The sequence below is a fragment of the Haliotis rufescens genome, unplaced genomic scaffold, assembly GCF_023055435.1.
Source record: "Haliotis rufescens isolate VD_foot unplaced genomic scaffold, xgHalRufe1.0.p SCAF_2, whole genome shotgun sequence".
NCBI classification, from domain to species: domain Eukaryota; kingdom Metazoa; phylum Mollusca; class Gastropoda; order Lepetellida; family Haliotidae; genus Haliotis; species Haliotis rufescens.
Window position 1 is genome coordinate 8,022,342 of NW_025963890.1, and position 229,335 is coordinate 8,251,676.

General features: G+C 38.9%; 4 protein-coding genes and 1 long non-coding RNA gene across 13 annotated transcripts; 4 read left to right on the forward strand and 1 right to left on the reverse strand.

Annotated features, from left to right (window-relative positions):
- Positions 1-413: 413 nt before the first annotated feature.
- On the reverse strand, positions 414-1,928 carry LOC124111118 (transcription factor Jun-like). The gene has a single exon (XM_046470719.2). It carries the CDS (start codon positions 1,739-1,741, stop codon positions 794-796), a length of 948 nt encoding a protein of 315 aa, XP_046326675.1. The 5' UTR covers positions 1,742-1,928; the 3' UTR covers positions 414-793.
- A 180-nt stretch (positions 1,929-2,108) lies between these two features.
- Positions 2,109-63,036, forward strand: LOC124111116 (mutS protein homolog 5-like). 3 transcript variants are annotated; one of them, XM_046470714.2, is made up of 28 exons: positions 2,109-2,256; positions 15,337-15,806; positions 34,306-34,429; positions 35,722-35,802; positions 39,016-39,090; positions 41,144-41,265; positions 43,354-43,463; positions 43,768-43,803; positions 45,057-45,139; positions 45,328-45,373; positions 46,292-46,430; positions 47,476-47,538; positions 47,823-47,894; positions 48,934-48,990; positions 49,461-49,533; positions 50,250-50,359; positions 51,006-51,086; positions 51,735-51,780; positions 52,979-53,020; positions 53,539-53,635; positions 54,135-54,224; positions 54,386-54,512; positions 54,961-55,110; positions 57,359-57,433; positions 57,775-57,918; positions 58,389-58,526; positions 58,931-59,004; positions 59,361-63,036. In XM_046470714.2, exons 2-28 carry the CDS (start codon positions 15,363-15,365, stop codon positions 59,464-59,466), a joined length of 2,805 nt encoding a protein of 934 aa, XP_046326670.2. In that variant the 5' UTR covers positions 2,109-2,256; positions 15,337-15,362; the 3' UTR covers positions 59,467-63,036. The 3 variants fall into 3 exon arrangements, with proteins under 3 accessions (XP_046326670.2, XP_046326673.2, XP_046326671.2); XM_046470717.2 differs by having other exon boundaries at positions 2,113-2,284; XM_046470715.2 differs by having other exon boundaries at positions 2,118-2,227.
- A 4,947-nt stretch (positions 63,037-67,983) lies between these two features.
- Positions 67,984-126,125, forward strand: LOC124111119 (hippocampus abundant transcript 1 protein-like). 7 transcript variants are annotated; one of them, XM_048399575.1, is made up of 15 exons: positions 68,032-68,142; positions 81,751-81,771; positions 92,984-93,075; positions 97,216-97,311; positions 98,701-98,763; positions 100,592-100,719; positions 101,712-101,826; positions 102,874-103,092; positions 105,173-105,286; positions 105,830-105,901; positions 106,313-106,425; positions 114,399-114,496; positions 115,519-115,700; positions 117,424-117,580; positions 118,435-126,125. In XM_048399575.1, exons 3-15 carry the CDS (start codon positions 93,034-93,036, stop codon positions 118,488-118,490), a joined length of 1,455 nt encoding a protein of 484 aa, XP_048255532.1. In that variant the 5' UTR covers positions 68,032-68,142; positions 81,751-81,771; positions 92,984-93,033; the 3' UTR covers positions 118,491-126,125. The 7 variants fall into 7 exon arrangements, with proteins under 7 accessions (XP_048255531.1, XP_046326676.1, XP_046326677.1 ...); XM_048399574.1 differs by lacking the exon at positions 92,984-93,075 and having other exon boundaries at positions 67,984-68,142; XM_046470721.2 differs by lacking the exon at positions 81,751-81,771 and having other exon boundaries at positions 68,016-68,142.
- Positions 126,126-129,245: 3,120 nt separating this feature from the next.
- On the forward strand, positions 129,246-168,761 carry LOC124111120 (trimeric intracellular cation channel type 1B.1-like). The gene is made up of 5 exons (XM_046470723.2): positions 129,246-129,478; positions 153,900-154,062; positions 155,645-155,829; positions 159,943-160,030; positions 162,982-168,761. Exons 1-5 carry the CDS (start codon positions 129,358-129,360, stop codon positions 163,286-163,288), a joined length of 864 nt encoding a protein of 287 aa, XP_046326679.2. The 5' UTR covers positions 129,246-129,357; the 3' UTR covers positions 163,289-168,761.
- Positions 168,762-170,331: 1,570 nt separating this feature from the next.
- On the forward strand, positions 170,332-195,611 carry LOC124111121. The gene is made up of 4 exons (XR_007222145.1): positions 170,332-170,559; positions 190,900-191,718; positions 191,850-193,393; positions 194,668-195,611. It is a non-coding gene; the product is annotated as an uncharacterized LOC124111121 (long non-coding RNA).
- Positions 195,612-229,335: the final 33,724 nt, after the last annotated feature.

The following is a 229,335-nucleotide window of genomic DNA, read 5'->3' on the forward strand; positions in this document are numbered from 1 at the left end:
AAGGAGTACATGTATGTGAAAATAAACTAACTCTGACATGTCTCCCAACTCCATGTATACATGCCCCATGGGTATATCAAACGTGCCAATGGACCTCACGCTAGGGTAGACACGCTTCGCACGGTGTCAGTGTAATATTGGTCTAATTTAACTCCACATTATACTTGTTTGACTTCAGCAACATTGCAATTTGACCTATTGTTAATACAAAACTCACGCCCATCAACATTTTACAATTCTTCTTGTGAAAATGGCACAAACGTTAACTTCGAACAATCGAATTCAAATGGCGAAGCGCCCTTGTGTGAGGCTCTGGAGGAATGGGCTGACCTACTTGAGTACAAATATACATATGTACTGAAGTCAAACATGCGATGTGGATAAGCGTTGGAAAATAACGACATACAAACAGATTTAAACTTCGATAACTTTTAATTTAGTGGGTGGAATGATTATATATACACAATGAATGAAATGACATCGTATCTCGCACTTGAGACATCTTCGCACATTGCAAAGAATTCAAGAAACAAAAGCACCTCTGAATCTCAAAGTCTTGCATATGTACAAATGTACAAAAATAAAAATATCCGTACTACATGGTACTAACTGACAAATCGAACCGTTCAACGGTTCCAACAACATCAACCAGTTCTCGGACAGTTGAATCCGAGTCTGTCACCGTACCAGGAGTCATGTCTGAATATCACATCACATTTTGGCCATGGAAAGCACTGAGAATTCTGTCCCTGCAGTTTATAAGTCTTTGATCTCTGGAAACACATGTCAGATCTTAGAATGAGATGTTTTGTGTCATCATGATTTGACAGCCGCTGTTGACATGGTCAATTATCTGCCTTTTCAACTTACACACTTGGTCTCGGAGAGTTGTGGCAGTTGTAACAAGATCGGCATTTTGTCCCTTCAGATCTTTGACACGGTCCTCCAAACGTGAAATTCTCTCAAGTTTCCTCGTTCGGCACTTTCTTGCTGCAACTCGGTTTCTTGCCCTCTTCCTCTCCAGTTTGATTACCTCTTGGTTTTCCATGTTGATGGGAGAGAGGGGAGGCGTATTTTCAATACACGGGACAGTTTGGGGCTCCTCTTTCAACCGAGGAAGAAGTATGTCATTGTTACTCACAGACTTCAATGAACGTGAAGCAGACGACACAGTTAGTCCTCCAGGCAATGAGGTAGTAGTTGTCAGTCCCTGATTTGTCGTGGGGACTGAATTGAAGGATGAGACAGAGTTCGAGTTAGGGGCGAAGAGTGCCACACACCCCTTCGAGGTCTGGGGTAGCGACTGACTAGAAACCACACCCTTGCCTTGAATAGTGATAGGGATATTTTCTGTCTGGTTGGGATCGTGAAGTTCGGCCAAAGCATCCACAAATCCCCTCGCATAGGCTTCTTGCTCTTCTGTGACAAACTTCGGGAAAATAAACTGAGTTGGTGTCGGCGTCGTGGTGACCATGCCGTTTGCCTGAATGATCATCTTCTCAAGTTCAGGCGACGCCAGTTTTAGCATATTTAGGTCGGGAGATTGAAGCAAACTAAACTTCGACTTCTTTGATCCTTCGGAATTAAAGTCCAATTTCATGTTCTGCTTCAGCCTGTTCACGGCATCTCGATCACCACTGCCGGAATTTGAAAACAGTCCCAGCGATGAATTTATTTTTCTCTTCATAGCCTGTCGCATTTCCCTCGCCGCATCGTCGGTCTCGTAGAAATTAGTTTCCATGATGAACACACTTTAAAACAGTATGACTGGGGGCAAAAGTTTCTTCACGTGAACTTTACCTCTGAAACCGTAATGGTCTCAAGTCAAGTGAACAGTCGTCTTGATATCGTGAAAGTTTGAACACACTGACTCGCTGTGATCGTGAGCACGGTCTTTTCTAACCTAAACGTGGAGAAGGTCTACCGCCTATTTAACAGATGAGTCACATTGCTAAAAATAGAATGACATCACTGAAGTGAAACCCCATTGGCTGCCGATGAGATCATACAGCACGTGACATATCCTATCCATCTACAATGTGATTGGTTGGTTTAGAAATAGAACTTTCGAAAGGCACCATGGGATATGTTTTCGGTGACGTAGTGCACATACTTCCTTATATGGAAGAGGGATTTCCCTCCATCTTGGGTAAAGGTCGTACTGAATGAACTTCACCCTGACACGCCGTAACAGCATTACAATCGAGGGGCTCTCGGGGATTTGTTGGTATAAAAACACTGATCGAATGACAACGTGTATGTTCTCTTGCACAGATCTATTTAGGTCAGGGGCCTAAAAGCTTGTAGATCTAGTTGAATTTGAGATTTACATTTGTGAGTTTGTGTTGACGTTTTGAACAGTACCGTCTGCGATGTTTATCGTCGACACTTATAAGTTATATTGACGATGTCGGCCTGTCATGTAGTTGATACCAACCGTCTCAGTGTCCAACTTTACAACTGTCAAAATGCGATCGATGTAGTTTCTGGTAAACATACGTTCTGCGGGATTATACCTGGATCTATGATCTTGAAAATATTGAGATACGTAACAAATATTGACATTATTTTTGTATGTGACAGTCTCATATAAAAAAATGTGATTATGGAGAGACGTGTACTTGATTGCCCTTCCCATTATTGTGATCCTAATAACACTTTTCTGAGAATGTTGTCAAATCCTCCCATAGAGTCAGACCCTCTCCACAACTATTTTACATCAGATCTGTCATTAGCATAATTAAGGCCACAATAAGTTGCTGTGTTAGATTTATACAGTAAGTTTAGGTTTGATATCCTTAACATTGGCTTGACCCCTTGACTTTCATTGGTATCCTCCCATGTGTCTTACGTGCCATTTGTCATATGGTTTAAAACATAGGTTATGGTTAAATTAATTCGTTATCACAATGCTGATACCCAACTTGATGGAATAGACCATCACATATTGGCTATCTACATCTTTCTATTTCCCAGTGTTATGGGTTTTGGACACTTAACAAACATTCATAGTTTTCTGAGTAATCACATTAACAACTCTAAAACATCTTATTTACTTTCAAAAGACAACCTTCTTTTAAAAACCAGCCATCATTTTAGTATCTACAATGTCTGTGTGAAGCTACAACCCCTGTTATCATGGTTATAGCGTGAAAACATGGCCGTCCAAAACGGTATGACGTCCGAAAGCCTATGGTCTGACGATACATACATGTATATATAGAGAGAGATATATATATAGAGATATATATATATATATATATATATATATATATATATATATATTTAGAGAGAGATAAGGCCGACATATTTTTTATAACGTGTTTGAATCCTTATCTATCGTGTAGTTGTCCGATTTTCGATCACGAACGTTGATACTACTAAATTTTGTTTATCCGACATACTCGTTAATCCGACACAATCATATGCAACCATCAATGTCGGATTAACGGGACTTGACTGTATATATAACAAGGGACAACATAATGCAATCACATTGGTGTTACACAGCATGAATTCCAGTCGTCGACTTTAGAAAGATGCCTTTACCAGTTTGTTTAAAAATCCATTCAAAATTAAGAATGAAAGTTGAGGGGTTTGTGTCATAACCCCAATGTAAACAGTTAAAGATTTATCAAACCTTTTGGACCCCAGGACCCACATTCATTTTTTAAAGTTATATGTACACTTAAACCCTCTTGTCTTGAGCTCGGATGTTATTTTATCACAGTTTATGTTAAACTCACAGTCTGATACTGGCAAACTCTTTTTGTATTTGTGATACTGGATGTATCAAATTCGTGGTGGTCTCAAACTCTGGTTATTGACCCAAGTGTTAATGATAAGTTAAAACTTAGCCTGATAGTGATATGTGTTGTACCCGTGAAGATCTGGAGTAGAATAGGTCTTCAGCAACCCATGCTTGCCATAAAAGGCGACTATGCTTGTCCTAAGAGGTTATACTTACGGGATCAGATGGTCAGCCTCGCTGACTTGGTTCATGCATGTCATCGTATCCCAATTGCGTGGATCGATGCACATGATGTCAATCACTTGATTGTCTGGTCCAGACTAGATTATTTACAGACCGCCATCATATAGCTGGAATATTGCTGAGTGCGGCGTTAAACAACAAACAAACTAACAATTATATGTTTTGACCTCATGAACCACTACCTGTATTGGTCTTTTTCTGTATGTAGATTGGAAAATATAAAGAGGGGGATGGGGGCATCTTCCTGAGGCAAGGGAGGTAACCGACTATATAAGTCCAGTTTCCACCCTTGCCGAACTAGGCTGGAATTTCATGGCTCAATCATATTGCCACAGGTAACTATTACGAGTGATGTCCCTTCTATGTCCCCCGTTGTGACCAATCAATTTCCACCTATCCCGTTACTTTCATTTGCTTCAAACAAAATGGCGTCACCTATTAAAGAAGATCTATATTGTAATAATATGTGTTGTCCCTCGTTAAGTGCATCAAAAATATCTGTCGACATTGAGTTGATACTACACATGTTTTGGAAATCCTGCAGTCGAATGAAATCTGCACAGCAGTTTACGAACCAGATGTCGATTTCGTGATGCAATTTTGATTGGACTCGTATTTACTCGTTAGTCTAGCCACAATAGACCTCTGAAATTCCAGCCTAGTTAGGAAATGGTGGAAACTGGACTTTTATGGTCAGTTAATTCCCTTGCCTTCTGGAAGATGAGTGGTGAGGGTGGCGATGGAAATGTTTGTTAGTGACACATGAGACTAATGATTGATGTGTTTCCAAAATAATATATTCCTCCCTACTGTTCTGGAAAAGTACATTATACTCATATTTATTATGCCACCTATTGGTGAATATGCTCTATACAGTCGGTGCCGAAAGCTTTTGAATCTACTAACCCGAACCTGACACTCTGCATCATTTGCAGCAGATCTTAAAGTTAATACTTCTATTAGTAAAGCTTACTAGATTGAAAGGAATTTATCTCTACTTGGGCTACGGCATAATGGGTAAAGTCACAGACTGTCTGTATATTTACAGTCAGATGCATACAGCTGGAATATTGCAACTCATGCTTGTAGTAAGAGGCAACTAACTGGATTGGGGGGGGGGGGGTGTCAGAATCACTTACTTGGATCATGCATGTCATCCTATCCCATGCCATGCCATCCCACCCAGATTGATGCTCATGAAAGTCAGTCACTTGATTGTCTGCTCCGGATTTGATTATTTACAAACCACTGTCATATAACTGCAAAATTGCTGAGTATGGCATTAAGCAACAAACAAAACAAAAAACTTGACAGGAAGATATTTATTTGTCTATGTCTTTGAGGCAACTAGACAGATTGGAAGTTGAAATAACTTCTCACTCTCAATAATACAGGTACAGTATTCGACGTAATAAGCGCCCAGGGCGCTCTCAAAATTAGAAATAGGGGGCTCTTATTAGAATATTATTTTGGTGAAAAAAGATCAATTTTGTGGTTTATGGTGACAGCCTGAAATGTTTATGTACGACAGATATATTTTCCCAGAATTTAATTGCCCATAATTAAGGGTGCATATAACACACGAGTGTGCATTATACGCGAATAAATAAATCTTGTGTACATTGATCAATCGGAAGGGGTGCTAATTGGGATTGTTCACCAGCCAATATATCAGCAAATGTCGCCGTGGGCGCTTATAAGAGCAGGGCGCTTATTATGTCGAATACGGAATATTACTTTCCTTTTTAGGGATGGTTGCTTGCCCTGTCTCACATTACTTATCTATTTTGAGGCATTGTATGTATGCAAATAACATGAATCCTTTTATTATATGGTGTACATTCTATGGTTAGGATAAAGTGTAGCATTGCAATTGTAATCCAACCCAAAAGTCCAGTTGCTAGATTTTGTTAATAGATATGTATTTGAAGTGCCTGAGAATTTGGTAGCCAGGGATTTTAGATAAGGTAAATTTTGCTTCTTAATCAGTTCTGGTTGACAAATTGATGTCTCACTCAAGCTTTTTAGCCGTCATCCAGCATGAGAAAAATGTTTTCAATCTATTCATCCTACCATGAACACCATTAGAACACAGTGCCATAAATTGCTATGGAGCAATTATGAAAAACTAATGTAGTGTAGATGATATCTAGAACAGGCAGAAGAATGTTCAGATAGGAGACGCTGTGTGGTGTGTTCCAAGGGCTTGAAAAGATGAAATTGTATCAGGAATAGTCTGTTGTGTTTTCCTGCTGAAAGTCTTGACCTAAGAAACTGACTAACACAACATTTTGCTGTATCTACAATCAACAAATGACAGGCCAATGTGGTTTCTGATTTCATTGATGGTCAAAATAAAAATAAGAAGAAATATTTGTCAGGGTTGATTTGAGGTTAATTTCCTGAAAAAACATTTAGGTGTTTGTCTGAAAAAGGAGAAGATAAAATGATCTGGGTGTTAAATAGAAATACATGTATGACAAAAAGAATTTAGAAATCTTTCACCTTTGTCTTTCACCTGAGGTTTATGATGCATGGATTGGACCTTCTCCTTTACAAAAGGTCTCCAGCAAGCTATGGTTGGCATACAAGGCGACTTAACATGCTTAATGGATCAGGTGGTCAGACTCTGTGACTTAGATGTTTGCATGTCCTCGCATCCCGATCACAATGTATGTTGGTCATAATGTAAATAATAATAAATAATAATAATAATAATCACTAGTTTGCCTGGTCAAGCCTCTCTTATTCACAGACCGCCATCATATGGCCGCAATATTGCCGTGTTAAACCGACTAACTAACCATGCGAACTGGGACCATTTAAATCAGTTTGATTTTTATTCCTTGTTCACATAAACCATTGATATGTTTGTTACCATTGTCTGGGTATTAAAACTGGAAGTGTCAAACTTGATTAATTATATCTGGTGTTAACTGAGGAGAAATATTGGGAAAATTAAATAGTTACTTGTGTGTGTCTCATGTTGAAATTGGTTGAAATGTTTAGATGAAATATATCAATCCTCTATTAATGATTGATCATGAAAACAATTGATAACCAAATTTAAGCCATCTTTCTCTATGCATCCTTACTTTAAATAAGTGATTGAAATAGGATTACTCGTAAATATACAAGCAAACATTGAAACAGCAACAGGCCTTGTGCATGTTTTTGTGCATCCTAGGCTATACTTTTAAATTTATTGTCCCCCCAAAGTTCATTGGTATGAACAATATCAATTAGATATTTCATTATTGCTTCCTTGGTTGAAAAATGAAACCAATCAATCATTAATAAATTCAATGAATAAGAACTACATTGTGTTATTGACTAGGGCAGCAGTTACATAGATCATGTGATCAGAGGAAGCACCACTTCATGAAAGTTTGGTTGATACAGGCTTGGTTTTTGGCTTTTGGATTTCTTTTCAAAAGGAATTGGTTCTCACATGTCCATATCCATGGTAAAATGGTTGAGAAGGGAGTAAATGTTTTGACAAAAATAATTGCTAAGAAATGTTAATTAATTTATGTGTATATCATTGATGGAGACGTATCTGGTACAAGCCACGAGTACTTACTTGATCTTGGCTATAAAGGTTTTCAAAGATATAAACAATTATTGCCTATAAAATGGATCTTAACAGCTTAAGACATGCTACCTGTAATGTAAACATGGTTACAACACCTGTACCCCTCACTTCAATAAGTCATGGAACAGCATTTAATTAAGAAAAATAAATGATGAGTGGGGGTTGTTTATCGTACAATAAAACACTGCATAAAAAATAAACCATAATCTTCCTGCAGTGTTTTATTAAACGATAAATGAGTCGTTAATTTATTGTATGAGATATCAACATCATGTACAGGCCCTTTAAGGATGTTGATAAATGTACAAGCTTTAAAAGTATTTCCCCAAATTTTCGTAATGATGGCTCCTTCAATAGAAACCGTGGAAATGTCGGATAAGTCTATTTTACGAACAGATGGGTTCAGTTTGTTATTTCTTGCATATTCTCACAATCGATTATCTGTACCTTTGCTCCTAATACTGATTGTCATATCTCTCCCACTTTTGGATGCCATCGTTTGGCCACTGCGTTAATCTTCGTCGCCCATCTATATTTATGGAGAACAACTTAATTGACACTTCCCTCTAAAAAATAACGTCATCCAATATATGACGTCATCAAGTTTCAAGTGCATATGGAAATCACCAGAAATGACGTCATGATAGAACAATGTTTTATAGTGAAATAAACCACGCTTCGTTCTTGATTGTTCTTCGCAATTTATCGCGTAGATATCTTATGTATTGAACTAATTTAACATGTCTAAGGTTTTAAACAAGATAATATAAAATTAACATGATTGATGTTGAATATCTTTTACATCCAACATTGAATGAATATGGATAACAACTTTTAATGAATAAACACATCACGTAAAGATTTACAGCTTCCCAACCCAGTGGCTTCTGAGGGTAGGCTATTGGGTCAAACATTGGTAAGACGTGTTCATACACATACAACATATTCATTCTTCAATAATAACATTGATACATGCAAAATTATTGAGTAATCAAATAACAGAAGGTCAAAGTTGACTTATGTGTCAAAACAAAATTATTCAGAGGAATTAAATGTCTGCAGTCTTTTAAATAATGCTTTGATATCTGAATACTTAAGAATAATAACTATCATGACTATATTCAATATGACTGCCATTGCGGCCATGTTACAAAATTGGACCAGTTTGCTTGATTAATGAAATCATTGTGGATATCACATTCAGCTTAATAACCGCAGCAGGTTTTCAGGCAATTTCTTAATTGTTTCATGAGGGTATGAAAAAGTCAAAGTTCATACTCATACATATTCTAGGGTCAAAATACACACTCAAAATATATTACTTTGGATATAACATACTTTTTGCATTTCAAATAACATATTTATGAATATGGAAATGGTTGAGGATCTCCCCCCCCCCCCCCCCCCACCCACCCCCACACACACACACCCAACCTCTTCTCTCTATTTTTAATGACCATTCCCTAAATAATGTTCAAATTTAATTTTTTTGTTGAAAAAATGAAACTGTTAATTGGATCATCTGTTCAACATTCTTCCGCCAACATTATTTCATCTACTCTACAAACAACAAATGTGTTATGTTAACTAGAAACGTGTGTGTGTGTGTGTGTGTGAGAGAGAGAGAGAGAGCCTTCTGATAGGGAATTATTTTACGTTATTCCACATCATCTAGCAATAGCTCAGGGCAAAATAAGATTTCAATGTCAAATTCTAAAATTACATGTTGCTCAGAAATTGACAATCCAGATTTTGCATAATCTAGATGTCAATAAATCAATCCGACCCAGCAAAATATTTTCTTTAAAAGACATGATCTCAGGAAAGAAGGAAAAATCAATAGTTCTTCAGAGTTCCATCAGTTTGATTGGAGGGGATGTCGACGTTCCTAAATGGATTTACGGAGCACATTATTACAGCAGACTAATTTTTATGCAGACTGTATTGATTAAAGCTGTCCCAGTGTCTAGTCCATGGCTGAGGAAAGCCCTCTCCTCACAGCGAGGCAGCGATATGTTGATATGCAATTATATACGTGCGCTATTATTATCACGGTGACTCATCCAGGCTGTAATATAGGTCAGGTCAGGGAAGGGTTCACACAAACAAACATACCAGTATGTAGGGTGAGGGGCGTGAGGGGTGGGTGCTTGTTGACTGAATCATTTTGAATTTGTAAGAGCTTGCTAGTGGTTATGCATCATGTTAAGTTGGGTTGTTTCTGGACTTGTACGAGTACTTTTAACAGGGTTTGACTGTTGTTGGGTTGTTTCTGGACTTTGGAGAAGTACTCTCAACAGGGCTTGACAGTTGATGGGTTGCATGGGTAGACTTGACAGGGTTTGACAGTTGTGCTGGACTTGGGAGGAGTACAGTTATTTGGTTGTATGCTGGGGAATCTTTATGAGGCAAGGGAATTAACTGACTGTAAAAGTCCAGTTTCCAACCAGGATTTTCTGGGCTCGATCGTAGCGCTATTACGAGTTATGTCACCTCTATGTCCCTCCTATTGACCAATCAGGTTCAACCTCTCATATCACTTGCATTTGCTTCAAACAAAATGCAGCGCCCAGTGAAGACAATCTGATCGATAGACAATATCTTTTTTGTTATAAAACGGGTCTATTTCACAAAGTGCATCAAATTACGTGAGCTTGACAGTTGTTGGGTTGTATGGCGGACTTGGGAGGAGTACTTTTAACAGGGCTTGACAGTTGTTGGGTTGTATGGCGGACTTGGGAGGAGTACTTTTAACAGGGCTTGACAGTTGTTGGGTTGTATGGCGGACTAGGGAGGAGTACTTTTAACAGGGCTTGACAGTTGTTGGGTTGTATGGCGGACTTGGGAGGAGTACTTTTAACAGGTCTTGACAGTTGTTGGGTTGTATGGTGGACTTGGGAGGAGTACTTTTAACAGGGCTTGACAGTTGATGGGTTGTGAGGTGGACTTGGGAGGAGTAATGATTTTAAATGTCAAAGTGTTTGTGACGTAATGTTCTTGCAACATGAATTATGTATATAATATGAATGGCCATGGTCTTTGAACTAATGGTAAGTTCAGATTTCAGTTTACAAGGGCCATAACTCGGTTATTATCCCCCGTCCAGCGAAGTTGGCGGGGGATATAGAAACGGGCTCCGTACGTCCGTCACGTTTCGTTTCCGGAGCATAACTCATAAACCGTTCAATATTTTTTCATCAAACTTTGCAGGCCTGTCAGGTACATGCTGAACTGGTGCCTTTTGCTATTTAGAAATTTTATAAATTTTTATTTTTTACGTTTCCATGGCAACAAGATGGACTTAGGTTCTGTGAGGGTAGGGTTCGTTTCCGGAGCATAACTCATAAACTGTTCAATATTTTTTCATGAAACTTTGCAGGTCTGTCAGGTACATGCTGAACTGGTGCCTTTTGCTGTATAGAAATTTTATAAGCATGGGTAGACTTGACAGGGTTTGACAGTTGTGCTGGACTTGGGAGGAGTACTCTCAACGGGGCTTGACAGTTGTTAGGTTTTATGCTGGCCTTGGGGAGGGGGGGGACTACTCTCAACAGGGCTTGACAGTTGATAGGTTGTATGGTGGACTTGACAGGGTTTGACAGTTGTGCTGGACTTGGGAGGAGTACAGTTATTTGGTTGTATGCTGGGGAATCTTGATGAGGCAAGGGAATTAACTGACTGTAAAAGTCCAGTTTCCAACCAGGATTTTCTGGGCTCGATCGTAGCGCTATTACGAGTTATGTCACCTCTATGTCCCTCCTATTGACCAATCAGGTTCAACCTCTCATATCACTTGCATTTGCTTCAAACAAAATGCAGCGCCCAGTGAAGACAATCTGATCGATAGACAATATCTTTTTTGTTATAAAACGGGTCTATTTCACAAAGTGCATCAAATTACGTGAGCTTGACAGTTGTTGGGTTGTATGGCGGACTTGGGAGGAGTACTTTTAACAGGGCTTGACAGTTGTTGGGTTGTATGGCGGACTAGGGAGGAGTACTTTTAACAGGGCTTGACAGTTGTTGGGTTGTATGGCGGACTTGGGAGGAGTACTTTTAACAGGTCTTGACAGTTGTTGGGTTGTATGGTGGACTTGGGAGGAGTACTTTTAACAGGGCTTGACAGTTGATGGGTTGTGAGGTGGACTTGGGAGGAGTAATGATTTTAAATGTCAAAGTGTTTGTGACGTAATGTTCTTGCAACATGAATTATGTATATAATATGAATGGCCATGGTCTTTGAACTAATGGTAAGTTCAGATTTCAGTTTACAAGGGCCATAACTCGGTTATTATCCCCTGTCCAGCGAAGTTGGCGGGGGATATAGAAACGGGCTCCGTACGTCCGTCACGTTTCGTTTCCGGAGCATAACTCATAAACCGTTCAATATTTTTTCATCAAACTTTGCAGGCCTGTCAGGTACATGCTGAACTGGTGCTTTTTGCTATTGAGAAATTTTATAAATTTTTATTTTTTACGTTTCCATGGCAACAAGATGGACTTAGGTTCTGTGAGGGTAGGGTTCGTTTCCGGAGCATAACTCATAAACCGTTCAATATTTTTTCATCAAACTTTGCAGGTCTGTCAGGTACATGCTGAACTGGTGCCTTTTGCTATATAGAAATTTTATAAATATTTATTTTTACGTTTCCATGGCAACAAGATGGACTTAGGTTCCAAACTCATCTTTTTTTTACAATTTCCATGACAAGTTCCACCTCGGTTAAAAAAGGTTAGGGTTTGTTTAGATTTAATTATGTCATAAATTCTGCAACCGTGGCGGGGGATATAGCCACGTTAGTGGCAAACTCTTGTTAATACTTTCATTGAAAGAACCAGATAAATAGTTATTAGCTTTTGAAAAAAAACCAAATTATGACCCTTAAATTCAGAAGATAAACTCATTTTCACCAAATAGTGAGTGATGGAGATTGGTTTTACGCCGCTTTTAGCAATATTCCAGCAATATCACGGCGGGGGACACCAGAAATGGGTTTCACACATTGTACCCATGTCGAGAATCGAACCCGGGTCTTTGGCGTGACGAGCGAGCGCTTTAACCACCAGGCTACCCGACCACTCATTTTCACCAAATAAATACAGCAAATCCAAAGCAAATCTTTGAGACCTATCATGAGAGCAAAGCATCTGTGAAGATGGATTATAATGACAGTTGTCATAAATGAGGTCTTGAACTTAGTATTATTACATGCAGTGATGTAGTCGTCATTAACTTAGTATTATTACATGCAGTGATGTAGTCGTCATTAACTTAGTATTATTACATGCAGTGATGTAGTCGTCATTAACTTAGTATTATTACATGCAGTGATGTAGTCGTCATTACTGTAAATGTCAGTACAATTGTAAGATAGGCATAAAAACAGGATTGTTTGCATTTAAAAAATAACATTGCACATACATCTTTTAATTCAATTCTAGTTGATAGCTGATTTATTCATGTAGACTTTAATTGAGTCAGTATATGAGTGCGTCCACACTGGAATGGCTCCTCAGTCAAATGGTGAAAGCAGATCATGCTCATTTACTTGTCACTTGAAGACAGGTTTTTTTTCTGTCCTGATGTTTATTAATCAAACTTTGTTCAGTACTTGTAGGGCATGGGCCTTTTTATACCAGCGAAGTTTAGGTACATATGTTTAAACAATAAATTTAACATTAATGCATGTTATGAAAGCTTGAGTATTTGTGTTCTAACAGCATTGGCATAAAACAAGTACTTAGCTGTATTAGTAATGGGGTCTTGCAATGACAATAGTGTATTAAACTTCAAAATATTTGGAAAGATGTATAAGTTTAAGTTTTATATAACTGTCTGAAATGGCTATAAGCTGGACAAATTAAGAAAAAGTGATATTTATTTTCGATATGGTTGTAGTGACAAACTTAAAATGTTTGATTTCTAAACTATGAGAACTAAGCAGAAAATGAGAGAATGTGGTTCCTTAATCATGTTTCTTTTTTTTGCAGTGATTCTATTCGAATAGTTCTCACATCATGACATGAAATGGATGTTAAACCATTGTGGGACTTTCGGATAAATCACTGCAAGATTTATATGTAGAATTTGCGACAAACTTGACAGCAGTTGACATCATTCTGGTACAGGGCCCATTTCCACAAAGTGATCTTAGTGCTATGACTGTTGTAAGCTTATGTTAAAGTATGGGTGATACGATCATCTTAGTGCTAAGAAGGCTTTATGGAACAGGGCGCTGGTATTATCTGGTCATGACCCAGACTTTAAATTGAAGGATGCAGTTTAGCCCTTGGCAGATAAATTTATCAAGTGTAGAATCATTACAGACATTGCCTGTTAAATAATGATTTCCTTTCGGTTCAGAAAATAATGCTTGCTTCTTAACTGATTTCTGTTTTTTCAATCTTGCAGAAACACTCCACTTTACCTATACTTTATGTTGCGAGTGACAATATTTTTCAGCAGATTGAACCACCGGTACCTAATGTATGTGTTAATGACTGTCTACAGTTAATGACTTTCACACAAGAATGAATGTTTTATTTTGAAATAATGAAATGTCATAATTACTAGTGATGGGTATTGTCCTGACTTTCGTATTGTAATTTATTGCAGTAATGATTCATGTATTGCGATATGTACCGAAATATATTGCATGTGTTCTTTCATCACTAATTTGTTATGAATCTGTATAAAAATAAGTTATTTTCATACTGTTATCGTCAATTTTCTGATCTTATTTTATAATGTCTCAAATGGAGTCGACCCATAGGTTTGATAAGAAGTTGCTGGTTGTACTTATTCATTAAAGCCTTCTTGAATCACTCTTTGTAAAATCACTCTTTGTAAGCAAGATTATATGGACCAGTGGCCTCATGTTTGTTATTCCCCCGGTTTGAAAAAGGGAGGGTATAGCGATCAGCATGTCTGTCTGGCTGGCTGTCTGTCTGTCCATCCGGCCGACCGGGCTGCCAGCTAGCTGTTTTCCATTTCCGGAGCAGAACTCCAAAACTGTTAAATATTGCTTGATGAAACTTTCTATTCAGATCAGTATAGTTGGGAACTGGTGCCTTTTGATGATTTGGGATTTGTTGATGAACATGATGAAATACGATGATATGCATCAACAAAGTCAGCTGGCATGACCACCCAATCCCGTTAGTCACTTCTTATGACAAGCATTGTTGCCTTTTATGGCAAGCATGGGTTGCTGAAGACCTATTCTACCCTGGATGTCAGTCACTGGATTGTCTGGTCCAGACTCGATTATTTACAGCCGTCATATAGTTGGAATGTTGCTGAGTGCGGCATTAAAAAACAAACAAACAATGAATAAAATTGAAGCAAGAACTCATGAATTCAAACACTATTTACTTGGTTGGTTGGTTGGTTTGTTGTTTAACGCCGCACCCAGCAATATTCCAGCTATATGACGGCGGTCTGTAAATAATAGAGTCTGGACCAGACAATCCAGTGATTGATATCATGAGCATCGATCCACACAATTGGAATCGATGACATGCATCAACCAAGTCAGCGAGCCTGACCACCCCATCCCATTAGTCGCCATTTTACGACAAGCATAGTCGCCTTTTACGGCAAGTATGGGTTGCTGAAGACCTATTCTACTCCAGAACCTTCACAGGTCCACTATTTACTGTTATATTCTGTTGAACATGTGGTAGTTTCTGGCATCTGTGTGTTAACTTATCATGCTTATGTGGTCTGTTCCAAATTATATTTCAGATTTAATGTAAAAGGACACTGTGAAAATGTCTGGAAGTCAAATATCAAGTGACGTCCACAGTTCTGCCCATCAGGTCAGTCACCCAGCCACTGAAATGGCATCATGTCCATCCATCTCTCCATCCACCCATCCAGCTCGGCATTCCTCAACACCCCATGTGTCTGCATCACGAGCTAGCTATTTCTCAACTCATTCACGACCTGATGAATCCAGCACCCCATCATTCCATCCTCCAAGTTACTCCTCAGTAAGTCGGTCCAGCAGTGTGTCTCTCCATCCACCCCACTCATCATCCGGTCACCTGCCTCTCTGTCCATCCAGCCAGACGTCTGTTGGACCAAGCAGCCATACAACAGCCCAGACGTCTGCCCAAGGGTTGGACATGTCTGACACACAGTCTGACATGCAGGAAGAAGATGTCGCAACTCTCAGACAGAGGCAAGAGGACTTTGTCGGCATTGATTCACAGGTACGACAAATCAAAACCAATCCATTAAACAATGCATTTTTTTGTATAATTGTACTTTAAGTGTTTATTATCAAATTCTGTAGCTATGGTACTTCTCCATGGGTTGTCTGCATGTAAGCTATTCCTAGATGTGACATGCTAACAAGTAGAATATTACAATTTGTAATGATGGACTTGGAAACTTCCATATTGTAAACAAGGCAAATGAATCAATCAGAATCAATAATTTAAGCCCACTAATTTGAAGCCAAGGAAGTGCATTATCAAAACACAGCCATGCTCCTTTGAACGCTATAGACCAGAGGTAAATGCACTCAGATTTCTCACAGTACTTTTTATGCCTGCACATTAATTTTACAATGAGTTCATTTGAGATGCAGCTGCAACATATTTCAGCTTACACTAATGCTCTTACATTCTTTTTGTATTGTCGCCAAACAAAAGAAGCTAAACAATAAGGCTGGGCACTCACTACCTTGTATGTTTTTGATCCTAGTAATTGTTCGAGCGATGCAGAATGTCAGCGACGTACTGATTGTGATTGCAAGATACCTTAGTAGGGTGCACTTATAGTTTATGTATTCTGTGTTTGTTGTCTGGACCTGCGTTGTGGCAGTATTATCTGGATGAATTTGGAGAGGTGGTTAAAATCTCCTGATGCATGTTATTTGATCAGAGAAAAGCTCTAGGGTCAGCGAGTTTGGTATTATGGTGATTAGGGTTACATTGTCAACATAAGAACATTTATTGGCTTTAGTATGTTTGTATAAGGTGAATATGAGTAGTTTGTTGATGTGGTGACCGAATCAGAGTTGACAGGGTTACAACCATAGTCTATTTTAAAGGGGGAAAAAATGAATAGTGGTTATTTGAGAAGGTATCTGTAGCGCATGGAATTGGTTAGATAACTGGATAATAGGGTTATCACACCATTTATCCAACCTATTAATGTATGCAGTTTGAATGCAATATTGACAACAGTGCAAGACATGTTATAATATGTTCCTGGCAACTTATGTTATCAACATGACCTGTCAGTAATCAATATCATGTATATCATCTTTATGGTCAGGCTTGCTGACTTGAGTGCGGCGTTAAACAACAAATGAACAAAAGAACAAACAATATCATGAATATATTTTCAGTCTTGTCTGAAGCCCAAGTCTAGTTTTGGCTCGTTGAGTCAAACGCTTTTGGCACACTGTTTTATGAGTATAGCAACAGTTGTTTGTATTTGATAGCAAAAGCTTATGTTCAATTCCTATATTTTCTTGACGAAAGAAAAGAACAAAGGAACAAATCATAAGTGGACATGGAAACATTTGTGATGAAACTATCTTGTAATATTTCATGTATTTATATTTGTCAAGCTCTTAATATGAAACAACAATTATTCAGAATGAACACGGTCATTAGCATGGTTAGTTACGAAATGATGAATTTGCAAATATGGAAGATCCTGATCCGCTTATTTTATCCTGTTCTGACGTCCGTAATGTTGTCCAACAGAAAGCTGTTCCTTAGTAAGCGTCAGTAATAACCTTAAGTGGTTTACTTCAGTTTAAATGCACCATCTTAAACATCCTGGATGGGACATATTATTTGCACCGACTCGAAAAGGTGAAGTCAGATGTTCTCCTTGAAAATACAGTGCAACCTGTAACACCTTGGAAACAGCTTATTAGGCTTGAAAATATATTTCACATTCATGATTGTGAGATGAATTCACTGGTATGTACTTCACAATGCTTTTGAGAATGTTGAGTGCAGTGCACATTTGATTACAATTCAAGTTTTGTACATACTGGGACTAGTTCTTCCAGTAGGGTTGAAGCATATTGGGCCAGATTGTAGCACATGGGTTGAAGCATGTTGGGCCAGATTGTAGCACATGGGTTGAAGCATGTTGGGCCAGATTGTAGCACATGGGTTGAAGCATGTTGGGCCCGATTGTAGCACATGGGTAAAAGCATGTTGGGCCTGGTTGTAGCAGTAGAAGTTTAAGCATGCTTGGCCTTGTTCTTCTATTAGGGTTGAAGGTTGCTGGGCCTGGTTGTTGCAATAGGGTTAAAGCATACCGGTTTAGTGAACCTACTAATGTGTGCAATAGGGTTGAAGAGGGTTGAAGTATGATGGATCTGATGGATGCAATAGGGTTGAAGTATGGTAGATCTAATGTGTGCAATAGGGTTGAAGTATGGTGGATCTGATGTGTGCAATAGGGTTGAAGTATGGTAGATCTAATGTGTGCAATAGGGTTGAAGTATGGTGGATCTAATGTGTGCAATAGGGTTGAAGTATGGTGGATCTGATGTGTGCAATAGGGTTGAAGTATGGTAGATCTAATGTGTGCAATAGGGTTGAAGTATGGTGGATCTAATGTGTGCAATGGGGTTGAAGTATGGTGGATCTGATGTGTGCAATAGGGTTGAAGTATGGTAGATCTAATGTGTGCAATAGGGTTGAAGTATGGTAGATCTGATGGATGCAATAGAGTTGAAGTATGATGGATCTGATGTGTGCAATAGGGTTGAAGTATGGTAGATCTAATGTGTGCAATAGGGTTGAAGTATGGTGGATCTAATGTGTGCAATAGGGTTGAAGTATGGTGGATCTAATGTGTGCAATAGGGTTGAAGTATGGTGGATCTGATGTGTGCAATAGGGTTGAAGTATGGTAGATCTAATGTGTGCAATAGGGTTGAAGTATGGTGGATCTGATGGATGCAATAGGGTTGAAGTATGGTAGATCTAATGTGTGCAATAGGGTTGAAGTATGGTAGATCTAATGTGTGCAATAGGGTTGAAGTATGGTAGATCTAATGTGTGCAATAGGGTTGAAGTATGGTAGATCTAATGTGTGCAATAGGGTTGAAGTATGGTGGATCTGATGTGTGCAATAGGGTTGAAGAATGGTGGATCTAATGTGTGCAATAGGGTTGAAGTATGGTGGATCTGATGTGTGCAATAGGGTTGAAGTATGGTAGATCTAATGTGTGCAATAGGGTTGAAGTATGGTGGATCTAATGTGTGCAATAGGGTTGAAGTATGGTGGATCTAATGTGTGCAATAGGGTTGAAGTATGGTGGATCTAATGTGTGCAATAGGGTTGAAGTATGGTGGATCTGATGGATGCAATAATGTTAAAGTATGGTGGATCTGATGGATGCAATAGGGTTGAAGTATGGTGGATCTGATGGATGCAATAAGGTTGAAGTATGGTGGATCTGATGTGTGCAATAGGGTTGAAGTATGGTAGATCTGATGGCTGCAATAGGGTTGAAGTATGGTATATCTAATGTGTGCAATAGGGTTGAAGTATGGTGGATCTGATGTGTGCAATAGGGGTTGAAGTATGGTGGATCTGATGGATGCAATCATGTTAAAGTATGGTGGATCTGATGGATGCAATAGGGTTGAAGTATGGTAGATCTGATGGATGCAATAGAGTTGAAGTATGATGGACCTGATGTGTGCAATAGGGTTGAAGTATGATGGACCTGATGTGTGCAATAGGGTTGAAGTATGGTGGATCTGATGGATGCAATCATGTTAAAGTATGGTGGATCTGATGGATGCAATAGGGTTGAAGTATGGTGGATCTGATGGATGCAATAAGGTTGAAGTATGGTAGATCTGATGGATGCAATAGAGTTGAAGTATGATGGACCTGATGTGTGCAATAGGGTTAAAGTATGGTAGATCTGATGGATGCAATAATGTTAAAGTATGGTAGATCTGATGGATGCAATAATGTTGAAGTATGGTGGATCTGATGGATGCAATAATGTTAAAGTATGGTAGATCTGATGGATGCAATAGGGTTGAAGTATGGTGGATCTGATGGATGCAATAATGTTAAAGTATGGTGGATCTGATGGATGCAATAGGGTTAAAGTATGGTAGATCTGATGGATGCAATAGAGTTGAAGTATGATGGACCTGATGTGTGCAATAGGGTTAAAGTATGGTGGATCTGATGGATGCAATAGGGTTGAAGTACGGTGGATCTGATGGATGCAATAATGTTAAAGTATGGTGGATCTGATGGATGCAATAATGTTAAAGTATGGTAGATCTGATGGATGCAATAATGTTGAAGTATGATGGATCTGATGGATGCAATAGGGTTAAAGTATGGTAGATCTGATGGATGCAATAGGGTTGAAGTTTGGTGGATCTGATGGATGCAATAATGTTAAAGTATGGTGGATCTGATGGATGCAATAGGGTTAAAGTATGGTAGATCTGATGGATGCAATAGAGTTGAAGTATGATGGACCTGATGTGTGCAATAGGGTTAAAGTATGGTGGATCTGATGGATGCAATAGGGTTGAAGTACGGTGGATCTGATGGATGCAATAATGTTAAAGTATGGTGGATCTGATGGATGCAATAATGTTAAAGTATGGTAGATCTGATGGATGCAATAGAGTTGAAGTATGATGGACCTGATGTGTGCAATAGGGTTAAAGTATGGTGGATCTGATGGATGCAATAGGGTTGAAGTATGGTGGATCTGATGGATGCAATAGGGTTGAAGTATGGTGGATCTAATGTGTGCAATAGGGTTGAAGTATGGTGGATCTGATGGATGCAATAATGTTAAAGTATGGTGGATCTAATGTGTGCAATAGGGTTAAAGTATGGTGGATCTGATGTGTGCAATAGGGTTGAAGTATGGTGGATCTGATGGATGCAATAGGGTTGAAGTATGGTGGATCTGATGTGTGCAATAGGGTTGAAGTATGGTAGATCTAATGTGTGCAATAAGGTTGAAGTATGGTGGATCTGATGTGTGCAATAGGGTTGAAGTATGGTAGATCTAATGTGTGCAATAGGGTTGAAGTATGGTAGATCTGATGGATGCAATAGAGTTGAAGTATGATGGATCTGATGTGTGCAATAGGGTTGAAGTATGGTAGATCTAATGTGTGCAATAAGGTTGAAGTATGGTGGATCTGATGGATGCAATAGGGTTGAAGTATGGTGGATCTGATGGATGCAATAGAGTTGAAGTATTATGGACCTGATGTGTGCAATAGGGTTGAAGTATGATGGACCTGATGTGTGCAATAGGGTTGAAGTATGGTGGATCTGATGGATGCAATAGGGTTAAAGTATGATGGATCTGATGGATGCAATAGAGTTGAAGTATGATGGACCTGATGTGTGCAATAGGGTTGAAGTATGATGGACCTGATGTGTGCAATAGGGTTGAAGTATGGTGGATCTGATGGATGCAATAGGGTTGAAGTATGGTGGATCTGATGGATGCAATAGGGTTGAAGTATGGTGGATCTAATGTGTGCAATAGGGTTGAAGTATGGTGGATCTGATGGATGCAATAATGTTAAAGTATGGTGGATCTAATGTGTGCAATAGGGTTAAAGTATGGTGGATCTGATGTGTGCAATAGGGTTGAAGTATGGTGGATCTGATGGATGCAATAGGGTTGAAGTATGGTGGATCTGATGTGTGCAATAGGGTTGAAGTATGGTAGATCTAATGTGTGCAATAAGGTTGAAGTATGGTGGATCTGATGTGTGCAATAGGGTTGAAGTATGGTAGATCTAATGTGTGCAATAGGGTTGAAGTATGGTAGATCTGATGGATGCAATAGAGTTGAAGTATGATGGATCTGATGTGTGCAATAGGGTTGAAGTATGGTAGATCTAATGTGTGCAATAAGGTTGAAGTATGGTGGATCTGATGGATGCAATAGGGTTGAAGTATGGTGGATCTGATGGATGCAATAGAGTTGAAGTATGATGGACCTGATGTGTGCAATAGGGTTAAAGTATGGTGGATCTGATGGATGCAATAGGGTTGAAGTATGGTGGATCTGATGGATGCAATAGGGTTGAAGTATGGTGGATCTAATGTGTGCAATAGGGTTGAAGTATGGTGGATCTGATGGATGCAATAATGTTAAAGTATGGTGGATCTAATGTGTGCAATAGGGTTAAAGTATGGTGGATCTGATGTGTGCAATAGGGTTGAAGTATGGTGGATCTGATGGATGCAATAGGGTTGAAGTATGGTGGATCTGATGTGTGCAATAGGGTTGAAGTATGGTAGATCTAATGTGTGCAATAAGGTTGAAGTATGGTGGATCTGATGTGTGCAATAGGGTTGAAGTATGGTAGATCTAATGTGTGCAATAGGGTTGAAGTATGGTAGATCTAATGTGTGCAATAAGGTTGAAGTATGCTGGATCTAATGTGTGCAATAAGGTTGAAGTATGGTAGATCTAATGTGTGCAATAGGGTTGAAGTATGGTAGATCTAATGTGTGCAATAGGGTTGAAGTATTGTGGATCTGATGGATGCAATAGGGTTAAAGTATGGTGGATCTGATGGATGCAATAGGGTTAAAGTATGGTGGATCTGATGGATGCAATAGGGTTGAAGTATGATGGACCTGGTTGTTGCATTAGGGTTAATTAAATAGGGATGACCATGTTTACAAAGTTGATTTGTTGAAAATTTCAAAAAAACATACATGAAACAGATAGCATAACTATTTTGAAAAGAGTGATGTGTCCTGAATTAATTTGATTGGCTAATATACTTGCACAAAGAAAACTGTTTAACCTATCAGTCTTCTTGCTCGCCCATCATGACTTCTTATGATAGTACTAAGAACTGTGGCGCACAACAAATAAACTGTTTTAGAACCTTTTTCACATAACCTGTATAGTTCAATCTAAGTGAATAATTCCCTTCAATTAATCGTTCTTAAAGTCTAGTCATCGTGAAGTCTATTAATCAGATCACCACAATAAAATTGGTACTTATTAGATTTGTAAACAAACCTAATTTAATTGAACTATAATAGACAGGTTGAGCAAGAGCCCTGGTACTGAAGTTGTCAATTTATTCAACCACATTGACCCATGGACATCGACAGGAAACATCTTTATCCTTTCTCTATGTTTACGCTAGTGGTCTATGCCCACAGGAATAATATATCCTGCTTCAGCTATCTGGCTTCCTACACTAGGGCCCTGCACTCATTGATGCTGCAGTGATACAGGATACATACCTCGCTCTGACCTCTTGTACCCTTTATCAGTCTGGTCGAATGAGTTAAAGGGTTGGCCATGTGTAGTAGGGGTGACCATTTGGGCTATTTTCACTGTTGCAAAGGTTTTGCAATAGTAGCCCCCACCATTGGAATGGTATTGCGATTGTTGTCAACTATTGCAATAGGATTGCGATAGTAGTAAAACACGTCTGAGGCCTGATAATAATATTCATCAATGTAATAGAAATGAATAAAGTATTGCTGACATTCTCAAAGTCAGCCATTTTTCTTTCTGTCGCTACTCAAACCAAGGGGAAGTAAGTCTTGTAATCCTTGCTAACCATGCTAACCTTCATTCAGGGAGGTTTGAAATTTGCATAATTAATGTTTTATTTATAACTAACTGCAACTATTGAAACTATCAATTGTTTTGTATATTATCGACGATACTATTGGCATTTTAAAATTTCTATCAATATTGTACTGTCATACATATTGAGACAAGCACTTGCACCAAATCAATAGTTTTATATATTCTTACATGCTTGATGAGTAGGAATGAGAAAGTATATCTCAGTGACACAGTCTGTGCCATCCTCGTTTTTGCAGTGTGTTATATCTTCATTTTATTACAATAAATACCCTGAACCTATTACTGTTAGCCACCATACCTTCTATTTGAGAATGATGCTGAAAATGGCTGTCCAATTAAATAACTCTCATGAGCGAGAGATATACTGTGTGTTGTTGGTAATAGGGAGATGAAAGGAAGCTATGGTAGGGAATAGGTCCCGGATATTTATCAGAATAAAATAGAGATATGATAAAAATTATTATTCTATCAGCACTTTCATGCCTCTCTTGGCATCATTTTGAACAGATTTTACATAGACTATTATTCATTATAACCAAACAATTATTTTTGGACCCTGGGTTCAGACAAGTGGTTAAAGTGGAGGAGTGTGGGTACTGGGCTGTATTAATAATAAGGAGAGATGGGAATGAGGCAGTTCATATGCCCCATTAAATAAACAACAAGTCAAGATATTAATGTCTGAAATTTGATAAGACAATAAATGAATACCCCAAATTAAACTTTTTCCATACATTCACCGAAAGTGTGAACATTAACCACTTTCTATCATAAAATGGTATTAACTTCCCGATAAAGTTCTTTCTAATATCATCAAAAGCAATCTCCTGACTAAAGCCCTATGGACGTCTTCGGCCCAGAACGACAATACAATACTGATCATGTTAGGCTGTTCAATGTAGTCTGTCAGATACAGAGCATGAAAAGCATGAGATTTACAAAAACATGTGCAAGTTGTATAGCAATGGGTCTGTTTGGGCGAGCTGTCCCAAGTTAAGAGATGGGTGTGTTTGGACAAGCTGTCCCAAGACATACCATGAACAACTGTTTCCTGCTGTTCAAGGGATCATGGGGGCCTTGAGGTTTTCTGCTATAGCATGCTGTGTTCACAATTAAGAGAGGTCCTGTAACCATATTAATATTTAACCTTTAACATTTGGCTGCATTGGACTATTGAAATAGCCTATTTAAAAATAACACAATAACGGCCTGTGTGAGTTTGGTGTGGTCTCAAGATATTACTGTTATCTACTTTCTTGAAATGTACATTGCTGGGGGTAGCAATTGATATATGTACTGCATTATCAGGGTTCACTCCAGGAATTTTCAGACATGGACCCTTTATCTGATTTTTCTTATATTCCAGAGGTACACCCACACTTGCCCATACAGCACAATGTTAAAATGCCCCATTGTCATTAAAAATGTATGCCTTTTTTACTAATTTAGGGGCTAAAAGCACAAGGCCCTGCCCTAGAATTATCCCTGCATTATTTTATTTTTGAAAACTGATTGAATTGTTAAAAGCTATTAAACAGGATGAGCACTGGAAGGTTGGGGTTTTTGAATCTAGAAGTATTTGTTTTTCACAGATGACTTCTTTAGCCAGCATGTGCCTTAGCTGATGACGTATCTGAATCTGTACTATCACCCAAAGGTGTGATAACTGGTGCAACAAGTCTTGCCACAAACCCCTTACAGTTAGTCCAGATAAGTTCAATGGGTTGAGCTCACAATGTCTGACTGCTGTATGTATGACAACTTGATCTTGTTGTGCAACCAGAACATCTGTCTTGAACTTTACTGGTTTCTTATTTAGGTGAATTTTCTCCATGAGTTGAACTTTTATTTCAGATGATCTGAAGTCGACATGGTAAGATGTCATATATACTGAGTCAAATTAAAAACTTCACATTTTTAAAAGTAATCCCATATATGATATACAACGGACAAATGTATCAGAGAAGGTAATTTTTAATCATAAATGTCCAAAGAAGGATTTTAATTAACGGTGGTAACCATAATTTGTTCCAAGCACCTACGGTATTCGGTAATAACATCAACAGTTTAAATCATAAGTCCCAAGCACGAGAATCTGATTGCACACAAGTTCAGTAGCGTGTATGGCCACCATGTGCGTTGACAACTGCCACACAACGCCTCCGCATGGACACATGATTGGGAAGACGACGCCATTGTTGCTGCAAAATGGTGCCAAGATCTTGCAAATTCTGTGGTTGGTTCTGGAGAGTGCGCAGACTTCTGCCAAGAGCATCCCAGACGTGTTTGATGGGATTGAGGTCTGGAGACCTTGATATGTCAAAATTGCTGTGTTGGGTATGGCATTGTCGTGTTGGAAAATCAAACCGGGTCCATGTGCTGCCATAAAAGGCAGAAGTTCTGGTGCCAGTACCTGGTCGCGGTAAACAGCAGCGTTGAGGTTGCCACGGATGACAAGAAGCCTGGAACGTGCATTGCCACAGAAAGCACCCCACACCATGACACTTCCGCCTCGAAATCTGTCAACTTCCTGTACACAACACTGGGCGTAACGTTCATGACGGCGCCTCCACACCCTCGCCCTACCATCAGCAAATCGAAGATTAAATCGGGATTCATCACTGAAGACAACTTGATTCCAATTTCCTCTGACTCAATCGTAAGTGTCGCTGTGCCCACAATTGACATTGACGTCTGTGTAATTGAGTCAGAATCGGCCCGCAGTATGGCCGTCGTGCTTGAAGGTGAGCAGTTCTCAGATGGTTTCGAACAGTTTGCGCACTCAGTCTACCCCTAAACAGTCCATTTCTGGTTGATGTAGCTGTCAAAAATCAGTTACGGAGGTGACGTAAGACAATCTGATGATCCTCAGCATGTGACGTCACACGTGGTCGACCTGGCCGAGGGCGATCAGCGGTGGTACCCGTTTGCTGTAGACGCGTCTGTAAATCATAAACAGTCCTTCGACTACAACCCATCGTCCTTGCGACTTCAGCTACGGACGTTCCTATCTGCAACATGCCAATGACGCGTTCACGTTGCACATTCGAAAGGCATGGCATGACAAATGGGCGTAAAAACTTTTGTTTTCTTGTGTTTTTCTTTTTTTTGATAATGACTGCTAACAAGTATGGCTGAAAACACATGCTGTATTATGGCCAGGTGACCAGTTGCACGTGAAAAAACATTTTTGCCACTATAGTGCTGTGCACATGATTTTGATCGATTGACCTGCACAAAAACGGGTGTTATCCGAAGACATTACGGGGCCATTACTGTTTAAATACACAATAAGGGCCCACAATGATAACTGGTCAAAATGTTTAAATTTTAGGATTGTGAAGTTTTCAATTTGGTTCCGTATATATTCCAGCATGGTCGCGCTACAGTATCAGGCATTATCTATGACAATGACTCTGGGGTTGTTTAGATTGGGCAGTTGCTGATGTTCGAACCAGTCTATGAACACATCGCCATTCATTTCCTTATAATAATCACCAGTTTTCTTGTCCGCCTCGAAAACTAGCTCACATCCATCAAAAAGCCCCAGATCACAGGTTCCAGCGTGCAAAACAATGACACAACTACCTGATGGTAGTTAAATGTAGTCAGTGGGATGATTCTTATTCACCCAGGTTTTATCAAGGTAAATGATCTGGATGCCCTGACTGCGGTAGTTATGAATGGTAATGTGATCTTATAGACAGGATGGAATATTTTCCCCTGAACATACTGAAAACTGCTTAGTCATTGCCACATGCAGAGTATTAAAATCCCATCTCGTGCAGAGCAATAATTAATGTTCCCGGGAAACATTAATTGTGTCTATATTTTCTTTCTAATTCTTCTACAAGTCGGGGTTTCCTTCTGCCCATTAAGCGTGTATCACCGCTTTATCAAAGCTGTCTGATATCCTTTTGCGTCCCGGTTTTGTTTTGGAGACATCTTCTTGAGGCAAGGGAATTAACTGGCTGTAAAAGTCCAGTTTCAACCCTTGCCAAAATAGACTGGAATTCCTGGGCTTGATCGTAGTGCCACTAGTGTCTACTACAAATTATGCCCCTTCTATGTCCCTGCTGTTGACCAATCAGATTCCACCTCTCATATCACTTGCATTTGCTTCAAATATAATGGTGTCGCCCAGTCAAGACGATCTCATCAATAGTCAAGATCTATGTTTTAAAAAACATATCTTACTTCATGAAGTGCATCAAATCATGTGAGCACCTTGATTAAAAACATGACAAGAATGGGATAATTTCTGTTGACGCTAAGTTATCGGTACACATGCTTTGCAAATCCTGCAATCGACCAAAATTTGCATATCAGTTTACGAACCGGATGGTGATTTCCTAATGTGATATTGATTGGACTATGCATATACTCGTTAGTCCAGCCAAAATTTAACTCCATAACATCAGCCAAGTTCGTGAAGGGTGGAATTTGGACTTTTATAGTTAGTTAACTCCCTTGCCTCGGGAAGATGTTTAGAAACTACCCCTATCTTCCTTGTTTTATTTATCATATGGTTTGAAAGACCCAGAGCTTTTTTAGTTTGGTAATACACACTATCTAAACTTATAAATGGTTTCCCTCTCTCTGTAAAGTGTAAAGAACTTGTAAACATTTCTGACTACATTTCCCCAACGTTGTGTACCATGGCTGGTGTAATGCAACATGCATCATGGGAGCAGTGTTGACAAAACAAATACAGCAGCATTTTGTTATTTCATAAGATGCACATCTAGAATTTTCTCCAACTGAGTTATTTTTGTGTGGATTATTTGTGTAAAATTGTTGATAGGACTGAAGTACATGTACTTCAAACCACAGGGATTTAGTTCGGCACTTACTCCATATTTCAATAGCAACAGTCTGTGAAACCAGAGACCATATAATATTATATGGTCTCTGGTGAAACATTCTGACTTGTTTTAACAGGCATAAAGCATTTTTCTAGCATTTCTGACAGTACTTTAGTTTGGTACTTGGGCTCTGTTTCATGAGGCGATTGTGGTGCTACAACTACTGTAACCATAATGTAACACCTGTACATTAACATAGACTTAAGACAATTGTAGCTTCGTGAAATGGTGACTCAAAGGGACTCATGTACTCCCTTTAGAGACCCGTGAAGATTCCGGGGTAGAATAGGTCTTCAGCAACCCATGCTTGCCGTAAAAGGCGACTATGCTTGTCGTAAAAGGCGACTAACGGGATCGGGTGGTCAGGCTCGCTGACTTGGTTGATACATGTCATCGATCCCAATTGCGTGGATCGATGCTCATGATATCAATCACTGGATTGTCTGGTCCAGACTCTATTATTTACAGACCGCCGTCATATATCTGGAATATTGCTGAGTGAGGCGTTAAACAACAAACCAACAAACCAACTCCCTTTAGACTAACATCTAGTCTCTGAAATGAACATATTTTTTAACAGTTGTTAAATTATAGTTATGAAATATAATAAAAAGGAGCCCAGAGACTCTCTTCATTTTCAGATACTGATCCTGCAGTAATCTAGCCTTTCAGAATATTATAGACATGCATGGGCTGTATTGGATATGTTTGTTTCAGGGTCTGTATGACAGACTAGTATCCCCTTCTGTTGTCTGACATTGGCAGCCATGTTATTAAGGCTGTGTATGACCATTGTCTGCCATTCGTGTACAAAGTGTTATGTAATTTGGTACATTTGGAGTTAGGAATAGGGCTTGACATATCTATTCCATGATTTTTGAAAAATATTTTACATTTAGATCTTGTTTGGCCATGCTCTAAAAATCTCTCAAAATACATGTTTGCCTCTGTTCAGTTCTCTGAAATTGCCACGGCCCAGACGGAGGGAGCTGAGCTTGCATGTTTCTCCTCATGATAACATCATAGTTGTTCAGTTTGTTAGATTTTAGTGTTTTAGTATTTTTACATTTGAATATCAATACTCTTGTTCAATGGTTGTCTTTGTTTTTTAGACTGTTTACTAAGTATCCAGGTGAGCTAATGTTTTCAATGAATACAAGGAAAGAGAAAGTAATGAAATCATCAGTCTGGTATGCCATTGAGTTAGTGTACAAGTATAATTTTAAAATGTGTGTCAGTAGCAGTTATTTTTCACAGTTGCATATCTCGCTGTTGATTTCCTCGTCCCGTGTCTGGTGCATTTTTAATCAGATGTCAGAAGCTTTGAAACCCAATGAGATGATACTTACTTCATTGCCAAAGGTTTTTTTGATAACTGAATGTGATGCTCAATCATTCCACATCGTTGATTCTGTTGATCATTTCTGGTGCTGCTGATGTCACAGGCCATCTAGGATGCGGGTCGTCTTCAATGAGATCCCGGCCACCCTTTATCTGCTGTCTACCTCATTTTGATGCCATGGGAAGGGGGATCCTTCCCTAGTGTTGTATCCATGTCTTCATGGATGGCTTTTGGTGTTGTGCCCTACATATATATATATGATAAAATATAGATAAAATACAAAAGTCCAAAGATGAGCTGTATAATTAACTCAACCGGTTTCACGCATGTGATTTTCAAGAGTACAGTTGTACCGTTACGCTGTTTAGACGTCACAGTGCACTCTAACATAGTATGACGTCATAGTGCAATCTAACTTTGTGACGTCACAATAAGACAGCCGTAAGACGATAGGGCAGGCGTATGACACATACAGAAATAAGTATTGTAGTGGCAGTAAAATGCAAATACATTGTAATTGTATAAAATAATTCAATTATTTCAGGCCATTTAATTTTGGTTTGAAAGTATTAATAAAATAACTTTCTTTTATCTTTCTCAATGCATCATTGTCACATTTGTAAAACAGGAATATCACAAAATTTGGTGTTTTATTCCCGGCACACTGATCATTGTGTTGACTGAGTGGGATACACCGACAAGAGGGGTCCCTTATTTGTTGTCGGTGGACCCTCACTCTCGCTCTAAGGGTGTCCCCTGTCTGTCCAATGTATTCAGCCTTGCATCCAGCACATTGTATGACATAAATCAAGTTTTTTGAAGCACAATTCATATTTTAGGACATAGAAAGTTTTTCCATCTTTGAATGTAAAAGAACAACATTGTAAAACATGAGGGCAAGTACCACAATTTGGTCTGTTACACTTTTGTACTGTTTTACATTCTTGTTTTCCATTTGAGAAAGAAGCCCTAGTAAGAATCTGTTTCAGATTTGGGCACTGTCTTTTACTTTTAATAAGTTAATTTTGTGATATTCTTTGTTTTAGTTCTTTACACTTATTTAAGGGATACAGTGTTTCCCGAACACTTCCAAATATTTCCGGGTTTTGGGGATAACTGAAACAAAAGGTTGTAACAAAAGGGAGAACACTCTCACTAGGTTTATCTTTAGGTTTTAAAAGATCACAACGGTTTTGTGATTTAGCCTTGTTTATTGCGTCTTCCACCATTTTTCTACGGTAGTTTCTTTCTAATAGTGACTCCCTCAGTTCATCGAGTCTATATTGTGCCCGATCTGAATTAGATACTATCGCGCAGATTCTACGATATATATATGTTTACTTTATGATTAGACAAACTGCCTTGAACTTGTGCTAATTTCTCTTCTAGTCGAAAGAATATCAATTAGCATTAGTCTAAGGCAGTTTATCTAATTTTAAAGACATCCAAACTAGCCCTGTATTGTCTTGTCTTAACAACTGAACAATTATTAACGTGAGGCAAACTTAGTTTTTTTCCACCGTTTCATTAAATAATCTGGAATGTTGTTTCAATATTCTTTTCCACCTACCGACCACAACATTAAATACATGCAATAAAAATAAGTTGGCAAATCAAAATATACAAAAGCCTGTCCTTATGACATTAAATTTGTATCATGGTAAAAAAAATGTTTTGTATTTAAAAAGAACAGGTTCTAAATTTTTATGATGGGTTCCTGGATTATCTAGAATTCCAAATGTATTGTAGGAATATATCACCATTCACTCACACTAGATCCAGGGTAGAATAGGTCTTCAGCAACCCATGATTGCCGTAAAAGGTGACTATGCTTGTCGTAAGAGTCGACTAACAGGATCGGTTGGTCAAGCTCGCTGACTTGGTTGATGCATGTCATTGTATCTCAATTGCGTATGATGTAAATCACTGGATTGTCTGGTCCAGACTCGATTATTTACAGACCGCCCTCATATAGCTGGAATATTGCTGAGTGAGGCGTTAAACAACAAACACTCACTCACTCCTACTCTTTCCCTATCGTCAATTACAAGTTAAGTCTTCTTAGAGTAAGTTAGACACCAGTTTTGATCTATTAATGTTTACATCACCTGTCATGTCTGCTGTTCATTCCTCTATTAAATATAATTGTTTGTTTTTGTTATTAACAGTCCTGACATTGTCTATTGTTCAATCAGCTTAGAAGGCCATATATGGTATGGCTTGAGAAATACAATTAACATGAAATCATTTGTAATACGGTACCTTGATTGTCAAATCATTTCCCGTTTGAGTGAAATCTGAAATACTTGGCTATTTCAAGTGGTTAATGTGTAACACAACCTTATTTATTGTCAGTAGGGCAGACAGCCCATTTAACATTGTGAAATTGTGGAAGTATTACAGAACTTCCACCCTTAGTCACACACATAAGCTGACGTCTGAGATCATTCAGGATATGAAAGACAAAATCATTTCCTGAAGTCAGTATTCATCACAATGCATTGGCAAATTGTAACTGATATGAGTAGTGCACATATGAACATAAGTAGTGACAGAGAGTAAAATCTAATTTGTATGACAAACTTTTAAAGGGAAAAAATAATATCAAGCTAAAATCTATAGCTGCTTGAACTGGGAAATATATTTGTTGTAATTTGTAAATATAGGAAATACAAGCAATTATACTATAAGTTGTAGTGGGATCACTCGGGGTACTTTTGATTTTATGCGTCCTGCGTTAGTTTTTATACCACGCTCGCCTCCAAGCTAGAGGCGAGCTTGGTATTAAAGCTATCACAGGATGCATAAAATCCAAAGTACCCCTTGTGATCCTTCTACAACGAATTTATCTTACCGACATGTTTTAATATGACATTGTAAAAAAATACAAACAATTTCAAAATTGATAGAAAACAGCTGTTCGAGGTTAGCTTGCGCTGGACCACCACAGCTGATATGGAGGTATGATAAATACATTTATAGGTTAAAGAATGCAGATTTGCTTTAATTACAAATTGAAAAGTATGTGTAGCAATACGTTTTGTGCTTTTCTATAGCCAACTGTGACGTCAAGTTTTCTTCTCACAATGAGCGATATGACATCATCATGATCATAATAGTGACACGTGGTGTAGTAAAAGTAAACCTCACTCAGAAAGCTTGCTCACTATAATTAAGCCGGCTTAATCTTTCCTATGCCTGCCATATATACGAGTAAACCATATTAATGTAAAATTATAATATTCAAGCACATAAAGCACCTTTATTTGTTTTAAAGCTGTTATGTGTTTTACTGAATTGAAATCGACAACAATGGACTGAACCAGTGACGCTTCACTCCCTATCTTCGCTAACCTCGAAGACTTCACTTGTAATTTTGTTGTAGTAGCATGGAGATAAACACACTGTGTTTTCAGTTTAGAGCCAGGGTACTTGTAATTTTAACTATGCTAAATTATCCATTTGAAACCTCTCTCTGCATGTTCGGTTCCAAATTCAATTTAGCACTCACAAAAATTACTAATGATGAAAATATTCCAGAACAATTCAGGTGAACTACAGAACCTTTGTTGCTTTAGATGTACTGTTTACTTAGGATCATTGAATGTCTAGTGATCTTCCTGACACCCTCAGAAATCATCCCTGATTGTATGATGTTATGTCAGCTGCTGGTTGCAAGGTACCTGTAGTGCAGGTGTGGTAGCCGTCTCTATACCAAGTTACCTGTTGGCTGGAATTGGTTTTAGGTGAGGTTTTGTCTCTCTGCTGTTGTGTCGTGTAATAAGAGTAGTTTCACGAAGATAGATGTTGTAAACAACCTGGCTTTGTGTTGTGAAGGTTAGTTTGGGGTAAGTGAATCTGTGTGTTTGCTGCATGTCAGGGAGGTTTAGGTGCAAACTCTGTTAGTGCAGAGGGCTCCAGACCCTAGTGATGCTTCTGTAGCTGTTAAATTTGACATTCCATCATGATCATAATTGGAGGCTAGATATTTATACACAACAGGCTGAATTCTGTAATAAATGTTCAGCATTAGAAATTGGCACTAGTCCTGTAGTCCTTTCCAAACTGCTCAATAGTTAAGGTATCATGACGACTCGTAGAAATTTGCCATTTTGAATGGTTTTGCTCTATGTTATCATTGTAAGGACTAGTGGACTGAAATTGTTAGTGTCTTTCCATGAATGTTGCAGGAATGTTTTAGCATGTCTTTGTTCGAAATTATGCATGAAAGTCAAGGGGCCTAGTCATTACCCTCATGTTAAAATACAAAAAATTAAGGGGTCCCAGATTCATGTACTGATGTACTGGTTATTGAGTTAAAACTTAAGATACTTTTGGGGTCCCTGGAAAAAAATGTGATAGGAGCATGCCTCATGCACCTGATGCCACCCACCCACCCCACTCCCTAATTTCTAACACTGGTTTAACTAGCTAGCTATGGAATAAAACTCTACAGGACTGCCGTAACAAGTGTTATCTATTAGAGATGTACCGATATGGTATGGCCGCAATATGATACGTATCCCGATACTATGGGTGTGATACAATTCATATCCCGATACAGTACCTTTTTATCATAAGTTGATATTCTTTTTTTTTTTGCAGGTGAATTATTTAATTATTAATTTCAGAATTTGAAAGATGGGAAATTGTATAGCCAAAACATATAGGTTAGAAGGCACTGTGAATGCTTTGCTATTGTTGTTGAACAGTTTTTTTGTTCTTATTCACGTTTTTTCACCAATATAACTAGTAATGTATCGTATGTAACGCGATACAGGGGTCTAAATCCAAGTATTGTGTCATGGGCCTAGTATCGGGATACAATACTGTATCATGGTATTGTTACACCACTATTGTCTATGTTACTGAGACATGATTCTGTTGCAGGTGTACCTGAGTTTAGTGTGGCATGGAGGACGAATCAGTCTTGCATATTACGATATTGACACCATGCTGATTCATCTGATGCTGGACACAGAAGAAACAGACAACTTTTCGATACTAAAAAGAGGTGACTAAGTGCTTTTATGTCCTTTCTCCTCTGGTGTGACAATAAGTTTTGTTTGTTTGTTTGTTTGTTTCCCAGACTTAGCAATATTCTGGCTGTTCGACTGCGGCCGGTAAATAATGGAATCTGGATTATCAAGTCCAGTGATTGATATGATGAGCGACGATCCACATTGTCGGAGTTGACACGCTATCAACCGGGTCTCCGAGTTCAAAGTTGCCTCTCATGACCAGCACTGGTTACTTCTGAGCTATTCTAAGCTCATATAAGGAGATCAACATTCTCTGTTTCTAATATTGTTACCTGTTGATTTGTTAGCACAAAATATGGTATTGCAGTTGAAGGTTTCAAATGTTGCATGAAGCAGCGTTAAAAATTGGCACTAGTCCTGTAGTCCTTGCCAAACTGTCCAATAGTTAAGGTATCATAAGGACTCGTAGAAATTTGCCATTTTTAATGGTTTTGCTACATGTTATCATTGTAAGGACTAGTGGACTAAAAATGTTAGTTTCTACTACTGCATGAAGTGCTGTCAAATCTGCAGGATGAAATGATCAAATGACTTTGTAGCACAACCACACTGCAGGCAAACAGAATAGAAGGTGAATAGCCAAATGAAAATATGGTGGACCTTCCAAGACTTTGTTCTAAATTGTACAACAGTATTTTGACACTGCTTCGCTTTACAGAAAAAACATTATAATAAGTGAGATGATAGTTCAAAGTTCAAGCTCACTGGTGGCCCTAAAAGCTCACATTCATGACTGCATGCACTCATACACACTGTTCATTTTCATGGTGTTTTCTGCCCAAAGTGAATATTCTAGGACCTGCAACTGAGAATCTGTTGATGTCAACTGAGAATCCATTGATGTCAACTGATAAATAAATACGTTTCTAGAAATATTATCTGTTCTCATTGGAGTCATGTAATTGTGATTTGAAACCTCAGACTGACCACTCAGAATCGTGCATGTCCAAACACATTGTAGAATGTCTTTAAGATCCCTCCACAGAAACAAGATATATGTATGTTCTATGTGGTTCCGTGTGATGGTGATACAAAAGTCTCTCTAGAATAGGATTGTAAACTTATTAGATGATGAAATTATTCATGCTAATGAATCAATCAGGAAGTGTTATGAAACCTTTCATTACTCATTGTATTTCCTTAAAACTGGTGACAAATGCAAGGAGACATCAGTGTTGGGACATCATCAAGTTACATCTGATGAATAGTCACATAGTTAAGAGATGTTTCTGATGTTATAATAGTTCTGTTCCTCTTCACGTAGCTCTGCATCAGCTGAGACCGGAGAAAGTTGTTGCAAGTTCAAAGCAGGATGAGCGCTTGGTGAAGTTTCTCAAGCAATCACGTCAGTATTAACAGCTTAGTTAAAGGGTCTGTGATTTGTATTTTAGATCGCATCCATTCTTGACATTCCATAAACAGTCCCAGGCAGTTAATTGACTTTCTTGTTTCGTTTACATGGTTAAGCTGAGATATGTTTATGCAACAACTCTCTTGCATCAAGGTTCCTTTGAACTATTTTTTAGTAATTTTTATACTTCAGTGTGCTAATTATGCTTAGTTCTTAACTGTTAACAGTAATGTTTGTGTAAGGAGTTCCTTATTCCAAATATGTTCCTATTTCTATGCCCAAGTAAGACATTCATGAATTGGATTTAAGGAAACCCCTTAAATCTGAGTGAACCATTACCGCAAAAATTGTCTGAATGAACAGAACTCTGTTGAACAAATCAGAGTAATGATACTGTATGTAAACCAGAGCTTGAGATAAGCTGCCTATTCGGTAAAATATGTATTAATTAATTGAAATACGCAGACAAATCAAATCCAAGCATATCAAATACGCAACAAATACTATATATACCCTATCGAAATAGTGAGTGAGTTAAAATTTAACGTCACATAGGCAATATTTCAGCCATATCGTGACCCTATCGAAATAGAATTAATGCGTATATTATACTATTAGATAAAACGATTGCGTATATTACAACTGTTAGATAAAATTATTGACATGTGCATCAGCTGATCGCCAAATTCACATACCAACAGTTACATTAGGAAACGTTTCTGCGACAAACATACTGATAGATGCCAATTGAAAAGTCAATGTACATGTTGTACCTTAAATAGTTACTGATTGGTGATAAAAAAACGCCTTTTTTACAATGCTAGGTTTTGCAAACAAACATGGCTTTCCTGAGAGGGAGCTGCAAGCAGATGCAGACAGTTATACTACTATTCATATAGTTTTAAATGATTTACAGGGATTTTTAGGAAACAGGTTTTAAGTTAAAATACCCAAATGTCAAGAAACAGGAGGGTAAAAATAATTTGACTATACTCTTGAAATTGTGGATACGCAATCAAAATCAAACCCCTGGGTAAAATATCTAAATAACCAAAAACTTATCTAGAGCTCTGTAAACAATTTCTGTAAGATTGCCTGAAAGGTAACAGGGTAACGATTAACCAGATTTCATAGTAATGTAAAGCACACATATACTTTCTTTACACACTTAAAGCCGTTCGCCAGTTATTGTCCCGTCAGTGTGTGACATTCATGACATGTGAAAATCCCCTGAAAACAATCTTGTGATATTCACATGATAAAGGAGGGCATCCAGTCATCATTGTGAGCAGTTACGGAGGGAAAAATAGAGCTTGGAACAATGCCAATGTTTTTCTCTGATTGTGACATAAGGAAACTTTTCAATTAATTTTAATGACAGATTTTCCATTATTATTATGAAAACATTGTGGACATATATACTCAAAAGCCAAAGTAACAGTGATTTGATGTCATAAAATTTTGTATAGTTAAGTGAAAATAAATAATAATGTAAATATAGTATCCTGAGTGTCATTTAGAAGTTGTAATGAAGACAGAGTTGAATTATGTAGTTCATATCCTTTACTCTTACATTGTGACATTTCCTTAGAGATGCTAGTACCTTTGTTATGGTAAAGTTAAAGGTACTGGTTTGCATCTGTACCAGAATGTTGCATTGAGAGAATAAAGAAGTTGCAATCCATGTCAAATCTGTCAACGGTGATGATATGGACTACCGATATACCGTATTCGACATAATAAGCGTCCCGCTCTAATAAGCGCCCACAGTGATATTTGCTAATATATTGGCCAATGAACAATCCTAATTAGCACCCCTTCCGATTGATCAATGTACCCAAGACTTATTTATTCGCGTATAATACACACTCCTGTGTTATATGCACACTTAATTATTGGACCGCCTCCGTGGTCTTGTGGTAGAGCGTCCGCCCGGAGAGCGGAAGGTCCAGGGTTCGATCCCGGGCCGCGTCATACAAAAAGACGTTAAAAGATTGTACTTGTTGTTACCCTGTCTGGCGCTCGGCATTAAGGGGCTAAAACAAGGACTGGTCGGCTCGGAGTCAGTATACTGTGTCTGAGTGGGGTATTCATGTTAAACTGCGGCATGGTATCTCAGTGAGCTAGCACTATAAATCGGCATCAGTCCGGACTAGTACAAGCAGCCACACACACACATACACGTGCATGCACGTCGCTATATAAGTGCAATAATCTTGGACGCGACGTTAAACCCAATTTCACCTCACCTCACTTAATTATTGGCAGTTAAATTCTGGAAAAATATAACTGTCGTACATAAACATTTCAGGCTGTCAGCATAAACCACGAAATTTATCTTTTAACTCTGTTTTTTTTCCACTGAAATAATATGCTAATAAGAGCCCCCAATTTTTCTAATTTTGAGAGCACCCTGGGCGCTTATTACGTCGAAGATGTTATTGGATTATTGGTTGATCAGTCCTCTGTGTACACAACAAACCACTCTTGGGTAGCTCCAGCATGTTGATACCTTTTCAATACAAATTAGGGTAACAATGTTACTGTGCTTCCTTTTAACAGCTGTAAGTCTCTAATAAATAATGAAAACGGTCAGACACTTTACCTTAACTTGTGTAAAGAACAACAAAGTTGCAGAAATTGTTTATTCAAAGATTGTTTAAAAGAATTTAATTGTCCTTAGAAAGCCTTTTTGGGTCTGCACAGTGAAACACTAGAACACTTTTAGTCTTTAAATAACTAATTGAATAAAGAACTTTTCAGCGTTAGAAATTGGCACTAGTCCTGTAGTCTTTGCCATATTGCCCAATAGTGAAGGTATCATAAGGACTAGTGGAAATGTTCCCTTTTTAAGGGTTTTGCTATATGCTATCATTATGAGGACGAGTGGACTAAAACTGTTAGTTTCTATCACTGTTTATGATTATATGTTTCTAAACAATTCACAGTGTGATGAATAAAAACATTATCACAGTTACGTTTACCTTTGAGAATATACCGGGATGAGAATCTTCCACGGATCTGCAAATTTCCACAAATTTTAGTGAACACAAATTTGTTAAATTTTGATGAACCCCCTATAAACACCCCCGAATTATGGACCACACTCCATTGAATAGACATTTTAGCTGAGAAGGAAAATATCCATTCTCATCCCTGTATATAACAGATTGCACTTTTATTTACATACTCATCATTCTTCCCTAGTGTCGTCCCAGCGAGTTGGTGGGAATGGGGAGGATGAGACAGAAGTGTTGCAGTTTCTGCCCAATATCGACTTTTGTAAGTTACAATTCTGGTGCAAACAAGTTGTTAGTAACTCGGTACCGTGCACAATTTAGTCACTTGTCACAAGTACAGTGTTCAAAATTAATCCTGAAAATCAAGGGGTCCTGGTCATAACCCTAGTGTTGTGAGGGAACATAGATTCAAATACTATTGCAGCAAACATCAAGCCCCACTCCTTAATTCAAATTCGAACACTGCCAGTACATCTGTAAACTACATTTTCCCAACCCCTACATGTCTTGTGGAAATCTTAACTCTTTAGCATCCATATTTGAGCTATGGGAGAAGAGTTAGCCTCTAACCAAGTTCCTTGAAAGATACAGTGAAGATGCTGCAATATTGCGGATTAAAGCGTAATACAACTAAATGGTTCACAGATTGTAAGTCCACAATACTTGGTAAAACTTGTCAGAAAATTATTAGGTTCAGGTTCAAGTACTAATTCAGTACACATGCTCTCCAGCCCGGAGTACATTACCTTGTAACACTAAGTGGGTACATTTGTTAAGAACTGCATCAAGTGACACACCACAAAATAACTAACCAAAACAGTCCCCAGTCGTTTTGAAAAATATTAAACTCAGCACAAACTTATTAATGAATGGCAACAACAGTTAGTGGTCAAGTTTATGGAAACTACCCTGAGTCATTGGATGCCATTTTGAAACTATCTAGTTTAGAACAAATTGTTGAATATCAAATAGCATTAATTACATGTATGCAAAACACACATTTTCAGTCACTGTTTTTATATGACTGCACAAAGTCACTAACTTCAAAATAACTATGCAAGCAAAAGAACAAACAGAGTTGTATTTGTGAAAATAATATTTGACACATGAGAAAAAATGTCTATTGTTGCAACATTATTAGTATAGAAAGCTAATGTCCTACAAAATAAAAAGGAGCTTTTTCTGCATGGAACTGACCTGACCTGTTCAGAATTGACATTCTGAAGATGCACTTATCCCATCCTTCTTATATAACAATTGACACAGCTCTGTTAAGCATGGTTAAATGTAGTGTTGACAGTTCATATATATATGGATATAGATGTACTCCATGTAATTAACTGACAGTTTCTGAATTTATCTTCAATATAGTCAACTGCTATTGATGACAGCCACTGTCCGGTTACATACCATTTGTAAGGCTGAAAGAGTTACTTCCCTTGTTGATCACCAATAATATTTACCCTGACTTTCCAAATTATTATACCTGTGCTAGGGTATCATGTCTTTGTGTGTTAATTTGTGGACATGTATATGATGGTGAATAATAAGCATAAACTACATGCTCAAAATAACATCACATCAGCCTTATTGAGCATTTATTGATTATGAATTGTATCTGCTACCCACATGTATGCAAGACCTCCAGAGTTACCTCCCCTTTATGGTAGTTGGGAGACACAGGGCTTGTGCTCATTGGGCATTACATGATGTAAAACAAGCAACAGTAATTGATTGAGAGGGAACAGTTGTGTTGAAATGAAAACACACATGAGGTATTACGGGGTAATAGGTTAAATACATATTTTTCTTTTGATTATTTGATAGATTGGACAAATAAATCATTATCAGTGTTTCATTTCATCCAAAGCTGTTTTATGCATTCATCAAAACTGTGCAAACAATATGTGAAACTGCATGGTTGATGAAACTGGCTTGACAAACATTGTTCTCATATGGAAGCATAGCACAGTGATTTTGAAAGACAAATGACAGTAGAATATTTTCATGATTTTGTCAACATTATACAATGTAATACCAACTTTGAAAAATGTGTTCAGGACATTTTGGATGACAATAAGTGAGTGGCCTGGAAATGAAACTGATCTTGCTTTTTTTAATTTCTGTTCTTTCCCACCTACTGAACAGAATTTTTCACAAAAATGTCTGTAAATCAAGAATATAAAAAGGCTGGCCTCATTTGCTGATAAAACAATCACCCAAAAATGTTTGAAATTTTACTATTACAAACGTTAAGATATTCAAATTATGGGCTGTGTTGCAACAGTTTGTCACATGTGTGTATTATGTTTCAGCTGTTGCAATCTGCAAACGGAGAATCCTGTCCATGAATCTGCCCACAATACCCGACCACTACACTGATATGGAGCGCACTCTCTACATGTCATCACTTGTACCGTTTGAGAATGTCTGCATGGTGGGTGTCCAAAAATATCATTCTCCACATGGGTACACCATATGAAGCCCCCTTTGAATGTTTGATGCCCCTGCCTAGAATAAGACAGGCATAAAACTATACAAACTCGCTCAGTCACTCTGATGCTCAGTGTTCATGCTATCAACCATGGGTTTTTCAAACTGATTTGGGGGCGGTCGGGTAGCCTAGTGGTTAAAGCGTTCGCTCGTCACGCCGAAGACCCGGGTTCGATTCCCGACATGGGTACAATGTGTGAAGCCCATTTCTGGTGTCCCCCGCCGTGATATTGCTGGAATATTGCTAAAAGCGGCGTAAAACCATACTCACTCACTCACTCACTCAAACTGATTTGACTGGATACTTACAGGTTGCTATGATATAGATGTTATGCTACTGATAGGGGCATAATACAACATTCATGCATGCCCATTCACTCATTCTATGATAAGAAGGGATGTTCATTCCTTGTTTCAGGCAGCCTTGAACATGTATGTGACAGAAAATCTCATCTAACTTTATAAGGAGTCAGATGTCAGTGCAATACAACCAACCATAGGCCATGATAAATTAATTATTAGTTTCACGTCCCCTAGCAAACACTCCACCTCAATTCATTATATTGTCCCCAAGTACCTATAGTTGAAGAATATTACTGTGTGTGTTCCCTTCTATTCTCCATGTGTATCCAATTCATTTTCCATGTGAATCCCATTCATGCTCCATGTGAATCCCATTTATGCTTCATGTAAATCCCATTCAAGCTCCATGTGAATCCCATTCAAGCTCCATGTGAATCCCATTCATGCTCCATGTGAATCCCAATCAAGCTCCATGTGAATCCCATTCAAGCTCCATGTGAATCCCATTCATGCTCCGTGTGAATCCCATTCAAGCTCCATCTGAATCCCATTCATGCTCCATGTGAATCCCATTCAAGCTCCATCTGAATCCCATTCATGCTCCATGTGAATCCCATTCAAGTTCCATGTGAATCACATTCAAGCTCCATGTGAATCCCATTCAAGCTCCATGTGAATCCCATTCATGCTCCATCTGAATCCCATTCAAGCTCCATGTGAATCCCATTCAAGTTCCATGTGAATCCCATTCAAGCTCCATGTGAATCCTGTTTAAGCTCCATGTATATCCCATTCATGCTCCATCTGAATCACATTCATGCTCCATGGGAATCCTATTCAAGCTACATCTGAATCCCATTCATGCTCCATGTGAATCCCATTCAAGTTCCATGTGAATCCCATTCAAGCTCCATGTGAATCCCATTCAAGCTCCATGTGAATCCCATTCATGCTCCATGTGAATCCCATTCAAGCTCCATGTGAATCCCATTCAAGCTCCATGTGAATCCCATTCATGCTCCATGTGAATCCCATTCAAGCTCCATCTGAATCACATTCATGCTCCATGTGAATCCCATTCAAGCTCCATCTGAATCCCATTCATGCTACATGTGAATCCCATTCATGCTCCTCATGAATCCCATTCAAGCTCCATGTGAATCCCGTTTAAGCTCCATGTAAATTCCATTCATGCTCCATCTGAATCACATTCATGCTCCATCTGAATCACATTCAAGCTCCATCTGAATCCAATTCATGCTCCATGTGAATCCCATTCAAGTTCCATGTGAATCACATTCAAGCTCCATGTGAATCACATTCATGCTCCATGTGAATCACATTTATGCTCCATGTGAATCACATTCATGCTCCATGTGAATCATATTCATGCTCCATGTGAATCACATTTATGTTCCATGTGAATCACATTTATGCTCCATGTGAATCATATTTATGCTTCATGTGAATCATATTCATGCTCCATGTGAATCACATTCAAGCTCCATGTGAATCCCATTCAAGCTCAAAGTGAATCATATTCATGCTCCATGTGAATCACATCCATTGACTGTTGATGTTCAAACATGACTTGATCAGGTCGTTTAAAGAAATCTATATATGAAATGCCTCCTGACTCACACGTTTGATAATGTTTTATGATATTTACTTTATTATAATAAAAATGTTGCTATGTAGAGTGACAGTGCTGCTGCTGTGGTTGTTGCAGGTGAGGGCGGCCGGGGGGCTGCTCAAGTTCCTGGAGAAGGCGCGTGTGGGCGTGGAGCTGGAGGACACAGACACCAGGGTGCCAGTGCTGGGCATACACATCTTCACACTGTGAGACAAACAGCTCCTTCATCACCATGTGGGGGAACTGTGCCATACTCTACCATATCAATTAGATCTATTTACAGTTCCACTCTGGCGGAAATCATGTTTGAATTGCTGTCATTTTTAGAATAATTCATGAGTTTGAAACTCTGTATTTTGTCAGTGATTTGCTAAGAATTGAGTTATCAAAAAACAGATACTTAGAAGTAAGAATTATGTTTTCAATGTGATTAGTTTTTGAAAATAGACAAAATAAACTTGTCAGATGTTTCTAAATGAATGTGTGAAATGTCTTCTAACTTTATTGCAGGGAAGATCACATGATAATTGATGACATTACATACAGGTAGGTAATACTAAATAATAATGAGGCTTCTTATATAGACTCCATACTTGTGTATGCTCAAAGCGAGTACCATTATTAACTCAGCCTGTGGATCATTGTGCACTCGACTTTTCATTCTCAGCTCCCTGGGGAGAATGCACATATGAAAATACAAGTATGGGTGCTCAGTTATGAAGGTGTACTCTGTACTAAAATGATGAGGGGGAGGAGTAGGGGGGGCTGCACACAGGTGGCCCAGTCATCTGAGGCACCACAATTCCCATGTGCAGAGTTGCTTCCCTTGGGCAAGCCAAAACTTATGATCATTAGTTCGAATCCCGGTTCACCCACATTATGTTTCTAGGCTAGTCAGGACCATACCCATGCTTTCCTCTCACATTTAGCCGTTATACAAATTGAATATTGTTCAAAGTGGCGTTAAACCCAACTCACTCACTCGTTCATTACTCACTGACATATTGGAGATACATCAAGACATATTTCACTTACCGTATTCGATGTGATAAGCGCCCCGCTCTAATAAGCGCCCACGGCGATATTTGCTAATATATTGGCTAGTGAACAATCCCAATCAGCACCCCTTCCGATTGATCAATGTACACAAGACTTATTTATTCGTGTATAATACGCACTCGTGTGTTATATCACCCTTAATTATGGGCAATTATATTCTTGAAAAATATATGTCGTATGTAAACATTTCAGGCTCTTAGCATAAACCACGAAATTTACAATCTTTCAACTCAAAATAATATTCTAATAAGCGCCCCCTAATTTTGAGAGCTCCCTGGGCGCTTATTACGTTGAATACGGTAATCATATATATATATATATATACATATATATATATATATATGTGCTTGGTAAGATAACTGACTTTATGTCAATCATATTAAATTGTCCCTAGAAATAATTAACCAGCATAAAACAGTTTCAAATTAATTTCTACTAGCCCACAAATTAAATAGGCTGCAGCTAGTGCTGTCACGGCCCTGTGTGTGGCATTTTAAGGATTTCTCTGTCGTCATGTTCTTAATATCTCATACAGCTGGAATATTGCTGACTGGCGTTTAACAACATTCACCCACTGATATCTTACATAACTCTTGAGTTATCTTAATTAGAACAGATTTTCTCTGTGGTAGGCAGCAGAGCAATGCAAACATTGTAAAATAATCACTCAGATAAAGACGTCTTTTAGCATAATGTTTTATCACTGGTTGTCAAATGCTGTTTTCTGTGTGCTGATGTAGTGCGCTGCAGATCTTCCACCAAGAGGCCCACCCCTCTGTCTACAAGTCTGGGTCAGGAGCCAAGGAGGGACTCAGTCTGTTTGGTCTGTATCAGCCTAATCCGTGGACAGCACCAGCTGGCTTATGAAAGATTGTACTGTTACATTTGTTAATTAATTCTCAGGTTAGAAGAAGCTATATTTACAAAAGACTGAGTGTCTTGATATGATATTACTGCTTAGGAACAATCAAATAATTGATTCCATTGATGTGTATGTTGCTTTTTATTCAGGCATCCTGAACCGATGTAGATCTCAAATTGGCAGCAAAATGTTGAGGTGAGTGAGGCCAACTGATGATATGAATGTTTCAAACAAAGCCTTTGGCATACTCCAGACTAGGGCGACCTGTGAAGATCCGGGGTAGAATAGGTCTTCAGCAACCCATGCTTGCCGTAAAAGGCGACTATGCTTGTCGTAAAAGGCGACTAACAGGATCGGGTGGTCAGGCTCGCTGTATGTCATTGATCCCAAATTGCATGGATCGATGCTCATGATATCAATCACTGGATTGTCTGGTCCAGGCTCAATTATTTACAGACCGCGGTCATATAGCTGGAAAACCAACAACAAACCAACCAAACAACAAACCAACCAACCAAAAAAACAGACTAAGGCTGGAACAGGTAACTCGGGTACCCCATAGGACTACCCGGACCCATGCTTAGTCACGCGTTAATGACAAAAACTCACTATAGCTCAGTGGTTTCACTACAAGTCGCTAATGTTCGCATTTCTTTCTGACGATGCACACATTCCTTTTGACTTGGATATGTTTGAGTAAAGATAAAGCTACAGTCAACTTCAGTGTATGCTTGATCTGATCGTTTGATACATGTATCTAAATAGTTTTTGCCAGGGCTGCGTAAAACAATTCCCAATCACATATTTTGTTCCCACCTCTTGAGACCTACATTGGGTAAATTTGCCCTTTTTAAGGGTTTTGCTTTATGTTATCATTATAAGGACTAGTGACCAAAAACTGTTAGTTTCTAACCCTGGTGTGTATGTGTGTGTGTGTGTCTGTGTCTGCGTCTGCGTCTGCGTCTGCGTCTGCGTCTGTGTGTATGTGTAACTGGCCTGGGTAGTAAAGTTGAACTGGTCCCAGCCCTACTCTAGACATCTAGACACCCCCAAGAAATACTGTCTTGTTTTGTGTATGTGAGCTGATTATTACTGAGGTTGTTTGTCCTGTAGGTTGTGGTTCCTGCGGCCTCTGCGGAATGTGGACCTCCTGAAACAGAGACATGCTGCTATAGAGTTCTTCATGCATGCCAGGAACATAGAGGTCCTTACAACCCTCTCTGACTGCCTCAAGCATATCAAGAATGTACCAGTACGTACACCAGATTGTGTGCCAAATGCCATCATGACTTTAACGCAAGTACCCTTTGAAATTTGGAAACATTTTCATTTCTTGGCAAATGATGTCACAAAGTATGGAGACATACAGACAACCCTGTAGGTATTCCACGTCCAGTCACCTATGACGGTTGTAGTGAGTGAGTGAGTGAGTTTGGTTTTACGCCGCTTTTAGCAATATTCCAGCAATATCATGGCGGGGGACACCAGAAATGGGCTTCACACATTGTACCCATGTCGGGAATCGAACCCGGGTCTTCAGCGTGACGAGCGAACGCTTTAACCACTAGGCTGCCCGACCGCCCCTATGACGGTTGTAAGAGGCGACCAATTAGTAAACCAATGTAGTGGTTCACAATATCAATCACTCCATTGATGGCGTGTCATCATACCCTGACGACATGGATCATTGTTCACAATGTCAATCAGTGGATTGTCTGGTCCAGACTCAATTTTTACAGGCCACCATCATACAGCTGGAATATTGCTGAGTGCAGCATTGAACAACAAACAAAATAAACAAACGTACAGACATGATATAGTATGGTGTAATACCAGTTGGAGTAATTATTAGCTTTTACTTTCTTGCATACATAATTCTCTATGTGCCATATTGCTTAAAATGGAGTTTATTAAACACATACCCACTCTTCCTTTTTTATATATTAGAACTGCATTATCCCATGGTAGTCCAATACAGTAAACTACAGATATAACGAACTCAAAGGGACCCCTAATTTTAGTTCGTTATAACCGTAGTTCGTTATAAGCATATATACAACATAACTACAGCAAATAGTCGGGACAAAAAAGTAAGTTCGCTATATCCGTCAGTTCGTTATAAGCGTGTTCGTTATAAACGTATTTTACTGTATAAACACCTATCTTGTCTCCAAGCACTGATAAACTTGACTTGGCTTGGAGTTGACATTGTTTTACTGTATATTGAAACCATTGGGTATGTTTATAGAAATGAGAACATACAACAATAGTTAGGAAGACAATGTTCCTGATTTCAGAGGATCATAACGCGCATGCTCCAGGCCCAGGCTTCTGTTGGGGACTGGCAGGCCTTGTATAAGGTGGAGTGGACAACTGAACATGTGTTAGATCTGTCGTGTCTTACCTCTGCTAGAATGTCAGGGATGAAAGTTTATTGGAGCTCTTAAGATTCAAAGTAATCTTAATATGTTTTCTGAATTGTTTAGATTTCCAAACCTTTCTCTTCAAGTGAAATAATTTGTTCTTCATAATGAATTACTGGACTCTTTCCTAGCATGGTTTCTACACCTAGGTCAGAAAGTTTTGACATGGTGAATGTTGATATACGGGGCGAAAGTTTCATGATTAAGACTTGATGTTGTAGACTACCTACCATGCCATCTACATCAGGGACCTATGTCGGGCACAACCTCAACATATTGCAGTGTTTAACAAGGTGAGTTCTTGACAATTTCTAAAGAGATCTTGTCTCTGAAGTTCTGAACTATGCTATTTTACCTAATTCTTTACTTGGTTTTTTAGAATACATGTTGGCTAGTGTAAGACAATAGTGAAGAATGTTATTGACCATCTTTGAAAAAAGCCTGTCAATGATGTGATATGTAGGAATGCAGGTGTAATTATTCCTTTAGTTTTTTGTAAATTATATGCAGATAGATTTGCTGCACATGTATGGAGATGGCTTAGGACCAATCTCATTAAAATCAGATCTTAGTTCTGGCTATCGCTAAACAAAGATCGGAAGACATCCCATGCTTGGTCACGTCAGAATGACCTTTCATCCGACCAACCAGAGCGTAGCTTACCAGATCATGAAAGTGACAGTCAGAATGTGTTTTCTAATCATGCAACCTCAAAAGATTTACCACAGGGTATTCCGAACAACAGTTACGGCTTTATGACTGAATCAATACAGTCTGGGGAATCTATTAGCCAATCCAGAATGTTCTTTTGGTCAGGTTTCAAATTTTTAATCGAGAATTTGTGAAAATTTGTTTTGAAGCGTAGTCGCCAGTTTAAAACTAGTGCCATAATGGACGAGAAGGCTGCCTTCTGATTGACTAATGTTGACTTCTTGTCAGTCATTCCGTTAGTTGGTCAAAGTTCGCGAAAGGTTGGTCTGACGTGACCCGTAATGGGATGTCCTCAGATTTAGCTGTAGCGAGAACTGAGATCTTATTTGAATGAGATTGGCAGTATCCCAATGTAGTGGTTCACAATATCAATCACTCTGTGGATGGCTTGTCATCATATCCTGATGACATGGATCATTGTTCACAGAAGTGATTGTATAGAAGTGTAATGACAGTAGCCTTGATAGTAGCCTTGATTGCAGATATGACCAACATCGTTCAACACCCTAGAATGGCATGTTATTTCTTTTACAAAACCAAAGTACAGAATTATTTAGAATCAATATTCCGTGCAGCCTAAGTAAGTCAGTTTGGATAAGAGAAATGAGGTGTTTGTTTCAGATCAGCACATGTTTCAGTGAAGCTCTCCACAAGATTGCAACACTCATCAGCAGGATTGTGAGTTGACTGTCAGTCTGTGACTTTGACGAACAGATTGAAGCTGATTCTAGTCAAATATCTTTTGGTATAGTTAATTCAGAAATTAATATATACATTCTGAAGGTTAATAGTGAAATCTTATGAAAATGGTGCTAAAAGTCTGTTTATTAGATTAAAGAGTTTAGCTCAGTCATATTAATTTTACAGTTCACTAACAGAGTTATGTCCCTTAGTTGCATACACTCACTTTTTGGAGGTTCCAGTCTTAGATTCGCCCTGATTGTGATAGTCATCAGCATCATACCAATGTTAATGAGTTTCACCATAGTAACCAATGTTAATGAGTTTTACCATAGTGATAAACGTCTTAGCCCTACATGACTATTGGCTTTCCTCCCACATTATGCTTGGTATTTGGGCATGATATATGTTCATTGAAATAATGGTCTTATACCAAGTTTAATCATTGTACAATTTTTCCATAATAGGTTGACTTCGAACAATCTGCTGTACAAAATCATTTTGTGGTCAAGACAAATGTAGACCCACAACTTGATGAAAGTGAGTGTTTTACTTTTTTAATTGTATTGCTGTCATGGTGAAATTTGCATATTGAAATTTGAAACATATTCAGTTCCTTATCGTACCTTAGTTGTAAGACATCAGACATACTTTGTACTTTACTTGCTTTTGGTGCAGTGTCACATTGGAACCCGAAATATTTACTATAAAAAATCCACAGCATTCACAAATATATTGATCAATCTAAATCCATGCTATAAAATATTGCGGGGGCGGTCAGGTAGCCTAGTGGTTAAAGCATTCGCTTGTCACGCTGAAGACCCGGGTTCGATTCCCAACATGGGTACAATGTGTGAAGCCCATTTCTGGTGTCCCCCGCCGTAATATTGATGCAATATTGCTAAAAGCGGCGTAAACCTTACTCACTCACTATAAAATATTGTTAAATTTTTGAGAATTGCCTAATGCCACTTGTATCTATCAAAATCGCTATATTTTGTCCTGGGATAAGAGACTACCAGAGAAGTCCATATCTCAGCTGTGGACTGTTGCGCACTCTATCATTGATACTGAACCCCTGGTTTGTGTGGTCCAGACGGCACTGTCCAAGCCCTGTGATATGGCCGAGTTTACGCTGACAATAGCGTGTAACATCGTTCACATCCGCCTTGGAATGAAGGGATGGATATTTGACGCTTTTAGACAGGTCCAGGATAGTGTCGTGTTATTGTGTCATCTGAGATATGTTTCTTCAGAGAAGAGGACATACAATGGACTGCCAGACTTCATGACTAAAGTTGCTAGAGAGGAACTGAACAGACTAAGTCCAGACATCGTGGAGTGTAACATCATATACCTGCCACAGGTAACAACACCAGTGTGTAGTCAAATACAGGGGAACCACTTGGTACATGCCTCGAGCAGTCTGCCTCATGTTAAGGGTACCCTCCATTGATTTCTTCTAATAGATGGCATGTAATAATTGGAGTGTTGGTTTTACCTGAAATACTAGGTATGATTGTTCGAGTATATTGCCGGTTTGATACATGCATTGTTTAGGCTCTTGAGAGAATTAATCATCCTTTTTTTTTGTGAAACTAAAGAAATTCTTCTTCTTGTAGCAAGTCTTGGAAAGGCGTTAAAGCAAGGAAAGCATTTTGGACTTAGTACCATGGTCGATTAAGTTGCGTTTTAGCAACCCATAACAAAAACCACATTTGTGTCACGTTTTTGGCTGTTAAAATTAAGTTTGGACACAGACAAGTGTCAAAAACGAGATGCCTTAAAAAAATGCATTAATGGGAAATGACAGATGGAAGATGTGATACACTGGATAATCGAGAAGACTTTGGACACAAGTGTTCACTCAGTCACTTGTCCAAAAGCATTCTCGCAACAAAAGCATTGGTGCAAAATAACCTTAAACTTTTTGATGCTGGTATTCAGTGTACAGAATATTCTAGGTATTATGTGTCCATGTCTGATATTTGTGAGTTGAAATATATTTTCAGATCGGGTATTTGCTGGCCATTCCTCAGACTGGGAACATGAAAAGACCAGAGGAATATGAGATCGAGGGACTAGAATTCATTGTAAGTAAAAGAGAAAATCATGTTATGATACATAATAAACAGAATTGAGTCGGCTATTTGCTGAGATGAATATGAATGGTTTGATAAAGGAAGTAGAAATATTATTATGCAAAATCCCTAATACAAGACTGTATGTCTAATCAGCACTAAAGTTGAGGAATGGTTTGTAGGATGCAACCTACAACAGAACTGATCACATTGTGGTTGGCTGTCAGGAATGTGTACAAATGAACTTAGTAGGATAATGCCAAACTGAAGTGGCACAGTGGGGAAGTGTTTGCTGGTAACAGAACCTCCCGGTCCAGCTGTATTTACTGCTATTGGTACAATGTGTTACGTCGTTCTTGGTGACCCCTTTTGGGATTCTGGGTGGGAAAAGGCAGCCAGCACCTCATGCTTGTCCTCAGAGCTGACTGGTGGGGATCAGATAGCCGGGCTCTGTGGTTACTTGTCATCGTACCTAATGGCTCGGATCGTTGCTCATTGATCACTGGTTTGTCAGGTCCAGATTTGTTTACAGGTCGCAGAAAGATTGCTGAAATATTGCTTACTGCCAAATTAAACAATATTTACTCACTACAAGTGATGTTTAACCATCACACTGCTGTTATAATGTTAACATTGTTTCACACTGTTGTTCTCCAACAGTTTCTTTCCAATGAAATACTTCACTACCGAAGTGCAAGTACAAGGGGTAAAGTGATGTTATTGTTCATTTCAATTGTCAATTTGAATTTGAATAAATTGGTTGACATTGTTGGTTGTGTTTTGTCATTTAAGTTAAGAATAATCTTGCCATAATTGTTAGCTCACCTGGTCTGGAAACTCAAGGGAGTTTGATCTTGATGTGCTTCCGTTGGCATCTGTTTTCGGTACACATCTTCTCTAAAACCATTGAAGCTGAAACTTGGTATACATTTCCTACCAATGATCATGATGATGTCCACAAAGCATTTTTAATTCGTTCTGATGCATTTGTCAATCTCAGCTCATTTGGCCTGCGTTTAATAATTATTTGTGAAGAGAAGCTTTGACAATGACTGTCATTCAATATCAACAATGAGTACCTGATATCATGACTGTTATGATTGACTACCTCTGAACATTTTAAGCTGTTGAAATAAACATAAAAACATAACTAGGTGAGCTACAGTGCTGTGGCACTGTTTCTTTTGTCTCCTCCTCCCAAACAGTTATGCTTGGAGATATGCTTGTATGCAGCTGAGGATAATCATCTTGAGGCCTTTCAGTTGAATATTTGTTGTATGATTGTATTATTTATTGTATTTTTTGTAGCACAACCCACATTTGGTGTAGTTGTCATGTCATCAACTGGCCTGTGTTCTGTATCACATTTTCCAAGTTAAAATGTGCATCACAACCATACACTGTTTATTATAAGCATTTTCTACTTCTCATAGATAGTAAGATATTTCCAGGATGCATCTAGTGTGTGATGTGATAGGCCAAACATGAGCTCAGTTGACAGAGCAATACTTCCAATACTTGTGCTACTGAACACAGGGCTGCCATTTTTATTAGATCATTAAAGTTCGCTTTCATTTTTGTGTTATCAATTTGTTTTTCACTCCTAAAATTGGCATGATGAAAAGTAATCATCCTACCATATTCCAAATTGACAAGAAGTCAATGACAGAAAAAATAAACAAATTGCATGTGAAAGCATATGACACAACAGACGGAATAGATTTGTCAAATTATGACTGACAGAAAAGGAAAGACTAATGTCAGTGTGTAATAATGATAATGTAATTGTGAGATGATAGACAAATTAATCATCAAATTATTTATGTTGTAAGGTGATTGATATTCAAGAATATTTAATTCAAATTTTATTGAATTATAAGTTTCATATGTTTGACAATTTGCAGAGTTGGATCGCCTGCTGGGTGACACAATGTGTGACATAACAGGTAGCTAACATTTTTTATCATGAGTTTCTTTGCCTCACAAGTTGATGGGGGGCGGTCGGGTAGCCTAGTGGTTAAAGCGTTCGCTCGTCACGCCGAAGACCCGGGTTCGATTCCCGACATGGGTACAATGTGTGAAGCCCATTTCTGGTGTCCCCCGCCGTGATATTGCTGGAATATTGCTAAAAGCGGCGTAAAACCATACTCACTCACTCACAAGTTGATGGAGTTTTCAGTATTGGTCTATTTGAAATACTTTTTATGGACAACTTTAAACAAATCCAAAAATTTGAAATTCATTACTCTTTGGTGAAAATATATTGTATATTTAACAAAATGGAGACCTTAACAGGTTGTTAGTTGTAAATAGAATGGGTGATCAAACAATATTCTCAAATATGAACATGTATTTTTATGCCAATTCTTGGTTTATTTTACAACCAAATTGTGAAACATGTAACAATGTCACATGATGCTGTACAGACAATGGTGTTACATCTGTGTAATCCTGTGTATTACAGACCATGAGACCAGCATCCTGCATCGCCTGCAGTACAAGATCTTGGAACACACGGATGTCCTGTACCTCGTCATGGAGCATGCTGCTGAACTTGACTGGTAACACAATAAACAATTAAAGCACTTACACTGGAACATGAAGTTGAACAGTGTCTAACATTGTCATGGAGAATGCTGTTGAATATTGTATGACGTTATGTAGCATGCTTGTGAAAAGTGTATGATGTCATGGAGCATGATTGTGAAAAGTGTATGACATCATGGGGCATGCTGTTGAATAGATGTGCAACATGACTGTTGGAATTTATATGTATGTTCACTGCCAAAAGAAACAAAATATCATACGTGTTGGTTAATATATGAAGAATTTCTCAAATGCAAGAGATTTTAGATTGGTTTGATGCACAGACGAACATACTGTTATGGTGTGTGAACCGACGCTCACGAACGTATCGTACATGTTTGACGTGTATCAAATAACTATCAACCTAAAGGCCTGGTCGAGGTAAACACATCATATTTGCCATCAGTTATTCATGTCTTAAACAGTCTCTCAAAATTTTTAATAAACATTTAGATAAAAAAACAACTTTTCCAGTTTGATGGCCTTGGCAACCTGTGCAAGAGAGTTCAACTATGTGAAACCTGAGCTGGTCAAAGACCCTGTCATTGACATAGAGGCTGGGAGGTTGGTACTGCAAGATATATTCTATGTTGAAGTCAAATACAGTCCTGTTCTCTTTCAAAAACTTTCAAGCCTTTGAGAAGAATACACAATTTCCTTTACTCTACAAGACCCCCGAAAGAACATGTTTATTTTCCAGTTGTTATTGATGTTACTTCTTGCAGACATCCACTTCAAGAGCTCTGCTGCACTCCCTTTGTGCCTAATGATCTTCACAGTGGTGGGAACAGTGGCAAGATTAAGCTCCTCACAGGTCCGAATGCTTGTGGAAAAAGTGTCTACCTGAAACAGGTACATGATTCACTTTTTACTTTTCTGAAGACCTCTTTGCTTTATTATATATATAATATTGTAATCCCATCTATGTCTCCTGATGATCATGGACATCATAAAATACATACATCCAGATAAATGATTACTTTGTCATTTGTTTTTTTATTTTAGATCCACATTGTCTGAAGAGACTTGTTAGTATCCCTTCAGAATAGGTTCACTGAATTATTTCTGATAAAAATAAAATTAATCTCTCAGAACTTACAAACAAAAACCCTGGCAATCTAGTGAAACTAGGAAACAATGAATAAATGGAATATCTTACATTGTGGCAAGATGGTGGTAATCCTGTCACTGTTAAAATACTGTTGCAATTACTCACCACTTTAATTTGACCAAAGTCACAAAACTGTTTGATTTACTACTGGGTTGTTGTGAGATATAAGATGGAGAAGATTTGCTCCAGATAGCCCTGATAGTGTACATGGCCCAGATTGGCAGCTTCGTGCCGGCAGAGCGTGCTGTGATAGGGATGGTTGACCGGATCTTCACCAGGGTCAAGTCACTGGAGAGTGTGTCACTCGGACTGTCCACCTTCATGCTGGACATAAACCAGGTACACTTTCTACAGATGAGCTGTCGTGTCACAGGCTTGAAATGTACATTGTATCACAGTCAGAGATGTTCGTTCTGTGTCATCCATGTTTCAGTGTGTGTTTAGACCTTCTTATGGTATCCCATTATAATTCTGGGAAAAGTTGACTCTCAGGGCCCTGTGCTTAAGCAAACTGGGATCATATGACCACAATGACAAGCTCATTAAAATCTGATCTTTTACTCCAATACCTCTACTTGAGGATCTGAGTTCCCTTCCATAGAATCCTGACAGCCCAATAAAATGATGGTAGGGGGGTGAGCCAATCCGTGTGTCAAGTTTCTAAAAGCTTTTGCTTCATTTCTTTGCAACCTTGATCCTGAAAATTGCGATGAAATGAAAACTGCCACAAAACACAAATATACCCTTGATAGTACCCTTTTGGGTGTAGATGCCATGGCGCTCAGAAATGACAGGTTGTACAACATATACACAACAATATAATAGTGTGGCTTTATGTGTTGAGATGCATAATCAGATATGCTTGTCTGTATGCTTCACACACTTGTACAGTTAGTCGACATAAGTATTCATTACTTTACAAAAAGCTCAGCAAAATGTGCTGTTGCGCCGTGAAGCTTGAAACGCAAGTACATCCCAGCTGAATCACTTGTGCTATATTTGGAATGTGCAAGTCACATGACAGCCAGCTGATATCATCTGCTTGCACTAGTTATTGCAGTCATCCACTGGAGTTACTGGTCGCAAATCAGCCAAATTGACCAGTGGGCAATGAGAAAATATTGTAAAAGCATCAATACCCATTGGAAATCACTGGAGTTGGCAAGAATATTTGGCATACCTTGGACAACCAACACTATTATCAGAAAATATGGGCGAGTGGGTTCAGTGGAAAATTTGGAACAAAATTGGTGGAGGAAATCTTTTATGAGACAGAACTTTGTGCATGATGTAAAAAAACAAAAATGTGTGAAATGGTGTAGGGAAAGAAAATTATGAACAGTCAGTGACCACTGGGGAATGTTTATATTTTTGGATGAAGTTGTGTGAGTTAGAGGTACTAGTGATCGTGGTGGCACATGGTCCTGTGTAGAGCGTACAGCTAGAAAATCAGGCGAACTTATGCAACATTGGTTGTGGAGAGTCCTTGGATGGGTGACCGTGTTGGGCAGCTTGACTCGTGAGAGTGTCTAGGGCTTCGGTCCTGCCCAACACTGAAGCACATGTTACATGTGGTGTCTCCTAGACAAGTGACATTATTACAGATATGCCTCTGTTCACCCAGCAGTGAATGGGTACCTGGTAGGATGAGATGGCAATGTGGCTGTTAACCTTCTAGTGCCTCACAGTCAGTTGGGTTGTATACTCCGTAGCCTCACAGTCAGTTGGGTTGTATACTCCGTAGCCTCACAGGCAGTTGGGTTGTATACTCCGTAGCCTCACAGGCAGTTGGGTTGTATACTCCGTAGCCTCACAGGCAGTTGGGTTGTATACTCCGTAGCCTCACAGGCAGTTGGGTTGTATACTCCGTAGCCTCACATGCAGTTGGGTTGTATACTCCGTAGCCTCACAGGCAGTTGGGTTGTATACTCCGTAGCCTCACAGGCAGTTGGCTTGTATACTCCGTAGCCTCACAGGCAGTTGGGTTGTATACTCCGTAGCCTCACAGGCAGTTGGGTTGTATACTCCGTAGCCTCACAGGCAGTTGGGTTGTATACTCCGTAGCCTCACAGGCAGTTGGGTTGTATACTCCGTAGCCTCACAGGCAGTTGGGTTGTATACTCCGTAGCCTCACAGGCAGTTGGCTTGTATACTCCGTAGCCTCACAGGCAGTTGGGTTGTATACTCCGTAGCCTCACAGGCAGTTGGCTTGTATACTCCGTAGCCTCACAGGCAGTTGGGTTGTATACTCCGTAGCCTCACAGGCAGTTGGCTTGTATACTCCGTAGCCTCACAGGCAGTTGGGTTGTATACTCCGTAGCCTCACAGGCAGTTGGCTTGTATACTCCGTAGCCTCACAGGCAGTTGGGTTGTATACTCCGTAGCCTCACAGGCAGTTGGCTTGTATACTCCGTAGGGAGTTGTGAATGAAAATTGAATGCACACTGCTCCATTGACCGAGGTAATAATGTAGCTCTTTGAGCATGCTTCAGAGTGTGGATTTGGCGCATTATAAATTTTGGGAATCACATCACTGATTATTATTTCCTTTCTATCTTATTTAAACATATTTTTCTCAATATTTCAGATGGCTGAGGCATTGAGAAGTGCAAATGAGAGGTCACTGGTGATTGTTGATGAATTTGGAAAGGGCACAGAAACAGTAAGATTTTAATGAATTGTTAGAACACAATGGCATTGGAATAATACTGATTTGATATCTTGAAACTATCAGATGTCTATCAATGTTAGAATTAAAAGAGTGTCCCTACAAGGCAGTAATTTATCATAAGGATCAGGGCCCTGTTCCACAAAGCGATCTTAGAGCTACGATTGTTGTAAGTTAGTGTTAAAGAATGGGAGCTACGATCGACTTAGCGCTAAGATCACTTTGTGGAACGGGGCCCAGGACTGATTGACTTTCATCCTTACTTTTGGTCTCTGTAGGAGTAGCATGCCTTTTACTTTCACCAGGATGCAGTACCATGCCATGTTTGCTTCCAGACAGATGGCCTCTCTCTGTTGTGTTCGTGTCTGAAGTACTGGCTAGCACAGAGTGCCCTGTGTCCACACATCCTGATGTCCACTCACTTCCACAGTCTCGTCCACCAGAACATGCTGCCCAAGTCAGACCAGCTCCAGTACCTAGTGAGTTATCTAGCTCCTTGACTGCAGTATTCAGTACACAGGGGCTAACCAAGGCAGACTGTATGCTTTGGATTTAAGGTTTCATGAACTAAATGTCATGGAAGAAAGACACTAAATATTTGTTTGATATGTGTTGAAAAATATGGACAAATGTTTGAGAAGGGTAACCAAACATAAACATTTTAAAAGTAAAACATACATCTGACGCAACCCTTCCATGTATGAGAGATTTAATTCCAGACTTTGTATCTGATTTATAGATTTCATCAGTAAATGTGACAGTCCTTATGGTGAAGAGCTGGTGTTCTTGTCCATCTCTGTCTTGTGTCCTATATATATACTTGTTCCTCCAGATATTAGACACACTACATAATGGTGAGGAGCTGGTGTTCCTGTACCAGATTGTTGAAGGACACACTACATCCAGCTCTGTCTTGTGATGTCCTATATATATATACTTGTTCCTCCAGACATTAGACACACTACACAATGGTGAGGAGCTGGTGTTCCTGTACCAGATTGTTGAAGGACACACTACATCCAGTTATGCCAGCCACATTGCAGCACAAGCAGGATTGCCACAGGACGTGGTTAACAGGGGAACACAGGTTGGCCAGCATTGTGTCAGATACTAGAATCCTGGTGTCTACCAAATATACACAGAAAACACTCACTTGACATGCTGACTTGAGTCCGTTGATAATGAATTACTACTTGTCTTTGTATTTCTGTTGCTATCCATCCACAATTTGCTACTGATAGAAATAAGAAAGGCTAGATGTAGGTCACATGAATATGACTATTAACTTTCATGGCAGTTTAATATAAATTTTGTTGTATTCCATTTTCTGTGAACCAAAACGGACCCTTATCATACCTTGTCCTTTGCATATGATGATAAAAAAGGATAAAATAAGAGCTTCCTGCATGGATATTTATATAAGACTTCATTACAGACAAAGCTGAGATTGTGACTTATAATACTGTGTTTGTATTCCACGCACTCCTTCAGGTATCGGCCCTGCTGCGGGAGTGTCGCCCTGTGCACAGGCTGGACACAGGGGACACCACGTCACAGCTCAAGAGGTGATGACTGGGACAATATCTGTCTTTTTAATCAGGAATAACACCAATAACCATAGCTTGAAAACATTATCTCACTCATATGAGGATTCTGGATTAGAATAGGTCCTCAGTATGTTGGTTGTTAGAGGTGACTAAATGAATTGGGTGGTGAGACTGTGTCATCATTCCATGACTGCGTTGGATGATGCTCATAATATCATTGTCTGGGTTGTCTGTCATACAGCTGTAATATTGCTGAGTGCACTGCATCTCATGTTGTATGATCAATACAGTATTGTTATACAGTATGTAGTACATTCATATCAGTGTACACCATGTGGTTGGGTATTGATCTCTCATTGTACCATTGTGTTCAGATGTGAGAGAATGGTCACCCGGTTCCTGCAGCTGGACATGATGTCAGATGATCTACAGTCCTTCCTCAAAGACTTCATCCTGCCAGTCAGCAAGGGCAAGCACTGACCAAACCCTTATCAACCTTTGTCCTGATCAAGATGTGCAAACACCAATCTAATTAAAATCAGATCTTTTACTCTGAGTGAGTGAGTATGGTTGTCTACCCGACCACCCCCTTTTACTCTGATACGATACCTCTCTGCGTGACAATCTGACAACTCGTTCATAGCAGGTCTGAGACCTGCATCACTTCGGGCTTTCCTCCCACATTAAGCTGACATGCCACGATATAACTGTAATACTGTAAAAAGCAGTGTTAAGCCCAATTCACTCACTCACTCACTCACTCACTCATTTGAGACAATCAAATGTCAGCTGTCTGAAGCCACTCAGTTTCATTTCTTTACTCGTAAAATTTTTGATCTCGGCTAAAGAAAACCACCACAGAACACAAATATACCCTGGGTAGTACACCCTTTTCTAAATGTCATATTTTGAACTTATCCTGATTTACTCCTTTATGCATTTACTGCTTTCTTTTGACAGAAAAACGAAGTTGTGTGAGGTCCAGCAGAAGTTGTTCCAACCAGTTTTGAGGCAGACCCTCTCACATAGAGCCAACATGACCTTGGAAGTGATGACGTCACATTTCTTCACATTACTGCTTGTCACCATCCTGACAAGTTGTGTACAATAAATATGTGCAGCTGATCTTAGTTCATCCTGTTTGCTTGTCCTTTGTTCATGACATATTTGTGAATTATGTCCTTCATTCGGTTGGTGTTCATGTTCTACCATGTATTTTTGCTATAACATTTTGTGACTTTAATTTTAAACCTTTAACCTCTGTAAAACTTCTGCTTAAATTGCAGATTCATGCTTGCCCGTTGTGTCCTTTGTCATGGTAAGAAGTCACACAGCACAGCAGACCCTACTTCACACAAGGAGGATGTTGGACTCTCAGGAATCTGTTTTACAGGAGACACCGGCCTGATGTTACGTCCCTGCCGTATACATCGGGATGGGCGCAGACTACACCTCTGAGAACTGTATTACCCTTGCCCAACTTAATGCCGGAGATTCTGCTGTCGCCTCCACGTACCCAGGTGCCAAGCACCGTGCCGCTATCTAAGCCATCCAAGGCTCCATGACAATGCCACCTTTGATGTCAGCGTCAGCACCTACTCCTACGCCTCCGGGCCCCCACAACAGTGTCCCCTCAGTTCTTGGCCAAATACCTGTTGTACCTGTGCTCTTTCCGCATGGGATCTAAACGTGGTACTTCGGTTTCGGTGTGGACTTCCGTTCGAGCCTCTCCACGCAGCTTCCTTCTATAACCTCACCAGAAGATAATTTTCCTCTTGGCTTTGGCTTTAGCTATGGTGGCAAGGGTCAGCGAGCTACATTACCTGTGTCAAGGTTGGGCGCAGGGAGCTGTTCACCTTGGGTTGTGCTGGGACTTCATTGCCAAGAATCAACATCCAGGACAGCTTGACAGGTGCTTCAACATCCCACCTCTCTCCTCGATTGTAGGGAGGATCTCCATCTGTGCCCAGAAACGACTTCTCTTTTCCGTCTCCAAGACATCCATGACTGAAGTCAGCCGCAATACATTATCCCTATGGTTATTTGCCTCATCCTTCAGGCACATGAGGCCACTGGCCTTGATCCTCCCAGAGCCTACAAACCTTATGAGATCTGGGCAGTCACCTTTACAATGGCTCTCCACAGCAGTTGCTTTTTCAAATTCATCATATCAGACGCCACTAACACCAATTTCCAACTGTCTGGAGCTGGCCTTTCCTGACTCTTGCAGTGTTCGCATACCCAACGCTGGGTCTATATGCTGGCAGTATTGGCTTGGTAAGTCAGTGTTTATAGTCTCTAGCACATGATATTTTCGATTGCTGCATTTTACCCGGACGTCCTCAATCTTTCATTCTTTCTGCGGACAGGATTGGCCGAGTGATTGCAGATCTTCGCAGGTGATGGGCAGGACAGCTGCTAAGACATTCTAGAGGTTTTTTTCTGAGGACCACATCTGAATGTATGCCCACCTTCATACTGTTTGATTCAGATGCTTCAAGAAGTAATGCAGGATAAATTTAAAAATTTAGTAAAATCTAAATATTTTTTACATTTATATGCTTACCTGCATTACCACGTCTGAGGGGCCCTCCCGTTGCAGAGCTGTCTCCCCACGATGTCTTCAGATGTTATCTTCAAGCAGTAATGTGAAGATACAAGACGTCATCACTTCCGTGGGCGCTGTGCAATGGGGTCTGCCTTACAACTGGTTGGAACAACTTCTTCTGCAGCTGCACCTCACACAGCTTTGTTTTTCTGTCAAAAGAAGACAGTAAATGCATTAAGGAGTAAGGAAGAAATGTAAAAAATATATTAAGATTTTACTAAGATGTATAAATTATCCATAAAACAGTGATAGTGAGGCTTATTTTTTTGCTTTCACATTTCCTTGATTATATTCATTTTCAAGGTAAACAAAATCAGATGTGCTTCTCTGAATGCGTCGCTCACTTGTACCATGACTTGACGCTGATAGGAGTGATTAGAAAGTCACCTGACACAACGTCCTATTGGGGTGTCCTCAGACTTTCACACAGAGAGGTATTGTATTGGAGTAAAAGATCTTATGTTAATGAGATTGTGCAGACATAACAACTTTTAATCTTCTTGTCTCATGCTGCAGTCAGCAATTTTTCAGCAGTGGTGTGGCAGCAGCCAGCAGATAATCCACTCCAGCTCCTGCTTAGACAAATCAGTGATTATTGATTGTGTGTCACTGTACCCTGATGGCATGGGGTGTTGCTCATATCATCAACCACTGGTTTGTCCTGTTTAAGGCTGCAGTGATACAGCTGGAATAGTGTTGACTGTCGTGTAAAACAACAAACACTAACTGTGGACCAGTCTGCTACTTCAGCCACTTGTCAGAATAACAAGTCTGTCAAATTTCCATCTGTCTGTGCTCAACTGATAACACAAACATCTGAAAATAATGCCAAAGGACATATTTGGGGTAGTTGACTATGGTATATGTATCAGTCTGAAGAGTGTATGATTTCATGGTACCGTAACACATGCAAATATCAAGTTGTAGGTAGCAGAACAGTGTCGCTGAGCTACATGGGTGATATATTGTTGACACAATGTACTCAGGTTTTCGATGGAAATACTATTGATGTCACCGGGTATCTTTGCTTCAGACAGGCTTTCATCTATGCTTATAACTGTCCTGTTTTAGTTCTATTGCATAAATGAATGAGAAATAAGTGAAAGCTCAACTTTTGATAGGAATACTCAGTGGATAGTTTATGGACATGTCTTATTATTATTGTTATAATAACTTGAAATGAAGCTGAAAATGTGTCGGCTCAATCCATGGAAATATTAAATACTATTTGAATGACATCTCGAAGTAATCAGTCACTTTTAACTCCCCCCTGGCATTACCCAGAATATCCCCACCAAAAGTTGTGCAGTATACTATGTTAAAGACATTTATAGCAAATTCTGGAATTTGTATACTGTTAAGTGATATATACTCAGTCAAATCTTGTCTTATACATGTTATGTAGTGTAAGTCTGTTGTTGAATAAATTATTTTAAGTATTGGAAAATTGTGTTGATTCGAATCTGTTTTTGCATAGTCCCTCAGATGAACAGTATACTAGACCTGGGAACTTGTATTCCACTCTTGTTGATTAGTTTAACCTTCTTAATGCCTCGTGGGTGATACTGAATAATTCATGGTAGGATTGGACTCTACTGTGGCAGTCAAGTGTTTGGTGTCTACAATTTGATACTTCAGAGTGCTGGCCGAATAGCTAAGAAAACATGTTGACTTTAATACTTGTGTATGATTGGTTTAAGCTATTTCTTTTCTTACACCACACGTAATTGATTTGTGAGAGTGAGTATGGTTTTACGCCGCTTTTAACAGTATTCCAGCTATATCACGGCGGAGACGCCAGGAAATGGGCTTCACACATTGTACCCATGTGGGAATTGAACCCGGGTCTTCGGCGTGACGAGCCAACGCTTTAACCACTAGGCTAACACACCGCCCCGATTTGCGTACGTTCCATGGTGTCCACATGTAGTTTTATTCACTAATAATTTAACTAATGAGCATATATTTGCTATTTCATGAAGAGACAACCTTCTCATTATAATTTATATGTAACATAACTTGTGACATACCACAGGAGAAAAAAAGGGTTGACAGGTTTCGTGGACACTGTAACTTACACAATTTTACAATTTTTCAGTTTGTCCAGGTGATGACCCAAAAGGGTAAGAAATGTTCTTCCTTTCTGTTGAAAAGTTATTTTGTAGGTTAGGTAAAACAACAAAGACATGGCAAGAGTGAAAAGGTGCATATATTTTTGTATGTAATTGTGTAAGTTACACAGAAACTATTGCCCAGTATAGAACTACATGTACTCCACGTATGAATTAAAGAAGTAAGAAGTGATAAATAATACTTGTACAGACAATATTAATAATGTTGACTATTCTTTCTCCTCTAACTGGTGATCTGTAAAAAATATTTTGTTTCCCACTGTGTGTTAATATATGCGTGCTATTTTACACCACCCTCGGAATTATGAGAGTTTCATCATGATCAATCAAACCTGGAACAGAAATGCGACCAGTGGCCACCATTCATCACCAAAATGCACACTTGCATAATGCCACTGCCTGGCTCACTTCCTGCGTTGAATACACTGGCAATGTTCACTGTAATAAACATCTCAAGCATCATCGGTATCTCCCCCCCCCCCCCCCCCCCCCTTTATTAATTGTTACACCTTTAAGCCTTTAAGCAATATAGGGTGAGGATGCATGTACCTCTACCTTGACTTGCCTGGCAAGGTATAAGTGAAGCTGACAACAACAACAGAGAAGAAACTTGCTTTTATTGACACAGAAAAAACCCTATTCTAAACCTTTTTTCAAAAGATCAGTAGAATCCGTAACTTATTAAATGATTAGAATACATAGAAATAAGACACAAATATCTATTTAGATAAAAACAACAGAAGATTACCACTTTTACATCATTTTGCACATAGCACATGTCAATTTTGTCATCAACATTATTTAAGCGATATACATCTTTCAAATGTTATAGCACCCACAGCATCCAAAAACTGCATTGTTGTCTTTGTCCAAAGATGAAGCTGTTTGGTCAATCCCTGAAAACAAATCTCCATCTCTCTGTAAACACGTTTCCATGGTTATATGTTAAGTCAATGTCTATAATCAGGCAATATGTATTTCAGCTGATGAGGGAGTAAGTATAAACGTGTTCCTCATGATAAAGATCTCATCCCTAATATGTATATTAACCAATTCACAGGCAATGTACATGTTAACTGACATTTTCAGTCAATACACATATTTACTGAAAAATGAAACTGGATATTAGACAGATTGACTGAATTAATTAGACTCCTTAATCTAATCTTATTTTAATTTGGATCTCAAAGTATGCAGTTTACTGATATATATTAGAAACAATATGAGTTTGTTCGTAAAATTCAATGACACTGCTCAAGAACCAATATACTTTATACATATCGACGCAATGTTTGACATCATTAAGAGCGGTCTCATTTCAACCGGTCCTGGTGGTCGTGACATGTTGAAAGGATTGACTAAATATGCTAATATGTTTTAAACATATTTTTATCCAATGAATCTGGATTGGTCAACAAGTACAAGTTATATTCATGACGGTAATATACAAAATACAATATAACAAATACATGATGATCAACTGAATACTTTCAACAGACGCAAGTGGTCATGAACAACAGTTTGGTGTTATGAGCAGTAGAAGATAAGGATAGTGTATATGCGGGATTTATACTCTCGCGTTGGTTTAAACCCACCATTCGATATTGTGTTGAGATCAACTCAGAGTAGGAGAAGGAATACGCTAATATCACTCGCGAGGTAGTAGAACTGAACAAATTTCTTTGCATTTAATGTCAGATGAAGAGTAAAGGAATAAAAGTAAGTAACAGAAAACAAAACTCGTATATTTTCATATTTGAAGAAACAATCAGTTCTTTGTTGATTTTTAAAATTACTTACAGAAGTTCCTTTGATCTTCGTAACATCGAAATAGATCCAAAACAAAACGAGGAGATTAATTTAAGGAGTACAATTCATTTCAGTCAAAATGTCTAAAACCCAGTCTCATTTTGCAGGCAATATGTACATTGACTGAATATTTCAGTCAATATGTACATTGTCAGAGTGAATGAGTCGATATACATAGACATTGACTGTAACAAATGCATCGTTGCACTTCATTAAATTGTCATTTTGTTCTTTAAAAATTGGTTTGTTCTGTATAGTTCCCATTAAAAGTCATGAAAAAGTTGGGTTTTTTTAAACAACAACATGTGGCCTCAAGAATAATATTGCAATAGTATCTCATCACCCAAGCTGGACTAAGACGTTGCAAAGATGAAGATGATCTGTCTTGGAAGCGTTCGTAAAATCTCCAATATCAACAAAATCCATTACCTCCTTATTATGACTGAAGGAAACTTCTATTGACTGTTCGATATCGCGGGGCGTTTTTCACTTGTGTTTATGTATTTAGTAAGGTTATCAGTTATCCAGCCATACATGTGTATGAACAAAGTACCCAAGCGTGCAGGTTAATGTTACACCACAGTTAAACGTTGGGTAAATATGTTTACTATTTTTTTAGGGCCCGACGTCTTAAATATAAAACTAGTTTGTCCTATTTCCACAAGGAGCGCTCTGTGATGTGCAAATTTTATATTTATAAAACGTGTATGAGTGTTCATAAAGCTGAGACGTTTACAGACAATCGGTCTGCCTGTGTAACAGATGGGATGACATGCCTGTCAACGTAATGTTTTGAAGCGCATTGTAGCAATCTTCTGACCACAAGGGATTTTGAGATTAAATGTGATAAAAGGAAACACAGCATAACAATACATCATAGTATGCCGATATATGGAGCAAGACGCTGAAACAGTGTTACCCACAACACAACAACAAAGCGACGGCGCCTCGCAACCTGCGTTGTCGAGACACAACTCGGGCCGTGTTACTCATAACTCGTGATATCGAACTCTGTATACAAGACGTGTTGTCACCTGTCTCGTCCAATCATACAGACATTATTATTTCGCAATGGAAATCATCTCAATGAATGAATTACCGAACCGAGGATATCCAGACCGAGCAAAGAAAATCAACAGAGAGCTACCAAAACTATATAATATATATATACACTTAAAATAGGAATAGACACACAAATTAAATCATACGCGATCCCAATAAAGTTTGCACTGTAATGGTTACATCGGCGTGATTTAGTGTGTTTGGTTCCATTGCAGATGTACCGGGTTTTAATCATTACGATCCGAACTTTATGGGGATTGTGTCTTAGTAATTTTGTGTGAAGGTATTCTATAATTGGGTAGATCTCTGCTGTTTTTCTTTGACAAACCTGCTATCGAGACATTCATGTTTAACCATTCTAGTATATATAGAAACCACAATGTTTTCTCGAAGTAATAAGGTAATACACATCAATATTTCGTGTAGAATTACACCCTTTACTTGTGTAACATACGTTATTAACATGCAATGTAGGTTACCTTTTAACCACACGTGTATAACTGTAAGTATGGAGAGGAGTCCGTAAGTGATTCACTTTTATCCAATCCTTTTGAACATGTCAATGTAAATATAATAATCGCGGATCTCTCAAAACCTTAAAATACGGTTAAGCGGGCTTTCGTCAAAAGAGAGGAAAACCAACAGTGTGACATCAGAATTGACACGGCTATAACATGCTGAATTGAAGTGTGATATGGAAAAGACTTTTTTTCTGTACTTGGAATAAAACTTGCATGGGCATATTGATAGGTGATGTTTGATAACATTCGGAATCTGGTTATATAGAATGCGAATATCTCCTTATCTCCTTGAATGTATATGCCAGGGTTAAAATATCTCTTGTTTAAATCGTTAGGTCCTTTATCTAGACCATACAATTTTGTTCATTGCTTGTCAATTCAATCTCAAATTTCTACACAACCAATCACAATCGCCTTTTACGGCGACTTGGGTTTGTGTCAAAACAATAAAGGCTAAAATATATAAACAATACACAAATGCTATTTCGGGCTATAAAATACGTTTATTGAGGAGAAATACCAAACATATTGGATCTAAAGATAACTGTCAGTGTTTAACCAATACGTGATTCAATTAACGACCTATCATTATCTCAAGTGATAAAATGTGTCTATTACTTTGACACAGTCCCTAAATAAATTTAGCGTAAGGCTCGCACCTGCTAGCCTCGATAAACCACTCAATATCGGACTGTATAATCGACAATATTATAGTCTCTTCTGTTAATTTTCGGGCTGTTTAAATATAATCTGTGAAGTGTTTAAATAACGAATATATTTATTTCCATGTCAAAGTTTGGTAATGGCATCGCAGTTTTATTTACTTTAGCAAATTAACCTCATTCTGTGCGGGGATGAAGTGGCGATAGGCGAAGGTCAAGGCCAAATTATATGGCACGAATCGCAGAGATAATGACTTGATAATATTTTAGTGAAAAATGCCGTCGTAATGTTGGGAAAGAAAAGAAAAAGAGTTGTTGGAAATATACTGTGGTCGAAGAGAAGCTACAAAGAAGGCTCTTCGGTATGATTATCGTTTTTGTTTTGAATCTGTTGTCATATGATTGGTGTGTCGCCAGCCAGGTTTCCGAATCAGAAACCGGGTTGTCATTTTGCGATTCACAGACCGATGTTGTCGTCCATACGGCGTATTACCGTCGATGTGACCGTAATCGACGATTAGTTTTGAAATATACAAATAATTCGTTTAAGTAAGTGACCAGTTTATGTAACAGATTCGGTCAAGTTCTGTTCGAAGTGCCATCATTTCATGAATAGCTTGTGTATTTTAGATGTTTATTTTCGAACATGTACATGATGTAAGGATAATATGATTCATGGTCCTTAGATTTCTCTAAAACGATTTAGCATACCCTAGTTTATGTCTGATATGTCTAACTTTCTTAATTTTATATAATTTGAATAAAATACATTATCAGATTTCTCAACATGTCAATACCATGATTCATTGATCACGAGTACATGAAGTATGTTCACTTTCATGTTTAAAAGGAAAGAGAATTATCAGTCACGTTATCATTATTTAGGCCTAGATAATGCTTGATATAAATTAAACATGAGTAAGTTTGCCTTTGTATTTATTTCTCTGAACCATTTTACCAATTCGTAACATGCTAAAAGTGAAAAGAATGGTTGAATCATGTCAATCAAATTGTGAACATGTTGATCATGTTGATACAACCAAATAACTTGACCATAAGATATATGGGAAGTGGTCAATGATAAATTCATTTCTCCTGTCATTAATCTTGTTGATAAGTGACAGTGGAATTGCCTTCTTGTCCACATTGCATAAGCATGGTATAACCGACAGAGCTGCTAAGACTAGAACATTCTTCTGTTAAAAATATGACAAACTTAACTATTCAATGCAGGGCTATAATCATCATGATCATGATAATGCTGTTTTAAAATTAATGATTAGTCATCATGGTTATGGTTCTGTAGTTTATGTTTTGTACTGGTTTGTTGAACAAATGTTGAAAACTCAAAATAAGTCTACAAATCTTTGCAACACTTACTATTGCATCTTCACCATTGTCCAACATATGTATCATTTCGTGAACAGTATGCCATGTTTGCAAACTTATGTAATTCGAGTATTTAAATCAGTTATTTTATAATGCCAAATAAATGAATTACCTGTACATGTTGTAGTTACCTTCACGCTTTGTTTTCTGTAATCTCTGGGAATGTCTTATCATCATGTTTTTGCAATTACCTGCAGCAGGAAATAGCTCGGAAAACAAGAGTGTCATGTGGAATTTCTCTAACCTATTAATTTTGTCAAATTCCTTAGACAGCAGATGAAACATTTGATATCCATTAACTGCTCCGCAACTTAAAATGTACGGCTTGTAACACTGGTCTAAAGTCTGAATCCTGAGACCATTAACATTAATTTCATGAGAGTTAGCTCAGGTAATAAATATGTTCCTGTTCAGAGTAAAATCTACTGAAACTGATCACAAAGAAATTGGCACTCGTCCTGTAGTCCTTGCCAAACTGCCCAATAGTTAAGGTATCATAAGGACTAGTAGAAATTTGCCATTTTTAAGGGTTTTGCTTTATGTTATCATTATAAGGACTAGTGGACTAAAACTGTTAGTTTCTGCTGCTTTCCTAGGGCGAGTTAACAGTTTTTGGTAGAAACTGATCATGCTATTGTATCATGTCAGATGGAATATATCTTGAAATAACTAACCGTGACCTTGTTAAACGTGTAACAGAAGTAATAATACAAAATAGATTCATAAAAGCCTCAAAGAAAGTTGAGAATAGTGTCAGTTATATTATGCATATAATTATAACTTGATGTATGTGCCTAAGTTTGGTCAGTGTTAATAACGATGCTGTCGTTATACCGGTACTATCTTATAGTGTATGAACTGTTGTAGACATTGCTGAACAAGCTAAATTGACTGGAGGTTGTTAACTTGTTACAACATTCCTTATCATTTGGTACTCCTGATGCTCAGCTGTGTTGGTTGTACAATGTCAGACATGACCTGGAGCTGGACGTTGTCACTGAAGTGTTGACAGACTTTGATACAGGGATCATGTTGATCCTTTCATCAGGCCTGGTGTCCATATGAATGTTAACATGGTTCATATTATGAGTTGTAGCAGTGTCACTTGGGATACATGTGGTTGTATGTGTTCCACGTGGGGTTTGATACCACAACCCGTATGTGCAGTAGGCATAAAACCACATGTACCTCGTGATACAGATGACACTGTAAAAGAATTAAAACAAATTCTAAATTGGTAGAAAACATCTGTTCGATTGAGCTGAAGTTAACTTGTGCTATGTCATGTGACTTTCACTGACTCGGAAAAAGCGTGTGGCTTTTTGCTTTGAACATTTGTTGAAGTGGGGTATTAGGGATTTATTCTCCCCTACAGGAACATACAGGAATCCATGTGCAGCCTATCTTGTTCGTGGCGGGATGTATGGGATTTTTTCTCCTGCTGAGAAATTTATTTCCATCCACGGTAGGATTGATGTATTTTATGAAGAACCAGTCAGAGCTCTTCATTCTGACAAGGAGGTATGATAAGTGTTTAAATGATGGACATAGTTGCAAGAATTGTACATATAATTTTCCAAGGAGTGTTGACTAGTGTTAGTCATTGCTTGTTGAACCGCCTCCGTGGTCCAGTGGTAGAGCGAAAGTTCGGTGTTTGACTCCTGGCGGTGTCATACCAAAAGACGTTAAACGATAGTACCTGTTGTTACCCTGTCTGGTGCTCGGTATTAAGGGCCTAAATCAAGGACTGCTTGGCTCGGTGTCAGTATACTGTGTCTGAGTTGGGTATTCATGTTAAACTGCGGCATGGTATCTCAGTGGGCTAGCACTATAAACTGCGCATAAGTCCGGACAAGTACAAGCAGCCACACATGCATGCATGCACGTCGCTATGTTAGTGCAATAATCTTGGACGCGACGTCAAACCCCATTTCACCTTCACCTTCATTGCTTGTTGACCATGATGAAGGGATGTATATAATGAACACCCAATTTTTCATGTTACCATGGTTGCTATAGGTAATCTGTGATGGCAGTAGCTACAGCTGTAATATAGCTGACTATGTAGTGAGGAGGAGCATCAATGTGCTTCACCTACTAACTTTTACATGTATTTTTTCTCTGATTTTTTGTGAAATTGTGTACATGATCTCCAATGATGTCTGTGATTTCTTCTGGTGGTTTAAGGACAGTATGGAATCTGCACGATCTGAGATCACTGATGACAATCAATACTTAGCCCTCTGGGATGTCCGACACTGTGATACACAAGCACTCGAGTCCAGGATAACTGCTTATATATTATAACTCCTTTTAGACTGTGTCAATGTCCCGGTGTTTTCATAGAGTCTGTGCATCCATTACAAATACCACTGTGTATTCTGGGGATATTTATTTGTTTTGGCATTTGTATGTAATGAATATTTAATGTTTATTGGCTCTGTATGTTGGAGCTGTGGGTATTGGACACTACTGGAGTGATTTAGTGTTACGATCCGCTGGCCCATCAGACTATTGGCTTTATCTCTCATGTGTCTATGGAGAGTGTAATGTTGTATTGCCTTGGGAAGGAATGTGATTCAGCAGTAGATTGAAGAGGGAGGCACGTTCTGCTGGGTGTCCACTTGAATCTAAATGAAAGGAAGTGATGATAATGAGAAGTATTGAAATACTGCTATGACAGCCATGTGTAACAATGTCATGGATGTGTATCGACATCATGACGCATAGGGGTAGTCTGTCTCCCAGACCTCAGAGAATAAATTAACCAACTAAAGTGTAGAATGACTTGGCAAGTCTATATTGCCTCAGTTCTAGGAAGTAAGGATTGTTCTGGATCAAAATGAAAATGTAAAATAGTGTTGATACCGGTAGGTAATGTCTTAAATAGTAGAATTTAGCTGTGTATATAATGATAGGAAATGAGTCCTTGATAAAAGGTGTAACCCCCATTTCCTTGTCTGTAAACTTCTGCCGCACTCTTGTGACGTCACATAGATTCGAACACCTGATTGGTTGGTATTTTAAAGGGGTTTCCATTATTGAACAGCCGTGTATGGTGCACAGCTCTCAACATGATTCTTGCAGTTTGGCATCAAAACTCCAAAAGTAATTGAAAGTAGAAACCTATTCACAAAATAAGAATATTTTGCAGTTTAGCACATTGTGACATATGTTCATATATATCCTCATGATTAGGGCTTTCGATTCCCTGAGAAGTATTACTTGTGTAACAACAATCCAAATACACTAAAATTAAGTCTTCCCTTCGAGAACATTTTATACTGTCCACTCTTGGATGGTCAAATGGCCATATCTTGTTAATTTCATAGTGATAATGCCTGGCCAAGCAAGATGAGCAAATCAGGCGCCATCTTATTATTGTCACATGATTTTGAACCCATTCATTACAGTCAAGTTAAAATTAACGGCACAACATGATAAGTCACATGACATAACAAACAGGAAGTTTACAAATAGCAGCCGATACATCATCCGTGCATACAATTATCCTGATGCAAAATTATCACTAGATCAAGTTTGATTAAATTTAAAATGTGCCTTAGTGAATAAAGTAAGTTTTGAGGCACGTTTTCATTATGTATTGAATATCTTACTTCCTCTAGCTAAATTCATAACATAACTTCTGCGACAAGTGGCGAACAAGTGTCTACCTTGACTTCAACATTAAGTGCATGGTCACATATTGTTTAGGGGCTCGAAAACATGTCCTATGGGGATACAGAAATGTTCACACTATTTTACTCTTCCTTTTCATCATGACACGGGCACCAGAATTCTGAATGACAACAGATGGTTCTGATTGGTGTATGCTGCTTCACATGAACCTAATATTGACAAATTGGCAGCTTTATGGTGTCACACCCCTCGTTATAACACCACAAATCACAATCAATATGGATGTTCAAAAACAGGGCACTCTGCGATATATATTCTCAGATCTCAAATATAGTGACACATATATGTTATCACGACAGCAATTATTTGGAAATATGCTATCATAATCAGAGTCATTATCTGCCCTTAATTATTCTGATATGGCATATAATGTAGATTATTCCATATCAGAAGGACAGATAGTGACTTGTGATGATACACTGCATGACAGCGTTGATGGTAGACTATCATGATGAGGATAATGTTATCGTTACAGTACTTTTAACCCTCTATATTTAATATTTTGTGAAGGAAATAAGTTTTCAGAATAACATATGACATCATTAGCATTAGGCATGTAAAGTAGCCCTGGTAGTATCAGCTTATACTGTAACCATGGTAACATTTGATGATTATTATGAACATGGTTAAAGAATCCATTATCAAGTTTGTTGATCATTTGTTGACCATTTGTTTCATGGTTTGTGTAAAAATTGGGAAACATGGTTGAAAAAGTGATTTTATGATGTAAGAAAATATAATTGTTATTATGTGAGGTTTTGAATTATGAATTGGCCATCATAATCATAGGGAGTAGTCGAGTAGCCTTGTGGTTAAAGCATTCGCTTGTCATGCCGAAGACCCGGGTTCGATTCACGACATACCGGTAGGTACAATGTGTGAAGCCCATTTCTGGTGTCCCCCTGTTGGGATATTGCTGCAATATTGCTTAAAGGGCAAGTTCACACGGAAATGAACCTATTTTTCTTGTACTTTTTCCACATTGAAAGCGTTAACCTAGAAGTGTCATAGACAAAAATATAAAATTATCACAATTAATTAACATATTTTTTGCATTAAAACGATTTATATTTTTTCACATGTACCAAGTGTTCTATTTCCATAACAAAAACACCATGGCTTATGCCCCTTGCAATATGACGTCATTGGTGCCAATTGATAAACATTATGACGTCATCATGCTTTGTTAGAGCCGCTTCACGTGGTGTAGGTACAGGTGTGTGATTCTAGCGTCTCAGATGCCAGCCAGCATAGTGTTATGCTGAGTCACCACTGCGCCGGAGTGTGTCGTTGGCCATGTTGTTTTACCGCAAACTGGTACTTGATATCTTTTGCGTTGAGAATAGACAGGGACCTAGTTGAATTGGCACCAATTACGTCATAATCTAAGGGGGATAACTCAGGCCTGTTTAGCTCGAAAAACGAAGGCCTCATAACGGCATATCATTTTCACACTATTGTGAGCTTCCTACTTTCACTGTGAAACAAATGAGTGTATATTTTCAAACACAGATACTAACTAATTCTAAAATTGTATTTTGTTTAGAAAAAAAAAGAAAGAGATTTTTGCGTGTACACTTCCCCTTTAAGGCGGCATAAAACCATACTCACTCACTCATGATCATAGTCGCGCTCAATCAGTGTTGATTCAATTAGATGATTCAATTATTGGTTTTTATATTCAAGGAATATATGTTCTGATAATAATTATTTTTCCATGAACATGATTAACATATTGACTATATTCCCTGTTAGCATGGTTAGATGAGATCCCGGTCTATTGCGTGTGTCAGTGAAATAGGAAGTGGAAGTGGTAACACCCACTCTGCGAGGTCTGACTGGGAGTGACCTGCCGCCACCCAGTGTTTCGTACTGACTGCTGCACTGACAGTTTACATCCTATCAGTTGAGTGACTGATCTGTAACACCGACAGTGCACTGGTACACAGCCTGCTGCCGGATACACACATCCTCCTTCCTGTGTCATGTGTGTGTTGACAGCGTGAGTAGCCAGCCGACATCACACCCATGTACTACACAATCACACCTGCAGTCTGTAGCTTCCACATATATATGCCAATCTGAAGGTGTTGATAGGTGTTGTATTTGTTGAGGATTTGTTGGAAATATTTATTTGCTTGTGCCCTTGGAAATTCTGGGCCAGAACAGGAGGTGAACTGAATTGTTGAATCACTTGTCTGAACATGGAGCGTAATATTCTCAAACATGGGCTGTGATTATCATGAGGTAGAAATTTTGCATGTTAAAGATTGTTTCTTTGTTGTTTAACACTGCACTCAGCAATACTCCAGCTATATGATGGCAGTCTGTAAATAATCGAGTCTGGTCCGGACAATCAAGTGATTGACATCATGAGCATCGATCCACGCATTTCAATGATTTGGGATCGATGACATGCATCAACCAAGTCAGCGAGCCTGACCACCTGATCCTGTTAGTCGCCTCTTATGACAAGCATAGTCGCCTTTTACGGCAAGCGTGGGTTGCTGAAGATCTATTTCACCCCGGATCCAAAAATACATTGTTCAAACCCTTTAATATCTTTGCTATTGCTGCAAGTTGTAACCTTTGGTCTTATTAAGTATTTACTCTTATCAGTCATGGTACTTGTGGTCACATGTTTACAAATATTAAGGAAATATTTTAGGAAAGAGATAAGTTATATTTGCTCACATCCCCTGATGCCTATTTGCAGTGGTGAGAATCTTCCGCGGATCCGTGAATTTCTGTGAATTTTAGTGACGAAAACTTTGTCATTCTTATGGCTTACCCCTAAACACCCCCAAATTATGGACCAAGCTCCATTGCAAAGAAGTTTCCGCTGAAAAGGAAAATATTCTTTCTCATCCCTGTATTTGTAAATAAGACATTCCTAATTGATTAAGTTTTACGGACCACTGTTTAAAGACATTATGATAACTTCAGTGATGCAGGTGTAATTATGGACATAGGTACAATGTGTGAAGCCCATTTCTGGTGTCCCCCGCCTTGATATTGATGGAATATTGCTAAAAGCGGCATAAGGCCACACTCACTCACTCTCATGATATGTCAGTCAGTATGCTTGTTCTGAGACTTTTGTTTTGACCGTGATCATGTGTCTGTGTGTTGAGAGACAAATGCTGCCACCTTGTCCACCATATCTGTATTTACAAATCAGTTGTCTGTGTGCTAGCATCTGTGCTTGTAGATCTCGTCCACCTTTGTGCTTCTTCGAAGCAGATCAGGTGTTACCTTTCTTATGTAGATATATATTGAACTGTAGGTATATAAATGTGACAGTATAAGGACTGATCAATATTTAAATCTATAGCACTGTGTATCAGGCTATCAGCATATGCCCACATTCAGGGAACATTGGGAGAGTAAGCAAGGTAAGGTACTGTGTCTTTTGTACATCAGGAATGTGGTGGAAATAAACCCGTAAGCCAATCACAGTCCTGGCCTGTACAATACAGAAATTTAACACTCAGGTGCCAGATACCAGTTCACCTACTAACACAGTTTCAAAACTCAAGAATCAATCCTTTTGAAAGCAGTTCTTATTTCCACCTACAAACCAAATTAAATCAGTAATATCATGCCCACGCCACTCCCAAAATAAAATAATTTTTTTAAAAATATACAAAAATAAATACAAAAGGTTCTGGCAGGAGCTCAGCTGGGTCAGCTCATGAGATCATGTGACAGATGCAGTGAGCTATATCATGTATCCTTGCACATCTTTTTATATCAGACCCATGAAGATGGGGGGTAGAATAGGTCTTCAGCAACCCATGCTTGCCGTATAAGGCGACTATGCTTGTCGTAAGAGGCGACTAACGGGATCAGATGATCAGGCTTGGTGACTTGGTTCAGTCATGTCATCGTATCCCAATTGTGTGGATCGATGCTCATGAAATCAATCACTGGATTGTTTTGTGCAGACTTGATTATTTACAGACCGACGTCATACAGTTGGAATATTGCCGAGTGCGACGTCAAACACCAAACAAACCAACTTTTTAAATCATGATCATCATAGTCTATCTTTAAACCAAAACATCACAATTCACATCAATGTCTTTCATCATGTTCATCCTGTGGGGGGTGGGATGGGGAGGATTTAACTGTGTTGACCCCTGAAACAACAAGTAACTTGTCACTTGTGATCATTCGTGGACACCATGGGACACATCTTTCTGATCTCATTCCCTTTATTTGAACATCAACAAATGGGTCATTGACCCGTTAGTATTCACGTCAGTCTGAAACTCTCTTCACCCTTTTTAGGCTGTATAATGTTCACTCCGCTTTGTAATTCTATATTTTCCTTTTATCATGTTCATACTGGTATCTGATGTATGTAAGCCATCTTTGTGAAAGGTATTGTAGCAGAATACGGCGGCTTAGTATCTCATCTTTGTAGAAACAAGCAAATAGGATTCAGATCTTAGCCATCATGGCTGCTGACTGAATAGCATATTGATGGGCGTCCACCAAGAAAGGCGACATTTCATCTGGCTGATACAGAGATAATGTCATCAGTCGCGATGGTAGGCATGGAGGTATGTTGTTGATCTAGGTTCAATATGTCAAGATGCTGTGAGCAGCTTTTCTCTTCAGTGATTTTGTTACAGACAAATGGCTTGGCGTGACATAATGTATTGCACCATCCATGAAATGCAATTGTTTGCCCTACAATGGTGCTAATAGACAGGAATTTTAAAATATCAATTGTATTGTCGATAGTATGCATAACAATTGATAGTTTCAATAGCTGCAATTGGTTATAAATTAAATATAGATTATGCCTGTGTTGGTTAGCAATGATTACAACAATTTCAGAGTTACTCCCCTTTCGTTTGAGTAGCAGTAGGGAAGAAAATGGCAGAGACTGTCAGCAATACAGTGGAATTTGTCCAATTTGGACTTTGTTAGGACTGGTCAAAAAGTCCGGTTTACGGCACAGTCTGAATTACAGAGAGTACAAAAAACTTGACTGAAGACAATCGCAATAGTGAAAATAGCCCCTATGGCATAAGGACATTTTCTGTATATGATCAACATATGGGGCATTCTTTTCTATATGATTACCAAATTTGAGAAACAATCTTTCACATGTTTAAGACGTTTTGGATGACAATTGATCAAATTCCTAGAAAATATATCTTAAAGCCTGATGTTACAGACTGTTGATTGTACCTGATAAACATTGCACTATATAATCAGTATCACTATACAACTGTATTCACTCACTCACTCTTGTTAATGCAGGTCTGTTGTTCAGTGAATGTGTTATCACAACGAACTATCGCAATATGTTTAATTATTATCGTATTCTCACAGTGGTAATTACTCATGATTACCTAATTTTGAAAATTATGACCCCGAACTTCCAGTTTGAATTAGATATACACCAAATCCTATGTAAATCCCCACCTATATTGTGATATGCCTTTTCTCACAGCTTGAGGCCTACAGCTGAAAAGTTAAGGCATGGATCTGCTAAATCTGTCCCCAATGTCAAAACTGCCTTGCCCCCAGCTAGTTAGACATTATTATGATGCGTTAGCTTGAAACATTGGCCAGTGTTATGCAACATGTGTTGATGTCTGACATCAGAAGTAACTGTGTCAGCCCGACCTTGTTGGTGAGTGTTCATTTGGACATGATGTCAGATTTCACTCAACCAGAGTACAACTGTAGGGCCACATTGGGAAACAGTGTTGATGCCGGACAAACATATCAAACCTTTGCCTCATTTTGGTTTTTTTGGCTGTGTTTGATCCCCTGTTTATGACAATGTAGGTATAAATGTTTACATGAAACATGTCATTAAATTTCAAAATTTAAATCTCAGCCATGGTAAGTTTGTGTAGACCTGTGGTAAAATGATTGCTGAAAGATCAGTAAATTAGTGTAGATATGTGTGATCACATTCTCTGTGCAAGTTAATGGCGGTCTGTGATTCAACGACCAGTGTAAATTGTGGTAGATATTTGATCAAATGATCTGTGTAAATTAGTGTAGATCTGTGCCAGTTAATGCAGATATGTGATAAGATTTGTTTGTTTGTTTGTTGTTTAACGCCGCACTCAGCAATATTACAGTTATGCAACGGCTGTCTGTAAATAATCAAGTCTGGACCAGTCAATCCAGTGATTGATATGAGCATCGATCCAAGCAATTGGGATACGATGACATGCATCAACCAAGTCAGCAAGCCTGACCACCCGATCCCGTTAGTCGCCTCTTACGATAAGTATAGTTGCCTTTTACGGCAAGTTTGGGTTGCTGAAGACCTATTCTCTACCCAAATCTTCACAGGTCATATGTATAGATCTGTGATCAAATGACCAGTGTTGGATGAGAGTCGGACAGTTGGTTAATGCACGGACCTGGATGGTTATATAGGTCTGTGGTTAATGGTACCTAAGGCATTGTGACTAAAGCTGAGAATGGTATTCCAATCTTGTAGTCCTGAAAAACATAAATTTTCCTATGTAAGTGGAAAGAGGTAAAGGGAAGTTCATTTCCATCGCGTATTATTTTCAGATCATGCAGGTGGAATGTAAACTTTATACATTAATAATGTAGGGAAAATGTTCGGCACTCCCCTGTACATGCTAAAGTTTTAGACATCCTTGGGTATGCAAGGTTCACCATATTGTGTCACTCCAGGAATGTTCTGACATTTATCTGGCCCTTTATCTGAAAATTTCAAATATTCCAGAGGTACACCCACACTTGCCCATACAGCACAATGTTAAAATGCCCCATTGTATTTGAAAATGTAGGCCTTTTTTCAAATTTAGGGGCTAAAAGCACAAGGCCCAACCCTGGAATTATCCCTGGGTATGGTATCCTTTGCCTGTAATATACCGATATATAATATGTTACCATTATTTGGGCAATGTTGGGAGAATCCTTTGAAAAAGGATCCGTTATCCCAGTCCTCCAGATTAAGGTACAGAAATCATTTGTTGGTTTGAATAAAATCATTGAACTGCTTTTCAAAGGTATAATAGTTATGAACATGATATTGATAATGATTCAAGATGTTCAATGATTCTCAAAAGAATGAAAGGTTTAATCAATAATTACTTCATAATTATTGTGTTCTGGCTGAGACTTCTCTCTGTTCTAGGTGAAATAAGGTCAGACAAAATGTCACGAGATTTCCACAAATAGGTGGAGGTTTGTAATGCACTTAATATTTAAACTAGAAAGTGTTTTCGTGTGGCTGTGTATATTTCAGTTCTTAGTAATCAGTCAGGGCTGCTTGCAGTGTTCCATAGCTAAACAAAGTGTGTGTACACAGTAAATCAATGATATCATTGTCGCAGAGCGTTCTTAGTTGTATACATGATATAGGAGATCCAGGACAAGAAAAGGAAAATGCCTTCAGCAGGAATCATGAACATGATGAAGAAATAAACACATCTCATAATACTTGTGTAAGCATGGGAACGAGGAAGGAAAGGGATTGTGTAATACATATTATACTACAATACATACAGAGAATAACCAATGTCAGAGCTACAAGGAGTGAACATGTCGGAATGGTGTAAACACCTCAGCAAGGGGGAGCATTCTTTCACAAAGGGTACCTAATTCTGAGGTTCGAGTTGGATATTCTTTATATTATTCATTTTCATTTAAGAAGAAAGAAAGTGAAGAAAAATGTATGAAATGTCAACCATATAGAGAAACTTCACTTCAATGCAGTAATGTTAAACTAAGCATTAAAGTCTCTTCCTGTGTTGGTCCTGTTATCAGTGCATGGAATACATGTCACCACTACAAAGACATAACTACAAAACATGATTTGGGAAATGTTTAATTCCAATTTGGGAATTTTTACTGACATTTGCTGCAAACTTGGTGCCGAATTTTGGCCTCTGAGCAAGTCTAAATACGTATATATCATTGGCTTGGTTCCTGTTTTGAAAATGAGTTTGTTTCAATGTTTGCACTTGAATAGATCTCAAGTATCTCCTCTGCTTGTTGTAAGAGTTAACCAACAAGTGGATATATCCAAAGTCTTTCAGTGTGTGTGTTGATGCTCATGCTGTCAACCATCAGTTTTGCCTGCCACTGTCATGTTGTTGGTTGCTGACCGAGGCATATGCCAGACATTCACTCAGTCACTTTAGCATGTTAAGACATGTGACATGCATCAGAAGAATTAATAATCCACAACCTCGGAGCAACTCAGTCATTACTTTGATGCATCCGTGAAGATATGGGTTAGAATTGGTCTTGCACTCAGCATTATTCAAGCTATATGAGGGCGGTCTGTAAATAATCGAGTCTGGACCAGACAATCCAGTGATTGACATCATGAGCAAGGATCCATGCAATTTGGATCGATGACATGCATCAACCAAGTCAGCCAGCCTGACCACCCGATCCCATTAGTCGTCTCTTACAACAAGCATAGTCGCCTTTTACGGCAAGCATGGGTTGCTGAAGAACTATTCTACCCGGATCTTCGCGGGTCAGAATTGGCCTTCAGCAACCCATGCTTTCGTATGGGATAGGGTGGTCAGACTTGGTTGATGCATGTCATTGTTTCCCAATTGTGTAGATATATAAGTATAGCAGAGACTTCTCTGTCGCTTCAAGCCAGACTATCAATTACATCCCATCTAACATCATGTGGTTAGGTGATGTCAGCACATGATGAACATAGGCTAAACAGCGATGAATATCCTAAACCCACTGAGTCATTTCATCAGGTGATAATCATTGATAAAAAAACCTCCTTTTGCTGTGTGTTTGTTTGTTCATTATTCATACCGTTACTAATACTTGTTGCCATGGTTACTGATAACTTATCTTGTTTGTTTTGACCATGTTGTGTGTTTCTGTTTTAGGATTCGAGTGAAGAGATGAGTGTAAGTGAGAGGTGCATGGTGGGAGGGTGTACCGATACACAGGTGCCATGGATGTATTACGATACGTGGCTTGCAGTATAGTACATCACAATTTCCGCCAAATCCATTTTGTTCTACCAGTTTGAACAAGTCGTTTGGAATATTTTTGGAAGTTTTACACAAGGGCTAGGATTAACAGGAAAGTTATCAGCCTTTATTTATGATTCAGACCTTGTCTGGACCTTTGTCATTTTCTACAACTGGTCTATAAATTTTCTGGTCGCTGTTTGGTAAATTTAGACTTTTATTACCAGAGATAACTTGACCAGAAGAAATTTTACTTGACACAAGCTTCAGACGAGTATTTGTTAAAGCTACAACAGCAGACTGGAATTGTTAGCAGTTTTGAGAATTTTTCTATAAAAGTTTGTTCCATGAAATATTGCCTCTTGACATATCTAGACTACATTTTGACCTATCATCATTTACCTGTTAAAGTGAAGCAAAGTAGCCTTAAACTTTGTGTGTAATAAAGAATTCAAAACTTGTCCATGTATCTTGTGTCTCTAGATAACTTTTAAGTGCCTATCACAGACCTGATGAAATATAGCCCATTTGATGCTGTATGGTATTGGCAAGCTCGTAGGTGCTGCTGATTGGCTGTATCGGGACACCCTGATGTAACAGGATGCACACTTTCCCAGTAGGGAATGAGTAGTTGGTTTGCCCACAGCTTGGAATGCTTTCCCACCCACCCACTGTACATGCTCCTGGGAGTTGGTTTCTACCATGGTCATTGCTATCACAGTGACTTGAAGCTTGTGCACTGAGGGACTCTAACCGATTACTGTTTCTAGTGGGCCATTCTGATTTGTGGGAAATAATGTTGGACAGAAGTTGGTTTATTTGCAACATGTTGCAATTCTTAGTTCTGCTTTGAATTTTGGGATCATAGCCATTTTCCTCTTTTCATTGTCATCTGGCATTGTCCAGTTTTATTGTCATTATAGCCACTGGTCAAATTAAGGGTGGTGGGGTCACATTGTGGGTGAAGCTTTTTTTCATCATCTTGAAGACCAGGGTTCTATTCCCCACCGTATACATCATTACATATACAATGTGGTACCTCACTCACTATCATATACATGATATATGAGTGTTATGACATGCCTAAAACACTAGCTCCCATATCACCTACCCAGCATCTACTAACAGGCATGTATTTCATGTTTTGTATCATCCTTAGTAAGTATATATATATATATATGTGTGTGTGTGGAGGACTCAGATCTATGGCGGGACTCTAATCTGTGGCGTATTCTCAGATCCGTGGCAGATTCTCATAGTTATATGACGTCATGATTACAATGATCTCTTATCTATGAATGTGCAATCTATTCAATTGTAATATGTCATGCTTTAGATGACGTCATGATTCTTTGCCTGTGATGACGTCATGTAAGTTCAACATCTATTACTGATAGACACAGTGATCAGTCGAAAACGATGGAGCCAGACACCATAGAAAATGAAGGTTTTCTTAAAGGGGATTCATGCTGGCAGAGGAAGAAGCCAGTACCGAAAGACCGTAATGTGCCCTAAAGCCAAATCATTTTCAAATGATTTTTCAAAAAAGTTCCTCATGTAGTGGCTCTGAATCCCAAAATGGGCAAGCGTGAAAATATTCCGGATTTTATCAACTCCGGCAGAGGATGGTGTGGAAGATCTTAGAAAATTATTTTTACGATGAAACTTCGAGAAACGTTAAGAGAAGTACCGATATGCAATCCCTGCACCGACGATGCTGTTCCACAGAGGAAATGATAAAAATAATCCAGATATATCACAACATTGATCATCGAAAGTCTGCCGCTATGTATGAATCTATACAATGTTTCGTGCTACAGAAATGGCAAATTGTTAATATTATATGATAATCTGCCATAGATCTGTGTATGTGCCAATATCTGCCTTATTTGTGGAATCTGCCATGGATCTCGAGTATATGCCAATATCTGCCCTATTTGTGGAATCTGCCACGGATTTGAGTTTACACCAATATCTGCCCTATTTGTGGAATCTGCCACGGATCATACCATAGATCTGACTCCTACATGTACTAGGGATAATCAGTTAATCTGTTTTAATTTACACTTGACATTTTAGGAGAATACTTTTTGTGTATCATGGAAGATATAAATCTCCCTATCAAGTGGAGGTGAAAGGACGTTCCTTCCTTGATCTTGTCCTGCAAATACGAGTGGTCTGAGGTGCTCATTTCTGTGCAGAGTTGTTTCCCTTTGCCATGTTAACCATGTACTATACCTGTTCAATTCAGATCAGTTCATTTTCCTGGATTAATGTCATTACTTATCATGAAGACAGTCTCATATATATACAGATATTCCTGCAACTGCAAAAATTCATGAATTATAAAGCAAAATTGTTTTACATATGCGCAATGGAATATTCAAGCTCCCAGACATATGTAAATATATGGCATGTTTTAATAGTGATAGTGTAAGTAGCTGAAATTTGATAACCTATCGCACGTGTATCAGCATTAGCATGTAGGTTTTAACATGGGAATATATTTTGTCAGACTCAAGTTGATTTTATTATAATCATGTTGGTTTGGGCAAGAGACAAGATGCAAAGATGATTTCACTTGATACTGAACATGTTTAATCTTGAATGATTTCATGCATATTTCTAATTTGTTTGTGGGGGCACTGGTGGAAATAGATAGAAAATGTAACTAGGTAAGGATCTAACAAATGTTATATTTGGGATAACACTTTCTTAGTAAAGTACAGATACTCATACTTTTTTGGGTTGAGTCCCGTCCGGGATTCGAACCAACACTTGCCAGAGTGAGGCACGTAATTGCCAGCACACTAAATCAGTGATCTAACCCACTCAGCCACCGAGGCTTCCACAGAAATGAAAGTCTGGCAACTGGAAGTCTAGATCACATACTTTGAGTACCCCTCTGACAAGTGTAAATTGGCACAGCTCACATGGCCGAAAGCTATGAATACAGTAACACAATGCCATTTAGAAAGTGGTCAAATGTAACAAATGTTATATTTGGTAAGGATCATGAGATGTGAAGGTTGTGTGATTTATTACATGTGTTAACATTAATAAGTGGGTGGACTGAAGGAAGTCGGTCGGGGTACCAATAAACTTGACAGACCCATGGAGAGCTTCCTGAAAACAAGTGTTTGCTTACTCACGTTAATCATTTTGATAATGCTGAAATTGTTAGTATGAAATAATATATTGCCAAACACCTATCATTCTTAACAATGCTTAACAACATAAAAGTAAGATAATTCTCACAAGTTTGGAGTTAACAGGGATGAGAATTTTTTCAAAGATCCGCGAAACTCCTCAGATTTCATAACATCACGGGCCTATACAATATATGCTCAATTAAAAAATTCGCCTTGGTCCCCCAGACCCCCCAACTAACTCTCAGTGTTTATGGAAAAGAAAACCCATTCAGATCTCTGAATTAAGACTATTGTAACTGACGTTGCTGCTGAAAAGATGTATCTTGGTAAATGTTGGTTGAGTGGCCCAGAGGACTACATACGTCCTCGGCCTACAGTTGTGCATCTCTGGATCTGTTAGTCATGGGTGCCTATCCCACATTTTCCCAGGTTTTATTGACCCATGCAGATCCGGGGTATAAAAGGTCTTCAGCAACCCATGCTTGCCGTAAAAAGCGACTATGCTTGTCGTAAGAGGCGAGTAACGGGATCGGGTGGTCAGGCTTGGTGTCTTGGTTGATGCATGTCATCGATCCCAATTGCGTGGATCCATGCACATGATGTCAATCACTGGATTGTCTGGTCCAGACTCGATTACTGGTATTTATAAACCGCTGTCATATAGCTGGAATATTACTGAGTGTGGCGTTAAACAACCAACCAACAAACCAACCAACCCAGGTTTATTGGTTTGCCTGAACCATACCCATGCTTTTGGGTTTATATGAAGGAGTGTTCAAGGCAGCATTGAACCCAAACTCCCTCACTCACTGTAGTTTTTTTCTCAACAAGAATACTGATATAGTCATGTCATAACAAGATTTGTCATGAAGAGACCCAAGTTTCAACAGAAACATAATTTTCACCCAAACCATTTCACTCTGACAAGCAGCTGAGGAATCCTGGCATTTCACTGTCTCCAAAAGCATATGTCGACCAAACATCGAACAAACACGATGTGATTAAGTCCAAGAGTCCAAGGAATGTAAGCCTGTTTCAGTGTGGATTCTGCTGGTCTAGCTTGTTACCATGTTCCGGTGTCTATTGATTAGAATCAGTTCGATTGCTGTGGGGACAGTCCAGCTTCCTGTGGATGAAGGCGCCATGTTCTGTCACTTGTGACTGCCATCTCCGACAAGCTGACAGAGGAGGCTTCAGGCCTGGCACTGACAGATCTCGGTTTGGGATTGGGAGAATCAATGTTCGGAATTAGAAAATACTTTGCAATATGAAGTTTGGCTGCTACAAATTATTGATTAAATTAAAATTAAAATAAGGAGAATTTTAATGATTTTGTATTTAACATGTTTAATGACATGGCTTTATTTTTGTAAGTTTTTGATAATTTCGCTCGTCATATATTATTAATATTGCATTAGCATGACATGGTTTATTATTGAAAGTTTTTGATAATTTCTCTTGTCATATATTATTAATATTGCATTAGCATGACATGGTTTTTTAGCATGGTTAAGTATATTATTCAAGCTGAAAAGGAAAGAAGTTTTATGTCTTATTTAATATAATTACATTTGCTTGCTTAACTTTGTTCTATGAGTATGCCCCTCAGTGGTGTGTAAATATGCACAATATAAATAGACTATTATTATTATTATTTTTACAAGTGATAGAATGTCACAGGTATAATGGTTATACAGTTAGTGTTAGGATTTTGCCTTCTGTCAAGACATAGGGGGAGTTCATTTTGTATGACCTGCTTGATTGTCTCATGACGGGAATAGTTGCTCATGTTATCAACCACTGGTTTGCCTGGTCCAGACTTACAGGTCATTGTGACATAGCTGGACAATTGCTGAGTTTCATGTAGACCAACATTCACCAATTCACTCTGTCACCTTGTCTCTCCACATTTGTTGCCAGCTGTTGACATTACTATGGAAGGTAGGTAAATACAGTCACATGTGCTTGTGCATCAGAGTCACTATCTGAAATGGAGAAAGATGTTATGGACAGCTAATAATAGATTTGTTCAGAACTAAAGTGACCTAATGGAATTATTGCATCACTAGCCAAGCTACCACCGATACTTGGAGCTATTGAGTCCATTCTGCTATCCCTGCGATATGGAGAATGTTTGGTGAGTGAGTGAGTTGGTTTTACGCTGCTTTTAGCAATATTCCAGCAATATCATACTGGGGGACACCAGAAATGGGCTTCACACATTGTACCCATGTGGGCAAACGAACTCGGGTTTGCTGTGATTTGAAAATTGCTAAATGCGGCGTAAAACCATACTCACTCACTCACTCACTCACTCTTCAGTGTGACGAGTGATTGCTTTAACACAAGGCCACTCCACCATCCCCTGTTTGAAGAGATTATGGAGTAGGGAGTTGTTATGTGTGAAGTGAAGGAATTGAATTTAATCTTGAAACTGTTAAATGGAATTATTTGGTGCAGAGAAAAGTATTTAGTTCTATTCATGTAGTCATTATCACAGAAATGTTTCCATATTTATGAGGGAACAGTAGAACTGTTATTACATGTCTTTGATAAGAGAAAAGTGTTTTCCATGAACTAGCATTTATTTGTCTGTTTTTTCTGATGGAGTGTAAGGTCTCTGATATTAGTGATAAATGGTTTGAAAATTAGTGATTAGTAGATATGCTGTAGAGATCTCTCTTGTCTGGGTCAGAGTTGAAAGGTTTGATGGGAAAACTGAACTTCATTCTAATCCTTGCAAAGATCCGGATCTTTGTCGTTGTTCAGATAAACATGATAAGCAGGAATGAGCATGACCTGTGACCCTAACACCAGGGTATAAGTGACCTCTCGGCCCCCCTGAGATCTGTGTGTGGTAGACACACTGTGTATGTGGATGTAGGGAATACAACTTACTTTTAGTGATAACTAAAGGGCAGACATTCAAAACTAAGAACTTTTTACAAGGATTTCTTAAAGGGGTGCAGAGGGGCATGGGTGGCCCAGTCGTCTAAGGTGCCGCGATTCGCTGTGCAGAGTTGTGTCCCTTGGGCACGCCTGAAACCTTTGATCGTGGGTTCGAATCCCGGTTCGCCCTACTTGTCAAGACTGAGTTCAAAAATTGGTCCTGTAATGCATAGGATGTGACTGAAACACATTCTACTGAGATCATGTTAATATATAATAAGGTATTGGGTCAACTACCTCCTGGAAAATCAGCCCTAGGGGCCATTGCTGTAGAGTTTTATGTGTATCATGTACATGGCCCAATGATGCTATTAGTGATCACATATTCATGCTTCCACAATTAGGTCAGTGTGTTCAGTACATCAAATAGGCCCGCTGGCCACTGACATCAAATAATACCATTACCAGGCCCGCTACAATTCTGTTGGCCAAAGGACCAGCAGCTTATTCAGCAGGAAATTGGTTGACATGCCAGGGCTAATCCTTTTTTTCATGTACGTTGATGAAACATGGATATGTGAAAGTATTTTTAAGAGCCCTTGACCGTCACCTAGGCCATTGCCCATAGACAGCTGTACAGTTACAGTATGTTCCAAATCTGTTTGGAGTCCACTAGCCCTAACTTGGCTTTCAGCGTCATTGTTTGTACATTTTAGTGTTGTCATATGGTCGATTAATACCTGATCAGGGTTCATTGTAGGAATTTTCTGACATGAGTCCTTTATGTGAAAATTTCAAATATTCCAGAGGTACACCCACACTTGCCCATACAGCACAATGCTAAAATGCCCCATTGTATTTGAAAATGTAGGCCTTTTTTCAAATTTAGGGGCTAAAATGCACAAGGCCCCTCCCTAGAATTATCTCTCACTGAACTCACTAGATTGAACTGAATTTTACTGGACTCTGGCTTAGGACTATTGGCTGAGGTCACGGCCTAGTAGTTAAAGTGCCCTCTCATCTCGCCACACACCCATGTTTGATGCTCAACATGGATACAGTGAAGCAGACAGAAGCTCATTCTTGCTTTCCTGGGGTTAAATTGCTGAAATATTGCAGTGTATAAACAGATCCTCGTCCTCTGCTCTCTGAAATGCGAGGTATGCTGTGTTTATTATGCAATACATGCCATGCATCCAAGCACTGATTCCTCTTTCATGGGAGTAAGGTAGATACTCCCCAAGTCGTCAGTCATGGTAACCAGATCTACTGCCTGGACCTTCAAGGAGACAAGCATTCTGAGCCTAACAAATTAGTGTCTTTCTATATCTACAGCTGAAAATGTCAACTGCCGTACCAATTTGATCAGAATTAATAATGTACAGTTATATTGAATTGTTCATCTCTTGCATTCTGGCTTCCCCAGTGGATGATGTGCGTCAGGAGATGATGGCATTGGAGAGAGTGGTGACGTGAACGCTGGCAGTCACTGTGTCACAGCATGAAGGGAAACACAGCTGTGACCTGACTTGTGTCGCTGATCCCCATGCGGTAGATTGTGCTATCAACCACCTGTATGTCCAGTCGTGAGCCCTGTCATGGTCGGATACAGCTTTTTTGAAAAGGGGGGGGGTGCACAATTAAGATCTATTTATTGTCTTTGGTGGTAATTTATACAGAAATAAAGATTTTTTTCGAAATAAAAAGGGGGGTTGCACACCCCCGCACCCCCCCTCTGTATCCGCCCATGCCTGTGCCACAAGGCAATCTTAGCACTGCGACTGTCTTAAGTCAGGGTTAAGATATGGAAGTTCTTATTGTCTTAGCTCTAAGATTGCTTTGTTTATAGGGTACAGGTCTCCTTTCCGTGCTGTTGTAATGAAGTGTTGTCCACCATGAAGCTCTGGCATTCGTTTGCAGGTCGTTACATTAATCTGAGTAAAATTGTCATGAATGTTGTTTAGTTTTGATCAGTCAATGACCTGCAACACATGATTATTTTTAAAAAATCAGTGTCTCAAGTCTGATGTTAGCTTGATGTTACGATCTTCAGCATGTTAAGACAAAACCACTGCTTGATCAAGTTGATCAAGTTGATCATTAATTAACTACTGTATGTATGATCAGTGTTTGAAATAGCTGCTGGCCCACTAGCCAAATGGCAGTGATGTTTAAATTGGGCTAGTGACATTTCCATAAAGCTGGCCCGACTGTCTAGTTGAAAATAGTAGTCAATATATATCTATTTCTAAAAATTATCAAGTCAGTTAAGGCATCATTTAATGTCAGGACCCGTGAATATTCGGGGTAGAATAGGTCTTCAGCAACCCGTGCTTGCTGTAAAAGACGACTATGCTTGTTGTAAAAGGCGACTAACGGGATCGGGTGGTCAGGCTCGCTGACTTGGTTGATGCATGTCATCGTATCCCAATTTCGTGGATCGATGCTCATGATTCTAATCACTTGATTGTCTGGTCCAGTCTCGATTATTTACAGACTGCTGTGATATAGCTGAAATATATTGCTGAGTGCGGCATTAAACAACAAACAAACAAACAAACAAAACAAAAACAACTAGAATGTTTCTTCCGACATGAAGGATTCCGTTACAAATCTCCCAGTCTGAAACTTGGCAGTGCTGACCGTTAACATAAACATGTTGATGGACTGGCCAGTGCTTTATAAACATGGGGTCAAAAAGATATTTGATGGACTTGAAGAGGTAAATCATACTGAAGGGCTGGGATTGTTTTCCTGAATATGTGAAGCCCATTTCTGGCACCCCCAGGTGATATTAGTGGAATATTGCTGATGCAGCGTAAAACAGCACTCAACAAGGACTGATGCACAGCATGGCTGCCCACAGAATATCTCCTGTGTAGAACTGTGAATATGCAGGGACTCTCGTGCAGTGAGTCTCATGCAGGAGTACAACTGTCTCTACAGGCTGCATGGTCGGATGCTCAGCAGCAGATGTTGCTTTTGCTGTAGCTGTTGATGCCACAAGTCGGGTTTACCCACCAGATCGTGTGTTGTTGTAGTGTGACTCCATCAGCCCTGAAAGCTGTTGCATGTACATCACTTATCTGTACCTCCAGTTTATTGTGGTATACAGTTTGCAGTTGAAGTACACTGATTGGCAACTCATGTTTTACAATGAAGTTATTGGATAGTAGGGGATTAAACTGGTTGGAGATTTTTAGACATGAAATGTGGTATGTTCAGTATTCTTGAAGCATGTTTCTCTTTTCATTCCTTGATTGGTCAAAGTCATTATTATTGTCATTTTTGGTGATACAGAACTAAAAGATAATTTGAAAATTCAAGTAAAAATGTGGGTTTATGTAGAAGGGAATATCCTCGTAACTCTCCATTCCTTAAAAATAATGGACCAGAGGCCCATTATTTTTAAGGAATGGAGAGTTACGAGGATATTCCCTTACTTAAAACTCATCCCTACTTTTACACTTTGACAAAATATTCTTTAGTTGAAAATATTTGAAAAATTCAAATGCTGCTTCAAGATAATGTACAGTTGACAAGCAACTCTCCATTCCTGAAAAAAAAATGGAGCGTTCAAACAATAGAATGATGTCACAGATGTGTTTTAATTTAAAAAAATTGTATTACATTTTATTAGTATTTTATAATATGAGGATTGACAGATTCTCACATATTGCAGGCAGCAGTTAGCATGGTTAGAAAGTTAGACATGATTATTCACAAAGAATGAAATAAATCCAGGAATGGAAACATGTTACGTGTGATAATAACCATGGTAACGGTTAAGCTACACAAATAAAACTTTTATAATCAGATATAAATTATTACTATAATGTTCTGTTGATATCATAATGTAAGTCACCATATTCCTTTTATTTGTGAGAATTGTTCTATTTTGGAAATGTAAGGATGGGTAGGGAGAAATAAATGCTATTGATTCAGTGATCAGGTGAGTCTAAGGAGACATGATTCCGTAGTTCAGAATTAGATGACTTGATGCATCCGTGGATCCCTATTTTTTCACTTATCGATACAATAATGATCACAGTCAAACAATCTGTAATTAATATCGATTCTTACCTTAAATGTGTTTGCTGAAGTGTTACACCAGACATTACATTAGTAAAATTTGTAGTGAAAACATACATATTTTCATCCATTGCTGAATACTTGACACTGCCAACTGTAAATCGTCAGTGTGCAAGGTATTTGGCCATCTGTCTATGAAAAAGATGGCCCATTCACCACAAATAAGAGCACCTGCAAGTACCGTGATACGTATCGGATCACTCAGTTGGTGTATCGTCCCGAATTACAAGAATTACACACTTTTCATACATTATTTCAGGGATAGACGTGTATCCTGTTCAAGTATTTGTATTGATATTCCGATACCAGCAACAGGCATGTTCCTTGATGAATTTGTGAAAGACAAATGTCAATATGACATTTTCATGATTTATCAACTTTTGATATGACATTCTTCTATTTGAAAAACCTTCAGGACATTTTGGATAGCAGAACTTTGGACCTGAAACCCTGCAACCATGAGTTTTTCTGTTGCCCTGTGAGTTTAATCTACATTCAAGAATATAATTAGAAAACTGTGACTCAATCATCACACCCCAAGACATTGCATGAAATGATCATGATGGTGTTTATTGTATGACACTGGGCAGTGTCTTGGGCATGTTGGGAGCAGATAATATCAAACATTGGGTCAGATTGGGTCTCAAGCACCCTATACATGTTAGAGAACAACATGGATTGGGAGGTTACTGTGTTTGATCTGGCTGATTGTGATCCATTTTGACCCGACATCACAGATTGTTGCTCATGCTGTCCATCATCGGTTTGTCTTGTGAAGACTGAATTATTTACAGATTATATGACAATAATTTTGACTTAGGCAGTAGACATTCACACACTCATCTGAAAATCACTTGAATTCATCCCATTATGTTCGGGGCAAACTGACCATGACATAGCTATAACCCTTCATCAGTGTTCATTGATCAGACCGTAATTAAGATCATGGTGGTGGTGGTGCTTTAGCAGCAGTTGGTTGCTTTCAGTTATTTTTGTTTTGTATTATTTTTCAGCTTATTTGCCTGAAGAGCATGACATAGATGGGCTTTGATAAAATCTGCAGATGCGTTGTAACAGAAAAATGTTCTGGAAACACCTCATGACGGTACATCCTTGACCTTTTAACTAACCTTTAAAGAGTCTCACGTACAGACAGTTCGCGAGCACGCCTAATCCTGCTTGATTGCATTACAGTAACACCGTTATGCATCCCAACATGTTATACTAACCCATCATCCAATTATTGCCTTTGTAGCCTTGCAGGATGCTCAATAGAAATAGCATTGCTTCCTCCATGCTGTAGTCCTCCAAGCTGTCATCTGGGTCATGTTGGATGGTTTCAGGACTGCTTTTTACATTGGTTCTTGTACCTTTCCTTGTGACATCTTGGAACGATTTTGACTTTTGAGGGGAAGAGGCTTTAATTAACAGTGAAATGTTTGATTGGCATTTTTCAAAGTTGGTAAGTCACAGTAAGGATAAGATATTTTATGGATGACAACTTTGTTTTTCTATTATGATTAACGTTTCGGTATTGATCATTATACCGTTGTCCTTATACTCTTGATTGATGACGGTATAAGGATTTATGTTGAAAGGTTGCATCATGAGAGAATAAAAAAGTTGTCTTTACTGTATAATTCAAGGGGGCACAGGTGGCCCAGTCGTCTGAGGGCCCGCAGTTCGCAGTGCAGAGTTGTGTCCCTTGGGCACACCAGAAACCTATGACTGTGGGTTTGAATCCCGGTTCGCCCCAATCATGTTTCTAGGTTTGTCAGAAACATCCGTGCTCGTGAGTTTCACCGAAGTGGTAAACGTCTGAGACCTGCATCTCCTCAGGCTTTCCTCCCACATTAAGCTGACATGCCGCGATATAACTGGAATACTGTTAAAAGCGGCGTTAAACCAAGCTAACTCACTCACAGTGTTTAACTGAAAGTGTTGCAGGGGTGGACACAATTGATCAAACCCAACTTGGCAGCAGCTCATTTCAGACTAGTTATATAAAATAACTACATTTTGGGAGAAAACATCTGGTCTCTCTGGACTAGTGGCTGTGTCTATCCCTGCTTGTGGAACATTCTGATGGATTGATATTTGAATGTATTGGAGTATGGTGTGACTAAAGCTTGATGAAATCACTGTAAGGAGTTTGTAGTAGTGGATTGCTGTAATGTATTAGGTGTAGAGACTGTCAGAAGTCAGAGGTTGTTGTAGTGCTGATGGCTTTTATGGTAATGTAGCTTGTAGATATCTTCTTGTATTTAGCTTGTCAGTGTGTATGAGTAAAATAATCAGCCATATTAAGAAATATGCATGCTATACACAAGAAGAGACTGAACTTAAACTCAAGAAATGCAGACAATTTAGTTAAATTTACTGGCCCATCCATTTCATTAAAAAGACATTACGCTGAGCTCCAGATCAGCTTCATATTAGAGATGGATTGGATACATAATCAGTATCTTGTATTTTTTACTTTGCTATGAATTTTTTTGTTTTAACCTCTAGGCCATAAATTTGTATTATTTTTCGTTTCATGGCCCTGCTGCGCCAACTGAAAAGCAGCTGGTCCAAGAAAATAATTAAACATAAAAATCATTATCTTTATTATGTCTCCAGCTAGTAATCATGGTAATATAGATCCTCTTATACAATAAAAGCTGTTATATATAAATTCCATGTCTCCGTTGCTAATAATCAGTGATTCAGGAAGCCAGCGACAGTTTTAACTCCACGTCAGAGTGACTTTAATATAAATAAATAATTGACATAGCTGTTTATTTTTGTTTCGACTGACCTTGTGTGAAAAAGTTGGAATAAATCCTTGGAACAAAAATTAAAACAGTGTGGCCCTGCGTGGTCTAGTGCAAACAACAACCCTTTGTCTATTTGTGGCCCATGATGCAAACCAAAAATTGACAAACCACAATTTCATCAGTAATACAAAAAAGAATTTGTTATGGGGTGATTATCTACCATGCTTACCGACTTGTCAGCCTGGTGAAATCAGCATATTTGAGATTGAACCAACAGTAAGCCACAGATGAATCCTTAACACCATAGACTAAATGAATGAATGAATGTTATGTAAACTGTTCCTGACAGTTTGTAGCTACCATATTCGAATACAAGGGTAGAAATTAAATGAGAATGAAGAGCTTAAATCATTGAAATAGTGAATGAAGAATGAAACAAACAAACAAACACAGAAGACCTTACCGAATCAGTTTGCAGGCCGGATTTGGTTCTTGGAGTTGATTTCAGATTTAGAGAGTTATGTTGAATAGTTTCAGTTAATTCAGAATTTGTTTGACTAATGCACTTTAAATGGTTGTGAAAACTAGTGTTCACAATATGCAGCATCACAATTGTTATCATGGTTATGCTCTGTATTGTTGTGAACAAGACTAACCCTTGATTCAGTACACTCTCTGTTCATACAACCTGTCACATGAACATTTGTATTTCCCTATCAGTGTTCAGCATTATGAATGAAAGTCAAGGAATCCTTTTCAGGGTTTTAGATCAGCTCATTTTCTAGGACACTGACTGATTTTCATCCAGAATGTCCTGAGGATACTTTTCAAATTCAGTAATGATATGGAAGAATGTCCTGTTAAAAAGTGATAAGATCATGAAAATGGCCTATTGCCATTTGTCCCCAGAAAAAACACAGTGACCTTATTGTTACCACTTAAAGTGGGGCGGATAGCCTTGTGGTTAAAGTGTCTGCTCCTAACCCTGCAGACCTGGGTTCAATTCCCCCATTGGGTACAATTTCAGTGTCTGAAGTCCAGTTCTTGTGTACCCACGTTGTGATATTGCTGGAATATTGCTAAAAGCGGCCTAAAATCATTCTTACTCATTTTCTCAAAAGTTAAAGATTCATGTGGGCACTGGATTCAAATCTCGAGAACCCTGAATTTTGAACACTGCGTATAAAAAATGTAAAATGTGACAAAGAATGTGGTGAATGTGTGTATGTTTCTGTTTGTTTTTAGTTATGTTGGTTGTTTATGCATGTTGTGGGTGTTAAAGTTATATATCATTGCATACAACTATATAACTTGGCCTATATACATGATATAGTTCCCTGTATATTTTGTCATGGGACCTTTGAGTGAACACATCTTTAGTTTCCCCTCGGCATGCTATGATAAAACTAAGTCTTTGAACATGTTGAAATGACATACGCATACTTGTAGAATACAGATCACTACTCTAGTGACACTTTCAGTCAAGCAGCAGTTCATTTTAATCATATGTACTACTAAAAAAAAGTTTTTGGATGACATGATTCTTTCATATTGCTATTGTTAATCTGTCATGTCATATGGTATATATGACATGCAATCTCATTAAAATCAGATCTTAGTTTTTGCTACCGCCAAACAAAGATCTGAGGACATCCCATTACAGGTCACGTCAGAACGACCTCTCGCGAACTTTGACCGATCAATGAAATGACTGACAAGAAATCGACGTTAGCCAATCATAAGGCAGCTTTATCAAGCTTAACGACACTAGTTTCAAACCGGCGACTACGCTTCAAAACATATTTTGACGTATTCTCAGTTAAAAATTTTAAAACTGATAAAAAGAACATTCTGGAATGGCTTACAGATGGCCTATATTGTATGGATATAATCATAAAACCCGTAACTGTCGTTCGGAATACCTTCTGTTAAATATTTCGAGGTTGCATGATCAGAAAACACATTCCATCTGTCACTTTCATGATCTGGTAGGCGAGGCTCTGAAAAAGAAAAGTCGTTCTGATGTCACCCGTAACGGGATGTCCTCAGATCTTTGTTCAGCGATAGCGAGAACTTAGATCTGATTTTAATGAGATTGATATGACATGGAAAGGTAGGTTCAGCCATCAGCTGACCATAGAATAGAAGAGTTTTATGCAAATCTATTTTATTTCAATAAAAGTACTTTGCAGAAATAAGTTGATATGACCATGAGTGTATTGAACACAAGCCAACAGGAAAAATATTGGGTTTTCATATCATAAAAAAATAATCCTTTGAAAGTATTTGATCATACAAAAAAACAAAGATATGATGTACAGTATACTGAAGATTCATATCTTGTATGTATTATAATGATTATATATATCTGTATTGTATCATCATGATCATTGTCACATTGTTATTTGAAACTGTCTTTGTTGTCTTTGTTTTGGTGTCCAAGGTGAGTTGTGTCACACAGAACTAACAGTCGTGTTTTGTTTCAGACCTCGGGGATCAGCCAACCCAGCATCTATCATGCTCTTGTTGTTATTTTCCTCGAGTTTTTCGCCTGGGGTCTGGTCACCAGTCCTATCATCACAGTGAGTATAAGCATGATAAGTTGAATATCATGTGAAAATTCCGGGGAAGAATACTTCTTCAGTAACCCATGCTTGTCGTAAGACGCGACTAATGGGATCAGGTGGTCAGGCTCGCTGACTTGGTTGATGCATGTCATTTATCCCATATGCGTAGATTGATGCTCATGATGTCAATCACTGGATTATCTGGTCCCAGCTCGATTATTTACAGACCGCTGTCATATAGATGGAATATTGCTAAGTGCAGCGTTAAAAAAAAGAAGAAACAAACAAAACAAGTGGAATAGAATATGTACATTGATGTACAATAACTGTATACAGTCAGAACCAAAAACATTTGAGTTTTCTAACCTTGTCTTGGCTTGTAGCATTATTGTCAGTAGAATTTAGTGTTATGTGGATTAATATTAGCTAAGCTTACCAGATCGGACAGAATTTACTCGACAAGGGCTTGGGACCATTGGCTGAAGTCACAGACAGTATGATAGTTCCCAGATGTTTATTCCTTGATGTTTATCTTTTTTTGTTTAGCCATTATTATTCGACAACACTCACATCTTCTTGTTACCTAGGCAGTATCCTAATGACACAAGGGCGGTCGGGTAGCCTAGTGCATGTAGTGGTTAAAGCGTTCGCTCGTCACGCCGAAGACCCAGGTTTGATTCCCAAAATGGGTACAATGTGTGAAGCCCATTTCTGGTGTCCCTCGCCGTGATATTGCTAAAAGCGGCGTAAAACCATACTCACTCACTCCTGATGACACAGATTAAAGAAAAGTGTTACTGTTTTGTACACTACTGACAGCCATCACAATGCAGCATGATGCAATGGAGATGATGAATGAGACAGGAGGTAGACTGAGAACAGAGCTTGAGAGCTGTGCAGCGTGGTACATGTTCCCATTGAAAATAATTCATTGTATTTCTTCACCAGGCTGTACTCAACATTTCGCTCAAAACCACATGGGTTATCTTGACATTTTATTGTGCGTTTCCATGAAAGCATTCGAAACTTAAAATCAATCCAAGGTTGAATGTATTATTAGAAATCTTCCTGAGACTGTTCAATATTTCTTTAGCATAGATCTTTGGATGCATTTGTCCTGATGAAGAAATACATGATAGTTTCTTTCGTCTTAAACATTAAACAGAATTAAAGAATTTGTTGTAGACTGGTGATATATGCTCAGTGTTCATGAAAAAATGGTTTTACTGGAACTTATCTGGAAGCTTGCTATTTCTGAAAAATGGAATTTTTTTCAGACCGAACATGTTGACATATGTCAGATAATGTTTGACTCCTGTTAAATAAGTTAATTACTGTAAATGTACACCTGTCATTACTTTTTTACTGATCCTCTGCTTATGGTAATTATTTATGTTCTCCCAGGTTCTGAATGAGACGTTCCCCAACCATACCTTCCTCATGAATGGACTCATCCAGGGAGTGAAGGTCAGTCTAGGTCACAGGGTCACCTGCATGACTCCAGGTTGCATGGTTGACCAGAGGTGTAGGGGTCATGGGGGCTGAATTAGAACATAAACATACTGTGTTTTCAATGTAGAGCTTGGTTACCTGCAGAATTAACTGCGCCAAATTGAATTTGCAACCAAATGCACAGCATGAGGTTTCAAATGTTAACTTTACCATGGTTATCACTCTGCACTTTGTAACCTATAATCGTACATATCGTTATTTCAAAATATCCACCGACAGTGATTGAGAAAGAAGTAATTGTATGAATGTAGCTTCGATGGTGATGTATGAATTGTTTGATAGGCATTACTTAGAAGTTGACAGATGACAAAGTAGACATAATTTACGGATAACTACTTCTTTAATTTTTGTAAAGGCAATGTTATGTTATAGATCCTTATACCGTTGTCAAGCAAGACAACGACAACTAGACAGTCCTGCTTGAAAACGGTATATAAAGGTTCTATACCGAAATGTCACCTTTACAGTAATTAAAGAAGTCGTTATCCGTAAATTGTGTTGATTTTGTGAAGGTGATGTAGCTGTCAAACCTGCTGTTTTAATCATAGGTGGTTATGGTGATTTGAACCTTTTGATTAACCAATCACCAACCTAATGTGGGAGGAAATCCCGGTGTGATGCTGGTTGTAGACTTTAACACTTTCATAAAACCCCTGAGTACAAGGAAAGTGATGATCAATCAAGGATCTACCCCGTAAAGGTTCTGGGGTAGAATAGGTCTTCAGTAACCCATGCTTGCCGTAAAAGGTGACTATGCTTGTTGTAAAAGGCGACTAACAGGATTGGGTGGTCAGGCTCCCTGACTTGGTTGATGCATGTCATCAATCCCAATTGCGTTGATTGATGCTCATGATATTAATCACTGGATTGTCTGGTCCAAACTCGATTATTTACAGACCACCGTCATAAAGCTGGAATATTGCTGAGTGCGGCGTTAAACAACAAACCAACCAATCAAGGATCTTAAATGGAAGGAATCTACCATGTACAACAGCTTTGGTGCTATTGTGCAATGTCACACAATGTCACACAATGTCACAAGACTGTTTCACATCAAAAAACATTGTTCATATTATTCAAGATAATTCCAATTAATTCTCGGTTCTACTCTCTGTTAAGTATCTGTTCAAAATAAAAGCAGACTTGTGATATTTCTATGAATGACATTCCACACTTGACACTCTGCTCTGAATATTCTGCTGTAATCTTTGTTGTCTCTTGGGGATTAGAACTGCTAGTTTATGTCTATGCACATTCATTATGCGTGCACAAATGAGCTCCGAGTGTTCAGTGTTTCTGTGTGTGACATGTCATCTGTTGCACATGCTGTCACCAGTGTCAGTGTGCATTACAGAATATGAAAGTGAATGATAATATCATGTGACTGAACCAGCTGGTGGTTTGGATACAAACAACGAATTTGATGAAACTGTTAGGGAAAAGGCAACTATGACACAATTTCATACCAATCAGAAATATTTGATGATAATCCAGAGAGCTTTTCAGGCAGCTTTTGAAAATAGTGATGTAACTGTAATATTGCTGTCTACAGCTTAAAAAAACAATGGTCACTGTCACTCCTTGCCTGGGCTTAAGAGACTAATCATTTTCAGACAGAATCTGAATCATTTAGCTGTAATTAAACCTGAATCATTACTGCCATCAGTCATATGTCTGTCATGATTTAACTAAAACAGTTCAGTAATTTGCCTGATGACATATCGCTTATTGAAATGATTCCCTCTAGGTTATAATTAACATGACCATGTTGTTGTTGTTGCAGGGGATGTTGTCGTTCCTGGCTGCACCCCTGATTGGTGCACTGTCTGATGTGTGGGGCAGGAAGCCCTTCCTGGTCTTCACCGTGGCCTTTACGTGTGCCCCCATACCTCTCATGAGAATCAGTCCATGGTCAGTATATCACTGTAGACTTTGTGTGCCCCCATACCTCTCATGAGAATCAGTCCCTGGTCAGTATATCACCGTAGACTAAACGTGTGTCCCCATACCTCTCATGAGAATCAGTCCCTGGTCAGTATATCACCGTAGACTTTACCTGTGTCCCCATACCTCTCATGAGAATCAGTCCCTGGTCAGTATATCACCGTAGACTAAACGTGTGTCCCCATACCTCTCATGAGAATCAGTCCCTGGTCAGTATATCACCGTAGACTTTACCTGTGTCCCCATACCTCTCATGAGAATCAGTCCCTGGTCAGTATATCACCGTAGACTTTACCTGTGTCCCCATACCTCTCATGAGAATCAGTCCCTGGTCTGTATATCACTGTAGACTTTACGTGTGTCCCCATACCTCTCATGAGAATCAGTCCCTGGTCTGTATATCACCATAGACTTTACGTGTGTCCCCATACCTCTCATGAGAATCAGTCCCTGGCCAGTATATCACCGTAGACTTTACGTGTGCCCCCATACCTCTCATGAGAATCAGTCCCTGGTCAGTATATCACCGTAGACTAAACGTGTGTCCCAATACCTCTCATGAGAATCAGTCCCTGGTCAGTATATCACCGTAGACTAAACGTGTGTCCCCATACCTCTCATGAGAATCAGTCCCTGGTCAGTATATCACCGTAGACTAAACGTGTGTCCCCATACCTCTCATGAGAATCAGTCCCTGGTCAGTATATCATCGTAGATTTTATGTGTGCCCCCATACCTCTCATGAGAATCAGTCCCTGGTCAGTATATCACTGTAGACTTGACGTGTGCCCCCATACCTCTCATGAGAATCAGTCCCTGGTCAGTATATATCTGTAGACTTGACGTGTGCCCCCATACCTCTCATGAGAATCAGTCCGTTGTCAGTACGTATGTACCACCTTGTTGACATGATACCTTCACATTACCGCGGTATTCACTGCATGTCTTGTGTGTTTCAGGTGGTATTTTGCCATGATATCTATATCTGGCGTGTTTGCAGTGACATTCAGCGTGGTATTTGCCTATGTGGCTGATGTCACCTCGGAGGAGGAGAGGAGTGCAGCCTATGGCTTGGTGAGTGCCTTCTGTCAAACCCCACCTTAAAACAAGCACCTGCTGTTTCTTGCTGTATCTTTCCAGGGCCATTAACAGGCTTGAAGTCCACAGTATCCTATGTTGGTAGTGTAAGCCCTACAACATGGGGATTGTGGTTACAGTGGGTGCCCTGGCTGTATGGAGGTCAACACACTCGGATTGCATTGCTGCATCTGCTTGAAACCTGGGGATGTGCTTTACCAAGTGGTTTAGCCAAGATGGTCATCACATGGGGCACAATGGGGTGTTGGGGTAGCACATTTGGTTGTCATGCTGAAAACCTGGTTCGATTCCCCATTTGGGTTCAATATGAGAAGCTCCCTTCTGGTGTCCCCACCATGATATTGCTGGAATATTGCTAAAAGCAACATAAACTAAAGCCCACTCACTCACATTGAGCACAATGTGTGAACTCACTTCTGGTGTCCCCTGCCATGATATTACTGGAATATTGGACTCACTCACTCACTCACTCACTCACTCACTCACTCACTCACTCACTCACTCACTCACTTCACTCACTCACTCACTCACTCACTCACTCACTCACTCACTCACTCACTCACTCACTCCTAGTGCCTACAGATGTTTGGTCCTGAGTCATTCATATCGAAACTGCCATGATAATACTACTGTGACTGCATACAGCTTAATGTGACAATTTGATCTGTATCTTTTGACCTTATGTTAACATATATGCAATAAACATTCGTGGCTCAAGACGAATATCCATGTGTGTTGTTAATCCGTGACTATCATTTCTCATGTTGTAAACTGATTACTGACATATTTTTAGTTTTGAAGTGTATTTGCAAATTTCCCAGATAGGATGAACACTTTGGCATTTAAAAAGCACATTGATATAATAAAGAAGTTCGAGCCTTGTTTTCAAATTTGTTTTTGAGAGTTTAACACTGAACATTGTATTTGCCAACAAACTGTATACACCTGAAACAATAAGAAAGGAATATGCTTGCAGAGTGGGTCAGGAAACATAATAAACAATGTATTTCCATTTCCGTGAAGGTATCGGCAACATTTGCTGCCAGCTTGGTGACGAGCCCTGCTATCGGCGCCTACCTAGGCAGCATGTACAGTGATTCGCTGGTCATCTGGATAGCCTCCGCTGTGGCACTGTTAGACGTGCTGTTCATCATGGTGGCTGTGCCAGAGTCGCTGCCGGAGAAGCTCCGTCCAGCCAGCTGGGGGTCACAGATTTCCTGGGATAAGGCAGACCCATTCGGGGTAGGGATGTCATTGTGTTGGATGTGGACTGTGGACTGGGACTGTAGTCCTTTATGCTGTAGGGATGTCATTGTGTTGGATGTGGACTGTGGACTGGGACTGTTGTCCTTTATGCTGTAGGGATGTCATTGTGTTGTTTGTTGACTGTGGACTGGGACTGTGGTCCTTAATGCTGTAGGGATGTCATTGTATTGGTTGTGGACTGTGGACTGGGACTGTGGTCCTTTATGCTGTAGGGATGTCATTGTGTTGGTTGTGGACTGTGGTCCTTTATGCTGTAGGGATGTCATTGTGTTGTTTGTTGACTGTGGACTCGAACTGTGGTCCTTTATGCTGTAGGGATGTCATTGTGTTGTTTGTTGACTGTGGACTGGGACTGTGGTCCTTTATGCTGTAGGGATGTCATTGTGTTGGTTGTGGACTGTGGGCTGGGACTGTGGTCCTTTATGCTGTAGGGATGTCATTGTGTTGGTTGTGGACTGTGGGCTGGAACTGTGGTCCTTTATGCTGTAGGGATGTCATTGTGTTAGATGTGGACTGTGGACTGGGACTGTTGTCCTTAATGCTGTAGGGATGTCATTGTGTTAGATGTGGACTGTGGCATGGGACTGTGGTCATTTATGCTGTAGGGATGTCATTGTGTTAGATGTGGACTGTGGCATGGGACTGTGGTCCTTAATGCTGTAGGGATGTCATTGTGTTAGATGTGGACTGTGGACTGGGACTGTGGTCCTTTATGCTGTAGGGATGTCATTGTGTTAGATGTGGACTGTGGACTGGGACTGTGGTCCTTTATGCTGTAGGGATGTCATTGTGTTGGTTGTGGACTGTGGACTGGGACTGTGGTCCTTTATGCTGTAGGGATGTCATTGTGTTGGTTGTGGACTGTGGTCCTTTATGCTGTAGGGATGTCATTGTGTTGTTTGTTGACTGTGGACTGGGACTGTGGTCCTTTATGCTGTAGGGATGTCATTGTGTTAGATGTGGACTGTGGTCTAGGACTGTGGTCCTTTATGCTGTAGGGATGTCATTGTGTTGGTTGTGGACTGTGGACTGGGACTGTGGTCCTTTATGCTGTAGGGATGTCATTGGTGCTTGTTGTTGCTAGGGGTGTAACCAGGGATCTGAAAATATTTTAAAAAGCAGCAAGCAGCAACTAAAATAACATGATTTTGGAATATATTATTCCTGATAAAATAATAATTTGAGATACAGTTTGTTCCGACCATTGCATTAAAATTCTTTGAAGTTGTATCATTGGGTACTTTTTGACCGGTAGATTGCTATTTCTGGGTTAGTTTACGAGAAAATACACACAGTAATCTTAATCTCTGCATATAAAACAATGCCTTGGAGAACAGGAAATACAAGTTAAAAGGTAAATCATCATGTCTAGCGAATTATATCAAATTTCATATTTTTACTGTTCGTTCACCTGAATTCACTGAAGCCAGGGATAGATCTACGAGGTGCTTTATAGCGTACAACACTCGATAGATACACAGATCAAATATATTCTATTTCAACCTATCAGGATGTAGGTCAGTGTGCCTATGGTGATTGATGTTGACCGAATTTTAGAATTTCCGGTTTGCACTATTTTCAACTCAGACATTTTGCAGTCTCAATTGGATAAATCCGGCGCACAGACCGATTTCGGGATCCTTGGGTGTAACAATACATCAGATTTTCAGAGCATTGTGATACCTGGTGCCATGATTTGATTATTGTATTGACAGGTTGATACTTGTATGCTATGAACATCAACTGTTAAATGTTACATACTTCTTTCTGATTGTATGTAAGGGGTTGCAAGCCACTGTATTTATAATTGATTCAAATCCACTAAATATGTTTTACTTGGGCTAATATTGATTACCTTTGATGATGAAAATGTTTCCTCAGCTTGACAAGTGTGCTGTTTTCATGCATCTTACTGTAAAGGGGGTACATTGGTGTTTCATTTTGTGGAAATATTCAGCCACAAAGTCATTGTAGTCATTTTGAATACATTGAATGACTCGTATCAATCTTTTGTATGGCTTCAGTGTCAAGACTACCATTGTCTTGTTTGTTTCAGTCTCTACGCAAAGTCGGACAGGACAACCTGATCATGCTGCTGTGTGTGACCGTCTTCTTGTCCTACCTCCCAGAGGCTGGAGAGTACTCATGCTTCTTTGTTTATCTTAGGAATGTAAGTCCCTCGTTGCAATAGTTGCACAATAGGTCAATTTGTCATTGTAGTAGTTGCACACCATGTCAGTCCCTCATTGCAATAGTTGCACACCATGTCAGTCCCTCATTGCAATAGTTGCACAATAGGTCAATTTTTCATTGTAGTAGTTGCACACCCTGTCAGTCCCTCATTGCAATAGTTGCACACCATGTCAGTCCCTCATTGCAAAAGTTGCACACCATGTCAGTCCCTCATTGCAATAGTTGCACAATAGGTCAATTTGTCATTGCAATAGTTGCACAATAGGTCAATTTGTCATTGTAGTAGTTGCACACCATGTCAGTCCCTCATTGCAATAGTTGCACACCATGTCAGTCCCTCATTGCAATAGTTGCACAAAAGTCAATTTGTCATTGTCTGGTCTCGATTATTTACAGACCAACTTTATGTAACTAAAATATTGTAGATGGTTCAACAACAAACAACAAAAGCTATAAATACAACGTTATTTTAATAAACAAAACTTTAAGATTGAACAGCATTACAATGATTGTTTTCCAGATAATGGGCTTTTCTGTGGAGGAAACTGCCTCGTTTATAGCTGTAGTGGGCGTGTTGTCTGTTCTTGCACAGGTGAGTGGGAGACAGGTGGAGTTGTCAGCCACACCTGGTAGCCTACAGGTTCATGTATAGCTGTATATATTATTGAATGAGCAGATTTTTCTGATGTTGGAATTTCTAATGCAATTGACAAAGTGATACTTTGATTTTTTTTACTGAAAGACAGTATTTCTAGTTTTTTCAATTGTGCAGTGAAGCCAGCGACATTTCAGGAACCATCAAAGATATATTAATTTGTCCATAATTTGAGACAAGTAGAGAGCTTGGTTAGACCATAAAGACACTGCCAGGATGATAAAGCTTCGTTGTGCCGAACAATAAAACGAGTAGCAAAGATTGGGTGTTTACTATAACTGTTTAAATTCGATTTCAAGTGTATGCTGTTTATCAAAATGATTTTTATTGTGATTATTTTCCTTTCAGACTCTTATCCTTGCTTTAATAATGAAATACCTGGGACCAAAGCAGGCTATTCTATTTGGCCTAGTGTTTGAAGTAATCCAGTTAACATGTTATGGCTTCGGATCACAAACATGGTGAGTGTGACATTACTTTACACATTGTTTGAAATAACCTACTTAAACAGAGACTATACTTTCAACATAACTTCTTTGAGTGGCATTTAGAAGTTGGAGTGATAAAGTAAGACTGTGGCGACTCATATGTAGGAGAAACATCCAGGCCCCTACACATTAGAATAAAAGAACACAAGACCTCAGTACAAAAAAATGACTCAAAATCAGCCATCTCCGACCACACCCAAACCCACCCCGACCACAACATCCAGTGGAACAGCATCAAGATCCTGGCCAACAACCAATCAGACTACAAAATCAGGAAACTCCTAGAAGCCATCCACATCAAAAGGATCCAGCCAGCAATGAACAGAGACCAAGGCTATTACATCCCGCCTGCTTACCATCACCTAATTGCTCAATCCCTTTGTCCATCCAATTAATACAGTGGCTTCCATCATCTCCATCAGTTAGCTTGTTTACTCTGCTAGTATACTCTGTGTTCATCAGTCACCCACTGGCTTCAATTAGCTTAATCACCTCTCTGTGGCCATCAACTAGTCACTGTAACAACCTAGATGTCAATAAGTGTATATATAACTATTTTGTTTAGCCCTATCCATCACTTGCTTGATAAAGGTGTTAGGATCTACACCAAAACGTCGCACCAATTGTAATAAAGAAGTTGTTCATCCATAGAACTCGTCTTACTTACTTTCAACATGTTCATCCATGACAACAATGAATGTGCCACATATAATTTTGAACTACGATTTATGTTACATATTATTTTATTAAAACATTGTTTAGAGCCAGATAAAATGGTATTGTATTATCTAGTGTACAGTCATGCCCCGCTTATATGGACTTCAGATATCCGGACGATTTTCATTCAAAACGAAATATTTTTTACTTATCCTGCATTACTCCTTAATGCATTCACTGCTTACTTACGACAACTAGAAGGACAGCGCTGCGAAGGTCCTGGGTGAAGAAATAAAGTTGTTGTTCTCAAGTCCCAATCAGTGGCCTTCCGTCGCTGTCCTGTGACCTTGATGACACCTAAGGTCATCTTCACATCACTGCTTGTCGCAGCACAGCTAGGACGTGTCCAAGCGGAGCTCTCCTTTTGGATTAATTTTAGACCTTCAGTTTGTCTACAATCTTAAAAATTGATCTGCGATGGGTGATGTATTCTTTTCATATTACTTTCACCATGTTGTGTAGTTTTATATGAATTAATTAGGCGTGAAAAGACGCTTGTCTTTTTTCCCGCCAAAATATTGTTGTTCGCCGCCATTTTGAATTGTGTTACAATCGTTTGCCTGCCAAGGTAGTCATATTGTTTACAATTCTCAGCTACGTATGTATAACATATTCTTATGTTCTTAAATATTACTAGCTTTGGCGTAACAGTGAGTTGCGTATACTAAAATTATTGTATACTTTTTCAACTCGTTAAAAATATGGTTGCCGATAGATTAATATCAAATCTACGGCTTTCTTCCAGTCCCGCTTCATCAACAATTCTTTTATTGTGTACCTATGTTTATGCGATTAAATAGTTTTTTGTTGGTATTTTTGGTTTTACATTGAGTTGCGTATATGAACTATTGTATACTCTTGCAACTCGTAGTTTTTGCCGATAGATTATTGTTCAATTCTATGGCATTCTTCCAGTACCGCCTCATCAACAATGGCGTAATTGTGTTTAATTTAAACATATTTTATTGACATATATGGTCAACGGGATTGGGCAAAAGTTATCCAACTTAGGTGGCCCTTTCCCTACTCTATATGTACAGACATTGAATATACATATATATATGTAATTGTGTAACTTATGATTGAGCGTGGTATTAATTGTCGTGGGAAAAATCTTACAAAGATTATCATCCACGTTGTTTGGTTTGCGCGCAGATGTGCTCTCCAAACCCTAAATGAAAATATAAATACCCTTGGTTTACATTGGGTTGCGCATACAAAAATATTGTATATCCTTGCAACTCATAAATTTGCCGATAGATTAGTGTTCAAATTCTTCGGCACTCTTCCAGTATTATCTCATCAACAAGGGTTTCATTGCGTAACATACCTTTGAGCATTTTACTAATTGTCGTGGAAAAAACCTTACAAGATTATCATCCACGATTGGTTGGTTTGCGCGCGGATGTGCTCTCCAATCTCTAAATGTAAATAGCCTTGGTTTACATTGAATTGCGTATATAAAAATATTGTATACCCTTGCAATTCGTATTTTTGCCGATAGATTACTGTTCAATTCTACGGCATTCTTCCAGTACCATTTCTTCAATGGTTTAATTGCGTAACATAATTATGTTTGCTCGGTGTACATATTGTCGTGGAATAATCGCCCAAAGCTCTTTATCCACGGTCAAAGGCATGCACGTAGATGTGCTCGCCAAAATTCAAAATGTAATTTTTATGTAAATCTCTAATCCAACGAGTTTACTATATAAAAGCAGATTACTCACAATCATATTTTGCAGTTATTCCGTCGTGAGACGAGAGGAATGTCACTATCGCAGAATAGCGAATGACATATGGTTCTGTCATTACCACCCAACCGTTATTATCGGCAGGTATTATGACGACTGTGATTGCAGAAGTACACCATCCACCGAAATCAACAATACCGGAGGATTTTGTGAGTATCGTAACTGCTCCTATTTTTTCAGCCGCCGGACACTTCCAGATACATGTATGATAATCTGTGACGTCGGCGACAGCACCAGCGTATCGAGATGCTATGATGGGGGTAGATTAGACACAAGCCTTGATCCAGTCAATACTTTTGAGCTTTGTGTCTGATTTATCTGCGCCGAGCGCAGCACTTGACTACAACCAAAGCACTTCTATTACGCAATCGGCGCACGATCAGCTTAGCGCTGTTCCAACATATCCAGCATAGACCTGCGCCGAGCGCAGCGTCTGACTGATACCCAAGCGCTCCTATCACGCCAGTGACGCACGATCAGCTTAGCGCTGTTCCAACATATCCAGCATAGACCTGCGCCGAGCGCAGCGTCTGACTGATACCCAAGCGCTCCTATCACGCCAGTGACGCACGATCAGCTTAGCGCTGTTCCAACATATCCAGCATAGACCTGCGCCGAGCGCAGCGTCTGACTGATACCCAAGCGCTCCTATCACGCCAGTGACGCAAGATCAGCTTAGCGCTGTTCCAACATTCCAGACCTGCGCTGAGCGCAGCGTCTGCGTATCAATCAAGGTCTCTACAATGACGTTAGCCCAAGGCTTACAGTGTACCGGTTACGTAACCGGCACATGATCAGCTTAGCACATGTACCCGATTGGGAAGCAGACCATCTCGTGTCAGTAACGCCTTCCCCTGATAACAGGGTAAATAAGAGGGACACCACGAGGTCATTGGAGGAAGCCTTCTCCAAAACTCACATTTGCTCCGTGATTTAAGCGACCAATATCGTCAATGTTTGCAGTGGATCAGAATCTATTAGAGGATAACCCTATCTGATTAGATCACTTCCAAACTATGGTGTTTTTCCTACAGCGTCAGTTTGACCACAGGAAAATTCATCTTGAGACCGTTCTGACGGTGATTACCGTTACACCCAAGACTTTATAGCGTTTCCAACTGAGATGCTGGTTTCAAGGGCAGTCTATTACGTCAACCTTGATCATCTACTCCCCTGTTCAACGAACAGATCGCAGACACGCACGTCAAGTTCCCAAAAAGCTTGGAAAGTCCAAGTCAGGGAATTATAAGCCTAGACGCGCGTTTCTCAGGGAAGACCAGCATTCCCTTACTGAGAAAGGGAGTGGCAGAGACAAGTCTCAAGGACGATTTCGTACTTATCGCACTATATCATGGTGTCCGTATAAGGGTAGAGTTAACCCCACCGTTGACCACAGTTTGATTGGGAAAATCCAACATAGACATACTGTTGGTAAGAAGAGCTGTAGAGTGGGTTCACAACCCAGTCTTTACTCCGGGGTTTTATCCTCACACCTACCTGGTACTCATGAAGGACCCAGACAAGATGAGAATGATCCACAATCTCTGTGTTCAACGAACGTTTTATTCTTCATCAGTCTCGACTATCCATCCCAACCGTAGACTTTTCAGGTCCAGTTCATTGGGGTTCACTACCAATGGTAGTATTTCCCATTTGACATGTCAGTGACACTTATGGCTATTTACAGGAGTAATGAAGCCAATAACTATCTACACGTGACGAACACTTGGTTCGAGTCGTAGATGGAGGGCGATCTACTGTATCATCAACACATGTCAATAACTGGGATAGACAATCAACGAGGCGAAGTCGGGAGTATTCTCCTTCCTTTTGACTTCAGTTCATAGGAGACCTGTTTAAGACAGACCAGGATATCCTATCTGTACCGAGGGACAGATGGCACAAGTTTCTACTTCTTTTGTCATCTACTCTACACCAACCACACACACTTCGCCAGTGGCAAGTGTTGCTAGGGTTAATCACCTCGGCACAGGAGTTAACTAGCATGGCCGCTTACAACAGCAACCAATTCAATTTTTTTCCTGAACCCTTACATCAGGAGTCAGGATCCACTCAAGGCCATCACTCTACCAACTAAGCTAGAGCCTCAATTTGTGGCGCTGAATGTCTGCGGAGTCTGTTTATTCGGATTTTCCCCGAATACACACCTGTTTGTGGACGTCCCTTTTCAGGGGTGGAGTCTTCACTTACAAGACCAGATAAGCTCAGGGCTATGGCCCGGCGCACAATGGAAGTGGCACATAAACAACTTGGAGTTGGAAGCTTTAATTCTGGCTATATCACATTGGCAGAATCAACTACAGTTAGCCCGACTCGCTATATCCACAGACAACAGCACTGCGGTGTGGTGCCTGTGCAATCGGGGAACAACACACTCCCACTCTCCACTTCTAAGGACATTCAGATTTCTTCCATCTAGTGGATCGGCTGTGACTAAGGTTCATAGTTCAGCACATCCCCGGATGTAGAAACATACTGGCCGATACTTTATCACGTCCAGACAGGGTGGCTCCCACTGAGTGGAAATTTCTCACAGAAGCATTCCAGTTACTGCTTCAGGAATTCAGGCAACCAAACATTGACTTGTTTATTACTTGCCTAGGCCACCAACTCATGACGTATATCTCCCCGTTGCCGGATCCGCAGACTTGGGCGGTGGACGAGTTCAGTATCACTTGGGAAGTGCAAAGAACTAAAACTCTTCTGCCACCACTTTTACTTCCAAGGTGCTACAGGGGATCAAGGAGACAAGGTATCTCGATCTCTCCTTTGGTCGCACCATGGTAACCGGCGAGAGGGTAGTTCGTCAAGCTCGGAAAAATCTAAAACGATTCACTTCCCCTCTCACAGTGGTCCAACCTACTCATCCACCCTCAACAGAAAATTGCCTCACCCAACGTCTGCACGCATGGTTCGTCTTTAAAAGGCGTTTAAGTGCGAAGGGTTATTTCGACACGGGCAGCAAAGCTATAGCTTTAGTTCATCGTTACTCTCCCAGAGACGACGATGACAAGTGGGGATCACTTGAGACTTTTTACAGGGAAGAAAAGAATCAAGACCCTACGATTGCGTCACAATTCCTAGAGGAATACCTCCTACATTGCGTACCCAAAAACACTTGGAAGGTAGCACCATTACTACGTAATTGGCTGCAATTATCTTAGTGTTGGCCGTTTCCGGAAAATCACAGTGTGATTAAGGTCACGGAACTACAGGCCATATTATGCTCATTCAGGTTTGAGGATCAGAAGGCCAAGTTCCAGCCACCTGATTGGGACTTGAACGTGGTACTTCGAGGTTTGCGAGGGCCCCCTTCGAGCCCCTCATTGCATCCTCATTTTCAAGCTCCTTCCCAGCGCGTGACACCTTCGTTACACTCTCGGTATAGTATAGAGAGCTCCGCGAACGGGCTATCGCTGTGAGGAGCTTGGACCTCACCAAGGAAACAATGGTTTTCTCTTGGCATTAGCAATGGCGGTACGGGTGAGCGAACTACATGTGGTCGACTCAACCCGGATCCGTTTTGAGCATGGGACGCACGGAACAGGACATCTAGGGTTATGCTGGGATTTTATTGCTAAAATCTACTACCAGGCCAACCCGACCGTTCTTCACCATCCCACCGATATCGACTATTGTGGGAATCGTACATGGTGAAGTTCTCCTGGGCTCGGTGCGAGCAGTTCGAGTTTTCATTCGACGCTCCAAGACAAGGCGTGGTTCGTCCACGACAGAAGTTAGTCGCATAATCGCAAACACCATATCTATATGGTTACGCGCAGTAATCCTTCAGGCCTACGAGATCATCAAACGGAACTCGCCGAGAGCGAATTACCCTCAAGATCTCAAGGTGTCAGCCTTACCAGGGCTCAACACGGCAATTGTGGTTTTGGAACAATCACGGAAGGATATTTCTGGAGATTCGACACATATTTTCGTTAGTCATAACCTTCGCGTTGTGACTCTCGACGATGTCAAAGACGTTCGAAGTTTGGCCCTCTGGTTGTTATCCTGCAGATTGCCAACCACTGACGCAAATAATGAACTCGCCCTATACAGAGCCAGTCAACTTCCATGTGCAGTCACTCAGTCGCCACCAGTGGAAGAATATTAGACAATCTTGTTTGTCAGCGACGGCTCTATGACGCAGTAAGTAAAGAATTAGCTGAATAGCTATTATTTTCTTTATTACTAAGCGTGTATAGGGAATTTCTCTTTAATTCCTATGTTCAATGTTTTTGATTTTTGAACAACCCTACCGTAATGGCGTTTTTGTCTGAACTTTTCCGCTTCACGGTTTATCGACCAAATGGGGTCGTATTGCAGGGTGTGAATTATTGAGGTTTCTGTATTCTGAAGGTTGACCCACCTCCAAACCGTCCGATACAGATGCATTAAGGAGTAATGCAGGATAAGTAAAAAATTTAGTAAAATCTAAATATTTTTTACATTTGTATACTTATCCTGCATTACTACGCTTAAGGCCCACCCGTCGTTAGACTTGCCTCCCCACTTTGGCTTCAGAAACCTCAAAAGTATGTTTTTCTAAGAGCTTGGGCGACAGGCAGTGATGTGAAGATGACCTTAGGTGTCATCAAGGTCACAGGACAGCGACGGAAGGCCACTGATTGGGACTTGAGAACAACAACTTTATTTCTTCACCCAGGACCTTCGCAGCGCTGTCCTTCTAGTTGTCGTAAGTAAGCAGTGAATGCATTAAGGAGTAATGCAGGATAAGTATACAAATGTAAAAAATATTTAGATTTTACTAAAATTACGATATAAATTTACCCGTATATACGGAAATTCAGTTTCCGGAACCGGATGGTCATTTTCATAGACAAAACACTGAAATGCACACAAAATTGTCTCACTTACGTGGACAATACACTTCCGCTGGTGGTAATCCTTTGATTCGTGAGAAATCAAGTGACACTGAGTTACGTTTGAGACGAGCTTGTTTATTGTACATGTAATCCCATTCGATAAATATGGCGTCTGTGGAGGTCATAGGTCATAGGTCAAAGTTGTGACTTCAAACTGTGAGTATGGCCTGTCAACCAGCGAAACGTAAGCGACACGCAGTTACAGCACGCGAAAAAATTAAGAAGCGGGTTTCAGTTATATGGAAATTTGTTTATATGGACGAATTGTGAAATGACGCAAGTGTCCGTATAAACGAGGCACGACTGTATAGCTTGTGTATAGTTTCATTGTTTTCAAAAGGTGTTGATAACTGCTCAGCCATTGTATAGTCTGTCTTGATTATATGCATGTAGCCACAGTATTGTCATAAGGATGACTGAGGCATAAAACAAAATTCACTCCTAGTTCAGTAAATTCTACACATGAGGAATGTTTCCTAAGGTTTTTGTTTCAGAAACAGCATGGCCTTACGGAACCTAGGTGTTACATTGTGTGATAGATACCCCAATGATTGTACTTGTGTTGCAGGGTCATGTGGTGTGCCGGCGGCGTGGCGGCGATGTCCAGTATAACATACCCTGCCATTAGTTCCTTTGTCTCAGCTCATGCAAGTGCTGATCAGCAGGGTAAGAGTTATCTCCCTTTACAGTGACACTTGCAAGCTCCTCACAGCAATAGTACGTTCCCGGAGCTCTCTATACTATCGCTGCCACCAGTCAAAACTCCCCACTGTGAATAGGTGGCCACAACCATGCTTGGAGTTGAACTCGCAACCGAATGACCGTTATGTTTACAAACAAGTGACGACTGTCGTGACGCCGAATACACTTATACATGTAGCTGCTAAATTACTTTCTTCGTTTGTCAATTTGAATTTCTGTTTCATTAAAACTATCGTGTTATTGATATAGTAAGAATGTAAGGGAGAAGTTGGTTGGTTTTCCGTTAGTCTGCAATCTCGAACCAATCTGATTATCAAAACAACAAAGTAAATTCATCTGGAAAACATGGTCAGTCGTAAACCTTTTCAAATTGAAATATGATGGCATTCCCAAAGACATAAACAAAAGTATAAACGTTACTACATTTGGGGTTAGAGGGCAAATTTCAAGATTCTTGTGATGGCCGCGCCCACACTGGTGGCAGCGATGTTACCGAGAGTGTAACGAAGGTGTCACGCGCTGGGAAGGAGCTTGTGACACTTGATCAGATTCACTCACACTTGGGACCCCCCCTGGCAGGCAATTTTGGGTAAAAAATCATAATCTTGTTCAAAATTTGATTTTTTTTAAAGTTATTATTTTCTTATATTTTGGTGTATTAGTTGAACATTGTTTTTTGAGATTGCATTCAATGTAATAATATGAAACTAAGCATTGAAACTTATTAATGCTAAGCATTATTGGTCCTGTTGTCAGTGAAATACAGGTTACTTCTGCAATGCCATAAAATTATTTATTAGTTATTACAGGAATTGGTAAATTTATAGTTCCAATTTGGGAGGTTTTAATGACATTTGCTTCAGACTTAAGGGCCAACTATCAGCATCTGGGCAGGTCCAGATTAACCCCTGCAAGGTGTTGTCATGGTAATGTTTTCACTGTTAAGCATGGTGTTGTTATCCCAATGTTCTGACTGTTGTACACAGGTGTCGCTCAAGGGATCATCACAGGTATCCGAGGCCTGTGTAACGGACTGGGGCCGGCAGTGTTCGGCTTCATCTTCTATCTCTTCCACGTAGACATCTCTGCCAATGGGAGCGAGCCACAGGGCCACAAGCACCCCAAAACATCTAACAACACATTTAGTCCCTTTCCTAAAAATTTCCAGGTATGACTGAAGTATTTTACGGAGAAAGTATCTTTAAACGTGATGATAATAGTTTTGTATCCACATAATGTATTGTCTTTCAGAAAACTTGCACTTAACATGTATGAAGGGAGACCACTTTAGATCAGAAAGTTTCAATTGTCATGTGATTGTGACTGTGTTGGAAACTTACTGATTATCCGAATTGCGTCATATCTCGAGTAATTCAGAGCTCCAGATAAGCTGCGTATCTGCGTAAAATACGCATCAGAAATTCAGAAATACGCAGTTAAATAAAATCCAAGCGAATACACAAAGAACATTACAGATAAGCTACAAAAATAAAACTTGTGCGTATCATCAACATTTTGTGAAGTAACCCTGCGTATTCGATTAACAAATCAGCAACTTATTTTGAAATTATAAACGGGCATTCCGTCAACCTTGTCAAACTCCACGATGACAGTTACATCATGATCATTTGCCATCACACTTTCTTGTGGAAGTATCGTGGTATTTTTGAGTCCTATAAAGCTCTCGAACCCACACGACACCAGTTTGCAGGGACTAGATGAATAGTGTTTTTAAATATTTAACTTAAATACCCACATGTGTAACAATTAGTGGGTAACAGAAATTTGAATACCCAGATAGAATTACTGATACCCAATGATTTTAAAATACATGGGTAAAATACCCACAACACCAAAAGCTTATCTGGAGCTCTGGTAAATGCTGGCCTTGGACAGATTCTTTTGTGGAGAATAAAACCTGAAACTATCTTATGTGACACATGGGGATGCCAGAATAGGTCCCCTGGGCTGAATGCCATTTGTATGACAGACTTCATTGGGAAACAGTGGTTTCACTGTTTGACATCATACCCCAACAGGGTGGATCGTGGCTCATGTGTCCATGGTTCCAGGTTTGCATGTTCCAAACTTGAATATTTACAGGCTGCCATGACATACCGTATTCGACGTAATAAGCGCCCAGGGCGCTCTCAAAATTGGAAATAGGGACTCTTATTAGAATATTATTTTGTTGAAAAAAAAAACAGAGTTGAAAGATAAATTTCGTGGTTTATGCTGACAGCCTGAAATGTTTATGTACGACAGATATATTTTTCCAGAATTTAATTGCCCATGATTAAGGTTGCTTATAACACTCGAGTGCGTATTATACGCGAAATAATAAGTCTTGTGTACATTGATCAATCGGAAGGGGTGCCAATTGGGATTCTTCACTAACCAATATATTATAATTAGCAAATATCGCCGTGGGCGCTTATTAGAGCGGGCGCTTATTACGTCGAATACGGTAGATGGAATATTGCTGTGTGTTATAACAACACTCATTCATAGATTAGAACATGTTTATTGTTGAATCCAAGCAGTTTCAGCTGCTGTTTGTTGACTTTTTGGTGCTGATCTGAGTGTGTATCAGTATCCGAAATAGGAGCCTGAAATATTTTTCTACGTGCCCGATTGTCTAGTAGAAAATTTCCTTGCTTCACTGACACGCACAATTCGTAATAGCACTGATATGTGACTCAAGATCACAAGATCTACATCTTTGACTATACAGCTGTAAATGTTTAAGGCACAGAGTAAAGTAAATCTCAGAAAAAGGATGATCTCTGGCCTGAAGCTTTCTAGACATGCAAGTTACATTTATGAGCCACCGGCCCACTTAGCTTGTGGGGAGAAGAACATATTTCTGACACTGCTGTGTATTGTTTCAGAATGTGGTGCCAGGCCCACCATTTGCATTTGGAGCTGTGTTGGTGATCCTAGCGTTGCTAGTTGCAGTCTTTCTCCCCGACAACCCACATGGTAATGTCAACAAGTCCTCCACCAAGAAGGTCCTGCCATTGTCATATGACTACCAAAAGGAATCAGGTGTGTAGCTTCAGATAAAGGTCGTAGGTAACAAGTATCTGCACCAGTAAACAACCTGTCTTAAACTTTTCTGAGATATTTCAGTTAAACTCTTAATGACTTTATCACATGCTCATTGCTTCTTTAAACGTGTTGCTTTGTATGTTGTTTTGCTAGGCACATTTGCTAATCCAGTTCACACTCTTTCTCTGGAGTGAGTGAGTGAGTGAGTATGGTTTGATGTCGCTTTTAGCAATATTCCAGCAATGTCACATCGGGGCTTTTTCTGTGGAAGCATGGAGACTAATGTATTGATGACACAGATAGGAACACGTCAAATTATGTGAGGGGCGGTGGGGTAGCCAAGTGGTTAAAGCATTTGCTCGTCACGCCGAAGACTCGGGTTCGATTCCTCACATGGGTACAATGTGTGAAGCCCATTTCTGGTGTCCCCCGCCGTGATATTGCTAGAATATTGCTAAAAGCGGCGTAAAACCATACTCACTCACTCACTCAAATTATGTCCCCTTTGATCAGGACTATTTGAGTGTTACCATGGTTACTGTCAGCATTTTGCTTTCGGATGCACTCAGTGTACTGTCATGTGATCTTACCAATGATATAGGTTCACACTGATTATGTTTCTAGGTTTGGCAGCATCATACCCATGCTTGTGGGTTTCACCAAAGTAGTAAACATCTAAGACCCGCTTTCCCTCCACATTGAGCTGACAGGCCATGATATGACTGGAATACTGTCCAAAGCGGCGTTAAACCCACTCACTCACTACTAATGATATATGTATGTAAGTCTTTCTACAAACCTTATCATGGCTAGCATGGATCAGACTTAACCGCATGTGTTTTCTGTTGCAGGAGTGAAGAAACATGAAGAGGAGCCTCTGATGGAAGAGCCAGAGGCTGACTTATAGCAGTAGTCTCCCCTAGGCTCTTTAACAGGTCAAGGTCATATTCTACATATTCAAACTTCACGAGAAAACAGATCATTTGCACCAAATGTTGAAAGGAAGAGAAATTTCTTATTTAAGGGAGTCACAGGGTTCCATGAAGAGTATTCTCCCTTGTGTGAAAAGATATCAGAGTTATCTCCCTTCTTGTCATGATTTTGTAAGGAACTGAAACGCACTCACTGTTTGCAATGACTTTCTGTCCTTGATGGCAAGAACTGGTATTACACTCTGAGTCTGTCGCACGTAGTTCCAAGACTTGTATGGTCCCTGTCAGTCATAGAATTAATCCCAGTCTGTGACTAAGTGTTTCACATGGTCTGCTTGTTGTCAGTGTTCATCATCCCACTGTTTGTGTCGTCTTCAACAAAATATCTCAGTATTATCATCCGGAGATACAACATCAACAGTCATGTTTAGGGATGGATTTCCACACAGATAGGGTCTCTTGCTCAATCTCGTAGCAATTTTTAACAATAATGCCAATGATCTTTTCTTCAAATCAGTTATTTTCTAATCAGAATATGACTAGCGTATGAAACCTTATTGATTGTTGATAATCCACATCTGTCATGAAGTGTGTTTTGTACAGTTTGAAAATATAGATATTTTATGCCAGAGCCCTATATTTTAGCATATATTGTACCAGTAGATTTGAAATTAGAAGTTTGAATTTTTTTTTCGCCTAATGGCTGACAATCTTTTGCATGTTTTGAATAGAAGATATATGAGTATCTTGTATTCTGCCAAATTAACTGTTTTGCCAAATATGGGACAGATGGTATCCCAGTTTGACTGTAGGAGTGATGTGAGGCTTGACAGATATGTTCACTTTGTGTTTGAGTTTTTCTTCTGGGTTTGAGACAAAAGGATGGTAAATATCTGTGACAAAGATGTAGGTAGATTGGTAGATACAGGAAAACTGCAACACAAGGTAGAAAGACAGGGATTTTGATTGACGTTGAGATTGTTCTCTTTAAATGGAACATTTCAACCTCATAAATAGCGAAAGAAAAATACAAGCATTGATTCTGATAAACTGCAAATGATTGCGGATAATTCATGTGTAGTCGTGATCAGTGTTTTTGCAAGGATCAATACTGTAAGACCTATCTTTATTTACTTTCCATATTCAAATTTGTATAGTGTGTATTTTATGATAAACAGTTCACAAATGGATAGGTTCCCTCCATGCAGTTAGCAGACGGGATATCCTGTAGGATATGCTACAGTATTAGGAGTAGGTATTAAGATAAGCCATTAACAAGAGAACAATAGGTATCAAGTCTCTGGCAATATCCAGGAAATTAAGGGGGCATGGGTGACCCAGTGGTCTAAGGAAACGCGATTGTGGGTTCGATTCCTGGTTCGCCCCAATTATGTTTCTATAGGTTTGTCAGCACCATACCCGTGCTCGTGGGTTTCACCGAAGTGGTAAACGTCTGAGACCTGCATCACTTCAGGCTTTCCTCCCACATTAAGCTGACATACTGCGATATAACTGGAATACTGTTAAAAGTGGCATTAAACCCAACTCACTCACTCACTCCAGGAAATTAAATCGAACCCCAATAAGATGTAGGATGGCATATTTCAGTGATTTTAAATATTCAGGTGACAGATGTTGGGTGAATGGTTCATATGTTACATGCTTCCTTATGACCTTTGACCTCAGATATGTAAAGACTAAACTGATGTGGGAATGGAAGATTACAAGATTGTGTTTGTTTTAGTGTTCTCAACACATGTTTTGTAAATATGCGCAAGGAATTTGGATGATTCTCTTGTTTTTTATGTGTTTTGTGACATTGTCATATTCCTAGTGTAAAATATTGATGTACTGATTTGCTGTGTCTCTTGTTCATGCCAAGTATAGCTTCCCCGGGGATATCTGCATGACTTTAGTTCTTGTATTTAGTTTAACGTATTCACTTTGTTATCAAATGTTACGGACAGTCTCAACAAAAGATGAAATGAGGTTAATTTCATTTAGGAAGAACACCTGATAAACATGCTATTTACTAGAAATACAAACGAAAGTTTGCAACATTAATACCGTACTCGACGTAATAAGCGCCCCGCTCTGATAAGCGCCCTCGGCGATATTTGCTAATATATTGGCTAGTGAACAACCCCAATTAGCACCCCTTCCGATTGATCAATGTATACAAGACTTATTTGTTCGTGTGTAATACGCACTCATGTGTTATATGCACCCTTAATTATGGGCAATTAAATCCTGGAAAACTATATCTGTTGTATATAAACATTTCAGGCTGTAAGCATGAACCAAGAAATGTACGATCTATTAACTGTTTTTTTTCACCCAAATAATATTCTAATAAGAGCCCCCTATTTCTAATTTTGAGAGCGTCATGGACGCTTATTACGTCGAATACAGTAGTGGTCTGTAAAGCATGGTAATTAACTATTAACAAAGAGAAAATAAGCATATGGTTTTGAAATTGGTAGGAGATGTAAATGTGTTTATTTTAAGAATGTGAACTCTTTTACGTAACTGCAATGCCATTATATGCCTAAAATACTATTCAAGGCAGTGTAAAACTCACCTCACCTGCCGTAGCTTTCTCAATGTGTGTTATGTCTTTATGTGAATGTGTTTTGAGTTACCGGTATGAGTTTCGGAAACAATATTGAGAAGTGTTTCCAGCCATGTCTCCACATTAACAGCTTAGTTTTGTGGATATTTTATGTAGAAACTACCATATTTGGTACCCTGCGCCAATTAGGGCCTCGGACCAACTTCATGACCAATTTGGGAGTAATCTTTATATGTACCTATTACTAAGACTGACAATTTACATGACGATCCATATTGTCTTGTGTATACTTCAATTTATTTACAGACAACAGCATTGCAGAAGGGGTTCATAATTGTGTGGTAGCTAATTTAGAAAAAGATTTAGAAACAGCAACATTTAACTAAGTTTGTTCACTACCCCTTGATCTTAAAATTAAAAAGTATTAACTTGTTTATGGCTTTGATAAGTGCTTTGATAAGTGCTCCCCTTCGTCAAATTTCGTCAAATGGCATATACGGTATTTGTTGTTCAGCTGAACATGTGTATAGTCACACCTGCCGGTGTGTTAGTCACGTCAGATTTAGCTACCTCAGCTTCCCACACAAGATATAGCTGTTTGAAAAATTCCTATGATGTTGCCTGGATTTGTGATTTGTCAGGATTAGGGATGTTAATATGAGAATACAGCTTCATCATCTCCCAGTGGGAGGGGTCGTACCTTTGAAATAACTTAAGTTTGCAATTAGCATCAGTTCACTGTTTTCCCATTTCTTTGAAAGCTAAGTAAGTCAAACATATCTCATGAAAAATGCTTTTATTTAATATTTATTGCATTTAGTATTTAGCTACATTATGACTGTATCATATTTTGGAGAATGGAAGATTTAAGTTTTCAGGTTTTTTTCCTGTGTGTATGATTTTTGTAATAATGAGTTAGCGTGGCTCCGTTTATCAGTTAGTTTGGTAAGTTCAATTAATTTTAGTAAAAATTGGAATGATTTTTTCCTTTTTTTGGCCTTGTGTGTGAGTCTTTGGCGTATAATTTGCTGATGTGTCTTATCATAGCTCTCACTCACTGTACAGGTGTACACTGACTCAATGTACAGATGTGACAGCTTCAGATTATGTACAGGTGTAACAGCTACAGTTAGGACTAGGTAAGCTAATGACACCCAAGATATTTTTGCTGTCTGTGATTTTGATTAGCTTTGTCTTCCAATTCTGGCTACCAATGAATCAAGTGCAATGCTCCCATTGTTTTGTTTGAACATCATCCAACATGGCATGCAAATATTTTCGAAGATTTGTAAGCAGACTGAACATCTATATGATTTTGGTAGTGACAATCATTTTCAGAGAAAAGTAGAAGCGTATTTCATCATTGTTTCATCGTGGATGTGTGGAATGTGTCCAAATGTCTTTGAGAGCGAATGGGGCCATTGTACCCCCTGCTCCAGCTCCAGCCAGTTTCATGGGACTGTTTATCCAGTAGAAAGTAACACTTTATCATCAGCCATGTTTACCAGAACACACACAGCTCTGAACACTGCATTGCGCTTGTCCAGAAGTCCCTACAGGGCATGTGTTCTGTATGATTATGACTTTCTTTTATGGTTTAAAACTGCATAAACCCCACAAAGTAGAACTTGAGATGTGCTTGTATGTGTGTCCAGCTTTTCAGTGTAATTTATCTCTCAAACAATACTGTAGTCATTCCAATGTCAGGAACTCTGGCCTCCTCTCCATGTCAGTGTCAGTCTTTCACTTACCTACCTTTCATTCAGGAACCATCTTTCTTTGTGGACACCTTTTAGATGCTTAGTAGGTAGGCTAGTGATAATCCAGGTTTTTTACAGGTGTAACTGCAGTGTAATTGAAGTATACTATAGGTGTATCTGTGGGTGGGACTGCAGTGTAACTGAAGTACGCCATAGTGTCATTTAGGTTTTCACAGTTGTAACTGTAGTGTAATCTAGGTCCTGACAGGTGTAACTTCTGTACCTTGTGTAATCTAGGTCAGCACAGGTGTAATGTTAGTTGTATATGTGTAACTAGTGTAATCTAGGTCAGCACAGGTGTAATGTAAGTTGCACAGGTGTAACTAGTGCAATCTAGGTCAGCACAGGTGTAATGTAAGTTGCACAGGTGTAACTAGTGCAATCTAGGTCAGCACAAGTGTAATGTAAGTTGCACAGGTGTAACTAGTGCAATCTAGGTCAGCACAGGTGTGATGTAAGTTGCACAGGTGTAACTAGTGCAATTTTGGTCAGCACAAGTGTAATGTATGTTGCACAGGTGTAACTAATGCAATCTAGGTCAGCACAGGTGTAATGCATGTTGCACAGGTGTACCCAGTGCAATCTAGGTCAGCACAGGTGTAACTAGTGTAATCTAGGTCAACACAGGTGTAACTAGTGTAATCTAGGTCAGCACAGGTGAAACTAGTGTAATCAAGGAAACTACAGGTGTAACCGTTATGTAATTTTGGTGTACTACAGGTATAACTAATGAAATCAAGGTTACCACAGGTGTAACTTGTGTAATCTAGGTAACCACAGACATAACTATTGTGTTGTCTTGGTTACCACAGGTGTAACTAGCATCTTTTTGGTTACCACAGGTGTTACTTGTGTAATCCAGGTAACCACAGGGATAACCAGTGCACTCCTGGCATACAGCAGGTATAAATGTAGTGTAACCTAGGTTATCAAAGGTCTAACTATTGTAATCTAGGTTACCACAGGTGTAACTATAGTGTAACCAAGGTTACCAAAAGTGTACATGTTAGATAATCTAGGTGTACCACATGTTTATCAGTTTGTATATAGTAGGTCCACCAATGCTACATCAGTGTACAGATAGTAACTCATGCATAACCAGAGTGTATTTAGCTTAATACCAAGTAAGCAACAAAGTACCATTAAACAAAACTGGAATCTGTGATGAAGTGCAATTTGAAGGATTGTAGAACTGATATGAAAGTTACAAGCTTCCATTGAATCTATTGACATTCTATCTGTTAGCTATGAAATGTGTACACACAAGACAAGGAAGAACCAGCCAAGTCAGCATTTCCTGTCTTAGGTTAGTAATACAGGGCCCAGTTCTACTAAGAGATCATGTAATTATGTCTCTTGTCAGCCCATGTATGGAGGTCGCTACCTTTGTGGTACTAAGATTGCTCTGTCACACAAGGTCAAGGTGATCCCACTAAGTTAGTCGGAGAGGTTATCCTAGTTCACGGAGGTACATTTTCTATTATTCGGTTCATTCACTGTAGGTCAGCTATCATTTGACGTGATCATTATGTTATATTGTGATAAGTAAAGTGTGATTTTTAAGGCATGAATACTAATTGTTAGGTGCTATAGTTCTTTTGGTCAAACTACATGTCATTGTTTGGTGTGAAATCTTTTAGGACATCTTCATTTGTTATCAGTATTTAGTACTATAAACTCATTTTCTACCACAAGGGGTTGTTTTAGTAGAACATATTGATAGCATTGAACTATATCTGTGTAACCATAATCTCCATCATCACCACCCCAACCATCATCATCTTTATGACGCATCTATTTAAACTAATAACCTATCCCTCATTAGATGTTATTCATGATGATTCTAGTCTCTTTGTGGTAATGATTTGAGAAGGTTCCAGCATGTGTTGTGGATGCTCATGAAATGTTGCCATCTGTCATATCTAATGCAAATTGTTTATATTGAATCTGTTAATAAAGACAACCATAAATAAAGATCTTACTAGGATGTCTTCTGAATGAGTAAGAATTGCGCTATTTTAAAATAAGTATCTTTATTAAGAAATAAATTCAGTGTTGTATGGTTGTAATGACCACCATTATGATGGAACTATGATATCTTCGTGAATATGGACCCAATCATATTTGATGAAGAGCTTCAGTTTGGAATAGAGTCTGAGAGATTAATTGATCCGATTATTCTAGTCCTTACACTTAATTCTGATTCTGCTTGTAAGCTTCAAGTGAGTATCTGTGGGTCTCAAGGTTGATCCACCCTACTGAATGTAAGTGGACTGTGCCAGCACAGTGTGTATATATGAAGTAAGGATGTTCCATTGATTTATGAAGGGGCCATTTGTCAGTAATTGTGACCACATTTGCCTTATAAACATTATATGTGAGCCTGAAGGGAAAGATGCATTGACATGATACTTTCAGAGTCACTTGTTGGTCTAGAAAATGTGAAGCTCTCCAGAGATTCTGCCAGGCCAGAGCACACAGTATACTCATGTTCTCATATATTATATGGGAGCTATTCAACACTGTCGTCATATACGTTATACATTTTGATTTTTAATACTCAAAATTATTTAAATAATTCAGTGTTTTTAATTCTAGTATTCTTTCCTGAATAATTTGTTTTGGAATTGTGTTGCCTTATTGAAAATTTGACAGTTTTGATGTGTACAGTAAAACCTAATGGACTTAAACTCCATGTGTTCGATATATCAGTCAGGCAATGAAACACTGTTTCCGAGGATGCCAAGTTGTCAAGGGTTACCTGTCAGTACAGAGGAGAAGAGCTGTGCGTCCTGCCCTACAGAGCAAATGATGTATGTTATTTCTTTTGTGTTATTACCATATAAGTCATATATACTACTCAACATCTGCTGCGGACCACACCTTTGACTTCAGATGACTCGATCTTCAGCAATTGTAGAGTAGTATGCCTCTCACATTCCTGCTCTTCTAATTTCCGCTGATGAAATTCTGGCAGAATCTCTCCTTATCCAGTGTTGTTGTCGATGATTAAACAGAATTTATATATCATCCTGAAAAAGCAGTGATGTATTTACTTTTTTCCAGGTTTGTAAGGGTAACATTTATATATGATCCATTGTACCTCCATATAACCACATTAGATTTCTGATGAACAGTCTAGATGCCCTCTCAATGGAAGTGTTGTGTACCTACTCCTCAACTGTTATCTGTAGATTGTTTTACTGGTCATATACATACCACATATGTCATGGTATCCCTATGCTGTACATGTCATCGTGAATAAAATCAAAAGTCATCACAATCTCTTGTTGTCTTTACATCACTTTTCTCTCCAAGGACATGGGAGGGATTCCGGGTCAGAATGTGTCCTCGTGCATGAAGGAGCAGTGGGGTAACCTGGTTGTTGTAGCGTCCCTCATCACGTTGAAGGACAAGGGAGGGAGTCCGGGTTAGAATGTGTCCTCGTGCATGAATGAGCAGTGGGGTAACCTGTTGGTTATAGCGTCCCTCATCACACTGAAGGACAAGGGAGGGATTCTGGGTTAGAATGTGTCCTCGTGCATGAAGGAGCAGTGGGGTAACCTGGTGGTTGTAGCGTCCCTCATCACGCTGAAGGACAAGGGAGGGAGTCCGGGTTGGAATGTGTCCTTGTGCATGAAGGAGCAGTGAGGTAACCTGGTTGTTATAGAATCCCTCATCACGCAGAAGGACAAGGGAGGGATTCCGGGTCAGAATGTGTCCTTGTGCATGAAGGAGCAGTGGGGTAACCTGGTGGTTATAGCATCCCTCATCACACTGAAGGACAAGGGAGGGATTCCGGGTCAGAATGTGTCCTCGTGCATGAAGGAGCAGTGGGGTAACCTGGTGGTAATAGCGTCCCTCATCACGCAGAAGGACAAGGGAGGGATTCCGGGTCAGAATGTGTCCTCGTGCATGAAGGAGCAGTGAGGTAACCTGGTGGTAATAGCGTCCCTCATCACGCAGAAGGACAAGGGAGGGATTCCGGGTCAGAATGTGTCCTTGTGCATGAAGGAGCAGTGGGGTAACCTGGTTGTTATAGCGTCGATCACCACACTGAAAGACAAGGGAGGGAGTCCGGGTTAGAATGTGTCCTCGTGCATGAAGGAGCAGTGGGGTAACCTGGTTGTTATAGCATCCCTCATCACACAGAAGGACAAGGGAGTGATTCTGGATTAGAATGTGTCCTCGTGCATGAAGGAGCAGTGGGGTAACCTGGTGGTAATAGCGTCCCTCATCCGCAGAAGGACAAGGGAGTGATTCTGGATTAGAATGTATCCTCGTGCATGAAGGAGCAGTGGGGTAACCTGGTGGTAATAGCGTCCCTCATCACGCAGAAGGACAAGGGAGTGATTCTGGATTAGAATGTATCCTCGTGCATGAAGGAGCAGTGGGGTAACCTGTTGGTTATAGCGTCCCTCATCACACTGAAGGACAAGGGAGGGATTCTGGGTTAGAATGTGTCCTCGTGCATGAAGGAGCAGTGGGGTAACCTGGTGGTTGTAGCGTCCCTCATCACGCTGAAGGACAAGGGAGGGAGTCCGGGTTGGAATGTGTCCTCGTGCATGAAGGAGCAGTGTGGTAACCTGGTGGTTATAGCGTCCCTCATCACCCTGAAGGACAAGAGAGGGATTCTGGATTAGAATGTGTCCTCGTGCATGAAGGAGCAGTGGGGTAACCTGGTGGTTGTAGCGTCCCTCATCACGCAGAAGGACAAGGGAGGGATTCTGGGTTAGAATGTGTCCTTGTGCATGAAGGAGCAGTGAGGTAACCTGGTTGTTATAGAATCCCTCATCACGCAGAAGGACAAGGGAGGGATTCCGGGTCAGAATGTGTCCTTGTGCATGAAGGAGCAGTGGGGTAACCTGGTGGTTATAGCATCCCTCATCACACTGAAGGACAAGGGAGGGATTCCGGGTTAGAATGTGTCCTTGTGCATGAAGGAGCAGTGGGGTAACCTGGTTGTTATAGCGTCGATCACCACACTGAAAGACAAGGGAGGGAGTCCGGGTTAGAATGTGTCCTCGTGCATGAAGGAGCAGTGGGGTAACCTGGTGGTAATAGCGTCCCTCATCACGCAGAAGGACAAGGGAGTGATTCTGGATTAGAATGTGTCCTCGTGCATGAAGGAGCAGTGGGGTAACCTGGTGGTAATAGCGTCCCTCATCACGCAGAAGGACAAGGGAGTGATTCTGGATTAGAATGTATCCTCGTGCATGAAGGAGCAGTGGGGTAACCTGGTGGTAATAGCGTCCCTCATCACGCAGAAGGACAAGGGAGTGATTCTGGATTAGAATGTGTCCTCGTGCATGAAGGAGCAGTGGGGTAACCTGGTGGTAATAGCCTCCCTCATCACGCAGAAAGACAAGGGAGGGATTCTTGGTTAGAATGTGTCCTCGTGCATAAAGGAGCAGTGGGGTAACCTGGTGGTTATAGCGTCCCTCATCACACTTAAGGACAAGGGAGGGATTCTGGGTTAGAACGTGTCCTCATGCATGAAGGAGCAGTGGGGTAAATTGGCGATATAGCATCCCTCATCACACTGAAGGACAAGGGAGGGATTCTTGGTTAGAATGGGTCCTTTTGCATGAAGGAGCAGAGGGCTCACCTGGTGGTTATAGCGTCCCTCATCGCGCTGAAGGACAAGGGAGGGATTCTGGGACAGAATGTGTCCTTGTGCGTGAAGGAGCAGTGAGGTAACCCGGTGGTTATAGCGTCCCTCATCACGCTGAAGGACTGGTTTTCATTCCCCACATGGGTACAACATGTGTAGCCCATATCTGGTGATGTTGCTGTGATATTGCTGGAATATTGTAGAAAGCAATGGAAACCATACTGATTCTTGCATACAGATCAGCTGATTTCCATAGTTTGTTTGAATAAAAGTTGAATGGATCATAGTTATGACAATATATTTCCTAGTTGGTTTAATGTCATCCAAGGCAAAAATAATTGGTTCCTCTATATCTTTGATAATTTTAGAATATTATGACTGCCACTGTGACTTAGTTGACTGCGTGTCTATGGACCCCGACGTCCTGGATTGTTGCTCATAATATCAATCACTGGCTTGGTCCAGATTTGATTATTTACTGGCTGACCTCAAATAGCTGGAATATATTGCTGAATGCAGTGATAAACAACAAACAAACAAACACATAAGACATGGTCTTTGTTTCAGATATTTAAAAAAAAAATTCTTGCCTGTGATCAATGTGTCATGATTTAATGGTAAGTGGTTGATTGAACAAATATCCTATGTAATAAGTCAACAGTGAACCAGTACGTATCACGAACTGAACTAAGCGTAAATGAAGTAAAATGCCCATACTGTGCTTCATGAGCAACATTGCTAGTGGGCTGCACAATGCAAGAGTTATCGAACTTGTATATAGAGGCGCTGTATACAGTGTTCGCCGGCACCAGTGTCGTTTTGACATCCAAGAAGCACCGGTTTCTCCTTCGTGTGGGCCCGTATTTTCGATCAAACTGGCGCTAGAGTGGTTAACAATGGATCCAAAAACATTCATGGATATTGCTACGGTGGTTACAAAACTGAAAATGTACCCCTATTTCGACATTGCACATTACGTGCTAATGTGCTGTTCGGTACGAGAGGATATGCCGCAAGGTGAGGATTCAGAGCCCTGTCATACCAGAACTATCTTTGGCAGTCCATGAAACCGATACCAAAACATAATGCACGTGTTCTTCGTGCCAATATATTGCTATTTGCCATGTTTTCTGATAACTGATCGCAATATTTGGTTGGCATCCCAACCTGACAGCTATGCTTGAATTGAAAATTCGTCTGCTAGCCTTTTGGCTTGCAGCAATGGGCTTGACTTTTATTGGTTGAGTCAACTGTTATATTTCATCAATCAATTATTTTCTGCATATGGTATTATTTTTCTAAATCGTATTATCAAGAATTTTATTTAATGAAAAAAAAAGATTTTGTGATTTAAAAATGCATTTATTAGTCGTAAAGGTCAAATTTATACTAGACAAGAGGCATGAAAGATCGCATGATATTTTAAGTTTAAGGGAAGTCTTCATAGAGGTCTCAATTGCATTGATAAATCAAGGTATACCACGTCTCAACTAGTCTTTAAAATGAGATATATGAACCCTTTGCAATTTGAGTGGTAGAATATAAGATAATATGCTTTTTTGTTTTTAAAGATAATTTTGGATATTGTTGTTTAGGTCTACTTATCATGCTTATTTCTGCCCTAACAGACTGACTGACAGTATTGGTGTATACTAACAAAGATAATTGATGAAGACATTCAGAAGGTTATGTCCTATGTAATGTGTGGAAACTATTCATACTGTATATATATGTCAGGTATTCCTTAAATAGATTGATGTGATGTTCTGAGGATGTCACTATGGTCACTTGGATTTTTTTGCATTTTGTCCAACATGTTTAATAAGCAAAGTTTTTTCACGTTTTATCACTTTTATATTTCAGATGATTTTGTTAGTATTAATAATAACCATGATAAGCATACTACTGTTGAGTAATCATACACATCATGTGACATGTAATTGGGGCATGTTCTATATATTTGTTTTTGGATTTCAGCCAAACACCTTATTGTAAAGTACAGGAATTATTTCATATTTTTGGTCTCAGTTTAGCATATGTACATGTGTGAGCTAATAATTAATCCATAGCCTGATAGGAGTATCAACCATACATATTGCAGCTCTGATCTCTTATCTCTCTTAGTATATATAATTTAATTAGTTATCATAGATAAAAAGATTACTTATCTTACTTTTCATTGAATTGGATTGTACCAGTAGAAGCTAAAGCTGTTATTTTTAAGCTTGTGACATATATCTTGTCTGTTCATACTGTTCAATTCCATTACTGTACATATTTTAAAGGTAACCATGTTAATAGTAACACAAGGAAATATTATCATTGATCATTGTGAGAAATGCAAATCATTTTAACAAAAAACCCATTTATTTGGATATGTTGATAATTCATAGACCATTTGTAGACATGATAGGTATCAGTTCTCAAAATGCAGTAGAGATTGCAGTCAGGCTTGACTAGCTTGAAGTCAAATAGCTAACCTTGATATATCTCTTGATAATGGACAAGGGATAAATTGAAAAACAAAAGTCCAGCATGATAAAAATGTTTTTGACTGACAGTTTTCAAACACTGTTTCTACTGATAAACACAGTGCAGTATACCAATTTGGTATACATGCATTCAATTTAACACAGTTCTGACAATTCAACATCATCTTTCTCTATGTATTATCTACACACATCATCATTGAAGAAGAAACAGATGGCCCAAGATCAATAACAAGGAGAACTGAAACACAGTTTAGTGTATGATGGATGTTGTATTGTTGTGCTAATTGCAGATGTACACCATATGCTTGGCCATTCACATAACAGCTTGTCAGGCTGAGTGGGAGTGACTGTGTCCATTTAGAAGATGACACTTGATCCCACAGTATGACTGACTAATGACTTGGCCAGCTGAGCCTAGCTGTACCACATTGCTTAGATCAGAGATCATGGAGTCCATGAGATACATAATTGATTATTGAACCACTATTCAGGTTTTTGGAATTAAGGGAGGTTCTGGTGTCCTTCATCATTTGTTGACGTAGCTCCTTGAATCTGGAGATCCACTAAATTGTTAACTTCTAATATTTAGGGTCATGCACAAGAATTTGTAAATGTACACAAATGAAAATATGTTTTTATTGACCCATGTACCCTCCTTTTTCCTCGGAGGATGCGTGGGTCTATAGAAACATATTTTTTAGCTCACTTGGCTGAGAGTCAAGAGAGTTTATTACAAGGCCTGTTTGTCCATTGTGTGTTCTAAACCAATGCAGCTGAAATTTCGTGTGCTTATTCCCACCGATGTTAACAACCTGATTTGTTCAAGAGCATCAAATCCCAATTTTCAATATGGCCGCCAGTCAATTTGTTACTACATCTCGATCTCTGAAAACAAATTTAATTTGTCAAGTTTCTAAGGACCCATGGTGCCTTTTTACTAGAGCGAATACGGTACATAGACCATGTAGACACTCATGACTGTGTTGAGACATATCTAGATATACAGCTTACAGCCTCATGATTTTGTGAACTTGAGGTTAATAGCTTAGTGGTAAGAAGTGTTTGCTATCAAGTATCATGTCACACCAGAGACTTGGGTTGGGTTCCCTCCATGGGTATGATGTGACAAGGCCATTGTCAGCATGCTCAGTGTTCCCACTGAGTGACTGCAGTAAGGCATGAGGGGCAGTGTACATCCAGTTAATCCCTACTTTCTCAATCTTGGTATATATAACATTTTTGTTTGGTATAGCCTGTTATAACACACATACACTAGTAGTAGGATATATTAATTTAATCTTTTCTTCCACTGAAGGGTATAATTGTATGTATTTGCATCCCCCACCCCAAATGCTCAAGAGTTCCATAAATGTTTAAGTTTGCTTAGTTTGCTAATGTATATATGTTAGTCCTGGAATATATGTATTTTATGAAATCAAAACCAGTCTAGATTTATATAAAAGCTACTCTAGCCAGCTCTATGAAATCAGCATCAGGAAAATTAATTGTTTTCATTTTAGAGGAAAACAATGTATTGTGTTGTAAAAGATTTCATAGACTATACATGAGTCTATGATGTCTACATATAGGTATATGTGCAAAGACAGGAATCAGTGATTTAACATAAAGGTTGTCTGGATTGAGGTCCCTGTCACTGTTTCTGGGTCAGCTAGGGAAGTGTCACTCATTCTACACCACCAATTTCACAAGTTAAAGCTGTAAGTTAAACAGCATTAAGTGAGTGTGCCTTGCAGCCATGATGTGTGAAACCTGTCAAGTCTTAAACATCCCACTACTGTCAAGCTTATTGTTTTTCTTCATAGCCCATGGCTGTCTAATCCTCTTGCATTGTTTGCTGTAAGTCATTCGTACCAACACAAGCCCCCTGGTGTCATTTCACAGTGACTTTAGGGCAAAAGCAGCTGATCTGAGGATTGTAAATTTAGATAGGTCCCCAGGTTATGGATAGTGAAAGGGTGTTTCAGAAGAGACTGAACTTTGCAGTACACTGACTAGACTTGGCTCAGTGCCTAGGGCACCCCTTTGTGTGATCCCATTGTAGATATGTCTTACACTTAACATGCTTATACTGGAGCATATATGTATATGTCACATATGTGTTAATGTTTGTGTAACTGAATGCTTTGCATGTCTATACTTGCACCTTATTTGCCAACTGCTGTTCAAGACAACACAATCATTTGTTAATCGTGTTATTGGAAATTACTATAAGAAAAACATTTATGGGATGCTCAACGATGACAACAATGAAAATGATATGTCTCCAAATTTCATTGTCAAATGATATTTGATTTTAGTTGTCTTATAAATACCAGGGAATATACTATTAGGTCATGTTTTTAGGAGAGCTGAAACCCTTTTGCTATATTTACACAGTCCGAACACCCAGCCTTAACCCTCTGGATGCCGAGTTTTTTTTCTGACGTACATTTTCCTAAGATCGGAAAAGTGAAGGTTGTGCGAGAATTGCGCTCACGCGGCACTGGATCTACCTCTGGCTATAAAATTACGCAGAGATGAAGAATATGAAATTTCCTATTTGATGGTGTAAATTTAACTGTAAATATCAAACCGGTTTACAAAAAAAGACACTCCTAAGTGTTGTCCGAGAATATATTCTGCGTTGAAAAACAGTTAATTTCTCTGCTTTCTATTGTACACCGATAAAAGTACTGTGCGACAAAATTTTTAATTAAGAAGCTTTACGGAAACTGTGAGCGAACAAAATACTGCCTAACATCTGAAGGACATAACTACATATCAAATGGAGTTATATGCGTTTGTATAACGACATACATTCAATTCCAAAAATAGCATGCCGTAAATGACGAAAACTGCTTTTTCTCTATGACGTCAAAAGGTGACAGAGAGATTTCACACGTACAAAGAAAAGGGGACATAACTCCGCTATGCTTAGCTCTAGTTTGTTGTAACTCAGGTCACTTGGTGAGAATTAGCTGTGGGTAAGGACAATGTATTTTCGTGGTGTTTTGTTCAGGAGGAACCAAACTATTCCAACACAAATATCGATATTGAAACTGTACACGTTTAGTTATAAAATATACCCATAAGAAATTATGAAATCGTACTTCATTAAAAAGGAGTTAATAGAGAAATGGATGGCCTTATCTAACCTATAACTTAGTCCTTAGATTCCAACATTCTCCTGATTGTGTAAGTGTAATTTGACTAATGTTGCATCATTATTAATGGAGCACATGCCTTATCATCAAATGTAATGAAATACCCGAAAAATAACACGATTCCTTTTGACGTCATGGCTGGTTTCATGTCTTTGATAACGTCGGAGAAAGACGACACTTGTATTTTGATTAATATATATCTCCCCTAATTTTCTTTCATGGTATGGAAAATCTCGATGTGTGGAACGGAATTTGACGCTTTTTCGACACAACATAAAATTACTGCTCTCACCAAGCTAATAATGTCTTGAATATGTAAACAATTAGATAGTTTATCGTGTATCTTAATTGGACAAGACACGCACCTGTTTAGCATAAATTTACGTAATAAAATTCCCAAAAGAATATTTTAAAACAACCAAACATATATTCAATATTGGACATATATTTGTTCATTATTATGTTATTATTTCTTACACAATAAAAGATGCAAAGAAAGCTCTATTGGTATAGAATTATCAGGATAATCGTATACGGTTGAACCAACGGGGTACCTGGCATGGGTTTTATTTTTATACATTTTACAATTCCTGGAGAAATAAAGTAAACTGTTTACTATCCTGTGATCACAATATTGACAAAAGAATGAAACCATTGATTATATAATGCAAAACGAGAGGAATAATTCGTAAATTGTTTGTGACTAACGCGCACCTGGCGAATCGTAAGATATCACTTTTCTCTCTATCTAACGACATAAAAGACAATTCCAAGACCAAGACATTATAGAAATGTGTGCATATATTTTACCGAAAAATATTATCCATTTTGTTAAAGTAATATAATCAGTTATAAAATAAAATGAAACGGCTATTCATGGACATTGGTTATATGATCTTATAATATTGACTTATTACACATCCAAAGAAATACGTACATGCTGCAGTTACATTTACACTTCATCTTGTAACACTTGTCCAAAGGAAATAAGAAATATCGTAGTCGACACTATAAACCTATCACATTCTTATGTAAACAATGTTCAAACAAACAGGAGATTATCAAAGGTTCGTTCATACATGTTGTGGCCTATATGTACGTATGATTTCATTTTGAACATTGACAAATGTCCAAAGAAAAATTAATTGTGTGAAAAAATGTATAAAAGACATGCAAAATATACACCATAACTGAAACTGTAAACAGCATGATACAATGATCGTGTGCACTCTCATTCAAGGACCTTCACCTCAATGAAATTACCAAATATGTACAACAATGTTGACGTATGACATCACTACCTGTGACCCACTTTTACAAAATGGCGTGTACACTGTCAACAGTACGCGGGATTGTACCAGGGGACTTTCGTTGATTCAGGGATCGTATAAACATAAATGTGACATGTAAGTAATCAGAAACATTCTGACAATCTATGTACTGTTGTTTGTTGTCATAATTTTCATTGAAACAAACGGAAATAGTCAGAAATTCCGATAAATACCGTTGTCGTTGTGCGTGATTTTGCGTCAGTCATGGCGTCAACCAGAACGGTAACTTTGACAACTTCTGTTGAAAATATCAAATCATTGCAATGTATCTATTTGAAATTCCCTAATTCTTCCTACGATTCTCTTCCCATGCATATTCTGAAAATGTTGAGCCTATATCTTGAACGAATAGACGAATGGATAGCTCAAAATAGGAAAAAATTCTACACTGTGTAAAATCTGAATTTTGCTTTGTTTACATTTCAAACAAGTGCAGTTTTTCGAGGACAGCGTTCGTTTTCACACCTAACATATTTTGCTTGATTTCATCCAGCCACTTTGTATTGGTGACAGAGACCATTGGTCATTTGATCCTAAAATGTATGAGGAATTCAAGGATGTGTGTATGGCAGCTAAGTTTGACATATACGCGATGTTACAGGCGCCTCATAACCGGTGTACCTGAAACGTGATTTTGTGAACACTAGCCAATATGGCGGAAAGTTCACTTCGGCGTTCGTGTTTGCGTATTTTCCAAAACATTCTAAACGATTCTCGGGTTATGGGAGACGTTTTGGAATGATCATTGGTGTTTTCATAAAAGACAGATACCCGTGATCACTAATATGCTATTTTTGAAATTCATTTCTCCGAGTAGATATCCTAAATATAGATTTCAAAACATGCTGTAAATAACGCCGTGAGCGGTGATTTAGTAATGTGTAAAAAATGGCGACATTTACAATGTACCTCATTTTCAGAGGTCATTTTCAGTACTTTTGCTTGGCCTAAAATGCAAGTGGATGATATCACAGAACAGGAAATGTCCCACCTTATTCAAAATTGTGAAGTGTATTTGTGTTGGTGATGTATTTTGAATTTTATTCGACTTCAAAGTGAGGGTTGTAGAGGAAGGACATATATGTCCCTCTGGCATCCAGGGGGTTAATAAATTAACTACTTATATTACCCAACTAAATGACACATGTGTCTACCATGTCTACAGTTACTACTGAAATTGATCCCAACTTCTACTGCTTGTTATTTCACTTATAAAAATTGTCATTGTGTGTAAAATTGTATATTGAAGAATGAACTGCAACCAAAGAAATGACCTGCCCCAAACTGCTTGTAAAGAAGTATTGCTCACAATCAGATTACACCAAGTGCTGCGAAGTGTTGATGTGATGCCTGTATCACCAGGGCGGTAGATGCACCAAAACACTGAACATTGTGCCTACTGAACAGATAACACTCTTGCATAGACCAGTGTCACTTACTCTCTTGATTAATTTACCTCCTGTCTCTGTTGTTTTGCCAGTATCAAAACATCCGTCTCTGTAACCTTGTTACACTTACAGTCATGATTTATTCTTATTCAAGATTGTTTGAAGATGCTAAACTTAAACAAGAGCCCGAATAATCCTGTTGATAGCATTACATTTATAGATAAACCCTTTTGTTTATTCATGCCTCTGTTTTGATAATACTGAGTTGTTCCAGGAATAGACCTTGCAACGTCTTAGCATGCTGAGAAGAGTGGAAAACTGTAACTGTTTTTTCATCAGTATTAATTATGATGAATAGAAAGACAAAACGTTAGTCCATATTAACCAAGTAGAATATCAAACATGGTATTTAGTACTATTTACCTGTGATTGGTGTCATGGTTGCTTTAAAGGACGTTGTTAAGGGGCCCCGCGCATGCTGTAACTACTTCTGAATTATTATGTAGGGATATTGTAGTACATATTTTTCAGTACCCGGTATGTACATGATGTACAGGTCACATCTATTTGTGTTATCAGTTATGGTTAATACATAACAGAAATGTGCTTGTAATCAAACCTGATCATGATACCTAGGTATTCAAGTTTGGTGTATAATATCTCGTAATGAGCGGCATCTTGTATCACACAGTTTATCTCATCTTGATACCCTGCACTGATACCCTTACAGTTATCGATTGTTGATGCATTTCCTATCTTTTTATCTCTCTCTTAATTAGGCTGCATCAAAAAAGGGAAGCATTATATCTCAAATGTGAGGAGGGTGGTAGGACTTTATTTCCATTTTTTTGTTGAAAACAAAAGTGACGGAGGAACATGATATATTTTCTCCCTACCAAGAATACAAATAAACAACTGGTCATGCAAAAAACTGTGCTCTGTAATACACTGTCAGATTTCAAGCCTTTCCTTTGATATTTTATTGAAGATGATACCTTGATTACTTTATCCATATGGAATACTATAGATGAGGTAATACAGTAGGCTAAGTTCACAAGCCCAAACCTCTTAACTTGACAGACATTGACAGAGAAGAAATGTCTTTTCAGCCCTGATTTGAAATACCTGTGAAGATCCGGGGTAGAATTGGTCTTCAGCAACCCATTCTTGCCACAAAAGTCGACTATGCTTGTCGTAAGAGGCGACTAACAGGATCGTGTGGTCAGACTCGCTGACTTGGTTGATGCATGTCATCAATCCCAATTGCGTGGATCGATGCTCATGATGTCAGTCACTGGATTGTCTGGTCCAGACTCTATTATTTACAGACCGCCATTATATATCTGGATTATTGCTGAGTGCGGCTTTAAACAACCAACCAACCAACCAACTAACTTGAATTATCATAAAAATATGGGCAAACTATCAAAAATAAGCCATTTCTAATCATGTGTAACCATTAAATTTGGAATTGCATCCGTAGGGTAGTGCATCTGCCAGGAGCAAGGAAGGTCGTTGGTTTGATCCCTGTCTTGTTAGGCCAAAAAAAGTTAAAAGATTTGGAATATCACTCAATGCACATAAAGTATGCAAGTATCAACTCTTTACCCTGTTTTAGCCAGTACTAGTAATTAAACGTTCAGGGATCCATACCATGCATACTGCATATGATCATGATACATGACAAAACAGTGTTATATCCCAGTTTGACTGAACACAGTTCCTATCGTCCCTAGTCCTGCCAATACACGCAGTAGGCTTCCTTCAGCTCAGAACCGCTAAAATATTATTCTTAGATTTTGTTGGGGCTTTCTGATAATCAGTAACTAATGAAGTTATTAAAGTAATTCTATTAAAGGATTTAAGAACGAAATGTCTGATTACTGTGTGGAAGATTTGACATGCTGAAGCAACCTGTGTTTAATGATGCTTTGATAATGAACTGTAACGTACGCAGCTGTCCATAATTCATGCAACATGGATCACTGATGGATAGCCATGTTCAAGTAATTACATTTTTAAGCCATTATCCAGCGTCTCTGTGAAATAAATCTAATTTGTGTCCATGTTAGAACTGGCAGATCTTTGCTGACTTTTGATCTGTCAAATCGAAGCATAATTTCTGTCAATGCCCGAGCTGACAGAGGCGATCCTGCAGCCCTGATTGAAAGAATCTCATTAGAATCACACTCACATTCAGTGGGAGACCAATAGCTGGTGGTGTGATCTAAGGCTAATTATCTCATGTCTTCCTAATCTGCCAACTTTCTTATAGCCATGATGTGGTTGGGTCGATGAGCACATGTTTGGATTTAGTTTGGTTTATTTAGCATGTTGAGTTTTCATACTCTAACTTTTGTAAGTAAATATTTTCAACTGGAATTGCTCAAGGTGGTGTTATGTCTGGGTAAATTAGCGCCAGGCCATATACCGATGTATATTTTCATCATATGGAATATGTTATACACATTGCTGAAGGTTGGGGAGCTGATACATGTAAAGCCTTCAGAGTTTGCTGATGGTGTGTTATTATTTAGGTTAGTAGATTGACAAAACTGTTGGGGTACGTCCTGGGAGGCAAAGAGCAATTGATGAAATGTTTGTTGCTTGGCTGTTTCACGCCACAGTCAGCAATATTCAAGCTGTGTCAGCAGTCTGAAAATTATCAAGTTTGGGCCAGGCAATTGTTGCAAAGCATTGGGTGATAGCATGATCAAGTCCATTGTAGTTGGGGTACAATCAGCCATGTCACAGACCCTGATGACCAGACCCCCATTTTAGTCACCTCGACCGACAAGTTGGAGGTAGTGGGGACATGTATTTCGACTGGAATCCACATATGAGCGTTATATTATGTTTTCGTTTACAGACAGGGTATAAGTTCATATATATTTTGTATATTGACTGTAAATGCTATTCCTATCTGATAAAAGGCAGGTCACATGACCGCAAAACAGACAATCTTAAGTGTATATAAAACTGCACATTTTCACAAGTTTGTAAATTTGAAATGAAGTAAACAGTGACAAACCCCTGTTAATTCCCAATCCCAAATTAATGCAGAAGTGTTGGTTTTCTGATCACTTAGATACTTTAATCTTGAACTTGGAGTTTTTGCATACTTGGGTAAAAGTGAGAGATTTTGACTGCATGTCTGTGCTCGATTATACTTGCTATTACCCGTCCTTGTGACAGAATGAAGAAATGCACGCCCAAACTATGGACTCGATCCGTGCCTAGACTGACTGTGAGCGACATTCAACATGTTCATCAGCATTCTATAGCAATCTATGAACTGTGAATGCATTACAAGTTACAACACATCTTTACTGTGACTGATTAAGTGACCTTCTGAGGTGGTCAGTTCTCCTCTATTGGTGATATTATTTAAATCAATTTCTTGTAACTAAACTACGAAAGATGTTACTGTAGAGCAGTTTGAGCATACATAGGCTCATGTCATAGTATTTTACCACGAAACAACTCATTATTGTAGGGCAATCTGTGTAATCATGAAGTCACACATACTAAATTAAATTTTGTGTACGACCTTCAAGCACTGGACCACATAACTACTAAAAATAATTACTTGTCTGCAAGTTTGTTTGTTATTATTATTAGTTACATGGTCCTGTGCTTCAATGCACAACATGTGCAAAATATGGAAATAAAAAATTATTAGAATTTCATAGAGTTTCACTTTGTCTGAGTTCATTGGAGTATGACCATTCATACTCCAATGAACTCCCAGTGTTAAAGCCTATTCTTAAATGTATGTTGATAGTTACCATGTCTACTGCAGTTTAATACAAAAATTATGTTAATGATACCCGGACATATATCATAGTAGTTATCATGGCTCAAATACAACCTGGAAATGAAACATAGAGTCTGTTGACACAGTATTATTATGATAATCGTCATGAAAGTAGGTTGTCAACACTCATAGCTGTAACAGGAAGTCAAACATTCCTGTTTCCCAGGCAATGATAGTACGTATGGTATGTTAATATTGTTATATTAACTTACCTTATATAAATTCAGCATTGACATGCATAGGTTACAGTTAAGTTACCATGATTACTTTACTCATGCTAAGGATATGCTATACCATTCTGCCACTAGGTACTTTCCCATGTGTGTAGTGATGGCACATTTTTGTGACGTGTCTTCGGCAAACTATCCAGTGATTTATTACTGTGAGCAGTTGAGTCCAGTCATATATAGAAATTCTCTAAAAAAATAGGATTTCAAATTGCTAGGAATAGGCATAATGAATCAATCAAAGCAGTTTGCATTTTGCAAAGACTAATTTATCCTATGATGTATACATGGTATCAGCGATAGAAAGTAACAGTTTTAGTCCACTAGTCCTTAGAATGACAACATGTAGCAAAACCCTTATAAAGGCGAAATTTCTACTTGTCCTTATGATACCTTAACTATTGGGCAGTTTGGCAAGGACTATCAGACTAGTGCCATTTTCTAAAACTGTGATATAGTGAATAATGACATGAATACATCATGTAAATAATGTGAGGGTTCAGGTTACAGCCAAACACTACAAGGACCATGCTTCATTTCCAACTAGTGTGTCACCCAAACACACTGATTTATATCACATTTTTCACATTTTGTTATTTCATGCTCCATATGAACATGAAGATTTATCTTTATTAAATGTCTCACAAACTATAGACCAACATATCATGTACCTACATGATAAAGTATGATGACTTTTCTTCACTGGCTTCAGACGTTATGTCCATGCCTCCAAGGCATCTGCTGCCATTGTATAAGAAGCTATATGATTGTCATGACTGGTGTGTGTGGCTGAGTGGCTTTGTCAGGACACATCTGACTGTATAGGAGCCAGGTGCTGTGTAGCTAGGTTAAGTGTACAGATTGTTAGGAAACTAAGCTGCACTGCTGTGCCTCCGTAGCCCTTACTGTGGCGCCATGTGTTTCAACACATCACTCCAGTAACCAGCAGAGTACCAATGCTAGTGCAGTTGGGCCAACATTGTGATACTTCAGCATGGGTACTTTGTGAAGGCTTCTAACACGTCTAATGAGAGATTGCACATTGAATTGAGCTCAGGTGTTTCTTTCAAGATTACTTTAGTTATTTCTCATCTTTGATGTAAGGAACTGAGGATATAGTAACTGATGTATACACATCATGCCCTAGCCTTGCTCCAAGGCTGTAGTGAATGATAAGTCCTTGGATATATAGTAATTCTTTCCTTATAATAGGCAAGTCTAGATAAGCGGACAGGACAATATAGGGACAACTTGTTCTTATTATTTATTATAATCTAGAAATTATGATTAAAACTAATGATGTTTGCCTTAGAGAATTGTGCAAGTCAAGTCATACCCATGATGAGGCTGTAGTATCAAGGAAGTCAGGATTGACATGGATTTCGACGTGAAATAATGAAAAAGAAGATGAAATCCATATGTCAAGGCTGTCTTCATGTCCTGATACACAGTTGTTGAAGCATGTTGTACACATGTATTGAGTCTGCATCATATGAATCTGTGTTAGACATTAATTGAGGTCCCAGCTGGGGGTATTTAGGTTTGTTGCTCTGGTATTTGAAACAAGGGAATCTATATTTCTATAATTGTTGACATAAGCATGATAAGGGACTCCTTGACTTTCATGCTTAGTTTTGGACACACTAGGTCATGGGGCCCCTGTCATAATACTCCTTGTTCAGAATTTATTATGTTTCAGCATTGTTTATAGGGTTCCTAGATTAAACTACAAGAGCAAAGTACTCCAAGGACTGCAGAGCCCTGCATGATTTCTGACACTGTAGATAGTAACTACATTATACTGTTTATACTGCCGTGATCTAGCATGTCTAGTATGGGCACGTCCATGGTCTTGTAGATAGAGCATCAGCTCGTAGAGAGCAGAAGGTTGGTGTTTCAATTCCCAGCCGCATCATTTCAAAAGATGTTAAAAGATGGTACATATTATTGCCCTGCCTGGCATTTGGCATAAAGGGGACAACAGGACGGATCAACTTGGAGACTTTATACAATGTCTTAGTGGGATATTCATGTTAAAGCACACACACACACACACACACACACACACACACACACACACACACACACACACACACACACACACACACACACACACACACACACACACATTGTTACGAAGTGGAGAAATCAAGAAAATCTGTTGATTCTACTTCTGGAACAGTTTATCCCTTTTTCTGTACAATTTTGCATAATGACCTGTAGGTAACGCATCTGTTTTACTTACAAAATAAATTTCAGAATGGTCAGTGAATTCGTGGCTCGGCACCAATTGCATCAACAACAGCCAGCTTTTATGATAATGGTTTTACTATTGATATCAATGCAGGTTGTTGGTGTATCTGTGGTACGCCCACTGTGCCCATTATGGCTGTCTGGATGACATTGTAATTAATCATTGTAGGTCATCTCAGTAGGGCCGTTACGATTCACTCGCGTATCCAGTGAATCGAACCGTATCCATTCATGAATTGAATTCGTTATTTGTTGCCACTAGAATCGAAATTTATGAACATGCATGTGCATTTACATACCCTGTACCTAAAATGTCCATAAGAACATATGATGTGCATAAGTTTCTTTAAAGACAACACTCTTATAATATTTAATTTGACAGGAATTTGGTCACTGGTCATTGTAGCATTTGAGCAGATACTAAGACTAAGTACCTAGACAAGTGCAGTATATAAATGTATAATATAGATAATTAACAAACCATGTCAAAGAATTTATGTTGTTAATGTTTTACTGAATATAACAAATAATACATCAACTGCTGACTTATTATTGTATTCGTGAATTAATATTCGTATTCATTACCCTATATTTGTGATACGAATCGTATTTGCCTCATAGGTTATTCATTGCAGCCCTAGTCACCTGCTTCTTCAGTCCTGTCAGATTATGTCGAAGCACAGCTTAGACTAACATTTAGTCTATGAAATTTTATATTACACAATACCCTTCTCGACTCTAAAAATAAAAAAATAATTTTCCCTATGATGATTTCATAGACTGTTGAATAGAGCAAGCTAGAGCTGGCTAGACTTGCTGTTGTATACATTTCTAGATTATTATTTTTTTCCATAAAATATATATATTGCACAGTCATGGTGCAGGACTAGGCGCAGCTAAACCTACATGTGTGAGTGGTAGACCGCTGACTGTATATGCATGCCTGGGGCACTGAGACACATCACCACTCCAGAAACATGACCCCAACAGCCCACTTTCTTGCCTTAGCAAAACCTACACACCTGCCAATCACAGCTTCAGCCAATGGAACAGCTTGAAATATTCACATCAGGAACCATTGCTGCCAGATGACTCAACTTGGAAGGTCAAAGGTTACGTAGTAATAGCTGTCGTTGTTTCCATGGAAACTGGAAAACAATTGTGGTTGTTCGATATAGAACAAGTAATATCTTGGTAAGAACATCTAAGTATAATGTTTTGGTGAACATGACATTGAGAAACATGATATACAATGTTGCTTGGTGTAATTAGTCAATTGAGAAATCACACACTGAGCGGTATGTTTTCAATTGTTTTGAAGAGCTAAAATCATGTAAAATATTAAGGAATAATTAGGGAAACATTCTCTTGCTAGCTTATCCTGCTTACACAGCATAATTCTAGTATATGTATTGTCGCCATTCCACACTGAAACAGTCGTTGGATGGGTGATAACATTCTGTTAGCAGATGGGCAAGTGTACAAACTCTGTGCATTAAACATGTCTATAGGGGAGATACACATGTGCATTGCTTTTAGACTTTCGGGTTCATTTTTTTGAGAGCCTTGATCAGTTGACGTGGAGTCTTTTTTGGCCAGTGTAGCTGAGAATAGTTAGCTGAACCTTTTTATAACACCACACATGCACCACCACAGCATTTCCAACAGGAAATTGAAATATATGGCAGCTAGATGCTTTGTTCCACACAGGGATGCTTAGGAACAGCTCTTTGTGGCCAGTGTTTCACAAGTGTCACTGATGTGTAGGATATATTTTGGTGATTAAACCTAATTGTCTTTACAGAACTTTTGCATGTTTTGGAATACACAAAATATAGTGGTATAAATAGAAACGTGGGGTGGGGTGATTTTATGTAAATTTTTCCTAAAAATAATTGGTCGGCAGATTTTCCCATAAAGAACAAAATCGTTTTTAGTCATTAATATGTCCTTAAAATCTCAATTTTTCATATGATTTTGGACCCGTGAAGATTCGGGGTAGGATAGGTCTTCAGCAACCCATGCTTGCCGGAAAAGGTGACTTTGCTTGTCGTAAGAGGTGACTAACAGGATCAGGTGTTCAGGCTTGCTGACTTGGTTGATGCATCACATCATACCCCAATTGCGTAGATTGATGTCAATCACTGGATTGTCTGGTCCAAACTTGATTATTTATAGACCGTCCTCATATACCCGGTAGCTGGAATATGGCTGAGTGCGGCATTAAACAACCAAAAATGTGATTTGTAAATGTTAACCATGGTGAGCTGTTCTGAGATAATCAAAGCAGCACATATAAATTCCAATGAATAAAACTTACTTGCGAAAAAAATCCTGGTAGAGCTTATGTTAGATGTTGCTGTTGGCAAAATGGCAAATATGATGTAGGGTATGTTCCTTTTGCCAGATATGACATGTTGTTGTAAAAAGATTCAATCCAAATTCAAACTAGCTCCAAACAATATTGATTTTATCTTGAACCAAATGGATTGATCAGAAGATCTTCCTAAAAAAGATGCACTCTCTAACCTGCCCATGTTTTATTATGGTGAATGTTTGAAGGTGCATAATAACAGCATTGCTTATCAATATCATCTCACACTGATCTATATTTTGTTCATGCTATCATCTTTTAATGATAATAGCTATATACCTTTAGAATTCATCTTCAGCACCTTTTATTCATTTAATAGGATGATAGGTTATTTTATGTATAGCTGAGCCTGTTCCTTAAGGATTTATTAGGAACTACATGACTTAAGGTATTGAATGTTTTCATCTGGGACATAAATAGATATTTTTTCATTGCTCATGTAACCGTTTAACATCATGATAACATGCTCATACGATTAATCAAAGTAGACTGAACAGTGTTCAAAATTAAATTAAGTAGTCAAGTCATAACCCTCTTATTAAAGTCCAAACTTTTGGGGCCCCAAGATTCAAATACTAACGAAGCAAACCTCAAGGAAGCCAGGATTCCCCTGAAATAAGAACACTGTTGAGGAAGTGGGTTTCTGCTGTTGGTGGAGGAAGCTGGGGATGGAGTGGGATGAGTGGATCCACTGCAGGAGTTGTGCTCTACTACAATGGTAAACCAGGAGACAGAAATAGCCTGTCTCATCCCCCTGCACTCAGTAAGCACGTCAGGCATGGTAAACTGGTTATCGGGATGTATAGCCAGACCATATGCCTTCAGGCCTCAGCCTCTTACACCCTATCTTTACTGTTATTGTGGATCTCGTTATACACAGGCTTTGTTGATACTGGGACCATTTTACAACTCTTGAGTGAAATGTTCAGGCTTTTAACTTTTTAATGTTAACTTCATGTCTGTTAGTGCTATTGGTGGGACAGTTGTACCAGTGTTAGAATGGTGTAGTTAATCCTCCATAATCATTGGTCATAGCCAGATGGAATAGATACTTTGGTATTCTTCACGAAGGGAAGGCTATTGGGGGAATCCTTCTGTTAAATGATCGACTCATTTTGTACACAAGAAAGAGTTGGTTCCATCTGGTTGCAACATAAGCTATTAAATGAACTTGAACAAAATATCTTGAAGATCTTCAAATTGGCATGAATCATCCTCACTGTATTTCATTGATTGGTGTTGATTTTGTTGATTTCAGGAAGGTTTCTTTTGTAGCATATTTATCATCATTATCATGTTACCTTTGATACTTTACACTGGGGGTGGTCGGGTAGCCTAGTGGTTAAAGCGTTCGCTCGTCACGCTGAAGACCTGGGTTCAATTCCAGACATGGGTACAATTGTGTGAAGCCCATTTCTGGTGTCCCCCGCTGTGATATTGCTAGAATATTGCTAAAAGCGGCGTAAAACCAAACTCACTCACTCACTTTACACTGTACTTAATATGGCCAATGGACTGCTTGTGTTTTTTGTTCTGATGTAAAATATCTACATGATCTAGGCCAACTATGATGGCCATGGGACTGGAAGTCTTCCATGTAAAATACCAGAGACCATAAAATACATGTAGATATTTTATGGTCTGTGAAAATATCTAGGCCAACTTCATGGATACACTGGCGGTTACGTCTTGAATGTCTTGCTGAAGGGCTGAAATCTAGCATCAAGTATTAACTCTCTGAACAGCTGAAATGTGTTTTTGACTATTTAAATGATGGCAGACCTAACCATTAGCACGATGCCTGAGTCTAAAAATATTCCTTAATCATGTTAATAGTCCATATACTATGACCAAAATATACTGAAGTTGATGCCAAATAACATGTTCGAGCTTATAGACTCAAATCATTTTGGCACAGATGATGAATGTGTCTAATCTTAACTTCCTCAATGATGAAAAAAATAACAGCAATGATCATAACCCTAATAATCATGATAATAAAACTAGGATAGTGAAAATTAATAATGAAGTTAATAATGACAACATTAATGATTCGAATACATTTATAAGGAGACATTTGGCGTTCAAGTCTTGACAAGACACACCAGTGGCTGGTAGTCTGAGAATTGATTCACAGTGAGGCCAAAACTTTTGTTTTTGTTTTTGTTTTATAACTTTTGATATTAAAACATTTGCTTGGTAGCTTGAAAAAAATTTAAGAAGCATAATTCATGTGACAGGATTTTTTTTAATCAGCTGAATGTTGATTTGGATTGGTAGGTGATTAAAAAAACCCCACAACTCCTGGTTTGGTTTGGTTCCTTATGAATATTATAAATCTAAAATTTGACTGCAGCATTTCATTGTAAAATTTATATTGTCAAAGCGATCTTGATTGTTGGCATTGTGAAAAATACCTTGTCATGTTGTTTTTGTCTTTATTTTGAATTTTCGATTTTTAGGATCAGCAGATCTGTAAACCAAGCAAATAAAATGCAGTCCTTCAGTCCTCACAAGTGCATGTTCTGATAGTCATGTTCCTTTAATCCCTTCGTCAGATCTTGGAATACTTAGGTCGTCATCGATTGTCTGTACAGAGAGATTGACAGTGTATTCCAGCAGCAATAGAGATTCGCAAGTGGCATAATCTGTCCGCAGAGGAATGGGAATGAGAAGAGGTGTTTATGCTTGCAGTTGATGTATCACCATCATCTGTCTTCAGAGTTGTGAATTGTAATGTACCACTTCAACATGTTCACTATGCACATAAGGAAGCAGTAATCACTGATGGTTTATTCATGTCACCTTCAGGCTCACTGATGTCAGTGTTCTGTTTCTGTTAACACCACTATACAGATACGCTAAATGTTTCTACAGAGAGCTGGGCTCTGCACGATTCTAAGAGTTTCAAAGTTAGAAAGATAATTTGTCTTTCTGTTGACCAGATAATAACCCCTTGAAGAATAGGTCTTCAGCAGCCCATGTTTGCCGTAAAAGGTGATTATGCTTGTCGTAAGAGGCGACTAATGGGATCGGGTGGTCAGGCTCACTGACATGGTTGATGCATGTCATCGTATCCCAATTGAGTTCATGATGTCAATCACTGGATTGTCTGGTCCACGCTTGGTAATTATTTACAGACCGTCGTCATATAGCTGTCATATAGTGATAACCAAATAATATGTAAAACATCCCAATATTTTTTACATTCTACCAGCCCCGGGTCCACTAGCTAGCTCTGTGGTTACCTATTAAATTAGGAGAGCGTCGGTTTGATCCTCTGGTTGCATCATACCAAAAAACTGTACTTGTTGATACACTGTCTGGCACTCGGACTTAAGGGGTTGAAACAGACTAGTCGGCTCTGTCAGTCCACTGTGTCTGAGTCGGGTATATCCACATTAAAACTGTTGCATGATATGTCCACGGCCTAGCATTATACTCTTCTGGTACAAGCAGCCACACAAACACACTTGCATTTAGGTCTCTATACAAGTGCAGTAATCTTGAATGTGACATTATACCCCATTTCACCTCACAACTTAATTAGGGAAACCTGCCCATAGGTGTAGAGTGGTGCTTATATCCTGAAGACTTATCCCTAATGTTTACAACAGAACTGTTTCCATGGTAACTCTAATTGCATCCATTTTGATTTATATCCTCAAACCTGTGTGTGTAGTGTAAGAAGGACATGGTCTACTTCTGCTTGAGAGGCCTAAAATTGACATACTCTGTTTACTAACAGTTCAAGACAGGGGGTGTCAGTCTATGTCAACATAGTAATGTAGTGTACCCGCCTGACAGCAACACGATGGAACAACCATTAACTCTGTAAATATAGATGTAACAGGGAAGGGTCCACCCATGACACAGGACTAACAATCATGGCCAGTGAGAGTCATCTGGTCATGTACGGGACTAAGCTTGCCAGACTTAAAAGGCCCACTGTCAAACCCATGGACCAAACAGGGTTTAATGTAGAGCCAGATCATTTTTATTTTTTAATTTTGGGATGCCATAACATTTTCTGGAAATGCACAACAATGCTAATAGGGTTTAGATTTACTTTGTTCACAAGTAGATCTATCACCAGCCGAGTGATTTTGCTGGAGACAAATGGCATCAGGATATTTCCATGATTTTAACAATATTTGATTGATTGGACATTCCTCCATGTCATTACCAAATTTGAAAATAAATCTATTCGACTTTTTTGATTACTGATGATGATCATTCAGTGTCCTAAAAAATAACCGATCTGAAAACCTGACAGTCTGGTAATGAGGAAATAGTGAAGTTGTCATGGCTTTCACATTTTGGATTCATTGCATGGATCTATTAGTATACTGATTTATTCATCCCTTTAAGGAGTCATGAAATGATACCATTATTGTCATAGGTGCTGAACATGCTGAAGTGGATTGAACATGTTTACAGAAAGGGAGGATACATCATTACCATGATTAATCCAGGGAATGAATTTCGTTATCGTGATAACATAAATCCACCCTTCTTCATGTTTGTTGCACACACTTTCATGTCATCACATCTTATTGAGCAATTCATTAGGTTAGGGGGAAAGAAAGCGTTGCAAGGACACTGAAAATATTGATTCTATGATTATCTCCCTGGAGTCTATTTGAGAATGTTATTATTGTCTTAGACCACACACGGTGGTGAGAATCTTAGCAGTGATCTGGAATTGTAGCCTTGCACAGTCAGTCACCAGAAAACATCATTATCTCCAGGCTGAGGCTTGTGTAACTAGGTGTCACTCACAGACAGTAGTGGTTAGAGAGGAAACAGAAAATCAATATATTTGAAACGTATGGAAGGCATGTAGAATCTACAGTAAAGTATACATGGTTAAAGAGTAATGTTGGTTCTTCGAATTAAAATGTTAAGAAGACAGGATTTTTTTAACGTTACATTTACAAGTCAAAAATTTACTTCCCTTACCATAAAGCTACATGGAAATTTGTCATTGATTAAGAATTATATGTCAGCTTGAAAAGCCACACCATTGCCCACCTGAGTTTTATGCTTAAGAAACCCCTGAAAATCACCATAGATACAGCCAATAGTTCACATTGGAGTGAGTGAGTGAGTGAGTGAGTGAGTGAGTGAGTGAGTGAGTATGGTTTTACACCGCTTTTGGCAATATTCCCGCAATATCACGCCGGGGGAACCGGAAATGGGCTTCACACATTGTACACATGTCAGGAATCAAACCTGGGTCTTCGGTGTGATGAGCGAACGCTGTAACCACTAGGCTACACGACCGCCCAGTTCACATTGGAAGTTATGCTGGGACACATTCTTGGTGGTACCAACGGTTCGTTGGCTTTGCATTTTGGTAAATTTTTCCCCTCAAATGTAGGTTTCCAGAGGGTAATTACATGGAAATATAGCTCCCTATAAGAGAAATAACTACATACTTTGTGTTCGGCATGAAAACTGTAATTGGTAGAATTGGTATCGGATGATACATGTTGGCCCTTTTTGGAATTCCCTGGGATTCTTATCTGGGATAACAGAACCAATGTGGTTGACCAGTAGTTCTGCATTTCTCAAGATATGTGTGATTCAGCTGATGTTACTCATCTACACACTCCCTTATAAATAAGGATGCAAACAAGGGAGATGAATTGAGTGCACCATTAACCTCTTGTGGGATATTCATGCTCAGACTTCCAGTGGAACCTGATAGTTTAACACCAAGAAGCTTTTACATGCATTTGTGCAGCCAGTAATGAGAAAGAATTGCAAAGCCCAAGACATGAAGTTGTCCCCAAATGTAGATTTTTATGTTCCAAATCCATTATCACGACCATTAGTGGGCTGCCTAATGGACACCATCTCCTTGTTTCATCATGTCCACGTAGATGCCGACAGCGATAAATCAGAATCAGTATGAGAAGAAGAAAACAGGGCACTGACAGGACGGAGTATCATCATGGCACATTTTTCACACCTTGGATCTCATGCATAGCACTGCTGTTCTTATATTCTGTCCATCTTTCTGTGCAATATTTGAAGGAAAGAGTAATACAGTCTGAGCTGTAGTCTGAAGCCCGGGTCTAGTAATATTTCTTTTGGTCCAGAAAGCATGGTATGCTTTGCTTAGAACCTACACCGAAACGTCTCTCTTAATTGTAATAAAGAAGTTGTACATCCATAAATACTTATCCTTTCTTAGTACTCCAACTTCTAAATGCCTATCAAAGAACTGAAAATAATGTCCAGAGATAAATTTTTAAAGTAGACTCCAAAGTATTTGGCACAGACTGTAGCACATTGCTATTTTCACCACTTGTCTGAAGCCAGAGTCTGGTAAAATTTATTTCGATCTGGAAGGAACAGCTCAGAGATATATCATGAATGTGTATAATAAGACTAAAATCCACTGAAAGTAATGCCAAGATGCAAGGCTATTAGACTCAAAAGCTTTTAGTACAGGCCGGTCTTTTATTTCATGGAGATTCCAGGTCTATCTGTGCTGGAGACCGTATCCCCATTAGTGGGCTCACCTGCTCCCAGGTGTCTGCAGGACCCTGCCGTGATCTTGGAGTGCCATGTATACAGTACACCAGCAGGAGGTTCAGCCAGTGTTTAATTGATCCTCTACTCCCCTGAACAGGTCTTACAACACAACCTTTTACAAGGAAATATATCATCTAGCATTGCCACGTACAGATGTATAAACAGATGCACATTTACCAGACAGCTTGTCAGTTGTGTTGTGTCTGCCTGTAATCATGCTAATCATGCTACTGTCATCCACTACTGCATCTTTGCCATGCCGATTTCATTCTTCTGAGAGCAGTATGCATTATTGACAGCACCACTGGGGTCAGAGATGGTGATGGGGTTGAAAGCAAATATCATTAACAATCTGGTTTAGAAGTGAAGGATTTCATTTCTAGGCTCAGTTTGGTTGTTTAAAGAAAGATTTGAAATTGACAAATCAGTGTGGAGAAGTTGCATGTCTGAAGAAGTTTCTGCGATTGCGTGTTTTAAGATGCCCCCCATTGTTTCTCAGCCATGCAAATACAATGCAAGATAACTGGTTTAATACAAATATTTGAAAGTAATTTACTCTTATATTGACTGCCAAGAATATTATACGGAGGTCAATAATGGTTGGGATTAATACATGTGTAAGAAAAGTCATCACATGTATTTGATGGTCCTGGTACGTCATATTTCCATCATGTCTATTGACAGTTAAGTTTGATTTATTCTGTATGCTTAGTTTGCATGTGCAGTCTCATTACGTTTACTGATTATTTTTCAGTCAGATGTTTTTGTTCTGGTTGTGTGGTATTGATTACTATTATTCCCCTCCCGCAGTAACCGTCAGAATTATGGTAATTCCTTCACTGTGCAGGCTTCATTATCATTTGAAGCAAGATAAGATTTAGTGTTCAGACCAGAATTCTATTTTGTGTGTCATGCAAGCCACAGTTTAGTGAGTTTACCATGTTAAAGCATGGACATGATGGATGGTCATTAGATATTTTTTATCTTTGTTCAAAGGATGAACTACAAATTACTACCTATACAACCCACTCGTTGCCATAATGCTGTGTTTCAAATACATTTGATATAAACAGTGGTTACATCCTGCTAATTAAATGATTACAGAATAGTGATGGTCCCAACCCAATCAAAATTAAGGATTGAACCCCCAATGACAAGAAAAAAACAAAACACCTTCGTGACCAGTTGATGACTAGAACTTCTGTTTTTACGGCATTTTCATGAGATTTTAATCTGAACATTTGACTTATCATGATTAACAGCTAAGCTTACTAGATGAAAATAAGTTTGAATAGACTGTCATTAACATGTTAAACTGTGTTAAAAAAAAAGTTGTATGAAACACGAACTGATACACGGCAGACTTATTTCTGCACAAGTGTCAAACCCTTTCATGGATTTTAGCCTCGAAAAGGTCTTAAATTTGGTGAATTTAAATATGTACAGGGATAATTCTAGGGTGGGGCCTTGTGCTTTTAGCCCCTAAATGTGAAAAAAAGGCCCACATTTTCAAATACAATGGGGCATTTTAACATTGTGCTGTATGGGCATGTTAAGGTGTACCGCTGGAATATATGAATGTTTCACATAAACATGATAAAGGGCCCATGTCAGAAAATTCCTAGAGTGAACCATGTATGTATGAATGTGATAGATCTCAGCAGTCAGATATGGTTATACTTATGAGGCAGATGATGAATTTTACTAATTGAGTGAACTTGACCATGGTTCTAGGCTGTACATAATCATAATTATTACTCTGTTTAGGCAAAGAAGCGTACTATTCCTGGGTTCAGCCAGGTACGAGCTCATCACTGATCATTGTTCCATGTGTGTTGTGTTGCAGTGACGGGCCCACAGGCGTTCTCCAGGAAGCACCCGCTGTCTTGCTGGTTCTCCTGTATGTTGATTTGCTTCGCTGGCAGTTTCATCGCTAACTTGCTGCTTGGAGAACCCTGCCTTACACCATTCAAAGACCACAAGAGTTTGTTAACAGCTTCAGTAGTATGGTAGGTAACACATGGTTTCTTTATTCCTAATTTAGATGTCAAATATCCTACAGGTGTCTTGGGAGACTTGTGCTGGTGGTATTCCTGTTAGCTGTAGGGACAGGAAGAGTTGTCTTAGAATAGTATTGACAGGTGGTATTACTTCATTATGGTGAACCTCCCATGGGGTTTCTGGGTTGGAATAGGTCCCAGCAACTTCTGCTGGCTGTAAGAGGTGATCAAATGGATCGGTTGATCAGGCTTAATGACTTGTTGATTGCGTGTCATCGTACCCTGACTGTGTAGATTGTTGATTGTGTGTCATCGTACCATGACTGTGTGAATTGTTGATTGCATGTCATCGTACCCAGACTGTGTGAATTGTTGATTGCGTGTCATCGTACCCTGACTGTGAATTGTTGATTGCGTGTCATCGTACCCTGACTGTGTGAATTGTTGATTGCGTGTCATCGTACCCTGACTGTGTGAATTGTTGATTGCGTGTCATCGTACCCTGACTGTGTGAATTGTTGATTGCGTGTCATCGTACCCTGACTGTGAATTGTTGATTGCGTGTCATCGTACCTTGACTGTGTGAATTGTTGATTGCATGTCATCGTACCCTGACTGTATGAATTGTTGATTGCATGTCATCGTACCCTGACTGTGTGAATTGTTGATTGCGTGTCATCGTACCCTGACTGTGTGAATTGTCTGGTCCAGACTGTATTATTTACAGGCCACCATCATATGGCTGAAATATTGGTGTGTCTGGCAATAAACAGACAGACAGACAGACGGACAGACAGACAGACATGATGTGTGCTCTATTTATGATGGAGTGAGGACTATCAGTATTGGAAAGTATCATGACAGTCAAAGTGTCTTTTGCAATTACCCTGACATCTTCCCGAGGCAAGAGAGTTAACTGACTTTAAAAGTCCAGTTTCCAACCTTGCCGAACTAGGCTTGAATTCCTGGGCTCGATCGTAGCGCCACCAGTGGCTGTTACGAGTTAAGTCCCTTCTATGCCTCTCCTATGAACCAATCAGATTCTACCTCTCGTATCACTTGCATTTGCTTCAAACAAAATGGCGGTGCCCAGTCAAGACGATCTGATCTACAATCAGGATCTATATTGTGAGAAAACGGGTCTTACATCACGAAATGCATCAAATCACGTGAGCACCTTGATTAAAAACAACGAGTTGCCGGTGCACATGCTTTGCAAATCCTGCAATCGACCGAAATCTGCATGACAGTTTACGAACCGGATTTCGATTTCGGTGAGCGATTTTGATTGGACTATGCCTAGACTTGTTAGTCCAGCCAAAATTTAACTCCATAATGTCACCCTAGTTCGGCAAGGGTGGAAACTGGACTTTTATAGTCAGTTAACTCCCTTGCCTCGGGAAGATGTTACCCTGATGCCTAAAGATATAGATTTAGGGTTCCAGGTTCAAATACTATAACGTACCGGAGGACCCAAGGACCCCCATCATTGCAAACACTGACTATTGATTCATGCTCGCAAGCATTGACCATGTAGATTATGTTTCCTTGATGAGATCTAATGATGCATCAATGTTTGTTTATCTTTCAGGTACCTAATCTTTTATTCACCGTTCGATATAGTCTACAAAATGGTCAAGTTCCTGCCTTTCAAGATAGTATTAGCAATGCTAAAAGAAACACAGCGGGCTCACAAGGTTTACCATGGCGTGATCCACACCGCCAAGCTCTACCCTAATGCTTACCTCATCATAGTCATGATCGGTACTATCAAAGGTAAGAAAACACTTCACTCCTATGTGAGCATCACATGTCCTTACTTTTCTCAATATTCTTAATTATCATACAGCTGCCTAGTGCCTGGTTTGGTAGTCTATGGCTCTAGTTGCTAATTTAGGTGTGATGTGCTGTATTTACTTGTCTTGCATTGAAACAACCATTTGGGATTCAAAGACATCCCACTATAACAAGGCGACTATGGCGCTCATAGAAACTTACCATAACTTAATCATGGTAAATGTTTATACCTTATTGGAATAGGCTGATAGGGACATGTGGAAACTGATATGTACTTTGCTACTTACAGATACTGTACTACTACAGATAAGCAGCGTATTTGCGTAAAATACCCCCCCCCACCTCCAAATATTCAAAACCCAATTACTCTCAATTATCTTGTGTACAGAAACGCATGCATTAAATGAAAAACTCAAATGTATAAAAATAGCACTCGTAAATACCCAATGAAGCTTTTTCAACATGCGTACAAATAAGCTAATTTCCCAAACACAGTTACTTGCTAATTTACTTTCTGAGCCAAGCCTATGTATTTAGAACAGTTATAAACATCTAAACCATTATTTCTTTTTTTTAAAAATCTTTATATGATCACTAATTTTTTGGAAAAATCCAATAGAGTGATGAACAGATGAGTGAAAAAATATTGGTTACCCAATGAAAAATGTAATAACCCAATTAAAATAGAAACCCTAGAGTAAAAACTCAATTACTCAAAAAGTTATCTGGAGCTCTGTACATAGCATGGGCATGGTAGTTTTGGTAAAATGTCTCTTTAATTCCCATTATAGATATTCCAGTTGTATATGTAAAGGTGGATATATAAGCATGTATAGTTTGTGTAGATGCAGTTCCTTTCCTGTTGAATTGTGATCAGATGTAATGTGTAATTTTAGGTTTGGATATTTTAGGTTTATTAATTACATATTCATGAAAAGCTGTTGGTGGTTAAGAAATGCATATTTGCCCCAATCAACTTGCCAGAGCATTAAGTATAAATTCCTTTATAAATATCTGCAGATTACATTGATGGAGCTGTTTAGCAACCTAAGGCTGTCTTCCCCCATCAATATCATCAACTCAAATTCAGATTTACATGAAATGGACTAAAATAAATATTTGTTCAGATGAAGATGTGTGATTTCTGATTTGTGTCAATTTGACACCTTGGCACATCACACTAAATATTCGGTCTTTGGTTTCTTTCATCCCTTTTTCAATTTTTTATCATGAGAATGTGCTTGCAACAACATTGTGTAGGGCCATGTTAAACTCTCCCCTAAGGAGTAAGTCAAACTAGAATCTCAACAAGATCTTATATATTCTTTCTATCATGCAGGTTGTTATATATTAACAATATAAAAACATAATAATTAGGGCTGGCTAGCGATACAGATCATACAGATTGATAATCGTTAACTAATTTTCGATTCATTATCGATAAATATCGGAGAAGTATCTGAGCAAATTTGCTAAAGAAATCAACATATTTCACTCCACTAGTGAGTGGTGGCACATTTATTCAGGGATTACTTTGTGGACATTTGAGATATAACACTAACAGTTGCTTTCCATCTTCAGCAATTGACATTATTGACAATAACAAGTCTGTTTTGGTAAATCTAAACTATATTTCATCACAATAGATCATGTAAGTATTAACGATGACACAATTTTCATATCGATAATCTTTAATATTTCTTCTCATCGAGGATAATTCTGATTATCGACTTTTTTGCCAGCCCTAGTAATAATAACATGTGCCAGAAGAAACTGTCAGACCGTGTCAATCTTGGAAGGCATTAAATGATGTCATTTTAAACACTGAATTTTGACATTCAAGCCACACTAGTTTGTTTACCAGCTATGCAGATTTTATACCAGAAAATACCTGTTGGTAGGTGAAAAAAAAAACAACTGGAAAAGGAATTCGGATTTTTAAAATATTTTTCTCACCCACTACAAGTAGGCTCGAAGAAAAAAACGTGAAATCTTGTTTCTTTATTAAACATTGACGCAAAATTATCAATACAGCTCTCCGTATTACGATATATTACAGGACGATTTATGTGACAGTATGCCAACCCTAATCGTTGTCATGGTTGTGGCTTTAATAATTTATTTTTGAAAAGTGCTTTCATTAATTTGCTTGTTGATCATGATCTATCTTTTCTTTCTTCATATGTGTAATAGAACTGCCTATCAAGTTACACATTCATCCCATATTTCACCTGTATCAGATAGCTCAGAAATATTACTGGTAGTTGTAAAAAGTACCTCTGCAAGGTTACAGCACGAGTTGGTTCTGCCATGCATACTACAGCATAAACAATGTGTTAGTAAACACAGCGTGTGGCTGAGTATGCAGCCGCCAGACTATAGATGCTGATTCAGTGCTATCCCCACATGCTGCCACGTGTCCTTGGCTCTGCGGGTACATGACTGCATACTGGAGCCCTGCCAGGCATAAACACCCAGACAATATGGCTCCACCAGCTGGCTGTAAGACAGGAGTTATCTCCCTTCACCTGCAGGCCATGTGCTCAGAATTAGTTTGTGTTCATGTGGAATTGAGGATTTAGCATCAAGGTTTGTGTAAAGTGGATTCTTTTAAAAGAAATATGATTAACCATTCATATTTAAAGTTGCATCAGTTATTTTACCTTTGAACAATGGTAACTTAGACATGATAGAATCAACCTACTATGTATATAAATCTATATGGTATAGTTGTGATGTAATTATTTGTCTTTGACAAAAATTATTTGAGAACAAGAACAGCATTTCCCTGTACAGTGAATTATGGATATATAAGTTGTAGTGGTTAACTTGTTTAAGTTTAAGGAAGTGTATCTGAGGTTTCGGCACAGCAAAAGCTATGAGAGCTGGAGCTGCTTCTTTACTCAGAAGTGAATCTGCCCAATCACTTGGCAGGTCAGAGACACATGGTCCTTGACTTGTGGCAGTGTGAAAGGGGTAATTGCTTTTTTGATAATGTTAAAGTGATGATTATGGGGGGAGGCCCAGGAAATCATTTCCATCAAATTGGTGAGGTTAATTAGCATATTCATAGTTTTTGCTAGAATTTAATTCATTCTAGTTTTTTTCGAATCTATTTTCCATTATATGGTACTCATGAGCATTAAACAATATTTTTGGTTCAGAAATTAGGTTCTCTTTGTCAAATTTGTGTTTTGTGATGTTTGATGACCTTGATGTGGTTGTAAGGTCAGGGTGACCCAGTATCATTTGTTGCAGCTGCTGCGTTTTTACATTTGTGGATCTAAAGGGTATAGGCTCTTTCAAACATGACACATATTGTCCAAACATTTTTCTTGAGAGCTCTATGCCACTAAAACCAAATGAAGAATTATCATGATTATTGAAGTGGCTTACCATACATATGGTGACATGGTTTAAAAAATACCTAATATCAGCATATTTTCAATCAAATGAAAATAAAGATAATAGAGTCTTTAAACATGTTTAAAATGATTAAAATAACAAAAGAAGCAAGATTTCCAAAGACAAGTTTCACAAACATAACCGAAAAATAGGATTGAAAAAGCAACCACACTTGCCAAGTAAGGGAGACAACTTGTGGCAGCATGGCTTCCTTTGTGTCCCTGCTGTAGCAAGGGATGAATATGCTTCAATCTTATTTGAAGTAACACAAGATGCCAGACTGATCTGATCATCAACAAGAAACAATTTGGTCAAAGTTAACAAAGTTAATTGGAGCACATTTCTTGATGTGCCATTAAATTTTAACTCACTCACTCAGTTGCAAAAAGTTGTTAAGTTGATTGCCTTAGAACTCACAATATTGTTTTACAAATGGCTCATTATTTTAAGTTTATCTGTTGTCTTTTCACCAGATATGTCCCCGTAACATTTTTATGCATGTTAAATGTTACTAACAAAACAAATCAAATATATGAGGTTGAACTGGTTCATTTGGTGTATACTTTGCATTGAACATTGTATGTGTGTCTTTTTCTCTTTAACTTCTGCAAATTAAAAGCAGACAGAAAGAAAAGGAATCAGTGTGATATGTTGTAGATGACAGTGTTGTGTTTGTGTTGTGTACAGGTGCAGGCAGTGGGATGATGAAGAACGTTGATAGGCTTGTCCGAGGTATCTGGGTGCCCACCACAAATGAGCTTTTACAGCCAACTTTGTAAGTATTCATCCTTGCATTATTCCCTGTGCGATTAAGGTTATTTCTGTCAATAATTTTGAAAACAGCACCCATACTGAGCAAGATGTGCCCCAAATTAATTGGTTATGGCAGGACAGGTTCATAAGGGAATTGAATCGAAGGTGTATTTTATAGTTATTTGTCAAATTAATCACTTATCCAAACAAAAAATGAAGTGTCAACATTTTGTTAACAGAATTATCGAACAATAGTTATCATTGTTAATAATTCTAAGAATACTACCTCTATTACATTCGAATTACTCCCTTCCACCTCCCCAATTCATCTACCTCTAGTAGGAGATGAGGGGAAAAAGTGATATGGCCGCCATTGTGACATCACGACGTGGATAGTTACGAGACTGCTTGGCGGCAACTTATTGTGTGTAATTGACAGTGAAGAGGACGTGTGTTGAAAATCTGAAAATATTAGTTAGTGTGATTGAAGCCAAAATACAGGATTTATGGCAGATATGTAATAGAGGTAGTATTATTAGAATTATTAACAAAAATAACTATTGTTTGATGATTGTTTCAATGATAGAAAAACATTTTAATATATTTCCTTTTTATCATTCAATGCCAGCTGTTGTGATCACATTATCAGTGACCCTCCTATCAAATTATCTTGGCTCAGCATGCTTTTCCTGTATTTGCTAAAAATGAAACTCTTAACAGTTTATCTTGACTGACATGTTTTAATAAGATAACAATAAAGCAGACTGACTGGTCTGATGGAAGCCTCTGAGCATATGCAGCATCCACTTACTGTAGCTTGTGGGAAGACTGGATGTGTTATATTTAGATCCTTGCCTCTCTTCTGAGGGCCAGAGGCAATGAAAGGCTTGCTAGAGGACAGCTTCCCTTTGTGATATCTACAGAGTAGATTACAGGCTTGTTTCTTGTGTTTATCAAGTTGATGCTTTGAGCTCGAGCTTGAGCACCTGTTTATTTTTTTGTGATCCGTGAAGATCCGGGGTAGAATTGGTCTTCAGCAACCCATGCTTGCTGTAAAAGGCGACTGTGCTTGTGGTAAGAGGCGACTAATGGGATCGGGTGGTCAGGGGTCGCTGACTTGGTTGATGCATGTCATCGATCCCAATTGCCTGATTCGATGCTTATGATATTATTATCACTGGATTGTCTGGTCCAGACTCAATTATTTACAGACCACCATCATATAGCTGGAATATTGCTGAGTGCTGCGTTAAACAACAAACCAACCAACCCTGATTTTGAAGAAAGCAAATCACCAATAACTCAAAGACATTTTACCCATTCTTCACTTGTTATGATTCCATTTGTATCTGTTGTTCAGTTGAAATAAGGATGGTAGTAGAGGTATTTTCTCTGTTGTATGTCAAGTGGAAAGTTGACACGTTCCAATGTGTTTTAGGGAGTATTTGAATGTAGGAACGCTTTCCGGAAGCCATAAGAGCCCCTGAACCCTCCTTAATTTCAAAACACTGTAATCATTAAAACCCTACTTTGATTATACCCCTGACCTAAGAGGGAATTTGAATTGGTTAATTTAAACATTTGTTCCACCTATTACTTCAAAACTACAGCATAGATTTGTTTCAAATTTAGTGGCCAGTTACCATACTAACAGAAGACTTGTAATGCAAAGTCTGATTATGATAGGTTAGGATATGAAGGTTTTCTGAGAAGATACGAATTTTTGCGTTTTGAACCTAGAATTTTATTCTTTTACTTCAACATTCGTGAGACCTATGACTTGAGAACTACTTCATAGATTCTTTCAAATTTAAGGAACATTTTCAATACTAATAGGAGAGGTTCAGTGCAAAGTTTGATTCTGACATGTATTTTCTGATAAAAAATAAGACTTTTTTATGTTTTGAACCTAGAATTTTATTCTTTTACTTCAACATTCGTGAGACCTATGACTTGAGAACTACTTCATAGATTCTTTCAAATTTAAGGAACATTTTCAATACTAATAGGAGAGGTTCAGTGCAAAGTTTGATTCTGACATGTATTTTCTGATAAAAAATAAGACTTTTTTATGTTTTGAACCTAGAATTTTATTCTTTTACTTCAACATTCGTGAGACCTATGACTTGAGAACTACTTCATAGATTCTTTCAAATTTAAGGAACATTTTCAATACTAATAGGAGAGGTTCAGTGCAAAGTTTGATTCTGACATGTATTTTCTGATAAAAAATAAGACTTTTTTATGTTTTGAACTTAAAATATTCTTTACTTCAACATTTGTGTGACCTATATATTGAAAAGTACCTCATGGATACTTATCCAAATGGAGGTATAGTTTCTATACCAATAGGAGAGATGCAGTGCAAAGTTTGATTTCAATAAGTAGATTTTCTAAGAAAATATTGCTTGTTTTCATGATTTGAACATAAAAATATGTTGGAGTTAAAGCCGGGGATATTAGTGAAACCTGCTCACACTTTGCCTTGTTTTATTCTCATTTGGAAGTCCAATCTGAATCAGAGATCATCTTAAACATTAAAACTAGTGTTTTATGTGGTATTCCATATCAGTAGCTATGAGAGGGTCATGATAGTGAGTTTGCTGGTATACATGCAATGTTCAATATAACTGCCTGCTCGTGGCAGGTAACTTTTTTGTCAGGCTGCATGAAATTTTCCTGCACCTGCCCAACTGTCTGGCAGATAATTTTAAGACTACTTACGTATTCCGTTTTATTATGACTCCTTGTAGATTCTGCAGTAATTGTTTGCATTATTTCAACTGAATTAAGATGTAATTTGTCTCTTCGTTTTTACGATATTTATAATGTCTTAATGTGGGCAGGTAATTTTGAAGATGAGCAGGCAACACTTTGGGTCACCTATCTGATTGTCTTGTTTTAAAATTATTTTGAACACCCTATACATGTAATTGCCTAACTGTCTGTAACTCCCATACCGTTCCCTTGCAGCTACACAAAGGCATCAGCAGTGGCCTCCCTTGTGTTCCTGTTGGAGAGGCAGGGACTCATCAGTGTGCCACACCCACTCGTCTATTTTGGAGTCGTCATCTTCTTCATCTACTTCAAGCTGTCGTCAATAATCCTTGGCATTCATGACCCATTCGGTCCCTTCGAGAACTTGTTCTGTGCCATCTTCATGGGCGGAATCTGGGATGCCATGCGCAGAGCTGTCACCAAGGAACCTAAGAAGGAGGAAGAAAACAAAGACATGAGGAACGATGTCATCAAGTCAAAAGAAGACAAGAAGAGAGATTGAGAGAAACACGGGAATGGAGGAATGAATTAGAAACAACATTCAGTGAAATATGGGAAAACTATATGAACTATATTTTGATTATTTGAACACAAATAGTTCAATTCATTTTAGTACCTAAGTATTATTTTCTTAAGTTGAAGGATGATTTTTAATATAATTGTCAAATATATATTTAAGGTATATTATGGATGACTTAAGCATGTGGGAAAATACGACACAAAGACAAGGGTTATAAGCTAACTAATGTCATATTGTTCACAAATGGTCCTGGAACATGATCAAACAGTGCCTAAAGATAAGACCATATTTCTTCCAACCAACATGCCAAAAGTTCCATGGAGAAAATCTCCGTAATAGATTCATAGATTAATAGAATCTGTGTTGACGCTTCCTGATGTTGCTTCAGAGAAGCGCAACAGAATATGCCCGGCCCTACCACTAGTGTCCAGTAGCCTTTACATCCAACTCAGCACAATACCAGTATCATATTGTTGATATGTATATGAGATTATATTATGTACATAAGCATCTACAAAAACTAGAGATCACCTGTGTACATAACGCCATCTGCTGGGCACTGTGATGGGGTCATATATTACCAAAGAGATCTGTGCAAGGGTAGTTATGCTTCAGAATTTTGTTTATTTTATATGGAGGGCATCAGTTGGAATCATATGTGTATGGAGTACTTGTCATTGTGGAACTGTATTGTAATAAGAGAAATGATCTGATTTTAATTTGTTTTGTTGAGATTTCAACTGTCCCCGAGATCAAAGCATGGTTTAGTTGCAAGGCTGGTGGTTTGTGTACTGACTCTCATTATGGTCATGTACTTGCTGTAGAAGTATGTTTGGTTAAGTAACCGTACATACAGATTTCAGTGTTTGACAAATCTCATGGTCTGCTTATAGAGGGATCATCTATTTCAAACTCACCAAAATACAGAATCTGGCTTAACAAAAGAAAGATGGGTATATTGTGTCAGTGGAGGATATACTTATTACAAATAGTTGGTGTAGAGGAAAGTTGTATTGGCTGTGTGAAATAAGGCTTGAAAGTCAAGGAGTCCTTATCATAACCCTAGTGTTAGATCTTGAAGATTTAGGGGTCACTAGATTCAAATACCATAGGGCTGTAACGATACTCTTTCTTGCGACACGATACGTATCTTGATGGTGAGGTCCCGATACGATACATGATACGATATGCGAAAACGACACTTGTCTTGGATTCCATCAGTAAGAGAATGACCAGAGCCCCAACCAAAACATTTGATTGAGATATTAATATGCCTACAGAAAATTGAGTTATTTTCATACCAGGAAACTCCTTGTCTATGTAATTATGAATGATACATATCTGGTATATTGTTTTGTAGTGATACATCACGGGAAAATATGATACGTGTATCGTGGAACAAAGTGTTGCAATGACCCAGTACTGTGGTGAATCGTTACAGCCCTACAGTAATTCATCTTGCATATCACCATGACTCTACTGCATATCCTGCATAATAACAGACCTCCCCTATATGACAATCCTGAAATATTTTCCTTCAGATAGAAACATATTTTCACAATAATATTTACATATGAATTTATTTTTTCATGAAGTGATGTTAGATGTTTGCTTTGAATATATCTTCTTCTTTTATTCTGTTAGATTTTGAATACTTCTTTGTAGGGTCTGTTTTGTCATATTATGAAACTCTCTGCTTATCTGTACCAAGGGTTATTGTATGGTTTTGTTTATTAACAAATTACATATCCACAAGATTTTCTTTTATTCCATTTTTGGAATTGACACAGTCCATTTGTTCATACATCTTGTTTTATTCATTTGAAGATAATTAATTTTATTCTTTCTTTTTGTTATCTAATTAACTGAGTCATTAGTGTTTGTAATCCTTAACCTATTTGTTACAGTCCTCATGGCTGGTGATAACTGGAATACTGAGGCAAAAGTATTATCAAAACAAGTTAATAAGTTTAATTAGTTTAAATGAAATTCCCAAGAATGTATGATTTAATATATAGAAATCAAAGCATTGTATAATCTTAAAAATAAGAAAAAAAACCTGTTCAGCCAGAATGCTTATTACCTTGATAGAATAGGACATAAAAGAATCCTGGCTCACTGGAGATGATAGAAATGTTCATGTTAATCTACAATGTCAGTGTTTTTATTTTCCGGATTCGTCTTAAAGGGTTGAATATGATTCCAGCTTAAAATTCTATCCATACTACATTGTAGTAAGGCATCGCTTCTCAAATGTTGCTATGTTCCCTGTTCTGTTAAATAGTTCATTACCACATCATGACTTCAGCTTGTTGGAATCAGATTTGGTTCATAATTCATTTGTGGATAGTTTCTCCTTTTTGATGGCTTGTGTTGTTTTTTTATTCAAGACAAAAGTATTTGTTTTATGTTTAACTTTTACATGTTTTAAATCAGTTTGTTACAAGTGAATGTAAAATGATTACATGTGTTACAATAGTAAAATTTGATCTATTACAAAATATTTTATTCAGAGTTGCCAAAATACAAATGTCACTTGTTAACAACTTCATCTCCGACTGTTTTATGCTTGTTGTTACAAGGCTGGTGTTGAGATACACGATTTGTATCAGGAAATGGTTTTATTGATGACTTCAGTATTCAGAAATAGAAAAGCATTGTGCCATTTCAGCCTGTGTATACTGTGTAGGCTAGTGAATCATAATCAAGTATTCATTATCATAAAGAACAGAACTTTGTACCGCTCAGTTTAACCAGGAATTGTATGCAGAGCTGTAGTGGTCAACTGTTTACTGAACATAATCAAGCCATGGTTCAACATGTTCAGCAAGCCAGTCACAGTGGGGACTAATGGCACATCACCGTAGCTCTCACAGAAAGGGATATTTACAGGTTTTATGGATATCCTGTGTTCTATTTACATCTGTATCTTGTTGCCAATGAAGATATTCAGTATTGTGTGATTGATATTGTAGCAGCGTGTTTTAGTCTCACATCAGTTCAACAAGGTAGCAGTTTATTTTAGTCAGTCATTACTTCACCAAGTTCACCAATGACCATGTTGTTCTCTACTTAGATCCTAAACAAGTTGGTTGGTATGTCATATATATTATCCGAATGTTTGGGTATTTGAGTTGATCTATCAAATACCATGGGTTATCAGGAGATAATACCACTCCATGTTCTGACATGCAAGATGTCCCATCTACCAGCTTGCTCATCAATAATGCTTGCCATTGGTCAATATCCTGTTATAAAACAACCTGGTAAAACCCATGGTGATAGTCATTTGAACATGGTCATCATAGTATAGTCTAATAATTTGAAGTCTAATCTTCGATAATTTTCCTTCAAGTGTGCGGTGTTGAAAGTTTTGTATATGTAGTGAGTTCGTGATTCTTGGTGAATCGTAGCAAGTCCGTGTTCTCCCCGTGGTGTATCCCTCCCCGACATTCCGTTACAGTTCGTATGTGTAATTGTCATCAAAGTGGGTTTCCTTGACAGTTTTGCATATTTTTTATATCTAAATATTGTCAAAGGGTATTGAAATATTTTCAGTAACAATGTTGTGAATTATTTGTACATAAATAAGGATATACTGTTACTATTTCAAACATTGAGTTTATTGGCTGAAACTATTTTTCATAGTTGACAATTTAATAACATGGTTCTTTTTAGAAATCATACTGTAAGTGTGTTTTAAGATGATAAATCAGTACCAGTTATGAATTGCTTAAGAAATAATTTTGGTCCCGTCACAAGATACACAAGTGTTTGATCAAAGGGAAGTAACTCTTGAAAACCTCATTCAAACCAAATGTTATTGCCTTATTTGCCTATGATCAATATATCCTTGTAGATTTTCCAATGCTACTGATACAATATTGAAAGAAGCCAGATGTTTCTATCAGGATAGGGAAGCAGTATTGTGGAGATAGGTTGTGTGATAGGTATGGAGCCGAGGAAAGGAACATTCGGAGCACTTCATGTTGCTGTGTTAATGGCCATGTGAAATGGTTCTATCTCCAAGTTGTGTGTCATATTTCGAAACTCCATGACATGCTATAACTGTTTTTTCGAGAGGATGGTTGTTGTAGTGTTGTAGGTGGCAGTGTGGGACAGTAGTATTGAGCTGCAACATGTACTTTCGGTCGAATATTTTGTGTGGTTTTGATTACATGAACTTGTTTCTCTTCAAATGTTGGAAAAAATAGCACATTCTCATGTACAATGTGTGAAATAAAAATGTTGATGAAAAGTTTGGTGCCCCAAATAGCATGGATCAGGTAATTTGAACCACACAATTTATTTAGTTGTATTATTTCAATGTTTATTTTACTTTTACATGGTTTATTCTTTTAAACTGTTATGGAATTTATTGAGTTCTTGTAGCTTTATGCTACGGCTACTTACATTTCAGCATTGTGGTGAAGTAGCATAACTTGTTTGTTTTGATGTATTGATCTTAATAGTTGCGTTTTTTAGGTGTTATGTTTATGATTTTAGAAGACAAATGTAACATGACTGGTTTTTGACATCTGGTTCATCAATGACATTGACCATATGACATTGAACTTGACAAGACAAACATCATATGTGCAATACAGATCAAAGAGGGTTTGACATTTTTTGACAAATTCCTTCCCAGGTGTTACGCAAACAAGTCTTGCTAGTACTTGAATCTCAGTATTTTTGAATGATTGGATGTTATTCTTTTTGTACCGGTAATAAATGTCAGGACTTGAGTGGAGAGCATTCTTCACAGTATGTATTGGTACATTAAATATAGATATTATATACCATTGAATGACACTATATGGGAAATTATCACAAAGATCAGTTTCAAAACGCTATTAAACAAAATATTAAATGGTGCTAAATTTGGTCAAATTGTCAACAGTGAATAATCTGTTAAATCATTATCTAGTCATCTTGTTAATTGTTTTTAATTTGTTCCAAGAGTCAGAGTTTCTGTGTTCACAACCTTTGTACCATCCAGGTAAAATATAGTCGACATTGTTCCAGCATTATGGAGATCCCATTCCAATAATGTGTAGGCACTAGGATGTTGCAATGAAAGGCAATCCCACGCAGAATAGTCACTTTTGACACTGGAAGCAGAAGGATCACAGAAATGGCTACTATGTAAGATGGTGAGATTTTGGAAGGGCATCATGCACAGAATTTGATCTCTTTACAAATCATAACCATAATCCTACTGTGCATTCATTTGGAAACATTGTTTGGGAAAAGTCTTTGAATCCTACAGCTGGCGCCAGTCTTAAAAGTTGCTATTATAGTTAAGTACTGCAGTCAAGGAAAGTGAACAAGGGTGGGAGGTCCTTTGAGCATCAGTGTCACAGACAGGGAAAGATAACTCTGGTGTTCTCTCACTCTCTTGTGTGTACTGAGTGTGACCCTCTATGTTGTTATATATATTTGAGTTTGACCTATTGTACAACTCTCCACTGTAGGCAGACTCGGACAGTTTCTGACAGATTTAGGTATAGTGTACAGATGATAGATGACAATAAAACACATGGAAAAAAACTTCCCAGTTTTGTGTTAATTTCATTATTTCAGAGTGAGGTGGCTGAAAAGTTCTGAGCCTAACTTTGATTGACTGCGTTGATCAAGTTGGTTGTTAATTATATTTTGACATAATCCCCTCCGAGGTCCACTCACTAGTGCCAATGTTGCTGGAGTGCCTGGACCCTGCTGATGTTCAAGGCTTCCTCCTGGTGGTGTAAAAAGTCCTCCATAGGAGAAAGGAGGTCATCATCATTTGTATGATGATTGCCAGACAATTCTTTCTTCAAGTTTGGGAAGTGGTGGAAATCTGACAGTGAAAATATGATGAATATGGAGGATGTTCAATGAGTTCAAGACACAATCAAGCATTGGAGCCATGGCAGAATTGTGCACATGTGCATTGTCCTGGTGAAACAACACACCTTAAGTGAGCTTTCCATGACATTGAGCCTTGATATTCTCTCCCAGTTGCTTAAGCAGATTAGCATGTTATGTTCCATTATTGGTCTGACCTGTTATCATTGATGGTCTGACCTGTTATCATTGATGAATAACATTTTACACTAAACACACTGGCATTACTTAACTTGCACCACCAACAACTGTGTATCGAGATTTAACATTGTTATCTAATTTTTATCCACTTTCTTTGTCAGCACTGCCTTAGCAACATACTCCAGGGATTCCAGTTTACAAAAGGTCCCGTAACCTATCCTTGGTGACTTGGTGTGGATCGATGCGCACAATATCAATCACTGGGTTGTTTGGTCCAGACTTGATTATTAACAGGCCACTGTCATATAGCTGGAATGTTAGTGAGTGTGGTGTTTAGGACAAACAAAAAAACACTTACCAAACTAGAAGATTTCCAAAGGGATTGTGGATTTAATCACAGAACCCAGCACTCAAACCCATGTAGATATTTAATCATGCTTTTGAAACCATGCACTGAACAAGACATGGGAACTTTGCAATGTGGTCCTTGCTATGATCACTTTTAAAAAATTTCTATAGCTATTAGTTTCAGGAAATCAGATTTTTCTTCATATATTTGAATGTTTTAACAAGATTTAGTCTCTGATTGCAGGATATTGCGTTTTTCGAAGTTCATATTTCATTTCTTTCCAGGGTTGATCATGCCCCAGAACAACAACTAAGATCTGATTTTAATGAGATTGGTTTGAAGTGGACAGCTAGAAATTGCGCAGCGTGACAAAACCGAAAACCCGTTTTAACCCCAGTTAAATGTTTTTTTCGTTTGGTTGACAATTCAGCCTATCATTTTCTTTCGTCTGTTTTACGATTTCAAATTTGATTTCGGTGAAGCATTTGTGATTAACCATGACATAAAGAAATAAAATGCAAAATTGCTATGTTCACTACACTAAGTTTTGTCCTTTAATAGAGGTATGACATCACCTTAATTGTATATTCATAACCTCGTGACTGGTACTTTCGGTCCGTTTCCTTATCACGTGACCGTGATAAGGAAAGGCAACAGCAGCAAGTTGAACTTCGATATGTCACATGCATGTTCCCGGGCAAAATAACTGATGCGAAAGGGTGCTTCATACTTCCATCATAAAGAAAGAACTATATTTCGTTTCGCAAAGGGAAACTTGCAAAGGGTGTAAAGCGGTGGTAGATTTACATCGTATTTTTCATACGGGCCTGTTCACCGGAGTATCTTTACTTTACGAAATCTCGATTTCATCAAAATCGTAAGTATATATATTTGTTAAAGTCGATTGTCTTTAATGTTGAAAAACGAAAATCATTGTCTAGATACTGTGTATTGATAATGCTTCTTTTCAGCTAATGTAGCGTGTATTTGTCCAATATATCCATTATAATTACCAATTCAGTAGCGGAAGATTATATGATCTCAAAGGCTGCGTGTTTTCAATATAAAACTTTGAACCTGTTGCTATTTCGATGAAGTGGGATCTAATGACCACAACGAACAAAAAAGCTGTTCAACTTCCGTGCGGAATGACTAAATTATTTGAAAGCATCTGTGGGTGGGCTGGCAGTACTACATCGGCCTTAATGTCACTGTAACCATACATAAGGATAAAAACACATATCTATACTTTATCACACATTATATACGAACACACTAGAGAGGCTAAAATAATGCGTTTCTGACACACAATATCGAGAAATGGGTCCCCGTAGAAAATGACACTTGAAAAGTTTATCAACAAGTTCATGTATACCGAAAGGGCCCCAATACCTAATGCAGGCGATCGCGCGAGCATACAGGGCGGAAATATGACGCCTTTCCGAACGGGCACAGTAGGCATATCAAAATAGCGTCGCCGCGGATCCACAAGTGATATAGGTTTACACATTTAATTTCATCACATGTATGATGGGTTCATCCGTTCATGGTAACAAAGTGTTTATTTTTATTTAATGAAAATATTTGTTTGTTAGTTGTTCAGAATTAACGCCGCACTTTATGCCGGCGGTCTGTAAATAATTAATCGAGTCTGGACCAGACAACCCTGACAATATTGGCATCATGAGCATCGATCTATGCAATATTGGGATCCAATGACATGCATCAAGCAAGTGAGCGAGCCCGAGCACCCGATCCTTACGGCAAACATATGGGAAGACCTCTTCTCGACCCGGATCATCACGGGTCAATGTATTAAAAATAATTGTAGATCTATTCGAAAAGAATATTCTTTATATAACTTCCGTGCTTGATCGATCACGAGTACACGCGTGCGATCGTGCAGTCACTCGTGTTCGACATAATATATCGCGAGCCCCCGTCCTCCTGAACTCGCCGTTATCGTGAATATATGCAGGCCGCGAGGCCTTATTTTACTGTGTTTAACAATTAACATGTTTTGTCTTGAATACTAGTAGTCACATGATCAAATCCTGATTGTGAAATTGTTTACCGCTGTAAGTAACTTTATTGAGAGTCATTTAGAATGGATGAACAACTGTCTAACCCCATGTTCCAGATGCCCCCAAAATATATGTTTATGATTAGTATATTATATAATAAAAACCTATGTAGCAGTGTGGGGAAATAATGAACTGCTTAGATTTTATCAACTATTCCTTTATTTTTATTCATTAAAAAAGACCCACTAAGTCTATGCCTTTCAGGTTATATTGGTTTTACTTAGAGCACCAGACAGGAAACGTGGGCAATATAACTGTTGACTATATATTTATAGATATTCACTTGATTTGCAACTTGTGTCTGTGTTTACGGTTTCCAATGCTTTCCATACAATTACAACGGAAAGTAAAAACAAAATTTAGTTACCACGCCCTCTGATGAATAATATATTTTTAACATGCTATATATTGACAATATAATATACTCTGCCTGGCATGACTGCTTCGAAGTAGTGCACACTTCTAACTTTCAGCCATATATATGGTGACTTCTTCATTGACCGATATACCATTACATTGGATGTATATGACTCATTTTCACTCCCCATAGACAATTTAACAACTAAAATATAACCCAAAACAGATTAAAGTCTGCAACCTCGGGTTGTCGCGGTACTTGTCATGTAGGCTGAACGGAACAAAATGTACTCACTAACCTTTATGCTTATTCGTGTTCTCTATATCAGATGTCATTTATTTTATCTAACAATGCATATTTTACTGATAAAAGTTCATTATTCTTCCCCGCCCTTAAGGCGGGGAAGTATACGGGAGAGGTTAAATTTGTAGCATGTAAGTCGACATGTTGGTTTCTTTGAAATTTCAAGCCACACAGTTACCGAAACGAAACATACAAATCATGTGAAATGTGCGTGAAATGTTGATGTTTATCTTTTCCAGCAATAAGAGATACTTCAAAATCTTCTTGCTATTTTGAGACTTAGTCAATTTTCGTAATGCTGATAACCCATGAAATTTGTTCATTTTGTTTTGTAGAGCTAAAAATGATCCCATTTCGCTGAAGTTAACCGGTCTATATTTTGTAAGAATAAACTATTGCGCATTGAGCGATTATCTCCTTTAGCTATAGGCGTAGTATAGAAGTGATAAATTCACGCACTGACCTTGCATTGCTGTACATCGTGCCTTATTCAAGCTGTATCACTGCGAGTGAGTGATTATCTCCCTTACCCGAACAGCTCAATTGCGCACTACCTTTGCAATGTATCGTATGTTATTCAGGCAGCCATCGAGAAACGTTCCAGGAAGGAATTTAGGCCAAGCCTGTCACGCGCACTCAATTTTCACACTGCTTTTGCAACATATTTTTCAACACGATTAAATAACAGGCTTCTATAAAGTATGACTTTGTTCAATAAACAACACATGTAAAACAACGGGTTTGATATGAGAATTTTTTATTAGTTATCTTCATAATCACATGTATGGCGCTTGCTGTGCATAGTTGAGCACAGCATTGTTTTTAATACTTCACTGTATGTAATGTATGGTACATACTGTTTCATGCGGCGGTTTACGTTTCTGCATGGTTTATTGCTTTGACAAAAAAACAAAAAAAATTCCAGCAGAGATCATACACCCGTATATGTTCTTTGCTTCTGGATACATAGGACAGGTTGGTCTGTAGTTTGCAATTATTTTCCAAAAAGATAATACGGTTGCATGATATCTCCACGATGTTTGGGTTGAATATAGTAACATTCTTCTAAACAAATTTCAAATCTAAGCCGGAAGCAATCACAACACAAACCCAGTTAACCAAACGGAACCATACACAAGAGTGAGTGAGGTAGTTGGGTTTAACGCCGTCTTGAATAGTATTCCGTGTCAGCTTGATGTGGGAGGAAAGTCTGAAGTGATGCAGGTCTTAGACGTTCACCACTTTGGTGAAACCAACGAGCAAGGGTTTTGTGCTGACAACAAAATCGGAGTGAACCGAGATTCAAACACACTGTCATAGGTTTCTGGCGTGCCCAAGGGACACAACTCTGCATAGCGAATTGCAGCGGCTTCGGCGACTGGGCCAACAATGCCCCCGTAAGCAACTGTAAGAAACTATTATACAACAAAGATGTTTTAGATGAGATATGTATTGCGGAACATTCCATGAAGAAACAGTGGCTATATTACACAATCACAAACTACAAAATACATGCACAATAAACGACAATTAAAAAACACAGGAACATTCAACATTCCAAAGAGGTACATTATAACAATTTTATTTGTAAAACAAGTGTATTATTATGATATGGAAACAATATGGGAAGTGAGCAAAACTATGGTAATGTTGTACATACATGTGCAAGGAATTTGTTTGTAATTGTTGATATGTTAACAGATCTTGGAAGTTGTTTCTGGATAACTGTTGGTAAACTTATTAAGAATCTGCTCCTTTTAACAGAGTGTACTAAATTCTTTATCATGATTGGGGATTATTTGTGATTCTCTTTCTTGGTTGTATTATGTAAGACAATGCGTAATGTTGTTCATCTTCTGAGACATCACATGTTTCACAGACGATGTTCAAATGTTTTTTTTTGTTTTGTGTGTATATCTACAATTTTTTCAATTTTTAGTTTGTGATAACTTAAACGAAGTTTTGAGAAAAGTGACCTATGGCCTTTCTTTTTACAATATGTAAGATAATTCTCAATATTTATAGATAACGTGACCAAACTGTATGTTCCTAACTTGCTGCTAGATAAATGGGAATCCATTAATGATTGCGTGAATTTTTACATTTGAACTGAAGTCTATTGAGTATATAATGAGTGGATTCATTACATTTTTTGTGTTCACTATTTTAAAAGTTTGCTTTATTTAACCCAACCAACATTTGACCAGAAATATTGATATTTGCTGCAAAAGCATGCTTTAGAATTACATTTGTTGCGTTATCTATATAGGATTTTTTTTATTGGTACTAATAATGGGTATATATCAAGTTTTGCCTGACAGGCCCAGTTTTCTTGCCTGGGTTTTCTTTGTGCTGACCAATTAAAGACACTGTTTCTTTTATTGTGCTTTCCAAAGATAAGTACATTAATAACAACCAATTTGTACTGAACACAAATTCTCTCCTCCCATAGCTTACACTTATTTCCTCTGCACATAACATTATATTGCGGGGAGCTATTGATGCTCTGCAGCAATCTCTACTTGTTTACATCAGTAGCGCCGAGTAAAACCCGGGCCTCGCGCTCTGTTTGACAAGGGAGAGAACTCCATCGTATCGCGGTACAGAGAAAAGTTGTGTATGGAGGTCCGAATTGGACAAAAGGAGGACATAATTCTACCAACCACTTGGTATGATCATGCCAGACATCAGTGATTTGTCCAGACAAGTGCAAAGACAGCACAAGTAAAATTCTAAATGTGTTATCAGTTATAGGTATTCAATGCATATTTACCGAAAAGTAAGAGAAAAATATTTTAAAAATCAACAACAACATATCAGAAATGATATTCTAAGATTTTTTATTTTTTATTTTTTAAAAATTGATGACAATAATTTGTCACAAAATGGAAAAAATGTTAACAGTCAACAATAAATATATAACAAGCGTATAGTTGACAAAGTTATCTATATCCCCCGCCCATTTTAACACGTTATGGTCCCAAACCAGGTGACCCGTGAAGATTCCGGGGTAGAATAGGTCTTCAGCAACCCAAAAGTGACTATGCTTGTCGTAAAAGGCGACTAACGGGATCGGGTGGTCAGGCTCGCTGACTTGGTTGATACATGTCATCAATCCCAATTGCGTGGATCGATACTCATGATATCAATCACTGGATTGTCTGGTCCAGATCCGATTATTTACAGACCGCTGGAATATTGCTGAGTGCGGCGTTAAACAACAAACCAACCAACCAACCAACCCAAACCAGGTAACTGACCCAACATTTCTCTTAGCCCATGTCAAAATAGCTGCAATGGAAATTCTTAAATAAACATTTCTAAAAGTCCTTAATATCAAATGGCACTAGTTCAGTATGCGCTTTATAGACATGCAATGTTTGGCAAGGAAATATTTAACAGTTTATTTGTTATACTCGTTAAGTAAACCAAATCTATATTAAAACTTAAATCAAACTTGTTGTCATGGAAACATAAACAATAAAAAATGGTAAAAGTGCTATATATCAAAAGGCACCAGTTCATTATCTGCCTGGTAGACATGCAAAGTTTTGTAAGAAAGTATTTAACGGTTTTTGAGTTACGCTCTGGAAACGAACACCAACCGAAGTCCAACTTATTGCCATTGAAACGTGAAATATAAAAATTTCCAAAATTCCTAAATAGCAAGAGGCACCAGTACAGTATGTGTCAGGAAAACATGCAAAGTGTTTGTTGGAAAGTATTGAATGGGTTTTGAGTTATGCTCCGGAAACAAACTCTACCCTATAGAACCTAAGTCCAACTTGTTGACATGGAAACGTAAAAAATAAAAATTTGTAAAATTCCTAAATAGCAAAAGGCACCAGTTCAGTATGTGCCTAGTAGACATGCAATGTTTTGTAAGAAAGTATCTAACAGTTTTTGAGTTATGCTCCGGAAACGAACAACACCCTTATAGAACCTAAGTCCAACTTGTTGCCATGGAAACGTAAAAAATAAAAATTTATGAAATTCCTTAATAGCAAAGGCACCAGTTCAGTATGTGTCTAGTAGACTTGCAAAGTTTTGTAAGATAATATTTAATGGTTTTTGAGTTACGCTCCGGAAACGAACACCACCCTTATAGAACCTAAGTCCAACTTGTTGCCATGGAAACGTAAAAAATAAAGATTTATAAAACTCCTAAATAGCAAAAGGCACCAGTTCAGTATGTGTCTGGTAAACATGCAAAGTTTCGTAGAGAAATATTTAACGGTTTCTGAGTTTTGCTCCGGAAACGATTTCGGGACGCACACACGCACACACACGCACGCACGCACGCACGCGCGCGCACGCACACACACACACACACACACACACACACACACACACACACACACACACACACACACACACACACACACACACACACACACATACACACGGACGGAACCCATTTCTATATGGGGCGGGGGATAGAAATCCATAAAATTCCTAAACAGCAAAAGGCACCAGTTCAGCATGAGCCTGATAGACATGCAAAGTTTCGTATAGAAATATTTAACGGTTTCTGAGTTTTGCTCCGGGACGCACACACACACGCACACACACACGGACGGAACCCATTTCTATATCCCCCGCCAACTTCGTTGGGGCGGGGGATAAAAAGCACTCCTAGTATGCCCAAAGTATGTATTTTTCTTTTGGCTTCTAGTGAGGAACGTATTTTTCAGTTTGGCATTATGGCCCTCATGATCTCCGAATAGATTCTGGGCACAGAGCGGGAAAAATGTGCGGACTACGTAACTTCCGTTACCTTATTAGTCGCCATGAATATGCAGATAATCTAGTTCAGGTCGATAGAGAAAGTTTAATTGGGGACCTGTGGGTTATATCGTTGGCCATTGATAGATGGGGGATAAGGCAATATAAAAAAAGATGCCAGAAGTATGTATCAATGCGTTAATAACTCCTTACTTACAGTAGACGGAACATTCCGTGGAAATTGAAATTGTTTACGAAGTGAACACTTCCTGGTTACTACCGTAAATCACAAATGCCGCGATGCAACGAATGCCGCGTTACCACGGTGTCCGAGGATATATAGCCTTCCTCTTTCGATATTTTTGACAAATGACTGGTCCTAAAATATTCTGTGCCAAATTCATCGCCCGCGCAATCAAGCTGTGAAGCCATAGCGAATAGCTATGTGGGTGGGGCTTACAAAAACGACAGCTTGTGGGTGGGGCTTATCGATCGGCACTGGATCGGTGTATTCGGAGCGACGTTTCGGTGTAGGTTCTAACAACGCTAGAGTCTCTTTGTTAAAGACCAAACTTCAGGAACCACCCAGCAAATACATTTTAACTGGCAGTTATTTACAAAACTCAGCAACCAAACAGACACATCCGAAAATACAGGACACAGACATTGACACTTTCAACACAAACCTAACAAACAAACTACACGAAGTAGTCCTTAAAGGCATACCTACCTGTTTACCCAAATATTTAGAAAATCACCAAAAATAAAGAAAAAGCTAATGCTATTTCTGCCCTTTTTTTCTAAAACCAGTAGCTCCACCAACTACTACCCCCACCCCCAACCCATTCTAAAAAATACCTTTAAAAAACACCCAACATTCACCAAAAGGCCACACCCACCTCCCAATAAACAAAATAATTAACATTCATGAATTGCCAACAGCTATAAAAAACAAAAATACAGCCTCAGCCACAGGATGAGATAATATCAGTTACATTGTTTTAAACAAAGTCCCCCCTAAGCTACAAACATTATTATTACAATTATATATTAAAATATGGACTACAGCCCAGGTGGCATGCCATCTGATCATCGTCCCTGCATCGGCCCAACGTCGGCTACACCATCTGCAACAAGGTGGATGTGAAACATATATTCTCAAAACCAGTTTTAAAACACAGTCTAAACATATACCCCTCATATTGGCCTGCAAAATTTCATTTATGTGGCTTCAAGTTCGTTTGCGAGACAAACTTTATTCCCCCATTCCATCAAGTTAAAGAAGCATGAAGCAAGGGCCATAACTCCATACAAAATAAGTTCTTATAACCATCTTTTGGGGTTTGTACCTTAGATAGGCACGGAAAGTTTCATTTATTAACTTCAGTAGTGTCCAAGAGAACCTGGCAGTACATGTATCAAGTTAAAAAACAAGAGTGCTCTGAGAGCACAACATCCCCCGCATGATTTTTTTTGACGAGTCAAATGAAGCTCCGTAAAACAGGGGCAGTAACTCTGTCAAAATTAGTCGAAATGAAACGGGACTGCGATATGCGATTTATCAACATGTCGACATCTTGTGTGTAGAGTGTCAGGGATATTCTCTGGAAACTGTAGGAGGAGTTGATTTCACAAGCTTAGTACCCTCTCTCACAATTAGGCAAATGAAACATTCTTTAAACAGGGGCAGTAACTCTGTCAAAATTAGTCGAAATGAAACGGGACTGCGATATTCGTATCATCAACATGTCGACATCTTGTGTGTAGAGTGTCAGGGATATTCTCTGGAAACTGTAGGAGGAGTTGATTTCACAAGCTTAGTACCCTCTCTCACAATTAGGCAAATGAAGCTCCGTAAAACAGGGGCGGTAACTGTCATAATTAGTCGAAATGAAACGGGACTGCGATATTCGTATCATCAACATGTCGACATCTTGTGTGTAGAGTGTCAGGGATATTCTCTGGAAACTGTAGGAGGAGTTGATTTCACAAGCTTAGTACCCTCTCTCACAATTAGGCAAATGAAGATCCGTAAAACAGGGGCAGTAACTCTGTCAAAATTAGTCGAAATGAAACGGGACTGCGATATGCGATTTATCAACATGTCGACATCTTGTGTGTAGAGTGTCAGGGATATTCTCTGGAAACTGTAGGAGGAGTTGATTTCACAAGCTTAGTACCCTCTCTCACAATTAGGCAAATGAAACATTCTTTAAACAGGGGCAGTAACTCTGTCAAAATTAGTCGAAATGAAACAGGACTGCGATATTCGTATCATCAACATGTCGACATCTTGTGTGTAGAGTGTCAGGGATATTCTCTGGAAACTGTAGGAGGAGTTGATTTCACAAGCTTAGTACCCTCTCTCACAATTAGGCAAATGAAGCTCCGTAAAACAGGGGCGGTAACTGTCATAATTAGTCGAAATGAAACGGGACTGCGATATTCGTATCATCAACATGTCGACATCTTGTGTGTAGAGTGTCAGGGATATTCTCTGGAAACTGTAGGAGGAGTTGATTTCACAAGCTTAGTACCCTCTCTCACAATTAGGCAAATGAAGATCCGTAAAACAGGGGCAGTAACTCTGTCAAAATTAGTCGAAACGAAACGGGACTGCGATATTCGTATCATCAACATGTCGACATCTTGTGTGTTGAGTGTCAGGGATATTCTCTGGAAACTGTAGGAGGAGTTGATTTCATAAGCTTAGTACCCTCTGTGAGACGGACGGACACACGCCGCACTCAGCAATATTCCAGCTATATGACAGCGGTCTGTAAATAATCGAATATAGACCAGACAAACCAGTGATTAATATCATGAGTATCGATCCACGCAATTGGGATCGATGACATGCATCAACCAAGTCAGCGATCCTCACCTCCCGATCCCATTTGTCGCCTCATACGACAAGCATAGTCTCCTTTTACGGCAAGCATGGGTTGCTGAAGACCTATTTTACCCCGGATCTTCAATATGTATCGAACTGGAGTAAATTTCCCATACTTAATACATCTAAAGAAATTTAATCCACTCACCAGTGCTCTCTCAGTTGCTCGATTTTGGAAAAGCTGCTTAGAGTTCATTCAGCTCATCCATGTTTGCCAACAGGCAATGGCTGAACGTCTGGTTTTCTTAAATAGAAATATAAAAATATTATGTATTAAGTTTGTGTAGCAGCAGTGCCCATCTAGCTATGATGATGATGATGATGTCAAGAGGTTGCGGGGAATATTGCTCAAAACATAATAGTAACGATGTATGGTATCTGTATCGATCGATTAAGGTGTAATCACGCAGTTTTATTTTGTCATTTTGAGATATGGCTATTTCAGAATCGATTACTAGTTTATATTTAGCAGATATTAACTACAAGAGAGTAAAGGTAAAATTTAGTAAATATATTCTTACATTCACAAACAAGCATTACATTGCCTATGAAAGAACAACTCTTGTTGTGTATACAGGTGTTAACATATTAAAGTTCTATCTGAACATTTTGCTGAAGTACTGGTTTTGTAAATGATGTCTGTGACCATCAGAATACACCATATACACTGGACACTTGTTGGAACAGGACCTACTTGTCATCAACATGGTGTTGCAGATCATCTTGGGACTCTCTCATAAAGTCCAGTGTGAATCTAGATACCGACACCAGTAACAGTGCATGCTGGCACATTTATTTGCTCAGGCTTGGCATTTGGGAATATTTGCCATGAATGTTTAATACTCATGACCTTGGAATAAAATTACTGAATAGATCTGAAGCTTATTTATTGGTTTTTGTCAGGGATAATGCCATACAAAAAAAGTTTTTTAATATTTCTTGTATCAGCCATGATACTGAATTGATATTGAATATAATATCATAACAATGCACATGGAATGTGTGATAATAGATTTCCAGTTTATGGGTAAAAAAATTCCAAGAAAATACAACAGATGCTTACCAATGAAAATTTGACTTAACCAATGGCATAGCAGTTGTTGCTTTTGTGAAAAGAATTCTTTGTTGAAATATCAACATGTCTTTTGCATCGCTGTTTGAGGGTCCAGCATACAAATTACACTGATTCGTAGAACAATAGCCAATAAACATTGACATTTCTTGACCAGTAATCTTAAAACAGATTGGTCCAAATGGAGAGCGGAAAATGTGAAATGACAGTTACCTCATTTGCTTGACTTGGATTTATTGGCAGGATATTTGAAATACACAAATATATGAAAAATAGGTGCAATTGTTTCTATCTCTGCATCAAGTCAATATGGTTGCACTAAATTGTGTTCATCGGTGTTGACTGAGTGATAAGTTGAATCTATTAATGTTTTGGACTTGTTGCAATTTTTTGACTTGGTTCAATTGAGCCTCACAACCAGAAATATTAATTTAAAAACCCCTACCGTTCATCACAATTAATCTTTTAATCTTGTCCGTGCTATCAATCACAGTCTGCAGTGTTATAACAATTATATTGCTGACGAGGTGTAACACTTTTATTTCTTCCCTCAGAATAAAATTACACTTCATTGATTAGTAAGTATCTTTCTTAATGTAGGACATGTCATTGGTGATCGCCTCCATAATTCAGTGTATTTGTCTTGCATTTTGGCCACTTCTGACTTGAAGTTGCTGCGTGCTGGATGCTGCTTCATCTTTTGGTTGCTGTACAGCAGAAATTCACTCCTGTATGACCAAGAAAAAAAGCATTCATGTTCTGCAACAACATAGAACTAGACATCAAGTATATACACAGTGTAAAATTACCATTGTCCAACACCAGTTCTATTCATCACTGGACTTAACAAATAATGTTTACACAATTTGACAAAGAAGTATATCACTGTGAATATTCATATGGAATACTAACAGCAGTTACTTGTTGCACAAACCTGAAACCACCTTAGACTAAGAGGTCTTTCATTGAAATATGCAAGTAAAATTAAACAATTTGACTTACATACTTTTAATATAACTATGATAAGGCATATTCCAATGTAGTTCGAAATTAAGGGGTACTAGTGTTTTACAGGTTCGGGTTTGATATATTTATTTCAAATACTAGATTATAGTAATCAATATAATGTATTGACTTGCCTTCATGGTTATTTGATTAACTGTTGAGTGATTTGTGACATGTTATTATGTTTATTCTCCCATATATTCTTTTTTGGTGCACGTTGATGAGAAGACCTTTATTTTATTCAATTTGGATAATTATTCTTGGGATCAATATATTTACAGGCAGGGCTAAGAAAATCTATTTGGCATGCATCCAAAGTAGAGGAAATCATTCATTTTCTCCCAACTTTTAATTATTTCACAAAAACATTTTTTTATTATCTTTTTTCATTTTTTTATGGGTGGGTGTCTTTTGAGTCTTTCTTGTTAATTTCTGACATCTGCACTTCCATACAGTCATTAAGTACATGTAGGTGACCCTCGGCCAGGTCGACTACGTGTGACGTCACATGCAGAGGATCGTCAGATGGTCTTACGTCACCTCCGTACCCGATTTTTGACGGCTACATTAACCAGAAATGAACCGTTTAGGAGTAGACTGAGTGCGCAAACTGTTCGAAACCGTCTGAGAACTGCTCACCTTCAAGCACGACGGCCATACTGCGGGCCGATTCTGACTCAATTACACAGACGTCAACGTCAATTGTGGGCACAGCGACACTTACGATGGACTCAGTGGAATTGGAATCAAGTCGTCTTAAGTGATGAATCCCGATTTAATCTTCGATTTGCTGATGGTAGGGCGAGGGTGTGGAGGCGCCGTCATGAACGTTACGCCCAGTGTTGTGTACAGGAAGTTGACAGATTTCGAGGCGGAAGTGTCATGGTGTGGGGTGTTTTCCGTGGCAATGCACGTTCGAGGCTTCTTGTCAACCGTGGCAACCTCAACGCTGCTGCTTACCGCGACCAGGTACTGGCACCAGAACTTCTGCCTTTTATGGCAGCACATGGACCCGGTTTGATCTTCAAACACGACAATGTCAGACCCCACACAGCAATTTTGACAAGGAATTTCCTTCAGAATGCGGGCGTCAACGTCATAGACTGGCCGTCAAGGTCTCCCTCTCTGCAAGATCTTGGCACCATTTTGCAGCAACAATGGCATCGTCTGGGATGCTCTTGACAGAAGTCTGCGCACTCTCCAGAACCAACCACAGAATTTGCAAGATCTTGGCACCATTTTGCAGCAACAATGGCATCGTCTTCCCAATCATGTGTTCACAAGCATCACAAGGTCCATGCGGAGGCGTTGTGTGGCAGTTGTCAACGCACATGGTGGCCATACACGCTACTGAACTTGTGTGCCATCAGATTCTCGTGCTTGGGACTTATGATTTAAACTGTTGATGTTATTACCGAATACCGTAGGTGCTTAGAACAAATTATGGTTACCACCGTTAATTAAAATCCTTCTTTGGACATTAATGATTAAAAATTACCTCTCTGATACATTTGTCCGTTGTATATCATATATGGGATTACTTTTAAAAATGTGAAGATTTTAATTTGACTCAGTATATAAACAGAATAGACATCAAATTGGTAACTGCAGCAACTGCAACACTCCCGAAGATCAAGGCCATGTTTGTGACCACTGTCCAAGATACAACACTTTTCAGCACAACATTTCCTGACATTTCAGTCCATACAAACCCCTCGCAATATACAACTCAATTATTCAGTTCATCCTAAAGTAACTGACAAACTGTCTTTAAAAAAAATCTATAATGTAAACAATGTTTTTCTTATTTCGGATCAGGATCGAAATCTCCAGTGCGGATTGTCTTCTACGACGTCCGGGCGACGAATTTCTAGTATCCATAACACTAACGAGAACCAGTTATCCAGCCAGCTCTAAATGTCAAGGTCACTAAAGCCTCAGTCACACAGACGATACGACCGCGATGCAACCTCCTGGCGACCAAAATATTTGACAATCGCAATGAGGTTTCAGGGGTGTCTGAAAGGTTTCACTGAGGTCGCAACAAGATTTCAAAGCGGTCGCAAGACCCATTCGGTCGCAACCAAACATGAACAAAAGACTGGCTGCGACCGATTTGGTCGCTCGGAGGTTTCATTGGTCTCCTAGAGGTCTCCTAGATGTCCCCTAGATGTCCCCAAGTGGTGTTATTTTAATCGCAGATTGCTTTCCACTGTGCGGCGAAAAGTTTCGTCTACACAAGGGTGTTGACTCTTTGCAACCTAGTGGCGACCTATCGGTGATTGATCAGTGATGAGGCGGTGATCGGTTGTAATATGGTTTCCAAGCGTGCGTCGATCATTCGCCGTTGGGTTTGCAACATGTAACCGTCTATAAAAAGACCTGTCTGTGTATTACAGCATCATTTTGTCACAAGTACTCAGAGAGTTCACATCAATTATTTCCATTCATCACTATGGTCCGTAAAGGCAGGAAAAATAATCAGAAATTGTAGAAGATACAATAATGACAACTGCTGTGGTGCACATGTCTGCCACAATGGAGCCAGATCCAACAACATCTCAACAACAGAAGAGGCGGATACCTGATGAGGAGGAAGAGCCACAGATGTCCAATGTTGAAAGGCTCAATTCTGAGGTAGCCCACGAAATCACCACAACTTTCTCTCTCCAACTCTGCCATCAGATTCTCCTAGTCTCCTAGTCTCCTAGTTGTAGCCTTCTTGCGAGCCAAGGTCTCTGCCAATACTGCCTTCGCCTTGTCCTTTTCATTCTTCTGTACATCATCATGACAGCAACTGCAACATTTTGATTTATTCTTTGCAGGCGGAGCAACTGCAACTGTTCTGATGTTAACATCTTGACCACTTACAAAGAAATTATTTGATTCGGAAAAGCACCTTTTTTATATGCACATTATGTTTTGATCGCCGTTCAGTTGCAACAAGTCACCGAAAATTCGCTGACTGGTCACCGATCGGTCTCAACCAGTTGCAAACATTTCGCCGTATCTGCGGTGAACAGTTGCCGATCGATAACTGACAAGTTGCAAAACCTATCGCTGATTGATCGTCGGTCATACCCTAAAGTACTCACGGAAATGAAAAAAACCCTGTTTTTTCGACCTCAGATCTTAAATAAATGCAGTTAATATACAAAATATGTAAATATTCAAACAACTCAATTAGTACTAATTGGGCCTTGGCACAAATACAGCGTATCAAAGGTTTTGATGCCTTTTTACGAGTAAAAGTGTGTAAAAATGTGAATAAAACAGACTATTGTGAAACAGGGCATAACCAGGTGTAAGTAAGATCAAGGTGAATGTCCATGACCTATGACACCTTGACGACAGGTGAGAACAGGTGCATAATGCCTATAGTCTGTTTCTGCTATGTCAATTCGGACTTTGTGACGACAAATTACCTCCTGTAAAGTACATTTTGTATTGTTCACTGAGATCAAACTAGCAAACCCAGACTAGTACTTTTCGAGTTGTTTTGTTATTTTGTTACAGCGACGTAACACTTTTTTTCATTTCCGTGAGTACTTTAATTCAAAATAAGGGCCGAATAGTCCCGGCCCAGCCGGAAGGGGGTATCGTGCAGATGTGTCCACAAGCATCAAACTTTGCACAGGTGTAGACCAGAACATACTAAATTCATTTTTGGAGGGCGCCAAAGCCGGTGATCATTGGGGCCGCCATATTGGCAAAATCCATGATGGCCGCCAGTCCCTATTGGATTTTGTCTAGGATCATCAATGAAGGCTCTTTTCATAGGTTTTTGACCTCAAGGATTCCAAATCGAACTTTGTTTTGACATACACAATACTTTTGTCCACTGTAGTTGTCAGAGTATTTCCAGGGGCATACTTAAGAGCAAAAGCTTGCAGGTTCAGGTTTAATTTGGATGTGACACTATAATGTTATTTTCTGGTCTGCAAATGAGTATAATGCATTGCTTGTGGTTGATGGTTTATATTACTGAACACATAAAGGTAACATAAATTGTTCCTTGCATGTATTCTTCCTTCTTCAAGAAACGCTGATATAGGTGGTCATGACTAATTGTGGATTAATCACACGTAGGTGGCGTATATGGCTACTTGTCCAGTGAATGTATTCATAGAATAGTAGTGGTGGTGGTGGTGGTGAAATAATTGAAAATTGTACCTGTGATATTGCGCCAGCAATGGAACGTATCAATTGAGAACTTTGCTGTATATGCCAGTCTGATAAACATGGAGAGTTGCAAACACCAAAGGTAGAAAACCTTTAACTCCTGGCAGAGACCTGACGGACTTTAAGGAAATCAATGCCGTTCAGTCTGATATTACAGTCTTCTTTGATCAACTAAATAATGCATCAGGTATTGCAGCAACACTCCGATCCCATAATGCTTAGTGTCACAAAACATGTAGGAGCTGCTGTACTAGTTTTCGTGTGAAGAGGCTGCGTCAAAACCATGAACACAGAGTTCACCCAACATCACTCAGATCAGCGGGGGCATCACATGGAAAACGCAGTGATGTCAAATGCTGCATTATCGGTGATGGATATGACCAGAACAAAATACGCAAGGTGGCAACTGACAACGTAGATACAAATCTAAAAAGCTGGGCAAAGTCAAATAATAACTTCCGGTTGAAGGGTAAATTGATTGCACATGCTGCGGATGCCCATGCTAGTGATGTTTTGTATCATGTTCAATGCTATTTGCATCTATGAGAGACTGCACGCGCTGCCGATAGTCGAGCATCCACAAGCCTTGGTCTGCATTAGTTTCGTCAAACACACAAATAGTAGCCCTTGTTGAGGATTAAGCACATCTTGGATTTTGCCAATATGGCGGCCCCAATGGTCACCGGCTTTGGCGCCCTCCAAAAATGAATTTAGTATGTTCTGGTCTACACCTGTGCCAAATTTGATGCTTGTAGACACATCTGCACGATATCCCCCTAAGGGCCTGGACTATAGAAGTAGTTGCACCGGTCTCAGCGATCGCCAGTCGGTCGAAAAGGAAATCAGTCGATAGGAGGTTGCATCGCATTGTCTGTGTGACTAAGGCTTCACCTCGCCACCCCAGCCCAGCGCTTCTTGACTTAGAATAGGCTCTTAACCCATTTTCTTTATTTATGAGGTCACGTCATCCTACGAACAAAGTTGAAATAAAACCTTGACAATACTAATAATGGCCATATAGAATAAGTTATAAAAACAACAGATGTCCCATACATACGTTCTTATCCCATACCGTATTCATACAATTATATGTTTAGGAAATGTTTAAATAATAATTTAATTTAGTACAGTTTTATACTGGTAATAATTTAACTAGAAAACATACTGTATAGATGCAGTACGATACAGTTTATATTTAAATGAATTAAGATCCACACACAAGCAACTGTACTGATGTTTGAAATGCCTACTTTACCGTAACCACCATCTGAGTTTAATTATGTACTGATGCAGTGATCTAACGCCTCTTAAGAAATGCAATATATACAAGACCATATACAGCATATGAAATACACAAATGAAATAAACAAACCTGGATAACGAAATCTTCAAAACACAAACGCCGAGTGCCATTAAAACACAATATTCAAAATTCAAAATCAGCAAGGGGCTGATTTTAAGGAAAACGATCAAAGTGACCACCTCAAACATATATGTAAGGCTGCAGAGTAGATATGCCTGACGACCCGGGGTAGAATAGGTCTTCAGCAACCCATGCTTGCCGTAAAAGGCGACTTTGCTTGTCGTAAGAGGCGACTAACGGGATCGTGTGGTCAGGCTCGCTGACTTGGTTGATGCATGTCATCGATCCCAATTGTGTGGATCGATGCTCATGAGATCAATCACTGGATTATCTGGTCCGGACTCGATTATTTACAGACAGCCATCACATAGCTAGAATATTGCTGAGTGCGGCGTTAAACAAACAAACAAACACACACAAACGAACAAACAAACAAACAAGATATGCCTGACAGAAACCTTTAAAACTAAATACATAATAGATAGTAAGCTGACTAGAGAAACTAAATCAGAAAGACAAAAGAAACTTGGACCCAGAGGGCTCCATCATCCTCAATTTATGATGTCTTAACTTTATAGGATATTCCCTCGAACAGGTTGTTTATCATTAGGATGAAAAGTGCTATTTTCTAGGGGACACTGGTCCGATAGCGTTTGGCCTATACCCACAGTTATTTTGCGTGATGTTAGGAAATCCTGTATATAGTTAAATCTTTGGCCATTGAGTCCAATGTTTTGGAGTTTTTGTATTAACCCGCTGTGCCAAACCCATTCGTGACCAACTCGTGTTATTCCGGGACAAGCCGAATAGCGACTCGTGCCCCTCTCATGGCCATTTTGTGCGACCGGGTTCCATCTTAGCGCAAACGGGCATACCTAAAACAATTGTCAACTCGTTGCGTAATGGTTCACATATATTTCCCCATATATTATATATATTTCAGATGCAATGTAAAGCACATCGGGACGTGCGGAATTATACAGTGTGATTGAACACACGTAACTGTGTCTTGGGTATATTTTTAGACGCAGGACATACATGTATGTCAAATCAAAAATTATTTCTGAGGGATTCTTTGATGAAGAACTTGAAATCATACGCGCATTCTGATTGGTTTGTCGTATTTTCGCACATAACTTTGATCGATAGGGGGGACGAGTCTTCTTGCAAATTGTTTGATAGGCATTACTTAGAAGTTGACGGAAGACAAGATATACACAATTTTTATGGATAACAACTTCTTTAATACTGTGAAAAGCGACGTTTCGGTATAGATCCTTATACCGTTGTCAAGCAAGACTGAATGGGGCACATAGTGCAGAATATATATAGTCGGTGGGGGATTAACATGAAACCTTGAATACACCCCAGGCTTGCGCTAAACTGAAATGGTTTACCTGTGTTTGCTGCTTGTACCCTGACCTCATGAACGTTGCTCATACTATCAATCACTGGACCACCGGGACATTGCTTAGTGCGGTGTTAATACGAAGGCTGGTCAAAAACGTCTAAGCCTAACGAACAAAACCAACAATTGTGAAAGTTTCTTTATTTCTATTTTTCTACAAAAGATCCCTGCTTTTCAATCCGCTTCTCATAAAGATTGTGAAGCTTTTCAATTCCAGCCAGGAAGAAGTTTTCTGAAGACACCCTGACAAACCCATTCACGGCAGCTTCGATGTCATCGTTTCGCATAGCCCTATCCACGAATGTATTCGTTCAGTTTAGGAATCAGGTCGAAATCACTTGGTGCCAGGTCTGGCGAGTATGGAGGGTGTTAAGCTCTTCGAACCCACATTGTCGCACAGCAGCCTTTGCAAGTCGAAAGGCGTGAGAAAAGGTATTGTCATGAAGTCGTAGAACTCAGGCAGCCAGCATTCCTTGTCGCTTTTCTTTGATATACTCTCTCAGCATTGTAGGAACCGGTAAACGTCTTTTGACTTTCTAAGTAATCAACAAGGATCAAAACCCTTTGCATCCTAGAACACAGTGGCCATAACTTTCTTCACTGATCTTGAAGACTTGAATTTATTTGGTGCCTGCGAAATGGATTGACTTTTGACTCGGGGTCATAGTGGTAGACACATGTTTCATCACCTGTTACTAATCTCGTTTTGAATTTGACGAAATCCTCCTCAAATAGCTCTACATTTTCTCAAAGCTATGTCAGTTCCCTTTTCCTTAAGATCAGAACTTTGGCACCCAACGAGCAGATGTCTTATCCATCTTTAAATGTTCATGAATAATAGTTTCAATGGATCCATGGCTTAGACCTGTGTCTTCCTCAAGTTCAACAATGGTAATACGTCTATCTGGCAGTGTAAGTTTTTTTCTATCTCCTTGATTGAATCTTAATTGATAGAGGTTGAGGGAGGTCCAGACCTAGGGTCATCATTAAGGCTTGTTCTGCCAGTCTTAAACATAGCTGCCCAAGGTTTAACAGTGGCACAGCTGTGGCACTTGTCCCCATACACTTGTTACATGTAGTCATGAATTTCTTGGGGAGTACTTTCCTCTAAAGTAAAAAACTTGATGACTGCTCGGTACATATTCTTTTCCATGTCTGTGTCCATTTGGACCCCTATCACGTTCAACTGGCTTTCACTAATATACAAATGACCTCAACAGACCAAATGCATAATGAACTTTTCAATGAACTTAGAATGAACTACTCAAACAATGTCCTACATTGACTAGTTCACTTTGTTATGGCCCATAGTTGGAAGTTAGAGAGGCTTAGAACTGTTTGACCAGCCCTCGTAAACACATAAACATATTTAAAGAGTGGGGGTATAGGTGACTTTGTCTTCATGTTTTTGTTTGAAACGTTTGGAGCTGCACGGGACATTGGCACCAGAAGGAGGAGCGTAGTTCTTCTTGAAGCTCGGTTTATCATCTTTGCTAGAGCACGCTGAAGACCCGGGTTCGATTCCCGACACGGGTACGATTCGTGAAGCCCATTTCTGGTGTCCCCCGCCGTGATATTGCTGGAATATTGCTAAAAGCGGCGTAAAGCCACACTCACTCACCCTTAGTAGAGCAGGTTTTCTTTTCGATGTTTACAAATGCTCTACATCGTTATACACTTTCACATTGATTGTTAGTAAAATAAAACTATAATTATTGCTTACAAATTGTATTCTGATCTAACTTTATTATTTCTGTTTTATTCTGCACTGAGGCTCTTGAAACTGAACTAATATGAATTACCGAATGATTTGTCTATTGACAGGTCATGTGCAGCGAATTTGTATATCAGAGATCTGAGGGAAGATCTACGGACTTCAAGGAATGTATACAGGATTCTTTGAAAGACTCATTTGATCAACGTGGGATAGTTGTAGCAAGGCTTCACCAACTTGCAGAAGATCTTGATGAAGCGCAACAAAAGCTCTATTTAGCGAAATCTGCATTTGCGGCAGGGGGAGTGTCGGGAGGAGTGCTCACAGCAGTAGGATTACTTGGGATACCTTTCACATTCGGACTTTCCACAGGATTGACTATTTTGGGGGTTTCATCCGGAATTGGTGGGTTTGGTACCGAGCTGTACAATAGCGCGCTCAACAAAACAACAATTCTAAAGGCTTAAAAACAAATAGACACACTCAGAGAAGAAGAAACACACACACTGGATCTAATTGGGGAGATGAGAAGTACCAAACCACGAGAATTTAAAGAGTTTCTGAGGAATGATTTGAAACAGTTAATGGACCCAAGATACCACGAAGTACTTTCTGACGTGCTGACCATAGAAGATGGCGATAGCAAGGTGAAGGAACAAGGTTATGCATATAATGTAAAAGCCGCCATTGGGAAGATGCTAAAGAAAGATAACTTATATGGGAAAGCAACACTCGCATGTGGTAGAATGTGTCTTTCTGCTATCGATGTTGCGTCCGATGGAGCAAAGCTGTCAAGTTTGCTTTCCTTTGTCTCCGTCCCTTTCGATTTACACACACTCATCTCAAACAGTTGGAAATCAATGAAAAAGAAGCTGTGAAACTGCGAACAATTGCAAAAATACTGCCCTCGATTGCAACGTCACGATGTCGTAAGTATAACGTTTATGCAAATACTGATATATTGTTGTTATGACATGGCACAATACATGGCACAATACATGGACTTGCATACTTCTTTAACGTTTGCTGAAAGGTCATAACATTGTCTTATATGTTGCAGAATCTGAGGCTCAGAAACTACGTAAGGAGAAAGAACAGATGAAAGAGGAAATGAAGAAGAACGCTAATGCATGGGAGAAGATGAAAAGCAAGATCGAAGAGGATGTCACCATGGAAATGGAATCCTTGTCTGCTGAATATGACTACAGGACACACGTCATCAAGAAAGCAAAAATATACAATCTAATATGTCAGATGGTGCTTGTTCTCATCACTGTTTGCCTGTCTGTGTTTGCTTCCTGGTTTGAGTCGGGTTGGGTTGGCTGGCTGCTTTATCTAGTTGTATGTTTGTTGGCACTATATGATATATATCTGTTCATACTGTATCCAGTAGAGCACGTCCACAAAACCTGGATAGAGAAACGAGTCCAAACAGGAATGGATAAGCACACATATGCCATGGAGGCTCTCTTTAAGGTCCCTCCACTGATTCCAAATACTAATGTCACAACCCTACCTAGCAACTCTCTACGGATAGAATATTCGAATCAAATTTTGAAACAATCAATTAAGGATTTTTTCATCATTCCTATGAAGCTCTGTCTGAACTTGTACATACTCGTTGGGCTGTCTGGGTCACTACCTGAGGCTGCTGTGCCATTAAACCAGCACCTCCTGGAAGGTTCTTCAAACACCTCTCTGATGTCAACGGTCTTGAGTAGCCTAATGCTTCCATGGGGTAGTGAACCCACTGGTACAACAGTAGGGTTGAGGATGGATCTTTACATATTATATTTGGCTATCATTTGCTATCTTCTTGTAGCATATGTCCAGGATATACAAGGCTGCCAACAATCTGAGGTATCAAGAAACATTTTAGGCATGGCTGAACATTTCAAGTTTAATCTGAAGGAAATGGATCGTATTATGCAGCGCAGAGTCATACAGTCAGAAAAGAAGCATGGTGACAGAACTGTATCACAGACATAATCTGCCTACACATGATACTTTCATCTTTAAAAAAAATACTCGTTATTGTACACATAGAGTTATAGGATAGGAATATCTTAATGAATAAAAGAATAAGGTAGTTTCAGAAACAGTTATCATAACACCCGTCAAACATCCACAATTGCAAAATATGTCAAATTAAGGTTATTCCTGGTGAAAAGAATGCAAATACTTTTGAGGTTCCATGAATACATATGCGACCAACTGATCAAGGATCTGATGTTCGCAACGCTACGCAGCCTAAACACGTTCGTCAAATGATGTGATATTGTTTTTAATGTTTTCAATGTAGAGCTAAGTTACCTGTATATTTAACCGAGTAAACTGATTTTGGAACCGAATGCACATCGGTCTTACATATGGAAACATACACGCAAAAACATTGCTTGATGATCTAATTAAATGCCAAGGAAACACTTGCAATATATTTGTTGTGATTTGATACTTCTGACAGAATCAAATTTTTTTAATAGGCTGTGAATTGGAAGCTAATGTTGGACTGAAATCATATCCATACTGCTCACTAAAATAGTTATGATCAGAAAATGTTTTTAGTGGTTTAGGGTGAGGTGAGGTGAGGTGAGGTGAGGTGAGGTGAGGTGAAATGGGGTTTAACGTCGCGTCCAAGATTATTGCACTGCATGCACGTGTATGTGTGTGTGTGGCTGCTTGTACTAGTCCGGACTGATGCCGATTTATAGTGCTTGGACACTGAGATACCATGCCGCAGTTTAACATGGATACCCCACTCAGACAGGACTCACTCCGAGCCGACCAGTCCTTGTTTTAGCCCCTTAATGCCGAGCGCCAGACAGAGTAACAACAAGTACCATCTTTTAACGTCTTTTCGTATGACGCGGCTGGGGATCGAACCCCGGACCTTCCGCTTTCTGGGCGGACGCTGTATCATTAGACGCGGTCAGTAGTTTAGGGACCGCCTCCATGGTTTAGTGGATAGAGCGTCAACAACTTTAACCTGAGCTCTGTTAATGCCATCTTCACTGGGAAAAGGTACAAGCCAATGTGACATTATTTCTATTTGATGTTATGATTTGTGTTGTGTTCTTCGTGATGTTTACACGTCGCTATATAAGTGCAACAATCTTTGACGCGGCGTTAAACCCAATTTCCCCTCACCTCATGGTGTTTATTTGTTTAGTATTATTGCTTACATACATACATACTGGAACAAGAGTATTAAGAAGATGAATACATTATGGAGAGGTCAAACCAACAATGTCTTATAACCTATTGACTTTCTTTACACGTCTTTGACATATATACATCTATATGCCTTAGTTTTGAGATTAAGTCATATGTGTACATACGCTTATTATGAAATTATAAGACAATTTTGTTCTTTTCTACATGTAAACAAGAAATTGTATATTCCCATTGCATGTTTGCGATCCTTCCTAAAAAAGTACAATGTGTTTTGCTGCAGTCAACAAATAGAAGATGGGGGACCATTATCAAACTTCATTACACAGTCTTTTGTATTCTGTCAAATATATGAAGAATTGTTTACAAGTCAAGAGCTTTATACATACTAGGCATGAAGCATTGCTTTCTTTATTCGGATTTTCGTAGAATTTAATTGCATTTTAGTCAATAGTGAAGATAATCTAGCTATCTTGGTTTGTAAATCTTGAAACTAATGCGTCTCAATATTGAGACAACTATGCATGGTCTAATAAATGCGAACAGAGACCACTCGTATGTTTCGCATTAATTTCCCTCTCGCATTAATTTCGAGATTTACTTATACAAAGTTACAAGAGTTTGTATATTTTCCTAGGTTTATCATGTAGCTATCTTGTGGGTTTTTTAAATAATAGTTTGTATGTTATAATAGGTTTATCACGCAGTTATCATGGAATGAATTTCACATTGAGGTGGTTTACTGGAGTATGAACGCTAAAGTCGTGTAAACGCCGGAGCTTGCGACATTCTGACAATTTGCGTATTGTTATTTGTTTTTATGTTTTTCATTGTAACCAAGAGAAATGGTCAGAAATGCCGATAAAAAGAAAACGTTGTCGTGCGTGATTTTGCATCAGTCATGCCGTCACACAGAACGAAAACTTTGTTGAATTTACCAAATGATTGTAATGTATCTATTTTCTAATTCCCTAATTCTTGCTACGATACACTTCCCATGCATAGAGCCATTGTGTCGCTCAAAATAGGAGAAAATGCTACACAGTGTAATATCTGAATTTTGCGTTGTTTGCATTTCAAACAAGTGCAGTTTTCCGATCATAGCCATCGTTTTCACACCTAATTTATTTCGCTTGCGTTTGGTGACAAAGGCCATTTATCATTTCAGTCTAAAACGTATAAGGAATTCAGGGATGTATGTATCGCCGCTGAGTTTGAAAAACACGTGATGTAATAGGCGTCTCATACGTGAACATGATTTTGTAAACACTGTTTCACATTGATCATTGGTGATTTGATTTAAAAAATATATATACCGGAAATCACCGATATGCTATTTTTGAAATTCAATTCTCCGTGTAAATATCCAATATTTTGATTTCAAAACATGTATGGACACTATAACAGGGAAGTGATCAGACACATCGAAAGGAGTTGAATCCGTGTAAATATCCAATATTTTGATTTCAAAACATACACTTAATAACGCAGTAATTTAATGGCGATTTAGTAATGTGTAAAAAATGCTCAGATTTACGATGTCCCGAATTTTCAGAGGTCATTTTCATTAATTTTCTTTTGCTCAAAATGAGATTGTCATAACTTATACTGATAAAAAACAATAAGGAAATAAAGCGACTTGTTAAATATTTGTTCACTGTTGTTCACACATACATGCAGTGGCTACAGCATCCTAGTGAGTGAGTGAGTGAGTGAGTGAGTGAGTGCTATTTAACATATTTAGGAGATAAACAGTATGTGTTTTCAGATTTGCGGAGGTTTTTGGGTTTCAATGCCCGGAAAATTAATCTGGAACCGTCAACGATAGACTGAGGTGTCAAATGTTCAATGTTTCGGGCATCGAATACTCAATAACACCCACAAATATAAAACGCATACTGCCTATCATCATTGTGTGTTTCTGAAGCACTCTCTCTGTGCGTGAGCTCTAACAGTTGTGAGACAGTACGTGACGTCATAAGACAATAGATGATGTCACATGCTCATGTGCTAAATGACACTGTCTGGTTGGCTGAATGTGGACAAGAGCATTAAATCCAAGTCGTTTTGATAAATATTGATCATATTAATAATGTATTAATGTGGTATCCATATTGCCAAGCCCACTGAAACGTCTTTTTCAAATTAAGGATTGTATACTGACATCATGTGTGTACATGTGTCACTATATATAGCTACGTTGTCTACTGACATCCAGGGTGTACATATGTCACTATATATAGCTACGTTGTCTACTGACATCCTGTGTGTACATGTGTCACTACATATAGCTACGTTGTATACTGACAACATTGGTGTACATGTGTCACTATAATGAATGAATGATCTTTATTTCCTCCATTAATTTCGGAGAGTGATATACATTTGGAATCATGTTAACACAGCATATTTACACGAACATTATATTATGCAGAGAAATTGGCAATACTGAATATTTACATGTCCTGTTCCTGGTATGAGATATCATGGGTGTACACATGTCACTATATATAGCTACGTTGTATACTGACATCCTGGGTGTACATGTGTCACTATATATAGCTACGTTGTATACGGATATCATGGGTGTACATGTGTCACTATATATAGCTACGTTGTATACTGATATCATGGGTGTACACATGACACTATATATAGCTATGTTGAATACTGACATCCTGGGTACATGTGTCACTATATATAGCTACGTTGTATACTGACATCCTGTGTTTACATGTGTCACTACATATAGCTACGTTGAATACTGACATCATGGGTGTACATGTGTCATTCTATATAGCTATGTTGAATACTTACATCCTGGGTGTACATGTGTCACTATATATAGCTACGTTGTATACTGACATCCAGGGTGTACATGTGTCACTACATATAGCTACGGTGTATACTGACATCCAGGGTGTACACCCTGGATGTCAGTATACACCGTAGCTATATGTAGTGAGACGTGTACACCTATGATGTCAGTATACAACGTAGCTATATATAGTGACACATGTACACAGAGGATGACAGTTTACAACGTAGCTATATGTAGTGACACGTGCACGCCAAGTATGTCAGTATATGAAATAGGTAAACCTGGTGAACACCGCACAACCAGGATGTTATTTTACAACGTAGCTGTATAGTGACACATGCACACCCAAAAAGTCAGTATACAACGTAGCTATGTATAGTGACACATATACACCCAAGAAGTCAGTATACAACGTAGCTATATATGGTGACACATGTACACCCAGGATGTCAGTTTGCAAAGTAACTATATAAACTGATACATGAACACCCAGGATGTCAGTTTGCAAAGTAGCTATATCTAGTGACACATTTACACCCAGGATGTCAGTATACAACGTAGCTATATATGGTGACACATGTACACCCTGGATGTCAGTTTGCAAAATAGCTATATCTAGTGGTACATGAACACCCAGGATGTCAGTTTGCAAAGTAGCTATATCTAGTGACACATGTACACCCAGGATGTCAGTTTGCAAAGTAGCTATATCTAGTGATGTTTTTACTCAGGATGTCAGTTTGCAAAGTAGCTATATCTAGTGACACATGTACACCCAGGATGTCAGTTTGCAAAGTAGCTATATCTAGTGACACATGTACACCCATGATGTCAGTATACAACGTAGCTATATATAGTGACACATGTACACCCAGGATGTCAGTATTCAACATAGCTATATATAGTGACACATGTACACCCATGATGTCAGTATACAACGTAGCTATATATAGTGACACATGTACACCAATGATATCAGTATACAACGTAGCTATATATAGTGACACATGTACACCCATGATATCAGTATACAACGTAGCTATATGTAGTGACACATGTACACCCTGGATGTCAGTATACAACGTAGCTATATGTAGTGACACATGTACACCCAGGATGTCAGTATTCAACATAGCTATATATAGTGACATATGTACACCCAGGATGTCAGTTTGCAAAGTAGCTATATCTAGTGACACATTTACACCCAGGATGTCAGTATACAACGTAGCTATATGTAGTGGCACATGTACACCCAGGATGTCAGTATACAACGTAGCTATATGTAGTGACACATGTACACCCAGGATGTCAGTATTCAACATAGCTATATATAGTGACATATGTACACCCAGGATGTCAGTTTGCAAAGTAGCTATATCTAGTGACACATTTACACCCAGGATGTCAGTATACAACGTAGCTATATGTAGTGGCACATGTACATCCAGGATGTCAGTATAGAACGTAGCTATATATGGTGACACATGTACACCCAGGATGCCAGTATACAACGTAGCTATATATGGTGACACATGTACACCCAGGATGTCAGTATACAGCGTAGCTATATATAGTGACACATGTACGCCCAGGATGTCAGTTTGCAAAGTAGCTATATAAACTGATACATGAACACCCAGGATGTCAGTTTGCAAAGTAGCTATATCTAGTGACACATGTATACCCAGGATGTCAGTATACAACGTAGCTATATATGGTGACACATGTACACCAAGAATGCCTGTATACAACGTAGCTATATATGGTGACACATGTACACCCTGGATGTCAGTATACAACGTAGCTATATATAGTGACACGTGTACACCCAGGATGTCAGTATACAACGTAGCTATATATGGTGACACATGTACACCCAGGATGCCAGTATACAACGTAGCTATATATAGTGACACATGTACACCCAGGATGTCAGTTTGCAAAGTAGCTATATAAACTGATACATGAACACCCAGGATGTCAGTTTGCAAAGTAGCTATATCTAGTGGCACATTTACACCCAGGATGTCAGTATACAACGTAGCTATATATGGTGACACATGTACACCCTGGATGTCAGTTTGTAAAGTAGCTATATATAGTGGTACATGAACACCCAGGATGTCAGTATACAACGTAGCTATATGTAGTGACACATGAACACCCAGGATGTCAGTTTGTAAAGTAGCTATATATAGTGGTACATGAACACCCAGGATGTCAGTATACAACCTAGCTATATGTAGTGACACATGTACACCCTGGATGTCAGTTTGTAAAGTAGCTATATATAGTGGTACATGAACACCCAGGATGTCAGTATACAACGTAGCTATATATAGTGACACATGAACACCCAGGATGTCAGCATACAACGTAGCTATATATAGTAACACATGTACACCCAGGATGTCAGCATACAACGTAGCTATATATAGTGACACATGTACACCCAGGATGCCAGTATACAACGTAGCTATATATGGTGACACATGTACACCCTGGATGCCAGTATACAACGTAGCTATATATAGTGACACATGTATACCCAGGATGCCAGTATACAACGTAGCTATATATGGTGACACATGTATACCCAGGATGCCAGTATACAACGTAGCAATATACGGTGACAAATGTACACCCAGGATGTCAGTATACAACGTAGCTATATATGGTGACACATGTACACCCAGGATGCCAGTATACATCGTAGCTATATATGGTGACACATGTACACCCAGGATGCCAGTATACAACGTAGCTATATATAGTGACACATGTACAACCAGGATGCTAGTATACATCGTAACTACATAAAGTGCTACATGTGCCCGCCCGGTTGTCAACACAGAAAATTATGTTTCAGACGATGTGTAAAATCAGTCAGTGTGTCAATGGACAATGAACAGATTTGTCACTTAATTTGTAAAATGACTAAAATATTTAGACATTTTAGAAATTGCCTAAATGAATGAGATTTAACACCTTGAGTGCAACATGTTTATTGGTACGTATTCACATTGGGTGTTTGTGTAGATCATAGCAGGATGCGCATGCGCCTGAATAGCATGTCGCTGAAAAGAATGCTCCGTCACAATCGCGTTATTTATGAGATGATGTTGTGCAAAAATAATGTAATGTGACCTTGAAGCAACCCGGAATGGGTATATGTGAGTGAATCATGAACATTATTGTGCGTTTTGCTTAAAATCAAAGGACCTAAATGTAAACAAATGTGAAGGCGAATTTACACAAGTATTGTCACTGCTGACTGACCCAGCGTCCAGGCAATCAACAAACAATTGGCAGCCCGTGCAGAGTCATTGAAGCACTGACCAGTTCTCACAGCAAGGAAGATGGCCTACGATATCCAAAGTGTGGAGGATACACGCATTGACATTTTCAAAGCAATACACAGACGGCTTGGACAACGTGATGGAATTTATTTTGAAAATGAACTGTTTGAAACATACACTAATGATAAAGAAAACGGAACGAAGAGAGGAAGAGTAGACAAGAATAGTCGACGTGATGCCCCAAAATGGACGTCTACCAAAACGTGTTCACAGAGAGCATTCCAGGAAGTCGGTGATTGAGAAATGTGCGTCTGGTGTATATTGCCTTTATGACGTCTGGTGTATATTGCTTTTATGACGTTTTTACAAACACAACCCCCTCCGACATACTGGAAAAACAACAAGCAGTTGCAAGCCCGACCCCCGCCCGACCCACATGGAGACAGTTCAATGGACAAACAACGAGGTAAAGATTTTTCTACCCTTATCTATACCACGTCCAATTTTCATTCTTTAAAAATCTGTTGTTCAGAAACTCTAAGCATTGTGGCCGGTTTTACACAGTTGATCGTGTTGTTTCCACGGAGACATCCTAAGGTATGAAAAGCGCAGCTATATGCTGTCGAAAAACCACGTGGTGACCAATTTTCCTTTGCACAAGATTGATATTTTTGCAGTCAAGACATATAACTCAACCGATGTCTAATATAATTCAATGTTTAGCGTCATGAAAACATTTGTCCCATGAACCAGCGCGTGTTCCTTCACTCAAAAAATCATTTCTTTGTTTTGAAGAAACACAACCGTGTAAATACAAATATCACCAAACGTAAGTTATGCTTTTATAAAATATAATATGATAGACACTGTGATTTCACAAAAAAAGTACATGTTGTAAAACAACTGTGTGATAAAACCTGCGCACTTGTCAACACCTACCGTTGGATATTTATGATTAGTCAGATGTGGTGATTGGTAAAATCAATGAGGGTAGGGGTGGGATACTTGTGTTAGGAGGGTCACCTCACCTGTTAGTGATAGCTTGGTGTGTCTCTTTACCAGTGTAACAGGACAGGCTTTGGCACATTTAGACACCTAATATTTGACCCGAGAAGATCCGGGGTAGAATAGGTCTTCAGCAACCCATGCTAGCCGTAAAAGCCTCAGTTCGTTGGATGTAGGGAGGTGATTCACGACAAAAAATAATCAAGTTTCAACAGTTTATAAATATATATGCGAACTCAACAACAATTACAAATCAGTCAATCCTATTCCTAACTAAAATTTACATTATTAAGCCAAAAATCCTACTTACTTATACCTTAAGAATAAAACTCAGAAGCAGCCTAAAGCAGACGAACAAACCCCTAACTAACCCACTTTAATAAAAAATCACTACAGCATCCTTAACACAGTCTACGAGGACAAACAAACCACCCTTCCAAACCTCCTAACACAATCGGTCAATGTTGCTACATCACATAGCTTACATTATTTCCTAATTAAATCCACCCGTTTAACCCACCTTTATAACAGTTTACCCATGAATTCTAAAGTTGCCACATAATTTAGTACTTTATTGCCGAAAATCACCAGGGATTGGGGAATTGTTCGATCTCCGAACAGGTAATTTGGTGTGGTCTCCCTCACCTGTAGTGATCTTCCCGATCATGCCAGACAGTGAGAGCATTCGCGCCAATCACTTATATACTCGCAAGGACACGTAACCTCTGGGTCAACACGTCTAAACGGTGCAGCCACTTGCTAATCCAGTCTGTCACCAACCAATCGGGGCGCTCTTACCATACGCCCCACGATTGAAAACACTAAATCGGCATGCAGCCGACAAACGCACGTACCCGCACGTGGGGCAAGATCTGAAACGTGCTGTCCCAAAGCGAACTACATATCGGTAATGAGCTATTAACCACGTAAATGCTACCATCTTTCCTACATAATCAGAGGAAATTTCAATATTTCTACACCAGAATAAGGGTAGGGAGTTCGGACATTACCGCAACACCAGATGCACTTTACATCTCTACAAATATTGAATGTTTACTGATAAAAGAAGCTGTCATATTACGATTTCGCGACAGAAACCCTGCAAATTCATTTACAAGTAATTGCTGCAGTTTGTCAACATTCAATGGAACTGACTATTATATCACATAGCTGTATCTTTGACGATATTCATCTTTACTCACGTGCTTCCAAAATCTTTACATTCTCAAGTTCGACTACTTCAAACGTGTAAACCTAATTAAATTGCATTAAACATTATTTTGAAATGAAATGGCATAGTTTTAGTATTTACAGCTGGTACTTCCGTGTGTTTACCGATTAGCATACAACGCTGACAAAATAACACAGCGAAACAGATGGTAATGAGCGCCTTTTGAAAATCTTCATTAACAAAGTATGTACGTAATTTAAAGTTTTAATGCCAGAGTTATTTTTACGTAATTTAAAGTCTTAATGCTGGAGACAAAAAGGTCTTGCCGTGACCTCGCGATCGTGAACAGGAAGTAATGAACTATTATTCTGTGAACTCTTTGACATAATCTCTGGTGTTTTCGCGAGTAGTGTCGGATATGGTCGACACATTTCACACACTACCCCGAACATAACTCGGTGTCCGTTTGTTGCATAACATTGGACTGAGATAAGTTGACTGTCAAGCTAGTATTCCTCTTTTAAACATCAAGATACTACTTTGTATACACCGGTCTAATGCTCATTTAATTGTAAAGTACTCTTTGTTAGCCATTTAGAAGTTGCAGGAACATGAGGACATAAAACGGTTATGGATTTAATGTTTGTAGCGATGTTTCAGGGTTACTCTATCATGCGAATACTGAGTAAGCCTATTGAGTAACATTGTTTATGTATTTTTACTTAAGCGTAATTTTACTTTGATTATATTTTATACAAAATACTATTTCGTAGTTCCCCGTATGGAACGGCTAAATGGTGTAATGCATTTCATCTTGTATATTTTTTATTAGATGTTAAGATGATACTTTCAAAAACATGTTACTTTACTCTACTCTCTTGCCACATGCCGCATATCACACATATCAAATCACACATCACACATATCTCATGACACACGACACATGTCACACATCACACATATCACATCACATATAACATATCAACTGACACACTACGCACGGCACATATCACATGATGCACGACACATACCTCATAACACATATCACATGATGCACGACACATACCTCATAACACATATCACATGATGCACGAAAGATATCTCATAACACATATCACATGTATGACATATCACATGATGGGGCGGTCGGGTAGCCTAGTGGTTAAAGCGTTCGCTCGTCACGCCGAAGACCTGGGTTCGATTCCCGACATGGGTACAATGTGTGAAGCCCATTTCTGGTGTCCCCCGCCGTGATATTGCTGGAATATTGCTAAAAGCGGCGTAAAACCATAGTCAGTCAGTCAGATATATCACATGATGCACGGCTCATATCTCATAACACATATCACATGTATGACATATCACATCATGCACGGCATATACCACATTTAACTTGACGCATTAAACGTATCATGACACATGTCACATACCACATAACACATAACACATAACACATGACACATATATATCACCTATTACCTGTCGTTAATCACATTATACAGATAGCATGACACATGAAACATATCAAATTGCACTTGATGAATTCCAAATATCAAATATCGCAAGATATATGGAAAAATAACACATCACACATAATATACCCCTTGCCACATACCATCAAATGACTCATCACACAACACAACACATATCATATCATATATCACATCGTACATATTAGATGACACATATCACATATCAAATGACATATATCATAAGACACATCACGCAACGCATATCACATATCACTTCACACATATTAGATTTTAGATGTCACATTCACATATCACAGGGTGCATGGCACATTTCCAAATCCCATATCACATGACACGTCACGCACTACACATATCACATGAGACATATCACATTTATGACATATTACATGTCCCATGACATATACCACATAAAACATGTCAAATATAACGCATATCACATCGCGCATGACACATATCAAATATCATATGTCATATGACGCACGACACATATCGTATGACATATCACATATATGATATAGCACATACCACATTCAACTTGACACATCAAACTTCTCATGACACATATCACATGACATATGTCATATATCACTTAACACCTGGCACATCTATATCGCCAATTACCCGTCATCTATCACACATGACGTGAAACATGACAATATATTCCATTATCCATGATGAAATGGGGTATGAAAAATGTTTAATATCAAATATCAAATTACACGTCACACATCACACATCACACATCACACATCATGTATTTCATTTCATACAAACTACCCGTCATCTATCGCATGACACACATGACATGACACATAACGCATATCACATGTATCCACGAGGAATGACAAATATCAAATATCAAATATCACATGACACATGTAACATAAGGGGCGATGGAGTAGCCTTGTGGTTAAAGCGTTCGCTCGACACGCTTCAGACCCGGGTTCGATTCCCCACATGGACACAATGTGTGAAGCCCATTTCTTGTGTCACCCGCCGTGATATTGCTGGAATAATGCTAAAAGCTGCGTAAAACTATACTCACTCACTCACTATAACATATTACATAACATTCAATGTATACCATGATATATTTCGCATGACACAACACATGATACATCACACAAATCACATTTCACATGATGCGACACACGACACATGAGACGTATATATCACCTATGCCATGACACATGACAAAACAGGAATGACACTACACACACCATATGCCACATGACAAATACCGGACGCCACATATTACGAAAAATATTTCGTGGCTCATAACACAGAATACATGACACAAATCACAGGTAAAATGATACATTTCATAATCATATCGCATATCACATGAAACAAGACACATCACGCATATAAAATTAATCACATATCACATAACACACTGCAGAACACTTATCACAGGATACATGATATATATGGCACATTACTTAATACATGACACATATAAACGAACTCATGACAAACGTCACATGAAACATATCTCCGGATATATATCGCAAGACACAGGACGCATTGCACATAACATCGCAATACACATATCTCACCTCACATTTAAAATGACAAATGATATATGAAATGAAATAAAGCACATATGATATGACGCATATTGCACGCCTACATGACACATATGACACATCACAAATATCAATTGATCACATCACATACTACAACAAAAAACATCGCATGCTACAGATCACAGGATACATGACACATAAGGCACATGGCACATCACACATATACAATTACTCACATAACACAAAAAATACATGACCAATCACAGGATACATGACAGATATGGCACATGCCACATCACACATATACAATGACTCACATGACATATCACAAACAACATTGCATGACAGATCACATGATGCATGACATATATAACACATCACATATATACAGTTACACACATTACATGTCACAAAAACAACAACATTACATGACATATATCACAGGATACATGACGCATATGGCATATCACACATATACATATACTCCTATCATATATCACAAACAACATTCCATGACACAGATCACTGGGCACAACGTTAGATTACGCCTGTTTTATTCCTCAATACCTCCCTGGCAGCCAGAAATGTTTGTACCAATCTGGTTATAATATCAGGTATCAAGCCCTACTTTCTGTAAGATGAATTCACTTTGAACTCTAGCCGTGAAAGAATTGAAATAAAAAGAAATTTTCAAAGTTAAAAACATGTAAAGAATCATATCTTTTTCAGAAAATATGGATATCAAAATCAACCTTTGCACCAACGTTGGCCCAACGTAGGATCGCCGATTAAAATAACGTTGGCCCAACGTTAGATTACGCCTGTTTTATTTCTCAATACCTCCCAGGCACCCTGAAATGTTTGTACCAATCTAGTTAACACATCAGGTAACAAGCACTTCATTCTGCAAGTTGAATTCACTTTGAACTCTGACCATGAAAGAGTTGAAATAAAAAGAAATATTCAAAGTTAAAAACATGTAAAGAATCATATCTTTTTCCGAAAATATACACATCATAATCAAATTTTGCACCAACGTTGGCCCAACGTAGGACCGCCGATCAAAATAACGTTGGCCCAACGTTGATAGCTAACGTTGGCCCAACGTTAGATAACGCCTGTTTTATTTCTCAATACCGCCCAGGCACCCTGAAATGTTTGTATCAATCTAGTTAACACATCAGGTAACAAGCACTACATTCTGCAAGCTGAATTCTCTTTGAACTCTGACCATGAAAGAGTTGAAATAAAAAGAAATATTCAAAGTTAAAAACACGTAAAGAATCATATTTTTTTCAGAAAATACACACATCATAATCAAACTTTGCACCAACGTTGGCCCAACGTAGGACCGCCGATCAAAATAACTATGGCCCAACGTTAGATAACGCCTGTTTTATTTCTCAATACCGCCCAGTTTGCCTGAAATGTTTGTACCAATCAAGTTAAGACATCAGGTAACAAGCACTACATTCTGCAAGCTGAATTCACATAAACTCAGTATTCATGCCACATATGTCACACGGCACATCACGCATGTACAAATGATAAAATCACATATCACCCAACAAAAACATTGCATGACACAGATCACTGGATACATCACACATCACACATATAAAATTAATCACATCGCATAAAGAAAAAAACCATTCCATGACACATATCACAGCATACATGAAACATATATCACATGGCACATCACGCATATACAAATAATGACATCACATATCACCAAAAAAAACACTACACGACACAGATCACAGGGTACATGACACATATGGTACATGGCACATGACACATCACACACATAAATTAAATCACATCGCATAAAAAAAACATTCCATGACACATATCACATGACACATAGAACTCAGACGTTTGGCCGCCGGTCAAAACAACGTTGGCTCAACGTTAGATTACGCCTGTTTTATTCCTCAATACCTCCCAGGCAGCCTGAAATGTTTGTACCGATCTGGTTAAATATCAGGTAACAAGCACTACATTCTGCAAGGTAAATTCACTCTGTACTCTATCCATGAAAGAGGGTACCTCGGCATACATAGTTTCAAATACGGCAAAGACAAAATTCAAAATGTTTTTAATTACATGCACAATTTCGTGATATAATATTTACTTTCAAAAACAATTTTCAAGACTATGCGCAAATTGTTCACAAATGTTTCAACACTATTAAAAGATATATGATTTTCCCACGAGTTTGCAAATTAAAAACCATCAGACAATAAGCCCGTCACAAATTGAAACATTTAATTTTCCTGGGCCTTACCACATACATTCAGCATTGAGAGCAACACTGATACAGGCAAAATAGTCCATGCATCGGATGTCCTATGATCCATTGCCTTGGTCCATTAAAAAATATGATGACAGCAACAAAATGACAATAGAATTCTGGTTTAGGTGACCTGTATTTATTTGTTAAATGACAAGTCAGAACTTGGGCTGAGTGGTTGAGGAGCCTTTTCAGTCCTCAAATGAGAAATCATACGAACTTATCACAGGGATGATCTTCAATCTGATCCATGGTCACTGCTTTTGCCATGATAACTGAATAAAACAATGACACAAATATTATAGAATTACAAGGTAAGGGACATATTTTGACATAAAAAATGTTGCCTTCCCCCAAATAATAATTTGATGTCTGAAAAAAGTCTCAGCAGTCCTACCTCCACCCGTCCAAGTCATTAAACTGTTAAAAACTGTTAAAACTGGGAAGGGGGCATAGGCAGTTATACAATGATGCTCTTGGATCATACATTGGCAGAAAAGCTTTTGACACTAAAATGAACAAGGGTAATCTCGACTCATTCATTTTTCAAAGTTCAAAACATGAAACAAATAATATTTGTTCCGAAAATACACTATCAAAATCAACATTTGCACTGCACCTCTCATATTTGTATAGAAAGTGTTTCTCAAATTTGGAAAGAATCCATGCAGCTGTTCTCAATTAAAAGGTAGCACAAACATAGAATTAAAAACAACATTCTATGTTCAAAACATGCAAAAAATTAGATTGTTTCATAAAATACATATATCAAAATCAACATTTGCACTGCACCTCTTCTAATAGTATAGAAAGTGTTTCTTACATTTGGAAAGAATCCATGTGGCAGCCCTCAAGTAAAAGACAGCACAAACATAGAATAATAATTAAAAAAACATTCTTTATTCAAAACATGCAAAAATCTCATATTGTTTCATAAAATACACATATCAAAATCAACCTTTGCACTACACCACTCCTATTTCTATAGAAAGTGTTCCTCAAATTTGGAAAGAATTCACGAAGTAGTTCTTAAGTTGAAGGTCGCACCATGTTGAATTAAAAAAAACAAAAACATTCTCAGTTCAAAACATGTAAAAAATCATATTGTTTCATAAAATACACATATCAAAATCAACATTTGCACCGCACCTCTTCTATTTGTATAGAAAGTGTTTCTCCCATTTCGAAAGAATCCATGCAGCAGTTCTCAAGTAAAAGGTACCACAAATATAAAATTCAGGTCAAAACATGCAAAATGTCATATTGTTTCATAAAATACATATATCAAAATCAACCTTTGCACTGCATCTCTCCAATTAATATAAAAAAGTGTTCCTTAAATTTGTAGAGAACCCATGTCGCAGTTCTCACCTTAAAGGTCGCACAATGTTTAATTAAAAAACCCCATTCAAAAATGTAAAAAATAATATTGTTTCATAAAATACACACATCAAAGTCAACATTTTGCTTGCACCTTTTTTTATTAGAATAGAATGTGTTTCTTACATTTGGAAAGAATCCATGTTGCAGCTCGCAAGTAAAAGGTAGCACAAACATGGAATAAAAAAAACATTCTTGTTTTAAAATGTGAAAAGGAAGCCGACAGTCGATATATCTCCTTTTTACTATCCCATCACTCCACGAAATCCAGTTGAAATGTAGTGATTTTGTACCCATAATTTCTGTTGATTGTATACCCAGAATAAGTTTGCATTAGTTTCAAAGATATACGTAAATATTAGTATTATACTTGTTAATTTACAATCATTTTCCTATCAAATCATTACAATCAACTAAGGTTTAATCAATTTCACTGTCCTGTCAGAACCAAACACTCAGAGAACGGGAGATTCTTAAAAAAGGTTTGTAAAGACATTCTAACTTGTCCTTCTTGCAATGATAGAACAATAAGACCATTATTTGGCTACAATTATGTCACATCAATATGTTATATATCTCTACCCGCGTCCCTGTTTCAGAAAATAATTCGAAAATCATCGAGCGTAGAATCCATGATTTCGATATGTACGATGCTGTATGTGCTTCCGATTTCAGCAAGGAGTCATAAAATTACAAAGAGTTTGATTATTTTACATAATCTGCATTATGCTGCTATTTAATCGTTTTGTTACTAGGTAAATAAGTTTAGATTATAAATAAACTTTTAAAAGTTTTGATACTTAGAAAGCTGGAGGCAGAAAAGTTTCAAGAGGACAACACGAGGCATTCATTGCCAAGAATATATTTAGTGGCACTTCTCTGGCACGAAGACACCCTGGAGGCAGAAGAGTTCTATGAGGACATCTCGAAGCATTGATTCTCAAAAATATTTTGAGTGGCACGTCACAGTCACGAAGACAGCCTGGACACTGAAGAATTCTAATAGGACATTTAGAAGCATTGATTGCCAAGAGTATACAAAGTGACACTTCTCTGTCACGAAGACACCGTACAAGAGGCATTTCGAGGCAATGATTGCTAAGAATATGTTCCAATGACACTTCACTGTCACAAAGACGCCCTGGAGGCAGAATATTCCTGAGAGCACATTTCGAGGCATTGATTGCTTAGAATATATTCAGTGACACCTCACTGGGAGGAAGAATGCCCAGAAGAGATCTAAGAGGACATTTAAAAACAGATTGCCAAAAAGACTTTCAGTCAAAATTCACTTTCATGACGGCGTCCTGCAGCGCATGAAGCAATTATTTCCTAGAAGATATTCGGTGACAATTCACTGTCAAGAAGACATCCTAGAACTCTTGAACCAATGATTGCCAAGAAGATATTCAGTGGCACTTCACTGTCACGACGACACCATGAAAGGTGCCTTAACGTCTTCTGGAAACATTGATGCCTAAGAGGATAGTCTGTAACAAATCAACGAAGAGACACAGACGAGTTGCAAGGAGACGTGTGGAGGCAATGTTTGCCAAGAAGCTGTTCAGTGGCAATTGACTGTCACGAAGAAACACTGGAAGCATTAGAGTGCCAACAAGTCTTCATGGGGCAGACAATGACCAAGTAGACATCTATTGGAATATGTCTGCCAATAAGACCTCCTCGAGGCAAAAGGCATTACAAGGAGACTCTCCAGGACCAGGTTTCCCAACTCCCATGGTCACTGGTGCCCAAATAAGACCTCTGGAGACCTCGATCTAAGGGTCGGGTATGCTTCTGAGGCACGTTAGGTTCAGAGACTTAACACTGCACTAACCTGCACTAACCCGCACTAACAACCTGCACGTAGGCGCATTACTTTATAGAAAGACACTTCCAAATTCTTTAGATTTAGGTTCAAATCTGGGATTGTTTGGTTGTCAGAGGCAGTGTCAGCCTCTTTGTATCCACCTGAAGCATGCCAGACCGCTGGATAACGACGGTCACACACTGGAGGCAAAAGGGGGTCAAGAAGACTTATGAATGCAGTGATGCTGTTAATAAGATATTCAGTGGAAATTGGCTGTCACGAAGGCACTATGGAGGCAGAAGAGATCAAAGTGCACATTTCGAGGCATTGATTGCCAAGAATGATTAAGTGGCACTTCTCTTGCTCGAAGACACCCTGGCGGGAAAACAGTTACATGACGCATCTTGAGGCAATAAATGCCAGGGAGATATTCAGTGACACATCACATTCACGTAGACACCCTGGAGGCAGAAGAATTCCATGAGGACATCCCGAGGCAATGATTGCCAAGAATATATTGAGTTGCACTTCTCTGTCACGAAGACTCCCTGGAGGCAAAAGAGTTCCAAGAGGACATTTTGAGACATTGATTGCTAAGAATATATTCAATGACAATTCACTGTCACAAAGACACTCTAGAGGCAGAAAAGTTCCATTAGGATTGTCACGAAGACATCCTGAAGGCAGAAGATTTCTTAGAGAACATTTCGAGGTATTGACTGCTAAGAAGATATTCAGTGACACTTCACTGTCACGAAGACACCCTGGAAGCAGAAACGTTTCAAGAGGACATTTCGAGGCATTGATTGCTGAGAATATATTCAAGACACTTCACTGTCACGGAGACTTCCTGGAGGCAGAGGATTTCTGAGAGGACATGTCGAGGCATTGATTGCCAGGAATATCTCAAGTGACACTTTGCTGTCACGAAGACAACCCGGAGAAAGGGAAGTTCCAAGAGGACATTGGTTGCGAAGAATGTATTAAGTGACACTTCACTGTCACAAAGGCTTTCTGGAAGAAGAAAAGATCAAAGGGCACATTTCGAGGAATTGATTGCCAAGAATGTATTAAGTCGTACTTCTCCTTCACGAAGACACCCTGGAGGCAGAAGATTTCTAAGAGGTCATTTCGAAGCATTCATTGCTGAGAAGATATTCATTAACACCTCACTGTCACGAAGACATCCTGGAGAGAAACGGTTACATAACGCATCTTGAGGCAATGAATGCCAAGAATATGTCAATGACACTTCACTGTCACGAAGACATCCTGGAGGCAGAAAGCTTCCAATAGAACATTTCCATTTGTATAGAAAGTGTTTCTTACATTTGGAAAGAATCCATGTAGAAGCTCTCAAGTAAAAGGTAGCACAAACATAGAAAAATTAAAAACATTCAAAACATGCATGTTCAAAACAAGCAAACATTTCATATTGTTTCATAAAATCAACACATCAAAATCAACCTTTGCACTGCACCTCTCCTATTTGTATAGAAAGTGTTCTTCAAATTTGGAAAGAATCCATGTAGCAGTTCTCCGGTTAAAGGTAGCACAATTTGAATTACGAAACACATTCTAAGTTCAAAACATGTACAAAATCATATCGTTTCATAAAATAAACATATCAAAATCAACCTTTACACTGCATCTCTTCAATTAATATCTCAAGTTAAAGGTCGCACAATGTTGAATTGAAAAAACCCCAACCATTCTAAGTTCAAAACATGTACAAAATGTTATTGTTTCATAAAATACACATATGAAAATCAACCTTTGCTCTGCACCTCTCCTATTCATATAGACAGTATTCCTCAAATATAGAAAGAGTTCATGTAGTAGTTCTCAAGTTAAAGGTAGCACAATTTTGAATTACGAAACACATTCTAAGTTCAAAACATGTACAAAATCATATCGTTTCATAAAATAAACATATCAAAATCAACCTTTACACTGCATCTCTTCAATTAATATCTCAAGTTAAAGGTCGCACAATGTTGAATTGAAAAAACCCCAACCATTCTAAGTTCAAAACATGTACAAAATGTTATTGTTTCATAAAATACACATATGAAAATCAACCTTTGCTCTGCACCTCTCCTATTCATATAGACAGTATTCCTCAAATATAGAAAGAGTTCATGTAGTAGTTCTCAAGTTAAAGGTAGCACAATTTTGAATTACGAAACACATTCTAAGTTCAAAACATGTAAAAAATCATATTGTTTCATAAAATATAAATATCAAAATCAAATGTCTTTGGTATGGCTTTATCAACCCGCCCTTTTAGATTGGGGGTATCATTAAATAAGAAACATCTAAATTTTTATTATCCAAGATGTTTGTATATATTTTTGCAGGGCACATCACACATCAACACTTAATCACATCACATATCGCACAAAAAAACATTACATGACACAGATCACAGGATACATGACACATACGGCACATGGCACATCATAAATGTACAATTAATCACATATCACCAAAAAAATACATGACACAGATCACTGGATACATGACACATACGGCACATGGCATATAATAAATGTACAATCAATCACATATCACGAATATACGTTACAAGACACAGATCACTTGATACATGACACATATGGTACATGGCACATCACACATCACACATTAATCACATTGCATATAAATTTTAAAAAAATAATTCAATGACACATATCACTGGATACATGACACATATGGTACATGATAGATCACACATGACAGATCACACCTAAAAACATAGTCACATTGCATATAAAAAACCAAAAACCAAAAACATTCCATGACTCGTATCACAGGATACATGACACATATGGTACATGGCACATCACACATCACACATCACACATCACAAATATGCAATTAATCACATCATCTATCACAAAAAAATATTACACGACACAGATCACAGGGTACATGACACATCCCAGAAAGAAGTCAGACGTTGTGCCGTCTGTCAAAACAACGTTGGCCCAACGTTGATAGACAGCGTTGGCCCAACGTTAGATTTATTCCTCAATACCCCCAGGCAGCTTGAAATGTTTGTACCAATCTGGTTAAAATATCAGGTAACAAGCAGTTAGTTCTGCAAGCTGAATTCACTCTGAACTCTATCCGAGGAAGAGCATGTTAATGAAATGCGCTGTCTTCTGACAGGGTGCCTCGGCATACATAGTTTCAAATACGGCCAAGACAAAATTCAAAATGTTTTTAATTACGTGCACAATTTTGTGATATAATATTTACTTTCCAAGACTATGTGAAAATTGTTCACAAATGTTTCAACACAATTAAAAGATGTATGATTTTTCCACGAGTTTGCAAATTAAAAACCATCAGACAATAAGCCTGTCACAAATTGAAACATTTAATTTCCCTTGGCCTTACTCCATACATTCTGCATTGAGAGCAACACTGAGACAGGCAAAATAGCCCATGCATCGGATGTCCATGATTCATTGCCTTGATCCATTAAAAATATGACAGCAACAAAATGACAATAGAATTCTGGTTTAGGTGACCTTTATTTATTTGTTAAATGACAAGTCAGTACTTGGGCCAAGTGGTTGAGGAGCCTTTTCAGTCCTCAAATGAAGCGTCAGAGGAACTGATCACAGGGATGATCTTCAACCTTATCCATGGTCACTCCTTTTGCCTTGGTAACTGAGTAAGACAATGACACAAACATAATAAAATTACAAGGTAAGGGACATATTTTTGACATAAAATTAGGTGCCTCCCCCCCCCCCCCCCCCCCCCCTCCCCCATGATGCTCTTGGATCATACATTGGCAGAAAAACTTTTAACACTAAAATGAACAAGGGTAACCTCGACCCATTCATTTTTCAAAGTTCAAAACATTCTATGTTCAAAACATGTACATCCTCATATTGTTTCTAACATACACATATCAAAATCAACCTTTGCACTACACCGCTTCTAATTGTATAAAAAGTGTTCCCCAAATTTGGAAAGAATCCACGAAGTAGTTCTTAAGTTAAAGGTCGCACAATGTTTAATTAAAAAATAAAAACATTCTCAGTTCAAAACATATCAAAATCAACATTTGCACTGCACCTCTTCTATTTGTATAGGGAGTGTTTCTCCCATTTGGAAAGAATCCATGCAGCAGTTCTCAAGTAAAAGGTACCACAAACATAAAATTAAAAAAAATAATTCTAAGTTCAAAACATGCAAAATTTCATATTGTTTCATAAAATACATATATCAAAATCAACCTTTGCACTGCATTACTCCAATTAATATAACAATGTGTTCCTTAAATTTGAAGAGAACCCATGTAGCAGTTCTCACGTTAAAGGTCGGACAATGTTGAATTAAAAAACCCCATTCAAAACTAGTAAAAAAATAGTATTGTTTCCTAAAATACACACATCAACATCAACATTTGGACTGCACCTTTATTACTAGAATAGAATGTGTTTCTTACATTTGGAAAGAATCCATGTTGCAGCTCTCAAGTAAAAGGTAGCACAAACATGGAATAAAAAACATTCTTGTTTTAAAATGTGAAAAGGAAACATGCAGTCGATATATCTCCTTTTTACTATCCCATCACTCCACGAAATCCAGTTGAAATGTAGTGATTTTGTACCCATAATTTCTGTTGATTGTATACCCAAAATAAGTTTGCATTAGTGTCAAAGATATACGTAAATATTAGTATTATACTTGTTAATTTACAATCATTTTACAAACATTACAATCAACTAAGGTTTAATCAATTACACTGTCCTGTAAGAACCAAACACTCAGTTTGAGTTTTGCCAATTGGATTGCCCTCACTCAAGGATCACAGGCAGTCATAATCATAGAGTCATATCATGATATTGATTATATGTTTTTTTTACATGCTCTGCTCATTTACTATTGTTTGCAATATACATGTAAAAAGAAATATAATTATATAGATCGATTGTTATATATTCATGGGTACAAAATCACGTAGCATTTTGGGTAGAAAATATTTTTACGGTACATCACAAACATCATGTGTATCTTGTTTCATCTGTTCTGAGAGGGGCTGTCGGATAGCATAGTGGTTAAAGCGTTCGCTCGTCACGCCGAAGACCCGGGGTAGATACCCGGACATGGGTACAATGTGTGAAGCCAATTTCTGGTGTTCTCCACCGTGATATTGCTTGAATATTGAATAAATCGGCGTAAAACCATACTCACTCACCCACCCATCCGTTCTTAGAACGGGAGATTCTCAGAAAAAGTTTGTAAAGACATTCTAAATTGTCCTTCTTGCAATGATAGACCAATAACACCATTATCTGGTTACAATTATGTCACATCAATATGTTATATATCTCTCTCCGCCGCCCTGTTTCAGAAAACAATTCGAAAATCATCGAGCGTAGAATCCATGACTATTTCCGATTTCGGCTTCAAAACATCGATATGTACGATGCTGTATGAGCTTTCGATTTCGGCATGGAGTCATAAAATTACAAATAGTTTGATTATTTTACATAATCTGCATTATGCTGCTATTAAATCTAGGTCATCTGTCACTTGAGTAGATGGAAGTTAAAATGGGTCATGATACACGTTTGTTGTGGTAAAGTTTTCGCTATTCAAGAAAGATTATGATGGGACTAGTTCTGTATTGCATGTCATTTAATATATTTATTCATATATGTTTTACATGTTTATCCTTGCATCTGTAGATAGTTGTAGGATAGCATTACTGTTGTAAATATGTAAGCGTAGTGCCATAAGGTAGAAATGGATCCCATACACCTGGGAATATTGTAACAATTTAAACCTATAAAATTATGGTCGCGGTTGTTTGATCAACAGCCATGGCGAGATGAAGTCTGAAATGCATTGCTTCGATGCTGTCAGTTTTAAATTGATTAGCAGAGACAGAAAGCATTAATTATGAGAAACAAAACGCGCTGATGTCAGAAAATCACTGTAACGACAATACTAATTCTACATGTCACCAATTTGTAAGTGCTTTCTTGTAACGTTGTCCTTCTTTTTCAGTCAGTATGAATCACTTGATCCAACAAGACTTGAACGAGCTGTGGAGGACAAGTAGTTGGTACCTGACAAAGGCCAGTGTGATGGACATTACTTGGACCGGGTGCCACCCGGAAAACTCGCAGTTGTGCCCTGAATGATTGTGTACCATCCTCTAATCACTCGAACGTGATGCCACACTTACAACTACTGTGAATACTACCACTGTAGTATTTCGCTGGGGACTAGGCGGTTTCAATATCATACTTGTGAGGCTGGTTTTCATGAACTTTAGTGTCACGCCATTTTTCTGTATCAAGCATTGTATAATAAAAGTATGAAAAATCCACTAATTGGTTTTCATTGTAGCTCATCGGGCATTTGAAGCCATGTGAGAGTATGAAATGATTTGTTGAAAATCTTGATATGATTCCCTAGTCTATCAGGCCAAATGATTTTCTCTCACTGCAAAATATATTGATTGACCACAGAGCCTAATGTTTCAACAGCAACGTGTTGTTTACCACAAAAATTACTGCTGAGCGATATTTGTTAAGTACATAATACAAAGTGGTAAATAATAAATGTCTGGCAGAAACTTCTGGGTTTTTTTTATACCCCCAGATTCTTCCAGAAATTTCTGCAGTACAAAACAAATCAGTCAGAATTTTCTTCAGAAATGCATTTGAGCTCATTTGAGGAACATAAACTTTCCAATGTTATATTAAGTGTGTTCCTGTAGGCTCGATCCCTTTATGGTCATGACCATTCCAAAGTTGTATAGCCTTTCCTTCATGTAAGTTATATCCCAACGTGTTACATGTAGGTACAGGCGGAGGAAACGTCTGGAGCGGTACAGAACGTAGGAGAACCCAAATGTCAGTAAAATGATAAAATATAAAACTTATCAAATTCGAAAAATAGGCTACAAAAAATACAGTGCTCTCGCTGTCAGTTGACAATGCATTTGTTTAAAAACTAAAGTCCATTTGTTTGCAAACAACTCTCGCAATGCAATTTAATTTTGATTTTCTATCAAAAATGATTACACATATCTTCACACCACGATTTAATGGTATTCAAGGTGAAGAAGGTAGTTCCTGCAGCTTCGTTTTATTGAAAATGTTTCCATTGACGCGTACAGCAAAACTCAGCGTTCTAAATGAGCAAACACCACAACATGGACAGATCAGAATATTTTAGCGAAGTGACTTACGCTTTTAGGACAAAAGACGCATCAACAACCACAGTTTTATTCGACTATTTAACGTTACAAAAACATCAGTTGAAAAAAGAGGAAGTAAGAAATATAAGGAAACAAAAAGTGAAACATAAAAAGTAGCCAGTTCCTGGGACTACATATCACCAATTCTGAGTCACTCGGGTGAATGAGAGAGCTCAGCATTGTTCCGGACGTAAAATGTTAAAATTGCAGAATAATCAATCAATGTAGTTTAACTATGTGCTGCTTGTTGATCAGTTCGGGAAACATGCGTCTACAGGTAATTGATGGGTGATGACACCAGAAACCCTGGATCTGCCTATGCCTCTGCTTGCTACACAATAATATAAAATATAATTTCCCTCACTAGCTTGTCAGTTTTTGCTGACTGTGTCGTTAAACAAAATTCAACATAATATACCACACATCACTTCACGTACAAAACAATAATTGTGGATATCCTATCTTGTGTAAACGGGACAATTATAATAGCTTTTCGTCACAGGGATCAAGTTTTACACATGGTTCTTGTTATTGACCATAAGAGAGAAATGTTCAGAGGAGATAATACCGGACTGCACGTTCCACTCTTGCCTATGAATGCATTACATTACCACTTTCACATGGCCGTCCAAATCGCCAGACATTAACTCCACAGAACATTTGGGCTAGCTAGGACCCAAAGCCTTCTTCAATCCATGCCGGGACGGTGCGGATCAGTTTTGGAGTCACGTAGTGGTCTCAATAGCTACCGAGAACAAGGCCCATATGTGAACTGACATCATCACTGCTTGAACTTTCATTGACTTATTTACAATTACTAACATTCTCACATTCAGGCCATCATTTTCATGTGAGACGTTGGCTTGCCTTCACACGTGTTCGCAATGGGTGGGGCAGAAAAATCGCACCTTTTCGCTAACATCTGATGTCATCACTACTTTTCACAGTTATTCATGAACATTTGATATGGTCGCACTCGTAGAATGGACACGGATATCACTTTTATTTCCAAGTTCTAATTTTAGCGGTTACACTGTGTATAACACTCACGCACATTAATTCAATTTATCAGGGAATGGTGTTGGCCTTTGCTGTATATTACTAGATACATGTGGAATGGAGCAATGCCTTTGATCCCGTTCGTGACATGTATAACACGTTCATCAACTATCCAGTGGTATTATAACAGTAATTGATGATTAATGAACTGTTATAAAAATATCGAGCAATTCAATTTGGAGAATCGACATCTGATGTGGACATGGCAATCGTTGAATTACGAATTGTTGTATAAGAGCACCAATTACTGCATTTTTAAGATATCACATACAGCAATCCCCAAATCATTAACGATGCATCCAACAATGGGTATATATCCAATCAACAACATTAGTAATCTATGTTAAAATAGAAAACATGTATGTCTCCTAAAAGCAAGGCTTGACCAACTTACTGGTACATTAGCATCAAATAGGATATCAATATGGTCTAATCAATGTATTGATGTACGTGGGGAGACCTGGCCAGCATACATGTGTAATAATATAATACAAAGGAATATGTCATCAGGTCGGTTCGTGACCAGTGAAGATCCCGGGTAGAATAGATCTCCAGCAGCCCATGCTTGCCGTAAAAGGCGACTATGCTTGTCTTAAGAGGCAACTAACGGATCGGATGGTCAGGCTCGCTAACATCGTATACCAATTGCGTGGATCAATGCTCATGATATCAGTCATATATCATGAAACACTGAACATTGAACCATACACACTGTATATGTAATCCTGACACAGGACACCTCACATTTGAAGTCTGGATTTGTGTGAGTCAGTGTGTTGGGTTTAACGCCGTTTTGAACAGTATTCCAGTTATATCACGGCGTGCCAGCTAGACGTGGGAGGAAAGCCCATAGTGATGCTGGTTTCAAACGTTTATCACCTTGGTGAAACCCACAAGCACGGGTGTGGTGCTGACAAACCTAGAAAGGTAATCGGGGCGAACCGGGATTCGATCTCACAATCATATGTTTTCAATGGACCTCACTCTGCACAGTGAATTGCTGCCCCTTAGACGACTGGGCCACCCATGGACTCAAATCAGACTTTGATCAACAACTGTTTATGCAACGTTGCGAGTTCACCTTTTTAAAACGTCCACGCTAATACTTGATTATCTGTTATTCTATGCTTGAACCAATGACTTGCATGCACAAAACATGATAATGATGTATGATGAAACTATTCCATGTCACAATGGATGTTATGTGTGGATAGTGCTTGAATAGGATCCGACCCGTGAAGATCCGGGGTAGAATAGGTCTCCTGCAAACCATGCTTGTCGTAAGAGGCGACTAACGGAACGGGAGGCCAGGCTCGCTGACTTGGTTGATGCATGTCATCGTATCCCAATTGCGTGGATCGATGCTCATGATGTCAGGCCAACCTTGTGTCAATTCATACCCGGGCGGTGGTGATCAAACCACACGCATTAACATTTATATTTATTGTGTTAATGTGGTTATGTCCTTTCTTTCTCGTGGGGCCGACCCGTGAAGATCCGGGGCAGAAAAGATCTTCATCAACACCTGCTTGCCATAAAAGGCCACTATGCTTGTCGTAACAAGCGACTAACAGGATCGGGTGGTCAGGCTCGCTGACTTTGTTGATGCATGTCATTGATCCCAACTGCGTGGATCGATGCTCATGATGTCAATCACTGGATTGTCTGGTCCAGACTCGATTATTTACAGACCACCGTCATAAAGCTGGAATATTGCTGAGTGCGGCGTTAAACAACAAACAAACAAACAAACAAACAAACAAATCTCATGAGGCCAATATGAAATAGTTCAGCTCTGCCATTTCAAATATTCACTGCCATGTTCCATGTGCAGCGTTCGTTGTAATGCTTTTACCATTCGTCTTTGAAATACAAAAAGCCCTGTACATCAATAGTTCCACGTTGTTTGATTTGGTTTTGTCATGAAACATTCGATTCGCATATCATGCCCATATGTTTCCACGGGAAACGTAAGCTCTCCCTAATGGCCAACCTGACAGGAGGCCATGTTGTGATTAATGTGTCTCATACAGTCGGGAAATGCCATGTTTCTCCCACTGACATCACGTTACAATCATTGTGCTCTAAAAGTACAACTTTCTGCTCAAGTACAAACATGCCATTATTACCACTAAGACCGGAACAGCTTCTTCGAGTCTAGAGAGCAGCTAGCGCTGATGTGATGAAGACAGAACATTGTATTAATCAGGGTTATGAAGACAGAACATTGTATTAATCAGGGTGGTGAAGACAGGGCATTGTATTAATCAGGGTGGTGAAGACAGAGCATTGTATTAATCGGGGTGGTGAAGACAGAGCATTGTATTAATCAGGGTTATGAAGACAGAACATTGTATTAATCAAGGTGGTGAAGACAGAACATTGTATTAATCAGGGTGGTGAAGACAGAACATTGTATTAATCAGGGTGGTAAAGACAGAACATTGTATTAATCAGAGTGGTGAAGACAGAACATTTTATTAAGCAGGGTGGTGAAGACAGGGCATTGTACTAATCAGGGTGGTGAAGACAGAACATTGTACTAATCAGGGTGGTGAAGACAGGGCATTGTACTAATCAGGGTGGTGAAGTGCGTAACTATAGATATCCGGATCTGGATATCAAGCTTGTCACAGACCCGCGAAGATTCGGGTTAGAAAAGGTCTTCAGCAACCCATACTTGCCGTAAAAGGCGGCTATCCTTGTCGTAAGAGGCGACTAACGGGATCAGGTGGTCAGGCTCGCTGACTGGGTTGATACATGCCATCGATCTCAATTGCGTGGATCGATGCTCATGATGTCAGTATCTGAAATGTCTGGTCCAGACTCGATTATTCACAGACCGCCGTCGTATAGGTGGAATATTGCTGAGTGCGGTGTTAAACAACAAACAAAACAAAAAACAATCTTGTCCCGATCGCCGTCACCCCGACGAAGATGCGATCCTTGTACTTCAGGCCAGACTCGGGTATCGGTATTACAATGTCAAAGGCGAGTCGGAGGATAAGTTACTCCACTACAGAGAAAATGAGTCAAAATTCAAATTCAATTCGAATATCCCTACTAAGGGAAAAACAATGCGGTTGGCCCACTACTCTACTTTTCTTCAGCATGTGGTCCCATGGTATATTTGACAGGCTTGGGTTCCTTCCGAGTTCAGTATATACGATCGAACCTCACCTTCAAGTTTTTCCATTTTGTTACCCTGCTTATCTTACTGACTTCTCACGGCGAAATAACTTGCTAACTTTACGAATGTCTTTGTGGATATACCTCAGTGGTATCATGTGATGTTAAATTATTTCTGTGTGAGGCTTAGAACTTATCGGGGCGGTCGGGTAGCCGAGTGGTTAAAGCTTTCGATCGTCACGCCGAGGACCCGGGTTCGATTCCCGACATGGGTACAATGTGTGAAGCCAATTTCTGGTGTCCCCAGCCGTGATATTGCTGGAATATTGCTAAAAGCGGCGTAAAAACTCACTCACTCACTCACTCACTCACTCACCCACCCACCCACCCACTCACCCACCCACCCACCCGAGGACCCGGGTTCGATTCCCGACATGGGTACAATGTGTGAAGCCAATTTCTGGTGTCCCCAGCCGTGGTATTGCTGGGATATTGCTAAAAGCAACGTAAAACAGTCAGTCAGTTGTGGAAAGGGGCCTATGACATATAACTGTCCGATATTTGGACTTCATTTACAATTGACCTTCACTTTGTGTGAGTTCATTGGAGTATTAACCTTCATAGAGTGAGGGCCAAACTGTATGAACGTCGGAGCTTGATTATGACGTAATTGGTGCCAATTTAAATGGGTCCCTGCCTTGCATGCTGGATGTCCTAAAATATGGTTGTGGGAATGATTTTTATTATTTCTAAAGTTTAAAATGACAAAATAATTATATGGTTTAAATGACTGTTTTTTTCGATAAATAACCCAAAAGAACATTTTCTTTTGATTTGTTTATCGAACTTTGCTTTTTTCCATGTTTCCATGTCAAGCCTGAGCTCACTTTGTTGTATTCCCAGAATACCTGTACGACGTCTCCTGTGTCATTAGAACAGTTGCTACAACTGTCTACGTATCCCATGTTATTAAGAAGTTTGTTGGTAAAATATGATGTAAACTCTGATCCTGTAACCATTGCAGCTTAGTCACGGTCGTGCAACTACAAGGTATAAAACTGATACTCAAAACTGTTCAGACAGGGCATGGGACTCTGTGAACATGGGCAAAGTGAACGTTCAATTAAGGTAAAAAATTGCAATTAAGCAAAACACGGAACACATACAACTAGAAATTAAATAAGCACCCTTGGTTTTTCGACTATATCTGTACAACAAAGAATCATTCGTGTCAAGCCTGAGCTATGGTAGAGAATTAAATGTCTTGTGTAAGATGAGACTCTTGACTAATGAAAACACAGAATGATGCAAATATGATTCAATATTTTAGGTGCAGTAATAACACAGTTACGATAGTTCTATCCTTCGCCTCATTGCTCCAGTGACTCTTCTGATACGATCAAGAGGTAACTGCTGCCACTCCCGATGCAATGCAGCCTCTAAAACTGCCACATTCTGCACTGGTGGCTCCATTGCCTGCAGCCGACGTCCAAGAATGCCCCAAACATGTTCCAATGGATTCAAATCTGGACCCATCGCGGGCCAAGGCAAAGTGGCAATAGCGTGTCCTTGTAGAAATGCAGACACAGCACGAGAATGATGGGGTCTAGCGTTGTCGTCCATAACACAGGTCGAGTGGCAAGTGCATGATTTTCAGAATGTGGCACAACCAGGATTGAGGATGGCATGGATGAAACGATCGCCATTGAGATTGCCTTGTGGCAGATTTACAGTCATGAGATATTGCTCCCCCCACCATGACGGCGCCGCCATCAGACGGGACTGTGGGCGCAATGTTCCTAGGAGAATACGTTGTGTTTCTGTGTCTCCAAACCCGCATTCGCCTATCTGTGACGTGCAGCAAAAATCTGCTTTCATGAGACCAGTGGGTCCGTCGCAACGTCCTCAGATTCCAATGACGCCGAGCCATACACCAAGCCAGTCTCTAATGATGAGCAGTGCCATGCTTTCCTGTGCTGACTAAACAATAGGATCATTGCCCATTCTTATACCCTTACTTGCATCAATATCAACGTGCTTTTCCTGAAACCCGAGGTACTTTGTTTCACGTTCACATGTCTGTGTGTTTTGACGACACAGTCAGTTATTGTCATGACTGTCATGACTATGAATGAGTATCATGAAACTTCTTTATTTTGTCAGGGGGTGTTTAATTGATTTCTTCATATATATTGTATATATCTTTAACCCCACTGCAAATATGCGCATGCAAATTTGTTTTTATTATCGGGACGATTTCCAGTCCGCGGTGTTCATATTGAAAAAAACACACGGCTCCACGTCTTTGAAAGGTTTGCAGGGGCCCTGAATGTTGTAACCTTAACAAAACTACTTCTGAGCATGAGTCGTATGACGCCCTTCGAAGTCTTGGCAGAAAGAGCACGCCAGATTGTACCTACAAAATTGTGAAATGTAAACACCAAAGGCTGGAGCTGCTGGAATATTGCTGGACATGAAGGGAAAGTTGACTATTGGAAGGTTGACATCATCCCTTTTGTCGCACAGTCTAGTGGAGAGGTTTTGTCACCCCTGAATCTGTATTCATATATCTAATTATGAAACAGGTGTGGCAGTCTCGCTGGTCTCCTTCATTTCTAGTTCAGGTGGATAAATCAGTGAAAGGGAACTAGATAGTCCTGAGCCTCTGAAGATAAGGTGTTTCGACTGTCATCTAAAAATGGAAAGCAGGTAAGGGTGTTTTTTGGGTTGGCTGTAAAGTTGTGGTTATGTAATGACATGCATGTTTGGGTTATATTGCAATTCATCGGTTCATATACCAGATAAAACATTTCGAGGTACGATGACTCATAGTTAATATTTCTGGACTGATTGTTTTGCGTCCAGAGTGTTAGCGACATTATATCATCGGGAAAGAAATCCCTTATTCCAAATGTCGACTGTGTGTTGCAGCTTTTTCTCACAAGGTCAAATTCAGTCTACTCGTAAACATAACCGCTACTTCCTGGATGTTCGATCCGCTATTTGCCGCTGATAGTTGACGTAATATGCTGCCAACGTTGTGATGTATCACAATCGGTAAACATCGCAACCAAGTTCAAGGACGTGTGACGTAACAATAGCTTCAAACACATTCAATGAGGCATATTACACATCAACCTGCGATCAAACGCAAAGGTCCTCAGAGAACCTTGATCTCTGATTGATCAGTTGCCACTTTGGCATTGGGGGCACATAGTGAGTTAGTTACGCTTCATGCCGCTTTGAACAACATTTCGATCATACCACGGCGTATCAGATAAATGTAAAGGAAAAATTATGCAGGTCGTAGACGTTTACAACTTTGGTGAAACCTACGAGCACTGTATCTTGCTGATACATCTAGAAACATAATCGGGTCGAACTGGGAGTCGAACCCAAGACCACTGAACCCACATCAACATCACATCGACGACTGAGCAACCAGTGCCCTTCTTTGAAAAACAGCTTAGTACAAAAACCCAACTAGGTTGATTCATGTCAACGTATCCCATTTGCCTAGATCGATGCTCATGGACTCGATTATTTACAGACCACCGTCATAAAGATGGAATAGAGAAGATGACAAATCCCCCGGCCCCCACAAATTCGAAAGAACAAATCATCTGGTTGTTACAGCAAGTCTAACAAGAGTGATCTGTCCACCTGGATAAGAGTACCCGTACACAAGTAGTTTCTGAGCTATCAAAACAATACCATGGAATTTGGATTCGGAACTTCGTATTTGTAAGTCGGGTCCTTTATTCCAAAGGTATTAGTTAGTGGATGTCACACAATGGTACATGGCTTATGTTGTAATCTGTTGCATTACCAACTGTAGTTATCAATAGTTACTGAAGCTCACCTTTCACATTAAACTTATGACATCTCATATATTGCAGCTCAATAGAAAGATAGATATAAATGTTTTCACTAAACATTTCCAATCTGTTATTTGGTTACCTTCACTGGTGTGAAAGCGGGCAGGCAGACACGCACACACGCACTGTCAGTCCTATCGGACTTTCCGTATGAGAAAGGTATTGTAAGCCATACATATGATAAAATGGTCTTATTTACTTTACGGCGACAAATACTCTCTCATTACGGTGTGTGCGAGCTGAAAATAACAAATCCATTTGGTAATAACTGAAGTCAATCAGATTAGAGTGAATGAGTTGGGTTTAACGCCGCTTTGAACAGTATTCCAGTTATATCATGGCGTGTCAGCTTAATTTGGGAGGAAAGCCCAAAGTGCTGCAGGTCTCAGACGTTTACCACTTCGGTGAAACCCACGAGCACGGGTATGGTGGTGACAAACCTAGAAACATAATCGGGGCGAACCGGGATTCGAACCTACAATCATAGGTTTCTAGCGTGCCCAAGGGACGCAACTCTGCACAGCGAAACGCGGCGCCTCAGTCGACTGGGCCACCCGTGCCCCCAATCAGAGTTGACTTTTACCCCTGAGAAGGTAGCTAAATAACAAATATGATTTACTGAGGCTGGCTGAGCCAACAGTGTGTTTTTTCATTCCAGATTATATTCGGCGGGGTAGCCTAGTGGGCAAAGCTTTCGCTTGTCACGTCGAAGGCCTGGGTTCGATTCTCCTCATGGGTATAATGTGTGGAGCCCATTTCTGGTGTAGCCCGCTGTGATATTGCTAGAATATTGGTACAAGCTGGGGTAAAACCATACTCACTCACTCGTTATGGTGAATATTAACCCTTACTGATCAAGATACCCGACGGTTAAATCCGAATATACCAAAGGACAATCGGCATATGCACGTGACTTGTATATACAGCGCCAAATGAAGAGTCCGCGGATCAGGCTGACCCTTGTGTATCAACACGAACAACAATATGATCTTGTGAATTTATCTATTTAAACATAGTCACGCGTAACATGATAACCTGAATCACCTGTTATCAGGTAATATTCACATGTGGTGTTACCTTACGTAGGTTGGTGTAATGACGTCACAATGATAACATCGAGCTCTCCCTATTGTCCAGTACAAATTGCATTGGGCGCGGACATTTCTGACAACAGGCCAAACGTTTGGTTAGACTCACCAGAAGAGTGCGTTTGGCCACCATAGAAAACATGAAACAATATCAAGGTGGAGGAAATATATTCTATTTGCATGGTTTACATGGTCCCGTCAAGATCCGGGGTAGAATAAGTCTTCAGCAACTCATGCTTGCCGTAAAAGGCGACTATGCTTGTAGTAAGAGGCGACTAACGGGATCGTGTGGTCAGGCTCCCTATCTTGGTTGATGCATGTCAACGTATCCCAATTTCGTGGATCGATGCGCATGATGCCAATCACTGGATTGTCTGGTCCAGACTCAATTATTACAGATCGCCGTCATATAGCAGGAATATTGCTGAGTGGGGCGTTAATCAACAAACAAACTATATCATGCAGATATGTTTAAGGCATTAGTGCCAGTCTCCTGGGCCTCGTTCCACAAAGTGATCTTAGCGCTAAGTCGATCGTAACTCCCATTCTTTAACACTGGGGGCGGTCGGATAGCCTATTTGTTAAAGCGTTCGCTCGTCACGCCGAAAACCCGGGTTCGATTCCCGACATGGGTACAATGTGTGAAGCCCATTTCTGGTGTCCCCCGCCGTGATATTGCTGGAATATTGCTAAAAGCGGCGTAAAACCATACTCACTCATTCACTCTTTAACACTGACTTTCGACAATCGTAGCGCTAAGATCGCTTTGTGGAACAGGGCCCTGGGGATTAGCGTGTCATCGTACTCCTCATTGCTCATAATTTCAATATCGGGTTTGCCTCGACCAGACCCTATTATTTAACTGGCTGCCGTGATGTAGCTTGAATATCGCTGGGTGCGACCTTACACCAAACAAACAACAGTACCAATGTCTGAACATCTTGCACTTGATATGAGAGCTGCAGTCAGCAATATTCACGGCTGTCTGTAAATAGCATTGGCCTGGCAAACTAGGGGTTGATAGCACGAGCAACGATGTACGCATTTTACAACATTGAATGGCAAACAGCCAGACACGGTTGACATTGTGAACACCCGATCTTTATTTCTGTCAGATCTTACGTCGAGCATGGGGTGCTGGGTACATACTGTGCCCCGGAATAACCACGAGGTTATTATGGCAGTAAGTCGTCACGCAAACATCAGCTGGTCACCAGAACTCCATGCGTGTTGTAAGAACCAATTTTAATGGCCAATGCGTGTTATCATTCAAAGACGGCTTTGGAAGTTGCTCATGATATCGATCACTCGTTTGCATGAAATGTTAGAGACATTGTCGTGATATACCCTTGATATTGCTGACTGCGGCGTCAAACGAAATTCACTCACACCCAGGTGATCAATATAGTTCTGCGCATGCTGAATAAGGCAACGTTCTTGCTGAAGTTTTTTTTACAATCTGATGTCTACAACGTACTACAGGTAAATAACGAACATATTGCACATCTAACTGAATCCATCACTAACGCTTCTGTAGGTCTGCCATGGATATAAAGAAATGTTATAACGTAGGTCATTCTTATTCTGAACTTCATATGAATAATGAACTTCAGGACATGAGAACAGCTTATAATACTTGACGGATCCGTGAAATTCGTCACATTTTATAAACCTGATTTTGAAGTTCGTTTATTCGTCCATGATGTTCGTTTTGCCTGTATGTGAATACCAAAAGTCTATACCTGGTTGCACGGGTCGGATAACAAGTATTCATTTGTTAACGATGCATCGACTCCGAGAAGAGGATACGGTCAATGCATAACACAGTGTGTTTAGTTCTCCTGCCAATAAATCTCTGTCTCCATTAAGTGATTTTCCACGTGTATGGCTTCACCAACACAATTAGTTGAGAAGGCTCGGGGTCGTTGCTTTTGACAGGACAATGTTTATGTTCTTTCGGAACTGCTCAGCATATTGTGAAAAAAGCGTTGAGTAAATATCATAATGTGCGGTCGATCAGCTTCCAGACTGATGATGTCTCGTCATGCACTGCCGAGTCACGGAGCCTGTCAGCGTCTGACCATTTCAAAATATCTCAGTGCTTCAGCCACACTGCTAATGTGCGAATTGGATTCGTTCGCCGTCTCACTAATTCTTCGGCTCCTAATCAAGAGAAA

Bases quoted from the DNA above. Each gene is read 5' to 3' on its own strand.
- LOC124111118 (XM_046470719.2), bottom strand. From the start codon at position 1,741: ATGGAAACTAATTTCTACGAGACCGACGATGCGGCGAGGGAAATGCGA.
- LOC124111116 (XM_046470714.2), top strand. From the start codon at position 15,363: ATGTCTGGAAGTCAAATATCAAGTGACGTCCACAGTTCTGCCCATCAG. The intron at 47,895-48,933 runs GTGAGTTCTTGA...TGTTTGTTTCAG, and splicing joins ATATTGCAGTGTTTAACAAG to ATCAGCACATGTTTCAGTGA. The intron at 55,111-57,358 runs GTACACTTTCTA...TCAATATTTCAG, and splicing joins TCATGCTGGACATAAACCAG to ATGGCTGAGGCATTGAGAAG.
- LOC124111119 (XM_048399574.1), top strand. From the start codon at position 68,068: ATGTTGGGAAAGAAAAGAAAAAGAGTTGTTGGAAATATACTGTGGTCG. The intron at 105,287-105,829 runs GTAAGTCCCTCG...ATTGTTTTCCAG, and splicing joins TCTTTGTTTATCTTAGGAAT to ATAATGGGCTTTTCTGTGGA. The intron at 115,701-117,423 runs GTATGACTGAAG...GTATTGTTTCAG, and splicing joins CCTTTCCTAAAAATTTCCAG to AATGTGGTGCCAGGCCCACC.
- LOC124111120 (XM_046470723.2), top strand. From the start codon at position 129,358: ATGGATCCAAAAACATTCATGGATATTGCTACGGTGGTTACAAAACTG. The intron at 155,830-159,942 runs GTAAGAAAACAC...TGTTGTGTACAG, and splicing joins CATGATCGGTACTATCAAAG to GTGCAGGCAGTGGGATGATG. The intron at 160,031-162,981 runs GTAAGTATTCAT...GTTCCCTTGCAG, and splicing joins GAGCTTTTACAGCCAACTTT to CTACACAAAGGCATCAGCAG.